This window comes from Haemaphysalis longicornis, unplaced genomic scaffold, assembly GCF_048455015.1.
Source record: "Haemaphysalis longicornis isolate Haplotype H1 unplaced genomic scaffold, Haemaphysalis longicornis Haplotype H1 scaffold_3, whole genome shotgun sequence".
In the NCBI taxonomy this organism is placed as follows: Eukaryota; Metazoa; Arthropoda; class Arachnida; order Ixodida; family Ixodidae; genus Haemaphysalis; species Haemaphysalis longicornis.
The window spans coordinates 94,651,873-94,940,230 of NW_027526335.1; the positions used below are offsets into that span (position 1 = coordinate 94,651,873).

Consider the following 288,358-nt stretch of genomic DNA (forward strand, 5'->3'; position numbering starts at 1 on the left):
CGCTTTTCATATGGAGGCGAAATGCCAAAAAACCTGTGTTCCGAGATTTTGGCGCACGTTAAAGACCCCTCGGTCGATAAATTATTTCGGAGCATCTTCAGCACGTAAAGCCACCCCACATTTTTATTTTTTTGTGGGTGGGATATGTGAGTTGATGACACTGCATGAGTATTGGGAGTCGCAAATGACGAAAAATAACATGTAATCTTCGGGTACTTATATCACGTTTGGCTTATATCACGTACTTATATCACAGTCAGTAACGCCTTGTGCTGAGTTTGGTTTATCCCCCTCACCTTATGCAACCGCTGTTTTCAATCTATTCCTTCTTTAAAAAGATATACTCGTTCCTAGGCTACTGAAACCGGAAACTTTTGGTCTGTCTGTCTGTGTTTCCGTCCTTCGAATCAGCCGCTCGGCCAAAACTTAACAATAATCCTACAGGCAACGTTTATATATAGTCAAACCATTCGGAAACCGCAAAATCCGGTACCATACCTAATACTTGTAAAAATTTTAATCAAAAATGAAAACTTTAGAAATATTTGAGGCAAAACATCAATACATGAGCGACATTAGCACTGTTCCTTTAATACAAAATCGACGCGGGCGGTATTTTTGCAATAGCAAACACAAGAAACGCTTAAAAATAATATCTAACCATAAACTACAAAACGGGCTCGCGTTCAAGCCTAGAGTTCTGGGCTCGAGGGCATAGCAAAACAGTAACAAAATGTCGCCACAGATGGCGCTCCGGTGGTGCGAGCGGAGAAAAACTGAATTCATTTCAGCCACCCTCTGTTGCGTTTATCTTGATACAGCTGAGACAGGAGCGGAACAGCGTGAGGGGACGAGGAATGGAGAAAGGAGAAGCCGATATCGGCCCATTTTTACTCTTCGGTTATTTCCGAGCGGCGGATGCACGGAGATTGATGGGCCGAGATTAATTAAATCCAATTCCTGCCTCACAGCCGAGCAATATAACGTGCGTACGCAATTGTAAATTTAAATGGGGTCCTGCTCTGGCAAGCATCGATTTTTCACACTCTCGTAGGTAAAATTTATAAAAATGAAAGAATTTTAATTTTCATAAATATTTTACAACCAGTTCCCTGTGTTTATTTCTTCCTGAACTTATATTTTCTTCTTCACACCATATGCTTGATATTATATTGCTTGAAAAGAAAATATTGTCTTTGGCTACCCAACAGGACGACAAAAAAATTTTTTAATCCAACCTTATTGTAATGAAATGCTATGAGGCAATATCTACAGAGACCAAAAAGTATCATTATCAATTGCAACGTAAAAATGTTTCAGTTCAGTTGAAAACGATTCTATTGACATCGAGAACAAAACTATATCGCCAAACATGACATCTTGAAAGAAAATAAGTATGTTTAAAATACCGAATGAGAACGCGGAATTTTCACCGATCAGAGCAAAGAAAAAAAAGTAATGAAATTAAGGCGGGAATGTCGACCAGGCTGTGGCCTAGTTTGCTATCTTACACGTGGGAAAGGAGAAAATACAAAAAGTCGTTCAACTTAACGTGAAACTTTCGGAAGTGCAGAGCAGTGACTCGCCATAATGGGCTGTAGCACCATTATCTGCTCACTGCTACCACCCAATGCAATTTAAATTTCCCGCCTTCGCAGTGCTCATTCGGGCTCTCCCTGAAACAGCTCCAGCAGGAGTTCTGTCCTTTTTGTGCTTGCTTTAGGCTTCCTGCTTTAGGCTTTAGCTTGCTTTAGGCTTAGGCTGCCACTTTTTGTTGCGCTTACTATCGTAAACACCAACCCAACATGCGTCCCGAACTAAATGAACGGGGGTGCTACCATTTAATTGCATATATTTTGCCTCAAATGTACCTGCAGTTTTCTTTGTACCAAACAACGGGGAGTTGTATGACAAGCGCCAGTGGTTCACTAGTTTCGAACGGTGATGAACATTTAAACAGCGTGGTTTTCGAAGCACCTTCGGGATGCCATACGACGGTACGCCGGGCTCTACCTGGGTCCGTTATCTCGCTGCGTCGCCTGATTCCGGCAGTCGCTTGACATCGACCGTTGCAGCGAGACATGACGACAAGGTGAGCCCCTAAAGTGCTCTGCATTTAAAAGAATCAGAAACAGATGGGGAAAGGTAAGGAGCGAGCGTAGAAAGGTGCGCACAGCGTAAGGACACTATAGAAGTTCCATGGGGGTACCTAAAGTATACAGTCTCTTATGCCAGTCTTTTGCACAACTCCAAAGCCCTTCTGCGTTTCATGAACGACCCAGGCTTAGATGAAAGACTATAGTGCTCACAAAGGGACTAAAACGTTAGCGCGGTTCCGCGCTCATCCTATCCCCTCCTTTTCGCCTGCCCTATCTTTCATCCCTGGAACACTCCTCCCTCTGTGCCGAGTAGCAATCCTGGCTCTAAAGCCCGTACTACATGGTGCGAATTTCGCCTACGAATTTGCAGACGCGGCGCCGTTCATGCGGTAAAACGATCTATTTTTCTATTTTTTTTTTTGCTGGGACAAATTGCCAAATGCCAAGCGGCATTCACAGGAGTTGTTCGACTGTTTGAAACATTTGAAAATTTGTCACAGCGACCAGAATAGATCTTTTTGCTGCACAAGCAGCGCCACATCTGCGAATTCGCAGGTGACATTCGCACCATGTAGTACGGGCTCAAGAAGGGATAACCTCTCGGCCTTTCTGTTCGTTTTTCTTCTCTCTCCGTCGTTATTGCTCAAAGAACTAGTAATTGTCGGCCTTAACTTGTGAACAGACTTGAGCAAAGTACGGGAAAACTGAAGAGTGATGTAAGACTACTTCGCATTTATTCACGCGCCTAAACTTTCTCGTTTACACGATCATGCAAATTTAAATTAAGTTGGCTGCTGGTAAGCACGACCCTAAAGAATGGTACTCAAGTGAACCCCTATCCATTATCCGAAAATTCGACCTCCTTGTAGATTCTTATTTTTCTATACATCTCTTACCCAAAGAATAAACTGCTTCTGACTGGGATTGGGAAAACTTTCGTTATTATGCTCATCAATTTACATACCATTAGATAGCCTTTTATAAAATGTGGTCATAAAATTATCTTTCTTTCTTTCTTTTTTGGTTATTGGTAACTGCGGTGTAATTATTGGTATTTTAATTATATTCAGTTTCCACGCGTATGTTTATTTTCTGTCTTCATTTATCATCTTTCTTTTCTTTTGACACGGAAGGACAGACAGACAGACAGACAGACAGACAGACAGACAGACAGACAGACAGACAGACAGACAGACAGACAGACAGACAGACAGACAGACAGACAGACAGACAAAACTAAACAGCGAGTGTTAGAACTTAGACCGCAGATATCCAACCATTTCTCCTTACATAGCAGACGAAAACTATTCATTCGTACGCAGTTACATTCGAGCACAGTACAAATTTATGCAAAGAAGGGAGCCCCTGAACACAGTTCGGCGTTTCCCCCATGAAAAAAGTTTTGAAGAGAAAGAAGCTTAAAGGAGAACACATAAATGACGTGTTTATCGAGATTTCACCCGCATAAGTCGAGGGAGGCCTAAAAATAGACTGCGGTGACGTCCCTCAGCAGATGAATACGCACCCTCATTCTGATTGAAAAAAAGGAAGCATAAACACAGTATTTTTGCGTTTGACATGGTGTTTTCACATCATTTCCCGTATGCACACGTTAATTCGAAACAAATCGTCAAACAAACAGTTTTACCTAGAGGGCGGAAAAGCTTCAGAGGGACAGAAAGGCGGGCACCCGCATCGCGTATACTCTGAGAGATGGCGGATATTTGTAAAAACCTTCCGAGCTCTCGTTCCGATCCAAGAATAGAGTGTTCGCAAAGAAGGCAAGCCTCCCTCTTTTTACGACCGTTTCAGGTCTGTTGGCTGGAATGCACGTGTTTCGCGTTCCGATATAGACACCGTAACACGGTTCCGAGGTGTTGGAACGTGCTTATCGGCCCACAGATGCCGAAAGGCATCTGAGCGCGTTTGTATACAAGTGCAAGAGGCGTGGAAAGTGCCAGGAAGGTGGTTATTTAGCCTGAATGCTCATATCTTGACAGATGGCCTACAGGTTTCCACAGAGTCAAACTCGATAAGGAAGGGAACACCGAGTGAGAGGACAAATATTAAAATGACAAAGTAAACACTGTAAACGGATTGTTGTTCGCAACAAAGAGAGAGAAAAGATGCACTCTTCGTTATTTGGTATAACAGAATGTAATGTGTGCATGGTTCTGCATTATTTACACGAAAAGAATGGACTACAACCTGCTTTCTTTGCGTCGCTGTTCGTCAGAAAGCGGAAATTTCAGCGAGGTTTGATCAGTGTTCGAATGGTTTTTATGAACGAAAATGCTTCGATTTCAGTTTCAAATATTTTCAGAAACGTGAAAGCTGTCGCCCAACATTCGTCGATTATACTACGATGCGAGCGTACGCAAGCCGGTTAACTGAAGACTTGACATCCTATCTACTATAAATGGCCCTTCTTGGCCGCGACACACACGAGCCAAGGAAATAAATTCAGAGCGTGGAATTAGGTCGTTCTTAGTTCGACGGTTTGGGTGAGACCCAAAGCAGATTAGTTCGCCCAGTCCCTCCTAAGTTGATGAGATGTTACGCAACAACCGAGACAGGTTACGAAAGAAGCGTGAGTTCGCTTCGGGTATTCTAGTTAGACGGGAGATCGGTGAAAACACAGAAAGCGAATCAATGGAGGAGAGTTAATAATAGAACACAATCGTTTCTTTCGCATCGCAGGGGGCATGATGCTGGAAAAAGCTGAGGAAAAACCGCTTGGCAGAGCCGCAGGCTCCCACGCTGGTAGGTGTATACAACGCACTGAAAACATGTCAGCGCAACTCTAGATCTTATACTAAACATACAGTCACAGATTGACCGAGCCCAGGCCCTCATGTTGGCAGGTATAGATCCCAATTAAAACATTGGCGAGCAACTCTTATACTATAACAGGGACTTATCTACACTACAGTTAGACGAATAATATAGCAACAAACTGCTAAAGCAAGATCTCGAAAAATAACACAAAAATAGGGGGCAAGGTTTACAAAAAGCGCTACATGTAGCAGGGGTTGCATTGTAAAAGCTATCACAAGCATACAAAATCGTCCAGGTATCAATTTATTTACATAGAATGGGTTCAGAAGTGATTGCTCAATTATTTTATTTAGAGAATTATAGTTGTGGGGTTATTATACAAGAAGAATCAGCGAATCAAAATGGGAAATTGTGGGTTTCGTTGAATTAACACAGAAATAAGGGTTGGCAGTCAAGAAAACCTCGCAAAGCAAAGGGGACAATGTGGTAGGTCATTGAAACCAATGAAGAATTTCGAAAGACAGAAAGAAAGTGGAGAAAAAATGACCGCTTGGTGGGATTCGTACCCACGACCTCCAGAATACGCGTCTGGTGCGTCTGGAATACGAAGCCATGCAAGGGATCCAGGTTCAAATGTGGGTGCAGCGGCGTGGCTGTTATGTCGAGACTTTGGCGTCCTTGGTCTTCTGATGTCAACTTTCGAGCGAGCTGTCGACATTCCGCAGCATACCTCACGATCTCGGATACTGGGGTAAATTCAGAGGCGTCGGGGCGATAGGTCAAAATAGTGTCGATCAGGCAAGATGGCTCACGTCTATATAAAAAAAGACACTCTTGTGGTCGCTTTCGTAGCGGTGTTATATGCGTATACGTGACGAAAGGTAGCAGCACCATGTCCCAATTTGAGGGGTCGGACGATATGTGCATGGAAAGCATATCTTCAAGGGTGCGGTTGAACCTTTCAGTTAGCCCATTTGTCTGTGGATAGTACGAAGGCGGGGTTCTGTGGACAATGTGACATTCCTTTAGCAGCGCCTGCACAACTTCAGAGAGAAATACACGGCCTCTGTCACTAAGCAGCTCTCTGGGCGAACCGTGTCGCAAAACGAAACGGCGGAGTAGAAAAATGGCGACATCGCGTGCCGTTGCGGTGGCAACGCGGGTGTTTCGGCGTATCGAGTCCGGTGATCAACCCCGACGATGATCCAACCGTTGCCTGATGGAGCGCTTGGATGGGGTCCGTAGAGGTCAATCCCAACCCGATCGAAAGGCCGTTAGAGGCATGGTAGGGGCCGCAACTCTCCAGTGGGGGGCCTTGAAGGGGTCTTGCGACGCTGGCAGTCAGTGCACGACCGAATGTACTTCGCGACGAACGTGTACATTCCTCGCCAGTAGTAGCGTAGGCGTAGGCGCTGATACGTCTTTAGTGCTCCAGCGTGGCCACACTGGGCGTTAGTATAAAACAATGCCCATATCTGCGAGTGCAGGTGACGCGGTATAACCAGCAACCATTTTCCCTTCTGCGGAATAGTTACCCCGGTATAGGAGCTTCTCTCCAATGGCGAAATCCGCTTCTTAGCGCCCCAGTGCGAGATGCGGAAGACTTTGTAGTGTTTGCAAGTGTCACCCGCTTCCTTTAAATTAGGGTGCACTGCCAGAAGATATGAGGAGTCGACTCATGAGAGCCAACAAACCCCACCGAATCTACAGGGCACAGGTGACAAAGGGGGGTGGCCGTCTGACGTGCGGCTTTCGCCGACCAGAGCGGCAAGAATGGGCAAGAGCCTTGAACGAAAAACAGCACAAAGACCTATATTTAAACAGGCAAGTTACAACACAAGCACGAGGTAACGGATTGATAATTACAGGCAACTTAGATAAAATTCAAATACAAGAAACAGTCCAATTAGACAAAATGATACAAACAGGAGCGTTAACAAATGAAGATTACGAATCGGAGCAGTTAACTAAAAGAAAATGAACAGTTCGATGCATATGAGAGACAGAGTCCCAGCATATTCACCGACCGGGCCGGACGATGCACCGCTGTCGGAGGCGATTCGGCTACCTGGGAAGCGTGGCTTCGCTGTAGGCCAGGCCGTCCGAGACGATCACGGTCATTCGAGGCCCGGGAGCACGTTGGAGTCCTACAGGGCGCGGGTCGCCGATGGTGTGATGTACAAACTGGCAGGTGCAGTTGTCAATCACGACGTCCAAACGTAGCTGGTTTGCTTAGGCGAGGCTTCTCTTTTTATAACCGTGCCGGCGCGGAGAAGGAGAGCACAACACGCAACGCGCCCGCCGCCGTCAGCGAAATAATTTCCCTCTTCTCCATTCTAGAATGATCGACGCTCTTTAGCACTGGCAAGGCCACGCGCACCTCCTCGAAAGTACTGGAAGCTTCGACGAAACCGGAGTGGCGGAGGTTTTATTTTTGTTGTTTTCTGGCCGGCCAGCCGGCGTGATATCGTGCTACCGCCTCTTCGTTCGAGAAAGCTCCATATTGTCTCCGGGCTAATAGAACCGAACTGAATGAATCGAACTACTGCAAGAAGAATTAGGCGATGTACAAATGAAATGAAAAATTTATAATGTACTTTTAGACGTCGTACGCTCGAGTTTGTGACAGCAAGGAAGTCTAGTACTGAGGATATCCAAGGGTCCTTCCGCTGTTGGGTTGCCATGTCATCAATTTGTAGTGACGACACGTCGCTACTGGACACCAGCGCTGGCGTTGCGGCTTCCGGTGGTAATGGCGAATGAGAAAGTGCGTCTGTGTCGGTGTGCCTTCTTCCTGAGCGGTAAACAACACGAACGTCGTACTCCTGGAGCAGAAGTGACCAGCGGGCCAGATGTCCGGACGGATCCTTCAATGATGCCAACCAGCATAAAGCATGGTGGTCCGTGACTACTTCGAATGGGCGGCCACAGAGGTACGGTCTAAATTTAGCAATCGCCCAAACGATTACAAAGCACTATTTCTCTGTTACGGAGTAGTTGTACTCCGCTTTTGTAAGAGCGCGACTTGCGTACGCCAAGACATATTCGTCAAAAGCAGCCTTGCGTTGAGCCAGGACATTTCCGAGACCGGTACAGCTGGCGTCCGTGTAAAGTAAGTGGGCGCGGTACGGTCAAAATGTGCAATATCGGCGGTGATGTCAGAAGTCTTCGTAAGGTCTCGAACGCTCTCTCGGAAGCCGTTGACCAGTTTAAAACTTCTTTGGCGTCACCGATCAGCTGCGTCAATGGTGCGATGATATACGCGAAGTTCCGGACAAATCGCCGAAAGTAGGAGTAAAGCCCAATAAAGCTTCGAAGCTCCTTCATTGTGGTGGGCTTAGGGAACTCGCTGACCGCACGCAGCTTGGCTGGGTATGGTAGGACGCCGTCTTTAGATACGACATGACCTAATATAATAAGTCTACGGGCAGCAAAACGGCCCTTCTTGAGGTTCATTTGCAGGCTAGCCGAAGTAAGGCACGTAAGGACTTGCTCAAGTGAGTGGAGGTGGGTCGTAAAGCCCGGTCAAAATTCGACAATGTCGTCCAAGTAGCATAAACAGATACGCCACTTCAGCCCACGCAGAACACTGTCCATCATTCGCTCGAATGTCGCTGGCGCATTACACAGTCCAAAGGACATAACGTTGAATTCGTAGAGTCCATCCGGTATCACAAAAGCGGTTTTCTGGCTGTCAGCCTCAGTGATAGGTACTTGCCTGTAACCCGAACGCAAATCAAATCAAGAAAAGAGCTCGGCACCTTGCAAACAGTCTAGCGCGTCATCTATTAGAGGTAGTGGATGGAGAGACATCCTTTCGTGTAATCTTATTGAGGCGGCGATAGTCGACGCAAAACCTAATAGACCCATCCTTGGTGACGAGCACGACTGGAGAAGCCCAGAGACTCGTAGAGGGCCGAGTAACGTCCTGGTTCAGCATATCGGCTACATGCTCCTTGATAACCCGGCGTTCCTTGGGTGACACACGGTACCGTCGCTGGCGAAGTGTTGCATGGTTGCCGGTGTCAACCTGATGACACACAGTTGATGTGCGCCCCAAGTGTGTTTGCTGGGAGTCGAATGATGTGCGGAATCGTTGTAGAAGAACCAGGAGCTGGTCTTTTTGATCCTGGGTGAGGTCCGCGTCGATGGAGGGCACAAAAACGTCCGGATTAAAAGGGACGTCGGGGCTCATGGCGTCGAGATGGACCGGCGCGGACTCGTTCGGGATGTCGACGACAAGATGTGACGCAACAACTTCGACGCACCCAAGACATTCGCCACGAAGCACCCGGGACGGGCAAGCTGACGGGTTAAGAATCGACATCATGTTCGAGCCACATCTCATTTCCAGGACAGCGAAGGGCAGGAGAAGATTTGTGCGCTATGAAAATAGACGGGACGGCTTGAAGACAACGGTGGCGTCCGGGCAATCGGTTGACGACACAGGTACAGTCAAACCTCGATATATCGAACACGGGTATATCGAATTATTGCCTATATCAAACACTTTCAATATCACGCGGAAAATCACATGCATTTTTAATTTTTTATTTCGAACTGGGACGGACATGAAATGGGTATATCGAACTCCCCCCCCCCCCCCAGACTGCCCAGACCACTCGCGCTCTGTTGACAGGCGGCGAGCTATCCCGCGGTACCCTCGAGGATAGCGGTGGCGCGATGGGCGTTCCCGACTGCTGCGCATCGGTTGCACCGAAGCAGAATTGGACGGTGCAAAAGAAGAATGCGAGCTTGAAGAAACCTGGGGCCAGCTAGAGCGCTTTGTTGGTGTTGAGCCCGAAGCATGTGCATTGATGACTGTTGGCGGTGACGACAGCATCGGAACGACGGCGGAGTTGACGGATGTGGAGATCTTAGCGGAGGTTACTACTGAGCGCACAAACGAAGACGCTGTTGAGGTTGTACCCGCAAGCGCTGATAGTGCGCCGCTCCCGACTTCGACCGAGGCTTCAGCGGTTTTGGCCCTACCGCACCGCTACTGCAGCGGTATAGAAGGCACCGGCCTGTCGCTTGTGGAACGTTTGGACTACGTTGAGGAAGTCGTGTATAACACGCCAGGCTACCCTGCTGCAGTACTTTAAGCCAAAAGAATAAATACTTTGAAGCGCCAAGTGAGTATTTACTGCACAATTCGTTCATTTATTGATTTGTACCAGTTTATGACACGTTTTTTACATGATTTTATATATCGAATTCTGGTTATATCGAACTATTTCGCGGGAACCGCGCTGTTCGATATATCGAGGTTTCACTGTACAATGACAGAAGAGAATGGGGGAATGGTGGAAACTTCAGCAGCAACCAATTTTACACTACTAGTCTGCACCATACTAGTACTGGGGGAAAACAGTTCAACTTTTGCGCGGAAGCAATCAATGTCAGCGTGGTTATATGACAAAAAATCCCACCCGAGGATAACGTCGTCAGAACACGAGTGAAGGACAACCAGTCCAACTATTTGAGGGATGGCTTGAATGGTAATGCGTGTGGTGCACATGGCTAGCGGTTGAACGGGCTGTGCGTTCACAGTGCGCAGTGCGAAAAGTAAATCCTGAAAGCGGCGTCATCACTTTACGAATTTTGCGGCAAAAAGTCTTGAATCACACATACGGCGGCTCCAGTGTCAACAAGCGCGAGTGCAGGGGTACTATCCACAATCACATCATTCAAATTTGAAAGCGAAATATGAGGACTTAGAACGTTTGATGGTTTCCCAGCTCGTGCATCAGGAACAGCGGCTACTAGTTTCCCTCGACGGCAGGGTTCCCACGGGGGCGCATCGGAGATCTGGAACGGCAGCGTGGGGAAGGAGAGCGGCGTGCAGAAAAAGGAAAGCCACCGGGTGAATATGAGTTTGGCGTTGAGCCGGAGAGAACGAAAGCTGTGTGTGACTCAGGCTCAAATGCGGACCCTCGTAGAACGTCACTCGTAGGAGAGGGCGGTGCCGGCAGAAACGTGCGACATGTCCTGGAACGTTACACGCGAAACACATGGGGCGATTATCGGACGTGCGCCACGGGTTGGGGCCCTGAGCTGCCGCTCGAGGATATGGAAGCACCCGCTGGCTCGTGGTGTACTGGAACGGCTGAAATTTGGATGGCTGTGGTTGGGCAAAAACCGCAGCATAAGTGTAAGGCCCTGCCACGGGTCAGGCGATGAGCGCCGCCACGGCGGAAGGAATCGCTGCTACCATTGGTGTAAAGAAAGGTGCGGCCACGGGTACTGCTGTGGCTGTGACCATGGGCGAGTCGAGGTGTGCAGTAACAGGCGGGACCAGGTGCGCAGTCGAGGACGTAGGCTGGTGGTCTGACGGCAGCGCCTAGGGGACTCGGTCTTGTATTACGCGGCGCACCGTCGTAGGCAAGGGGCATGAAGGCGTGGATGCCAATGGCTGAAGGTTCAGTTGACGCGCAACCTCCTCGCGCAAGAATTACTCGATGTGCGGAAGAAAAGGCGCAAGATAAGAGGAGATGCAAGCGCTGAAAGTGAGGCCCGATGCGGTTCGTCATTTGGGGAGCATTGGCGGGTAGAAATGCGCTGCTTCCTGAGCTCGTCGTAGCTAAGACACCATTTGATGACGTCTCCAACCGACTGCGGGTCCTTTCTGAGAAACATCTGGAACGCGCCGTTTTCGATGCCTTTCAAGACGTGCTTCATCTTCTCGTACTCGGGCATAGCAGGATTTACGCGCCTACAGAGGTCCACAACGTCATCAATATAGCTCGAGTATGTCTCGTCGGAAAGCTGCGCGCGCCCACGTAGCCGCTGTTCAGCCAAAAGCTTGCGGATCGTGGGTCGACCGAACACTTCCAAGAATCTCGTTTTGAAGGCAGACCAAGTTGTCATGTCGGCATCGTTGTTTAGGGACCACCGCTAGGCTACTTCGCTATGGCAAAAGCCGACGTTAGCATGCTTCATCGGGTCATCGCCGCGGTTGTGGGCACTGACTCTTTCGTAGTGCGAGAGCCAGTCTTCTGCGTCGTGGTCGTTTGTGCCGGAGAACTCGGCAGGGTCGCGGTGAGGAAGGGATCCGGAGGACATGATGGGCTCATGTTGCGGAGGCGCCATTTCTTGAAATAGTGGTCGTGTTATGCGCTTGCTCCGTAGTGCCAGGCTGGAAAGGCGTAGGGGAACTGCACCGCCACCACACTTAAGAGGGATTACAACTCGGGACCAGCAAGACGCTTTGAAAGAGACGGAGGCAAGAGACGGACAAGGCAGCGGAGACCGATGTCTCGGTGCGTTCTCTCAGAGCATGTCACGCGATGCTGACCGTGTCTCTACTTCTCTCGCCCAGCACCTTGCGCCTGCCATCATCATACGGCGCATAGTAGTCCTTCCTCAGCACATACCCCGTCGGTTGCACAGGAGAGTTTGGCGCACACACACTAACGGCAAGGTTTAACGTCGTGGCAGGGACTACTATCTCCAGTACAAGGTATGTATATATATATATATATATATATATATATATATATCAGTGTGTCGAACCGACAAAAATGCCGAGTCGACTGCTAAGGTTCTGGTTCAGGCGAAATAATTTCGTTCCAGTTGAGTTCCGGTTCGACGAAATCCCGTACCGAACCGGTTCGGGAGCTTGAACCGGTTCACAGACCGTTTCGATGAGTTGAATTATCACTGCAATAAGAAAAACATTTAGTAGTTTCAAACGACAGTCAAGCCAAAATACTAACGAAAATTCAAACTGCTGCTGTTCCCCAAGGGCAGTGGCGAAATAGCAAAGCAAACTTTAAACAATTACGAGATATTAGAAAAACAGATGAAGTGGCGTCGATTGACCACATACTTTTTCGCCCAGACTTTATGTTGTCCTAGTGACTATTCATAAAGCCACCCCCAAGATATATGACGGTGGGATATATTTTCTGCCCTTCCCTTTTTTTTTTTTGAACTCATAATCGTCGCTATGGAATCACCGATCACGCTAACCTTGAAGCCTTAAATTTTGGCCTGCGAACCGGTGCGTTCAAATACCAGCGATTAATACGAATGGCGCACATTTCTTATATTTGTAACAAAACAGAAACATCCTACAACAGACCCGTAAATACTACCATGAATTAGATTATTTGGTCACCCTGAATAACTTGTTAGCTTTCACTTTATCGAATGTGTTAGCCACACTTTTGTTAAAAGTAAGCTTAAGTTAACGCTCAGAACGGAACTTGTCCACTGTACTGTCCTCAAAAACTGACCACGGAACTTACTTCCTTCGCATTGATGCCACGTTTGGTTGTGAAAGGCAGCGCAAAGAAAGGTATAGAGCAATATCCACGTTTTGCTGCGTTTTTTTACTTATTCGGTTTTACTGACATTTTGCGTAATATTTTAAAACAACGTGATTCGCCTTTTCTCTTTTTTGTTGTTTCCGTGTAAACACATCTAAAAACAAAACTGGCGCATTTGATGCTTCGTGCTATATCTCTGCTCCGAGGCGCAGCTTATGTTGCAGGCCGGCAGACTTATTTTAACCAGCTTGTGATATTAAACGTGCATCAAAATCTCGATACAAGGAAGTTCTCTATTCCCATCTACTTCAGAAAAACGGTCGTGGGGAACGGAGATCGAGGCCACTTTTGGTCAGGAGCAAACGGCTTAGCCACTGAGCAGTTCTTGCGGTCACACTTGTCGAGTATCAACAATTTGCAGGTGTCGGACCTTTTAAACAAATTATGAAATACAAAACGTTTGCACACATCGGGTCTGGGCTTTCGCTGTTGCGCAGTGGAGCACTCCTGCAGCCTGATTTCTCCAATAAAGTCGCGACTAGAGAAGGGCAAAGTCGTTTTATGTCCCCTGCAAGCTGCCGAGAATGACATTTCGTTTGGTCAGCTTGCACTACGCTCGCGCTTCCAGCATCAACAGACCATTGCTACATTGGTGCTCATTCATTTCCCCTGTTATTACATAGAGCGTGATAGTGCACAATTGTCGGGTGGGGAAAGTGGGCGAGCGGGTACGAAGTTATGGTATACGTAAAAGAAAAAAAGGTATGAATTGCATTGACTGTGCAATATCAACAACGGAGGGTCGAACCGTTTTGGCATGAACCGGTAACAGTTATTTTTTTTCTGTCCAGTTCCGGTTTTCGGTTCGGTTCGGTTCCAATTCGACACACTAATATGTATATCCATAAGGAGAGCAGTAACATACCTATAAGGAAGGGCGTCAGACAAAGAGACACAATCTCCCCAATGTTATTCACAGCATGTTTACAAGAAGTATTCAGAACTTTGGATTGGGAACAGGTAGGAGTAAGGGTTAATGGAGAATACCTGAGTAACCTCAGATTTGATGATGACATTGCCTTGTTAAGTAACTCGGGGGAGGAATTGCAAAGCATGCTTACCGCACTGGGCAAACAGAGTAGAACCATGGGCCTGAAAATTAATATGCAGAAACCTAAAGTTATGATCAATAACCTCGGGGCAGCACAGCGGTTTGAGATAGGTGGCGAGGCCGTGGAAGTAGTAAGCGAATATATCAACTTAGGCCAAGTTGTGACCCCGGATCCTAACTATGCGGCAGAGATAAATCGAAGGATAAGAATGGGGTGGAGTGCACTCGGCAGGCATTCTTAGATAATAAATGGCAGTCTACCATTGTACCTAAAGAAGAAAGTGTACGACAGCTGCATATTACCGCTACTCACCTACGAGGCAGTAACTTGGAGGCTCACTAAGAAGTTTCAACTTAAATTGAGGACGACTCAGCGCGCAATGGAACGGAAGATGATAGGTGTAACATTAAGGGACAATAAGTGAGCGTTGTGGGTGAGGGAACACAAGCGTGTTAAGGACATATTAGCAGAAATTAAAAAGAAGAAATGGACGGGGCAGGGCATGTAATGCGAAAGCAAGTTAACGGTTGGTCATTGAGGGTAACAGAGTGGATCCCTAGAGAAGGCAAGTGTTGCAGGGGGTGGCAGAAAGCTAGGTTTGCAGATGAGATGAAGAAGTTTGCGGGGATAAATTGGTCGCAGTGAGCACAGAATCGGGGTATTGGAGATCAATGGGAGATGCCTTTGCCCTGAAGTGGGCGTAGATACGCTGGTGCTGCTGATGATGATAGCTGACCCTCTGGTAGTAGACCGAACGTCGTTTACTGAGAGGAGAAGAAGCAAGGCGAGCACAAAGCGATCGCCAATCTCGCGCGCCGAGCACCTTCTGCCGTACGTCTTCTTCCACTGCTACCGGCGTGCGCGAATACCGTAGTGCATATATTGGCAACGATCACATGGCACTCTTTCTTGATTTAGCGCATACTCCGATAAGCTGATGGCGTTACAAGAGCTGCTCATTAGCCTTGGTAATATATATATATATATATATATATATATATATATATATATATATATATATATATATATATATATATATATATATATATATATATATATATAGATATATATATATATATGTTGTAAAGGCTCATTATTTCCAACTCGGTTAATTCGAACTGGGATCCCCTGGTTTCTATCGCTCCTCTCAGAATAAATCGGCCCAGAGTGAATACAACGTGTTGCAAACCCAAACCAAACCAAATTTACTAGAGATGCAAAGCAACGAAACAGAAAAGCAACAGCGTAGTGAGTGCGCTAAGCTCGTGCAACAGCTTATCTCGGCTCCACTGAGGGCGCCGCCCCGCCGGAAGGAGTGCTCCGGCACATGCCACTGATATTTTCGAAACATTATTTAAGAAATCACCTGCCACAAACAGGTAGTAGCACCTAATTCGCGATAACTAGTTCAGAGGTGGCTTCTTTGTGTTGTGCCCGCGCAGTGTGGCGCGATTTGCATTCGTTCTAGCACCCACCCGCTAATTCAAACTCCGCTTAATTCGAACAACTTTATGCCCCTCTTCGAATTTGAATTAACGAGCTTTTACTGTGTATATATAAATGAAAAGAGAAAACTTCCAAAGAGAGCGTAGAAATATGAGTAAATGGTCGGAGACGTGGATGGAACAATCACAAAAGGTTAACTGGGCAAAGTTACTTGCCTACCCCAAAGTAAAGCTTACATTCATCATCATCATCGCCAGCCTATCTACGCCCACTTCAGGGCAAAGACCTCTCCCATTATTCTCCAGTTACCTGGTGATGTGGTAACCGCGACCAATTGATGCCCTCAAACGTCTTGATTTCATCTGCCCATCTAACTTTCCGCCGCCCCCTCCAACGCTTGCCTTCTCGAGGGATCCACTCTGTTACCCTTAATGACCAACGGTTATCTTGCCTTCGCATTACATGCCCTGCCCACGTCCATTTCTTTTTCTTAATTTCTACTAATATGTCCTTAACACGCGTTTGTTCCCTGACCCACTGCGCTCTCTTCTTGTCCCTTAATGTTACATCTATCATTTTATATCATTTTCCGCTCCATTGCACGCTGAGTCGTTCTCAATTTAACTTGAACCCTCTTAGTGAGCCTCCAAGTTTCTGCACGTAGGTGAGTACTTGTAAGGTGCAGCTGTCATACACTTTCTTCTTCAGGGACAATGGTAGGCTGAATTCATTATCTGAGAATGCCTGCAGAACGCACTCCACCCCATTCTTGTCCTTCTTATTATCTCTGCATGGTTGGGATCCGGGGTCACAACTTGGCCTAAGTATATATATTCGCTTACCACTTCAACTGCCTCGCCACCTATCTCAAACCGCTGGTCTGTGCCGAGGTTATTGATCATTACTTTGGTTTTCTGCATATTAATTTTCAGCCCCACGGTTCTACTCTGTCCAGTGCGGAAAGCATGCTTTGAAATTCGTCCCCCGAGTTACTTAGCAAGGCAACGTCATCAGAAAATGTGAGGTTACTTACTCCCCTACTCCCACCTGTTCCCAATCCAACGTTATGAATACTTCTTGTGCTGTGAATACATGCTGTGTATAACATTGGAGAGATAGTGTCTCCTTGTCTGACGTCCTTCCTTATAGGTATTTTACTGCTCTCCTTATGGAGGGTGGCGGTAGCTGTGGACCCGTTGTAGATATCCTGTTGTATTCTTACATAATGCTCATCTACCCCCTGGTTCCGTAGTGCCTTAATGACTGCTGAGGTATCGACCGAGTCAAATGCTTTCTCATAACCAATGAAGGCTATATATAGGGGTTCAGTACAGTCAGTGCACTTCTCTATCACCTGATTGATCGTGTGAATATGGTCCATTGTTTAATAGCCTTTGCGAAACCCTGCTTGTTCCTTACGTTAACTGAAATATAAGGTTGCAGAAATTATATTAGCGATTACCTTGGTAAGTGCGTTGTAGACGACTGACATTAAGCTTGTCGGCCTGTAATTTTTCAAGTCCTTCACGTCACCTTTCTTATGGATTAGGATGATGTTCGCGTTCTTCCAAGATTCCGGTACACTTGCGGTCATTAGGCATAGCGTATAGATTACATTACCTTACATAAACATTACTCTGATAAAGGCATGTCACTTCCCGATATGTGAGCCAACTTCTTTGTTTCTGTTGTTGTCGTGTCTCACACCATTTACTCATACTATATGTGCAGTAGAATCTCGATAAATGGAAATCGCTTAAACGGAATTGCCGCTTAAATGGAACATTAGCTTCTAAGATGGTTGATTTTTTATTCAGATAACGTAAAAAAACTCTCGATAATGGGAACAAAAATTTCCGCGTCACCGTGTAAACGGAACCGCAAATAAAACTTCTCTTGAAACCCATTGGCATGAGAATCAGCTTTTTACGGTTCCGGTTATTTCGTTCTTGTTTTTGTTTCGTTGTCCATGTTTTTTTTTTGGCTCGTTGGCCTCGTAAGCCTCGCCTCGTTAGCGGTCAGCTGTGTTAGCGCAACGAATGCAACATCGCAGTTCTTGTTCGAGCCGTTCGGTCTCGATTCACGACGGCGAGGTTACAGGGCTCAGCTCCTGCCGGCTCGTTCGTGCCATCGTGGTGCTATTCGCGTTTCATTACCGCGTTTGCGTCTTCTAAAGTCGGTGGCTTGTAAGCACTCTCAAAGTTTAGTCCTCTAGCCTCCGTGAAGACGCAGTTTCAAGGATTCAAACAAACATAATTGATGCATTTTGTAGTGCACAGCGACTCATTGTTGGCAAATCAAATTTGTGAATACTCTTGAAGTTTTCTTGCTTTCTGAAAAAGCATCGTTTAAATTCACCTTCTACTGCTTGTAGTACGCACTACGCTTGTAGCACTACGCTTGTAGCACTACGCTTGTAGTGCTTGTAGTACGCTTGTAGTAGAGTGTGCACGCACATCAATTTGCACTTTCACACATGTGTCTCAGTAAACGGAACTCCTGTTAAACGGAAGTAATTTTTTCGGTACCGTGAAGTTCCGTTTATCGAGAGTCTACTGTATATAAATATTGTTGGGTGGTGTTCCAATGCGGTACCGCTGTTCTGGTGAGCACGCGCTTTTAAAAGGTGGTAACAATAACGCTTTCGGCATTTGCTGCAGTAAACCAGCACTTCTACTCAGCGCAAGCTCAGAAAAAAAACTGCATGCACAGCACGAATGACAACCGTTACAGCTGACGAAAAGCAACAGGCATATGCATGGTTTTATTTCTCACAAAATAGTTAAAGAATTTTGTCACAACACAGGGAACCCCGTGAGTTGTAAGGTAATTTAACGGAAAGCGTATTGCAGTTTCTTTTTAAATTCATCAAAATGCAGAAACCGATACGTCTGTTTAAATTATTCACGGAAACTTTAACACAGCAGAGAACAAGGGAACACAGGGAGGAATCGAAACACTACTTTATTGCTAGCTTTGCGCACACACAAAGCGAAAAGCCACCCATGGGGAAAGGAACTCAAAAACTGGAATCTCAATAAAGTGAGTGAGTGAGTGATTGTTTATGAAGTAAAATACGAAGTAAATACAAAGTGCCAGAGGGAAATTCGTTCATAATATGAACTATAGATGAGCGCTACTAAGCAAGAAAAATAAAAATGGAGAGAGACTTTCTTCGCATTTTCCACTCGTCCCTTTGCAGTGGAATATAGTTATTTACCTAAGTTAGTCTTGCTGCTTTTGGCGTGTATTTAAACAGGCGCTTACTCAGCCGACGCACTTATTGTTCTAATTTGTTTTCAATGTTCCTTTCAACCATTTCAGTTCAAGCGCAGTGAGTTTCTCGCTACAAAAAAGAGGAAATACGGTAGCATTGTGACAGATACGGAATATAACACCCTATTAAATATTTGACCTATACCTTACGAAGTCAGGGGAGAATCGTCTCGCTGATCTAACAATCCCGGTCAGTTCTATGAAGTCACCGCAAAAGGTGCAATGTCAACAAAAATGCTGAAGTAGAAAAGGCGCTTGAGAAAATCCTTTTGTGAGTGCTTCGTGGAAATGTCTTCAATTTGTGTCACTTGAAGGGGTGACGGAGAAAGCCATCTTTGGACCGGATGCTCAGAACCGCGTGCAAGCCGATTAGAGGAGCGCGTCGGTCACCACCGATCCCCGACCGCGCTAAAACACGTCTTCTAGGCGAGTCAGAGACCGCATCGACGCCACTAAAGCTGCGACTCGAGCCTCGGGTGCTCTCTTTCCGATCCTATTTATTAGGGCGTCAACGGAGCTCCCTGGACTCGGGCGCTGACAGCTCAGAGGAACGCAGATGGCACTTTTGTACCCGCGGTCACACTTCGCTTTGCCTCATGGGGGCGCAGGTTGGAGATTGGTGTACCGAACCAGCACGTGCTCTCCGAGGGGAGAACAAGGTCCGTTGTCAAAGTATTCAGTTTAAAATCCACTGCAAAAGTTATTGAGTTTGTTGCTAACCTTATCCCGTCAGATAAACACGCGCATTATTGCAGTTCTGCGTTGTCCAATGGGCTGCTACACAGCCTATGAATTAAATATTCCTAAGCAAAACGTACAACTGCTTAATACCTGCTATCCAATATTTTTGGGTAAGCGGCTGGTTTTCGCGAAAACGTTTTGAAAAAAGCTTTAGTTAGTCAGTTTCTCTTGCGGTCAGTCTGTCGCTCAATCAGTCGTCGGTTTGGACGGTCCGTTTTCAGGGTGTCCCAAGCCACAGACACCCCACACCTTCTACTCCCACTTCACCCACTTGACGCAGCGTGTTCCTGCTGCAATAGAAGCAACCTCTCTCTCTCTCTCTCTCTCTCTCTCTCTCTCTCTCTCTCTCTCTCTCTCTCTCTCTCTCTCTCGTTCGGTTGGTCATTCAGTCGTCAGTTGGTCGGTCGGTCAACCAGTCATTCTGTCGGTCGATCGGTCGGTTGGTTGAGTGCCTACCGCTGCAGTAGAAATAAGTCGGACACAGGTTAGCTCTCTGGTGTGAGGATTACATCAAAGACATTAACTCTAATTTAGACGTTCTTCTCCCGTGCAGAATACAAGAGACAGGACATAACACGAGAAAACATCAATGAAAACCTTTCTGTTTTCTTGTATGGACTACCCGCTCACGCACTGCTTGTCACCGAGTACAAATCCGCTACCATGACCACCCTCACGGTTCACTACGCACGCACAAGGACTTCTGAAGAGACTACCATAGCTCTGGCCGCAACCACGGCTCCCTCCAACTACGTGGCAACCCTCACAGACTCGCAACAGGATTGCCGCCACTATGATATAGGCGGAATCTCGCCTTCAGCGCTCAAGATTCTATCCTGAATCAAGGATCCCCCCTTCTCCATACAGATTATGTGGACACAAAGGCATGCTTCCCTAGAAGGAAACGAAGCGGCACACGCCGCTGCCCGCGCACTGACAATCCGGGCGTTTTTCTCGACGCAATTGAGGAGCTTTCCCACCCTCCACCTATTCCCCGGTCCCTTTTGAAGGCACGGAAATTCTATATCATTATCGCCAACTCCGGCTTCAATACCTCCTCCTCACCCATCGTTCAGCCCGCAGGCGGCTCGCGTTTGGCGTCGACTTCAGTCCAACACCTAAATACTCCACTCACCCCTACAACTGCCCCTCTCGCTCCGTCCCACCTATTCTGGGAGGGCCCCTACATGCCAAACCTCCTCCCTTCCCCTTACCCTGACCAGACGGAGCGCGATCTGGGCAGCTCACGGCGCGAGGACAATGAATGCCTTATCGCTCGCGCTCAGGCTGGTGTGCTGGGTCGTGGCTTTCAAGACTAAGAAAGTCGAAAGCCATCCTGTTTTATGCTTAATAAACTAGCGTTTTTAAAACAGAGCTGTTTAAGCTTTTAGTGCCACCGGCTAGCGTGACCAGAAAGAAGATTCTGCCGAAATTCAGAGAATTGTCTACTAATGCGTAGCAGTCCAGAGTGTGAGCTCTTAACAGCCAACAATGGCTATGAGTAGTGAAAGACGATGGAATATTTTATTATTTCTAAGTTTACTTTTGTTTCTTTTCACCAATGTATGTAAATATTTGCCATTATAGCAATGAAGTGTCTTTACTTAGCTACTTATTATTTTGCAACCGAACGGGTACTGCAATGTTGGCACATTTCCGCTATTTTATACGTACTTGAAAAGTTCTTTTGCGGACACTTCTGTTTATTCTTCGATTTTAGGGGGAGATGTCTAAGATGCATATTTTTGATTTGTAAGATATTTTTTTGGAAAGTTTTGTTTTTTTCTATTTTTTTGTTTTTTTTTTAATCTGTTCCACCAACTATCTCCATTTGTGCTATTATAGGGACTGCATGTGTTTTAATCCCCAAATCTACATTCTTGTGGAAGTGCAGGGCATTAAACTGTCTTTCGCCTTTTTCGCCATTTTTTATTCGTATTTTGAAGGTTTTAGCGTACCTTTTTGTCCATTCTTGAGTTTTGTGGGGACCTGTATAAGACGCATATTTTTGATTTTGTCAGATAGTTTTTGTTAAAATTTTATTTTTATATGTATAATTTTATTCCATCCATCCATCCATTCATGTTTGTGTTGTTTTTTCTGTTTTTATAATTATGTTCAACCAATTACCTCCACTTACGCTATTATAACTTAAAAGGGTTTTTTTTTTCGCCAAATATGCATTTTTGCAGAAATCCTGGAAGTTACATGGTTTCTCGCAATTTTCATCATTTTTATTCGTATTTTCAATGTGCTTCGGCGGACGTTTTTTTTAAATATTTCTCTGTGGGTTGGGGGGAGATCTGTAAGATGCGTGTTTTTATTTTCTGATATCATTTCCGTGATTTTTTTATTTTGTCGTATTTTTCTGGTTTTCCGAAATTCTGTAAGGCCAGTTATCTTTCTTTTCGCTATTATAATGATTACAGATTTTTTTTACCGAATCTGCATTTTTTCGATGAGTGTTTTTGATTTCTCTGAATATTTTTCTGTGAATTTTAAGTGTTTTTATTTCTTGGTGTATTATAATTTTGTTCGACTGGTCGATTTTAAATATTCCTATAAAAAAAATCGATGCGCGGCGCCGGGTTTTCCGCACTGTCCAGCTAGACCTCCGAGCTGCCATTTCCTGCTGCCGCCACTTCCTGTAAATAACTTGTAAATAAATTATTAAGGCATATGACCTGTGAATAGTCTACGGTTCTACTGCGTAATAACATTTCTGTTATATTCGGAGCTCATTGATGTCATTCCACATATTTTTAAGGCATTAACAGAGTGCTGTTGTAAATGCTTTTAGTACGTGTATTTGTGTTATATGTACAGTGCAAGGCCACTGTGTTCGTATTGCGGGAACTAAAAGCATTTTTAATGTATTCTGAATACCCCCAAAGGTACATTGCTGCGGTTCTGCGCATTTTCAATCTGTTTGGAGAGTATTTAAATGTTAAGTACCGAATTTTCCCAATATTTAAAAACTCGCAGCTGCAATACTTAGTAAAGATACGGAAAATATATTATTACTGCGTTTGTAATATATCTACAAAACCCGAAGCATATTTGAAATCCAATTCAACTATACTTGTATGTATTTGAAACGTATAACTTTTTGGTAAGGTTTGTCACGAAGAGTGCAGTTCGGCTGGAGTATGTAACTTGACCATCGGTTGTCAGCCGCATAATTCTTGGTACCGACCGCCTCCATCGTGCTTGCTAACGCAATCAAGATCAGCATCTCTATAAGTCTGCAGACACTGTTCTGCTCGATCATGCCTCTCGTCGGGTTACCAACCTTTTTCTCTCTAGTACAGAGGCAACGACGGTTGCCACATGCCTAGAAACTTCCACATTGACAAGTATCTCAAGAATTGCGCCATACTACCACTCTTGCTCTGATATCTGCGCAGAGATCCCACCAGTGGTTACTGCGTAGTGCGTACCACGTTGCCATTTCGCCATCAACAGGATTCCCAACTCAGAGCTAATTGCGAAAGCCACCGACAGTGAACATACAACTCTTTAGCAGTGGTACTTTCATGCTGTAGTAGCTTTGGAATTGCAGTGGGACTACTAATTATTCCCCATCGTGGGCGGAATGCGGTAGCCCATAAAGCCGTTGCCTAATTCTCACTGCTCGGTACTTATTGAAAGCGCCTACAGCACACGTGTCGAACTTGACTTTCGTCGTATCGAAATGTAACAGAAGTTTGAATGAGCTCGTTTTCCTGCCTAACGTTCTTTGCCTACTAACGTAAAGGTGCTGCGAAAAATAAGTTCCCGTCCTTCCTTTTCTTTCTCTGTCTCTCTACATTACAGCTAATAGCCCCCATCCTTCTTGGGTTCCGAACTACATGATTGCCTTTAGATTGCTTCCAGCATCTCGCTAATACTGGTCTCGTTCTCACTCTCTTTGCCTCTCTCTCTATCTTACTATACTCCATAACGGGTGCACGCGGAGGAGAGCTTCAACTGTGGGGAAACTACCGTATGAATTGCGGCCTGTTCGCCCGCAGGAATAATTCGTGTTAAAAGAAAAAAAAAGGAAGGTGATGATTGAGACGCAAACACGATGTAGCTGCACAAAAGTCTTTGATAATTGGTATTCTTTTGCCTTTAAGGAGACTTAAAGTTCTGAGAATTTTTTTTGTGAATTTACATGCACGGCCAATTGACAAAGTTGAGATCACAGCAACACTCAATATTTATCTGTTGGTCCTTTTCAATGCGTCCTTTAACGTTTTAAAAAAGACGTATCCCGTACGCCCTACTTGAACCTTTCTCTTGGTGTCACGCACCCCGTTCGTGATTGGTTTTAGCCGACGGGGAGTTGCTGCTACTTAATCATGATAGTTTGCCGTGCGAGTTTCTTCATTGCGACAGAAGAACAAAAATAACTTGTTTCTTTTCGTGCGTTTTTACCCTCACTTGCCTTCTTTCTCATCCATGAAGCGCTGACATTCTTTGTCACTCTAAGATAACCGCCAGTCTAAGACAAAAAAAAATCTCAACGACCTTGCGTAGGCTTTATTCACCAGAAAGCAAGAAAACGACAAATCTGCGCAAGTAATGGCTTCAGCCCACATTCGCTAGTTGTTTAGTTGGTCCACTTCGATGCGTCTTGAGTTAGCGTCACGTATATCGCTGTTATTGATCTTCGAACAAATGCGGCACTTTGGGCTACTTGGAGAAACACTGATCGATGTTTTGCAATCGTCTTCGAGACCTTGTGAGGCGGGGTCTCTGCGTTTTTACGGTTCCCAACCCGCGCACCTTGAATTCTCTTTTTGTGAACCTAAGGGTGCTTAGAAGAATAAAGTTTATTTTCCTCCTTCCTTCCTTCCTTCCTTCCTTCCTTCCTTCCTTCCTTCCTTCCTTCCTTCCTTGCTTTCTTCCTTCTTCACCTAGAGCTATCAAGAATTGCCAAGAGCTATAAACGCAACAACTACCGTAGAAGCGCAGTTGTTGGAACCGTGGTTTGGTGCAATGCATACTTTTCTTTTTTTTCTGTTTGTGGCTTATTTACAGCTTCGTTACTTTCTTGCGTCTTGTTACAACAGCTAGGGTTCGTAGAGTATACACCTGAAGGGGTTCTTCCGCTTTATACGAACCCATAAATGCCTTCTCCGAGGATCCATATCACAGGAATGGGTGGTGTTGTTACCTTTTTTTTTACTTTCTGCGAAGAAAGTGCGGGATAAAACATTACTGAGCAAAGATAGGTTTTGTCAGGTCCATAGTCGCTGTTGTTGGCCAATTTCTTGAAGAGTATTTGGCTATCCAGAATATAATACCTTGAAGAAACAGTAATGCAGTCACTAAACAAGTCGAAGAAAGTATGAAGACGTTTCGGAACACGTACGGGTTCCTTGTTCACAATGAGGCAAAAATGGACAAGTTGTAAAATTTAAAGGCGAAACGTCACTTTTAAATTCGACAACTTGTCCATTTTGGCCTCATTGTGAACAAGGAATTCTCCGTAAGGGTTCCTAAACGTCTTCATACTTTCTTCGACTTGTTTAGTGACTGCATTACTGTTTCTTCATAGACTCCTGACCAGACGAACTTTCGTGAAACCCTTCACTGTAAAATATCTTAGTTCCCGTTCATCCTTGCTATGGGTGTTCTTATCACTACGCTTCAAGCGTTTTTAATCCCGTATTAGGGGCGCCTTTCAGTGGACGACGCCCATACATCAGCCTCGGATCCACAAAAATAAAGATTTGTTCTCTGTCTCTCCCCATCTGCTTTGCGGGTTGAGATTTTCACCAGCCCTGCCGTTTAGACTAGTACTGTTGAGAACGAATGCTTTTCCCACCACCAGCGAGACACCGTTCGTCTTTGATATTCAGCTTCCGGCGGTAGCACTGCGTCAGGCGGAAACACGCATGAATAAAAAAAAAAACAAGCAAGACGTATGACTGTGGGAAAATATACAATGCAGAATGCCATCACAAAACAGCGCCTCACACAACTACGCGCAATGAACAGATGCAACCCGCCTGATGCGACTGATGCGACAGAACAGATGCAACTGACGAAACTACTTATACCACAAATTCTGCAACTAACTCCAAGTAATTTCCCCAAAGCCCGAAAATATAGTTCCTCGATACCGTAGATCATACTTAGCCATGAAACCTACAGTTACTCTGACGATGTTGGGTATTCAAGAAGGCAATCTTTTGTTGGCAGTTGACAAGTTAATCTTGGCGTTACTACAGGATAATATAAGCTATGTGGTGTTGATTTGGGCCCAAACGTTGTGTCAACTCCTTGGAAGCCCAATACAAGACAAGTTCCATTATTCGTAGACAGCTAAGCCTACTGTAGGCACATACACGTTAAGCGCCCCGTTTAAAATATTGCTTGAATTTACCCACCTCATGTGTTTTCGAAGCTGTGAGCCAGTGGCTTTGTCCTCTGTGCGAATAATCTTGAAGGAAGTCGTACTCCTCTACAAAGGCTCTCGCAAAAGACAGAACAAAGTGTTGCGTAGGAGGTTGTCCGCAGCTGCGTTTTCTATATATTTCTATATATCTATATACCAACTCTTTCTCGTATTTTGCTTTTTTTGCAGCCGGTGGCGGTAGTTTTCCTTATTGCAGCGAGCAACGAGAACGCCCGTGTGTCGACATTTTGCCGTGTGTTTATCGTCCCCAGCTGGTTTAAATTACTCTGTATCAATCCCTTGCGCCGCGCCTCATAGCACTGATGTAGCTTCGGGGTGTTAAACTCAAGTTTAAACTTTTTCGCCGTCCACGAGGCAATAAAGTTTGTTCATCTCGAATATCGCAATCCCGGCGCACCGCTATTATTCTTCTGTCTGTCTTCTCGCAAATTCTTTTTGCAAGCCTGTCAGATGCGCACACGACCCTGCGTAAATTGTTCTGGGCAGTGTACGTGCTTTTACTGCTTTTTAAAATAATGTAACTTAATGGCTTTTTCGCATTTCTTGCCTCATCGATTGTTTTACGCAACTTATTACAAAAATAAATTTCTTTATTCTATTCCAAAAAAACGACAATGACTTGTTGAATGTTTTATAGTTTTATAGCTACGATCACATCACTAAATCCTTGCCTAACCTGGTCGCCTTTTTCTCTAATCGCCTTTGGTTTGTCAAAAAATGCAGGCAACCTACCGTGATCTTGCCGGAGATCAAATAAACGTAATGTCAGGGACTGTAAAGACAGCCTTAATGCTCCCGTGATCATATACACTCTCAAAAAAGGTAGAAATTGCACATGCCTGCATTTTATCTCCCGTGTTGTGGCAGGAAGGAAGCTATATAAGGCAATAATGGCGAGCTCGGCGCTGAGGTTTAGCTTTCTATTTTCCAGTCAGCGTTCGTTGTCCTGCACCGCGAAGTTCTTTCCGTACGTTCAGATTGCATTCTTACCGTCCGTTCAGATTGTAAGAGATTGCGTTCAAGCTTTTTGCGTCTCCCTTCTGGCATGCCTACTTGGCCAGGGCGACACTTCTCATAATTGCTCCTGGCTCCGCTGTACATAAATCTCCCACTGGGTGTTCATTGGCACTCGTCTTAGATGCAACCATGATGAGACTGCTGTTCATCGCCGACACGCACCCACAAATATGCGTGTGAGCATCGATGCAGTCTACAGGTTTGTCGATAATTTCCCTTTCTTTAACTGTACACAACTTGCATTAGCACGTTATTGCATGTGTTCAGTGAACTGAGTCGTTGTCATAAAGGTCTGGCTCTGCCATCCTGGGACCATAGCTTCTCGAGTCTCTAATCTCTACTACTACTACTACCACTACTACTACTACTAATACTACTACTACTATACTACTAGACCCGCCGCGGTGGCTCAGTGGCTAAGGCGTTGCGCTGCTGAGCACGAGGTCGCGGGCTCGATTACCGGCCGCGGCGGCCGCTTTTCTGATGGAGGCGAAAAGCAAAAACGCCCGTGTGTACGAGATTTCGGCGCACGTTAAAGATCCCCAGGTGGTCAAAATTAACGCGGAGCCCTCCACTACGGCGCGCCTCATCGCCTCTGTTGCGTCGGCGCGTTAAACCTTACAATGAATCAATCAATCAATACTATACTACTAGTGCTACTACTACTAGAACTACTACTACAACAACTACTGCTATTACTATCACCATTACTACTACTACTACTACCACCACCATTATTATTATTATTATTATTATTATTATTATTATTATTATTACTACTGCCACTACTACCACAAGAACTACTACCACAACTACGACTACTATTATAATTACTACTACTACTACTACTACTACTACCACGACTACTAGTACTGTTACTGCTACCACTACTACTACGGATAGTAATATTTTAGCGGAGAGAGGGAATAAAAGGAATTCACCCTCCGCGCTAGGGTTTTTGAATGAACAAAGTTATAAACCGAAGAACGAAATGCAGAATGATTTTTTTTTTCGATGTTTGCTTGTTTATTTCCAGTGTCGTGTGCTCTTTAAGAGAGAAAAAGGGCCCAGATTCGAGTTATGATTCCTACTAGCCTATCAAGACGTTTCTTCACACCTTTCTCGCGAAAAGTTGCCGCTTGCCCAATAAAAATCGCGTGGGAATTGTTTGCAAGGGAAAGTTCTCATACCGAGAAGGGTATAATTATAGCCGATGGAGAGGCCCATGTGACGAGGAAGAACTACAATAATCCACGTGGTCATGAGACGGGATAAAGTCAAAATCTTCCTCAATAACTTCAATTGAAAGCGGACTTCGTTCTCCCATCGGAAAGCACGTTTTGCTTTGGTGCCGCAACCTTCTTCACGAGGCGAAGAGAAGTGTGACCGCGGGGATAATAGCGCCGTCTGCGTGCCTCCGCGCTGCCAGCGCTCGACTCCAGGGGATCAACCCGTGGCGCCACCTCTGTTGGCGCCCGAATCAAGAGAATTGGAAAGAGCGCACCCGAGGCTCAAGCCACGGCTTCAGTCGCGTCGATGCGCTCTCTGATGCGCCGAGCAGACGCGCTTGAGCAGGGTCGGGTATCGGTGGTGACCGGCGTGCTCCTGTCATCGGCTTGCACACGGTTTTGAGCCTGCGGTTCAAAGACGGCTTTCTCCGCCAATTCTTCAAGTGACACACGTTGAAAACGTTTCTACGATACACTGACAAAAGGCTTTTCTCAAGCGGCTTATTCGGCTTTAGTGGTTTTTTGACATTGTACTCTGTGTCGTGGCTTCATAGAACTGACCGGGATTGTTAGATCAGCGACAACAGTCTCACCAGACTTCACAAGGTAAGTCAAACATTTGCTTGGTTTTACATTCTATTTTTGCACGCAATTTCATCGCCTCTTCCCTTCTTTGTAACTAGAAACGCGCTGTACTTACAAGTCAAACTGTTGAAGTGAACACTGAAAATAAATTCGATCAATAAAATTGTGTGTCGGCTGGAAAACGGCTGTTGAATAACGTGACTACCTTTATTTAAATAACCCGCCGCGGTGGCTCAGTGGCTAAGGCGTTGCGATGCTGACCACGAGGTCGCGGGTTCGATTCCCGGCCGCGGCGGCCGCTTTTATGATGGAGGCGAAAAGCAAAAACGCCCGTGGGTACGAGATTTCGGCGCACGATAAAGATCCCCAGGTGGTCAAAATTAATCCGGAGCCCTCCACTACGGCGCGCCTCATCGCCTGCGTTGCGTCGGCGCGTTAAACCCCTCAATCAATCAATCAATCAATTAATCAATCAATCAATCAATCAATTATTTAAATCACTAAAGTCCGCTAAAAAAGAGACGAGTGGAAAATTGTTTTGCTTGTTTGGTAGCGCTGTTTCATACTTCATATTACGAACCAACTTGCCCAACGGCACTTTCTATTTAACTTCATTGAGTTAGCAGTTTTTATGTTCCTTTCCACTTGGCTTGCATTTTGTTGGGACAATCATGGACGAACGAAACGCGATAACGAAAAAATCAACCAGAGGGCACAAAAAACGCAATTTCTATCCATACAAAGAAAATTACAAAGAAAATAATGACAGTAAAAAATTTGGCAAATGTGGCTTTGTAAATATGCCGATGGCGGGCCAATATTGGACCTTCACGAACGGTATTTTCAATTTTTTGTGCTTTGCTTCATATTAGCGTGTTTGACGTTTTTGTTTTTTCTTTGACTGGACATTCAAGAAGCAAACGATAAAGTAGTGTTTCGATTCCTTCCCGAGTTTTCTTGTTGTCTGCTTTCTTAAGGTTTAGATTAATCAGTAACACAGACGCATAAGTTTCTACTGTATGCTGAATTAAAAAAAATACAATAAGCTGTCTGCCAAACTTGCTTAAGCGCCATGATTCCGTGTGTCGTAAAAATATTCTTTGAAGCAATTTTAGATAAACAAAGCCATGGCAGTTGCTTTTCGTCAGTTGTAATACCCGTCTTTCGTGTAGTGCATTCAGTTTCTTTCCTGAGCTTCGCCGACCAGCATATGCCGAAAGCGCTATTTTCAAACATTTTAATGAGGCATGCGCACCAGATCCAGGAATGCCGCACTAGAATGCAGTCAACAGTTTCTCACTAGCCTACATTATCAAAGTACGCAATTAGCCATCTTCAAGTCCTGTTTAGGTGCTATTTTACGGCACTTTTACTCACCCTAATTTAACGCGTCCCACCAGAAAAGCTGGATATTTTAAGGCTTGAGCATTCTTTACCCAGTACCCACATATTCAACTTTCTAAATTCCAGCATCGGCACAAAAATGCTTAACTGGCGAATTTAGCTCAGCTGTTCGTATTATTACCGTAATAATATTGGTCCAATTGGTCGAAGGGATATCTAAAAACAAAAATACAGAAAAGCAAAAAAACTTATCAAAATAATCAAAATATGAAACTATTACGCCGCCGTCACACGATTACGGTGAGAATAAGAAAATCTAGAAGACGCAAATCAGAAGCACGAAATTTAAAAATTGATTCAGCGTCAACCTGTAACGCTCTGCATCTGCACAGAAATAAATTATTTGGAAGCTAGAAAATCTAATTATTATGTAGATCTAGATCATTGGAAAAAAAAAACTAACTAAACCAGACTCATAGTCGCCTATTATAGCAAATACAGCCAAACCGAACAAATATAGAGCGAAGAAAAGTAGGCCAATTCGCTTATTCATAGGCAAATCTCCATTTACAACAACAAAAAAAAAAACTCAATATGCATACAAGCGGCGTTATAATGCTCGCGAATTAGTACACAGTCCTCAAAATTTCTGCGCATCTTTTTTTATCGTTTGTTCGCTTCGAAAACGCCAGATGCCATTTTCGTGCTAGAAATATGTTGCCTATCGTCCTTGCCTGGATGCCACAAGCACGGGTGGTAGGAGGAAGCACGTCAAAGCCCCGAAGGTGTACCTCGCTCGGAACCTCAATGGCTTGGACACTGATTCATTTCGGCTCGCTGTGTCAGTTTATTGCCGATCTCCTATTCCGCCCCGACGGCGCTATTTCCTTCTATTGTGTTGCAATTCTCTCTCTTGGTTTCTGTGATTTGCTCTCATCGATTCTGCTTCTCTAATACACATCCACGACTTTGCAAGGATTCACAAGTGCACTGTACCGCTATTTTGTTGAGCTTCGTAAGTTTAACCACTCAAATGTGCACTGTACTTGTGTGTTGCATGCTGCTTAAAGAAAGTTTCAGAAAGCAATCGGTGAGATGGAGTTGCAACTTTTAAACCTTTATAGCCTAGCATTGTAAATACGCCCATTTATGAACTCAGGTTAAACTGGCCAGTGTCTACAGCCTATACGTTCTTTGTAGCATACAGGCACAAGTCCTCTCAATGCGAAGAGTTTAACGCCCAATGGGTGATCAATCTGTGGCTCTTGAAATGGCCGGCGGTGCAGGAACCCTGAAATAAAGAAAATGAAATGAAATGAATATGGGATTCAGACTGTAAGAACATGGAATGGGAATTGAGCCCTCACCTCCTGCACCACGTCCGATCCCTGGTTCAAGGAAACTAATGGTGGTTCTAGGAAAGGCGCTGCGGCTTTCGGCATAACAACGTGTTTTGGACAGGTGCTGAGACCAACACACGTAATTTTAACTTGCTGGTTGAGTAAATAACAAACACCACCACACTGCTAAAATCGGTTATGTGGGGCTAACAAGGGAGTAGGGGGAGGCGTAAGAGAGCAGGAAACAACGGCGAACGAAAGAAAACAAGAGAGAAGAGGAAAGTTAGAGAGAAAGTGACAACAGCGCAATAGGAAAGCGGTAATGGCCATGGTAGTAAGAGGAAATAGCCGTATGCTGATTACCGAAGAAGTAAAGCACATTTGCGCCAATACAGCATGTGTAGGGCGAATAAGGGCGATTGGCGAGGCTTTCCAGTCTAAGCCACAGCCCGACGAGAATGACGTAATCAGGAAAGGATCATGACGGTGGTAATCAGAGGATGCAATCCCAGCACTAAGCGCGTTTCAGCTGTCGGTAATGTCTCTCTACTGCGGTTGACTCTGGAGCATCTAACTCGCAGGCAGCCGCAAGATGTGGTCGCCCATGGAAATCCGCCTCCAAAGAAGGTGGAAAGGAAAACAAAAATGCCGCACGGGGAGACAAGAAGCAGACGCAGGCTTCACCTAAAAATACCACCTGCTGACGCAGCCGCCACGGTTACGACGCCAAACTTACACGTCATACACATATCGCTCGGGTAACGAAGGCAGCGTTACAACACAGGACGGGATAGTCATGCTAGACCTACGGTTTGACGTAGAGGATCGCATGGCTTGAAATAAAAAGGAAAGTATTCGCACTCTCACGGCCACAAGTTTTAAGTGTCTCTCTGGATTTTTGCAACAAAGCGCAGGGCTTGCAATAATTCCCTTTGGATTGGTACATACAGAAAAATCTTTTTGGGTAATCCCCGACTCATTTCGTAGTTTCTCAAATGTATATTCCACGGCGTAACTCCGCACACCATTCATTCATTCGGCTTCCCCCGTTACACCGCCGCTCATTTGCAAGAAGATTAAAGGAGACACGTGCAGTATTCACGACCCACTCTAAAGAGGTTGGAGTAATTTGCCTGCAAAGAGAGAGAGAGAGTGAGAGTGAGAGAGAGTGAGAGAGAGAGAGACAGACACAGAGAGAGAGAGAGAGAGACAGAGAGAGAGAGAGAGAGAGAGAGAGAGAGAGATAGAGAGAGAGAGAGAGAGAGAGAGAGAGAGAGAGAGAGAGAGAGAGAGAGAACGTAACGAGGAATTTCATTTTGCTGCGCATCGGGGGTCTAGGGCTGATGCAATGCTGATGAAGAACTTTCCAAAGTCGCCGAGCATGCGATATTAAAAACACATCGCTGATCTCAAAATTTCTGAAGTGCGCCAAGCGCGTGGTTCAACCATACACTTGACGCGCGGTTGAAGTCAATTAAGCGCGCCAACCACGATTAAATTCCTAGAACATCTCCTTGGTAGCAGTCTCGTTTCGTTTCTGAGGACACCTCCTAAGTCAGAAAATTTTCCCGAGTTAATTGGATGCATGCATTCTATTTTCGCTTTTTCACTAAACGAGCCTTCTGCAAAATATGACTTTTTATTGTTTAGTCCACATCTCAGGCGTGCGCAATAATTTTGTCACGACCTTATTGGTGTGCTTCTTTCTTCATTGTGCTACGAAACAGAATAGCAGAATACAGTGAGCCCTCCACAACAGTATGCTTTAAAAAAGGGCTTTAGGTGAGTATTTTAAGCCCCCGGGGGCTTAAAATTTTGCTGCTATCATACCGTGATAGAAACAAATTCCAATCATAGAATAAGAACAAGAACAACAACAAAGTTTATTTTGCCTTCTTCATCACAAGAACATGTTGGTGAGCCAAATGGATACAGTACAAGCCCGTACGGCTAGTATTGTATCTATTACTTTGTAATAGATACAGGAATCTATTTTACAAAATAGGTTCCTGGTCAAATATGGTCAAACAGAATCCTGGTCACACACAAACAAAAATAATTGGCAGTACGTTGCACTGTTTAGTGTGTTTTAACAGTAGTGATTCATGCATTGAAATTAACAGTTCTGGTTTATTATACTTGAATTCATAAGTGACGTTTTAGGGACGGCCACATATATGGTAATGTTTTGATAGAATATGGTATGTTATTTTATATTTTTACTCCCACGAAAGGCAAGAGGTGCAGACCATACGCAATGAGTACTATCGGCAGGTTAATATCTTTATGTTCAGCAATTGTATCTCGCTTGGGTGTAATAAGCGTTGCCGAGTGTTACGGAGTCTTTGTGGTAAGTATTTTGTGGGCAGTTATAGCAGTATTATAGTCCCTGACTCTATCAAACGGCAATATGTTAAATTCGGTGAAGGCAACAGCTGATGGCTCGTTTCTCGGCGCTGCGGCCAGTATTATAATGTCACTTTTCTGGATAAGACAGAGCGATTTGCAGTAACATGCGTAGGTGAACCCCAATGACTCAACGCAATAGGTCATATTGCTGTGAACACGGCAAAGTCTATGAGGCGTAAAGCATGTGCGAAAAAAATGTTGGTGTGCCTTTATTAGTGTGAAAGAGCCCAATGCTAATCCCACGCTGGAAACCTACTAGCGACAACTACTTTCAAGTCACTCTTACCAGCTCACACTCGTTAAAATCAAGATTTTCAAGCTGTTTTAAGAGAATAATTAATTTTAAAACATTGAGAACGCGCGCCCATGCATTGCCGTTTCCTGTTTTGCACGTGGAAGGCAGCTACGGTGCCTTTAAAGCGTGTGAAAAGAAAAAGGCGTGATTGATGAAATCGAAAGAAAATTCTACAAACATTCCTAGAATTGTCTACCATTGCGTAAGCATTCTCACGCCGCTTCGATGCGTTGTGCGTTTTTTTGTCGTTCATTTTTGATTATCAGTAGCCAAAGTGGAATAATTTTCTGTCTTAGTTCACGTTAGGCTGAATTGCGAGCGTTTGCATTTCGTTCAGCTAGGTTTTTGTTTATGTTTCTTTATTTTTACCAAAAAATTTACATACGCAGTTATAACGATTAAACTTGCTAATGTCACCAAATATGCACGTTTCGGCAAATCGCGGGTGCATATAATTGGTGCTTTTTCTCTATATTTTATTTTTGCTCTGGAGGGGGGGGGGGGGGGGGGGGCGCGGAGGGAGCTGGAAGTGGTAGTTCTAAACACGTAGCGACGCTTGTGATTTCGTTACTGCCCTTTTTTTTTTATTCTCTGTTTCAAATGTTTGCTTTTTTAAATATTATTGACCATTTGTCCCCATTTACAGTATCATAAAAATTAAAGGTCTTCACTTCGCCAGTCTGCATAATTTTGAAGTTTGGTTCTGAAAGGTTGGTTGAAAGGCTAGAAATGTAAACACCAAAATGCAAAAAAATGTTGAAACACCAAAAACTGTGAGGTTATTTTTAACAAGCATGCCGAGGGATGCGCCTTCAAGGTAGATAACGAAATCTTGGAAATAGTGAGCGATTTCTTTTATCTAGGTGTAGTCATAAGCGCTAATTCTAAGCCCGAAAAGTAAAGTAACCGCAGAATAAGTATGGGGTTGGCTGCGTTCAGTAGAACTACTGATATTATGAGTAGCAAGCTTCAATGTCACTCATAACTCTGGTGTACAACCAATGCGTTCTTGCGGTAATGACGTATGGGGCCGAAACTTGGGGCCGCACTAAGCGATTTCAAAGGAAACTTTTCATAGCCCGTTTCAAAGTACGTTGGGGGTCACCCTCAGGGATAAGAAAACAGCTGCGCGGTTTGGGGAAAAAAAACTTGTGTGGACGACATTCTAGTTTACATTTAGCAAAAGAAGGTGGCATGGGTGGACATGTCATGCGCATGAGTGAATACAGGTGGGCCATCTATTTAACGCAGTGGCTTCCAATGGACCGCAAACGCAACCGGGGTGGACCAAGGACTCGGTGTAGGGATTGACTAAGAAACCTCGGGCAGAGAATTGACATGGCTAGCACACGATAGACGTGGCTCGAAATCTGTGAAAGAGGCTGTCATCCTGCAGTGGACACAACGAGGATCATGATGATGATGTGGGGGTAATGGTGGTGGTAGTTGGGGGGGCGGGAGTTCTCGGTAAAGCATTTTTTATCATTAAAGGTAGCTAATGAAGTAACATCAATGTGTATGCGTGTCGCAAATAGTGATGTCTGCGCTATTGTGGTTATTTTCGTATTTATCTCCCTTCCGCGAAACGGTTCAAGTTAGCTCTTATGAGCCGCCTTGTTACGAATGGTGCGATGTGGGATGAGAAAAATTTGACCATCAGTAGATCATGAGGCATGACGAGCATATATCTTATCTACGGATGCTACTTTTTACTTATATTCAGAAGTAATAACTTCATTTTTGGGCGTTAAATATATTGCTCATTTATTTAAGTTGAAATTTTGATTCTTTTATGATTAAATTTTGATCTTTACTAGCGTTGTCGCTCCAGAAAGCCACTGGTTCGACTGCTTTCACATCAAGCAATCAAGAAGCAGAAATTTGCGATGTGATGTATGGCTGCGGTTCCAAGTTCGTGTTCATCCACAGAATAAATCATTCAGACAGACACCCAAGTCTGCTCCAGTGCGGGAATTCTAACACATCACATGTTGCTTCATGCTGTGTGATCCTCAATCTATATGGAGAGATCCGCCACAGTAACCTTATCTTCTGTTGCGACAATGGCTTCGTCATCAGAGGGATACATGTATCGCATTAATTCTTCGCTTCGTAACGTATTTCATGGTGTTGTCTGGTGGTGGTTTTAGCTAACGCGAGCGCCTGTCTTCACTATCGCTCGAGCATTTTAGTTTTTACTTCCACCTGCTTCTATTGCGTGTTGCTGTGGGCGATCACGTTTTTCCCCTGCCGCTTGAGAGTCCATCGCAGTAGTAACAGCCCCTACACGAGAAACGTGTCAGTCAGTGTCATTGTGTCCTCTCATCATCATCATCGTCGCGATACTTTTCACATTCCGGGTTTTCTTTTTCCCAGAGTTACTAAGACTGATAGACTTTACAAACAGCCCTTGCTGACAGTACATATGCACTACTAGCGTAAACGTGCTTTGCTGCTTCTGCAATTGACCTGCTGAAATCAGTTACTTTGAAGAATTTTTTAAACTCTCCATAAGCCCCGTATATCAAAAGGCTGTCCGAAGCTGCCCCCCCCTGCGCTGGGGTAAACAGGGGAAAGCACGGGGCAAGCTGACTAGCCTGTCATCTGTCGACAGAAAGTTGAAGTAGCACTGATACGCTCTTGACAGCTGTCGCAAGTCCTAGAAGGAGGAACCGTGGAAGCATAGGTAAACATTAATTATTTTGCGTTTTCTAATTTGAAAATCACGCTTCATTTTATTACGTTTTGTTATTAAGCAAATGTTTAGCAAAGTACGGTTTTGGTCCCCTAGGTGCCCCGCTTTCGCCTCGGAGCCCGCGCTCGTAAATTCTGAAGCGAAGCTTCGCAACTGGTGTATATGAAAATAGTCTGGCTGAAATCACTCCTGTAGGCCTTAGTGCATGTGTGTAGCGCACGTTTCTAAGTAGAAGACTACCATGCATTCAAGAGGTCCACGATTAAATAGTTAGCTAGAAACAAGAATGAGCCGGGGCGTTTGAACCGCCGGTTCGAATTTCAGACCCATATTCACCATATTTTAGTTTCGTTACTTGTATTCACTGCACCGTGGTCCATACTTAAAATCATGGCTCGATTACGCCGAAGTTTGATCGAGACCGTATTCTAGGATAATAGAACACTTATGATTTCGCATTGAATATGGTCATGTTCGGAGAATGCGATGCCGAGTTGTTGATCCCCGGAGTTTAGAAGGCAACCGTCGCACGGAAGTGCGGAAGTTCTTCGGCGGGTATTACTGAGCTACAAAACTATACACAATGTATCTTCTGATCATTTTCCCCTTCACCTTTACAACACTGGGGAAATGCGTTTGGGAAATAGTTTTGCATATTTTGCAGAATGTTCAGACAGCAACGAGTCAGGTGGCCTGTTCGCTTTTTTGTGGTCAATGTCTCTTTGTCCAGCCTCTTTAAAGATCGATTTAAGTAGTTTGGGAATAGGCTGCTTACTGCTGCACCGCTCGATATCGCAGTCTCGTCGGGCGTTCGAGGAGCGTCACGAATTCGGGAGAGACCGACCGGGCTTCGTTGGCTGGCAGCTTTTCAATGCTTAAAGGAGCCATGAAGACAAAATACATGTTGGGTTTATTAGAAAGACTGCTTAGTCCCGATAACAATGATACCAATATCATCGCAATCTTCCAATAAATAACGAATATATTAAAGAAAACGTGTGAAACAGTCCAGACCCCCTAGCCAATTTCCCGCAACTTTTCTATGACGTCACGGAACCTTCTTTGTGCGATTGGCGGCCGCCTAACTGACCTTTCGCGACGACACATGACTGGACGTCTGTAATGGGGCCTCTAGTTCCATTTGACCGCATCACTTGAATGCTAACGTGCAGTTAACGCACTGAAAATTATGTTTTATTGTTGGCCCGTATGACGTCATTCTTTCGTAACACGTCACTGTGGCGCACAATTTGAACGTTTTTAAATACTTCTTGCTTTTTTATCGTTAAAAAAACATCTTTTGTGGCTGTAATGGAGCTGAGTGAGACACTGAATCCTAGTTCTTTCAAATTAAACAAAGTTGTATTTTTTCTTCATGGCTCCTTTAAGCGGAATCACTATTCCAGTCCACACGGTCACTCAAAGTGTCATTGAGTGTCCCAAAACGCCAAACTCACGCGTAACCGCCATTTTTAAGCCACCGGCCACCTCACTCTCATCGTTCTCTATCGAGGCCACTCCGGTTGTCTGGAACTTCGGCAGACGCAGAACCCCGAAGCACCCCTATCTGTCGGGAAACCTGGTCAGCTGTTTTTCTGATTTTCCACACAAACCTGGGGGCTTAATCCTTACACTTTCCGGGCTACTTCACGCGGCCGCATAACGGACGGTTATGTTGCTTGAATGCGAAATAGAGACTCGGCCTGGAAAGACGAGGAGCCAGTTTTGAGCACTCTAAGAGTTAAGCTGATAATGGGAGAGTTTGCCGAAGTTTGCTCTCACTCGTTGTAGGCGCGTGACCGTTGGCCACGTGCAACGTCTTAGTACCCCGTTCTCCACACCCGGGAAGAAATGGAGTTGGTAGGTGAGAAACTCCGGAGGCCCTGAAAGCATAACGGGGATTAGAATGGTGGTATAAGGTGAGAAGTATTTGCATTGAATCCTTTATTGGGGTGGCTGTGGCGCATGGAGTTCATTCTACAGCGGCCAGGGAGTCAGCGGCTGGTTTTAAGCTACTAATTAGATGTCTAGTCTGGCAGCTAACTAATAGAATGTCTAGTCTGGCTGCTAGGCAGAAAGTGGTTTCGTGGTTTCAGGAGTTTTGTTCGCTTGTCATGAACAACCCCTCCCTAATGAAAACCGCTTGCAACATCTGCACTCACTAAAATATGTTGTTGGGCCAGTTGGAGCGTACTTCGGGAAGAAAAAACCGCGCTAAAAACCCGACACAAGAACGAAGAACGATCCCCCTCTGCATGACAAAGCACATCTGTGTCGTCGCTCTTCGTTTTTGTGTCGCGGTTTTAGCGCCCTATTTTCTTCAAGAGATCTGCGCTCATCTTTGTTTCAAGAACAATGACAAACCGATAACTTTCAAGCGAATGTCGGTGACACTGTTATCAATTTGTGTAGCCAGCTTGTAAGTATACAGCTAGTTAAAAAACGACAGCGCGGGTTGGAAGTGGCCATTAGGAGATAATTTTAGCACAGTGTTTTATTGTAAAAGATCCTGAAGGTAGTAGGGGGTGGGGGGGCGGAGGGGGTAGCGAGAAGATTCTCACCCGTACACTGTATTTTTTTACTTCGAAGGTTGGCTGATCAGAGGAAAAAAGAAAAATAGATAAAATAACGAACAAAACTACGCCATAAGCTCTATAAGGAATACCTGTTAAGGCAGTATACGCACAGCAGAGCTCCAGAATGAAAAGCAGCAACTCTTTGTCTACAACGAACATAGCCAATCATCGTCCTACAACTGAACGGTACCGCCATTCCCATTGTCGGACACCTTCGGGTTGTGGGCTGAGAGATATCGGCCTCGGGGGCGGCAGCTCAGACGCTGCTATCTGCTGGACAGAAAGCCGGACAACTGCTCCACCTTGTTCGCCGCATCTCTCATAAGTCTGTCGGGGCCTGCTTGACGATAATCCGTCTCCTTGTGTGTACCGTGCTAAAGCCAAGGTTAGTGCACCAGGCACAGTTCCATCACATGACGCAAGTGGACTAAAAGCGGCTTGAGACGATTTATAAGGTTGCCATGCGCACCATCACTGGCCTCCCCACTTAACGCCAATTCCGCAGCTGCAAGCAGAAGCCCAAATAAACATGCTCGATGACATCATTCATACGCGTTGTTCCGCCCGCCTGCTGAAGCGTGGACTAGCTCCAGAGGCGGCAGCTCTCGCTATGTACATGGGCCAACCGCCCCATACGATGCCAGCCTTTTCTGCCGTTAGGCCCCCGTGGTTCTACCATCAGGTGACGAACAACAAGCCTCTGACAAGGCTCCATGTCTGCACCTCTGGCCTGTATCAGCTTTCGGACACCGTCCTTGGTCCCTGACAGGCCGCCTGTAACGCAACCGGTTGTCTAGGCTTTCGTGGACGCCGGGGCATAAGACCGCATCGTCACCACGGCCTTGACATTTCCGTCTTACTCTGCCTCGAACCAAAGCTCCCTGTACGAGACCCTCTGTGCTCTACCTATCCTGCTAGCAGAACGTACTGCCATTCGGTTATGGTATGCAGGCGCTTGCATTGACAGTGACTAGTGGAGAAAAGCTGGAACTTTATACTGCCTCAACCGCAGCGATTCGGGATTTGTCGCTTTTCGCGGTGTGCAAGCCTGTCTGCATGCATTCACGCGAATATGGACACCTACCCATGCCCTGTTCTTGTGTTGTGGATTCGCTGGGACACGTTTCCTGTCCACACTGCGGCACATCACGCCTGCCACAGAAAATACTTCCCGCGGCCACTACCACTTCTTCCGGTATCTACTATAGAAGTGTTGGTTGAAAACCAGCGGAGAACCTCCGCTGCACCACGGTTCCTTTCTTTCCACCGCGTGGAACTGACCTCCCCAGTTGGCTCTCTCGCTTGGAGGAAGTCCTGCTGCGTTGGCTTCGCGTTGGAGTGGCGTTATCCCAAGAAGAAGCAAATCGGCTGCAATCGTGAACTTGAAACTTTGTATTCGGCGTGAACGTTGAGTACAGCTTCGCTACCTTCAACTCTTACGCTTTAGTGTGAGAAATGGTGTACGCTGCCCGCGCAAAATGTCTCCCCAGCAATGCGTTTGTGTTTACAAGAGACACCGACTTTGGGATTTCCGTGTGTGCTTGGCCTTTGTAAGCTGGCTCTTCCGCATTATGTGTTGCACAGCGAACCGCAGTAGCAATTCCGCGGAACGCTTCTCCGGCGCGACGGCGCGGTTTGAGCGAGAGGTTCCAGGCAGCCAATAACCCCCAAACAGCCCCTCTGGTCATCCACATTCGCAGACTAGAATGGCACTGAATTTTTAATCCAAAAAACGTAAGAATTGAAGGAATAAGACCAATTATTAGTGAAATAACTGATTGAGAAAATTTTGAGCAATCTAGCATAGAAGTGCGGTCACGTCAGCCGCCTACGTTACCTGTGCCCCGCGCGTGCGGGTGGCTGTGCGTAGTGAGCGCGCAGCGAACATATCGCTTTACGCTCTTTACGCGCTCACTTGCTGTGCCCGCATAGTACTGGCTTCCGTACCTTTCTTGTGCCTTTGATATTTGTTTTCCCGGGGTAAATCTCTACTTTGATTTCATGCGGGTTGGCGTTATTTCGGCGGACAGGTTCGGGCTCAAAAACCCTTCACGCTCTAAGAAGTTCCTTGAACATGCTACTGAAAATGAAGCATGCGAATTCTTTGTTCAAGCATATGCATTATCGCTCGGGGTGGCGGGCCCCCGACCATGTAAAAACCTATTTTTCTTGTGTTTGGCTAGTGGAAGATTTGTGTCTGCCAGAGGGACCTCACGACCGTGAAAGATTGGAGGACGGTGTACATGCGCCGCGCGTACGTAGAACTGGAAATAATACTAAAATATAAAAAAAATTGCAAATGGCATGTGAAGTCCACCTAAAAAAAGACGAAGGTATGGCCTTGTCCAAGGCTTGTAGGGTGGTCAGCATGCAAACCGTAGGCTTAGAAGAAAAAGGTACAAGAATAGCCGCTTTTGAAAGTCCCTTCATAATCGCCTTAGCATTGTCCGAAAATTCAATTCGTGTCAAGCTGCTACACTTTGCCATTAATCAAGGCATGATAAGATACGCCCTTGAGCATGACCCTTGGTACGTCGTTGTAGCACGATCAGCCATCTTTTTGTTACCTTCTTCCACAAAAATTGTATTGTTTTAATTTTATTCAAACTTGTTTCCAATATGGTTCAATAGTTTTGTGTTTAACATCTTCGTCCGTGACAACTTAGCGCCACCTACCATTACAGTTGAAAGGAACTAGGCGCTTTCAATTGGTGGACACAGCAACAGTGACTGGCTCACCAATGGCAATATGCTCCTTCTTTTAAGGCAAAGTCTTTAGATCCCTTTGCTTCGTGGAACTCGCGAGGAGCAGCAAGTCGTTTTGAGGTACTCAGAATTGCACAAGAAATCAGGGAATGAGCTGCGGATCGCGCACCGGGAAAGAAAACAGCAGTATCGTGGGAGGGTCGCAGAAGGGCTCCGAGAAATGGCGACGCAGCGTGCACAGAGAAGGATAGCCGCGGTGCCAAAGGAAGGATGGTCGTTGCCGCACATGCAATACGAGCCGTCTTGAGAAGGAAATGTATACCCACGGGGCGAACAGGAGGCTCCTGGCGATAGCGAGCGAGCGGCACCACCTACGGAGGGTTATGTCCATGGAGCCAGTAAACTGGTGACGGGGGCGGCGGCGAAGTTCAACGGAAATTTCTGCGGCAGATCAAGATAAGGTCCAACTAGATTTTGGCCCTCACGCTCATTGACAATTCTATGCCTCTTACGTCTTTTTAGTTGATGATTATTTTCGGTGATTATTTTCGACACGCAGCGGTTGCGTAGAGGTGCAGCATTCACCTCGAGTGCCGGAGGACCGTGGTTTGAATTGTGTGCCGCATAATTCCCACCGGATTAAAAAAAATTAGCGCCAATCTACGCTGTGAAGGTGATTGGAAAGCAAAGCTTTAAACGACACCCACAACAATTGCCCATGCGACGTCACTTGAATTCACACATGTGGCTCTTCAAAGAGTGAAGCCAGAGTGAAGCCAGAGGAGTCGCCCCGAACGCAGCAGCGTCGGCCATGTCCGGGCTAGAGCGGCGGACGCCGCCGCTCTAGGCCTACCATGCGTCGGCAGAAAGAAAATGGAGAGGAGCGTCTTTCGAAGGGTGAGACAGCGGAGCCTAGCCATCCTGATGCGCTAGCTTGGGGATTCACCACCGCCCGATGCGAGCGCAGACACGAAAACAATTCGCCATGTGAGCTTAGTGATTTCCATTTTTGCCGATTATAACTAGTTTGTTTGGCATTGATTGTAGGGTTTAACGCGCCGACTCGACGCAGACGATGAGGCGCGCCGTACTGGAGGGCTCCGAATTAATGTTGACCACCTGGGGATTTTTAACGTGCGCCTAAATCTCGTACACACGGGCGTTTTTGCTTTTCGCCTCCATCAGAAAACCGGCCGCCGCGGCCGGCAATCGAACCCGCGACCTCAGTTAGTTTATTAAGTTTGAGAATTGCGAGAAAGCTGAGGGAACTTTTATAATCGCTTTTTATTAAAACCAGTTGCTCTTTTCGCCTTTTGTAATACCTCTCAGAAGTATTAGGAGACCTAATTGGTATTAGGCAATACAGAAAACGGAGACCCATTCTTTGCAAGCTCTGTGCGAAAGGTAGCGTTTCTCTAGCAGCCGGATATCTGTATGTGGTTTCTACATTTTGTTTGACCTCCCTGCAAACCAATCCTTAACGTATCTCTGCGGTACGACGGCTTAATTCAGTCGGGTCCGGGTTACCCAGGAGATGCTGTCGAACAAGTTAATCAAGCCGTGCGAAGGAAGCGCGCAATAAACGCGAAGCTAAGCCAAAACAGGCCGAAAACAAGCGTCGCTAAACCAGACGACAAAGCCGTACCACCGACGCCGCCGCCAGCGAGCAGGCACCTTCGCGCGGGGAACACTGGGTAAATTCGCGGCGCCATCTTCAGCGTGTTCCGTGAGTGAAACCCTCCGCGACCCCTCCCCCTGCCCTCCGCCGCCTTCTCCGCGTTGGGGGTTTATTCTCCGCACCGCGCGAAAGAACAGTTGGCTGGTAGAGGCAGAAAGCTTTGCTTGAAAAAACCGCGTGTTGATGGAATTGCAGAAGGAGTCTTGGGGTGCGGCCTCATCACGGTGACCATAGCAGGAACGCAACCCTCGCCAGAGCAAGATTGGCCACTCTGCCACAATCTCCCAAGAAAAAAATGTCCCTGAAGAAGAAAGTGTATGAGAGCTGCATATCACCGGTACTCCCCTACGGGCAGAAACTAGGAGGCAACTTAAATTGAGGACGACTCAGGGAGAAATCGAACGAAAGATGATAGGTGTAACATTAAGGGACAAGAAGAGAGCGCAGTGAGTCAGGGAACAAGCGTGTGTTAAGGAAATATTAGTAGAAATTAGGAAGAAATGGGTTTGGGGCAGGGCATGTATAACGCGAAGGAAAGATAACCACTGGTAATTAAGGGTAACAGAGTGGATCCATAGAGAAGGAAAGCGTAACAGGGGGCGGCAGAAAGTTAGGTGGGCAGATGAGATCAAGAAGTTTGCGGGGATAAATGGTCGCAGTTAGCAACAGGCCCGGGGGTAATTCGAGATGTATGGCAGAGGCTATTGCCCTGCAGTGGGCGTTGATAGGATGATTATGATGATGATGATGATTTTCGCTCCAATATGGAACATTTTCTTTGGTGTCGAGGTGTCGAGGCCCCGACAGGAAGCCCCGAGAACCCGGACTGCGGCGACGCAGCGGCGTACCTAGGCATTCATGCCACCTTTGGGATTTTTCTCCCTTGCTTTTGGGTGTCCTTGTATTACAAACATTCTATGGTCGCGCATGTAATCACAGAAACTGTTGAAAAATAGCAAAATATTGCGGCAGCACTCGGTATTCAAACACAATAAAAAGTACATTATTCTGCACTTTTCTTGATCTGCCGTACAAGGGAGGCAGAAACAGCAGGCCGTCACTGTCTAGTATCACGTGTGAATTTATGTTGTCTATTAAGTTACATCAGATATTAGGATCTGTGGGGCGCGCACATGTCAGCTCAACCTAGTGATGTCAATCTGCTCTTTGATCAGGTGCGCAGCCTCGCCCCGAAAGTAGCAGACGTAGACACAAACGAAGAACATTTCACCATCCTTTCCCCAAGAAAGTTGGGAGAAGCGTAGAGCTTTGTCACATCAAAACTGCGTCAAAAAACCATACAAAATTCGCTGGAAGTGCGTCCAACCGATCGCCATACCGTCTAAGGCCCAAATCGTCAGTGACGAACGCACCCTTGGTACGATTTTTCGCGCACTAAGTAAACGCATGTGCGAATGATCTAAATGTATACTGATACGTGGTTTATTAGATACAGGTATACTGTTGTGCTCCTTCGTTATGATCGATGCGTCTTTCATGTTATATAGAATCGTCCCTGTTTTCGCGATTCCCAAGGAACCATTTTGTGAAACAGAAGCCCGGTTTCACACACGCGTCGTGTGTCCAGAGACCTTATCAGAGTTTTTCGGTAGACGAACCAGTCCATGGGAAAAGGCATTGCTTTTTCGTGACTGGACGGCATGAGTTCCTCTAAGAAATCTTTGGCTTTAAAAAAGCCTGCCATGGCTGTAAAGAAAAGCTAGCTGAATTCCGTTTGTGCTTTCTTCTGAAAATTTGAGCAAGGTTAAGAAGTAGCGCGTTGAGGCATTACTGCTGCGCTTTATTTCGTAAATGGAGCAAACCAGTTTACATCACCCCGTGGTGATCGAAATAATAAACGCTATATCCAAAAGAATCATTTAAAAAAATCTCACAAACAAGGAAATAGAGGCTGCTCCACTTTATACGTGTGCTACGCGATTCTGGTCCTGTATCCGCATCTGGGATTAACCATGCAAGATTTTGCCACACAGCTATCGCTCCGGAGACAATCGCACACTTTCTTGACGATATCAATTGCTAACACCGTCATCGCAGACATATTTGTGCACTTCTCGCCCCTATGGAAAGGGGTGGCTGCAAAAACGCGGGAACTTTACTTCTTCTTCTTCTTCTTATTCGACCGACGGCGATGGTCGAGTGGTAAAACCCTCGTATAGCAAGCGGGAGGTACCAGGTTCGAATCCTGGGTCACCGGATACCCACCGGTTTCTTTAAAGGGTACAAGCATCCGCGTACCGCAGCTAGTCTCGACGGTGGAAGAAACGCTTGGAGCTTCACCACAAGCAGCCATGGGGGGCCATGTGGTAGGTCCCTCGAACCCCTTCTGGCGGGGTCTGGGACCACTGGGCACCCACCAGTTCAAAGGGTACAAGCCCCCCCTGTCTCGGCGTGGGATGAAGGGCTTGGACACGCACTATCACTGCGGCAGACCTGGCAGGTTCCTTGGAAGCCGCTGGTCACACACCAGAATGAAAACGGGGACAGGCGCCCCCCGTACGGGCAATCCAGTGTACTGGAAACCGTTCCACCACGTCGGTTTGTACTATGGGGTACGCGAACGTGGGAGGTACTTCGGTACCGCTGGGCACCATCCAGTGAAAAATTGGTAGAGGCACCCCCTGCACAGGGGATCTCCTGCTTGGGAAGTTACCCAACTTTGTAAGGAAATGCCTCGGTGGAAATGGTCGGAACTTTAAAGCCACCGCAGCGATGGCTCAGAGATACGGCCCTCGCCTCGTATGCGGGAGGTACTGGGTTCGAATCCTGGTACCGCCGGGCACCCACCGGTTCTTTAATGCGTACAGGCGTCCCTGGTCGAGTGCGGACCCTTGAAAGGCGATTCCACGCCTGGAAAGCTGCCTTTGCCCTATCGAGGGGCCCCTGACCCTTGCCCATCTGGCGGTGCCCCCGGCCATCATGCCGCGTTGCGCCGTTGTCGGGGGTGAAAGAGTGTGGCAGCATGTCCTGCCACAAGCGGTTGCGAGTTGAGCATCCATCGTGGCGGTGGAAGGCACCATGTGAATTCGTGTTCCTGGGTGGCGCCGGGTACCTACCGGTAAAATAGGTACAAGTGACTCCCCGGCCTGGCGCTCGGCCCTTGTGTGGGACTACAACGCTTGGGAAGTTCACCCGGCTTGCACGGGAAATCGCCCCTATGGAAAGGGGCGGCTGCACAAACGCAGGAACTTTCTTCTTCTTCCTCTTCTTCTTCTTCTTCAACAGCAGCAGCAGCACCATCATCACCATAAACAGGCTATTTTGGTCCACTACAGGACGAAGGCCTCTCCCAATGACCTTCGACCCCTTCGGTCCTGCGCTCGTCGAGTTCGTTCTTTGCCCTAAAATTTCCTTATTGCGTCCCTCCATGGAGTTATTGCCGTCCGCTTCTTCTATTCCCGCCTCACGATACCCACTCTTACCCTTATGGTCTGTCAGTCGCCGAAGGTAAACTGAATGGTGAGGTTCGAAAACTGTGGCCGAGGGAATGGAAAAGCGATTGGAGTGACCAACACCTGCATTCCGAACGGACTGTTATTCGGCTTTCTATCGGTGCCCCTATACGCGATCTACCGATAGTGTACAGAAAGCATGTTGTAATATCTATATCTATTTCAATTTTGAGCTTAATTGTAACGCGCACACAAATTTGAAGGCTATATTTTGGAAAACAGGGGGAACGTTAAATTCGTGCAAACACGGTAAGCCAACGCAACACGTGCTGAAGGGAGAAGGGGGACTCACTGGCAGCTATTGCGGTGCAAGCGACGTGGCTCGACCAGGCGGCATTAGCATTCGTCCGCTGACCTTTAAAGGCGGAAGCCATAACAGTGTGGGCATGGGTCAACCCGACAAAAGACGGCGAAGACCCAGACTCACCGGAAATCCTATACAACCAACAGCCTGTACGAGTAGGAGATTACGCCATCGCGGCATGCCCAAATCGATTACGTGGATACCGTGCCCCCATGCAAATAGGAAACAACGGCCGAAGCAACAAAGACCAAAACGGGCCAAAATGGGCGGCATACCTTGTGGTCCGTTAGTATCCGTCTCTTCGGTAGACCACCTGCGGGTCCTGCCTTCCCGACGGGAGAATAGGTGGAGTGTGAGGACACCCTCACCGTACTAAGGAGGCAGCATGAGCGCTTCAACGTCGAGCGGAGGAAATGGCATCCCACATGTTTAAAAGCTCCGACATTTTACGGAAGTTCAAGTAATGCGCAATAGCTATTTTGTCAATTTGTAGTAATACACGAAAATCAAGTTGCAGCGCCGACCAGGTCCTATGATACTGTGTTGTGATCGTTGCTATATAATGCTCCAATTCGTTTTCAAGTTAACTCCGTCGGCCGTCTCCCGTGCGGCCAATTTTAACACCGGAAGACAAACTGCCTTTCGTTCTCCACTGAAGATCATGTAATCGACAACTTTATGGCGGATTCATCACCGAAAGTCATCCAGCACAGTTTGAGGTATTTATATTTATGCTCTGAACAGGTTATGTACTGTTCCTATAAGCAAGTTGCGCACAGCTGAACCGAATCCACTCAATTTTTTTTTTGTTCTTTACCCTGTGATTTAATTGTTCACATTTTGTTTTTTATCTCGCGATACATCAATGGGTGCTTTCTTATTTCACTTTTTTCTTACAGGGCATCAATAGCATGAGGAAGATATATGCAGAACCCTTAAAAGAGATAAGTAACAGAAAGAAATGAGAAAAAAAAGTAACATCATGGGGCGGCTTCTAGTGCATGCGCTTTTGTGAAAGGAGGGGCAAGTACAACTAAACCATTGCTTTGGTTGCTGAGTTAGTCTTCATTATCGTCGGGAAGGCAGACACTTACTGCTCGGCGCTCCGACAAACGACCAGCCACCTAATGAAACAGAGAAATCTACTGGTCATTTCGTAACAAGAAACTATTTCCGGCCGCATTTCCCAAACATGGTTTACTTTTACTCAGCTACGTTCATTACTTGCGCATTTTATCTACATTCACTTCTCTCCATATTGTTTGTTTTGTCATTCTGTTTTGGTGCTACGATAAAATATTCAGTAGCTGGAAAGAATCCATTACGGTAGTACAGTTCCACAGCCATTAGCTCACATAACACTGCCACTTTCTTTGATTGCGCTGCTAGCCCCACTTATCTCTCTTTACTGTCCCCCAGCCATTCCGTCGTCCACCAGTCCATTTTGCAGAAGGTGGTTCGAGGTAAACAAAACAGTCACAGACACCCACCTACGCCCCCCCCCCCTCCCACACACACTCACACACACCTAATTTCCGCTCAGCGTTTCCTACTACTACCCATCCGCAAGATCGGATCGTACTCCACCCTTGTACACCATAGCCAATTAAGAAGCACGCTTTACAGGCCACGCTCGCGTTTTCCACGCGTAGAGTTAGAGAGCACCAAGGCAGTCACAACATGCTATGGAGCGCCCAGTTTCACGGCGCTGCCTGGAGCAACTTTCTAGCCTTAAGGCTCGCTTACTTCTTGAGGAAAGTATGAAGACCGAAATTTTCACTCGCAGCGCCTACGGCGAAAGATTTTCTGAGCGCATTTCAGCGCACCAAATCCAGCCTAACTCGTGTAGAGTGCAACGATAGTGGATACTTTCAATCGTAAAACTTTGCATAGCATCAAACATTTAGACATTGACTGCAGCCTTGGGTGGACATGTCATACTATGATAAGGCGTGATTTTTCAAAAGCAGGTTCAGCTTCCTCAGTGCTACATCTCCCCGTCTTCACTTCTATAGCCACCATATCGTCATGTAAAAGGAAGAGTTTTGTTTAAACATTTCGTGTATTTGTTAAGCATTTGTCCCTGCCCTAAACTGGACTAACATTATTCAGTAATGTCTACACGCACTTTGTTAGGTTTCGATTAAGGCAATTATTTAACTCTAGCAATTTTTCTTGCCAGATGTGGAATAACGGACTTAAAAACCACTTTTCTCAACTTCAACCAGGTTCGTTGCAGTACAGTTGCTTAAATTTTGTGATTGACGAATAGACGATGGTTTATTACACACATCGATAGAAATATTTCCTGAGAACCCTCGGTCCATTTCTAATATCAGAGTAGAATCTCTGTACTAGCGTTATAAAATTTCATAACTACCTCAAGACTACTTTGCGCTCTTTATTAGCGCGACGCGAGTGAGGCAAGCTTTTTGCTGATACATGTAATTGGTGGTATTATGTTAATTTTTCTGGGTAACAAAAATAATCCTTCTTAGGGGCGAAGCTCCTCTTGCTCGGGCCCTGTCCCGTCCATCGTTGCTGCTGTATCCGGCACATTAATGATGATTGTGGATTGTGACGATTTCGTTGGTATTGACCAACGAAAGATTGGCCGAAGAGGTCAAAACGTTCAACGCGTTCGTTGCTACCCAACAAGGAGGAGAGGAAGAAGAATGGGTTGTCATTCGTCGCCTGCGAGTTCAAGACACGTACCGGGGGTACGCGACACAAGACTGTCTGCAGAACGCGACCGCCAAGGTGGCTAAAATGTCACACACCGAATAAGCAACTTACCCATGGAGATTCTCATCGTCCCAAACAAGCCCTACATAATCACCACAAACATCGACGTCGTCGACGGGCTTGTCAACGGAGCGGTGGTAAGCTTGACGTGTGTTTCACGGGCGAATGTTTCACGGTTTTCCCTATAAGCACTTTAGCTTCGCCCCTCTCATCATCATTCACTTCGTGGAGATGGCGGGATTTTTTTTTTATATACAATGGCTTAATTCCCCTTTTCCGATCAGCTTAATCAAATTACGCTGTGTAAATTCAACAAAACCTCTAATTCGGGTAGCCACCCAGCTGCATACCAGTGTTGAGGAGTTACCACTCCGGAATTGGAATCATTCCGGATTCATTCCACCTTTTTCTGCTGCCGGAATGGATTGGAATGCAATAAGGAAAGGCTTGGAGCTATGGAATGGGAATGGAATTAGGCGCATTTTTCCCGGAATGGAATATGAATGGAATGATGATTATTAGAAGACAGCGTCATCATCACTGTCGCCTTCCGGCTTCTCAATTAGTCAGTGGCGATGACTACATCGGTATATCTCAAAGGGAGCACCGGCGACGAAAAAAATTGGCCGCGTATCTGCTCCTTTCGTTGCAAATGTCGTCAAAAGACGATAGTCTTTGTAGACATTTGCCAAGGAAATGCCCCCCGTTGATTTCCCGCTCACCTCTCATGCTGTTCCTGTACCGTCGCGCTCATTCCAAGGTAATCACACTGAAGGTTTGCGCAAGGCGATTTGAATTTACCACGTTACACTGCTGCAGGCCGGGTTCCTCGATGCCAGCGCTGCAGTACGGCGGAGACGCGCGTGAATCGAGGCGGCCGACTAGACGTTTTATAGACCCGCGTGGCCGTGCTCCACGTGCGTTCCACGCAGAACGTGGAACATAGCTAGTGGAACCTTTCGTTGCTGTTGCCGCGTGATTTTTCATATGCCGCCAGGAGACCGCGGTTTTCTGCAGTAGATGTAGAATATCATTTGCTATCGAAAAACCAAGCATCCAGGAATTTTTTAATAAAGGAACACTGTAAATGTCTCTTGTGTACTAATTTCCTGTCTTATATTTGCGTGATGTCTTGTTCTTGTTTAACAAAGTTGACAACTATGAACATATAAACCGGGCTTAGACGTTTACATGTGGCTGTGAGTATAAAAGAATATTGCAAAATATCAATTTTACTTTGGCTGGGTGGCTGAATCGAGTCACAGACAGACAGACGGACAGACAGACAGACAGACCAAAATTTTTGGGTTGAAGTAGCCCAAGAAAGACTATCGTCTTTAAATAGAAAAAAATGGGCCCATCTCCCCGCGAGGGGGACTCGAGTAAATGCGTCGCATAGGGGGTGGGTGTATTGCGTTAACGTTTAGTGTTTGGGGGGTTGGTGCTATCACGTGTACACCACGCAGCTATCACGCCGCTAGCACGCCGCTGAGTCGCCAACGCACGCCGCTGACGACGTAGTTTGAATGAGTCAAGGATATAAGGCGCGTTCGTAGCCTTTGATTCTGAGTCGGTTTTGTGGCGCAGTGGGAAGAGCACCATGTACCTCGCGTTCCGCCCACAGGTAGTGAATGCGTTGTATCAGCAGCTTCTTGACGTAGTTTGAATGAGTCAAGGATATAAGGCGCGTTCGTAGCCTTTCATTCTGTGTCGGCTTTGTGTTTGTGGCGCAGTGGGTAGAGCACCATGTACCTTGCGTTCCGCCGGCAGGGTCGTGGGATCGAAACCAGGCGCCGGTAACTGTTATTTCTTTTTATAGTGTAGGGGGAGGCTGGCTGCTGCGGACGCCGACGCACGGGTGACATCGTGAGTTATACAAATGCTCTGCATTTAAAACGACAACGCATACCCGGCACCTCGAATAACCGACAACGCGCAGTCTGCGGCAGCGCGTTTGAAAGTCAACTTCTAGCTACTTAAGCGCGTCTGGCCGTCGGGACGGTGGCGACGTTAGGTCGGCTCTTCATGCCTTGGCAGACTTTTTGAGGCACAGCTTCCTAGAGCGCTGCACGGGCCCGGGCTGGCCCGAAAGCCCGGGACGAACCCGGCTCGCGGGCTGGGCCTGGTCGCCCGAAGTTGATTATCGGCGGGCCCGAGCCGGACCCGGGCCAGGCTCGGGCTTGAATTCATAGGCCTGGCCGTTAATAGTTCCGACGTGAAGTATAGAAAAGAGCATTAAAATGAATATTTTGAGTTTATTTGTACGCGCTTCTTGATGTTAGTTTTACGCATTGTATTAAAAACGTGTTTTGCAAGGTCTGATAGTCACTATAGTGCTACTTTATGAACATTTCATGTACTGCATCAATATTTTATATTTTGGTGTATAACATACAAAAGATACGATTGCAAGAAATTCCCTAGCGGGGAAGGAATTATTTCAGACAACCTGGAGCTGTGCACCTTTGTCTATGTACACGGGTATTCCAGCTGTCACACCAATCGAAATGCGGCTGCCGTGGCCGGGGATCAAACTGGCGTGCTATAGAAACACCACCGCTTAACAACTACTGCAGGTAAAATATTTCAACGCACGTAAATACTTGTGTATTCGAATCCAGAGCAAAAAAAAATTCAACAACTTCAACTTTTGCCGAGACAACCACGTGAAGTTTCCGAGAGTTTGGCCATCAAAGGTGATCGTGTCTCTTGTGTAAGAAAATGAGCTATTATTACGCCAATGTGGCGTGAACTGCAGAAGGTGTAAGCTAAACTACTTGCATTTTTAAACCCTTATTTTTGCGTTTCAGTTCATGACGTGCTTGTACAGACTAGATGCTCCGTCTGATCGCCGGCTACGAAGACATTCAACCAAATATGAACAATTGTTTTTTTCAGCGTCTAATACCGTGCCTGGTCACACACTCGCGGGCCCTCCATAGGCTCAAACATAAATGACCAGGCCCGGGCCTGGGCTTGGACGACGGGCCCGGGACAGCCTCACTTATAAAGACCCGGGCCCGGGCCAGGCCCAGGCTAGGTGTTACGGGCCCTGGTCGGGCCCGGGCTTCACAAAGCGGGTTCGGGCATTAAAATCAGGCCTGTGCAGTCCTCTGTAGCTTCTTCTGTACAACTGTCTGTGGCGCCGATGGCAGACCGGCGTGTCAGTTGCAGGCGCCGTGTGCCCATGCCAGCAGGCGGGGAATAGCTTGGAGAAGCAGGAAGGGGGGGGGGGGGGGGGGGGGGGGGATACGAACGGCGCGCATCCGACGCCGCGGTGTTTCTTACCGCAAGCTGGTACTGCAAAATCTTGGAGCTAGCAATATAAAGTGTTCGCGCATGAAACCTGAAACATGAAATGCCAATTTACACGCATTTCTTCATCTAACATGTGTCTTCAAAATGTGGGCTTCCTTGTGCAATCTTCGTATCCTCCTTACTGATGTCGGCTGCGACAAAGCGCTAGCCTGTACTACGAGCAGAATTCAACAAATTTCCAGTCTGTTTAGCCTGCACAGCCGTTTAACATGAAATGCTAACACGAAAATAATAAACAGAGCGCGCGAAATTCAAAAATACCGTTCGTGTAGATACAATAATGGCTGGCTATTGGTATATTCGGAACGCCAGATTTCTCAACTTTGTTACTGTAATAAACATGTTACTTTGTTATTGTAATAAAAGCCATCGCGCTATTTGTCTGCTTTGGTTTATATTTTAGTGATCGTGCTTCCATGAGTGTACTGACAATTTATTAACAAAGAAAAATTGAACAATAACGGCTGTATCTGCCACAAACAAAGTTTCGAAGACTGAGATGCCACCAAACGCATTCTCCAACCAGGGCGACGTTTACCTCCCTCAAAGCAATCTGACGGGCTGGTTGGTCTGACATGGTGGAAATAAAATTGCGCTAAAAGGACGGGACGAAAAAAAGAAGACACACCACACAGCGCTGTGTGGGTGTCTTCTTCTGTTCGTCCTGTACTTTTAGCGCAATTTTATTTCCACTATAGTTTACCTTCCTTTCGAGTTGACAAATATACGAACGGTGACTACCTAAACTAAATAGGAAATTAGCGGAGGAAAGGGGTGGACTAGCTTACACACAGCGGGCTAACAACTAGAAGCCTTACAAATGGACGTCAGTGTTCTCTTAAACAGATGATATATCACAGCCGATTTAGAGCGCGATCCCCCGCACCCTCAGGGTTCAGATAAAGCGACTGTGACGCGAGCTTTAATGCTTATTGTTTGCATAAAATTTGAGTGTCTGTCCGCGGGACATTGGAGGTTTCATTGAACTAGTACATTTGAACTAGTTCAGACGTATGCTACATATCAATCTTAATACCCGTATTTTTTTACGGGGTAGCCATTTAATTCATACCTCACCTATGACTGCCCACCTGTAATCTTCGAAGAGGTATGCAACACCTGCAACGCAAGTTCTGTAGTGTCTTTACTTAGTCACCACTGTCTTCGTACTTTATCTAAGGTTTTGCTCGTTACAAAACCGGAGACGCCCCTCGTTTATTCGTCGGTTTCAAATAAAAATACTCTTCCTGTCGCTGATAACTTCTTCGCATGAAAAGGCAAGCAAAGCGTTTTGCTTCGAAAATAATGCGCAGAAATTTACCGCCCAAAATATTTGCTCAGAGTGTTGTTCTTTTGGTGATAATGACGAGCCTTCAAGATTGCGCTCTACTTGGATGTGGGAAAGCTGTGCCTCGAGAAAAAAAACTTTACTAAATGGAAATCAGCTATACGAACTTCAACAACAAAAGATGATGTAGTCTAAATTACAGTTCTAAGAGATTTACCCCTCCCCGCCTCCTACAGAACAACGCCAAGTGAATTCGGTGCCCGTGGTGCGCTTTAATATAACGAGCCTCTGAGCCATCACAGGCACAATTTTATTACCGGGAGGATCACCTGCCCATTTTTTCTCCGTGAGCGTCATCAAAGGAGAGCATCAACTTAACGACTCCACGAGGGTCCGGCAGGGAAATAGAGTCGTTATCACGGGGTTTTATCGGCAGATCGTTCTTATCAGCGTAATAAAATATTTACCTTGATAGACTATTCTTAAAGACCAAATGGAATGAAATGTCTTAAAGGGGGTACATTAGAACGAGAGTTATGGCTTTCTGCCGCAACCATACGCGGGCGGTTCCGACGGCCGGTTGGAGACGAAAAATGAACATCGTTTTTGAGCTCTAGGCAAACTTCTACTCAAACCAGCCCACTAAAAGAGTTCGTGGATAATGACAGCTGGGAAGCATGATTGAAATTCGTTGCATCATTGATAGAACCGCGCATCGGGGCTAATGAACGTTTTTTCCCTATTTTTTTCTCTCTGCTGGGAAGCACTTACAAAGCCATGGCTATTTCCGTGCCAGAGAGGCGCTCAGTGATTTTCTCACCGCAGTGGAGACCTATGGTACTCTAGTCATTGCTTTTGTTGTGATTTTTTTTAAACTGCGATAAAATGCTTTTATTCCTGCAATAAAAAAAAAAAGCCGGCGAATACCGGAGACATTGTGGGCGTGACGTCGTTCAAGGAAACAAGCAATGGCCCACATTTTAAACAAGCCCGATAAAGCGAGAAAAAGTTTCTGAGCCAGCTTTTAATTCAAGTGATGTGCGCGGATCACCAATATTTATAGAAAGACTATTTGGTGGCCGCTTTGTCTAAGGACTGCAAATTATAATTCACCATGCGATAAAATCATTACACCTGCTACAAAAATGTTTCAGGGCCCTTCGTAAGGAGGCATGAGCACGCGGATCTGCTAGGTTCGTTGCAAATGTCGCCGAAAGGGAACAGCCTTATGCCGCTCCGGCCACATGACTGTCCCGCCTTGCCCCCCACCCACCTATCACGCTGTTGCCCTGCTGTCTGGGTCCTCCCGTGATCAACGCAACGGTTTCGTGAATTCAATTCAATTTTCCCGCGTTCGAACTGTTGCCACGCCATCTGTTGCGACTTTTAGGGGTGAAGCCCTTTAGGGACTTGGGCTGTCGACGTCTGCTATTGTCGTCGTCTCATGTAGTCACGGTACTAAAACACCGGAACACTCGTTTACTATGCCTCAGGCTAGAACATAACGCGTACTAAAAGAACAGACCGGGACACTCGTTTTCCAACGCCTCGCGATAGAACGCTTCGTGCTTCAAAGAGACGACACTTTTAGAGCAAAGCTGTATTCCTCTAACCCCAAAACAGTTTCATCTCCGTGGGCAAAAACGCCGAGGCGTCGAGAATTCATTTATGGACTGCACGTCTCGCCCCTCCCCAGATTTCACGTTAGATGAGATGGCCCGCTTTTCTTTTTGTTTCAATTTGGTTTGGCGCTCGAGCCATAACCATGACGCTCCGGCGCGAGCTCTTTTTGTATTTTATGGCAAAATATTCCAAGAAACGCTGACACACGGACGCCCTCGCGCGAAAACCCATGTACACGGCATCTTCAAATGTTGAAAGCGGCGATGCTGTGGAATGCTCTTACGATATTTCAAATTTGATCGTTCGATCAATAGAGCACGCTCTCGTTGCAACAGTTGGCTGCAGACTTTTTCAGGTCTTTATATCTCCTGCGAGCTGATAGAGAGTTTTAAATCCCCCGCTTCGTTCCACTAATGGATGTGGGATCATCTTCACGAAAATCGAAACCCGGTGTTCCACGCAAACACATCCGGTATTTCTCCAGGCAACTGCGTTTTCCCACAATGCTCTCTTCGACACTTATTTTATCCTTTCTCTTTCTTTCGCTTATAAGTAATCTTTGTAATGTACCGGAAGAAGCACTCAAAACTTTTCCGCCCTTGTCGCTACTCAAACTTCCTATGCTTTGGTGTATGCCCAAGCATTACACTAAGCTACCTTGCTCAATCGAAAAACATTTTACACTCGTCTTTTTTATTGGACGGAAAACGATCTGGGAAAAAAGTAGAGATGTCTCTGAGAGACAACCCTTCAGTTGAAAAGAATGCGACTGTAGGGGCAGACACTGAACGAAAACAAAATGATCAGGTACTTCAACTGTATTCCCACTATAAAAGAGGTACACAGTAAGCTTCGCTCTACTCAGCAAAAAGGCAGAGTTAATCTCTGCGACAACAAGACTTACATTAGCGATGAGAACTGTGGCAAAGGACAAAGGAGAAGCAGTGTAAGGTTTGGGCGTAAGCCTTCGCGCTACTACAACCTGTCATAAAAGAAGGGAAACCTGGTAAACTCCGGTGTATTTTCGGTGCAGGAGAAGATGTCGGATTACTACACTTGATTTCGTGCAAATATGTGTCCCCGATAGGACTACCCGATGGTAAAGGAAATACATAGCCATTTATCGACGACAAGGGCTTGGTTTTCTCTGCACAGCGTTCGTACGAGGGGAACCAGAAAATTACAACAAAAGCGTCTGTTTACCCATCACTAGGCAATGCACAGGCACAGTGCACGGATAATGGAAAAAGAACACACGTACCTCTAACGTTGTTTGCAACGAAAATTGCGGATTATCTACCGATAATCAATTATTGACAACACTACACACAAGTATAAATAACTGATACGATACAACACCACCCACAGGGAACGAGAAAGAAAGAGAACTGAAAAGCATCGGCAACCCGCTCTAAACGAGGCATCGTGTTCGCGTACCATTCACCCTTTCCTTGTGTTCGTGGCCGCGAAGCGTACGGTACCTCCGCTCTGTGGGAGTCCAAACCAGCGAAGCTTTCGTTGACATTTGACGCTTTAACTTCTCTGTTGCTCACTGAAGTCGGAATGCAGAAGGACAGTAACGAACAATTGCATCGCGGTGATGCTCCCTAGCACATCTTATAGGGGAATGCCCCCTTTGCAGACAAATTCGCAAACAATGCACTACAGATTGGCTGGACACCCAGAAGGCACTGGAAGAGCAACGGTGCCTGGTGTTCTTCATTCCCAAGACCATCAGAGGGAGCTTGGAGGAGAGAGAGAGAGAGAGAGAGAGAGAGAGAGAGAGAGAGAGAGAGAATTATTTAATGAGACCGAAGATGTCCGCACTGCCTAATGCTGGGCTTTTTACTTTAGCTGGTTGGTGAATATCTAACGAGGCTTCAATGCTAAAACGAAGGGTATAAACAAGATTAAAGAAAAACCGTGAGATGAACTCACGCACAAAAGTATAAAGAAAATTAGCGACAGAGGCAGTCACAAGCTGGCGTTTAGTCCCGATTCTCTCAGTCAACGCACAAGACCTTCAAAACACCGCACCGCACTGCCTCTGCTGCTCCACGGGCCTAAAAAGACCTTCATGGTGACATTTCTCGCCCGTAGTGAACTTCGGGCCATCCTTCGCGCAGAGGAGAAGAAACGTTTGTTCGGTATCCTGTCGTACACCGCAAAGGGGCCACGGAGGTGATGTCACCAGTCAGATTTTGTAAAAAATTTCCTGTATAGGCTGCTTTGAGACGCAGGCGATGTATAACGCACTCCGTTGGTCGGCATAATACCTATACGCCATGAAGCCTTCCAACATCGTCATCCCGTCCTCCCTCCCCTTATTCAAATAAACAAAGTCTGTCTGTCACGTGAGGGATTGCTACAAGATCATGACAGCTTTGTATGCAAAGCAGATTGTATGCAAAGCAACAGGATTGCATTGTATGCACATTGTATGTGCATTGTATGCACATTGTATGCAAAGCAACAGGATTGCGGTCCCGCTCACCACAACGCCAAGTGAACGTTGATTAAGGGAATTAGGGCGATTCTCTGAAGATTTGAGGAATCACAGTTTCCCGGCTAATAAATTGTCATCCATACACGTAGGCAATGTCGCGTGGTGTTCGACAAATATCTTGCGCTTTACCTGTAAACAATCCTTAACACTACACAAAGAACCCTTCAGCGGGGCAGTCTGTTAAATTTAGGACGTTTCCAACGCTCACAAACGGACCTGACACACTTGCTTCGCTGTTGCTGTGAGCATGAGCAGACAATTGATGCTGCATTTTCCTCCCAATCCCATGTGCGGACTGCTTGAATTACGCATAAAAAGGGTTTTTTGCAAGCATCTAATCGAATGCCCCCGTGTGAAATTACTCAGTCCTCCAGTGCGCGATCCTCGAGGTCATCGAAAAGTTCGCCGGAATCGTGGGCAGTATGTATTTTTTTTTAATTTGCATAAATGTCACCGAACGAAGTTGCACCAACACCACTTATTGAACTTAAGAACAACAATCAAGTGCAGCTTTTGTTATGTCGCAGCGCTTGGAACACACATTAACTTAATGTAGAACTGACGATAAAGAAACGAATACGAAAACACACGTTAACTGAACGTAGAACTAATGATAAAGACACAAATACGAAACACACATTAACTGAACTTAGAAACAAGGATAAAGACAAAAATACGAAAACACACACTAACTGACCGTAGAACTGTGAATAAAAAAATACGAAAACACACATTAACTGAATGTAGAACTAAGGATAAAAAGGAAAATACAGAAACGCACATCAACTGAATGTATAACTAAGGATAAAGAAAAAAATACGAAAACACACAATAACTGAACGTAGAACTAAGGATAACCACAAAAATACGAAAAGACACATTAACTGAATGTAGAACTGAGGATAAAGAAAAAATTCGGAAAGGAAAGAGAGTGAAGAAGGTAAAAGGTATAACAAGAACAGCGAGGGAAGTTAGAGAAACAGGCAACAAGATAAAATGTAGAAAAAGAAAGTAAAAATCAGGTGGAAACTAGAATCAGAAACAGAACCAGAAACGAAGCGCAGAAACAAGAATCACGAACAAGGATCACAAACAGAAATAAAAATCAAGTGGAAGTAGAATCAGGTGGAAATCAGAAGGAAACTAAAGAACACAGAGGGGCACCCGTGGCACGCCGTGCCGTGCATGACTGGTGAACAAGAGCCAGAGCTAGAGCGATGTGGAAAGCCAAGGGAACATTTCTTGGCAGAACGTGCAACCGTTTGATGCCCGTACGATATCGATTCCGCGTTAAGGCTGATATATAACACGCGCTGGTTCTACTGTCACCATTGGTTATTACCACTAGCGGTTCTGCACTCAAAGGCAAAAGTTTGTGTCAGTACCAGCTTTGTCGGAAATGCAAGCCAGCCTGGCAAACAGAAAAAGCACCTTGCCCCTAGGCTCTCATTTCCGTGCCAACGTAACCTGCGCATATTCCCTTCAAACAAGTTCCCGGGAAATGGCGAACATCTGACTACCTCGCGTGACGTCTGGAGAACAGCAGCGATATTTCTTTTTAAAATGAAGGCGTAAGATGTGAGCTATTGTTGGTGTGCCTGAGTCCTGCTGTTGCCTTCTCGAAATGTTTGAGAAGTTGTGGAAGATAGATACACCATTTCAATCAAACTCGAAAAATGCTGTATCTCTTGAAAAGCGAGAGGTAATCTCGTCCTCACCAAGACTCAACTACATAGTGCACTCTGAAACGACAGGTTTCGCAGAGCCTAAGTTTTCGTCAAATGCGATGGGGCCAATACCGGTATTTCTTTCACACTTTATTTTCTAGCCTCAACGGAAAACGCAGCCGCCTGTATGAACAATATCAACTCTCATTGTCACGAAATCATGCCGTTATTTCAGGAACAAAGCCGAAACTCTGAGTTACATAATCGAGGAATTTTCTTTCATGTCCCGAATGTCATAATCTCTGTATTTGGTTTTGTCAAATTTACACCTGATCTATACAAACGCATCACGCGTGGAACTTGCACAATTTTGTAGCTAAGTTTTTTTTTTTTTTGTTCTCGATACTCCATAACTGAGTGGTGACATGATGCAGGGAAAGGAGCGGCATTCTGACTAAGTGGGGGAGAAGTACGGACAGTTTCAGATATGTTGAATGCTTTGGAGGAATGGACAAGGTAAGGTAGTCGGAGGAGCGCTGTATTGGGGATGGCAGATTGGCGAAGACAGTGGTGATTGGCTGGAAAAAATAGGAAGGAAGGGATGATGAGGGAGGGAAATCAGTTCTGCCGGCGGTGATTGTACTCTGCCAAATCACATAAAAAGCCGTACACACACCCTGGGCACAGGCCAACCCGCCAGGTGCGACTAATATATTTAACGTCCATAAAAGATCAGTATTTTCTCGTCTAATGTCACGACGTGCACGAAGTCTACGTTTCAAGAGCCACAGTTGGTTAGAAAATATCGTTACTGCGGTGTATTGAAGAACGGTTCTAATGACCATCCCATTGTTGTAGGCTGACGTCGGAACTTTAATTTGGTGTGAATTATGTCGTTGTATCGCGATAATCACATCGCTCCTAAAATAAAGCCATTTATTAGAAACGCTGCTGCAAGTGTGTAGAGTGGCAAGCACGTGAAAACTTTATTTCGGTCGCTCGTTAGCACCATGCCTTGGGTTCCGGTGCTGAATTCGCGGTTTTGTTTTACGCTTCTAGTTTCGCGTTGCTGTAGCACGAAGGACTTTGACACGAGTTAAAACCATCCGGTAAACATGGCCCTTGACGTCCTCATGATCAACTTAGAAAGCATTCTCGATTAGTAAACGCTTAGCGGAAAACATCCGACACACCCGAGGGCTCCCGGAACCACAATGCAGACGGCGTTGTAGATGGTGCATTCTCTTATCTTTCCGCCCTTCAGAATTTTTATAACGACCCAATTCCCAGCTGTTTTTCTTTAAAATTACACACAGCAAAAGCATCTCTTTCAGAAGAAACATCATCTTGATTACAAATATTCCTCTCCCACAGGGAGTGTGGGATAGAAGGCGTCAGTGCTCTGCACTGTCTACCGGTCCGTGATAATATATTATCACGGATATGAGAGAAAGTGGAGGCGTTTTCTCCCTTCCCCTTTCCCCGAAAAACACTGGACATATACACCTTATTTTATGACAGCATATTAGGAAGGGTCAGCGACCTCGTACTTTTAAAAGCGCTCTCAGCATTAAGTCGGCTGCGCGAAGAGGACTTTAGAAAACCATATTTTCGCTTGGATTATCTCCCCAGCCACTCACCGTCGGGATTCCATCGAAACACATCAGGTAGTTCTCAAGCCACCTACGTTTTCTTAAAATGTTCTTAGTGTCTTTCTTTCACGCCTAAGTCTTGTCTACGTTCCGGCGGATGCACTTCAAGCTTTTTCGTACTTATCGCTTCTCTGCCTCGCCTTTGGGGATATCTCCCCAAGGAATACACGAAGGTGGCTTGCTGATTCAAAAGTTTGAGGTATGGACCTTTTTGTTTTACTGTAAGCTGTCTGGGATAAAGGGCGGTATATATTTCAGCGACCACCTTGCGGTTCAAGATAATCGTGGGGAGAGTTGGGGCAGAGACCCAAAGAAAACGGAAACATGGGAGTCTTGAACGGGATTTACACCGGAATATAGAAAATCTTTAAGCTTGGCAGCACCTAAAAAATGGGTAAAGTTCACCTCTTCATCGATAAGTCGTATGCGAGCTAGGGGAAATGCGAATAGCATTGAAAAATAATGCAGTTCTGGGTGCAATGATTACCCTGGTTGTCCCAATGAATAATAAAAAAGATAAAAAATGTGGTAAACCGTAATGAAGTGCAATTGGAGGAGAAACCACTGGGGCTCACTGATCCGGAAACCTTTCAACCCGGTTTCTCCAAAATAGCTGTATTCGCAGGGTTGGTGAATCCATTGCTCATTACTAGAGGCTATATCTCGGTTTCTAGTGCCAGTAGAAGGCGCAGTCAGGAAATAGCAAAACAATTATTGCAATCATGACTGCGGAACGTACAGTCATACATAAATGAAATGCGGACATGAAAATATGAACGAGACCACGCAAAATTAAAATATACTCGTCATCGAGGGCCAATAATGGCACTGTATGAGTACACTTGGAAAGTCACATTTCCCAAATTTGTTACTGTTGGTAAGCCACGCGTCAATTTGATTTCCGTGGAAGGAAATCACGCCATTTGTGTGTTATGGTTCAAATATTCGCGAGAAGGCTTCATTTGTCCATGACTGTGCAAGGCAAAATACATGGACAATTGTTGGAGAACACAAGAAGATGTCGATGGAGAACATAAAATAAATTATTTGCAATAAATACACACAAGTGTGTATGTTTACTGGAAGACAACCAGGCACTAACCAGGGATTCTTACAATTGAAATTCGCCCCCAAAAGGCTGTAAAAGCAGGTCCCCGAAGGTCATCGCATATCTTCCCCCGCTCCAGAAGAATGTCCGGGGTATTTCACGTAATAACTACGCCGAAGAAATAATGTTTCCCCAAGCAATTTCACTGAATAAGTAATTTTCTAAAGGCTGATCGACAGTGGTGAGCCCCGTTCTCTTTATCTTGCTGCGGCGTGCGCTGATAATTGTTACTGCTCCATCATTCGCAATCCCACCTGAACTGCATTTGAATGACAAGTGACTTATGTCTTCCGAGGGTCATTCGAATGTCCCAGTAGACGATTGTTTGCGGCTTCTGGAGGGTCGTTATCGAGGCCACTGCCAGATTCACCGAAGTCGATAGAAGTATCTTCTTTTGATCTGAAGTGCTGCAGCAAAGGAAATTGCACCAAATGCAGTCCTCAAATTTGAGGGCGCCCGTCAAGTGCAGCTTTCGGTTTACGCGCTTGAAACACAGGAGCGGAATGTAGAATTGGGAGAAAAAAAGTACTTGAAGGACAGAAGCAAACTGTAGAAAGCGGGGGGTTAAAGTTGCTCGGGAATATAAGCCTGCTTACGAGATTTGAATGCGAACGCCTAGTGATTATCAAACACTTCTGACTTTAATGCTGCATTGTGTCTGCGTATTTTTCTTCACTTTCCTTACTTCGTCTTTTACCGCGAAGTACTGCAGGCAGACTGGCCACTATTCATCCGGAAGTTCCCCCATAATAAGAGTTCAGCTCCGCGTACAACTGTTCTACTCATGCACCGTCACGTTTACCTGTCACGGGGCACGTATTAGTTTAACTCTTGTTCCATTCTGGAAGGTGCCGGGATAGCTCAGTCGTAGGCGCACTAGGTTCCCTCTCCCGTGATCCTGGTTAAAATCACGCACGAACTCTAATGTGTTTTAAAGACGATAGTCTTTCTTGGGCCACTTAAACGCAGAAACTTTGGTCTGACTGTATGTCTGTATGCCTGTCTGTGTGTCTGTGACTCGATTCAGCCTCTCGGCCAAAGTGAAACGAAATCTCCGCATTAGTCTTATATACTCAAAGCCAAATCTAAACGTCTAAGTCCGGTGTCAGTGTCCATACTTGTCAACATTGTTGCACAATAACAAGACATAACGCAAATATAAGGCAGCAAGTCAATACATAAGTGATATTTGCAGTGTTCCTTTATTAAAAAAATCATGGATGCTTGGTTATTGCGAAAGCAAATGGAATACCACATCAACGGCACAAAACCGTCGCCTGCTATTTCCAGCGCTACCTCCTGACGGCACTTAAGAAATCAAACGGCAATAGCAACGAAAGGTTCCACTAGATAGGACCTCCGCTCCGCTTGGAACGGTCGTGGAGTAGGGCAACTTGGCTCTATAAATGTTGTAGTAGGGTGCCTCAATTTACGCGTGCCTCCGCCGTATGGCAGCGCTGACATCAAGGCACCTGACTTGGAGCAGGGGCACGCGGTACATATAAAGTGACTTGAGCAAACCTTTAGCGTGTTATCGTGGGAGGAACAAGATGGGGGAGGAACAGCATGAGAGGTGAGCGGGAAAGATAAAGGAGGCGTTTACTTGGCAGAGGTGCCGGTCGACTATCGTCTTTCAGCGACGACATCTGCAACGAAAGGAGCAGATACGCGGCCATTTTTTTTTGTGAGGGTGTCGAACTGAACTAAAACAATGCCTTTTCGGATACGGTTCAAATATGGATAAATTTTATTCCCTCTGGTTAAGTTTCTGTTATACTAAATGACGCACCGAACAGGTTCACCAACAGGTTCGCAAGCTCGAACTGGTTCGTGAAAAGGTTAAATGGTTACTTATTAGAAGTGCGAAAAAAGCGTTTTGTGGTGTTAATTCACCATAAGGCCCAAATCAAAAACTTATTTAACAATTAAAGGGCTGATTTTGTTGTCATAAAAGGGGTGCAATAAAAGTCGTGTTTAAGAAATTAGACCAGATAAAGAAAATGTACCAGCTATTCTTTCACCCAGTCCCTCTGTCGTCTTAGGAACTACATAAAGCCACCGACCAAAGACGTAACTATGCGATTTATTAGTGCCTCTTGTTCCCTTTCATACTACCACTTGAAAGCTTAAAAACGTTCAGACAGTGCTTGCTCTTTTTTTAAAATTATTTCCTTAGTACGTCATGCTGACGTTGTGCAGTGGAAAATTTGAACGATTTTTAACGTTCCTTATCTTTGGCGGTAAAAAACAACGTCCATGTGGCCTTGGTGAAGTTGAGGGAGTTACCGAAGCCCAATTCTTTCAAATAAGCCAATGTAGAGCTTTGTTTCCCGTCCATTTAGCGTGCTAAGTCAAGCGTGCAGGGAGACACAGCAGAGAAATAGCATCGACCACGAGCTTCGGCACCTTCGCTATTGTACTTGCTATCACATCAACCATTAGAAAATGCTGCCTGCATCCCTATAACAAACACTCTACACATAATTTCCAAGCAAAGCGCGCGCGCACGCATACACGCACGCACATACATCACGGCATTTCGTCTGCCGGTAAAGACGAGCTGCTTTTTGTACAAGAGACCAGTGATTCTCAAATGGGAGTCCACGGACCCCAAGGGGTCCGCGAGAGCATCTGAGGGGTCCGCGAAGCCTTCCTCAAAACTTTTCGCCCCACCATTCATCCTCGATTTTGCCAGCACTTGGTTGATGATGAGGATTGCTATTGGTTTCCCCTTTGTAGCGGGGTGATGACATGTCATCTTACCAAAAAGGACTAATATACCCATGTTTTACACTCTTGGTTTAATACTAGCGCAGCTTAGGGCAGGCACAAAACCTTATTAGGCACAAAACACTTTTTTTTTATACAGGTGGTAACTGTCCTAGGCAATATTCCCCTCTCTGCTTTTCGTCCACCAGCATTCTAATCTTCTTTTCGTCACCTCGACAGCCTTGAAGTTAACTTCCTCTGTGATACTCTTAAATCCTAGTGCTTCTGGAAGCCCAATATTCCCTTCATGTAGATTTGGATGGATACCCTCACATTCTAACACTATGTGCCGCATAATTTCTGTTTCTTTTCCGCAGACCACGCATACCCCATCATTTCGTGAATACTTCCCCACAAAACTCTTAGTTCGCAGGCAACCTGCTCTAGCCTCAAAAAGTAAAGCACTGCCTTGGGAATTATCTTGGAAATTTTCCTTTGTGATGTTCAATTTCTCAGCCCTGTACATCTCTAACGACGTTTTAGCTTCCATTTTTTCCCTCCATTTATTCGTTTCAATCTGCCTTGCCTCTTTTTTGGTTACCTTGGCTGTTTTGGATTCCCCACTGTTCTTTCCGTATTTCATCGTTAGCCTTCTAGTCTTTCTTAACCACTGCGTGTCCACGCTTTTCAAGTATAGGTACCTAAAAACCTTAGCTGCCCACCTTCGTTGATCCATTGCCCTCAACCTCATCTCAAAGCATATTTTACTCTGAGCTTCTCTAACTTCAAACGACGCCCATCCCATATCTCCCTGAACTGCTTCGTTAGTTGTTTTTCCATGTGCGCCTAAGGCCAAACGTCCTACCGTTCTCTGGTTTACTTCAAGGCCTGATAGAACGTCTGATTTTAAGCAGAGTACAGCATTCGCAAACGTGAGACCCGGAACCATTACTCCTTTCCACATTCCTCTTACTACTTCATATTTTTTATACCCCCACAGAGCCCTATGCTTCATTATAGCTGCGTTTCGCTTTCCCTTAACCTTAAGTTGCTCCTCGTGAGTACTTAAGTAGTAATCCCCTTCGTTTATCCACACTCCCAAATATTTATATTCCTTCACTCTAGGTAATTCGCCTTGCAGGATAGGCACTACGCCAGTGGTAGCATCATTGAAAACCATTATTCCTTATTTTTCTGCACTGAAATTTAACCCGAGGTTGGTGGCTTCCTGGCCGCTAATATTTATTAGCCGCTGCATATCGGTTTGGTTATCAGCTAAAAGAACAATGTCGTCTGCGTATACCATTCCCGGAATATGCTGTTGTACCACTTCGCCTTGCAGCATGTGGGTTAGGCTAAACCCTACTTGACTTTCTTCCAGTTTCTTTTCCAACCCTTCCATGTAAAGCATGAACAGTACTGGGCTCAAAGGGCATCCCTGTTTCAGTCCCCGATGGATGTTGACCTGCTGGGCGCATTTCTGTCCTTCCCATGCAAGGTGTACTCTATTGTCTTTATAGGTCGCCATAAGGAACTGTATTAACTCGTCATCTAATCCCTGGAGTTTCAGCATTCTCCAAACCCGTTCTCTGTTTACGTTGTCATATGCCCCTTTATTGTCGAAGAACGTATTCCATAGTGGTCTATTCGGTGCTTTCGCAATTTCAGTGCATTGCGTTATCACGAAGAAATTTTCATCCAGTCGCCTGTCTTGTCTAAATCCATTCTGCAGTTCCCCAAGTATTTCATTTTCTTCCATCCATGATTGTATTTCTGATTTTCTCGCCTGCATTACGAATCTATACACCACTGACGTTACTGTGAGTGGTCTGTATGAATCAATGCTGGCTTTGTCTCCTCAGCCTTTATATATTAAATTCATCCTACTTTCTAACCAGTCCTCTGGTATTTGTTTGGTTTCTATCACCTTATCTATGCCCTCATAAGCGATTCCTTACTTTTAGGTCCAAGCAGGTTTATCAGTTGCATTGGTATTCCGTCCGTTTGAACTGGCCGTTTGAACTGGCAATTCAAAAAGGTGGCTTCGCCGCATTGCATGTACCTTCTAGTTTTTACGCGTAGCACATATTTTAACTTCTGATTTTTGCACATCACACCAGGTATGACAAGAAAAAAACAGACAAAGCACATAGGTGTTTAAAAGCCTTTTATATTGAAGAGCAAATTGCTTAACATTACGACGTGCATCGTAATTATCAAGCAATCAATTAGGTTTTATATTCACCGATGTTGCTGCAGAGGTGAAAGCGTCATGCAGAAAAGGCGGGCATCGGCGACATAAGCTGCAAGTGCAAATTGTTTGACATTATGACACCGACCAACGTGTCTTTTATCGTTGGGTTCCCCATCACTTTCGAAAGCCCAAAAGGGATGCCCGGGGCAGTCATGGCTGAGAACCACAGGGTGAATGGGTGCCAGTGAACTCGAACGTCTATTTCCCAACGCTGGGCACACCTCTCTGTTCGAAAAAATGCAAACTGTTGTGCGTCTCTTTCTTCCTGCGTTCCATCCGTCGCGCTATTGTTTTCATTGTGGCAATTACGCACCAACCGGTCAAAATTTCAACACTTGTGAGGCGCCACAGGTAGGTGCAGTTCGGGTTTGAACCTTGGCTTGTACGCAGTGCAGCAATCTCGGTACCTGAGTTCTTCTGCAAAGTTCCAACGAGATAAGGGGATAGTCGATGGTGCAAATCTCCTGCGGGCTGCCGAGAGCATTAAATTTCTTTTGCCCGGCCTAGCACCTTGCCTGATCAACCGCCACCCACACACCATTGCAATATTGGTGTGCAGTTCTTTCACCAAGTTCCGATCACGACGAAAGCGTTTGTAGCGTTTTGATTCATCTGAAAGGGAAAAGGGCGCTAGAGGTTGCGAAGTTCACGCAACGTGAAAGAGAAAGCCCCGAATGATATTGACAGCACATTATGAGCAACGGATAGTTGAACCATTTCGTCCTGAACTGGTAACCTGTTTTTTTTTTTTCAGCTCTCTTCGCGATCAGGTTCAGCGGCCTCAAAAAAGAACGGTTCGAGTCCGGGTTCAGTTCCGGCAAAAATACCGGTTCGGTTCCCGTTTTCGGCTCGGTGCGGTTCCGGTTTAACACTGATTTTTGTGTAAGAACGGTTCGGGTTCGGGTTCAGTTCCGCCAAAAATACCTGTTCAGTTCTGGTTTTTGGTTCGGTTTGGTTCCGGTTTGGCGCTCTGATTTTTGTGTTATTATTTTCTACTCACAGCGGCGGCCACTTTGGTATTATTCGTCATGACATCGCCGACGACGGCGATCACTTTTTCCTTGATAAGACATCTCAGGCTGTTGCCCTAATAACAGAAACAGCGAGGAAAATAAAGGGAGCAGGCGAGAACGTAAAGGGAAGAAAAAGCAAATCAGAGCTCCAGATGAAAATGAACAAAACGTAAACCTAAGAAAATGGTTAGAACACGCCTCACACCCTGTAATGCATGTCCGGTTAACGAGACCCAGAACGACAGCGACGAGGGGAGCGAAGCAAACATTTCCTTTGGGAGCATACGATCTTCTGCTTCCCGTACGGTATTGATTCCGCATTAAGGCCAAGATAGAATACGCCTTGTTCCTGGTGTTTCCGTCCATGATTACCACTAGGGTCCCCCCACCAGTAAAGGCAAAATTTCATGGAAGTACCAGATGTCAGAAATGAAGGTTTGCCTGGCACTGCGCAAAAATAAGACCTATATGATACCTGCGCACTTATGAATTGTTAGTGGGAAATCAGAAAAGTCCAGTTATATTCAAGAATTTTGCGCTGTTAATACCGCTTAGAAATCGTGTGTATTTATCTCACGCAGTGCGGTTGGTTATACCTATTGGGACATCAAATCTACCTGTCTCTTTTTGTGACTAGGAAGACACAGTATGCGGCATGTTGTTATGCCTTTTCAGCGGTAATGTGCGTTTAATGTATTGTTTATCCTACTTGCAGACCAAGCAACATTAATTGCTGAGTGTGGTTTCAGTCGTGTAGTTTATGCATAACCCTCGCCTTTTTCGTGGTCAATATTCAAAGCATTCAGTGGTAGGAAGCGGTAACCTGGAAACGTCCTACACATGCACGGGTCTCGGAAGCAACGATGCAGGCAGTCCTATAGATGATGTAATCTTCCTTTTTGCCCCTTCTAAAGTGCGTAAGGGCTGGCTCCCAAATGCCTTTCGTCAGTTGAACACCGCAAATGCAGCTGTATTTGAAGAAACTTCATCTTTATGGCGGGTCTTCTTTACTTGCAGAGTGTGTCCGAGCAGAATATCTGCCCTTCCGGGCGGAACAAGCTCTTTGCACCCTTAATCCTTGAGACGCGAGAAAGTGCAACTGTTTTCTCCCGCGCGTACTCTTTGATATATGCGCCTCATTTCCTGCAAGTATATGAGGAAACGTCAGCGAACTCATGCCTTTATGATCGCACTCAGCGCTGACTAGGCAGGGCAAGGGGGATTTTCGAAAACCATATTTCTAACGTTGGGAGTCTAACGCCGGTGTTTTAACTAAACTTATCGGGTAGCACTCCAGCCAGCTGTACGTTAATAAGGTGTTCTACTTTGTCAGTTATTTCCTTTTTCTTTCTTTTTTAACTAAGCCTCGTCTATGTCCTCGAGAAGCGAACTTTTCCGCTCTTGCCGCTTCGTTAACTTGTCTTCGGGGATATCTCCCCAATGAGGACAGAAAGCTGTATCGCTCACTTGAAAACAGTTGGGGCGTAGTTCGCTTCGTTCGACGGAAAGCTATCTGGGATAAAGAAAGGGATCTATTTAGGAGAAACGCTGCATTTTAAATTAACGTGATTGATTGCAAGGGCAGAAACTCACCACAAACAAATTTTTGAGCTCCTTCAAGGCGATTGCTACTTGAAAAGAGGGAAACAGTTAGCTTCGCTGCACACAACAAACGGAGGCACTGCACCTCTACGACAACAAGATATACTCGAGGAAAAAAGGCGAAAGAACATCGCCTCATAGTCAAGCTGTGCATGCTCCAGTCATTAGCCTGCCCGCCCAATCAATCAAAGTGACAAACTAACCTGGTAAACCGTGCTGAACTGTCTGTGGAGGAGAATGTAGCGGATTATTAGGCTCCAGTTCACGCAACTGCCACGGGTATCACTAATGGCTGGGAGGACTAATTCATCGACTATTACCTTTGAGACGGACTTGGTTTTTGTTGTCCATCCCCCAAACTGGCTCTTCGAATAACGCCCAAGTGCTCACCGGTTAGTGTTATCTCGATCCATTAGGAGTCGCGGTCTTGGAGCAAGGACATCTGTTTTCATAGGAAGTGGTGGATGCGAAAAGAAATGGTGGCACTGATGGTTTGTTTACCACGGATGTAGGGAGACTGGAATAGAGTAGGAAGCTGCAGATTGGCTCAAGCCGTGTACAGAATAAGAACAAAAAACGAAACAAATGGTTAGGTCGTGCTATTACGTTCATAGCTCTAGAAAAGTTCTACCGAGTGCGAAGTATTTCTTCATTTCTGCGGTGGTTCCTCAGAAAGTATTCTTGGAAGATGCGTAAATGGGTCGGTTTGTTTAGCAGGCGTTGCTCTTACGACATGGGTTTGTTCGATGTTCGTCTGAATGTAAAGATGATTACTTATTCTACATCTACCTCCCCTGGGTTTTTTTTCCTAGGCAATCTGCCTAGTTTTCTTTCTCCGAAACCATTCCCTTCTGGCTCATAAATCGTCCGTCGTTGAGAAATCAGTTTGCTCCTTGGGGGCGAACACTTCGACTGCTCCGTTGAGTGTGTCCGGCACCGGTCTATCTAGTGCGCAATCGATTACCATTGCCGCTAAAGCAAACCCATCAAACAATCGTTCGCGGCTCCATTTCCGATCTGAAGCATATATATTACCTATTTACGCAGCACCTACACCCAGCCAATCCGTTGTTCGATATCAACAATGGTGGGGAAAAGCGGCCTTCGTAACTGCTTTTGGTCTTTTAGCCCTTGGACTGCTGTCAACTGACTGACGTTGTATAAGAATGTACTCGCTTAACCTCTTTCAATAAAATAGGATTAAAAACAGCTAACAAGACAATGTGCAATTTCAAATACCTAGCGCCGTGGGCGTTACCACTAGCCCATCTCAAAAACAATCACAGGATTTGGCAGCGTAGGGGGGCTGCGGCTCCTTTATAATTCGAAAGCTGCAAGATTATTAGCATTCTTTTATTACCCTTGTCACTCAAACAAGCAGCAAGAAAGAACTACTCAGTCAATCCCAGACAGAAGGCAGGATTTCGCCTGCACGTCCTAAAATAACTAGGGCTTACTTTGACCGTAATATTTTAATCAAGCACTGAATCAATTGTACTCTTGGTGAGACACGTTGGAACCTTTCGTACAGCAAGTATCCCAGTTCACACTGTTCGTTCATTAATACAAACAACTAATGTGTGCCACATTATAGATGGGCAAAAAAAAAGGAAGGGCTGGTTAGAAGTAAATAAGAAAGAAACCGCAAACTCGGCTAAATTTCCACGCACTGTTAACGCATCTGCATTTTTTTGTGAAGCATCAACATTATGTGAAATTAAAATAACTTAACGTTCGAAAAGAAGTGTGTAGCTTTGATAGACTGCTATTTGCAGACAACGTGGTAATTAGTTTCACTGTTGTAATGTGTGCAGTCGCGATAAATACATCTTATAACTCTGATTAGTATTTACAGCTTTGTACAATTTCTTTGCGAAGACAGCACCTCAAAAAGATGTGCGTAATATGTACATCCCCACTTAGAAGATGTAGCTTGGTACTCATGTTCGAGGCTAAAAGAATCATGATTGATTTACCGCCTGAGTATTAATGAGCGTTGGAACTCATACTCAGTGCGACCGTTCTATTCAAATGTAAGGCTATAAAATGTTTAAAGGGACATAATTAACATAATTTTTAGAAGGTGAACTGTTACTCGCACAGAGATGGTCAACAATCAGCAAAAAATGCCGAAGAACGTGGGCTCTGTGGTCGAGACCTCCTAGCTTAAAACCCATGTGCTTGTTACAAAAAAAAATTAAGTTGACACAATGGTAAAAGACAAAAAAACCTTGCAAGCATATTTTGACAATACACAGGGTTTAGCGGATTTCGTCCTTTATAACAAAAAAATTCAACCCGCCTCCCCTTGCGGGAACCCTGGTGTGATGCGACGCTGAGGGGGGTTCAAGCGCAAGCGGAGGGCAACCGTCGACCGAAAGGCCGCCGGAGACCGGCACACCGGTTATATGCGCAGCGCGCCCGAAGGAAAGGAGACCGCGGAGAGAGACAGTACTGCACATGCGCAGCACCGCGCGCAGCGCCGCCCACCGGCGGAGTGAGAGCGCGCTGCGCCGCACACGCTCTCACCTGGGCACGCGCCGGCGCCAGTGCGTCTGCCGCGGCTATGACGCAACACAATCCAACACAATCCACTTTAATCCAATCCAATCCAAATCCAAATCCAATCCAATCCAATCCAATCCAATCCAATCCAATCCAAGTCAAGCCAAGCCAAGCCAAGTCAACCCAAGCCAAGCCAATCGAATCCAATCCAATGCCCCTCGCGAGAGAGTGTTCGCTACCGGAGAGGAGAGCGGGAGAGTGGCTGCGGACAACAACGGACACACGCAGGAAGGACAGGGCCGCCGACAAGAGATGCTCTGAGCGTCGCAACTAAACCACACTGAAGTGTTTAAATATTTACTTTGCGTTTCTGATGCTTGCTTTCCAATTTTTGGTGTTCAATTAACTAAGGTAATCGGAAAGCGACGTGCCATCAACGAGACATTAACCCATTCTAAAGCGTGACGCCATATACGTAAACATGACGCTGTTTCGATTTTTGGTAAACAATGTGAGGTGATGAAGTGTGGTTACAGTTTGATGTCAACAAAGCCACGTAGGAAATATTACAAAAGTCAGAAAGCTTGTAGGCGGCCGATGAGGCAGTGCGGCCGAGCCCACGTTTATTACGGTTGCGTTGGCTGCGCCATGGACAGGACGAGGCGCGTAGAACGAGGATGCCGCTCCTGACAGGATACCAAGTGCTTCGTGTCCTCCGTGCCAGCTGGCCAATCTGCTGATGATGATTGTGGGCGCTTTATGTCGATGACGAAGTGTCCGCTACAGGGCTCCTTCCCCCCCTAGCGCGGAGAGCGGTGAGAAAACGGGAACATGAGCAGCTAACTAGCGAGGAAAACTATGTACATGGTGACACGGACATGAAGAAGGTTACATAACTATATGTACAAAGTGTGTCCGCGGTCAGGGGTCCTTAAGGAGTCCGAGTAAAAGGGTATACAGATGATAAGGTTGGTTACTGGCGTCCGGTGATAGTCCACTTCGTCGTCATAGTCCACTTCGTCGGTGCGCTTTAAAACCTCCGGTGGCCTGGGCTGGGAGTGGAGTAGCGGACGAACTTCAGCACAAATCGGCTGGTCCGCTGTCTGGCCGCCGCGAATGTCCACATTATTGCAGATGATGGCACGGGTCTGGAAGGGCGGGCGCAGTGAGTGTAGCGTTTCCCGACGTGAGTGTGCCCCTCTATTAGCAGCACGCCTGAGTTGTTGAAATGGAAGTTCAGGGAATACAGCTGGGAGCAGGATCGATGCGTGTGCATGGCGCGGAATCTGGAGGTGACGGCGATGATTTCCTCTGCATGCGCGTGGTGGGGACGTCACCAGAAGTAGGCGACGACTCGGGCAGGACCGATGACGGCTCCCTTCCAGGCACCATGGGTGTCGGCGTAGCCGGAGCAAACAGTTAACTTGGCATTTCGCCCTCGTAGGAGGCGGTCGTCGTGATCGGTGCTTGCGACGTCGGCGGCGACGTTTAAGCTTGACGGCGCTCGTGACTGCTGGTTGACGACCCTTCAACGGCTGAGAGGGTTCGTTGTTGTCAGGTTGATCATGTGGCTGGTCCGTTGGAGCTACAGGACTTGTGTCTCGTGAACTTTGCGTCCGCTCAGCCATGCTGGTCCCGTTAGAGCTACACCTCAGAGCAGTGTGGCCGGGGTGTGTTGTGTGGGCCAGAGGGTTGTCGGTGACACAGACCTTGATGTCGGCTTTGTTGTAACGGCCGGTCACACGGGACTGGGGCAGCAGTTCGTCGGGGGATGGGCTTTCATCGTCATCGGTAACGAGTACCACAGTGTGCTTCACGAGCGTACTATGCAGCGACTGCAGTGGAGCTGGAGTAGACTCGTCCGCCACCTCACAGATGGTCGACATGCGTCGTGAAGCGGCGTCTTCGACTGATGCCTCCAGCTCTGTCGGTGAAAATGGTGCAGTGGTTGCCGAAATTGCATTTGGGTCGACGGGAGCCGCTTGCACGTAAGGTGGTAAATGCGGCTGCCTCAAACGCCACCCTGGTGGTTCAGTAGGGCGTGGAGGCAGCGCAGCTGCGGTGGTGGACAGACTGCTGCAGGGGTGGGGTAGTGCAACAGACGCAACAACGTGTGGGACTGCGCAATGGTGTTGTGTCGAGTTGACTGAGTGAAACTCGGAAGTGCCGCAAGTCGTAGTCGGGGCTCCCGTTTGTTGGTCAGGCGAGGGTGGACCTGCCGGCACGTGGAATCCACGGATGCCGTTGGAAGGCGTGGTGGTGTAGACAAAGGCGTTCCTATACGGTAGTGGGTTAGGACAGCGGCCTTAAGATCGTCGTATGCACTTGGGCCTGTGGCCGGCAGCTGGATGCGTGCGGTGAGGTCAGCAGGTAACTTCTCTAAAGTGACGATGTACCTGGTTTCCCGGGACTGGACGTCGTTGACATAGAAATGGCTCTCCACGATGACGAACCATGCAGCGTGGTTTGTGATGGAGTCAAACGGAATCAGCAAGGGAAGGTCTGGGAGGGCGGCGGGGAACGTTCTTCGCGTGCCGTCATCCACGTTGTGGCTGGGGAAGCAGCGTTGCGAAGCCATGGCGAAGCCGCTTGTCCGGGTCACCAAATTGTAGGCGGCCGATGAGGTGGTGTGGCCGAGCCCACGTTTATTTAGGTTGAGCTGGCCGTGTCATGGTCAGGACGAGGCGCGTAGAAAGAGGGTGCCGCTCCAGACCGGGTGCCGAGTGCTGCGTGTCCTCCGTGCCGGCTGGACAATCTGCTGATGATGATTGTGGGCGCTTTATGTCGATGTTAGTACCCGCTTGCTTGCTTGCTTCTGTTCAGCAAGATGTCTGGCCCGCATGAGGACATTTGCACATCAAGCAGCGTCAAACGGGGTTCAGAATAAAGACAGGTCGAGACGAGGCGACAAAACGGAGTAAAATATGGGAAAAACGCCGGTTTATTCGTTCCAGGGCCGTCGCATGAAGTGGACTGCGTGCACCCGAGCGTCATATCATCGGGGTTTTTTAATGCATTGTTTCTACGGAGAGCTTGCCGGGACCGCGGTGATCCGTCGTAAGAAGCGGGTTGTGGTAAGTCGGGTGGACGTATTAACGGGGTTTCACTGTAATAACATAAATGGCGATAATTGGTCGAACGAAATTTTGAAAAAAGAAAAGAATAGGAAAAATATCAAATAATTACGGAAACTGGTGAACCGTGTGACGCCCTGCGTTCCCACACTATTCAGATTTCGGGGAAGTTCCAAATTTAATCGTCATAATGACGTAAATTGAGGTAATTGGTCAAACAAAATTTGGAAAAATTGAGAAATAAGGAAAATATTAAAAAAGTGACGGAAAATAGCAAAAAGTATACCGAAAGGCATTTCCACAATAATGTAGATTTCGCGAAAGTTTCCAATGTAATCTTTATAATTGCGGAAATAGAGATAATTTGTCGAACGAAATTGTGAAAACCTAAATACTAAAAAAAATATAAAATAATTCATGACAATGGCGAACCGTGTAACTCCCTGCATTTTCGCAATAATGCATATTCGAGAAAGTTCCACGTGCAGTAGTTATAATAGCGTAAATGGAGGTAATTGGTCGAACGAAATTTCCGAAATATTATAAATAACAAAAATATGAAAAAATACGGAAAATGTAAACCGTATCACCACCTGTATTTCAACAATAATGCAGACTTTGCGAAGTTCCACCTAAAATCTTTATATTATCGTAAATTATATAGTTGGTACCAAGAAATTTTGAAACACTAAAAAATGAGAAAAATATTTAAAAAAAGTTACGAAAAATGGCTAACCGTGCGAAGCACAATCATGAAGATTTCCAGAAAGTTCCAAATGTAGTCGTTATAACAGCGTAGATTGAGAAAATTGGTGGAACGAAATTTTAGAAAAACTATAAAATAAGAAAAAATACTAAGCAATTATGGAAAATGGCAATCCGTAAAAAGCTTTGCATTTCCATAATAATTCAGATTTCGTGAATGTTCCACTTCGAATCGTTATAATAGCGTAAATGGAGATAATTGGTTTGACAGGGTTTAGAAAAACCAAAAACTTTGACTGCAAAAACTCACACTCAAAACAAGCGGCATAAGAATGCTACGCATTAGTAAATAATTCTCAGAATTTCTGCAGAATTTCTCTGCATATCCGCCAACTCGAACATAACGTTACGAGAGGTGAGTGGTTTTTACGAGGAGCCCCGTCTTACGGAGAATCAATGCGGCTCGCGTTCGGTATCATCATCATCAGCAGCAGCAGCAGCAGCAGGGGTAGCACCAGCAGTCATGTCTTTTATAGGTTTAGGAAATTCCAAGCCCCTTTTAATACGCCGCCATGCAAAACTTAGAAATACTTGAGTGCTGAGTGGCGGCTTAGAACGCCGCACAAGATAATTAAATGCTGTCATAACTGCAGGCAGAACATGTTTACATTGTAGGGGCATTTATTCGTTTTTAAATCAGCTTGTTTTGACATGAAACGACTGAAGGAAGGAGCTCTTGCTTACTGTAATCTCTGGTCAGTAATGCTTTAAATTGACTATTTGGTTGTACTATTTTGTAATGGTCATCCTAAATACAGTTAGTTAATTTTGTCGACAGGGGGAAATGTGTAAATATTATAAATAAACTGCGTGCAGAAGATTAACGGCGATTGCCTCCAGCCATCTGACGGCAATTGTCACCGGATCTATCGAAGCATTACGGAGAAATTGCGGACAACAATTACATCTTCGTCGCCAACTCCTGTGTCGGTAGTAAGCCTGGCAGAAATCACATCGCTACGCAACTTTCTCATTGACGGTAGCAACAGCCAGAACAAATCCATGCCGAGAATGACATTTAAAACTGGTACTCAGATAGATACCCTGAGGATTCAGCGATGAATAGCTTACTTAAAGCTGCTTCTTGAGGTCGCTTAACTCTTTCGTTACCGCGGGAAATTGACCAATTTTGAAGGGTCTAACAAAACATTTTTTTGTGCTATACATATTGGTTAGGCACACATTGCAGTGACATACAATGCAGATTATTCCACGCGCTTTCCAACGACACCAGTTTTATTAATGTTTTCCTGAATAATGATTCCGAAAAAAATTATCGAATTCGAAATTTTTGTCCGCGCGTCGACGAAAAAAGAAAAAAGTAAGTTGTGTATAATAAACCACGTGTAGTAGAAAAAATTTAGAATATACATTTTGTAGGTAGACATTTCAAAAACCCGTTCTAGAAAAAAAATTGAGTTGCGCAGTACAATTTGTCAGATATAAAAGAAAATGTTAGCCCACGTGGTGCCCATGCCATGTGGTGAAGCCCAACCTCTATTTCAAGTTTTGCTATTTTGGATGGTTCTCTAGAAGAAATCTGGTGGTTTGACATTATTAAAGGCCCAAATTAGCCTCCACGTGATGTAAAAACACCTTGTCATTGATTATGACCGGCACAATATTGAAGGCAAGCAAGCGATGTGAAAAAATCCGCTTGGAGTTGAGAACCAAACTCTTTGGTGGATGCTTGTTGACGTTCTGATGATCGCTCAGCAGTCAGAATTTTCATTTGCGTTTTATTATAATGTTCTGACTCACTATGGTAGCCCTGCTCGCAGGAATAAGGTACGATGCGCTAGAATCATGCCCAGCAAGCTTTCACCAAGCCGCCGTCAGGCTGTGAAGAGAGTTCAGCACTACGAGCCTACTACATTGCAACGCCACCTAACAATTTCGAAAAGAAACAATTACAAGGCTGTTGGAGACTTTGTCAGAATAAACAGTACTACTATGAAGCGACACTAGACTTCCGGAAATACCCTCGTATGAAACCGAAACTTGCCGGTGAACAGCTGGCGGTGTTCAAGGCCAATTGGAAGCGTTCTCCTCGTCTGAACTGATACCCGACGACTTGGTGTTATCGTTTGACTTTCAGCGGAAGCTCTTATCGCAGAAGCAAGGCGTAGATAAAGTGGAAGCGCGAGCGGCATGCCTGTTTTGAGGAGCAGTAGCGGGCAACGGAGGCGCCATGGCAAATGAGCTTGTAGTTGGGTAACTGCGTAGTAGCGCCAAATATGAATTTCGCAATGCGAAAACGAAACCGAAACTGCTGGAAACTGGTTAAAAATGTCAGGCACACTTGCTAGACATGCGGGGGACCATCAGAAATAAGCTTTGGGAGAATAAAGCTGCCCTTTGTCCGAACCAAAGATCATTAGTGAATAGCTGGGGCAATTTTCAATTAATTATCACCTCTCAACGCTGTCGGATTACAAAGCTGACCCCATTATTTGGTATTTGACTTGCCAGGAGCCTTTTGACAAAAAAAAATATTATGGTAATGCAGCCTATTCACGACCTGCATCCTTTTTTCTCAAGTGCAGCAGCCACGCCCCCTTCGTCAAAAACACGCGCACCTCAGCTCGCAAAAAACGCCGCCAAAAATCTCAATGTCGCCGGAGCGGGAAAATTTAAACTGATTCTAAAAGGGCAATGCCTAGACTAATCACTGGCTGCATTAGGTGTACGAGAAAGGACTACAACATGTCGAAATAAGCAATATAAATCATCGATCACCGGTGATCGATTTGAATAGGCGTGGTAACGAAAGAGTTTTTAAAATACCACTCCTACCCCTAGCGAACTTCACGTAGTATAAGCAGTGAAGTTATTGTGAAGAGAGTATTCGCTATGAAACCATACAAAAGGAAGCAGTCAGCAATTCAGGCGGAAACACAAATTGCCCACAACGTCAAAATCAGGAGTCCTATTCCGGTTACACGTGCGCAACGGTCGACGCCTGTCAAAAACACCATCTTCAATTTGCAGGTGACAAAAAAAAAATTCAGCCGTGCCCTCGGGGAAATCGCCCTGTTAAAGTTGGGGATTGAACGGTCGACGTATGCACGTGCCATGGAAAACTTTTCCTGAAAAGGTCACTGAGTAGTTTGTTACGTTTTCGAACTGCTATTACCAGGCCTGTCGCATTTTATACACTTTCCGCGCACGTTTGGCGCCTGAGTGCTGAGTACAGAATAGAAAGGTTGCAGTGAAATGGCGTTTTCTAAAAAAAACAAAAAACAACGGATGTTGTCTTAATACAGACAACATCCGTTCTTTTGTTTGGAAGAAGTAGACTTTGATTACCCATCATCTCTTTTTCGGTTCCGCAGTAGGCTATTTTCACAAAAAAAGGTAACTTATATTGACAAACAATTAAATTCCAGACTACATAATGTTACAAGTGATGTCATTCGGAAGGTATTCAAAAACAGCGTAATGAGAGCGGTCATTCCAAATTCTACGCCATCAATCAAACAGTGCGGTCTGACGAGACCAAAGGCGCCAATAGAGTCACGTAATCATGTTTACTAGTGATAGGTTAAATCAGTCCCCGCGTATCCTGAAAGATATGTTTGCTGAGGTCATAAATGCAGTGCGAGAGAGTTACTTGTAAGAAGTCGTAGCTTCATTTTTCTTTTTCTTATCTTGCGTAAGTGTGCGAAATGCGCAAGCAATATAGACACGCTTGTTATTCTTACATGGAAGTCTTTTGAATTAGTCAAACTTGTATTTTATAATGTTGTCATGGGACATATACGTGGGATAAACCCCACAGCGCCATTATAAAGAACAGCGCGGACGACGACGAAGAAAGTGCTGGTGGACCCTGCGCTGGCTGTCTGATCGCCACCATGTAAGATTCGGCTCGTTTGGCTGCCCGGCCACTGTGGGTTAACCCTCAATGAAACCGCTGACATATTAGCTAAAACAGCTTTGGCTTTACCGATCGTCGAGGTTCTTCCCCCGTTTTCTTGCGTGTTGTTGGCACGCGATCGCCAATACCTGTTCAATCAAGATGCCTCCAACCATGGTCTGAACACTTCTGAACTTGAACACCTCAGGTACCGCTGGGAGAGAAGTTTATGACAAACTCGCTTGGGCGAAGTATTGATAACTTCTTTTCGTTGTGGTGTGCCACCACTTAATCGGTATTTATACAGGGCAAATCTGATAACCACCCCTTTGTGCCACTTTTGCCAAGAAATTGAATCCGAAGAGCATTTCTTTCTTTTTTGCCGCCGATTAGAAGGCTGCTGGAGATTCCCCTGCTACGTCTTGGACTGCCTTTAACTGTACCGGTGCTTTTATCGTTTGGGGGGACTAGGCTGGGCCGATGCCATAGGGACGTGTGCAACGCCATCCACTCCTTCATTTAGGAGACAGCTCGTCTGCAGTGTTAAAAACATTCCGATTCGGCTGACTTTTACTATAGTTTTCCTATTCTTCTCTCTGTGGTTTTTTTTTCCTCGTGTTCTCTCTCTCTCTCTCTCTCTTTCATTAACCTAGACCAAATTCTTTCTTCTGCTCCATTATTTTGCCTCGCTTGATTGATTGTAATTAAAACATAACTCTTCTTGGCCAATCCCCCTAAGTGGGTATGCGCCATTTTTCGGGCCACCACCACCACCACCATGTAAATACTGTAAATAGATTGTTCACCTTCCACATTGTTCGTCTCATCTGCTTTGCCACCACGTTACATTTGGTGGAGTGTGCGGGTTCGTCATCCCCGTCCTGCCCCAGCTTCGCACCTCATCGGCATCGGCGGACTCATCGGGGGTGCGTGAACCACGTCGGGCAGCCCCAGCCCCGCCGCTACAAGCAATCGACGACGTCCCCCCGCCCCGTGTCCCCAGCCCGTGACGAGCCGAACCAGAGCAGACACGACCCGAGATGTGACCAGACGGCGACGACATGTCCCCAGCCGTGTAGTCCGACGTGGTTACAAGCCCTCACCGGTTCATTGTTGCTTTGCGGACGTCGCTGCTGTAAGACATTGCTCACCATACCAATCACTTAAATCCGTGTTAGCAAGAGCTTCTTCACCGTATATTCTCATCACATCATTCATCTTCAGCGAGCTCATCATTCTGCCGCAGCAGGATGATGAGCTCGCTGAAGATGAATGATGTGATGAGAATATGTGATGAGCTCGCTGAGACAGTCGCCTTCAAGGAGAGGGTTATGTTAACCCATCAAAGACGACGAAGACGGCAGCGGCGTGTAGCGTCCCGCACGAGCATTTGCGACGACGGAAAAGCTGGGCGGGACACGCTGTTTGGCTTGCACTTTGAAGGGCCCAATTGAGCGTTTGGGAGAACTTTAGACGAACTTGTTGTTGGGCGAGTTGGTGCATCTTGGTGAATAAACACGGGCTTTGCGCGGAAAAGACACCACACACAGGAATGACGGGACGAGCGCAAAGCCCGTGTTTATTCACCAAGAGCGTTTGGGGGTGACTTTTTCTATTCCACTTATATAATCTATTGGCGCATCAAGTTTGGGGTTTGCAAAACGGGATATATATAATTGAATTCAAAATTTTCTTTCTGCTTCAGGTCGTTTTAATTACTGAAGGGGGCTAATTAATGGGTAATTCGGGTTTATTCATAACTAAGTTTCCTTTTACAGCCTCTTTCCGGAAATAATTTGGTATTTTGAAGTCCCCAGGTATTTAACAACCGATTTAGCGCTGGCCAATACCCCCTTGAGGGAACGTGCCAAACTCTTTGAGGACATCATCATCATCATCATAATCATCATCATCATCATCATCACTTTGCAGCTTTGCTAATCGGCATCAACATCTTCATCGAGTCGCAGCTTCGACCGGTACGGTCGGCCTTGACTGGGGGGTAATGTCACGGGACATATGGGTGGGATAAACCCCACACCGCCATTACAAAGAACAGCGACGACGACGACGAAGAAAGTGCTGGCGGAACTTGCGCTGGCTGTCTGATCGCCGCCATATAAAAAGTGTAAATAGATTGTTCACCTTCCTCATTGTTCATCTCATCTGCTCTGCCACCACGTTACATTTTAATGTCACGGGACAATACATTCTAAAGAGATACCTCCTTTTTTCGAAGCTTTACGAGGACATTTCTGCCTTTCCTTTACCTCTACTTCCTTCCTTACGAGGCTTTGCGTCTAGCCAGCCTTTTTCAGTGACGCCGCACTAACAGCATCACGTAGAATTGGCACCCTTATGAAGAACGAAGCAATGGTTAAGTCTGATTAAGAAATGCATCCGCACTTATACTTTCGTGTGGTTGGGTTGACACTTAAGAAATGTGTTCAATGAGCAGTCAGAATAAATAAACACAAAAAAGGTAAACTCACGGTCTAAAAGCACCCACAGTAACTGGTGCTCCCTTCTCGGCTGTGTGAAGGTCCACTTATAGAACGTCGTTTTTCTCTTTGGGGTAGTGTATCCTATATACAGTATATAGCAACCTTTGCAGCGACGGAGATATTGTCTAAGAAAGGGGTAGCGAAGAAGTTCATATTCTCCTGGCAGGCGTAAACAATAAATGTTGGCGCGATAACTCTTCATCAGAAGATAGCGAAGTTTCCTGTTAAGTAGGGCGTTGGGCTACGTGATATCGTCTCACCAAAATTAGTTAGAGCTCTTGCAGTGCAGTTATTCAGAAATTAGATAACTTCGTAGAGAAACGTGGAGGATAGGGTCAATGAAGGCTATCCCATCAGCTGAGGTGTGCGTATGATGTAGTATTGGGCAGTGATTGTGGAGAAGACCCACGAACGGAAGTTCAGGAACCGCGTGTACTCAGAAAGGTAAGTCGTAGGGTTAAAGATAAATGTAAATATTGGTAAAGTATTGTTGAATAGACATGCAGAAAGCACCCCCTTCGATATATCCCTAAAATCCCTAAATGCAAGTATCACAAGCAAACTTTTAGGGCCGACCCAACCGCGAAAAAGAACTAAGGCATGGAACTATACTTTGAGCTGTACAGCCTTCGGGAAACACTCTGAAGAAATGAGCAGCAGACTGCCTCAGCCAGTAAAAAGATAGATATATTGGTATGCCGGCTTTCGAATGTCGACGTTAAAGTCTACGGTGAAAACTAACGCTATCGTATTGTTGTGGCTGTAGCCCTAAGCAGGAATTACACTCCTTGGTGTTCAATGAACGAAGCGCAAAGAGGGAAACTCTCCAATTTGCGTTTGCGTTGCTGCCGGACTATGCAAGGGGTGGCAGAGGCAATGTTCGCGTTCCCACACTTTTTTTTTTTTTTGTAGCGTGAGCTACACTGGCCGAGGTTGAGCAGTTTCGCGTAGCTCCTGGAGAGCCGTGCTGCTCATGCGCGAGGAGCAGTGCCGTTACAATGCGCACCGAACGTTGCTCGCTGCCCGGCGTCTCTCACACACCCCACGCGCCCAGCGTCTTCGCCGACCTCCGTTCCGCACGTGGCGGCACGGTCCACTTGATCATGCGAGGGGTGGCCGGGTGTGGGACCGACGGCTCGTGCGTCGCGGCAACACCGGCGTGCGCCTGTGGAAACAGCATAGCTCTGGAGCGATTGGTGACGCTGCGCCGGAGCCGCTTGATAAATAAACATGTCTCACATAATGCGTATACCGTGTGTATGTCATTGAAGCGGCAGTAAGCATGATAAGCAAGTTAATACTAGACAACCAGGAAAGCTAAGAATAACCAGCTGAACCTTAGCTCACGCTACGTATATCCTGACATAGCCGAGCTAAGCCACTGCTAATTTTTTTATTTCGATAGTATACCCGTTGGCATAAATATTATCTTACAAGTATACGTTAACTCCAGTTTCGCGAAGAAACGCATATCCACCGATAAAGGTCAGGTGGTTGGTGCCCGCAACGGACGCGCCTGTACACACCGTCAACATTGTGTAAATGAGGCAAAACAATGTAAATAAAATTGCCTCGACCGGCGCCAGCGAAGTATAACCGGTTTAACCCAATTGTAATATAAAGAAATTGGCCAAAAGGCAAGTTAAGACCCGCCGCGGTGGCTCAGTGGCTAAGGCGTTGTGCTGCTGAGCACAAGGTCGCGGGTTCGATTCCCGGCCGCGGCGGCCGCTTTTCTGATGGAGGCGAAAAGCAAAAACGCCCGTGTGTACGAGATTTCGGCGCACGTTAAAGATCCCCAGGTGGTCAAAATTAATCCGGAGCCCTCCACTACGGCGCGCCTCATCGCCTGCGTTGCGTCGGCGCGCTAAACCCTACAATCAAAATGAAAAAAGGCAAGTTAAATATTGGCCACCCCAGGGCGCAGATAGAATAAAGGAGTAAGCTGCTCAGCGAACCCAGAGCCAGGAGAACGCGTCCAGGGAGACCCCCCTGATCTTCCCTCGGAAGTAGCGGAAGGGGTTTGGTTGGAGGGAAATATGAAGAAATAAATGGGCTATGGGAGTTGGAAAGGGATTGGGGAGAGCGAGTTTTTGTTCTGATTCATAGATGCCTAACTAAGTCAGCAAGAAGAGCTCGGCCTCTGTTGGCTGGCAGCGACCAGGCGAACTTCAAAATGCGTTTCTGTCGGGCCGACGCTGCCGGACGGGGCCGCCATGAACAGAGGCGGTATCATTTGGTAGAAAAAAATCCAGTGGCGAGTCTGGCCATGGGGAAGCAACGCCCGAAAAGCCGACAGGCAAAGAAAGCTTCGCTTAAAAAACAAATCTCACAACAAGCGCATCTAAACGAAACAAAAAACGCCGAATATATCGCATGCAGTATATCCCAACGGGAACTCAAAATGGCAAAAAAACAGCCAAGTTTTCCTATTCTACGCAGCATCTAGCGGGGCAATGAAAAAATCTGCAGAAATTCAGAGAATTGTCTACTAATGCGTAGCATTCTTATGCCGCTGGCCTTGAGTGTGAGTTCTTTAAAGCCATTTTCTTTTGTTTTTCAAAATTTCGCTCGACCAATTGTATCCATTAGGCTATTATAAAGATTACAGATGGAACTTTCGAGAAATATGCATTATTGTGGAAATTCAGGGCGTTACATGGCCTTCGCTATATGGAAGTACTCGGGAAAGAATGCCCCGCATTAAACATCAAAACAAGGAGCTGAACAGTGCTAGCCCCTGCGTCGGTTATTGAAATTTCTTTACAATAGTATGGCGACGAGACGATGATGAAGAGGGCAGTGGCGCGTAACACTGTGGTCACAGCCCCCGACGACGACGAAGCTCTGTGTGGCCCGTACCCTGCGCCGACTCTCTAATGGCCGCGGCGTACTTAGTGTAAATAGATCGCTCTTCGTCTACCACGGTTCGTCTCACATCTGTCCTGCCGCCACGTAACATTTCGATAACCTTGTTCATTCCTTGCGTATGAAACCTTATTTCACGCGTTGACGATGGAGTGACCTCTCTGCAACCTTACCGCTGACACGTTTTTCTTTCGTTGCCCTTCTGGTCATCGGGACGATGACCTTCCAAGGGGGGCGAATGTAACGTGGGTACCAGAACAATCCCCCTTCGTGGGGCATGTGTTCCGCGTGCTAGAGTGAGTCAGCTTTATTCGCTTTGACTCGCCGTCCGAACGCCCTTGCTGCTAGGCCTTAACTAGTTAAGCACCACGCCTAACAAATAGGTGGATCACCACCTTATCTACGCATTACGCTTGTAGACCTGCGTCCACTAAGACGCAGCAATAGTGTCATTGAGGCTTGCGTTTGAAGGGTGCCGCACAGAAAGTACACGTCTGCTGTGGAGAAAGCAGTTAACCGAGTTAACGGCGGATGAAACTTTTACAGCATTGGCTGATAATTAGCATCATCACCATCTTATTCACGATTCCTTTTATCACCAAGGCGCATCCCTAAATATGCTTCCCAATTAGCACACTCAACTCCAGTGAAAGTAGAAAAGCGTTCACCAGTGAGTGAAATGTCTTCCAGCAGTGGACAATGTAATTATGATTAAGGATAACTTCCATCACCATTTACGATACTTTACGGCGTAGTAGTATGTAGAAAAGAAATTCAACTGCGAACAATTATACAGAAAAGAAATTCAACGGTGAACAATTTTATTACATTTGGCTTTTTTTAAACGAGCTCGTGCTCTGTATAAATTACGTTATCCAGCTGTGTGTGCGTTTTATCACTGGAGGAAGTAAGTGCAAGTATATGCTTACATGCGTGGAAATTAGAAATTCTGGGTCCCGACGGCCATTGTTCCTTCTAATATCCGTAAAAACGACCATGGTGTATTATATGTTTATAGCAAGAATAGCCTCGGCACATCATGGAATCGCGACTACCATGTCCGATCTGCTTGTATGCTATGACTCAGACGGCGTTCCGGCCTTATTGACACAAACCGTAGTGCCAGCTGTTGCCTAGGTGCCCCTGATATGTTCGCTGTGAACCGAAGCATAGGTCCCGAAGGTTGCAAAAAAGATAACCTTTCGTGATAAAAAGAAATATTGGTCCTACTTTTTATGTTAGATGTCGATTCAAAAAGTGCGCAAAGGAAACTTAAAATAACTGTGAGGTCGAAGCCACGCCACCACGCAAGCGCATATGTTGCATACGACATACACGGCTACGCGTGCACGCACACAGACAGGCACACGCGCGCACTCTGCATAGTCGTGTTGATGCGTCTCAGAGGAGCGCAGAAAATCCAAAGCCGGCAGAATATGTCTAAAGGCGGCTCTGGAACCACTTACCGCCAGATTTAGTGTCCCTCTAATGGTTGGATGTGTTTGCCTCTTTGGCGGCATCAATACCGTGGGGACTAGAATAGGAGTGTTTATTTTCACCGAGTGCTAAAGCGGAATTCCGGAGGTGCGAGCCTTCCCGCTTTCATCGAAGTGCCATGGGATTTTTTGCCCCACCTGCGCCAGCTCTGATACGCGTGTTGTTTACGAGGTGAAAATACTAAAGCACTCGGATATGTCCTTCGTAGTTCTATACCCGGAGCGAGCATTTTTTTTTATTTCACTTTCTTGCTTTTTACACCATCTACCGCTTTGAGGGCGAAACGCGTCGTAATCGAATCAGCAACTATAGTCCGCATTCTTTATCGACGTTCGTCCATGCCAGGACCGCGTTGTTTGCTTCTAAGGAGCGTCAGGCGTGGGCCAGTTATTTGGCAGGACATTTGCGAAGTGCAATCCCGGGAAAAAAGTCTCCGAATCACAGAGTCTGCAGAATGAAATTTATCTCCGGTTGAAGCAAATATTTCCTTTTCCTTTCAGCTTATCCGCCCTTTACTATGACGAGGGACATAACTGTGGTATCTCTTCTCGTACCGCTCATTGTTATGACGAGAAGGGATGGCCCCAACTCACAATTTTACCCTCTTTGCGAGTTAGCATCGAGTTGTCTCGCGGTTAGTGATAATGACGACGACGATACAGATGCCGTTGGGTACGAACAGCCGTTCGAAGGTGCAGTTTATTTTCCTAAATCTAACCAAACGTAATTATTTCACTCAAATCTGTTTGGACGCGCTTCCCGACATACGTATGTTACTGGCTGTAAAACATCGGAGACTATTCTAAGCCGTTGTCCGACTCAGCACAAGGTATCGGCCCACTTGCCGGTGGAGGATGCTCTATGTATGGTGAATCCAGTTTATATGCCATTAATGCATGTGCGACGGCACCAAGGATCACATGGGCCCGTGACCAACCTACGCACCACCACGCAAATATCCGGCCCCGACTCTTCTTCCGGGGTTTATTCCGCCTCTGCCCTTTCTGAGATTTTCTTAAATGGGCCATGCAAACAAAATACGTTTGCTTTAGTCTAAAGATTTGATGTTTTACAGTGCCCCCAGCGTTTGTCCGGTTGCAAATGATGTTTTGTTCACAGAGAAAAAATAAAAAAAATTAAGTTCGAAATTTGATTTTCCCGCCAAATCGTGTGTTTCGTGACGTCTGCCATGACGTAACAAGGAATGGTCTTCAAAGAAAATTCACGTTCTTTGCTCAGTCTGCAGGAAACTGCGGAGCTTTGCTCACCGCCAGTCATTCTAGACGGCGTCACCATGCTGCTTCACACCGCTGTACACCTTTGCTTTGTTTCGACCGTATTTGCACCTTCGTGAAACACGGGGTATGCTCGACGGACAAGGTTACGTGGGACAATGGCGCTCACGCCAATCGGCCAGTGTCGTGTTAGACCACAAAGCGCCGCACTGCTGTGCAGCCATAACAAGCATAGTGCGCGCAGTGTCCGCAGCAGTTCGCACTCGTACTTACAGGTTTACGTGTACTTTCGTATCTTCAATTGTTGCATCCCCCAATTCTTACAGCTATAAAATAAATATGCATGACACGTACGCGAAAATAGCTCGTTCTGGAAGCTTATAAGCCCTGCATAACTTGCGTTTGCTTTTGCCCGCCTCAGCCACTCACACGACTGTGCGTATGACGTCATACGTTCTAGTGCGAAAATTAGCTCGTGAGTCGCAAGCCATTCCCTATTTTCCCAATTATATTGATCATTTGAGGAAAGTTTGCGTTAAAAGTGTTCTCAGTATGACTCTAATGAGGCAATCTTTCGAATGAGCCAAACTTGTGTTTTGTTTGCATGGCCCCTTCAAGTTTCGTTTTTCTTACCTTTTACGAATACCACTATCAATTTTATCTGGAGTTTTCAGAAGAGGATATTTTGGGCGAACCAGGATATATCATCGACCTGTTTCACCTTGCCGTGTGCCTACCAATTAACTCGGTTGAGAGTGGAGGTGTTAATCCCCTTCAGCGTACCTGAGACCATAAGTGCGCAGCGGAACGCTGGCTCTCAGACAGATTTGTGAGTCAGACCCCAAAAATGGCCCCTTCACCCCATTACCCCAGCCATTACACACTTCGTGACGCTTTCCCATTGGTACCCTGCAAAGTTAAGCGGTGGTGATGATCCTGATGGGGAAGATTGGTTCTTCCCTACGAAATGTTTTCAATTACAATAGATGAGGTGATGTCACGAAGCTAAGCAACATAGTTTTCTACCTCACGCTCCAAATCGCTTCCAGGTTGAATCAACCAGCAACAATGCACGCTTGCAATAATCATGCGCATATTTTTTCCGTGTCGTGGCCGATCGCAAAGCGCGCATATTGGCGTTATTCAGCGGAGGGGAATATGCAAGTTGATAATGAGTTTTCTTTGCTAATATTATTGCTGCAGCGTGCCTTTAAGCATAAACGTTTGCCCCTCCGGTGTGCAGGTAGACCACATATTCTTTCTGGCAGTCCAGTAAAGTCGACTGTAGAGAGTTAGAAGTCAGTAATGGGAATTTTATGTGAAAAAAAGGTGTCGTCCTGATCTCCGCAATTTTACATGAAATCTAATGGATGAAATCCTTGCATAACTTGAACCTAAAACCCATTAGGGATGGTATTCCAATAGGAAGGTATTCCAAATTAAAAGCATCGTGCTGGCCGTCATTTATGGAGAAAATCTAAATTTTCAAGAGCAGGAACAGGGCCCTGTTGTGTACTGTGTTGGGGTCATCAAAACTACGGCAGTGCACAGTTGATACAGCGGCAGGCCAACTGAAACTCGTGCCAACCTACGCATCTGTTTTGAGGTTCTCAACCTTTTTTGTTGCGCATAGCACCGTGGTTGCAGTTTGTGTAGTGGACGTTTCAGGCGTCAATGATAGCGATATGTCTCAACTATCATAACAACCCGTGTAGTACGCTCGACCCCACCATGAAAGTCGAGATTGTGAGCTCAATCAAGAAGGCATAGATTTTGTGGGCTAATAACGATTCTGTTCTTGTGCTTTTTGTCTAATTGGAAGCTCGATTAAGTGGAAGTCTTTTGCGATCCCCGCGGAATTCGTATTAGCGGGAATCGGCTAGAATGGCTCATAAATAGAATGCAAGTTGATGATGCAGGTGCCGAAGACAGCCTGAAGGTGGCCCGAACTCAAGCATGTACTTGCTTACAATGGCACTCGAAGAGCGGCAAGTCCATATTAAGTTCGTTTCGTGAACCTTGCGAAGCCACGCGTAAGGCACAGGTCTGATCTAAGGGGGCGTGACACTAGGCCAACAACGGCCTAGTCCGCGCCGGGGTGACGGCAACGCGTCGCCGCGCACCTTCCGAAACATAATCTCCACTCTACGTGCAAAACTTCTAGGGAGATCGATACAGCGTTAGTGGAAGAGCCGCAGGCGTGGCGTGTCGGCGATGTTCTTTGTTCCTTAGTGAGTATACGTGGGACAAGGTGGGTTCAAGCTGAAGGTAACGGGAAGGAGCACCGGTTTTAAAAGTTTCATCCGACAAAGTACTTAATGTATCGTACGAGTGCTACGTCGAGTCCAGTGGACTCGTGCGATGCAGCCCTTTTCGTCCAAATGTATTTGAATATCCAAAGGAGATTGCAACTCGACGGATACTGCGAATGGAGGCGCAGGAGTTGGTGACAATGTCAAAGGGACTTGCAGACAGATGGAAAGTGTGGCCTGACAAAAGCAATATGTTCCACATGGCTAATGGCTCTGCTTCTCGAAAGGGCCAAACAAGTCAAGCTTGAAAAACATGTTGTGATGTCATTTGGTATGTCAGGGCAGACGGCTGCCGACGTGACCTGTTTTTCCTTGACACTTGCCTCCACGTGCGTCGTGTCCCGCGTAGATTGTTTTAGATTCAGGATCATGCCTGCAGTCACATGCGCCGTAATCCGTGTGGCAGGAAAGAAGCCGTATGGTCGGGTGCGCTTCTGGGTCAAAGGGCGGTTGTTTCTGATCTGGTGGTAAAGCTATCATGAACGGACGGGGTGATATGTGAGAACGAGCCCAGATGGACCTGCTATTTATCGAACAAAAGCAGGGGCTTCCGAGATTAGGCGATGGTTTATGATGGTACGTCAAAGAGAAAGACATTTATGGTATTGACCACGCATTATTCATAACACAATGGCCGAACCGCTTCGTAACCGTTGACCGTAACTTTTTGGTTCACTTCCGTTTTAGTGTTTTTTATGATTCCGAATCTTTATGATTGGTATTCTGCACCGGTAAAATAACGGTTCTGTTCCAGTTAGGAACCTCGCAAGAAATAAAGGAAAGAAGTAATTAATCAAGCAAGCAAGTAAGTAAGTAAACAAGCAAGCAAGTGAGCAAATAAGTAAGGAAGTAAGTAAGTAAACCAGCAAGTAAGCAAGCAAGCAACTAAGCAGGTAAGCAAACTAAATAAGTAGGTAAGCAAGTTAACATCTACGTAAGTAAGCAAGTAACCAAGCAAGCAAAGAAGTAAGGAAGTACTTAAGTAAACAACAAAGTAAGCAAATAAGCAAGTGAGTAAACTATATAAGTAGGTAAGCACGAAAACATCTAAGTAAGTAAGCAAGTAAGCAAGCAAGCAAGCAAATAAGTAAGGAAGTAAATAAGTAAAGAAGCAACTAAGAAGCTAGTAAGTAAACTAAATAGGTATGTAAGCAAGTATACATCTAAGTAAGCAAGTAAGCAAGCAACTGAGTGAGGCAGTAAGTAAACTTAGTATGTAGGTAAGGGAGCAAGTGAGCAAGTAAACTAAGTAAGCATGTAAGTAATATAGCGGAGCAGAAGGCGAAGAAACGAGAACTGAAAGGGCGACAGGTAACCCAGGCCTAGAGCCGATTTGCTACACGGCACTGTAGGAGGGGTGTTCAGAGGACGAAAAAGAGAGCAGACGAAAAGGAGGCGTTAGGGGCGAAGAAAGGTAAGCAACTTAGTAAAAAGTCAGCAAATAAACAAGAAAGCAACTAAGCAAGTAGGTAAGAAAGAAAGGGAGGGAGGACGGAAAAAAAGTAACGAAGTCAGTAGGTAAGCAGTAAAGTAAGCAAATGTGTAATAAAGAAAAAGATAGGATGGGAGGAAGTAACGAAGTAAGAAAGTAGTTCAGCAGGTAAGTAAGTAAGAAGTAAGAAAGCAACCAAGCAAGTATTTAAAGTAAAATGAAAGATCCGAAGTAATAAGTACATGGGCACGGAAGGAAGGAAGGAAGGACGGAAGGAAGGAAGGAAGGAAGGAAGGAAGGAAGGAAGGAAGGAAGGAAGGAAGGAAGGAAGGAAGGAAGGAAGGAAGGAAGGAAGGAAGCTCTCCCTTATTTCTGGCCAGGGATAGTTATGTCAGTATAAACGGTGTTTTATTGTTGTAAAGAAATTGGGGAGAAATGATGACCTTTTGCAATTATGAGCATTCCGATGTCACCCTCGACATGGAAAATTAGTACACCTGTAGACGAAGTGAAACTCATAAATACCGTGTAAGCCTTTCAGGCAATAAAACAAAGTGGAGGAGAGAGAGAGAGTGAGAGATAGAGGGGAGAGTAAGAGAATAAATATTTATTGGTGAGCAAGATATTCAAGACATTCGCCCGGTGGAGGACATCCCTATCCCGGGATACCCGGTCTGCCAGTTGCCGTTCAGGCCCTCTTTACCAAGTCTTGCTGGTGTTCAAGGTCCGGATCGGTCGAGGAGCCATCCACTGCCCAAATGATGGGATGGGAACGGGATAGGGTGCAGGTTTGTAGTTTGGTGGCACTACCATACCTAATGGTACAGGGTGCCGGGCATAGGACAGAAATGGCAGAGGGAGGGATAGTGAGTGGCGTAGATAAAATAAAGAAAGGTGCTATGGGGATAGGAATCTGTCTCAGAAGTGTGAGGCTTCTTGCCTGATTAACCGTCATTGAGGTGGCGCGAATTTTCTTCTGCCAAGCTTATAAAGTGTCAGGACGTCTGAATAGATGGTAAGTGGGAAGGTTTTGATGGCAACAGGGAACGTTTTCTTTCGGGTAATGGCCCGGTGTATGTGCGCTATGGCAGCGGCGTGAGCCGCTTCATTACCTTAGAGGGGTTCCTGCTCACGAACCCAGACGATGCGCATCTCAGGTAGCTCTGAATTTGTTTTGAGAATGTTTATTGCCGTTGTAGTGATGCACCCCATTGATAACTTGCAGCAACGACTCGCAATCAGCATGTCGAAGTTATCAACAAAATAAAAACTTCAAGATATGGCTGGCGCGCACAAACTGGCCAAGGTGAGAGAGAGAGAGAGCGACAGAGACAGCCACAGAGACAGACAGGCGTGCAGCTTTATTTAGAAAAAAAGATCGACGGGCTTCACAATGTTAAAACCAAATTTTCACCAAGTTCTTACGTGGAGAACTTTTGGCTCTGTTTTTTAAAACAAATTTTGTTCTTTAAAGCATTCGGGAACAAAGACGATTTGATTGCTTTTTAAAAGCTTAAACAAAGCTACTCCTGCCCTCCTGGACGAAGGCGCATTAAAATCAAGTCACCGACTCCTTTGTCATTTTCTTGCCTTGATATATAATTTCCAACCCTTCAGAGCAATACGGCTTCCTTTTAGTTTAACTTTTACTTTCGATACAGTGCCGCGGATGCGCCGGAGCCCCACTTCACGGCATTGTTCGCCTGTCGGCTCTATCACCTCATTTTAGGAACCTTTTTTTCCCGTAGACAAAAATAATGAGCTTAAATCCTTGTATTAGACGCTATTGTACGTTAATTGTCGGCTTTGTGTTTCCCAATGCCTGCATTAACTGGTAGGTATACGGAACAGTGGGAAACACGCGAGGGTTAATTACTCTATCAAGTGTAATGGTTTTTTTTTGTCGATTTAGGAAATGTCTTCTACTATAACTAACAGGCATGTCTCTGTCCCCGACAGTTCTACCCATTGTCTACTCGAGAAGCAAAAAACGCTGAGCACTCAGAATCGTTATTTTTCCGAGAAAAGTGACCGGGAAAGTTTCTTTTTTCTTTTCAGTAAATGCTCGGAGCCCTGAACCAAAAATGTTTTTATCTTTGCTCTGAAATTCGTCCTCTTCGTTCCAAATAAGCGTCTGGTAATTAATGCTTACGCCACTTTCAGCTCTTCCTATCCGTTGGCATTTTGTTTTTGCTGGGACTTTTGAGTTTTTTTGCTGCCCTCTATAAATTCTCTAACGTGAAGCCTAACGAAATATGCAGCCAGGGAAGAAACTCGCGTTTACATTAAGCATGGAGGGCAAATGCAACCCTCTCGTGTACAATGTTTTGCATAAGAATTAATATAATACTAAGCTTCTCCACCTTTTTCGTAGTTTGTCACTTATTCCATCCTCGTCGTCACGCTGTTTTTGAGTGTGAATAATGTGTACCCAACTAGCCCAACGTCAAGCCGTAGTACATTAAGCTATTGAATTGAAACAGCCTAAACTCGTTGTGCGTTATTAGGAGCCACGTAAAACTACCGAATGGTAAAACATGGCGTCTCGAAGTGCTACCTAGGAGGTGGTGAGTGCGACTCTCAGCCACGCGGACAGTGCATTCCAAGGGGGAAATACAACCCTATTGTGCAGAACGTTTTGCACAGGAATGAAGATAATAATAAGCTTCTCCACCGTTTTCGTAGCTCGGCGCTGTAGAGGGCAGGTATAGCTTTGCCAAAAACAGTCCTAAACTCTACCTGATGTGTCTTAACTGCAGTCATCGTGACTCTGGTTTGGCGCGTTACAAAAACCTGAGGGTGTTCGGACTCGAAAGCGGGGTCGAGCTCACAGGCGTTCAAAGAATATAAATTTAGTTGCTTTACAGCAAACTTGTCGTTTTCCTTCATTGCTTCTACCTTTTCGAGATTCTTTAGTGTCAATTGTTTTAACAACGAGCAACTAAATGTATGAGCAATGGTTTTGTGCCAGTGTGCAAATTGGATTTAAACTAGAAAGTATAAGGAACAGACTCATAAACCAAAGCATTCTCTCGTGAGTTACTTGAAGAGGTACGGGACAGTCTGCAGCTTTTTGGTGAGCGAGTTTTCAAACGGCTTCACGCATTCTCTGCTCGAAGTAGCTCACGTATAAACAGTATGAAACATATCTTTAAACTAGCCAGTATTGTCGTTTTCCAGGACGATATAGCTAATAAATTTTGCATGAATTACGCGGGACTGAAGTGTGAAAGAGATTATTACATTTGACGTGAGAGGCAGTGTCGCTTGAACACGAAGGAAATTGCCCACGTTGTCGTCACGTGGGAAATGGCATAACGAAAGGAATCATGAAAGTACTGTGAACCTACTTATCATTTCTTGGCGGTATTTATTTATTTGTCTCTTTATTTGTTTGCAAGAACATGAAAACGCCAATAGGTGTGGTTTTACATGAGGGGTGGTTAGGCAGAAAAAGTTACAAGACGCAATAAACCACAGAAGGCACAAGTGCACCAGGTTCCCCCCAAAAAAAGAATGCAGACTAAAAAAATCAACTTAGAAATGCTTACGGGGAAGTTTGTAAGGACGCCAGATTTGTATGAAAAATGGCGCTGTTTGGAATACCACTCCATTCATAGGCTGTCTCAACGGAGAATGAATGAAGATAAGCAGTGATGCGAGAGGGAGGTAGGTGTGGCACATTTGAGAGGTCATTGCTGTTCAATGGGTGGTGAGCGGTATGGAACAAAGACCTGTCAGGATATAACGTATACGTGGCAAAACGTGGCCACTTCGCGTTTTACTGATTGGCGTTGCATCGTTATATTTTAAATGGGTCACTCTTGTGTGGTGGGAAAACAGGAAAAAGGATGAACCAGGCTGCGTGCTTTCTGACAAATGAGGAAATGAAGTTGCTGCGGTGAGCCGAAGACTACGCTTGAAAATTCCAGCTTTCGTTGTACGAGAACTTCGTAGCTAAGTGATATGGCATTAGGTGGAGACAGATGTAGGTTGCGTCGCAGATATCCGAGAGTCCGATCTCGTTAGTAATGCGGTTTACGCTGGAGCACCATGTAAGGACGTGACAAATGTGGATACCTAGACATTGATTTATTGATTCCTCAAAGGTCACATTGGGACATTGCATGAGGAGTGGGCATGACACGGCACTTGAAAAAAGGGTAACAACATTGTAACGGCAACAGACGATGTACAGTAATTATAGCGGCACTTCTATATAAGGGGTGGGTATGATATAGTACTAGAAAGGAGGGTTACAACAACGTGCCGACAGCAACAGAATGGGTACACTAATTATGGCGGCACTTCTTCAATGGCGTGCTTGAAACGAGATGGGTCAATGATTGTAGCAACTGCAGCAGGTAGGTTATTCCAGTCTCGGGATGTGCGTATGAAAAATGATTGTTGAAATGTATTAGTATGGGCACGTTCCGGATAGACTGCATTGGTGTGACTAGTACGGGAAATACGGTGGGCTAGTTGGATGTACTGATTTCCAAGTTGTTGCAAGTGGAAGAATTTGTGGTAAAGACACAGTCGAGCTATTTTGCGGCGAGATTGAAGTGTTGGAAGGTTAAGTTCTGCTTTTAACGCTGAAACGCTTGAATAGGGGGAGTAACCAGATAAAATAAATCGAGCGGCTCGATTTTGGACAGATTCGAGGGTGTTGATCAAATAAGTTTGGTAAGGATAGAAGATAGCGTTAGCATATTCTAATTTAGGCCGCACGAAAGTTACGTATGCAAGTAATTTTATTGACGGAGGGGTTAGGCCAAGATTACGGCGCAGGTAGCCAAGAGCACGGTTAGCCGAGTTCGTTATGTGGTTAATGTGACAGGACCAGTTTAAGTTGTGAGATATATGGACACCTAAGTATCTAACCGAGTCAGCAGAACCAATAGCAATGTTGTTAATAGTATACTTAGGTTGCACAAAATTGCGGCGGCGGTGGAAAGAAACGTGCACAGTTTTTTGGATATTTAAAGACATCAGCCAGTTATTGCACCAATCCTGCACGCGAAATAGGTCTTCTTGTAATGCGGATATGTCACAGCTGCTACTTATAGGGCGATAATTGACGCAGTCGTCAGCGAAAAGACTGACTTACGACGTAAGATTTATAGGGAGATCATTTATATATATGAGAAAAAGAAGTGGCCCCAGGACGGTTCCTTGGGGAACACCGGAGAGCACGTGCGTGAGTGATGACGTATGCGAACTGGCGTGGACAAATTGTTAAAGGTAACTTAGAAATGCGCTTATCCAATTCAAAACTAATGGGTGCAAATTAAGCCGAGACAATTCTAGCAGTAGGCGGTTATGTGGGACTTTATCAAATGCTTTTTCAAAATCAATAAAGATTGCATCAGTTGGAATGTTGCGGTCTAGGCATGAATGTACGTCATGAAGGAACATGGCAAGTTGAGTGTCGCAAGAATGATCTTTACGGAAACCATGCTGATTAGGATTGAAGAAATTGACGGAATTCAAAAATTTGGCAATGTGCGAATACAATATATGCTCCATGATTTTAGAACAGACACTGGTAATTGAAATCGGACGGTAATTATTAGGGCTCAAATGATTTCCCTTTTTAAATACTGGGATGACCTCACCGATGCGCCAATCATAGGGAACCGATCCTGTGTTCAGAGACTGTTGAAAAATGAGTGAGAGAAACAAGCTGCTCATGTGTTTGGTGTTTTTTAGCACTTTAGCATTTATACCATCAATACCAACAGATGATGAATTTTTCAGCGAGTCAATTACTTTGACTATGCCTTGTGGTTCAAACATAATACTCGGCATGGGGGGGGGGGGGGGTACTCATAAGAAGGGACAGTGGGAAGGTCATTCAAGGGTTCACGCGTAAAAACCTCGCTAAATGCGTTGTTCAATATATCTGGTACTTCACGGTCCGGGGTAGGGAGTCCAGAGCTATCGCACAGCGAAACACAGTTAGATGCACTGGGGTTAATAGTTTTCCAGAAGCGCTTTGGTTCAGTGCGTAGCATAGAGGGTAAGGTGACAGAGAAGAAACTTTGTTTAGCGTGGGCGGTTGAGGTTTTGTAATCGTTTTCAGCGGCGTAATATTTCTGCCAGGCTTGACTCGTGTTAGAATTCTTTGCTGCCCGGAACAATCGCTTTTTTTTATTGTTTAAGCGTTTAAGGGATGTATTAAACCACGGAGAACTCGGGCGTTCAGATATCGTTTTAGTAGGAATATAAAGGCGTATTAGGCGTTGCATCTCTGATTTAAAAAGAAGCCAATTGGATTCAAGTGAGCGCTGCGCAAAGCTGGCTGTAAAGTTTTCAAAGAACGTTGATAAGCCCCGGTTCATACTGTCGTAATCCCCTTTATCGTACAACGAAAGTGTTTTTCTGGTTTTTTTACTTGTGTGTAAACTGCATGAGAATGAAGCGTGCACAACCAAATGATCACTCAGGCCACGCAGGTAGGCGATAGGGGAGACGTTCTCAGGGTGTGAAGTTAAGACAAGATCTAGTATGTTAGACGAGTGGTCAGTAACACGCGTAGGCTGAGTGACCAGTTGGGACAATCCGAAGGTGAGGCACGTGTTGATAAACTCGCCAGGGGGGGTATTTTTTGCTGACATAGAAGCAGTATCAGACCAATTTATACTAGGGAAATTAAAGTCGCCAAATAACAATATAGGACTGTTTGGGTGGGTCGTTCTTAGTTGGTTCAAATTTTCATGAAACAGACGTGCAAAAGAAGTGTCAGTACTAGGAGCGCGATAGCAAACTCCATTCAAGATGCGCGGGTGGGATGCGTGGTAGCAGAGCCAAACAATTTCTAATGGCGATGTAATATTGATGCGCACGCAGCGTAGGTCGCGTTTCGTGGCTACCAGGACACCGCCACCGCGCAAGTTGTTATCCCTGTCCTTGCGAAATATGTCAAAGTCAGGGAGACATGGCAATATTTCCGCATCATCGATTAACGAGTTAAGCCACGTTTCTGTTTGTAGCACAATATTTGACGATGAGGATTTATCAAGTCGCATAGCTTATCCCGCTTCGGAATGACACTTCGTATGTTGCTTAACAAAAATGATAAAGACTGATGGGAAGGACGAGGCCCGCGTAGTTTATTTGTTGGCTGCTATGAACTCTTTTCGACAACCCTATTTGAAGCATGATCAAATACATGGGTTTTGGTGTTTACGGTCAGTGTTTCATGGCGTAGCTTGTAACTCGAGTTTTGCGTTTTCCCAAATTCAATTAGGCGCTTACGGGCAAGGCGAGTACTAGGGGAGAGATCCTGAGAAATGCTGAAGTCGGTGTCTTTAAGCTTACTGCTAAGTGACAGTTTATGGTCCTTATCTTTAAAATGCGCGAATTTAACTATTATTGGTCTGCACTTTCCGGCGCGGAACGTGCCTATGCGATGGGCCCTTTCAATGTCACGGGGTTGAACGGTAGTTTGAAGGAGGCGATTGCAGTGCTCAATTACTATTTTTTCCGACTCTTCCCACGATTCGTTTTGGGTATCCTGGTGCCCATAAAATACCAGGTTATTGCGCCTTGATCTGTTCTCTGAGTCACTAATTCGAGCCGTGAACACTTTTATATGATGAGCATTGTTATCAGTATCCGACTGCAGTCCCGTCAGTAGCGGCCTCGTAGTCTCTAGGGAAGCATGGTCTGACTCGATTTTATCTAGCCGTTCCTTCATCTCTCTGAAGGTCTTTTCATGCTCCGCTAGGGTTGTCTGAATCGCTTTTAATTGCTCTAACATAGCTGACTGACCAGATTGCAATTCTTTAAGTGCCTTGAGCATTTGCGACGAAATGTCGGCAGAGTCAGAAGAGTGGGGGGAGTCAGGCCCAGGGTTCGTCTCAACATCGCCAGCTAACAAAAGCAGCTGCACAATCGCGTTTGTACAGTCATAAGCAAAAGTACAAAACCATAAGTGTAATGAAAGAGACGAGAGAGACAGCAAAGGCACGCAATGACTGAGCGAAGTGAAACTGGTATCTACGAGACGCTAGAACAGGTTTTTGTTTCCGTTAAGAGCCGTGTTTCCTTAAGTGCGCCATGCATATACCTTCAGTGAATTCTTCCATGCTTTGACTTATCGTTTTAGTCGACAACCAGGTGCAAGAAATAACACATTCGTCTGCCAAAAGCCCAATGTATGAATAAATGTGATCTCGTAGATCGCTGGTATATAAGTGTGGACGTAGAGATCCGGGTAAATTCCTCAAGAACACCAGAGATGACAGGACACGGGAAGAAAGCATTAGCATAAGCCCAAGCCAGCTGTTGTCGGTTAGTCAAAGGTTAGACAGCCGTAGAATTACGTGCTTTTCTATGTTTATGTTTGGATGTTTAATAATAGACGCTAATGACGAACTCTAACGAATGCTTTTCTCCAATATTAAAAGCGCGTCGACAGGGATGTTGACGTCTAAGCCAGAATTTAGACATTTGGGAGGAATGTCAATTGAGTGCCGTAATTAACATAGTCGAACAGATTTTCAAAAGCTAGCAGTTATGTAGTTTCGAGCACCCACGTTGAAGAAGAATTCGGCGGAAAGTGTTGCAAGAGGCTTTGTTGGGTGCTCCAAGAACCTTTTCTAGTTTTGAATTTCGCGGAACGGAACCAGTCGAGAGAGTGTTGTGAAAATATCCGTCGGGGTGATGCTTGCGGGGTGTTTGATATTTTTACAAATTTACGTATCGATGCTGTCGACGCCAAGGCGGAGGATAGTTTCAAGGAATCAGTGACGTTTGACAACGCGTCACGTAATAATCTAATCTTGGGCATGTTGGTGTGGAGCGGGATACGGACGGGTGCAAGGCCATCGAGCGGTTTGCAGCGGAATACAGAGCAGACAGGGAGAGGCTGGTGGCTCGGAAAAGCGTCAGTCAGAGACAGCACCTGAAGGCTGATAGGGCAGGGAAACAATGAATTTTGTATTTTTTGGTTAATGATCTTCCAAACTGTTGGAGTCTCTGTTGGTGATGGCTGGTAATGTCTACAAAAAGAAAGTCCGTTTTGTTTTTATGCGGGAGCGACGGAAACTTTTCGGATGTCAGTCGACACACTTCCCTTTACCGTGGCACGTGCGAACATTTTGAGGACGATTGCCGTTTGCTTTCCTTCTGAGCCTTCTTAAAGTGACATTTAATCCGGGAAAGGAGACGTGAGTGTGCCTTTTATTGTTGCCGTTGCGGTGGTTCCTTTTCCTGTTGCTGCTGCATCTGCTCCCGTGATTGTTGTTGCGGTTGCTGTTGTTACAGGGGTATAATTTACAATCACGCTCTCTACTTCAGGCTTAAAAAGTGTCCAACCTGTTCCATGCATTTCCAGTAGCCTTAGGCGGCGGCCCAGTGGGATAAATCACATCCCGTATATATCACTGAGCATATATTTGGTAGGGCCCTTCAGCTTGTTGGCAGCAGAGGGCAGCGAAGAAGGGCGCCATGCGAACTGGGTGGAGCGTAGCAAGCTGTGGGAATAGAGGCTTGAGTTATGCGTCGCACGGTGGACGCAATGCAGCTCAGCCTGGAAGACGACTTTGCGCTGCTCCCTCAGAATGACTAACCTTGCTCTTTTTTTCCAAAATAAAAAAAAACCGTTTGAGTACCTTCTACGCCTCCACGTCCTCCCACCCACACGGTTAGGCCAGGCCACAAATCTCTGTTTGGCGGCGCCGCCTCGCTCACATCATTACAAAAAAGGCATGAACTCGCATCTGGGAATGCGAATATGTATGCATAACCACGAATGAAACTTGGAAGCAATTCACTTATACCCTTCACTAGTATGAACAAATCAGGAAATATTGCGAGCTCGTCCCCTTTCAGTATAGTGGAAGCCGTTCTCTGGCCAGGCGGAAGATTCATTTCCAAATAGTCGATGGTTGCCGTGTTAGTAGTAATGAGAGTGCATAGTGCTGGAATAAAACTTAGGGTTCATAACTCATAGTGCTGTGGTGACTAGAAAGAGTTCGCTTCGTAAGGACGTGACGCCTCATATCCGAATAAGGTTTCACTAATTCTGAAGCGTGCTTCGCTCTCCCTGCCTCGTGTACCGATGGGAAAACAGTTCGCGCCAGGGTGATCACCGTTTTTTTTTTTTTTTTGCCGCATCTCTTCGGCTTCGCCATTAAATGATTGGTCTTTTAAGAGCGGAGTTCCCTTTGGGATAAGTTCCTTACGCAGCGTTCGAATTATTTTCAAGGGTGGAACAATTTTTTGTTTTATTGACGCTTTACAGATGGTTTGTCACCAAATAATTTTATGGATTTTGAAAGGGTTTTATAATCAATGCCGAAAAATTGCAAAAATGAAATTGGTATTTTTACAAGCAATTCGCCACCCTAACTACACAAAAATCCTAGGAACAGCGCGAAAGGAACGTAAACAAGACGTGGACGAGACGTCTTGTCTGCGTCGTGTTAGCGTAGTTTTTAGGATTTTTTACCAACACGCCCAAGCTTATAGCTTAGTCAGTTAAAAATGCTTCGAACAGCAGCTTCTACTTTGTAAGCAGTCTGAAATCATAGTAAATGTGGCAGTTGTGCTTAGTGCGAGGATTGATGGTGATGCGACAGGTAGGAGGGCCAGCCAATACAAACGAGTTCCAGACAGATCAGCTCCCCAGACAAGCAGGTGCTATGGGCGTGAAGGAATAGTGGGGATAATGACTTCCTCGGATGGTGCTAGCGAATAGACTGGTGATGAATTATCAGTTTCATTGTCTGCTATGTCTATCTTCAGTGCAATACTAGTGCGTATGATCGAGGGACAACAGTATCTAAGTATGTAAGTGAACATTTTGTCAGTAAGGGGCTATTTTGGCGCGTTGGTAAGACATAAACAAAAGAAGACAAAAATGTGTCGCAAAACTGCCCCCCTTGCCAAACCAAGAAAGAATTCTGGCTATGCCCCTTCTCCGCAATGCCGGATGGGGGTGATACCTTGGAGCTTACCTCGCCTTGTGGCGTCACGCAAAATTAGAAAAAAAAAAGGATTTTAAAAGACTGTACGGAAGCTAAACTGACAGGCGTGCATAGTTTATCGTCGACAAATTTATCAGCTGGCAATGTCAGGAAGCGAAAACGCGAAGCTTGGAGAATCGGGAAAGTTTGAGGCAGCTAACATTCACAAAAACCGGTTTTCTTTCATCATTGTGATGTATTAGCGAGGATCGCACACTAACGAACTAAATATAGCTGTTTTCAAGGGGTATCATGCGCCTTTTCGGCATTCCAGTCGTCAAGGGGCGGCCCCTTGTGGTCCTAGGGCGAGCGAACACTTTCGCCCGCAAACAGACCTGCCCCAAATCTAAAATGCATATTCCGTCTTCAAAGGAACGCGTACGCTCTGGCGGCGTACGTGGCTTGCAGGGAGAACATTATGCGAATGCAGCGCGTATATTGACTTAGCTGGCAAGGAAGGAGTTTGTAAGCGGCGGATGTTTGGGCCTTAAAATTCCTTGAACTGGCGCTCGTAAACTTCTTGGCACGCAGCTGTCCCTACGTATTGCAATCCATTCACAGTGGCTGCCTGACCTTTAGCCACCTCACGCCATTCTACTGAAGTGGCGTCGTAATGAGATCATGGCTGAACGTAATGGCTTCGCGGAATCTACAGGTTCCACGCATTCTGGAAGTCTGTACGCGCTCTAACGAAAGATTCATACGAAAAACCAGAAATGGGGTGCGCATGTGGGGAGATTTAAAGGAGAAATTTGCATAGCACACAGCTCCCCTTATATCAGCGCATGATCAACGGTACCGAATCGCCTACGAGGAATAAAATAATGGTTTACATATTAGTACTATAATGCGTGTTCCCATACTGTTCTCGGTTATTTGCTCAAATCAAATATACTTTTTTAGATCTCTCTTTAGTATGCATTTTTCTCATTATTTGTACGGATTTCAAGCTACACTTCTTTTTACTTTTTTGCCTTGTTAAGAAGTATCCCACAACATCGCATCCTGCGTGTTTCTCACTCCTGCCTGGTCCTCATAAAGTGCCTGCAAAATACTGTAAATAAAACAAAAAGTAAAGACTACAATTATTGCCTTCATACATGAACTTTGAACGATCAAAGCGATAATAAAGGAGAATTTCTATTCCTATACTACCTGACCTCCGTGTAAGAATTGGGTAAACATTGTAGTTCGTTAAGTATAACCATTATTCTCTATTTCCCTGTGCAAACACGAAGATATGTGTACGTCTTTATTACAACGACAAATAGCGCGGATGACCGAGCGTACCCACGTTGTTGGCCACAGCTCGGGAAACCGTTCTCACAGAAGGCTCCTTTAGCATTGCTTCATTTCGGGGCTCGTATAGGTGACTGGAAACTCAAGCGTGTCACAGTACATTTTTTCAGTTATTTGTTAATAGATAACCTTGTGTAGTTTTTTTTCTTCGTATGGCGTACCAATCTATGCGCAAAGGCCCCGATAACCTCGCCTTTACCATTAAACGCAATCTCTCACTCTTGTACGCCCTGCTCTTCTGAGTTCCCCCGGCATAATTAGTACTCCCCGTCTTCTCCCTGGGATGCAAACTTGCACAACTATGCAGCAAGCGTATGTGAATCCGTGCCGCAAACCATCCCTGTCCGTTTTCACGCTACGTTCGGTTGGCATAGAGCCTTCTGCGCCCCTTTTCACACCGCGGGATTCAGCCTCCAGCTTGTCAGAGTTCCTCAGTAATGCATCTAGCCCGCTTTGCGCCTCACCGTCCTGTTTTCATCTGGCGCCCGCGCACTTTTCCGAGCTCGCCTCGGTGCGACGGGGTCGTGCATAACTTTCTCAGCGTTTGCCTTCGGCGCTAACAAGGGCACGTTGTGCACACGGTCCGGAAGCCCCCTTTCCCATACGTTCCCCAGTGTCCACGCTGAGATGCTCATAACCAACTGGTACCCGTGATGGATGTACAAGCCTACAAAGGCCGGAAGAGTGAGAGTCACGGATCGAACGCCGCCATAATTTTTTGGCTTCCACGTGGGACGAGCGAAGCGACGCGCGAGTTTCGAGCACTCAGGAGAAGCCGTATCTCATCGCGCCTCCGCGGATGCTCCAGTTCCGGTGCGTATAGACAGGCTAGGTTAGCCCGCTTTCGAGGCGACGAAAATGAAATAGAAGTTTTGGTCATTAAAAAGACTGCGTTATCCCGATAACCACGATAACAGTTTTCGGCGTAATGCAGAATTTTGTGCAAGCATGGAGTTCTGCATTACCCAGGGCCACAGGGTATAACAAACGTTTTAGTCAAAAGCTATGAACGTTACTGTCATTCGGCGAATGTGGTTAGTTGGTGGCAAAAATTGGTAACTCGAGTGTGCTGTGTGGAGGCTGTACAAAAACTTGCTTTCCGCTCACGCCTCTCCTCCCAAGAAAAGAAGCATCTGAAAATAATGCCACAAATAAACGAGCACCAAAAGCATTGACTTTACAGTCTGCATCCGTGACTTGGGTCGGTTTCCGCGACCTCTCTTTCGTGCTGCCTTTTGGGAGTTGCTTAGAATACAAATAATTTGAAAAACATATTTACAAGTCGAACAGTCACTTATCTCTGATGATTTGGCAGCTTGTGTTAGCGCATTAAAGCAACCGTATTTCGGAGTTTAAAAACTTAACATCAGCTTGACAGTGCTGTTTGCTTCCTTGCGTAAACATAATAAGGAGCTTTGCATGCACATCTATGCGCATTATAGCAAAGGTATTTCGGAGTTTCAAAAACATAACATTAGCTTGGCAGTGCTGTTTGCTACCTTGCGTGGGTACACTAAGGAACTTGGCATGCCCTTCTATGTTCTTATTGCGTCCCGAAAGGGCAAAACTTGGAACTTTTATAATAGGGCTGTGCCTTTTCTGTTTCTGTCATTGATGTCGCTGTCTCTTATTGGAGAAACGAATCTTTACCCTGCCCCAAACTTATCTATATTTTTTTCCCATCAATAAAAAACTTAATCGTGGCACAACTTTCTTCGTCTTTAGTTTAGTTAAAAGGAAGTTCTGGATGAAAATTAAGTCATGCAGCGAGAAATATTAGCTGGCGCAATGGCGGAACCAAAAAAGCAGTAATAGCAGAGTGTGTTATGATTGGTTATTTTACTGAATGTGTAAATTCAACATTACCGACAAGATTTTGAGCTCGTCACAGCACCCCTTCATCTCCGCAAAATGGTTTAGAACATAGGCACGTGTTTGTATGACTTGTCGACATGGTCCCAACATAAATTTCGTAATCCAACCCATTTGGTGACTCAACTAGGCCCAACGGAAAAGAAAATGCCCGCAAAAGAGCTAGCTTCACGGGTCAATGGAAGTGTCCTTGATGGCGTGCTGGCTATGAAATGATATGGTTGTGGTCGCTCGGGCAGCGAAAAGGCAAGAGAATTCTAAAAAAGCGCCTTTGTTCTTTAGTTTGGGTGAAGGCCAAAGAACTGCAGCGGTATCTCTCGGGCGTCTCACCAAGCAACTGAGGCGTGGCAACACTTCCACCAAAAAGAAGATAGATGGAGTAATGCCGAGACGCCACTTCAGTTTAAGTCAGGCAGCTGTGCTCATTTACAGCTGGGAACGAGCAGCGCCATTTGTTTTTAACATCAGCACCGATGATTTTGCTATCAGCCGCCAGTACGTGCCAGCTCAAGTACAACAAAAAAAACAGAACCAAGTTTTCGTTGTAGGAGTACACTTATTTGCTTGAACGTTTTGTTCTACGCACTTAATATAACTGTAAAATAAAGTACTATGCAGTTTGGCAGGAGGAGTGCAGAAAGCCTTGCATCTAAACTTGATTGCAGACCTCTGAACTCTACGCAGACATCACACGCCGCCATGCACTGAACAATGTAGGTCGGAGGCTTTGGAATGCTTTCAAGGTTATCAAATGCGCTCCGGTTGGCGTCCCTTCAGCTCAAAATTTGCCAGCCTATCCAGAAGAATTTTGCCCTCGAGCTTGTGAATCGCACTTTTACAGCAAAGCAGAACATTTGCAGAAATGATGGGGAATTCGCAAGGCACCTCACGTGACAGCGCGGTCTTCATTTTAGTAAGCAGCCTCATTGGCTGAGGCAGATGGTGGTGGTCGCTAGGCCAAGGCGGCGGTGACTGTCGGTGAACCGCGGGGCGCCACAGGGTGCCAGAGGGTGCAACCTGCTCATAGTACCACTGAAGTAACGGAGGTGCTAACAGCTTGGCTTGCACATCACTGACTGCTTTTTTGAACATTGCAATTCCTGACCCATGAATCCAGCGTGGCCGCTCTTTCCCTTACTCTTATTGAGGCGACTGCCTTCGATTTTTCATCAAATATTAATAGTGACGTCCGTCAAAGGCTTCCACAAGAACAGTATTAAAAGGGCCGCCACTGTAAAAAGAAAACAAATAAATAAGAACACACATGAGTTCGTGGGGGATTTCAACCAGGTGTTTCTTCGGTTGTTATGGCCTCTTCCTGGTCACGCCCGGACTTCTGTCTTCTGCAATAGGGTGACCCATGGTGCTTTACCAACTATCCTAAATCGGAAGATATGCCGTCGATGGTTAGCACAGGTAAAAAAAAAAATATTCGTTTAGTTTTGCTGCAATTTCACTAGGATTTGTAGAAAAGCAATTGTAGGTCTGAATAAAAGAAGTATGATGGTAGGGCATTTAGAAAAGATGTGAAAGGATAAAATATTACCTAATCACCATAAGGTTTATGAACTCACGATAAAGCCTTGCGAGGTAAAGCCAAGAACGCATGAAAGGGAGCGGTCACTACAAGATCGCTAAATCCTTTCAGTTGTTTAAATTTTAAGTTTTCATTCCTGAGATCCGTGCGGGAGCCCTTTAACCATACCAGACGAACTGGAATATCACTGCAGGTGTAAGAATGCATACTACAAGAAACCAAGACATGGCCTCACCCTCACCTGTTGGTCTTCAGCGTACGCGAGAGGCAAGCAGGATGCACCCCGAATTTTAGTATAAAAGTGCACTATGACGCCAAAGTGACGAACGCAGACCCAGTACGATAAGGCCGCATTGGTAATAGACATCTATTTTCAATGACAACTAACTCTCTTTTGGTTTCAACGACACCTCTGTCGCAAGGATACCTCTCGACTGACCACTACGAGTTCCGTAAGAGTGACGAAGGCCTAACTACCGAATCATGAATCAAGATAGTAGACCATGTAGGTTTGGACGGGGCATAAAATCGATCTTTTCGAGTACGGGGTGTCTGCGCGGCGAAGAGGGCTCCAGGATTGGTGAGACTTGCATAGCGCCAACAACACTCAAAGCAGCCACGTCTAACGTTGCCGTGAGTATCACACTTCCTCCGCTCAGCCGGCGGAACGACGTTTTATGACTTTTATGGCTAATAAGATGGCATAATGTAGTATGCTTTAAATAGCATGCCGAGGGAGTCAGAATGTTTTCAGATGCACGAAATGAACAGTGAAAGGCGCCCGCCTCCAACCAGCTCTGTTGCCAATTTTAGATGCGACTGCATCTCATTCACTCGCCTTGTCCCTCCATACGGTGTTGTTGTCCGTCCGCACCCCTCCCCCTAAACTATAAAAAAAATAATAGCTAGCGTAGCCCGGTTTCGATTCCACGACCCTGTGGGCGGAACGCGAGGTACATGGTGCTCTTCCCACTGCGCCGCAAAACCGAGACAGAATCAGATGCTACGAACGCGCCTTATATCCTTGACTCATTCAAACTACGTCAAGAAGCTACTGATACAACGCATGATGGGGCAATGATTAACACTTGCAATAAAAGAAAAGAAGCTCCCACTTACAGCAACAATGATGGAGTAAAGGTCGCTGCGACAGCGAAGCCCCGCGCATACCACTTAGAGATATTGACCCAGATTGGCCAATAAAACATAATAATAATCATTAAACATAATAATCATACGCGTTCCCGACACGTTTCACGCGATTTCAGAATCAATCCAACGGAAACACCAAGTGAATCCCACGATGCGTCGCATCTACACAGGGTTCCCCTCGCGGGGAGGTGGGCGCAATCTTTTTCCCCAGTTGGCGGCTTTCCAGTTTCTAGAGGCCCGTTAACCGGTCACCAGATACATTGAGGTCAGCTAGCACACGAAAAAGCGTGGAAAAAAAAACAGAGCTAATGTTGAAATAGAGGCGTTGAGAGTACACAAGAAACAAGCGTCAAGAACAGAATGCTTTGGCCAGCCTTGAATTAAAATGTAATAACAATTTTACTGCAGCAGCGTTTGTATTTGGGCAAGTTGGGGCATCATTTACCGAAACAGCGCGATGCACGGGACAAAGGGAAGAAAAAAGAAGAAAAGACGACGCAAGCGCTGAGTCGTCTTGTAGGTCTTGTCAGGGCTTGTGTTGTCTTTTCTTCCCTTTGTTCCGTGAATCGCGCTGTTTCGTTAAACAATTTCACTATCAAAATGTTGCAGGAAAATGGAGTTCGCAGCACTCTTCCAGCAAGTAACCTCCACCTATCCCATATGAAATCCTTGCAAGTCTTTGGGGTCACGCATTTCTATTTTTTCCAGAAATGAACTTGTGCTGTACAAATGTCTGTAAGTGACGTTCTATAGATGTATGTCGTTCGGCGGCGAGTGCGTATAGATGCAACAATCACGAAATGAGACATCCAATTTTCTTATACGTAGAGCCTTGCTTTTTGTACGACTTTGAGGAATACGAAGAATCAGACAGGAATCGCGGGACGTACTCACTACACGTTTCTGAAGCTCTGGTTCCTCGGAGTTTATTGCGTTCGGGCTGGCCCGTTCAGTCAGCCGCCTTCCTTTGCTTCCCTATCTCTCCCTGTTGTTATTTCGGGCTTATCACTGGCACCAACATCTGTATTCCGTACGGGTTTTTGCAGACGTTTGGTGGTAGCATAAAGACCGCTTCTTTTGCTGTCATAATGCTTCCTAAAATACTTCCTAAAGAAGAACACACTCTCACCAGTAAATCAACGAATATATGTGAATCTAGATCCATGCATAAGCCGCTTGCTTTGTCAGCAATATATGGCGCAGCAGTATTTTCTGCGTAGACCATCGTGAACGGTATCTCATATTGCGTAGCGTAATAAAAGGAGGCATGCTTTGAACACGGAGATCAAAGGGTAGTTGAAGAGAGTGATCGCAGATTATATCTGCTCAGAATTCCGGGATCCCAAACAAAGATTCAGTTTCCCTTCATATAATCATTCGGCAGCCACGGATGGCATTTTTTGGGTTCCCTAACTAATGGGGACTTCCTATCCTCAAACAAATAAATCATTGATCGGGCGCACACGCGCGAAAAAGCACGCACCCACGCACACAAGCACGCACGCATGCACATAAGCACGCACCAAAACGCACATCCCATGCTTGCACACACGCCCGCGAACGTACAGTCACCGGGTGGAGTTGTGGATCAGTGCTACTTTCCCATTACGGAGGCCAGGGGCGTAACCAGGGGGTGTTTTCCGGTGTCAGAACACCCCCCGAGATTTTCTGAGAGGTGTATTTTCCCCTATGGCCCTCCACATTTCGGTCTTTGCTTAGTCCACGCTGTTCAAACTCGGCATTGGTATGTTTATAGGAGAAAACAAATTAAGACATTTAGATAAAAATGAAAATTGAATTATGTTTGCACGCAGGCAATCTTTACTTTCCGTTTTTTTGTTCGTTTTTGCTTTTTTGTTTTTTGAGGAGGCGGCGTATACTTCTGGAAAAATACTTCTGGCTACGCTACTGGCGGAAGGCCCCTGCTTGAAATCTCGTCCAGACCCAAATTTATTTAACGTTGTCTGCAGCTGAGTAGCCCTGTACTTTCATTTATTTGAACCATCGGCCATTCTGTGGGGCGTCCGTGTGCCAGAGACGCCGGAGTTTCTAGGTACCGAGTTAACAAATGCTTCTGCATTAAAATGCGTGGCGTACGGCCCGTCTAAACAATTTGGCAGCTAGGAAAGGCTCGGGTCGTACTGACTTCGTTAAGTTCATTGTGATCCAAATGCGAAGCATTTATGTAAAAGGGGCAGTGATTAAGGATAATTCAGAACGATTCATTGGGAAAATTCTCCATCCAAATTAGTGTTCTGAAGGGCTATTGTGAAGGTCTTCATTACTGGATCGATTTTACCGAAGTTTTCTGGCACTCGGTAAGCCAAATAAGCGTATCTTCGTGGAACGCATCCGAGTGTGTTTTATGAGTCGGGAACGAGCGGTGACTGCATTATTGAATTCCTAATTGGCAGGGTGAGGATGGGAGCGGTTGGTGGCCAAAAAAAACGCGTAGCTCACACCCACTATGACTGTTGTCATTCGTCTGAAGAGAACTATTTTAAATGTCCACTCTCAACTGATATTTACGTCTGTGGGCACCTACTTATTTAAAAAGTAAGTTTATGATTTGTTGTACTTAACATATTCTATATCTGTTGAAAGTTACTGCCTTTTCTCATGATGTTCCAATTTGTTTTATCACTTATCCGCACTTATCCGTAGAAGCTTTGGCACAATCTGCGCCGTACTAGTAATATTTGCTTTCTTTCAGCGTCGTGTCGGCAGATGTTGGCCTTTTCCCAAGTGTTTTCCAAATACCTATCCCATGATATGACACTTGGGTTCTACTGTCGCCGTTGGTTGTTAAATCTTTCTTGGCTAATCTTTTTTTCGTATTCAACCCTACAAACGCAGTAATAAACATATCCAGCACGAAGCCACACAAGATCAACCCTAAAGACCACCTGCTCCCATCGTAATCACGGTCACTTCTTTGGTGGCCCTCTCAAATAACGGCAGATACCAGATCCACTGACTGACCAACATGAAGCGGGGAAACTCCCTACTGGAACGACGTTTGTAGTTCGGAGAGAAGACAGGATTGAAGTGGTTGTTCCTTTTAGATGGTTGTGAGGCACGTCGTTAAAGCATTTGGTTGCCGCCATCACGGCGGCGTTTTATCACCACGGCTGTTCCTAGTTCTTGGTCTCTATTCTTGCTTTCATCCATCTTGTGTGAATTCACCGTCTTGACAGGGAGCATTTCTTAGAGAATCCCAGTTGTCACATGCTTCGGGCTTGCGAAATTGATGTGTGCGTGCATTCACAATGTTGGCGTTTGATTTCGTTTAATGGCACCAGTTCTAAGGTGTACCTGCTTTTGGGACGGATGGGTTGTTCGACGGGATGGGATGGGTTGTTCGAAGATGTTTACAAGCCAAAGAAATCATAATTCTGACTGCTTTTAAGTCAGTGATACGTGAGCATAAAAATAATGTTACAAGTTTGGTTTTTACGGGTAGAAATAAACTATTAGTTGGTTTCGTGTTATAGCGTCGCAAGGGGGCTGTTCATGCGTCTCTATCAGAAAAGACCCAATCCACTGCAGCCGTCCATGCTTTTTCTATGAACATTGTTGGTCACATCATCATGGGATAGAAAAACAATAAAGCGAAATAAAACTTTCATTTATTATAGATCTGTAGGAGTTTGAGCTTTATAAATGAGGAAACCGGAGGCGTCAGTATAGTTTCCCGCTATTAGGCGAAGGGTTTTGCTGCCTAAAGCGGAACAGAAATATTACTAGTCCTGCTATTAGTCCCTATCTCATGTGGGGACCGTATTACAGAACCGATTGTCGCGACCTTCTTTTTCTGTGGTCGCGGCATAAACTGCTCGTCTTATAGCAACACACTATATTGTTGCGATTGTGACGGCCATGAAAGTGAAAAAAGTGTGGTTTGCAGGTTAACAGTTAAGCAGAGAGTAATTATGTTTTTGAAATGTTTAAAAAATAATTGAACCAGTACACGTATTCTGCGATGTTATTCAGTTTAACACACGCCTTTCAGGTCAATTTCGACCAACGTTACTGTGTTGCCCCTTGGTATTATAGAGTTTTACTATAGCATTTTCCGCCCTACGCCAAGTGTTAACGTATGCCCTCCTCTTGTGTAAGTCGCACTGCGCATGCGCAGTACGTGAAGGTGGTTTGGCGTTTAGCGGCCGTAAAACAAACGGGCTCTATTTCAGCAAAGTAGCGTGCGTGCGCTACAACCCTTGCGTGTCCCTGTCTTTCCAACATGGCGGCAGGTAGAGTAGACCATCTCAACGCTTTCGTTCCTCTGTGAGCAGTAATATGCATCTTATAGAGCAAGTTTCTTGCTCCGGTCTTCTTAAATAGGTCCCGTGGTTTGCACGTTGCTGTCGCGGTGAGTGAAACTAACGTGCAATCGCGGACTGCCCGAACTAAGTTCCCGCAGGCCGGTGCCCGATGCTCTGTGTTTGCTGTTGAGCGTTCGCTTTAAGGTGGAAGGCGACAGCGGGCTCCTGCTGGTGGACTGTGTTTGCTATGTTTGGAATTAGCTGATTCCAAACATAGTACTAGTGACGACTCAACCTAGTTTGTGGGGTTAAACGCTTGTCGGCTTGCGCCTGAGTGAAGTGCGTTGCTGTTCGACCCCGCTAATCGCGTGAATTGAGTGCGATGTTTATGACTGGATGGAGGCAAAAGATCTCATTTTATTCTTGTGTTTCCGCCTGACCGTTCAAGCAGTTACGTGGTTACGTCACCTCTGTTCTAAGACAGACTTCTGGATGGTTTTCGAGTCGAATAAAATGTATACGTGAAACCAGGGCCTTTGATTCCGCGCCTTCTGTGCGACTGCGGAAACAACTTACCTCGGTGCTTCAATGCTTCCCCTATGAGTGTGCTTATGCAGGAGAATATTTGTATCATTTTGTGGACGTTTCGCATTCAATACTAACGGGAAGGCGTTTGGTTCCACTGGTTGGTTAGTCGTGCCCACGAAGAAAGACGTATTTGAGAAGTGGAATCCTCTGGGCTGGGACAGCGCGGGCGGGCGGCGCATTAATGTCACGGAATAGCGAGGAGGAAATACAGCTTGCGGGGCAGCACAACGGATGACGCGTCGAGTCCGTTGCGATTGAGGCCCCTAAAATTACTAAGGTCGTGCCTACCGCTCCTTCCTCCGCCGCTCTTCTCTTTTTCTCCGCCGCACGCCCTTGAACTCGGGGGCGGTGCCGCCATTTTTGTTGGCTGCTTCAGAGCAGACGCCCTCGCAACGCTACAGGCCACTCGCTGGAGTTTTTCTTGCAGTTTGCTCTGGTTTTTACACCAAATCGCTAATTGTTGTCATTTATAGGATTTCACGAGTCCTATTTTACCAACACGCACTAAGTGAGGTTGTTTTTTTTATTTTTGTCTACAAGGGGATATTTGTGCGAGGTGGATGCCGCTCACGCATACGCACAGCGCGGTGTTTATTTACGTCGGCGGCATGCTTGTAACATCTTAATAGTTCGTGAACGCGAAAGGATATCGAACGTGAACATTTCGAACTGCCCTGTTACGGTAATTCCTTTCTTGCATTCGCGTGACTGTGGTCGTGCAATCACTACACAGAGGGCTTGCGCACGGTTCGCGGCAGTGTACAGAGCGCGTCATTCGCAAATGCCGTCGTTCGAGCGCTGAGCTGGCGTCCTTGCGTTCGCCTTTCTTACGATGGTTGTGATTCATTAGCGGCGTTCAGTCTGCGCCCACTTTTACTATGGACATACATCCTACCTTAATTCAGCGCAGTTTAGAGTGCTTCGCGGTTTTTGTAAAAAATGTTACTTTCGCCTTCATGTCGCTATAGGCTGCTGTGAATAGATTAAAAACGTACACATGCTGTTGTGCGTGTGTCCACGTACAGCGACGTGAAAAGCCCCTGCTTCCCCGACTTCGCAGCCGGATACACTAAACTGCACTCGCGGCCGTACGTTCATGTGCGAACCGAGTGAAAAACGCAGGCTTGTAATTCTGGGAATAGGCGCCACAGAAGACTGCGATCAATTGATCGCTTACACTGAAATTACAGATTTGTGGCCTCTTTTCATACCAACCAGAGATCCAGTCCCTCTACGTACAAATATATATCGGCTCATTGAACCAATTACGACAGTTAATTAATCATGCAACACGTTTTTTTACCGGCCGGGGTCGTTTACAGCCCTTATAATTGGAGGCCCCTGGCCACAATTGTTTTGTGCTGGGATATATTCTGGCATATTTGTACATGGCACTAACACAGGAATACACCCGAAAGAAATTCGAAAGAGAACCGATATCACGATGATTATCAAGAGAAAACAATAAGGTATATCACAAAAATGAATTGGTGCCACCAAATGCATATTTTATAGGAACAAACGTCTGTAATGACGTCGTGCAGGTGGCTTGTGCTGCTGACGTGGCTTCCTGTGAGGCAAAATGCTGGAAGTGGCATTTGGGTTTACTTTTTTAACGCCAAGCTTCTCCAATATCTGTTGCTCGAATTGATCCGTGAAATAATCTTATTGAGAAGAAAAAAATGTGACCACCCAGTCTGAGATGCGCTACAAACACTTCGCAAATATAGGCAATAATGCATTGCAGAAGAGAGTTACTGACCGTTCTACCGTAGCATGGTCAAATTCTTCTTCACGCATCTGCTAAGTGCCGCGTCCACGCTCACCTCTCTTACATTAAAAGCGTTTAACAAGAGCTTTTCTGGACAAACATATGTCGTCTGCTGAGAATAATATATTTTCCCAGTGTGTTTTGGTTCACATAGCAATGACTGGACACGATGCGCCGTTGACTACTAAGATGAAGTAAGCGCGCACACAGCAAATGCACGGCCTCACGTGTAAAGCAAACTTTAAGATGCAACTAACGGTCCTCTGTGTAGTGTGCCTACACAGAAGAAAGGGCGTACAGCCGTTGCGGTGCTAATATGCATTTCAAGTGCCCATTCAAACGTGCACATATTTAACAAAGCGATAACATAAATTGCGAATCAAACTTACGTCAACGGCGCGGTCACTGGATTAGCTGTCCTTAAATTGTTTTACCTAGCCGCAATTTTTTTTCTCTTTACAGCGTCTATATGCACCGCACCGACCAAGCACATATTACGCAGCAAATCGCTCCAATGTCTTAACAACGGGATTATAATACTACCCGCGTCGCGTACACACAAAACATGACTTCACGCCACGAACAGCATTCACGCACTTGGAACCCACATGCTGCATGGTTAGACACAAGCTGCCGTCGGCAAAAACAAGCGCTAATTCGGGTGAACAATTCTTGCGTCACGAAAACCTGACGACAACCGACTGAACATTCTACGCCGCTGACAATTATGCTGGGAGTTAAGCACGCACATGACAAATACACTTCCTCTTATCCAAAGCAAAGCTTACGACGTGACGAACTAACCGCTGCGCGCAATGCTATTCAGAACAAAGGGTGGGCGACGGTCGCGGAGGGAATACGCATTTTCTCGTAAGTGACCGCTCAAGCTTGCGCAGAATTTAACAAACCGAGAACAAGCATTCAGAAACTTACCTCGCAAAAGAATGACGCCGGTGTCAGCTTGAAGTATCCCCGTTCAAATCTATGCAACCAAACAAAGTCTTTCGCCATCCCTAACCCTATTCGCGCTGCCTAAGGCACAACACATCGGCAACGCGAAGCAACATAACGCGACACCGATGCGACATTTGTTCGGAACGAGCAGCTAATTCTTCCTTTGCGATTCGCTAGCGCCTACGATAGAGCCAGCACTGAAGCTGCGCAGACAAACATGGCGCCGTACCGGCGGCGTTGCGCAATGTCCCAACCTGGTGAGACAAACCGTCAGCGGAGGCAGAAAAAAAAAAACGAAAGCTACCACGTGACTGTTTGTTTTGTTGGCCAATGGCGGAAGGCACTAGCTGGAGAAAACGAAAATAGCAAAACACGTAGGAGGAAAGCAGCGCGGGTGAGGGCGAAAGGCGGCGACATCATAGAATGGCGCTACCTCAGTAATTTTAGGGGCCTTAGTTGCTTTAGTTTACATGTTCTTCTACGGACGCGGCGCAGAAAAATCATAATATCATCAAATACTTTAGAAAACTTGCCAGACTTGTTTGTGTAAAAAAAAATAAAGAGAAGTCTGGACATTTTAGCAGCAGTTAAAGGGACACTGAAGTGAAGTTCTCAAGCTCCCGTTTTTGCTTGCACTGCGTAGACTGCCTGAATTAACACACTTTTCGTTGTCAGTCCGGTTGATAGGTCGGTAATTATTTTATAAAGCCCGAAAGAAGAAAAACTACCATGCGCGGTCTGCGGCGGCCGCACCAAATAAAGGCTGTGACGACGGGATGAGGTGCGCCGTGATTGGACGATGTCCAAAATTAGCATTCAAACAAGTTTCGGTTTCCGTTCTGTAAAACAACATGCTTGACATCCGACGTTATCGTTGGATGGACGTTCTCGATATCCCAATAATCGCCATACCACGCTTCTGCCATGTTGTCGGCTGTAAAATGACTAAGATAAGCCTCCCAGGGAGGGTTGGAATCGTCGCGATCACTAGCCGAGGCCTACGCATAGGATCAACGCCCTCCGCGTCACCGCAGACGCTCAAATTCCATGCGCTTTTCCCCCATATTTGGAGCTTGCCTCACTTATGCCTGTATTGGGAAAAGCGTGTTCGCACCAGGCCAATGGTCTGCTGATTCTTGCCTGTGCCTACTGCCTGCAAGCAGTCGGTGCGTATTGGCCGTGAGGCCCACCACTGGAGAGGCCGGCGCTGCGATCGTTTTGACGTCACTTGTGGGATCACCGTTCCTATCTTGCTGCGTAGTTGGCTTGCAGGGCGTGACACTTCTAAAAGTTCTAAAAGTATTTTTGTGTTTATTTCCTTCGTTTGAAGTTAATTCTCAGTGCGCCAAGCGCAATTCGACCTAATGGTGACTGTATAACCGTGTCAACTGTGGTAGATCATCCGCAAACACCATGAGCGTGGTGGTGTATTACGCATGCGACTGAAGCATAAGCAGCGGCTTGTTTCCCCGATCAACAATGTGGACTACGACGATCGCCGAGTGGAGTTTCTAGATTTCCCTTGTTTGCAAGAAATGTATAAAGCAGGAAATCGTGAAACGTTAACTGCTCGCAGAAGCACACGCAGCCGCCGTGCCTGCCCGCACAGCCGACGGTGCAGCTCGAACCGACGCAGGTCGCGGCAGCAACTTGTCGCCGCTTTTTAAAATCGCACAAGTCGTGGAAAAGAAGTTCCGGATTGGTGAAAGTGGATGTTAGTGTGATGAAAAATTCTGAAAATTAGTGTCATCAGCTGTGGTTTTCAAAGCGATGCTCAAATATCTGCCGCGATTTACGCCGACCGACCGTGGATGTCGGTCCCGGCAGCGCCGGCCCGTTCATGCACGGTGCGGCGAGCGGCCGAAGGATGGCCATGCTTGCGCGCAAGAATCGGCCGAGGCCGTGCAGGTATCTTGATCGTCGATCGCTTCAACGGAAATCACCGCGCTTACAGAGTTCCCGGTGCGGTGATACGTTCTGTTAGGGACTGTCACTCGCAACTCTAACGGCGATGAAATATCTGCTGCGACGCCAAGCCTAAAGTTCCCAACATCCGATTACGTGCATCCGAAGCCGGCTGCGAGCTGTTGGCGAAGGCCCTCCTGTCGCGCACGCGCGTGTTGCATTTGGGTTCCTCTAACTTCTTGGGGGCCCCCAACGCTCGGTTCTCATATTCCAAATATCCCCATTACCCGAAATCATTAACGACGTGTTTCTCCTCAAACGCAGCCTCGCCTTCTGTGAGCAGTCGTGAGTTTCGAAATTGATGCTTGAGAAATGCCGGCTTACTGTAAACATACAAAACACGCTGCAATGATAAATTACCCCGCCGAGCACCTAATGAAAACTAAATATAGCCTTGTACAAACCCGCTCGAAGGCGTTAAAAACTCGCATTCATAAAGTTCATACATTGCGGACAAGTCGCGAAAAGTAAACATCAGCCGTGCAGAGTACAGGCTACGGCAGTGATCGTTAATCAAATCCGGGCATGACTATAAAAACATCGTAGGGGGAATAGGCACTGATCAAGCCAAACTGCAAACCATAACAATACTTTTAAGCATGTGCGGCGAAGCAATCTGATCAGCGTTCTCGCATCATTCATTTACCAGGCAATACGAGCAGTTCGCGCGGTGAGATCATAAGTGAGCGACGCGCTTCCGTCGCTGTTACAAGGTGTTTGCTTGCACGCACATGTCCCGTCACAAGTATTTCATAATGAATTTACAGCGTACCTTTCTCGGCATCAGTTGCATCGTCCTTGGCGTTAGCTGGGGCCGGATTCTCTAAAAGGACGGGGCGTCGCTTTGAAACGACGTGGCAGCGCCATGCAAATGCATGTGTTCTGGGGTTGGGGCCGTCGCTTTGGGGCGGCGGGCTGGGGCAATCACCGCAGAAAAACGCCGTGGCAAGGGCGCGAAGCGACAAGTGAAGCGACGGGGGGGCAGTGGGTGTCGCTTCGCGCCCTTGCCACAGCGCTTTTCTGCAGGTGATTGCCCCAGCCCGCCGCCCCAAAGCGACGGCCCCAACCCCAGAACACATGCATTTGCATGGCGCTGCCACGTCGTTTCAAAGCGACGCCCCGTCCTTTTAGAGAATTCGGCCCCTGGCTGCGTATGTAAGAGCTGTGGGTCGCGATGGTAGCAACTACCTAAACGCGGCGGTGTCGCCGGGAACAAGCGAGTCACTGATTGCTTGCCCGAATTATTCGGTTTACAGACAACTTTTTTGGTAATTTGCATCAAATCCACAAGGAGCGGGCGAGACGGTGGCCGCAAGAAAAAAACACGCTTCCGCATACGCACGGGAAATCTGCTGTAGCAGACGACAACAAGATTCGGCGTCCTACAAGTGACGTCACTCGTAGGTGGCGCCACGGTATGTCCTCGAGGCCAATAGCAACAGCACGTGAACGAGAACTCGTTAGCGAGTTTTTTTTTTTTTAATTGCGATAGTATGCCCTTTGGCATAAAGTCCTAGAGGTACAAGTTGGCACCCGTTTTCCGGAGGAAATCCAGAAGACAGCGGTGGTGGGGCCCCCACAGCCATCGCTGAAGATCGGGGGGTCTCCCAGGATGCAGGCCTGTGCTGCGAAGGTGCCGGGATCTCGTTGCACTTAGGGAAGGGCACGTCCATAGCAGGTGGTTGGTGTCGGCGTCTTCAGCAGGAGCCGTACAGAAGGGGCAGTTGTTGGTAAACGGGGCATGGTATCATGGTGGCCACGCCCTGATTACCTCAGGAGAGAGGGCCACCCCAACTCGAAGTCTACGGAGCAGGACCTCCTCCAGGCGAGCAAGCCCACTGGGAAGGTCTGTTCCACACGGTGGGATGACAGCGCGTGTGGCGCGACGCAGATCTTCCTTGAGTTGGACTAATTGTTCATGTGGGTCTGCTGACAGCAAGGGCTGCGGTCGTGAAACCGACGTAAGGTGAGAGGAACTATCCGTCGCAATGTGACCGGTGATAGCATTACGCCGGCTCCACGACAGTCGGAGAGGGCAGGGTACGTATCTAGTAGCTTATGAATGTCTCTTGAGACAGACGAGTTGGAGGCTACACGGCGCAAATCCCTTACGGCCGCCGTTGAGTCCGTGCACAGTAAAACTTCCAGAGGCTTGAAGTGCCGGTAGTGGCGCTAGGAGTCCGCCCCGGATGGCTGTAAGCTCCGCGAGCATAGACGGCCAGGTGTGGCGTGTTTCATAAGCGCAGTTTTGGTTCGCTTCTGAATGAGAGGGACATTCGATCACCGTAGTTAAAACTCCGTCTTGGGCCCCAGCGTCCACAAATGCCTCTAGAACCTGGGCGTCAATGTCAGTCTGCGCGCGTTCTGCGAACTCGCTCGCGGATCAGTGCACGTTACGGCCCAAAAATGGTGAACCCAGTATAGAAAACATCGGCCGGAAACAAAAAAATCAACTTACACAAAAAAGGAGTGTACCGTCGGGGATTCGAACTTGCGACTTGCAAAATAAAGATACCTACGGCTCCAACCCACTTGAGCACGGGTGAGCGCACCCGGTACTGGAAATATAAGTTATATAATGTATACCCAGTTGACACTTTTATTTTGTTTTAGCATTTCAAGCAGTTTAGGTGACTATTTGTTGTATAGCGCTCATGCAGTACGTCTCCCCCAAATTTTCACAATATCTCATGTCTAACAATTGCAATTATTAAACGGAAAAGCGTTCGCAGATGTGTGGCGTGCTGCTGACCGCTGTGCTTGCTCACCCAACGCAAAAAAGTGCTTCCTGCTCCCTAGCTTTACGCTGTACGGTAAAAGTTTCAGTTGATTTTATTTCCTGATACCTATATTGACTTCGCTGACTCTTCTCCTGCCTTCAAGTGGCCTTAGATTTTCCTAATAGCCTACCAGTCAGCGAAGCCTCGCATGTGCGCTTGTGCAGGGCTTCTGTGGAGCGACCTGGACTTGGAGCTTGATACAAAACTAACGAACAAAGTAAAGAACGGCACATTCTTTCATTCGCAAGCGTGTAGTGTCTTAGTTTCAAGTGAACGAACGAATTGCGACGACTCGTCGGCGGCCGGCGGACTAAACGCTGGGCCGACTGACTCTGTCGGAAGGTCGGCGAGCCGTGCAGTAGCGCAGTCAAGTGTCAAGCCAAGTCATCTCCTCCTGACGTCACACGAAAATGCCACAGAAATTGGGCGAGGATGCATAGAGGAGGACAGCATTTTCGAATTGATTTTCTACTAATTAAATTCGCGTAAACGCACTCAGAGAGAGAGAGAGAGAGAGAGAGAGAGAGCTCTTTAATGTGGGCTGGAGAGGTCAGCTCTGCTAGCGGCAGTGCTTGCTACGCCAGATGGGGATGATTACAATGCAGTGAAGTGAATGTGAGAAATCGGGAAAGCAGCAATAGAGAGAAAACAAAAGTTGAATAAAAATGGCACGCAATGTAGTGCAAGGAAAAAACTCGAAATAAAGTTAAGCAAAAGACAAGAAAAATTGAGCGAATGGAGCCCAGGAACGCAGAGCGCCTAACAAGGAAAAGGAATCAAAGCGTACACAACGACGCAAACGCGTACAGACGTAGCCATGCGCACAATGGGAAAATTATTACAAAGTTTTGTCTAGTCCTGAATCTCGCAGAAAACGCAGAAGAATCTTCGTCCCTAAATATGAGTCATTGTTGTTGTCCCAGGGTCCAAGAAAGTGACACAACTGAAGGGTTGCTCCGCGTCGAACACGAGACAGGCAGCTCGCCGCTGTAACTCGCGCAGCGGAAAATCGCGGGCATATACACAACAAGTGCTCGGTAGTCTCGCGCACAGCGCACGTGGGGCACAGTGGTGAATCCTCCCACCCTATTCTGAACTTGAAGCTTCGGGTGTAAGCCACGTTGAGACGCAAACGATGCAGTACACCTTCAGACGCTTTGCTTAGGTCGGGTGGAACACGGAATTTACAGAAAGGGTCAATTCCATGTAGAGGTGGATATCCGCTGCGAGGGTGCTGCCACTTCAACATTTGCTCTCTCCAACCAGTTCGATAGATAAGGGCACAACCATCCTCTCGAGAGAAAGGAAGCTGTGTCGTGTTACGCAGAGAGTGGCCAGCGCTGGCTGCTGCATCAGATATTATATTTCCTTCTATTCCCGAATGACCAGGAAGCCATTGAAGCACAATGTAGTGGCCCGCGCGCACTACCGCTGTGTGGATTTCACTAATTTCACACACAAGCTGACTGCAATGGTTGGACAGCCTTTTTAGAGCTTGCAAAGCACCCCGAGAGTCTAAGAAGATCACCCATCGTCGAGCTTGATGTGCACCAATGAAATGAAGGGCAGCCCTTACAGCCGCTAGCTCAGTAGCGGTGGATGATGTTTTATGGCTCAGTTTTTTCCTGATTGTGCACTGGACCGACGGAATCCACACGCCAATGGCAGATGATTCTTCGGTCACTGAGCCATCCGCATAAACGTGGGTGTGGCTTGCGTATGCGGTAAATAAATACTCAAGTGTGAAAAACTTCAGTGCAGGTGCGGGCATGGACGTCTTTTTGCTTATTCCGGGAATTGTCGTTATTATATTCCATGGTGCAAGTATCCACAGTGGCAATGCTGGCTTCACAGGTCGCTGGAAATTTGCTGGAAGCAAGTCTTTTACATGGGATGTAGTGGTGGCTGCCAGGTGATGCGCATGGCACCGAGTGACGTGACGTAGTGACGTTCGAAGGCACTCTTGATGTTGAAGCACTGACGCAGAGAGGCACCGAGCTCGGCCTTTTACGCTATAGCCTCCCGGCCCTGGATCAACTGTCTTCTACAAATTTGAAGGTCATCGATTCAGTGCTGGCGAGAGCTCTACGCGTGTGCCTGGGTCTCCCCAAGTGCACGTCGACAATTGGCACTCAGAGTGGTCGAAACATGGCCTATGGAGTCCGGACTACAATTAGCGCTAGTAATCCCGCAATGTTTACAAATCAGTTCAGTGTCCCTTTAATAAATACCGCCCTAGTTACCAGCCGTACCGCGCTTGAAGCGAAGCATTAGAAGGAATCCCGGAGCAGATGACATCGGCCGACGCCACCTTCTCGCCACGAGTGGTCCACTCTCGCCGTTCTCGCCTCTCGCGGGCTTCTCAGATTTGCACGCGCTTTTCTTGTTGCACAGGCAGGGTGGGAAGTTAGGACAGTCTCAACATGAACTAATTGCATAGAGGATAAAAACCATCATTCACTGAAACTTGTCATACCTAGCTTCTCAACCACAAGTTTTTTTGTTTTTTTTTTAATGGTAAGTTTCGCGTTCTAAAAAGAAATCAAAGCCCCTTCGTCTAACGACAACGATGTTTGAAACACGAAGATTTCTTCCCCCGCAAACCGACTTGAATGAAAGTTCAGTCGCGGGAGGGATTCGTCGGCGTCGTCTGCCCATGACGGCAGCCGGCTATGAACTGATGGACCTTGAACCGGCGAGCCTTTTCGGTAAGCGCGCCGCGCGTGTTTTCCCTTTTTGCGCCTCGCGACCGAGGGCGCGTCGGTGCCGTGCCCGGCGCCGTGACTTTGACGCACCGCCGCAGCAAGTCCTGTTGCGCCTCCTCAATAATCCTTGCTCCGTGGCCGAGCTTAATTCCAGGTGCCCGTTCGGCCAGATGAGTGTCGCTTCGCATTTAGTTCAACAGATGGCGCCATAAGCGTTAGGGTGCCTCAAAGAAAGATCCACGAAACGCTTACTAAAACTCTCCGCACTGTGCTTACGTAGCCTGCCGCAAAAATTTGTCGTTTAGAGTACACAAAGTTAGAAAACTCTATACTAAAACTCTATGTTAACGATAATTTCAACTGAAACAATGTGTTTATTTTTATAGCGTTTACTTTCGTCTCTATATCTGCAACACGTATCAAGCCTTTAATTTCCTTTCAACGCAATATCAACAAGTTAGGTGGTAATACTTGCAAGCTTGTATTTTCTCTAATTTTTACAAAACATTATTCGTACACTTTTGTAAATGTGAGAAAAATACAATGCTTATAAATACTCTGCGAATTCGCCAGATAATTACGTGCATGGATCGGCGATGGATCACGTAAATCAAACCCGGCATATTCAGAGAAAAAATTCACGAAATCTAAAATACAGTCCCCAGCCTGATCATTTCCTCTGCTTCAGTTTGTTATTTCGACTGCCTGCCCCACATCTGAAGGCGCTATACACCTTTGCGAGAGAGCTCGGTAGGTAGCGCAGCGTCCAACCACGCATGAAATTACGGATCTAGTGCCGTGTTCGTCCTCTAGGTAAACTTTTTTCCCATTCTCCAGGTATTAAAATGGAAGCACATGCGAAAAAGAACAAAGCCGCCCAAAGTTTGTGTCAAAAATGTGCCACATTCAAAAGCTCCGACTTACGTCGCTGCACCGTGAAATTACTCCGATACGTTCTCCTGTTCTGCCCATTGTCAGTTAAGAGTGCGTGTTTTCAAAAACCAACAACCAGTAAGCACAACATATCGAAAAATAGGAAAGATTGTCTTCGTGCGCAGCAACAGCAATCATCCACTAAGGAAAAAAAATTCTTTTGGCGTTCTGATATATCCTTCAGCACGCCGTAGATAGTATGCTCGCTGTAACACGAATAACGAAAGGCTTGGAGGAAAATGCACGAGCTACGAAGCGAGAAAAATAAAAATGTGGTGCGACGTTTCCGTTCGTTGCGCTTGACATTTCCATTTCTCACGCTGAACTCGCTTCGATTGGCTTTACCCGTAAATAGAACGGAAGATGAGAGTTTTGCGAGAGTAAAATTCCGTAGTTTCCTTTTAGCCTGCTGTTTCGAAGGCCTTGAAAAAAAGTGAGTCCTCAAAACTTGTAGATTTTCCCTTTGAATTTTAGGGCGGGTTGTGTGACATGATTTCTGCAGATAAGTTTCTGACACGTGCAGTGACGTTCTAATAGCAGAAGTTTTTAAATCAAATCTATTCCGAATGTCTAGACAGTAAATGTTTCGAGTGTCGAATCGAAGAGAGTATTTTTTTGTTAGTAATGGGGCTTTTTTTGTTCAAAATCCACAAGGACGAGCAATAGTGTTCTCAGGCAACAGTAAATGCGATAGGGAAGAAGAATGCATGTCGTTGTTTTTTTTTATTTTCATTTTCATCCATCACTGTTAGCCACTCGCATAGCATATATATTACTCGTTCTCTGAACGCTGCGGCTACTAAATTTTAAGCAGCCGGCTTGGGTCTGAGCGAACGTGAATATTCATCCAGAACCCAATATCGGAAGATATCGACTTTTATACGGTTTCATCGAACTCAAAAGAAATGACACGACCTGTTTCACTCGGAAATTCGATGCCCGCACAGTTCTACCAGAAGCGTTTGAAAAATTCAGAAGAGACCGTCCGTATGCATCGAAGTCAATATGGGATCCGGTGGCTCAAGAAATCTGATGGGGACATTAATATAGTACAGCTGTTATAGGCTAACTCCCCCGCAACCCTTTTTTTTCGTCTTACGGGCGAAAAATTGGCTGCGGCTTAGAACGGCTAACCTTGGATATGCAAAGCAAAAGCTTGGCTTAGACTGGTTGAATCTTGGTTTTGCTTGAATACCCTTTGATTTAGCTGCATTGCTGACCCCATCTCATAGCCGTTCGGTTCCGTGTAACGCTCACAGAAGGAGGGCGGGCGAACGCGGCGTTCATTCGCGGCACACGCACCGTGCCTCTTCGCCTGGCGCGAGCCGAGTCACGTTGCCCGAAACGACCCAGCGCGCATGAATGGGAGGCTGCGGGGGTGGTGGGCTTGAAATCGAAAGTGATACCAGTTGGACTGTGCACGACCAGCGGCAGATTGCACACAATAAATGGGAACTCTCTCCCTGCTTGAGGCATTTCTTACCTTCTTCATCGAATGGAATGGGAACGATACATGCATGAGAATAATAAATACCGAACTTCACTGCACACGAATTCTTTCTTACGGAAAAAAAAAAGTACTGCCGAGAACGCTGCGCTGAACGACATAAAACGTGGCCTTCTGCTCAGCGCCGACAGCGGGTCTGAACAATCACGTGATGCGTTTCGAGGGGCGTGTCGCAGGGGGTGTGTCTCCGGTCAAAAGGTCACCTTCCGCATCCTCCGCGAAATCGCTGTACGAAAGTAGTAAATAATTACTTTAAAAGCCGCTCCCGTCCTCCTCACTTCAGCTCACCGTCTTCGTTCGGCCACCCGTATGCCTCGGGCACTTCCTATTTTCATGTAAGATGGCGTATATGGCTCCTGAAAAACATGTCCTTTCAGCAATGCGTTTGTGTCCAAAAGCGAAGCCGACTTTAATTAGACAATTGCAAGCTATGTCTTTGTAAGCTGGCTTTACCACATGATTTGTTGCGCAGTGAAGCCTGCTCACAATTCCGCTGATCGCGTCCCCGGCGCGACGGCGGGGTTTGAGTGGGCATTTGTGGCCAACCAGTCCTCCGCAAACAGCTCCGCTGGTCATCCACCTTCACCGACCGAAGCGGCGCTGAATTGTTTTTGCCTCGTTTCCTATCCGAATTATTTATGGCCTCATCAACAACGACAAGCTTTTCTAACTATTCAATTCAATTCAATTTTAATTTATTTTGGCATCAAAGATGGTTAGAGGCATGGAAAAAAACGCCATAAGAAGGCTTGACAGATGTCAACGCCTCTGCATGGCATACAGCGGATGTTTACAGGCCATGTATATAGTCACAACTAAGCACGCACATATTTTCATGTACAGAAATTAAGCAGAGCGACATTTCCTCACGACCCGCCGCGGTGGCTTGGTGGCTAAGGCGTTGTGCTGCAGAGCCCGAGCACGCGTGGTCGTTTCCCGGCCGCAACGGTGGCTTTTCTGATGGAGATGGAAAGCAAAAACGCCCGCTCGTCGGAGCCATCCACCACGGTGCGGCTCATCGTTTGTGAAGTGGCGGCGCGGTAAACCCCACAATCAATCAATCAAAACAATTTCTCGCGATTAGCCCAACAAATAAAAAACAAAATACACCAGTCCTACAGATTAGCGGTGAAAAGACTTCTGCGTTTCCGGCAGCTTATCAAAGGAAATCTTAGAAGTACGACAGTATTCTTCCCGAAATTCCTCCTTGTTTTCAGGTAACCGCTTACATTGCTGAACGGCTAGGCACTTCTTTTTAACGTAGTAGGTTGACATATTACACTGTTACGGGGATAGCCATATTCCAAACGTTCAGCCCATCGTGGATGGTAGTAACGTAGTCCTATATACAGGAACGTTCGGTCATCATGTCTGCGTGTGCCTCCGACGAGACACTTTGGCTGTGGTGACACGATTTCCCGGATGACACCTGCGGACGATGAAGAAAAGGTCACGCCAGCAACACTGGTTCTAAACAGGGTTAGCGTCTACGTTGAAGGCGCCACTTCGAACTTCGATCCAGCGGTTATCGCCCTAGGGTGCCTAACACCCGATTGTCGCTTCTAGGGTTCCCTTAGGGGTGTACGGCTTTGTGTTCCGTGCGTAAGGGAATTGACGAACATTTACGTGCAGTAACGTAGGCGAAATTGGCATAAAAGAATCATGAACAAAGCGGACGAGCCGTTTTATCAGGAGGCGCTGCGGGTGCATGTGAGCCTAAGTAGTAAAATTCGAGTCACTTTCATGACCCAAAGTGAGAACGAAGCCCACGGATACGGAATGCTACGCTGCGCATGAGGCTACACCCCGATAGGTTTTCCATGCTTTGATCAGCGATTCGACACTTGCGATTTGGTCACGACTGCAGTGTACTGATCGGCCGTTTTTGGCGCTTTCCTCAGTACGTCAGAGGGTCTGTTCCCCGTAATATTAAGATGAAGTGACCGGTTAACGGAAAATCCACATCTTTAAGCCCTAATTCTTAGGTGATATCAGGAATGTTTCCGGTTGAGAAATTTTATATTAAGGTATCAGCTGTTCCGTCTTCGGAATGGCGCAGAGTTGTAAGTTGTTGTTGTTGTGCTTTCGTTTATTCAATAGCCTCGAGGATTAGTAGACATCGCTGCCTTCGTTGTTCCCTCAATCAGGAGCAGCCAGCGTTTCCGCACCCTGCTTACGGGTACTGCATTTTGAAAAAGCTGTATAAATCACCCAAGGTCCATTTGAAGAACAATTGGTTGTGCTCGACAGGATTTAAATTTCCTCCAGGCATATTTAGACAACACCTGGTATTGTTGTAGCAGTCATTGAGAATTTTGAAGCAGATCATTCGCGGCAATTTCAGGCCAATGCGACGTCCTCATTACCTCCATTTTTTTTTTTTTTGCGACAAGAACGCAAAACAGAGCTGCCCCGCAACCACGTGAGGTCGGCAACGGTACTGTAGCTATAGAGATTTATAGCTTATTCGCCGCTCCACATACCAATTATTTTGTACTTTCCAGATAACTCAGTACCGAGGACAGCTTTATTTCGTAAGCTGCAAAAGAGAGTGGTCTCCAATGCACCGGTTGAGGATATCATGTAATTTTTACCCCATATGTGGCATTTTCACGATTCTAAAACGCCCCGATTGCAACGCGCTTGCAAGTTTTCTTGTGAAAATCTGGAAAAATAGTTTATCGTGAAAAAATAACCTTAAATAAACATGCGGAATAGCTGGAAAAGGTATGCCCATCGAGGAGTGGGTACGCAAAGTTTACTCGCGTGATGTTGACGGATTGTTTCGGATTGTATTGAGTTAGGTGTCTGTCTCCATGGCGATGCCGCTAGGCGTTTTGAAGCCGATTTCGGTTTTTCGCTCGATAGAAACGCGCACACAAATTTGAAGGGTAGTTTTAACCAAAAAAGGAGCGCGTTAGAATCGTGCTAATACGATATAAGCCCCAACAACAAATCGCCCCGAATAACCTAAACACAACTTAAGTGGTTGGTTGCCTAGTGTTTCGCCGGAAACGTAATGTCATTTGGACATCTTAGGGTGCTGGCCCCGGAGGCGTTTGATCACTATATATGAGAGGTTGGGCTTCCAGCAACGTGACCGCTTGAGAAGCGAGGACATAACCATATGTAACTCTTTTTTTACAGGAACCTCGAGGTCCACAACCTGGCAGGGGAAGATGGCGGCCGATCCCCTCTGATGCACTATCGGTAGCGCCTGGCGCACTTCGACCGCACTGTCCCATCGGGAAAAGAGATGGCCGGCAGCACGGGCGCCTGTGCGGAACGAGGCCTGGGCGGTGTCCCGGTGCCCGGTGCCAGCCTGGCCTACACGACGAACAACGGCTCGGCTGCTGCGGCTGCCGTGGCCGTGTTCCCGGACGCCGCCGTGTGGGACGGGCTACTGGTGCAGCGCGTGGTCACCCTGTCCATCATCATGCTCTTCACGCTGGTTGGAAACACGGCCATCGTGGCCGTGCTCGCCCGGCCCCGGAGAGCCAAGCGGGCCTCATCCCGCGTCAACCTTTTCATCCTGCACCTCGCCATAGGAGACCTCGCGGTCGGGCTCTTCACCCAGTCTTCTGAGATGCTCTTCGAGGTATGCGGCGACGTTCTTTATCTTCGCTCCTGTTTTTGGCCCTGAAAGCTATGTATGCCTGGCACCTTCCATCTGGTGAAATTTCGTTTTCTTGTGGGTACAAGCCAGGCACTTCTTGTATAACCTGGCGCGATATGTCATGCCGGACACTTCGAGGCAGTGAACCTGGCCTTAAAGTAGCCAGTGCCTCTATGCTCTGCCCATGACCTCTGCCACCCCCTACAATGCTTGAGCAAAGCTTGGAGCCAAAGCCTGTGCTGATGAGTGTTTGAATTCATGTTCATCTACAACTTTTGTGACGTTCGTGGGGTTGCTGTGACTGTACGGTCATCCGCTGCGTGGTTTTTTAGGGAGCTGCTCCTCAGTGCTGTGCTCCTGCTGTCATGTGGTCAAGCAGTGTGAGCCGTTCGCGATCCCGTGTTTCCGGGTGGGCACAGCAGGATTGGTGAACCCTCTGGTGTTCTAGTGGCACGTTCTAAGGTATTTTCTTCCGTATGGTGCGCGCTCATGTGAGTGCTCCGTACGCGCGTGGACGAGCGTTACTATGTAGGTACGAACTACTCGAACCACTATGAGCTGGCCGAAAACGAACCTATATGTGTGCCTGTTCATTTCCGCATTCTACTAATTTTTTTTTTTTCATCAAAAAGTATGTGTCGGTTATAACCCCTGTTCATTTATTTGTAATTGGCTCTAAACCCGCCATAGCGTTGCTGGGCCGGTTCTTGTCCCGCAGGTTATTCTTTCATTTTTGTTAGGGGGGAGGGAGGGGGGGGGGGGCAGGTGACATGGAAAAAGAATTGGAAGTGGGCACAAGCCAAGCAGCCATCTACTGGTCGTCTTTCAAAACGCTCCTGCTATCCCCTCAGAAGCCTAGGGTTAGAGTCGTGAGTTTTCGCGCCATCAGCCCGGGTTAAGGTCCCGGTTTTTCTACTGCCAATCAAATCCTCTTCGGCAACTGCTGACTGCAGCCTGCCGTTCTGTGTCCGTGGCCTCGAAGGAAAGTTCTGGCTTCTGACTTTGACTGAGTGGGTTCGAGTCCCATCGGAAATAATGTATTGTAATAAGGTATAAATAAGGTATAAATAAGGTAATAAGGTATAAATAAGGTATTGTAAAAACGTTTTTTTTTTACTTCAATTCTACGCGTTCTTTGGGTAATAACAGGGATTTATTATCTCTAAGGTTTGTTTAGGGGCTACGTGCAGCCTATGACCACGTCTAATTAACGCTCTGCATCGCGCCGGAAGTTCTTTGACCTACAAGTGAACGGCGTGTCGTCTCCGTCGTCTGAATGTACATACGTCACAACGCATCATCTTCATGGTCCTTTCCTGACTACCATTACCGAGGAGTGCAACAAATGTTAGGAGCGTGACCGTTCTCGTTAAAGGAGTAAGTTGTGGATGGGCATATCGTAGGCTAGAATGACACTACACTATCAGTCTACCATTATAACAAAGGTTTTCAACAGCCCCTTCAAAACAGCAGTTAACCCTGAATTCTTTGTGTGTGTACCGTTCAAATGAAACGTTTCCGGCTCCCGAATTGCCTGAGCAAGGATCTGCATGTCAAAAAAAAAAAGAAAAATCCGAGAACGAAGCAAATATTTTCGGATTGAACGCCTCTGAGTGTTCGTTATAGCTTTGGGCCGCGTGTATTTGTGGCTGATGCACTACTGCGTGTTTATCAGGGTGCGTGCTTAATACGACGTGCCGCTGACGCCGAACCCCGCCATAGCAGCCCCCGATGCACTCCGCGCTTTCCAAGTGGCGCTGCGCAGGCTCACGGTTCAGTGAAGGCAATTAGGGATCTAAGCAACAATGTAGATCCTTCGATGGTGTTTCTTTGAGAACAGTTGTTTGCCTGTTCTCTTCAACAAGAAAGAGCAAACAATTTCAGCTGGAACATCAATGACGACCTCCCCAGAAATACAGTAGGCACAGTACAAAGCACCTTTTACATGTTAGCCGACTTCACAAACGTGAGTCCCGTGAGATATGTATTTTATTGTTCCTATGAATATTTTATTTCACTGTATTATTATACAGTTTCTGTCCTGTAACTTCGAGTGAATGAAACTTCTATCTGCACTCTTAATAACCCAATCCATGCAAACGTGCCTTTGACATAACATGCGGTACATGTTTCAAGGACAGTGAACTAACGCTGCACAGTCGGGCATTGATCCAATGCTTCAGCTTAAAGGGGCCATGCATACAAAATACAAGTTTGTTTTATTCGAAAGATTTCGTGTATTATAGTGCCCCCAGCACTTGTCTGGGTGCAAACGATGTTTTATTCACTGAGAAATAATTCAATCCAAGTTAAAATTTTGATTTTCCCGCTAAATCGTGTGTTTTCGTGGTCTGCAATGACATCACACTAACCAAACACTCTGCAGACGATTCCGAAGCCTTGTTTAGCATTAGTGAATTTAGATGGCGCCACCATACCGCGGAAAGACGTGTTCTGCCATTGGTTTGTTTTTGACCGTATTTATACTTGCCTTGTTTTTGTTCACGGAGAAAAGAATCGCTTCGTGAAACATAATGCTCGCTCGTCGAATATGGTCACGTAAGACACCGTTACTTGCGTCAATCGGCCAGTGTCGTCCGAGACAACCCCAAATCCCCGCAGTCCTGTGCGGCTAAATGAAGCATAGTGCGTGCAGTACCAACAGCAGTACGCGCCAGTGCTTCTATGTTTACGTGTGCCCTCGTAACTTCCACTGTTTGCCCCACTATTCTTACTGCTTTCAAAAGAATGTGCACTACATTTAAGCGCAAATAGCTCTACTGCACGCACTATGCTTCATTTAGCCGCACAGGACTGCGGGGATTTGGGGTTGTCTCGGACGACACTGGCCGATTGACGCAAGCAACGGTGTCTTACGTGACCATATTCGACGAGCGAGCATTATGTTTCACGAAGCGATTCTTTTCTCCGTGAACAAAAACAAGGCAAGTATAAATACGGTCAAAAACAAACCAATGGCAGAAAACGTCTTTCCGCGGTATGGTGGCGCCATCTGAATTCACTAATGCTAAACAAGGCTTCGGAATCGTCTGCAGAGTGTTTGGTTAAGCTTATAAGCTCTGCCTAATTTGCCTCTACTTTTGCCGGCCTCCGGCGATCGCAGAACTGGCTGGTATGACATCATAGGCTCTGCTGCGGGAAATGAGCTCGTGGGTCGCATCGCCCCTTCAAGGACTAAAATAGAGAGATATGGGTTAATTAAATTGTCCCGGCCAAATGTTCACTGCTGTTATGAGGCACGAAAACGATACCGGTGAGAGAACGGGGTTAATTTCACAATCACTCCAACATAACGAATAGAACGCAACCTTCGCCGCTGCTATAGCAGTGCTAGACAAGTATACTAATAAAGGGCGAGTGAAGCCATAATATTGCATAGAAATGCCTATTTTTGAACATAAAAGAAGCGGGTAATATATGCGAAGCGTGCAGAGAAGTTAAGGGTAGCAATCTTTTGTAGGCTATAGTTGGTAATATTTTCTTTGTTTAAAGCGTGAATTCACTGTGAATTTCGTTAAACTAGGAAGTTACGACACCTAAACTCACTCCTAGGGTAAATGGGAAAGTAAATTTGTGAATGCGAAAGTAAATTTGTGAATGCGAAAGTAAATGCATATCAGATTGGACATTACGGGGCGTTTCATTTATCGTTTGGAAAGGTCAGTGTCCCCTGAGTGTTTTCCGACACTGGATGGTCTCGCAGGTTGAAACGGTTTCAAAACATTTGTGCTGTAAGCAGTGCCAGGATAGCTACGCCAGAAGCGCGCGCGCCCACACACGCGCGCACGCACACGCACGCACGCACACACGCACGCACCCACGGACACACACACACGCTCACGCACACGCACACACACACGCACGCACGCACGCACGCACACACACGTGCACACGCACGCGCGCGCGCACAGACACGCACGCACACGCACGCACATGCACATGCACATGCACACGCACACGCACACGCGCACGCACACACGCACACACGCACGCACGCACGCACGCACGCACGCACGAACACACACACACATGCACACGCACACGCGCATGAACACGCGCACGCGCAGACACGCACGCACACGCACGCACATGCACACGCACACGCGCACGCACATGTACACGCACACGCGCACGCACAGACACGCTCTCACACGCACACACACACAGAAAGAGAGAGAGAGAGAGCCCTTCAATGTGAACTGGTGAGGGCGTCCCGGCTACCGACAGGCCTTTTGCGGCATATGGAGATGGCTACAGTAGTGTCAGGTGAATGTAGGAGATTGAGGAAGCTGAATAAGAGACGCCACAAATTTGATAGAAAACGCCTGCCCTGATTCACCAAGGCATACTTCCCGACTAGAAAAAAGACCAAAATGCATCGTCACTATTGATATTGGTCTTTTCATTATTACTCCTCCCCCCAAAGCCCTCCCTCCCTCCTCCACCCTCTCTTTCTGACTCACTTGCGCTTTCCTTCATCCTTTTCCTTGACCACCCTGCGACGTCTTCGCGAACGCAAAGATGCTCTTTTCACATTTGTCATTCCGTTCGCGTCTCAGGCTGCAGGAAAAGTAAGGTTGCTCACGCAGAGACTGTCTACCAGACAGCGCCTAATCGCCGCTAAAATTACAGCAGGCTAGAACGTCCCTCAAAATACTGCGGCTCGCATTCTTCCCCAAGCGCAAACCTTCCTGTATGCACACCCCAGTCACGTCCGCTTGATGTGTTTACACCGAAGAAGCTCACCAGAGCGCCATGGCAGGGACCATTTCCGCAGATCACCATTACGCAGCCATACCAACATCCCGGATGCCTGAGCGCAGACGTAGACGAATTGTGGTCCCGGCGTTTACGTGCCCGGCGTTCATGTCTTCTCAGTGCATCACGTCTGCCACTGCAACCTGCTTTTGTTGTTTGGCGATACAACCGTAATGCGTTCCTGCTGGTACATACAGACCTAGTATGCTGCATGACACGGTAAAGACGGAAATCGCTTGCATTTAAAGCGACTTCAGTGGAAACAATGGCATGATTAAACACCAACCAGGGCGCGCTAAGCGAAACAAAATTGAGTGAACCCTCCTTTTAGCAACATCAAGTTTTTTTCGAAGTATATCTTTATTCCAAGATTTTCGCAGTTTCAATGCAGGCAGAGCCACTCATCCCCGCTTTTAATAAAGTATTGCTTATAATGAACTCAGTTTTCACTTTTGACGGCTTCTTTATAAGGACGGTTTACTCCATAGTAAAACGAACAGACCGCATTAACAAAAATGGTGCTGCACCCAATGCGATACACAGGCTCAGAAGAGTCCCAGTGGTTACCTAACTGTAGGCATTCCGGCGACGAATGTCTGCATTAGTTTCAGTGCATTCTTCAGTGACATTTAAGCGTTGTTGACATTGCCATAAAATGAAACACCTAGATTTGTTACTTGCTACTTTCTAACAAAAGGGACACCTTACTTCTCAGAGGCAGTAACAAGCGTTACCGTATCCGGTCCCCCCCCCCCCCCTCAAAAAAAAACCAACTACATGCACCATAATTTACCGTTGCTACTATCCCCTCAAAATATAAGTACCAGAACTGTAATTTTTACATCATGATTGTGTCGCTCCATTAAAAGTTGAAAATGAAACAATCCGTGAAGAGAAACAAAATTTGGAGAGAGAATGCCTGTCGCCAAGACGCAAATGCACCTGAGAAGTCGCTTCAATGCAACTTCGCTTTCTCAGGACTTCACTAAAACAATAACACGTCTTGCTGCCACAGTCGGAATTAAACAAAATCAGGTTTCCTTGGAAACATCTCCGCCGCTTACTTAATGCGTACGCTGTTTTTTTTTTTTTGCATGTGTATAGAAAGGTTGCCTGGTTTAGTTGGGTCCACACCTTCGGTCTGAACTGAAGAAAGGAACAGGCATGCGGTTGTTGGTATGCCAATGGAGCGGCATTGCCAGCCGTGTAGGAGCCATGCGTGTTTTTTAAAGACGATAGCTTTTCTTGAGTTACCCGCCGCGGTGGCTCAGTGGCTACGGCGTTGCGCTGCTGAGCACGAGGTCGCGGGTTCGATTCCCGGCCGCGGCGGCCGCTTTTCTGATGGAGGCGAAAAGCAAAAACGCCCGTGTGTACGAGATTTCGGCGCACGATAAAGATCCCCAGGTGGTCAAAATTAATCCGGAGCCCTCCACTACGGCGCGCCTCATCGCCTGCGTTGCGTCGGCGCATTAAACCCTTCAATCAATCAATCAAGCTTTTCTTGAGTTACTGAAACGCGAAGATTTTGGTCTGTCTGTATGTCGGCCCGTCCCCCTTTTCAGCCGCTCGGCCGAATTTGCAAGAATTCTTGATTGATTGATTGATTGATTGATTGATTGATTGATTGATTGATTGATTGATTGATTGATTGTGAGCTTTAAAGAACCAACGCTACACAGGTGATAACACGCGCCGTAGTAGATGGCTCTGGAATAATTTCGACCATCTGAGGATCTTTAACGTGCGGCGAAATCTCGAACACACGGGCGTTTTCGCTTTTCGCCTCTATCAGAACAAAGAATTCTTGCGATGAGGTGAATGTAGGCAAAACATTTTCAATGTAAGATCTAGATATACATTCTATATTTGTCGACATTGTTCAGTAAAAAGATAATGTTAGGTTTACTTCAGAAAGAACGTTAGCATGTAACTAGCGTTTGCAGTGCTCCTTTAAGTAATGTAAATGTGTGCTTAATTCTTATTGATTCATTGATTTTAGGGTTTAAAGCACCGACGCAACGCAGGCGATGAGGCTCGCCGTAGTCGAGGGACACGGATTAAATTTGACCACCTGGGGATCTTTAACGTGCGCCGAAATCTTTTCGCCTCCATCAGAAAAGCGGCCGCCGCGCAATATGCTGAATTCTTGAGAGAGCAAAAAAAAAAAAAAAAATTGGCCGCGTATCTGCTCCATTCGTTGCAAAGGCCGTCAGAAGACGATAGTCTTTATCGGCTTTGCCGAAGTAAACGCATCCCTTCGCTTTCCCGCTCACCTCTCGTGTTGTTCCTCTTGCGTCGCGCTCCTCCCAAGGTAAAGACGCCAAAGGTTTGCTTAAATCATTTTAAATTTCCCGCGTTCCACTGCTCCAAACCGGGTGTCTCGATGCCAATGCTGCCGTACCGCGAAGACACGCGTTAATCGAGGCGCCCTACTGTGACGTTTATAGCACTGCATTTCCCTACTCCACGTGCGTTGCAAGCAGAACGTGGAACCTATCTAGTGGAACCTTGCGTAACTGTTGCCGGTTTATTTCTTAAAATGGCGCTAGAAGCTATAGTGGCGCGGGCGACAGCAGGCGACGGCGGAGTGAATTCTTTTTCTGCAGTTGCTGAAGAATTTAATCTCGCAAAAGTCAAGCATGTTTGGTTTTTTTATAAAGGAACACTGCAAATATCACTTATGTATTGATTTGTTGTCTCATATTTGCGTAATGTCTTGTTCTTCTTCAACAATGTTGACAAGTATGAACATTACACCGGACATAGACGGGTAGATTTAGCTGTGACTATATAAGACTATTGCGCAGGCATTGTTTTGCTTTGGCCGGGTGGCTGAATCGAGTCACAGGCAGACAGACGGACAGACAGACATACAGACAGACCAAAATTTCTGGGTTTAAGTAGCCCCAAGAAAGACTATCGTCTTTAAAAAAACCGCGTCGAAACAACGTTTCAACCACAAAATACAAACAATGCTGGCGCCCGACCCTCGTGCTCCTGGGTCGAGTGCAAGTCCCAATAGCCCCAACAGATGGCGCACCAGCACTGCGAAAGGGCAACATTGAACTCCGCAAACGTCCATCGGGTAAACGGAGACGTGGAGACAGCGTCAGCGGTGGGCGTATTAGACAGGAGATGCCGTTACGTAAGAGGAACGGCAGCAAACGATCGTCTTTCGACGACACTTGCAGCGACGCGAGCAGATGCGCGTCGAAATTTTTTTTTTTCATGATGTCTCAAGAAAGCTTGAGACATCACGAAACGGGCACCCTAGTGGCGTTGCAGGAGGGATATACACGTTAAGACGATCATCTTTTGGTCCCCGTAGCTTCTTCTTTTTAAGATGGTGCATGAGGAAGGTTTCTAGAATCAAATGAAATCAGTAACAAGTAATGTGACCGTTGACGTTACTAGAAAATATCAGCATAACGTTGCGTCTTCCGTTTTTTAACAGTAAAGAGTACGTTAACAGGTACATTTCCGGAAAGAATAACGAGTTACTTCGAAGTTAGGGGCATATAGTAGACGCGGGATCGCATGCACTTCCAGGCTGCGTAGCGAAAGCATATTAATGAAAGCAAAACGCAAACACGTTACTCTACGTAGCCTGTGGTGCGGCTTAATGAACAGCCAAGTTACCTGAATGCAACTCTAGCTCTTCGCTACGGATCGCCACAAAGATAAGGCGTCACTTGGGCGCGTTAAACCGTGAAGTTGTCGCTCACTCGGTGTGTGTTTGCGTGTGTGTGTGTGTGCGCGTGTGTGTGGGCGTGTGTGTGTGGGCGTGCGTGTGTGCGCGTGTGTGTGTGTGTGCGCCTGCGTGTGTGCGCGTGTGTGTGTGTGCGCGTGCGTGTGTGCGCGCGTGTGTGTGTGTGTGTGTGTGTGTGTGTGTGTGCATGTGCGAGTGTGCGTGTGTGCGTGTGTGGTGGGCGCGCGTGTGTGTGTGTGTGTGCGTGTGTGTGTGTGTGCGCGTGCGTGTGAGCGCGTGTGTGTGTGTGTGTGTGTGTGTGTGTGTGTGTGTGTGTGTGTGTGTGTGCATGTGCGAGTGTGCGTGTGTGCGTGTGTGGTGGGCGCGCGTGTGTGTGTGTGTGTGCGTGTGTGTGTGTGTGTGTGTGTGTGTGGGTGGGTGTGGGTGGGTGTGTGTGTGTGTGTGTGTCCACTCAGTTGATCGTGAGGCATCCCAGCATGTTACAGATGGTAAACATAATGGATCTCCACATGAGATTGTTCTGCATGGAGCAAGCAGATACTCAAAATAGTTTACCGCACATTCAGTGCAAGCAGATGTATTCTTGTGTTCCATATTCATTTGATTCAATTTCGTACACGAAAACTTTATTTCATATCCCGTCTTTTGGAAGATGTTTTAAGAAACATTGTGTTGCGGTATACGTATTATTATCTAACAGATAGGGTAAGGCATCGCAAAATCCGACAAAAATTTAAAATAGTCAATATTTTTTTTGTTTCCCTAGATAATATAAAACGTCAATACCAGAACTTTCTTTTCGGTACAAGGTATGTAGAACATAAATATCGCCATGTTGCCAGGGTTAAAACGTTTCTTTAAAAAAGAAATGAAAATGCCCAATAGCTCATTTTGCCCCACCTGCGGGGCAAAGCGAGACGGTGGGTGGGGCAAAGCGAGACAGCGTGAAAAGGATTTCGGCCCTTCAGTGCTTGCAGTACAAGCACTTGAAATGCACTCCATGGGGCCCCCATTCTTCACGAGCCCAGTCTTTGCACTCCACGCATTGACTCCAGACAGAACGCGGTGCGGTAATGCTCCAAAACTCCTTCCAGATCAAACACCGCCAGTCTTTCTTTGTGCTACTGTTTTCGTTTGTGGAACGCTTGCACTTCGTGGGCTCATTCAACGATTGGAGGCTGGATACATTCTCACCCATCGTCTTCGCCTCTTTTTGCCCTATTGATGCGGAATTGCACGGGCGTTTCGTGGCTTCAAACTTTGTCGGCCTGGTTTTCTGAGCCGATGACGTTAAAATTGTGCTAATTTTGAATTTTCTAGGGCCTGTTTTTTTTATTTTGGTTTTGATGAAATGTCAATAAAACGAACTCCTGTCGCAGTAGTTTCCCCACTCTCCTTTGTGTTACTCGGTGAGGCTATGTCGGTGTTCTTGTCTACAAATTTCTCCACATCCTATTCTTCACAGGCACACGACGGCACGTCGAACTCTTGGTCATCTAAAATAGCGCGTGGAAATGGCCAAACACCACACATTTGAAAATCCAGCAGTAATGTTGCAGATGTTACCGGATCTTTTGATAGCCTTTGCCACTAACCCGCCGATTTGGTCCATTGTGATTCACTTGATATGACACTTTCTAGGCCAATTCAATGTCTTTATGGCGCGTTTTTTCGCCTCTCACATGTCCGAATTAAAAAAAAATCCTCTTCGGCCAATGACCTCAAATGAACTAAACTTTTGGTGGCATGTAGCTAGTAGTGTAGAGTAACAACGTAAATACTTGCGTTATTGTACTGACAGCGGGGTACCTCCATGCACGTATTCGAAAATTTTGCCGAGCAGAATTTCGTCCCTTTTTGGCGGGTCACAAACACACTGACATCAGCCGCGCGACTTTTCCCGCCCGAACGCAGCGAGCAATCACTAACTTTTACACCAAAAAACATTGACAACTACCGGCACCTATAGCTGAAAGACGGCAACAAGAAAAAGTACTTTTAGATGCGAAGCAGCTTACGGTCTAGCAGCCTGTTCCCTTCGCCGTTGTGTGGGCGCCGTTGTGCGGCGTCCACACCCCCAGTGCGCATGCCTGGTCAGGCACCGCTTATGATGATTGTGGCAGGATGCCCCTAGGGATTGACCAACCAAAGAATCCATCACGAGATAGCTTCGCGTTCAACCACTGTCGTCATCTTCCCGTACGGGAACCCTGAGAACCATACCCCCACTGCGCATCCCTGGCCAGGCACCGCTGATGATGATTGTGGCAGGATGCCCCTAGGGATTGGCCAACCAAAGAATCCATCACGAGATAGCTTCACGTTCCACCACCGTCGTCATCTTCCCGTAGGGAACCCTGGGTAGTATGCGAGGCATTCTTCCTCTCCTCTCCGACGCTCCTCTCCTCTCCTACATTCCTCCTCTTCTCTCCGAAACTCCTCTCCTCTCCTCTCCGGGATTGCGCAACGAATGGCAACACCTGCGGCTCCGCGCGCGGAATGCGAAGCAGCTTATGGTTAGAGATGCGACGTTAGCCGCTGCATACTCCGCTGGGGGCGCCACTGTAGCTCCGCGGTACAAATGACGCGCGAGCGCGCTCCGCTCTCCTCATTCTCTTCCCGCAAGGCCGCGATCGAACTGAAAACTAATGGGAACTTGAGTCGACCGCATGGCTGCTACGCATACTACTCAGGGTTCCCCTACGGGAAGACGGTGAAATTTTTTTTGTATTAGCTATATAAGGCGGCAAAGTCAATGTCGTGTTTTCCCCTCGTCTCATTTTGCCCCGCTTTCCCCTACACTAATACTCGGAGGACACATTGACATTTTGCTTCCAGCCTAACTGTGGAAGAATATTTAGTATTTGCCATTTCTTTTGGGCAACGAAGGAGGTTTAGTTAGCCAGGAGTTCGTAGAGAAAGCAAGTCTTCCTATAATACCTGCGATTGCCTCGTCAAACACCGCCGGGCTGCAAGTCACAGAAAACTTTTAAATGCAAAGCATCAAAACGCACAATGCAACATGACACCTCATTCAGCGCTCAGTCATGAGAGATAGGTAGTTGGGTTGTCCGCGGCTAAAGGAGTAACGCTCGTTTTCGCAGGTGATTACATGTGTTGTCGACGCCCACTCACGGCGCCTGTGGTCAACGGGAAAGCCTGAATGATGGTGCTTCCTAGAGGTTTAAGCTTCTTCCAGCCCAGCAAATTTGATTTTGGCGCGCCCTTTGTGTGGTGCGGTTTTGAGTGGACAAGATTCATGAGCTGAAACCATGAGCAAGAGATGCACTGTACAACTCGTTTCTCTAATGCCGGAAGTTCCCGATTTCTCACGTTTCAGAGATTTTGCACGGGATTAAAAGTTACGCCATATTTTCTCGCATGAAGTTCTGGCGGTAGGCGCTATTACTACTGTGAGAGAAACGAGTTTAGCTTTACGGCGCAGGCGTAGCTGTGGCAAAAAAAAAACACATAAAGCTGATGTGATTTGTTATATAGTTTCCTCCCACGGTTTCGGGATTATCCAGTGGTTACTGGAGCTTAGGATGCTATTTTTAGCGGAAACACTGCATGCCCAATTTTTCGTCGTTCCTTGAAAACATTTGCGGAGTACTGGTCTGCCCGCGAAATCAGTTCACCGCAGTCCAAGGGTAGTGACGAATAAAATTGCTGCTCAAAAAGCCGAAATTTTTGTCTTGTAAGTTTTGCCACGTCAGTTTGTCCGACGTACTGTCTGACTACTCTGCGAGTGGAAAGGAAAGGCGGAATGTGACAGTGGTGGCTTTAAGATAAGGATGGTCTTACTGCTTCTGTTTGACTTCCTATAGCTATATTTCGTAATCGGTCTGAACTCTCTAGAAAGCAAGAAATATTAGTATGTGTAATGACATTTTATAGTATAGATGAGGCACTCATTGATCGCCTTTAGAATCCTTGAAAAACTAAAACTAACATTCATTTTAAAGTTTCGCTTCACTTGGTCACTGGTTCTTCAACAGCTTGTGAGCAATATGTGTAGCAATAGGAAAAATATAATATAAATAACAGCTTCCATGTGGCAGCTTGGCAAGACCTCACATCCCGTTAATGAAATGTAGGAAACTTTCGGCGTGTTTCCTAGTGAGTGAAATTGGAGTCTTCTTCGCTGCCTGTAATTATGCTGCATTTATGCCTTTCATTGAATATTATACATAGGTGGCATGGCTCTTTCAGTTGTTTTGGTTCATTTTCTCGAAAACGTTTCTGGAGGATAAGCGGCTGTCCGAATTTGTACAAAAAATATGTCACAGTTTCAAGAAAACTGGTTACTGCATGACGTGCCCGAAGCCGTCCAATGGAAAGACAGGCCCCATCTAACGCTGTAATTAATTTGAGGTTATGAGTTTGCGCACTTTCTCTTTATTGCTCTCACATGTCAGAGCAATAAAAAGAAAGTGTGCAAAAAAAAGTCGTTCGTCCTCGGCAGAGGACGAACGACGATGTTTTCGACCGCCTCGCTTTTTGAACTCTTTACCTTAACGGGCAGGCAATTAAGGGTCGGGAAGTGAGGTGTGTAATGAGACGGCTGTCCAGCCCCTCGGCATAATGAGTAGAGGGAGTAGAAGTAAGTGCAGCCGCTGCCTAACTTTTAAGGGGTTGTTTTACTGTTGTACTATACCTCACACCCGGCTAGGTTACCTTGGCTACTGCTTGTTCTGTTTTACTGCCCACGTTTTAGTTCAAGCTACTTCAAATAACTGCCGACGAGAGATAATTTCGCGTGCACGAAAGGAACAAAATACCATGAATAATGCTCCATGGCGCGTGAGTGTGAGCCAGAAAATGAAAAAAAAAAAGAAACGCCTTTAATTTAGAATATTTACGAGCATACGTCCGACAACCAGTGACTAAATGTCTATCTTGTATTGTTCATTAAGTAATCTTGAAGTTGTTGTTCTGATACTAATATTGTCCGCCTCGATGAAATCTACCTCCAAGAACGCTATTTATTCTTCTGCGATAGCTTTGTTATAAAACCTAGCGGGGTATAATTAATCTCAGTCTGTGTCCTGAAGATTACGAATAATTAAATACCTGACAGTCTTTCATTACGTACGCGTGCACTGAGTTATCGTTCACAGTGTACGCACTTCACACTCGCTACGTCAATGATAAAAGCGGCAATCAGCGAAAGATAGACATCTTTGTGATGCACTGAATAATCCAGGCGACAGAACTTGCCCTTACATAAGTCTTCACAATCCTCTGAAGTTACGGGTAAGTTGCGTCAGCAATAACGGGACCAGTAGAAAACGTATATCAGAATGATGTCTGAACTTATGCCACCGTAATCGAGGTTACAGCTTTTTATTAATGAAGACACGCTTGTTGCGTAATAACTTCAAATCCAGGGCTTTCTGGAGGATTTACTTGACAGCGGGGTAATCTCCGCTCATTAAACGCCGCCTTAAAACGTAGTACACGACACAATTTGTAAGTGGACGTTAATGAGGTTTAACGTCCCTCTGGCATTACGCTGTGTGATAAAGAGTTTAGGCCCAGCGCACAGCAGTAGGGCAGGGCACGTGTTTGATTTGCAGAGCGTTGGCACAAGCTATTAGCGTGAGCGTTGACGTGCTCCCGAATGTGTGTGTGTGTTTCATCTCTTCTCCGTGTCCCGCGTCTTAATGTGCAGCACTCTTATTCCTAAGGACTGTTGAGCAATTAACCCAAGAGCGACATTTTTCTGCCTTTTTGCGCCCCAGCGTTGACCTTAATTATTGTTTTGATATAAACCTGTTCCACTGACCAGCCCCTGCCGCAATGAAAAGCTGCGAGCTCCGCGAAGTGCATGGATGCTGAAATGATACCCTGTAATTTTCAATCGCGAAAGCACTGAAATGACCCGTTGACCTAAAAGTTTAGCAGTGGCTTAGCTCGGCTATGCCAGGATACACGTATCGTGCTCAGAGCTAAGGTGCAGCTCGTTATGCTTAGCTTTACTGGTTGTCAAGGGTAAGATTGATTGTCATGCTTACTGCTGCTTTAATGACACACACACGGTATACGCATTATGTGACCGATGTATATTTATCAAGCTGCTCCGGCGCAGCGTCACCAATCGCCCCAGAGATAAGCTGGTTCCACAGGCGTACGCCGGTGTTGCTGCGACGCACGAGCCATCGGTTCCACACCCGGCCACCCCTCGCATGATCATCAAGTGGACCGGGCCGCTACGTGTGGAACGGAGGTCGGCGAAGACGCTGGGCGCGTGGGGTGTGTGAGAAACGCCGGGCAGCGAGCAACGTAAAGATGCGGCCAGGATTCTACAGGAACGAAAAGAAGAGACGTTCCATAACATCACATGGTTCCCGGCCCACATGGGCCACGGAGCCCAAGACACCTCCCCAACGCCAACGAGTTCGCTCACGATCGCGGGCGACCAATGGTCAGTTGCGGCGATCGGTCAGGCCGAGCTCGCGAAGCCCCCGAAGATTTCCGAGACGCGTTACTCACTTTCAACGAGGTAGTCCCACACTACCAGCTTACGCGAAGAACACTCCCGCTGGCCCACCCTGCCCTCACACACCCACAGTCCGCAGCCTTTATAATGCTTCAGAGCGGTTCCTTCCCAACAAGGAGCCGGTTTCGCTTATTTCACCCGGACATTGACCTTCACTGTCCCCTCTGCGACACAGCTTACAGTAACTTAGTTCATATGCTATGGCTGTGCGCGGCGTTACAAGAGGACGGCAAACTCATCACAGAGGAAGAACGGGCCATGGCACTCTACACTGAAGACTACTGCACTCACCTCCGGGCTGTCCAGAAGGCCTGCATTAGGGCAGAAGTACTAAACTTCCAGCCACCCGCGCAGGTGCGGCCCACGTCTACTCTGGACGGTCCTCCGGGCCGCTAGATTAGACCTTCCGGACTTAATAATTAAGTTCAATGTTTGTCTGTCTGTCTGTGCGCCGTGTGACTTCCCTGTCCTGGAGCATGCGCAGCACGGCTCTCCAGGAGCTACGCGAAACTGCTCAACCTCGGCCAGTGTAGCTCACGCTACAAAACGCCAACTCGGCGTAGGCGTACGAAGTAGGCGTAGGTGTCGTAAGCGGCCAAACGGGTCCCAACCCCCCTGTCTGGGCAGCGTTCGATAGCGTGCGACGTTCCATGGCGCGAGAATAAGCTAGGCAGCTGTGATAGATAGCCGTCCACGCCACTACCCCACAGGTGAAGTAAGGAGTGGAAGAACGCAGTCAATCTAGCGAACAGACAGCCAGGCAGCATTATGCACGATGGTACGGCGCGGGGAAGCCCAAGTTCATGCGTTTATCTCGTTCCCTGCGCTTTGTAGCTGGTGGCATCTAAACCGCGTACTGGCCAGCGAGAGCGGCTTCGCTGCGCAAACAGCGTATGTAAGCGGGACGGCCGAGGTGGACCGCGTGATTACGATCCTTTCGCGCGTCATATCCGACTACAAGGAAATCTACGTTGATTGTAAAAGCATGCATGTGGTGATGTCAGTGTACAAGCGCAAGTGTAAATATTCCGTTTACGTCGATTACCACCTGTATGAGCCATCCGCCATGTATTTTCACACTTTGAAATAAGACATTCCGCTAGACCAGGTATCCATGATGAAATGTATTATGAATCCTTTTCCTAAAATTTTATTCAAAATAGCATATGAACTGCTAAAGTGGTAGAAAAATTCCGGGTCCAGTAATGAAACAGATGACTCCGCGGGTAGTAACATCCTTAAGATTTTTCTGGCCTTCGCTTATTGGGCACTTGGCGGGTGCCACATTCTGTGTTGGGTTGTAATGCACTGACTTGGTTACGAGCAGAAGTAATATGACCACGTGGTGGAAAACTGGCGACGTAGAAATAATAGATAGTTTTAGTTTCACGTGCACAGAGTTCACGTACGAAAACGTCAAAAGTATACGCCGCCCACGCGCAAGTAGTTTGAAACCCTTTTAGTTACACGTACGCGACGCGCTTCGCGCGTAGGGCGTTTGGATGCACGCGCTCTCCCCCAATGGCCGCTCGTTACTCGTAGCGCCATCTACTCGAAGAAACAGATACTTCTGTAGCTACTTGTGATCTCGCGAGCCCGTTGCTATGACGATCGACGGCAAGCGCAACTTCGTCAGGCTTAACAGCAGAAAAATAGCTCTTGTATCTGAAAAACAAAAAGCGCTTGTCGATTTCGACCTCACGTAAAGGTAAGAATGGGCAAATTGAACACGAAATCAACAGCTTAGAACACGATTTCGCACTGACCGATTAGCGACGGAGGTGTTTTCGCAGCGAAGCGGCAGGGCAGGGCGCCGCCATGTTGGTCAACTCAACTCAACGTACGGAAACAACGTGAACACCGCAACGTAAGAATTCGAATCTCACGTACGTCCGTAAGACTCAAGTAGGACCTTTTCGTTCTGAGAATGAGCGCTGGTCACCCGCGAAAGGTATACGTGGAGCTTCTACGTACTTGAAGCTAAAACTGTCTGCTATCGGCGCCTTTTCCCCCATCAACACGGAAAAGTGTACGTTGTCTTCATAGGGTCCCGCCTCCACAATCGCAGGTGTCCGGCGGCTGGGTTCTGGGCGCTGCGGGCTGCAAGCTGGTCGTGTACGTGCAAATGGTGACGCTCGCCTCGACCACTTTCATCCTCACCTCGATGAGCTACGACCGCTACGCGGCCATCTGCCGGCCGCTCGAGACCTGCTCGGGCATGCGCCGGGCCAGGGCCATGCTGGCGGCCTCCTGGGCGCTTGCCTTCATCGTTGCCGTGCCGCAGCTCTTCATCTTTGTCCAGGTACTGTCGCCCCGTCGCCCACAAGTTAGTTTCGGCTAAAGCTAATCACTTCGCATATATTCCAAGCTGCTGCTTCGACTCAATGGTTAACTAACCCCTCGTGTTTAGTCTGTGTAATGGCGCCTGCTTATACTTCTGCTAGGTTTAAAACACGGGAAAAACAATAGTGCTGACAAAATACTTCACACTCTAGCAGCTGGCAATGCAGTAACCACGAAATCAGCTCACAAGCAACCGACAAATAGCGCTTATCTTGAAAGACAAACCTCGATAGTCTATTCTCGCCTGTTGCATTGAGTAACTGCGTGTTAAGAATGTCTTTTTTGGCGAGAAGCCCCTTTTTCGTGATTAAAAAGAAACTGAGAACAAGTAATCATCAGCATCATGACCTTATTCAGGTCCGTTGCAGGATGAACACCTCTCCCATTGACCTCCTCCCGCTGCTGTCCTGCGCAGTCCGTGATTAATCCTTACCTCCGAATTTTCTGATCCTCGTTTTACCAAAGTTTTCGCTCGCCCACTCACTCGTCCATTCATCAATAGTTAATGGTAACCACTCTGTTTTTCTTGGGGCCCACTGGTCGTCATTTCGTCCCACTACATGGTCAGCCCAAATTTCTTTTTCTCAATTTCAACTATGATATCATCTACACGAGTTTGCTTCCTGATCCAGGAGGCTCGTTTCCTGCCCCCGAGCGTTACCCCAATCATCCTTCCTTGCATGGCTCGTTCAGGCGACATAAGTTTACTTTCCAGTTGCTTTGAATTGCGCCAACCTGGGAACCAGGTTGCACACTTATAAAAAATTATGGATGTTTGGGCTGAAGGGCACCGCACTTACCATACAACTTCCTCGGAGCACTTAAATATGCTTGCGTGCTTTGAATGTGAAACTGTTACAGCAACAGGAATTTGTGAACGGGCCGTGAGACTCTCACGGCAGCTGTCGTTCAATGGTTATTCCCTTTGTGGTTGTATGGGATATAGTGGGTGGGTCCACGGCTGCTGGAAGAAAACTAGACCTTGTTACCATCGATCGGCGGTGTTGCGTTTGTTAACATCGAAAGCAAATGCGAAGAAATCGGTGAAACGTCTGGTGGGAACTGTCATTGTAATTGGAATATTCCATGTGAGAATTTTGTTAGTCCTATATTCAAGCTTAACTTCAGATAACCTGAACGGTGAGCCTAAGAGAATGGAGCGTGTTAAGCAAGGTCGCCCTCATTCTACGTCGAGCTTCGGGATCCGTTTGACGGGCCTAACGTTGGGCCATCGCATATTTAATCGCGACATTCCATTTCCATTACATTGCATGCCGGGAACGCCCTGTTGCGCGGTCAACTGGTTAGCTCTGAACATTGCCACAGTCTTCTTGATACATTGGTAAAACGAGCTTGTCGTTCGGCTTTCGTGTTCTAGCGGTAAGCTTCGCGACTTAAAAAGGCTGCAATTCTGGGTTAGAATTTAGGTACTCTTATTTTTCATTTCTGAGATTGTCTGTTTGCAAAAATTTTCCTTCAGACGAATTCTGTGCATCCTTTTCGTAAATGAGGGTGGTTTAGTGCCCTTTAGGTCGGTTTATGCGCGGTGATCGAGGAGCCTATCCCCGCGTTTAATAAAAGTTGTGCATCGCACCCGAAGTGGCAATCCTTCACTGACTTCAAAACGGAATGTGGTGCATGTGCCTCTTCGTTTTTCTTTTTTCCTCGTTGATTACCAGTTCAAAGACAGTTCGGATCTCCGTATGCACAAGCTGCGAATCTGTATGTGGTAGCATCATGGTATTAGCGTAACACTTACGCGACGTATATCAGGAAAGTATTGCGAGGCGGGTGCCATAATGCTTCCTTTCCACGCCTTGCTTTCTACGATAACCACCGTTGATTATAGCTTAAAATTCACTCTATCGCTTTGTGCGTGCACCAAGGCCGCTTGGACATACCACGAGGAGGGAGGCGAAACTGGCACGTCGCATTGTCCCGTTAGATAGAGCTATTATCGCTATTATCCTATTTATAAGGATTGACAAGGATAAGAGCTATTATCCTTGTCAAACAATACAGCCTATTCTCACCCTTAATTTGTTATCTTAAGCGTTGGATTTCGGCTGACGCAGCTTCATTTGAACAATAGGTGTTAAGCCGCGTGTCGCCATTGGAAGCTCAAGCGAGGGTATCGATTGCACTATATATCGCAGAAAACGTCAGGGCGACACCTAGGACGGCTTACGCGTGCGATTGCGAAAGCATTACATTTAATTTCAAGCTGTGCGATCTTCCGTGTCTAATGGGAGGTCTGTTTGGCGTTGCTTTCACTTTCCATTTGGTTTTCTCCTTGTAAGTCAGGGCTTTGGCGCGTACCCATGGAATGAGGTTATTTTCTTTTCTTTTGCTGTCTTCTTCGCTCTTGTAATCCCTACCTATTTGCTATTAGCGTAAACGAGCCTTGCTGATTCTGTGTTTAGCGTGCTCGAATTATACTCCTGTAGGCATCCATACATGTCTCTAACGTCTTTAAGCCGAAGGCCACAACACATTCATTAGGTGCACCTTTCGTTTGCTAAAGCCGAAACTCAGCGATCGCGCAGAGGGGGTGTATTGTATTCGTATGCTGTAGGACGGGGGTTCGAACCTTCGAAACCCCTAATTTATTTTACTTGCTTTTATTCTGTTTGCGGATTCGACCATTTTTCAGACCATATTTCAGGTCTCCCCAAAACCTGACCCTGCATTTCCTGTTAACGAGGCGTTTAAGGCTATTTGCTTTATATTTAATTCATCTATATAACACTGCAGGTCGGATTTCCGCGAAGCAGGATTGGGAAGATGAATACATAGCCGTCAGTCAAATATAATTATTAGCTACCGAAACTTTAGGCACCAAAAATGAGGGTTTTAGGTGCATATAGTGGGCCCTGAAAAGAGTGTGATTTAGGCATATGTAGACGTGAAAAACTCCAGTTTAGGCATACCGGTATAATTCTTATCTTCTTCAACAGCGTATTTTAGGACAAATTCATTAATACAAAAAGAAAATATCGGGTAAATATTATGGCATGGGAACCAAATTATTTTCTTCGTGAAAATGCGGCATAAAACATTGACCATTTTAACAAATTTGCGTGAAATTTGAAGACTTGTGGGATGAAAAACCAGCCGTCGCAATGTTTTACGGCATGAAGTCCTACATCCTTTCAGCCCCGATATTTGTGGGCAAAAAAAAAAAGTGACAAACACCCAACGTCCGCTGAAGTTGGCGAAGCGTTGTTCTTGCACTTTAGAACGCTGAATGATCTAATTTCATCTGGAATACCAATGTTTGCCGCTCAGACCCTTTGCGAGTTCTTTTAGCACAGAGTATCCAGGAACTTCATGTAATACGTCCGAGACAGATTTAAGATTCGAAATGGCTCTGCCAGCAACCGGTCCTTCGGGGATGGCGGTGGACCTGTCCCGTACTTCCGAAATGAGCTCAGCATACTGATTTAGAGTGGTGCTCAATTTTTCCGCTGCTGAATACCTTCTGCTCATAATGTGAAATAAGCACACGAATGCGCCACGTTACGCTCAAGTAAAGCGTGGTATAGAATTGTCTGGGCCATTTATTCACGCTTTTGCCTCCTGCAAAGCTGTGGATAACCCAAAAGTGTTTGTTGTAAAAGTCTTGCATACTAAGCTGTGTTCTCCGGGATAAAAACAGGCTCCGGTGGAAGAGGCACAGTCGGTAACTGCTCCATGACGACAACACCGACGAACCCCATGGATAGCGGAGCAAAGAGCAATAATTCCGAACAACAATTTGATTTTTATTGATTATGAGGTTTAACGCGCTGACGCAACGCAGGCGATGAGGCGCACCGTAGTCGAGGGCTCCGGATTAATTTTGACCACCTGGGGATCTTTAACGTGCGCCGAATTCTCGTACACACGGGCATTTTTGCTTTTCGCCCCCATCAGAAAAGCGGCCGCCGCGGCCGGGAATCGAACCCGCGACCACTGTTAAAGAGATTTAACAGGCGGCACCGGAGCTACCCGTCTGTACTTCGCTGGCGGGACGCATTTGAAGGGAAGGAATATTTATTTATTTATTTATTTATTATACCTCAAATGCCCCAGTACGGGGTGTTACATGAGGGGTGGGCTGTGGTACAAATTTCTTTCGATCTGGGTTTTGAACAGAACCGGGCTTGAGTGGTGCACGACGTCGGGTGGAAGATCATTCCAATCCTTTGCTGTTTGAACAAAAAATTCTCCGCATTTCCCCGAGGGGAAGAATGTGAAAGTGCGAATGCACGAGTTGAATTTGCGCGGTTCGGTAATGTTCGCGAAAGAGAGATCACACACACACACACAACTACAAAGAAAGAAAGATGCATTTATTCACAGACACCTATTTGTGTTGTCGTTGTACTTGGTTGCTAGAGCGGATCTCAGCTTTGAAATTTCGTGTCAGTACTCCTTTAAGCGGGTGCATTAGCCCTTCTCACGCCCGATTCCTGGCCAATCCCCCACGTGGGTATGTGCCATGCACAGACACCTATTTGTGTTGTCGTTGTACTGATTGCTAGAGCGGATCTCAGCTTTGAAATTTCGTGTCAGTACTCCTTTAAGCGGGTGCATTAGCCCTTCTCACGCCCGGTTCCTGGCCAATCCCCCACGTGGGTATGTGCCATGTCAGCGGCCAGGCAGCGCGCGCCCATCTCTCCCCGTTGCCAAGGAAGACGAGGAGATTCCTGGCCAATCCCCCACGTGGGTATGTGCCATGTCAGCGGCCAGGCAGCGCGCGCCCATCTCCCCCCGTTGCCAAGGAAGACGAGGAGCGCGCGCACCCGCAGCTGTTGCTATGCGGACGGCGGCGGAATGCGGACGGCGGCGGACGCTTCAGGCTGGCTTAAGAAGTGCATTCGCACTTAAAAAACGAGCGAAGGTGGGCAGTTGTGCGGGCATGTGCAGGATAAACAGTGTTGCGGTGGCTAGTACGAGAAGAGATTCGATGTGCGGGCATAATACTGGATGCGTCAGACGATGAATGAAAGAATTTGTGAAAAAGGGTTAGTCTAGCGGCCTTGCGTCGCAATTCTAGATTCTGAAGTTGGGCTTGGCTTTTCAGATTAGTGACACTTGAGTGATATGAATAATCCGAGGAAATAAACCTTGCTGCCCTATTCTGAATAGATTCCAACATTTTAGATAGATTAGATTGGTGCGGGTCCCAGACGGCGCAATCGTATTGGAGTTTCAGGCGTACTAATGTTAGGTAGGCTAAACGTTTTACAGGAGGAGGGGCAAGGCGTAAGTTTCGTCTGATGTAGCCAAGAACTTTATTTGCTTCGTTACAGATATTTATTATGTGAAGTGTCCAATTAAGATCGGGAGTTATGTTTATACCTAAATACCTATAGGAGTCCACGGGGGATAACTTCGAGCCGAAAATAAAGTATGTTGGAGCCGGGTAATGTTTCCTACGATGAAAAGAAACTACAGACGTTTTGTTAATGTTTAGAGTCATTAGCCAATTTCTGCACCATGTTTCAATTTTTAATAGATCGTTTTGGAGAATGCATGAGTCATTAGGGTCATTAATAGGGCGATAAATGACGCAGACATCTGCGAGTAAACGGATACTTGACGATATAATATTAGGCAGGTCGTTTATATAAATTAAGAACAGGAGGCGACCGAGGACCGTACCCTGGGGCACAACTGAGACTATGCCAACGGGATGATGATGCCTGGTTGGCACAAACGAACTGTTCACGGTTTGAAAGAAAATTTTGGATCCAGTTTAAAACGGCAGGGTCAAGGTTTAAGCGCGAAAGTTTTAGAAAGAGACGTTTATGGGGTACCTTATCAAAAGCTTTTTCGAAATCTAGAAGGAGAGCGTCAACAGGAATATTATGATGAAGACATGAGCTGATATCGTTAATAAAAAGCGCGAGTTGGGTGTCACATGAGAGGCCTTTCTGAAAACCGTGCTGACTTGGGTGGAAAAAATTTACAGACGAAAGAAATTTGATGGTTTGAGAGTAGATAATATGTTCCTTAAGTTTACAGCATTTGCATATTAGTGATATTGGACGGTAGCTAGAAGGTGAGGATGACGGACCTTTCTTGGGAATGGGAATGATCTTGCCGACCTTCCAGTCTCGTGGCACCACTCCAGATGACACTGATTGCTGAAAGATATGAGACAATATAACAGCAGAAAAATGTTTAGTGCTTATCAGAACTTTAGAATTTATGCAGTCAATACCAGCTGATGACGTCACTTTTAATGACTCGATCACTTTAATGACTCGATCACTTTTTACAACGGAAAGGGCGGAAATAAAAAGGGTACTGGCGTTCGGTTCTTGCCGAGGCCGTAGTAGGGGCTTTCGAAGCCAACCCGCGCTTATCGTGCTGGCCTGCGGGGCTTATGATCAAGACGTGGGCGGCAACCGTTAGTCGTGCCTTGAAGGCAAAAGGTCTCAAGCCTTAAAAAGTGCAGGTCCGCCAGAGCCTGACAAAGGCTCACAAGGAGCATTGTTTAAGCTTTTGCCGCTGCGAACTCCGGCGAATTGCGGCAGACCCTGGGTACCTGTTGTTTCTTGTATTCAGCGATGAGGCAGCATTCCATTTGTTCGAGCGTGTGAACCGCCAATGCAGGCGCTTGTGGCCGAAAATAAATCCAAATTTTGTGACTACAGAGGCACTAAATTTCTCCGGCGCAATTGTGTGGTGCGGAATCTGGCGAGAAGAGTGGATAGGGCCGTTTTTTAAATGCGAATGCATTTCTTAGTCGGGGGTTATCGGGCTCCGTCGGCGTGCGCCTGCATTCCACCAGCGCGAGCGCACGTGAGCGCGCGCCTCGTAGTTCTGCCTTCGTCGTCGTCGTCGTCGTAAATGCGAATGCATTTCTTAGTCGTGGGTTGTCGTGCTCCGTCGGCGTGCGCCCGCAGGTATTATCTCTCCGCGCTCCTCCTCGCCCCTAGCAACAGCTGTGGCGCGCCTAGCAACCGGAGCAGGTGGTAGCTCGGGCGGGAGTAGCGGAGGGCAAGGGGAGAAGAGGAGCTCGCTCGGGCGTGAGAGGGCGCTCGCATCGCGGAGCTCGGGCGGAGTAGCGGAGAGTGAGTGGAGAGGAGGAGCGCGCTCGGGCGTGTGAGGGCGCTCGCATCGCGGAGCTCGGCGGGAGAGAGAGCTCGCGCGCGGGGCGGGCGTGTTGCGCGGGTCTCTCTGTCCTCTCCGCGTACCCTCTCTCCGCTCGCTGCGCTCGGAAAATGTATATAAATGCAGTGGAGCGCACGCCTCTCTCCGTTACTGCTTGCCGCAGCGCACTCATCGGTGCACCCAATGCATTCGCATTTCCGCGCGATCCCCTTCGGGGAGGTGGGGGGAGTTTTTTTTTTCTACGGCACTGTCCCAGCCGAATCTACATGAACCTTTCGAAGATTATTTTTTGCCCGAGCTTGTGAAATACCACATGCAGAAAAAGGTTTGAATTTCGTAGCAGGATGGACCACCCGCCCACTTCGCCACTTAAGTCCGCCGTAAACTTGAAGCAAGCTTTTCTAACCGATGGATGGGGCGAGATTCGGCCTCGGTGTCCTGGCCTCCGCGCTCTCCCGACCTCACACCTTGCGACTTTTGAAGCAAAGCTTTCTACCTCAACCAGCCAACGTTTCTTTCGTGGCGTGCGGGACAAGAAACTCCCAACGCGGCAGCGGGGGGAAGGGTGGTTTTCACTCACGGAGCACAGGGTTGATGGCGCGGCGAATTTACCCAGCATTCCCCGCGCGATCACGCCAGCGGGCGTATCGGCGCGACCCGGCTATGTCGTCTGCTTTAGCGACGGTTGTTTTGGGCCTGTTATGGCGCATCTTCGGGCCCATTTCGTGATCCCATCGCGCGACTTGAAAAATTGTTCGACCGCACCACGTGGGTAACCCGGACACAGGAATTAAGTGGTCGTACGGCAAAGATACGTTAAATATTGGTTTGCAGGCCACGAAAACCAAATTTAGAGACCATATACAGACATCTGGCCGCTAAAAAAACACTACCTTTTGCGCACTGCTTGCCATAAATGGGACTCTGTTTTCCAAATTGGTGAATACGAATTCAGTACTAATTTAACAGGAATACCAACAGGTATGACAAAAGGCGAAAGGAGCAACTTGTTCTGATAAATAGCGATTATAAGAGTTCCCTCAGCTTTCTCGCCATTCTCAAACTTACTAAACTAATTAGTTTAAATCAGCATAAATTGGAATCACTAAGCTCCCACGCCGAATTGTTTCGGTGTCCGCGCTTGTGTCGCGCGGTGCTGTAGCCCCGAGCTAGCACATCAGGATGGCTAGGTTCCGCTGTCTCACCCTTCGAATGACGCTCCTCACTGTTTTCTTTCTGCCAACACACGCCCGGGCTACAGCAGCGCCATCCTCCGTTCTAGCCCGGCCATGGCCGACGCGTCTGCGTTCGGAACGTCGCCCCTGTGAATTCGATAGGTAACGGCAGGCAGAATCTTTGGTTTCACTCTTCGTAGAGCCCGTGTGGGAATTCAAGTGACGTCGCATGGGCAATTGTTGTGTGTGGGTGTCGTTTACAGCTTTGCTTTCCAACCAGCTTCACAGCGTAGATTGGAGCCAATTTTTTATTTATTTTCAGAATAAACAGGTGAGTATCGTCGTTTTTCCCGGTGCCAAACAAAATAGACCACACAATGCGACCTTCATGTGATGTGTAAGCGTGAATCGATAGCGGTTCGCTCAGGAAAATTTTTTAAAGGGATCCAAATGTCGATGGAACACTCTATAATACAGGGGTGTGAAGCCCCGTGTAGTCCGAGGCGCAGACCCCTTCTTTTAAGCGCATACCACTTTAGGGGCCTGGCTTGTCGGAGCGCGTGCGGGGTCACGCTATCTAACCACCGCAGTCACGCGGCTTCACGCACTCAAATAGAGGCTTCGAGAAGATCACCGCTTCCCCTGGTTTGGATCGAACCTGGGTTCCTCGCGTTAATATGCCGATGTCAATCCATTGCGTTACACAGCCACGTTCCTCATATGCAAAGTGGGGGGGCGGGTGATCGTTGCGCTGCCCCGGTTCCCCGGAGGCTGCCGTTGCAACGCCGCAGGTAGGTACAGAACAATATAAAATAAAGAATAAAATATTGAATTGGCGCATTCATTACCCCAGATTAATAAAAACTTAATACAGTCTCTCCTTATAGGCATGATGATGATGATTAGAGGCTCCCCTTTGTATCGGGACGTCGGTTGTCCCCAACCGACTTGCCTGTGTTATTCTACTTGTTTACCCTACCCTTCACTAACCTCATGGGTTATTCCCCTCGCCCCCCGGTTTTGAACTCCCATCGCTCCCCCCCTTCCTGCCCGTGCATCCCTGTTTACCTCCCACCTTCTGTTCTAAATTCTAATTTAGAATTTTCAGGGGCTACGGCACCCTCTCTTCATTACTTTCGGTATCAACGCCAGGTTGATAGTGAAACTAGTCAAGAGAGGGCCCCACAGCCCTTTTGACGAAATACTTCCTCGCACTTGACAGTACTCACGTTGAGTGGAACTACTTTAATTTGTGTTTTTCGTGCGCAGGTGCAGACCGGAGTGACGACGTCTGGCCGGCCCCACCTCGAGTGCCGGAGCGTGGGCTACACGCGCCACTGGCAGCGCCAGCTTTACTTCTCCTGGTTCACCTTCTACATCCTGGTGGTGCCGGGCCTGCTCATCTCCGCCTTCTACCTCCGCCTGCTCAGGGTGGTCTGGGCAGCCTCCGCGTCTGAGGAAAAAGACGCCTCCAGGGGAGGAGAATCCGCCAAGAAGACGACGGCGATGCGACCCTCACCGGCGGCCGTTATCAACGGCAGGGGGCCGATGCTGCGCCGCTGCACTCTCGCCTCTCGGCCGCTCTTGCCCAGGGCTCGAGCCAAGACGCTTAAACTCACGGTTCGTGGTGCTTCTTGTCTCTTGCCGCAACAAAATGGCGGAGCATTAGAAACTGTCAGGGACGCAGCTAGAAGAGAACAGAAAATGTGACTTTAGTAACGAGCGGGCTATAGTATTTAGACACCAAACATTTCTTTTTTTTTTGATATACAGAGGAGATGTACTAAATGGGAGGCCACTTAGAATGCGTCCCTTTAATACCAATGTGTCAGCCTTTGAAGGGACGCTGGCGTGAGTCCACAAGACGGCATTATCGCTTCATCACAATTACTTCAGCTCAAATTGCGTGTGGATAATGGAGGAAGACTTCTACTAAATTGTCGCTTAACAAAATGCCCCCGTGAAACACTACCACGAAGCCGTAAATTAGACTTAAAATTCTCATAAAGCCTCTACAATGACAGGCGTAGTCCAAATTTCCAGGTCCACACCGAAATATGAGAAGTGACAAAGATGTTTCATCATAACAGCGACGCCAAAGCAGCTCTTTAAAGGTGATAGGTCTGTCTGTCTGTCTGTCTGTCTGTCTGTCTGTCTGTCTGTCTGTCTGTCTGTCTGTCTGTCTGTCTGTCTGTCTGTCTGTCTGTCTGTTTTCACTCGAATCAGCCGTAAATGTTACCGATGAGCCGCCTCACTAGTGAATTACTTACTTTGGGAATATGTGATTGAGTGATTGTGGAGAAGAGAATTGTAGCGGGAGAGGAGAAGACGAGAAAACTGGATAAAGAGAACAAGGAAAATAGGGCGATGGAAGGGAAGAATGAAGCACATGTAGAAAATTAAGATGGAGGAAAGGGATTTGGGTAGAGGTGAAGATTTGGGTTGACGGACATGTATGAGGGAGAAAATCAGGGAAGGGGAAGGAAGATAGAAAGGAGAGTAATGCAATGGCGTATAAGGGGAAGAGTGGAGCGCGATGAGGAAAGATACTCTAGAGGTAGTGGAAGAGAAAACGAGAAGCGTAGGAGGGATGAGGATAGGAGATGAAAGGTAGGACTTTGTCAGAGGTGACAAAGATTGAGGGGAAAAGGACAGAAGGAAGGTGAATGAGAGGAGGGACAGGGTAGGGCGCTTATGGGAGAGGTAAGAGGGGAGTACTGCAGCGTGAGGTGAGGGATGTAGAGACAGCAGCAGCGGGGAAAACGCGATCGTTTTCACACCCCATTTGCAGCGAAGCAAGAAAATACGTGGCCAATTTTTTTCTTTAACGCTTCGTCTAGTTGCGCAACGTCCAATTACGGAGCGTGCTATTGGTACGTGCACCGGGAACTTCTGGGCTGAATGCCAGGGCCGTCCCTACTGCAACCAGCGACCTATGGACCGGCGCGCTGTCGCTATTTTTTTTTTTTTTTTGTAATCACGTGCTGTGAGAGGGGCCATGCTTGCTCTTGTATTACGTTCGTTAGATGAAGCTTGATGGAAAGTTCTGAAGGCGACATACACAATGCCACACCAGCGTCAGCTGTGACCAACAGGAAGAATAATGTGCCAGTATTGCGTCTATCGCTATACGGGAGCGGAAGCGTAAAGATAACTGCAGAATTGGTAAAAGACTGTGTCGCCAAGTTCGGGAAGGGCAGCTTCGTGACTAAGAGATTGAGCGTGGCATCGCCGACGGAAATAAGTTTTGCCCATCCGATGCACTGTCTCTGTGGTAATTTACGGACGAACGGCCTTGTGCATCCTGTAAATGTATTGCATATGGTGACGTACCAACGGCGTAATAATGGTCGCACCGTGCACAGTACCACTTCTAGAAAACGGGGTTTTCAGCGCAATAAAACTAGAAATATCTCGGCGTAGATACACTCTCCGCGCAGTAGGCCGTGGTGGTACAAGAAGGACGCTGAACGTTTCTTTATGTATCTTAGCCTTACCATCTGCAAATATTTAAAAGTCAAAACACGTGGACATACGGTGCGTATGAACACAATGTCGTCTAAGTAGTTATTTGACTAGGTTGGCACGAAAGTTAGGTTAAGCTTGGGCTGGCCCGCAAACTCTATCCCCTAAGTTTCAACAACACATCTATCATTTAACGAGTGCGGCGAACTGGGCTAGTTGATGTTCGTTCATGGTGAAAACAGCACAAGGAAAGACGAAGACAGAGAAAGGGTAAACACAAACACGGCGCTGACTCGCAGTTAAAGATTTTAATAAAGGAAAATAGTCATACTTATAGTGTACATCACCGGAAACACAAACAGCAATGAGAAGAGATAAAACTAGTTAAATCCGGCTACTACGTTAACCGAGACACACGGCAGTCATGCGCGGTCCAAACATGCAAGTTCATTTTTTGATATGGAGATAGCGAGACAGCTGATGCATTTTTGAGCTGCTTGGCCGTGCATGCGCCTCACTAATCTCCCGCGTAACTTTATCTCGGTGCTTGGATGTAATTTAGGTGCTATTTAACCCGCAACACAACCACAGGTGCGGGTATGCGCGGCCAGGTGAGCCGAGGTGTCGTTTCCCACAGACCATTCACGCTGTCTTAATCGAACATTCAAGCACCTCCCTGTTTGGCCCACGTACACCCTGTCACATGGCAAAGGCAAATTATGCACCACACTCTTCGCGCAGGACACGAAATTTGACTCATGGTTGACGCGAAAGCCTTTGTGCGGCCACTTCTTTGTTGATGTCTCAGCTGTACTGATGTCTGTACTGCCGGGTGAAAGCTTGTGAGCCGCATCGAAGCGCTGAAAACAACCCTGTCATCATAACGTGATGCACTTCACGTAGCCTGTGCGACAAGTTGTGGACATAGGGCCCAGTCACAGGACTGTTACGTCTGGAGACTTCACGATCACTGCGGTTATTACATTTATTTTAGACAACGCAGCACTTTTCACAAACTCGTGACAGCACATGTACCGGATACTTGCATTTTTAACCCGCTTACCTTTTCACAAACACTCGGAGACACGGTATGGTGGCAAGATTTTGTTACGACTGTCTTAAGGCAGCCATTAAGGCAATTAAGGTAGCCCGAACAAAACCTTGCCCTCATACAGTGCCGTCGAGTCTTTGCGAAAAAGTAGGCAGGCTCAAAAATCCTGGGCCATCTCCACTAACTAGAAACCTGGGGTTGGGCGAAGCATGCAGCGTATAAGTGTAATCTTGGCGCCTTGGCGTTTTTGTCCACGGAGATGAAACCTTTGAGGGGTTGAGGTATACAGCTTTGCTGCAAAAGTCTCCTGTCTTTGAAGCACGAAGCGTTAAAGCGCGAGGCGTTGGGAAACGAGGGTCCCGGTGCCCTCTTTTGCTACGTGTTTTTGCCCACGGGGATGAAACTTTCTAGCGCGAAGAGTTGGGAAACAAGTGTCCCGGTGTGCTCTTTTAGTACGTGGTACCTTGTAGCTCGAGGCGTTGGAAAACAAGCGTCCCTGTGTTTTAGCTCCGTCACCACACGAAACGACAACTGCAGGAGACGGTGCTTGCCGGAGCCACGCAGGGGCTTCGCCCCTAGAAATACCAGTTATGTGGTACCTGTGCTATCACGATTTTGTGAAAAGTGCGGTGGTGTGTAAAAGAAGGCAACAATCGCAGCGATAGTGAATTCTCCAAATGGAACAGGTCTGTGACTGTGTCCTATGTACACAAATTGTTGCGCAGGCTACGTAACGTGCATCTCGCTACAGTGTCAGGGTTGTTTTCAGCGCTCCGATACGGCTCAGGAGCTTTTTCCCGGCAGAACACAAGGCAGATGGGACATCAACAAAGTAGCAGCCGCACAAGGGTTTTTGCGTCAACCATGGGTCCAATTTTGTGACGCTGCACCCACCATGTGGTGCATAATTTGTCTTTACCATGTGGCGGGTGTACGTGGGCCAAACAGGTGCCTGGATGTTCGATTAGGACAGCGCAAACGTTCCGTCGGAAACGACACCTCTGCGCACTTGGCCGCGAGTACCCGCAACTGTGGTTGTGCTCCTTGTTTTGATAACACCACATTATAGCCACGCACCGAGATACAATCACGCAGGAGATTACTCAGACGCATGCAATTGCCAAGCAGCTCGAAAAATCGATCAGTTCTCCCTCTCTCGGCCTAACAAAAAGAAAACCTGCATATTTGGATCCCGCATGACTGCCGCGTATCTAGGTTTACCTACTTACCAGTCGGTTTTAACTCGTTTTATCTCTTCTCGCTCTGATTTGTGTATCCGGTTTTGTACACTACACGTACGGCTGTTTTCCTTCATTAAAATATTCAGTTGCGAGTCAGAGCCACGTTAGTGTTTACCCTTTCTTGGTCTTCGTCTTTTCTTGCGCTGTTTTCACCATGCATACAATTACCTTTTGCCGATTTGTGGAGCGACTGTACTCCGCAAATATTTAATATTGAAAACATACACAATGAACTCCTCTGACCTTAAGCCCCCACCACCACATGACAGCCTTGGTGATCCAAGCCACCAATCGCCAAAAGAAATACATTGCCTGCATGCGACTACCGTGGCGTATCGAAGTGCACAAAGCAACTCAGCACGGAGGGACAGCTTGACTCTTGTAGTCGTTACTTTCTTTTCCTGAAGAAGTTGGGGCATTTATGCCCCAACTTCCTCAGGAAAAGAAAGTTTCTGTTTAGCCACTTCTGTTTAGCCAAGTCGGCGCACTTACGTGACGGAAGTGAAAGCAGCCCCCAACAACAACGGCGAAGTAGGAGTTAATCCGGACGAGCGACTCCATCTACACTTTCTTCTGTTGAACATTTATCAAATTAAAGAGATCAAATGCAAAGAAGACGAGGGAGAGAAAGGGAGAGCTGTTTAATGTGAGATGTAGAGGTCAACCTTCTACAGGGTCGGGTGGAGGGACTTCATCGTACGCGCCTCATCCGGGTATCTCGCCATTGTTATCCTAAAGCAGAGAGAGCGCTACCTTCTCCCGGAGCCATGACCAAGTAGTGGCGAAACATGCTATGACGCGGCAGTATGGAAGACACGAACCATGGCAGACATGTAGGAAAGAAAAGTCATGATGGCAGATGAAGGCATGATTTAATGGGCGGCGATATTAGCACGAGCAGTCGGTGTATTCCCTGTTCCGTTCGTCGTCTTCGTCTACGTCGGGTTAACGTGGTGCAGTGCACCAGTACCGGCTTCTTCCTTCTCGCAGCATTTTGCGCTCGGCATTTTCTTGGTGTCTTTTCCGGGCGCTCCTCACAAAACGTACGCTCACGTGCTCTAGGCATTATTTTTGGTATTTTTTTTCTGCGTATGCACTGCGCAACCGAAAGCTTGAACAACTGTACGCTGTTAAATGGACACCTACGTTTTTTTTTAAGCACAGCAAAGAGAAATGATCGATCAAGTCACGAACACATTCTTTAAACCTTATTGGCACTAAATTCTCTTTCCCCAACGGACTTGTTGTGTGGGCGTGAACTTCAGCTTGAGCGGTCGTCGCGTTGTCTCTGACCCGAAATGTCCTATGACCGCGAGGAGAGAGCATGGAAGAGCCAGTGCGAGTGTCGAGTTAGCTGAGGTAGCTGAATAAGAAAAGGTGGTTGAACAGTTGGAAGATGTAGCTGAGTTTACACCAGCAAACGCGCCGGGACCTAGCTTGCCGTGCCAGGGTATGCAGGTAGAATAACGATACGTATTTCATTTTGGTCAGTCCTACCAGCGCAACAACATGTCATGAACCGTAGAGTAATCTGGCTATGAATGGAACAAGAGCGCCGATGAGCACGCGCACGCATACAATAACAACAAAAAACTTTATCATCCCCTCCTAAACCAAGTTGAGACAAGCACTGAAGCTCTGTTCAGTCCAAAGAAAGTGCGTCCAATCGATCATAAAACCTTCAAAGACCCAAATCGCAAACAAAAAACGAACCCATGCGGCGATTTTTGACGCACTAAGTAAGCGCATTTACGAACTCTCTAGATTCATGCCAATACGTGGTTTATGCGATCAACGTATACTTTTTGTATCCCTTCTTCAAGGTGTACGCTTTTATTTTCTTATCTAGAACCGTTCCTTTTTTTTATCCTTTCAACTCGCAGTTTGGACACAATGAACACCCGGTTTTACGCATGCCCTGTGTGTCCAGAAATCTTTGAGAGCTTTTCAGTCAACCACCCGGACTACGGGGAAATGCATTATACATTTTTAACGGACGCACTCGGTCCCACTAAGAAAGCGTTCGCTTTAGAACATCGTCTTTATAGTGTTCCACAACTGTTCAATCACCGGGTGTTACCTCGCTTACGGACAGTAGCACCTAGTTTCCAAAATGCGACGTAGAAAAGAAACCCGTGAACCACCTTGTTAGCCGTTCATTTAGTACCAAGTACAGCGGATGATGGTAGCATTTCTTTTGTGTATGTGTTTGGGTATTACCGTAAGCTATGTTTTAACCGCGGAACTGTTTAAGCTTCACCTTCGTTCGTTGGCATTAGGGAAAAAATAACAAGAAAAAAAAATTAGAAGCCGTTCCACTCAATGTGAAAGCTGTCGGCAATGCAGAGCAGTGATTCGCCATAGTGGCCTGTACCGCCGTTACCCGCTTACTGCTACCACGCCATGCAATTCAAATTTTCCACCTTCGCAGTGCTCGCGCGCCCCCTGCCTGAAACTGCGCCAGGGGGAGTTCTGTTCTCTTTGTTCTTTTCTCCCCGCACGTGCCGGCGTTGCACGGCCATCGTAATTGGGCCCATCTCCTCGCGAGGGGGACTCGAGTAAATGCGTCGCATATGGGGTGGGTGTATTGCGTTAACGTTTAGTGTTTGGGGAGTTGGTGGTAGTGAATGCGTTGTATCAGCAGCTTCTTGACGTAGTTTGAATGAGTCAAGGATATAAGGCGCGTTCGTAGACTCCCATTCTGTGTCGGCTTTGTGGCGCAGTGGGTAGAGCACCATGTACATTGCGTTCCGCCCGCAGGGTCGAGGGATCGAAACCAGGCGCAGGATAGTATTTTTTTTATATAGTGTAGGGGGAGGGGTGCGGACTACGACTACGGACGTCAACGCGGGTGACATCGTGAGTTACTCAAATGCTCTGCATTTAAAAAAAACTTCGACGTGAGGCCTCCAGCACGAACTTCGCGCAGCTGCGTAGGCAGAGCGAAGCCTCGCCAAGCTGTGGCGGAATCGCGTGCGCCGGCACTGCTCGACCTTCGAGAACACTCTACGCAGCGTTCGTGCGCGATCTATCACGTGCTCTTCTCCTCGCCAGTTCACGTGCGTTCGCACCTCCAGGGGGTAGCCCGGAAAAGCTGGCGCTCCAGACGCGGAGTTCGCGAAGCCGGGTGCCGCAGGTTCTAGCACGTGCTAACGTGGTCCACTTTGGGAGAGATGTGAAAGCCCGCGGTCAAAAAGATCCGGGCCTGCCAGTCGTGGAGTACTTTCGGCGGCAACTGAGGAAATCCATGTGAGATGCAACTGCCGGGCCTCCGACAATGGGAGAGATGAGGTGACAGGTGAATGGCGTCACTTCCGAAGAAGAGGAAACGCGGCCCGAAAGCCGCCGTGCCGTTACTTGAGAACGGATGCGATGACTTCAGTCCAATCCCGAATACCGCGCGCCGGTGAAGCTGCGCCGAAACGTCAGCGAGTTGTAGAAGATTCAGAGTTACGAGCTCGCGTACATTGTACATACTGTAATGACCGACTGTTTATTGGTTTTTGCGGGGCTAACAACGACACCACGTGGAAAACGTGACTGAGTATGCAAGCATAACCACGCAGAAAACTTTACCGGGTCTCCAAGCAATACAACCACACATGAACTTAGCCCAACCAAGAATAAGCCACCTGAGGCAGCCAGCTCCGCTGTTTCTCCAGCCTTGCACCACTAGTGCAAGCTGCGCCAATTTTGTTTCGCATAAGAAATAATTTCTAAATTGTTCTCTTGTATTTTTTATTTTTGTCACATTTGCGTCGACGAGACAAACACACAGTGCAAAAAAGCTTCCTCGCTCAAGTAATGCGTTTGCCTGGATGTCAGATTTGTTTGTTTCATGCCCAAACGATTAATATCTAGGCCCGGAAAGAATTTATGTCTAACTTTCCAACGTACTCTTGCTGAAAGAAATAGATCATCATTTAAATAAAGGTGCACAAAGCATTTGTTGTCGTAGTCTCTCTTGCCGTAACTGTGAAATATGTCTGAAACGCCAATAACAATAAAGTGAATGGTTCTAGAATTTCACGGCAGCAAGGGCAGTTGTCAATGTATCTGGAGCCCGAGTCTCCAGCTCCGAAAACCAAGAAACAAAAACCTGACCAAGATATAGGAAGGAAAGCGCGCCGATATCTTCCAAAAAGCAGAACTACCAGCGCTGTGGACGATCTGATAGGCAAGCCGGAAAGACTGACGTAAAACTCGCCCGGGCAGGAAGAAGTGGTGAATCATAGTAAAAAGCAAACCATTGGTAACGACTGGAGTATAAAGTTCGTAGTTTCTTCTAGGCGATCACTTATCGTTACTTTGAGTGAGAAACATGGCCATGAAGTCCCTGTGTGGGATGCGAAAATGTAAATCTTTATTGTGAACTCTAACCGTGACGCTCTCACTGGGGGCGCTGAGGATCTTCTGCGTCCTGTACAGGCTCAGAATTCCTGACTCTCACGAGATCATCAATCTTTACACGCTGAAGATTCTTCCTACAACACAACACCCTTCCACGCGTCCTTCTTACAACGGTCGTGCACCGCATGCAAGTTTTAGGCTTTTTTGAAGAGAAATAGATTTTTAGGTAGATAACTACCGCCGTCTTTGTCGGGCTGCAAACAACTACCGACGTAGGAAGTCGGTCCCTATTTAGAAAGGAAGAAGGTAGCCTCGCTTTCATTTTCAAACTTTTTTGTTTCGTGAAACCGCTTCGAAATTTTTGTCCTGCTCGGTAGAAACTTGGCGCTCACTGGCTTGCCCTCAAATAAGGAAAAAATACATTTCGATAAACGGTTTCCTTAGGAGCCTGTCTCATTTCGTAATTTTAAAGAGAAGCTTTGGCTCTTCTCTTCGTTTTCAAAGGTGCTGCTTCTGCTGCTGCTGGGATTCTTTCCGGTTGCGTCACTGGGGTTTAAAGCTGGCCTCCAATTATCGCGTTCGCGGGGACGGCAGAGCTACTCGCGGAGCAGGAGGAGGGTGGGAAGGGGCGCCCGCGAAAATTTATTCTAGATAACGCTGTCGTCCTGATATCACGCTCTAAGTACCAGCAGGGGAAGCGACTGGCGGGGCATGCGTTTCAGAGCTCGGAGCTTGCGGCGTTTTCGCCAGGATACGTTGACAGTTTCTCGTTACGTCTCGTAATACTCGACGCACTCGTCCCTGTTCGCCCTTCAGAAAAATCATCGACTACCAAGAGCAATAACACTCTAAAAATGTACGACGCAAGTTTATTTCAACCCAGGAATTCCACAATGACAGCTTCACGTTAGGTCGATTTCTCCCTGTGCGTGGGATACGCCAATCTTTACACAGGAGCTGTTGTTGGCTACTTACTTCTATTTCTTTTATTTTAAGTGGAGAGCACTTTAGGGGCTCGCCTTGTCGTCGTAGCTCGCTGTAACGGTCGATGTCAAACGACTGCCGGAATCAGGCGGTGCCGCGATATAACGGACCCAAGTCGAGCCCGGCGTGCCGTCGTACGGCGTCCCGCAGAGGCTTGGGAAACCAAACGGTTTAAGTAGTCATAACCGTTCAAAACTCGTGAAACGCTGGCGCTTGCCATACGTCTCCCCGTTGCTTAGCGCAAAAAAAAAAAAAAAAAAAAACCGCGGATACATTTGACGCAAAACATATGTAATTAACCGGCAGCACCCGCGTTAATTTAGTTAGGAACGCACGTTGGGTTGGTTTTTGCGATAGTAAGCAAAAAAAAAAAGTGGCAGTTCAGCACAGGCACATGCCGGAGGAAAAGCAAGCACAAAACAATTACACCATCTTCCCGTAGGGGAACCCTGAGTAATATTCAAAGCAGCCATGGGGCCGATTCAAGTGCCCATTAGTTTTCAGATCGTCGTTTCCATTAGGTTGAGGTACGTAGCTACCGTTATATTTACAGATTGGTTTCCATGGTAACTACCACACTTTTCACTTACCGGAACTACGAAATGGGAAATTGCGTTGAGCCCATGGCTGTTTCGCATACTACTCAGGGTTCCTCTACGGGAACATGGTGTAATTTTATTGGATGCGACGGGGCTATGTCCCTCCCTTGTCGTTGTTGCGCCGTCCACACCCCCACTGCGCATGCTCGGCTTGCTGAACGTCCGGTGGTGTCTTACCCTTTAATGGCTCCTGGAGCGACAGTGCTACCGGTGTCTTCCTGGGCCGGCCCGAGATGAGCCGAGAATGCGCAGTGGGGGTGTGGACGGCGCCCTAACAAGGGAGGGACATAGCCCCGACCATGAGATGCTGGAGCGACAGTGTTGCCGGTGTCTTCCTGGGTCGGCACGAGACGAGCACGCTTCCCCCTAAAGGGCTCCTGGAGCGGCAGTGTTGCTGGTGTCTTCCTGGGCCGGCGGATGGATGGACGACGGACGACGGAGCCGAGAGCAAGAGATGCTTTGCATCTAAAAGACAGAACTCCGGCTGGCGCTATGTCAGGCAGGGGTGCGCGAGGACTATGCAGGCGGCAAATTTCAATTGCTTTTGGTGGTAGCAGTGAACAGATAACGGCGCTACAGCCCATTATGGCGAGTCCCTTTCTCTGCACTTCCGTGAACTTTCACGTTGCATGGAACGGCGTTAATTTTTTTTTTTTTTGCGTGTGTGGACCGCAAAAAGTCATTTCTGTACTCTTTCCATTCGCACACTCTCTTCCTTCAGCTACCTTTTCACCTCCGACGCTTCATACTTCGATGCGAGATGGCATATTTGCCCCTGATAAAAATTCTTCTTACCAAAGCGTTTGTGTTTAGAAGTGAAGTCGAACTTAAAGAGGCCGGTGTGAGCTTTGTCTTCGTAAGCTGTCTTGCCTACATATTTCTGCACAGTGAAGCCTATTAATAAAGAAAAGGAACGTCGGCAATGGTCGCTAACGCGGCGGAAGATCACCGACGACGATCCGGCCGCGCGGCCAAGCGTAAGCGCGATGCCCGTCGGAACACCAAATACTGCGAGACGGACAACGCAAGACGTCGGCATGGCTGCAATCGCGCTCAACGTTTCCACTGCGAGACTGGGCGGTTTGAGAGGAATTTGCGGCCAACTACATACAGCTCCACTAGTCATCCGCCTTTAAGGAGTGGAACGGCACCGAAGTTCATTTACAACTCTTGTGTAACTGTCGTGATAGAGAAACGATCAGACCTCCACTCGTGCATTTCTTCCTACCCCTTTTGTCTCCTTTATGTAGTGATGTAGTTTCGCCCGTCATGCACATGAATTTCCCTGCCCGCCCCCTCGGTCACTGGTCGCCTACCCAGAGAAAGACAGCATGAACCCTTTTTTTCATTTCAGTATATCAGCCATTTCAAGATCTTATAGCGCATTCTACACTGGCACCGCATCCCTAATAGCCACATGACCGCTGTCTCGTACATTTTTTTTAAGCTGTTTGGGTGTGACAACGTTAAAAGTAATTTTGTATCTCAGCTTCTTCAAAGTTCTTGCTCCATTTTCACTTCATCCGACATGTCACATTGGTTTGCGGCTGAAACAATAAGCCCAGAGCAAAACGTGTTCCATGGTAAGGTAGGGACGAAAAATCTCGGGCTATCTTAACTAATGTGAAACCTGGGGAGGGGTGAAGCATGTAGTGTATAAGCGTATTATGGGCGCCTTGGCGGTTTGCCAACGGAAATAAAACCTTTGGGCGCGGGAGGTATACAGCTTTGCTGTAAAAATGTCGTGTCTTTAAGCACGAAGCGTTCTAGCTTGAGCGTAAACGAGTGTCCCGGTGTCTTCTTAGTGCGCGCTACAAAGCCTTATAACGCGAGGCGTAAACAAGTGCGCCGGTGTTTTTTAGTGCGCGTTACGCTCTAGCGCCAGGCGTAAACGAGCGTCCCGGTGTTTTAGTACCGTGACTACTTGAGACGACGGTTACGAAGACGACATTAGACGCAACAGCCCGAGGCCCGAAGTGTCTTCGCGCCTAAAAGACCTGGAAAAAAGCGAGTGAGAAACACCAAGCCGGAAAACAAACTACCTTGAATTTTAATGAATCTGTGCTCTCACCTTGTAAAACCTGATGGTCGATATATGAGACCAAAGTCTAGCAGATTTCATTGGGAAGTTTGATTCCGCCTGTCGTCATCTCCAATCCCGCAATGCCCGTACACGGAAGTGAACAACTACAAATCGGTGTGCTCGCAGCTTTCATTTCAAAGGGATCTTTCAGGATCCTTAGCAGTTTCCCATAGGCACGTGTCAACGGCGCATCGTTAACCAAGATTTGCGTCGAAGTTTGCATTAGCATTCCCCGGCGCAACGACGCAGACACACGTGTGCTCGGCGAAATATTCGCACGCGGTGAATGCAGATAGAATCTCAGACAAGAAAGGAGACGTGCCCTAAGGCGCAATTGCGGATAAGATGTTACCGCAGCCTGCACTGCGGAAGAGCGCCATTTCCGAAGAACTCAGCATGCGGATATCGGCACGACCCAGCGTGGAAGCCCCTTGGCGTTCTCCTACGATCGAATAAAGCACGGCCGGGCGTCTCATTTTAAAGCTAACTCAGTACACCTACCTAACTAATAAAGGGGCGGTGCTCTTGCTTCTTCATTTGCCTGAGCAAACATTCCTGCCCCAGCAAATAACAACGTACCGCCGCTTGCTACGCGCCTAATGCACTTCGGAGCCCGTTTCCACGCCGAAGTAGTTCCGGGAATGTTGTCTCGTAAACTTAGCCTAAAGGCGGGAACTTTTCTCGTTAAAGTAAGAGGCAAACAGGCCTGCAAGAGGAGTCCCGAGTGCAGTAGACCTGCAATATCAATTCCTTCCTTCCTTCCTTCCTTCCTTCCTTCCTTCCTTCCTTCCTTCCTTCCTTCCTTCCTCTTTTTCTCTTTCTTTCTTTCTTTCTTCCTTTCTTTCCTTCTCCCTTTCCTTCTTTATTTCTTTATTTGTTCCTTCGCCCTACCTATGCACAGGCTCATTTATCCCTGGCCTACGTCCACGAATCTGAGCGAGCAGTTCCTGCCTCCACTTACTCCAACTAGCTCCCCAGTGTTATAGAAGCAATTCATATTTTTGCTCCTCAAAGTTCTGGTGTAAATTTATTATCAAGCTCAGAGAAAAAAAAAATTACAACTTATTCGGGTAGCTACTCTGCCTTAGTGTTGCTTATGATACTACATGATGTACACAGTGCGAAAAATTGTCGAGAGGAGCCCAGGTTTTTGCAAATAGACGGAGCCTGATTTTATAAGGTCGGGGGGGGGGGGGGGGGGGGTGGCGAAAACCATAAGATATTAGGAAATATCGTAGCATCGGGAAACGTGACTCCACCTTACTAAAGGAAAAGTTTATTTATAGTCAAAAAGTGGCTTTATTATTTCTGGGTGCCGGAGTTCAGTTGGGATGGGTAATATTGAGGTGGAGATCAAAGGCTTACGACTCCTTCGAGCGTCGTAAGCTTTCCAGAAGCAGTATCACACGGAATCCTGTTTGCGTGGCGGGCTAGTAGGCGGCGACACAGCGGCCTAGCTTTCCTGACCCTTCCTTCATAAAGTATTATTAAGGTTAGCCTGTATCGGTAGATTAGAGTGCCATAATGGTAAATTTGCCGCTAAGTCCAGAAACAGTTGCCTTATAATTCAAACAGTACTGAAGGCGAAAAAGGTATACCACGAACACTCATTCAATTTTACGCAATACGACTTGTGGCATCATAAATCATGGATGGAAGAACGTAGTCGGGGAACCTTGTTCGACATTTTTTTTTGGAAAAGAGAGTTGGGGTAAAGAAAGGACCATGTATACGTAAAACGAATGTGTATGGCTGTGTTAGTTGAAAAGGCTTTTAAAAAGCAACTAACTTCATCTTAAAATTACAAGGTAGCCAGCCTGACTGCCTCGTGCGATAGGCATTGTATTGTTTCAGTTTAGATTCTGGTCACATGCTTTGTCTTGGCGCAAAGATGTAGCTGAAAATTTTGTAACTTGGCACGCCTAGGACTAACTTTTATTACCTCCACCGTACCCATATATGACAAGCAGCGGCAAATATTTAATATTGTTTACGGAAGTGGCTGTATAACGGAGCTTGCTACAGTCTTACTGTTCATACTCCCCACATCTTTCCCCAGGTAGAACGAGCTTACGACTCGTAAAAGCGTGGACAGTACATTGTATTTTGTGCTAGGGAAGCGCTGTACTACGTCGCGAAAAAGCGAGAGATGGATGGGGTGGTGAAATGTAAGCTTTCTTTCTTTATTTTTTATCAGGAAAAGCACCGATATTTCAAGAATAACCGCTGAATGAACAGCAACGAAAGCTGGGATCCTGTCATTGAAATGATTATTTAGTGTATAGTGTCTCCTTGATAACAAACATTTTCAGTTGAACTAGTGAGGGAAACTCGAGAAACGTTTTTTTTTTTTCCAGAGATTTCTTTATGGGGATAAAGGTGAGTTTGTTTTTCCAACGCCTTTTTGAATGTGACAATCACATGGAGACAAGCTGGCCAGGTGAATAAAGGAAAAATAATTTATTGCCAGGTGCTGTGAAAAAGCCAGTTTGCCTGCTCATACGTAGAGGATCAGCAAGCTGAAGGATCAGCTAGAGGATATAGCTGGTCTGCACACAAACTTAGTCGACACAGTTTCAAGAACAATAAAGAAACATAAAAAAGATGCCGTCACCTAGTGTAGGCTCCGGTGGCGCTAGTAGCTACTTTCGGGGGGTTTAAACCTCGCATACCTGGTCAACTCCGCCCCTCGCGTGTTTCATTCGACAAAACATTGGCTGGCGATTACGATACTCCCTAAAACGATATTTGGGCGGAGCAGCAGTGCGCTGAGGCGGCACTGACTCTTGGGTTCTCTTGACGGCAGCGATGATGAGCCTCTGCGCCGGCGGAGCGAAGTGCGTCTCAGGAAAGGACCGCGATGTGTGTCTTGTACGAACGCACATTATAGTCACGCGCACGCCCCTCACTTTTTCGCCAAGCGTCGGGCCCTCGAGCGCCTCGTGCGGGCACAGCATACTGCCCCCTCCCCACCCCCACCGCACACTTCGGAGAGCGCTGGCTCGCGCCGCCACGGTGAACCGTCCTCCCCTTCCAATTTCGCGACCCTCTCCTCCTTTGCTTTCTTTCATCGTTCGCTTTTTCTTTCACTCGGAGTCCGTCTTGCAACGTTTGCTCGGTTACGCCGCCAACGCGGCTCAGCCCAGAGACGGCCGCCGAAGGGCTGCGCCCTAAAATAAGAATAGACAGAAACGGTCGCTTGCTGCCACCGCCCGCACGAACCCTGCTTCTGACGCAGCTCAGGCCACGCGACCCAAAATGCTGATTGTGGTGGCTACGACACAGCCTTAGGCGGTTTGTGTAGCCATGGCTGTTTGATGATACTCTGTATGCCCGTGCGTGCTCGTTGGCCATGTACAGGGTTGCTTTGACGTGAGCTGAACCTCACGCACATAAACTCGCGCTTGTGATTACATCTACTTGTTTCATTAAACAAGACCGACAGCTGTTTAAAAACCAGTGCTTTGCATTCCCTGTTCTGATTACCACCTTCACGTAGATTGGGGATTCCAAATGGTTTCATTATGCTTCATGCGTAGCATTCTTCGTCCAATACACCCCCAGCCAGGTCCATGTGATGCCCTGCATTACCACTAAAATGCAGATATGGTGGAAGTTCCACCTGTAATCGTTATAATAGCGTAAATGCAGATAATTGGTCTGACGAAATTTTAGGTTAAAAACTAAAAAAAAAAAAAAGGAAATGTAAATATTACGAAAAAATGGCGAACCGTGTAACACCCTGCATTTCCAGCATATTTGCAGATCTCGCGGAAGTACCACCTGCACTCGTTATAATAGCGTAAATCGAGATAATTGGTCGAACAAAATTTTGAAAACCTAAAAAATAAGTAAAATATTCAAAAATGCGGAAAATTGCGAATGGTATAACGCCCTGCGTTGCTGCAACAAGGCAGATTTCGCAGAACGTCCACCTGTAATCGTTGTAATAGAGTAAATGGCGATAACAAAACTTTGAAAACTAAGAAACAAGAAAATTTGAAAAATACAGAACTTGGGGGACCCCTAACGCCATGCATTTCCACAATAATGCAGATTTCGCGGGAGTTCCACCTGTATTGCTTATAATCGCGTCAATGAAGACAATTGGCCTAACAAAATTTTGAAAAGAAATTATGGAAACGGGCGAGCCGGGTAACGCCCTAATTTTTCGGCAATATTGTAGGTTGCGCGGAAGTTTCACCTGTGATCGTTATAATAGCGTAAAGAAAGATAGTAGGTCGAACAAAATTTTGAAAGACTAAACATTAAGAAAAATATAATTAACATATGAAAATACGGGAACCGTGTGACACCCTGTATTTCCAACATATTTGCAGATTTTGCGGAAGCACCACGTGTAATGGTTGTAATAGCGTACATAGACGTAATTCGTCGAACGAAATTTTGTTAACCTAAAAACAAGAAAAATACAAATAAAGTAGTCACATTTAGTTCTTTACAGTAGTTCGCTGCCTTACTTCAATGGAGCGACTTCTGTTCCAAAGCCAATACATAACATCTCCACTAACAAGAAACCTGGGGAGGAGCGAAACATGCAGTGTATATGTGTATTCTTGGCGCCTTGGCATTTTTGCCAAGGAGATGAAACCATTGAGGGGTAGCGGTATATAGCTTTGATGTAAAATTCCCGTGTCTTTGAAGCACGAAGCTGTCTAGCGCAAGGCGTAAACGAGCTTCCCAGTGTTTTAGCACCATGACTACACGAGACGATGATTACGACAACGACGACAGGAGACGCCAACAGTTCCAGCTTGTAAAGGGCTTCACCCCTAATTACGAAAAATGGCGATCCGCGTAATGCCTTGCATTTCCACAACAATGCAGATATGGCGGAAATTCCACCTGCATTCGTGCAGATAATTGGAGATATGAAGGACTGGAGATAATTGGTCGAAGAAAGTTTCAAAAATGAAAATAGAACTAAAATGTAAAAAATACGGAAAATCGCGAACAGTGTAACGTCCTTCATTTAAAAAAGGCAGATTTGGTGCAAGTAACACCTGTAGTCCTTTTAATAGCGCGAATGGAGATAATTGGTCGGACACGACTTGGAAAAACGAAAACATTTTGCTGTAAAGAATAACGCCACGCATTAGTGGACAATTCTCTGAATTTCTGCAGATTTTTCTATATTAAATATTTTAACGCTCGAACTGAATCTGGTTCGCTTTTATTGAGGTGCACGAATTTGCTCTGCTTTGATCCCCGGCGCTGTGCCGTCCGTTTAAATGTCCAGGTGTACGCGAATTCTAGTGACAAGGGGGCTGGTGATTTAAAGCACCCTAAATATGAACTCGAACACACCTTTGGTACGAAATAGACTGTTGTTCTGAGGGTACTACATCTGCGAAAACCTATGCGCCGTTTCAAGATGAAAAGTAATCCTATTTGGGAACAATTGCCACAAATGGCTCACTGAAAGGGGATATACCTTCAAATTTGGCTTCGAACTATGCAGGTGTACAGGCCTGTGTTCACCTTTACTTTACGCTCCAAGGCGTCAAGCCAAAAAAAGCACACACACCTCTTTCATCGTTTGAAGCAGAAAAACTACCATTTTATAATAACGCCAGTTAAATACTTAGTGTACTTCCAGTTGAAGCTCGGACCTTTATGGGCACTCTCGTCTTGTGTGGGGCACATTGGTTGCTGGAGTTTATCACAACGTGCCAGTGGGGTCATAAATCTTTGAACCGTTTTATGGCAAAGAATGCGATAAAACTGCTCGTTATTCATCGAGTGCGGCCACTTTCATTGCCTCCTTCTTCATACGTTATCGTGGGGTCATCATTAATATCTTCCAGGGTCTTCAGTACAGCAGCGTTTTTTCATAACCTTACTGAGTGCTCCCGCATGCGGGAATGAGTTTAAAAAGTCGTTTCGAAGTGCCGTTAGCACGCGTCAAAAAACTTGTGCCTTCAGAGCCGTAGTTAGAAACTTATGAGGGCACTGTGCAAGCCAGGCACGTATTCAGGATTTTTTTTCGGGGGGGGGGGGGGGGGGGGCAACCCAAGGTAACTTTTCTATGCGAATTAGGGAAAAGGGCGAGGGTACCCCTGTTACTATAACAAACACGATGAACGCCCAGCGTTTACCATAAAGGCGCGTAAACCTGCATAGAGAAATTGAATTAGGTGTATCCGTTTTTGTGATGGAGGCGAAAAGCGAAAACACTCGTATGTTCGAGAATTCTGCGCACGTTAAAGATCCCTAGGCGAAGTTTGCAAACTTAAAAAAAGAACGGCAGTAATTAAAATATTTGCAGAACCAGATAGGCGTACTGCAGAGTAACTATTCATTCCCTCTGCTAATGTTAAGGTATATTTCCGGAGCATACCACACGTTATATGCAATCGAAGTCGGCAGAAACGGAAGTGCGTGTAGGCACTCGAGAGTTCAGATCTCCGCGGCAAACCTTCTGCGCTTCCATATTTTTCTCCAAACAAAACCTGTGGCTACTAGTTATGAAGGAAGGAAACAAAATGCTAGGAGAATCGGAAATGTCATACGCCTAATTCCGTGTGTTCTTACCCTTAACACCCTCAGAGTTCAACGTTTAATGGTCTGCCATTCAAAGCACCAATAAATCAGGCTTCGGAAATTGCAGTATCCAGACGCACTGGACTGCAGTAAATGTAGATAAAAAACGGTGGCAAGCGCCATAGCGTCAGCGCTAACCTATGGCGATTTTGTAAACAACCTTGTTATGTCCAGGGATGCGCCTTGTCGCTTCCTCGGCGTCGCAGCGTGGCTTGTCCTGCAAGGCGGGAATGAGCTTCTCCGCTGTCCTCTCGTTCGGCCCGTTGGTGAAGTAAACTCGTTGCTCTCTGCCGACACCTTGACGATACTCCGACATCGTGAGACTACGCTATGTTTAATGCACCTCGTATTTTCATCCGATATACTCGGGGTTTTATAAACTCTCTAATACAAAGACACAGTTCGCAGTCCAATTTTCAAGCCGAAATTTCGCTCGGACAAAAGTCTGGTTGGTGTCCTTCGAGATGTCCGGCCCGGGTTCATTCTTACCAATCGCCCGGTGCGCACCCATCTCTCTCATGTTGATCATTGGCCACCTTGACTCCGTGCACTTCCCCGCTGAAGCCCGGTGTTCTCGAGGTCTGTTCATAGGAATGCAACTTCGGGTCCGTAAACCCGCCAGTAAAGTTTGGTTCGTTGTTGAGGTGGGTGGTGTCGTCGTGGAGGATGGTGAAGCACCCGATGATGAGACGAGGCAAGTAGATGATGAAGAAAAAGTCTATTAACACTTATTTACAGGAGACGACGAAGCATGAACATAAGATAACACAAGACAATGAAAACTGGATTACAATTAAAAGGTGCCACAGCGCACAAAAAGGGTATCGCGGCATGATCCCTGATGGGGGCCCGGGGGCCAAAAAGGGTGCCGAACCGCCGCATGGTTGGTGAGAAATTCGTGGGGCTCTGGCGCCCAGAAACTGCCACGAGAGCAAGTCTTGATGCGACCGCTCTTGACCGCAGCTCCGGACAAACTCAGCAAAATTGCGCATGCAGTCGCAAGCGAAGCAGCCTCCACACAGAAACACACGTACAATTAGGATATTGACCCCCGCGCCCCCTTGTCCGCCGCCCCAGAAAGTCGGGAGGAAACGAGTCTTCCCAAAAGCCTCGTAGAAGGTCGCCAGCAAGGCCGTCCCAAAGGGCTGTCACTTCGCCGACGGCTTGGGGGACACGGCAAAGCGACGAGAAGGGAGGTGGGTCATCGCCCCGACGGGGTCCACCGGCGCAGGCATCCCTACACCGCCGTTGTGCATAGCAGCCATTAACCACAATGGCTAACAATCAACAGTGCCGCTGTCACTGCGGGAATGTCCAATGCCTTTAGTTGTCCAAAGGAATGCCGCCGGTGTCTCTTGCAGCCGTACAGCCGCGATGCACGCCTTCACTTTGTCACCCTGCCGTCGCCGGGCTTGGTAACGTTCTTGAGCTTCCTTTTTGAGTGATCCTTCTTCGCCAGACGGACGCGCCGACTGTGGAACAGGGCTTTTGTACTCCCACGGTAGCTTTCCCTAAGCGGGCGTAAGGTTAGAGGCGCCGGGCGATGGGGTCAAGCATCCCCTCGCGCCACTCCGCTCGTCGCCATCCGGTTCCAAGCCCTTGTGTCGCCCTGGCTTGTTCGGCGGACGCTGCACACGTGCGCGAGCCGGACATTGGAAGGCATCGCGTAGAGAAACCCTACAGCGGGTTTCCCTGTGGCAAGCAGACTTCTTACCCTTCTTACCGACAAACGCAAAAGCAGCATTTCCATGAAAACTAGTGAAAAACGCGCTGGGAGTTCGGCTCAGGAAAGGAAACGGAGTTCGGTTCAGGAAAGGAAACGGTTGAGCCACAAACACCAGGCATGGGCGACAGTATTGGCCACCACAACGGCGCGCTAGGATGCAGGGATTTGTTGAATGTTTAAAGACTAAAAATTTCCTTCCCCACCAAAACGTATGCGACCGGAGCGGCTGAAACCGCCACCCGGGCGAAACAAGCGATAAGTACTGCAGTCGAGAGAACGGAAGCACCGATTTCAGACGGACAGGGTAAAGGGGGTGCAGCGAATTGCAAGTGGCAGGCCGGCAGCAGAGCACGAAGCCAGTGTACAGCGGTACTGGACAACTGGCTTCCGCGTAAACGGAGCGAACAAACATCGCCTGTTTTAAATGCAGAGCATTTCTTTAACTCCCGATGTCACCCGTTCTTGGCGTCCGTAGTTGTCCGCATCGCTCGCCTCGACATGCCCGGCTCAGACGTTTCGCTATCGGCACGATCAACATTCGATAGCGCGCCCAGGCACGTTTCAAGGACACTCTCTCCCCTCTATCGGACTCAAGATGTGCCGAGGCTGCCAATTTTACTGCTGACGAGCGCTCTCTCGTCAGCAGTTGCAACAAGTGCAACAACATTAACGTAACGCAAACTACTTAACGTCGTGCGCCCCCGGAAATGTTCTGAATTTGATCGTGCCCCTCGCGAGGGGGATGTTTCACTGCGTCGCCATGCGAACAGCTTGCCACGCTTTAGTTTCAGTTCCGTTTGTGGGGGATACCAGCATACGACATTTGTTTTTTTTTAATTTCACGTTGACCACCAAATGAGGCGTATTTTTTTTTCGAAATGAACCTAATCCACAAACCAAAACTAAGTCAGATAAAACTGCACTGCCAAGAAAATCGCGGCAACTTTCCCCTAAAAAAATGTGGCGAATAAATAGCTGAGACAATTCCCTGCAAACGTGTACTCAGATCTTACTTCGTGTGGAAAATGAACGAGACCCTGCTGTGGCACGGATCAAATGATGCAAATTCATTTGCCCAATGGGATTTCGCATTTGGTGTGACGTTTCGGGCTGTTTTGTGCGTTTTTGCATCACTTGTTTTTTTTTTTTTTTTTTTGCTTTTGAGAGCTGGCTTATTATGAGTTTAGAGAGCAATGAGGAGATCGGCAAATAATCAGCCGCCACACGTCTACGATAACGTGAACGGAAGGGAACGAAATGAAACTGAGAGGTGTGATACTATCATTTTGTCTCGTCTCCCTCGTCCTTACGGAGTAAATCTGGTTATTATTATTGTTATTACTCCCATATTTCTCATTTCCTACCTAACAAATTAGCTGCCTCTTACAAGCCATGGCAAGCCATGGAAGATGATATGAGCAGGCTTCTTGTGAAGCGTTTTGGAAATTTATCACAAGGCAATGAAGAGCTTCATGAGTGTTTTCAGGCGTGACCGAATACGTACCCGACGGAGCCATTCGAAAAGAGTTGCTAATGCTGCCAAGCGGACTCACCGGCTCTTCATGTATAGTTTTACTGTTCTTTAAGCTCTGCTGCATGTTTATTGCCTTTTTTGCTTAAAACAGTATGTATACCGTCCTTGAAAGTCGATTCCAATAAAATTTTCATAAGAATGCCGCACCAACTTGTCTGTTTGAACTGAGTACGAGCCAAACCTGAACTTATCCTAATATTCCTCAAATTCTCCGCATAATTCTTAATTATTTGTCGCTATACATTTCCCCTAGCTGACATGTGAAACATGTCATTTAATAGTTCTGACAGCACTGCATTTAGGTCCGGTTCCAAACTTTCGTTTTTTCCCCTCAAATTCCCCTTAGGTGGATTTGGCTCTTTTCGAAAAAAAAAAAGCCTCAAATAGCTATCAAGCCCAGGATTCATATGGCAGTGCTTTAGAATGTCTGCGAGGGGAGAAGAGAGGTGGCGCGGGGAAGGGGGTACGGCCCACCCTCTGGGTACGTCCCTGGTGCAAGCCTAGTTAACACATCTGCGAAAATGCACTGACTACATATGAACGCTCCTCACGAAACTATGCTTCAGGTTATTTCAACTGGGAAGCGACGTCCGAAATTTCTTGGAAGGAAGCAACGCGGCTTGCATGCTCCACCTCGGGCATGTATCGCTGTTCACTCTCAAAAAAAAAAATTACCATACCTTCGTAAAGAACTTTGAGAGAAGCGCGAAAGATAAAAGTGCGTCCAACCTATCTTCGTGCCTTCAAAGTCTGAAATCGCAAACGGAAAACGAACCCATGCGACGATTTTTTCCGCACTAAGTAAACGCGTCTACGAACGGCGTAGATGTATACCCTAATCTGGTTTATAAAATAAAGCTACACTATTGTGCTCCTTCTTCATTGTCAATGCCTGTGTTGTCTTATCTTGAACTGTTCCTTTCTCGCGATTTTCAAGTAACCATTTTGACACAATGGAAGCGCGTTTCACGTGCGCGCCGTGTGTCCAGAGAGAGATCTCGTTAGAGCTGTTGTCAAGCTCGTCTAGAGGGAAATGCGTTAGTTTTTGACAGAACGCCACCAGTCCCACTTAGAAAACTTTCGCTTTAAGAACGACATATTGACAGGGCCCAGACTCGCAACAAGAACTGCTAGCATTGTGTTTAAAATGTATATTTGCTGATTGCAAGGCTTGTGTTCCGTAAGGTATGTTGATTTTTAGGGTAACGATAAAACAGTTGCAAGCAATTAATTGCTTGCAGTGAAATACTTGCAACTTAATATATGACATTAACAAACCATTATTAATTGGGCAGGAGTGGTTGGAGGTCAATGGATGAGGCCTTCGTCCTGCAGTGCGCCTGAGTAGAATGATTGTTATTATTATTATGATTATTGTTATTGGAAGAATCTTACCCATCAACGCTGCAATTACTACGTACAGCAGAAATACAGCATGATTTTAAACTTCGTAGACTTAACGTCCGTGGGGCAACTAAATATTATCAAAAACAGCTCTCAAGATATCTTATATCTTTGCTTTTCAGACATTCAGAACGCGCGAGTATCGTTGTCTGATATTTCTTTTGTCAAACCCGACAAGCTTCATCCTCCTTTCTTAGTTTCTGCTCCCGTCTCGATTCAGCGATGTATACAGTGCCTCACTGAACAATAAGGAATTCTGTCCCTACTGTTATGCCCGTGGTGATTACATAGGCTTGTATAACTTTTTTTTTTCGTTTGATTGGTTAACATTTTGAGAACCCCCTGATTGCGGTGCACAGGCCGAACAGTTCACTGAAATAGTCAAAAGCGGCATGAATCAGTTTGTTCCCAAGTGCAAACCCTGACATTCAAAACACCCCTTCTTGTTCTCTAATGAACTTCTTACCGCCCTTAAGTAAAAGACCGCTGCTACAGCAAATGTAAGACAACCCGGCTTGATGAATGGAAAGAGGACCTCCACTCTTAGCGTTACATATGTGCAAGCCAATATGGGCGCAAGTAGCGCTCCTATCTTGATTGCGTGGAGAGCAGCGTAATTCTCAGCCTGCAACATTTGGGAGATATATTTGATCCGGTAATAATAACCTACATGAGCACATCCGTCTTGTTGATTCCTCTGGGGAAGAAGCTAATGATTTCGCCAACCGTTTTGCGCAGCATTTCGGTTCTACATATGGCCAGCGAGATGACTGTGAAATAGCCGTAATGTTGAATCATGTACAGGGCTCTAGCTTAGTACTATTTGACGAGAAGTTGGTTCTTGAGAGTGTAAGGCGCATGAAACCATCGCGGTCGTGTGGCCCTGACAGAATACCTCCTGCTATTTTAAAAACATACGGCAGCATTTTTGTTCCTGTTTTTACTTCGATATTCAATCACTGTCGAAAAACAAACGAGGTCCCTCGTCAGTAGAAAATTTCTCGAGTGCGTCCCATTTTCAAGTCAAGCACCAAATCTGATGCAAAAAATTATAGAACACTCTCTCCAAGCTTTTTCAGACAGTGCTCCACAAAGTACTGGCAAGTTCTGTACGACACCTTTGCACAACAGCACGGTTTTATGTCAAGAAGGTCGACAACAACTAATCTCCCCTGCGTGATGGAGTAGGCCTCGGCTGCAGGTTTCTAGAGAAGCCAGTTGGACGTTGTGTACTGTGACCTGAGCAAAGCATTTGATATTGTTTGCCACGCCTTGTTACTTGATAAGAGTTTGCAGTTGGGCAATGATACACCACTCGTGGCATTGGTGGGTTGTTATCTAGGCATTCGGTTCAGTTTCATTAGCGTTAGCGGGCAGACGTCCACGATGTACAGAACAACCAGGGGTGCGCCCCAAGACTGCGTGTTGGGCCCTCTCTTGTTTTCCACTTTTGTAAACAATGTATCAGCCGGAATTTCAAAAAAAAATATTATTTTCGTCTCTACGGTGACGATATCGAAATATTCAGACGCATTGAGTCCATCGATGACTGTTGCCGTGGAGCAAGATATATTCTGCTGTGCTGAATAGTGCTCAAGTAACAGATTAAAGCTCAATCCTGGGAAAACAAAGGCCATGTCTTATCGGCGAAAAACGAACCACATTTTTTTCGCTACAGTATTGACGGCGACTTTCTGTCTAGAGTTGACGAGATCAAAGACCTCGGACTGCTCTTCGACAGCGCCTCAACTTGATTTATTGATTGATCATTATAATATATTCAATACACCTTATCGGCACGCGTGTAAGCATGGAGAATAGGAAATTGCAGAACATGGTGGTGCAGGGACGATTTTCCTCCAAAAAGAAAATCGCCTGAATAATGGCTAGTGACAGCATCTCTAACCCGCGAAAATGCGAAGACTGCTCTTAAAGCAAACATTTTACGAGCTGCACCGTTATTTCTATACGCGCACAGTGGGCCGTCATGTTAACTACCAGGTCTGGTAGCCGCTGCACTTAAGTTTGCGCAGGGAATGTACCAAAAAAGAAACGCGCCTAAGTACGAGCCATCTAACGAACGTTTTAATTTATCTCGAAAAGCAACATAACAAGTAGCTTTTCAGCAACGCAATCGGTCCTGTTTGGTTGGAAGCCACTCCGCCTGTTCCGCATAAAACTCTCCCTAATTCCTGGGGACATGTTTCGTTATAACAGTGTCCGCAGATGCACAGCGAGAGCAGCGGGCCTAATTACAGTAAGCGCGAGCCCCGTTCGCTAGTTGTTTATTGTCGAGCGCTGGCAGCTCCCAATAAACTCGAGCGCGTAGTGAAGCGCGCCAGTTTAATGAATTTGCCTCGCTGTAACGAAGGATGCCGCAGTAATTGAAATCGCCCGGGGTTCTAGTTAGCCTGCATGATGCTGTAAGGACACTGGCTCCGCGCTTGCTTGTCTGGACGCCCGCCCGTTCCCCTCTCAGCACCATGTACCTCATTCATTTATCAACCAGCTCCATCATTTGCTGAGAAGGGGGAATCCACGCGAACCGCCTCGTTGACACTGCCGAAAAAGGCGTAAGGATGCTGTCCCAACTTAGCAATGCGTGTGCGTGTGCGAGGGAAAGAGAGAGAGAGAGAGGATGAGGTGGAAGGAACGCGAGAAATTGGACCTTAGAATGATTCAAGGTTTTTTTGAAACTGTCCTGCTGTACTTTCAGGAAACTTTGGAATATCTGAAACGCTTTTAAAACATGGTCAGTTAGCTACTTCCCTGCGCACATCACATAGCTTAGAAGCTCAATAAAAGAGTTTGTCTTCTTTTATTCTGGTTTTTCGTCAAGCATTATATACTCTCATTGTACAAATTGGTCCCATTGTCCGAGTTCTTGTGTGATGTCACATACAACGGGTCGCCGTTGTTCGCCGGCTTCCTTTCGGTTGCCGTAGGAACGCATTCTATAGTCGCTGTAAATAAAATCCCCACCAATGCCATGCAACGGCTAAAAAAGATGTCTGCTGCGGTGGAGTATTCCGGGGGATACCTTCTGCGCCGGCAACAACTGCTACTTTTCGCAATTGCGCCTGGTACGGAGAAAAGAACGAAAACGGTTGTCAGCTCCGCGGCAGGGCTCTTTAGTTAGGTAAATGCACCTATCAAAACAGCAGAGCTCGCTACGTCAAAAGTTTAAAAAAAGAACGCATTCGCAATGCGGAAAGGCTAACTGAAAAATGCAACCAATTTCACTTTGGTTAGAATTCGCCAATGCATAGCATGCGACAGCTAGAATAAAAAAAAATACTCATGGAGCCTTAGGCTAGTTGACATAGGCGGGATTCATATAACATTTGTGCAACAGCCTGAATCTTTAACAGCTTGCTCTGTCATTTTCTTACTCCACTCGGTCCCTGTGGATCACCTTAGCCAGAACTTCCCGGCTAAAAAAAAAGTGAAGAAAGGAAACATTTTTAAAACTGTTAAATTTGCATCTTGTCTGCACAGGACATTTAGAAATGCGAATAATGAAACATGGCAAAACCAGCGCAGCTAGAGACAGGACGCAAAGGAAGAGAGACAGGACTATAGCGCCGGTCCTGTGTCTTTCTGTGTCCGTGAACTGGTGTGCTGGCCTACTGTGTACTTGCTGTGTACTGTACTGGGTAGACTGTACTGTGTACTGTGTGCTGTGTACTGCTGTACTGAAATACTGTGTACTGGTTCTGTGTGCTGGTTGTGTGTGCTGGTTCTGTGTGCAGCGCTGGTCCCGTGTGTTTCTTCCTTTGTGCGCTGTCTCTAGCTGCGCTGTTTTTATCACATTTGATTGCTCTAACCAACTGGCCCACATTCAAGCATTGATGCGAGTAAGTCGAGTATACTTGAGCTCTTGAATTTCACGCAGACCAATGGCTTGTTCTGTGAATACAGAACACTTGCAAAAAAATGCTTCAGCTAGAGGCTGAGCACAAAAGCGGGTCATTAGGAAGCGGCAATCAGTAAACCGGATCGCGCAACCGCGGATCTCGTTTTTCATGCCACAGAACTTAAGCATGCTGCTCAGTTCTTTGTTGAGAACCTTTTTATGGAGGACAACCGTATTTAGCCACGAAGCAGATATTACGAATGAAGCTAAGCCTAACGAGTATCTCCGCTCCACTTCGCAGGTGTGCATCATTGCGAGCTTTCTTCTCTGCTGGATCCCGTACTTCACCGTGCATAACGTGCGCATCCACAGCCACTACTGCATCAAGGTACCCCGCGGAGTGATCGTGTTCGCCGAGACAGTCGCGCTGATCAACAGCGCGGTGAACCCCATCTTCTACGGGCTCTTCAACGTGCACATCCGCCGTGGTCTCTGCGACATTCTGCCTTGGTCCAGTAATGCTTCCCGGAACCGAAGCATCAGTGGCCGCGATTCCACGTTCCGTATAGGCGGTGCTGCCGTGGGCCGCACCGCGCCTGTGTCCACGACCACCTGTGCCCTCGATGCCGGCTCGCTGGCGAGCCCAGCGCTGGCGAAGCGCCAGTCAAGCCGGCAGTACAGCCTGCGGTGTATGGACGTATCCTCGCTGCCCTTAGTGGCGCTCAATGGGAACACTACTGCAGTCGCTCAAGTGTGAACTGGAACCTGCGTTTGAATTGGTGTTCGTTCAAGTAACAGTGTCTCGTGGCATCTCATTGCTCGTGTATCATCTCATCAGGCTCCTTCTGAACACTGCTGTCATTGGAGAGAATGAGGAGAGGAGAGATTGTGTTATAACTGTGACGTTGCTCAAATGAAGGCTCTTAATAATACTCCGAATTATCCGGACAGACGTCCTTTTGCTTAAGGTGTAGTGTTATTGCACCACTTTTTAAGCATTGCGGAAGCAATTGAGGTAATGTTACACGGTAATGCGTTATAGTTCAGAATGTGGCTGGTACGGATTCTGAGACTACCGAAGGTTGGCTTCAAACAGCCGGAGATAGTGTTACAAGAGGAATTTTGAAAACGCACATGACTATGACTGCAGCCGGACGTCAGTCAGAACGTTCGTTCGATGTGAATAAAGCGGTAACCGCGCGCACGCACCCGTTCGCTCGGTTCCACACCCGTTATCGTGTCGACGCGCCCAAGCGTGTGACGAGTTTACAGTGAACGTATTATAGTTCACTGTAACCAGTGAGAGGGCAAGCACCCACACGGAGGCGACGGGTCCGCCCCTTCGCCTCCGGGTCCGCCTTGTCGACATGGCCCGACCGCACAGCGCCAAACACTACTGACATCGCAACCCACATAAACGTCGGTTTGTCATCCTACAGCAGAGCAACATCACCTTTAATGCCAGCTTCCAACAAAAACACAGCTGCATCGCCGCTTCGCAAGGCACACACGACGGCTGAGAGCCTCCGGCGACGAAGTTTTATTGCGTCCGTTGTTATTCACCGATAGCGTATTTTGCTGGTGTGGCACGGAGGAAGCGCATGTAGCCGAAAAACCTTTGCGGCTAACGAAGCAACTACGCCGATTTATCACAACGAGGAGACGGGCAGCGGCAGCGACGCTGTTGTTTGCGGCCACCGGCGGATTCATCCGCTGCCGCCGCCGCCCACCCGGCCTGGGATAAGGTGGCTACCTGGGAAATGGAAGCGCGTCGAGCGGCGGCTCTGATTGGTCCCGGCCGGTAGGCGCGCAGGAGAGAGCGACCATCGAGAACGCGACGCGCTTCGCCTCGCTGGAGTGAACTAGAATACTTGGTATTCTAGTTCACTCTAGCCTCGCGCCCGGTGTCCGGCCGTCGCGAGATGGCGCACGGGCACCTGAGCGCGTGGAATTGATTGATTGATTGTAGGGTTTAACGCGCCGACGCAACGCAGGCGATGAGGCGCGCCGTAGTGGAGGGCTCCGGATTAATTTTGACCACCTGGGGATCTTTAACGTGCGCCGAAATCTCGTACACACGGGCGTTTTTGCTTTTCGCCTCCATCAGAAAAGCGGCCGCCGCGGCCGGGAATCGAACCCGCGACCTCGTGCTCAGCAGCGCAACGCCTTAGCCACTGAGCCACCGCGGCGGGTGAGCGCGTGGAATCGAGCGCGCAAGCGCGTGCGTGTGGTTATCTCTTAAAGCGTGTCTGAAATACCAAGATTGCTGCCGTTTTCGCGGTAAAATACGTAGTGTTGAAATTTCGTAGGGGTTCGTGTAATTTGCATTCCGACTTTGAATTCAACATTTGCGCATTTCGCCCCGGGATATATGTCATGATACATTTTACTAATAAATAAATAGAATCAAGTCCTATTTGTCAGTCTACTGTTTTTTCAATCAGATACATACATTCTGTGGCATAGCCATTGTGCATTGTCTCAAAGCAGAAACTCCTGCCAGCATCTCCCGGTAAGGTCAAGGCTTGTCGAGGTACATAGGTACGATGTGTTTACCTGAGCGTAGAGAAAATTACGGCCCATATTTGTAACGAACAACGTCGTGGTGAGCCTACCTTTCGCTGGTACGTCTAGGTTCGTTCTCCAGAAATGGGTCGCTGCTGTATAATAGTCGGTCAACCATGCACTGGGTCAATACTTGACGTCGTTCGATTGTCAATATAGAAAATTTACTCGATGTTGATTAGTGCAATGGTTCCGACGAGCTAGGCGCGATAAAATCTGTACTATATACCGTTGGTGTTGGCCCGACAGTGCAAGAAAAGAGAGTGAAGTTTTCACTCAACATCTTCATGAGGGCGAATTTGAGGTAGCTCGTCAAACAACATGACCATGAAGTATCATTAGGGAGCACTACACCACGGATCTGTCCTCTGCGGCTTTGCACTGCGACATTCAGCTATGATTTTGGGATTTATGAGCGCACTGGGGGGGGGGAGGGGGGGGGGGGCTGTTGGTACTCAGAAGCTATTGTGTGCGAACAGCGCATGTACTAAAATACTACTCGAAGTTGCCGAAAACACGTTCGGGCAGTGGGTTATATAGGTTCAACATTGATCCTGGGCTTGAGCATATTGCAGTGCTTATTTTGATTCCATCGTAGGCAATTCGATAGCTCGCCACGCTTATAACGACGGAGATCGGTTTTAACAGTGCCTAGCACGTCACATGTTCCCGTAAACATCACGTAATATCACGTAAAACTAGGCACGAGCAGTGCTCCCGCCAATATGACGTAAAGTAGTCACGCGACATTTTCTGCAAAAACCCCGCAATGCCCTCACGTGGAATGTTCCCGCTAAACCACGTTAAGCTAGTCACGTGACATGTTCCCACCAAACATCGTGTAAGGTCAATCACATGAGTTGGCCTACACTCGGAGACAACTTAAGAACAGCAACTGAAGATCCCCTGCGCCTTATCGCCGCAGCCGGCTATTACTTCGCGCGGCGCAAAAAGTTTCTTACTCCGAGTATTTTGAATGTGACACGAGTGGATTCCGCGATTTCTCGAACTTAATCGGCTTATAAATTCCTGCAGCTATGACAAAATAACTAAGTGTGAAATAGAAGACAGTGTTACGCATTAAGCGCAATCTCCTTTCAAAACGTGCGCGCGCGTTGACATCCGGGTCGGTCGCTTCGGTGGTGTGATAGACTACATGAACTATTTGCGTTCTTAACTTGTACCCGAGTATAGGCACGTTAAGCCGACGTTTCCATCGCAAGCAGCAGCGCCGTTTTCTATATCCTTGTGGTTCGGGGGGCAATTTCTTGTAGGAAAGATGTCACGCATATCCCGGGCTCGGTTCGTAACATTCATAGCACGTAAGTGTCGGCGCCCTGTCCTAGACAGCAACAGCCGGGATTATCACGAGTCACGCACGCGCACCCACACAAAGAAGGCATCTAAGGTAACGTCATGATAACAAGGCCGAGAAGAACGAACAGTTTAAGTGGCGCAGACGAAAATGCGTTAGCTGTTGATATTGTAGCCGACCAATCAGGTTGCAGATAATACGAATGGCAGGAAGCAACCGATGCATTCATCACGGCCGTCACACCGTGACTCAGTGTCAACCCCATAGATCGCTGGCACGGCGTGCTGCAGGCAGTGGGTGATAACGAGTCGAGGAATCGCCACTTCATTACTGACACCCTAGCGTGCGTTACAGACAACTTTAGTAGGAAAAGTGCTGCGCTCACAGCGGCCTCTGTCCGGTACAACGTGCCTATAGCAACAGCGATTCCTCGCCAACCATCTGCGAGAGCACCGAGTGACGTAACCTCTTCGCAACATACGCACGTAGATTGTGTGCGGTCCGCTCTCCTCTCTCTGAGCAACGGACAAGTGTGAAGGCGGAACTTGGCCGTAACATCGCAGGCGAGTAAAAGCTTGGAACAGACGGCGCGGCGATGGATCCCTCGCCTCCTCTATTCCTTACGTACGTGCTCCTGCCATGGGAAGGCCGAAGAAGGTCCGGATTACCGAAGAATAAGTTCCTTACCAAGAGCGCACAAGCACCGCTGTTTACTCTAGCCTTCCACCACCAGTGCAAGCTGAGCCCATTTTTTGAAACTTTCCTAATTGGCTAAGCCAGCGCGTTCAAGCGCTTGCGATTCAAAAAATTGGGTAATTTCTGACACCTCGGGAACGGTTGTTCGGTCTGCCTCCGAGTTCGCAACCCATCTTTGGTGGCATCGGTTACTGCGGTGGCGGCGATGGCCGCGGTAGCGTACACCTGAGGCGGTTCTGGTGATTGGCTGGGTGCGAATACGGTCTGGTTGAGTTCATTAAAAGTATTAGTGAGGCTGTTAACAGGAAAGATCTTCTTGGTCGAGGCTTTCGTGGGGAAAACGTGGCAACCCGGTTGCAGCGATGTGGAGAGCGCTTGAACTGACAGGGAGAGCAAGCGTCCAGCACACACGCAGCAAGTTAAATGAAGGCTTGATCGAAACGCTTGTATAGGCAAAGCTTTTCCAATCTAATAAATCTGGTGGCAATTTTCACACTTCTCAACATTGTTGAGCAAAATGAAAACATTGGCATAATTGAGGCAAGACATCAATACCGAAGGAATATTTGTATCGTTCTTTTAATTAAAAATACGTGGTTGCTTAATTTTCCCGATATTCAATTAAAAGAACACCGTGAAAAAAAAAAAGCACTCGTGGTTCCCCCTCGTGGCAAAAGAGGCACCAAGTGGGGGCGCCACGGGCGCTTAAGTTCAAAAGTAGCAAAAGGCAGATGGCGCGAGCAGTGAAACACGGCAAAAATGAATTGTGAATAGGAATCGATCTGATGGCTTTAAGAAGTTCTACGAAGCTTAGCCTTGCGATTAGGGAACGCCAGGGAGATTCGCTATTAACATTAGAGTTCGCGACATGAAGTCAGTGAAGCTGGGAAAATTTCTATGTTCATTAAAGGAACACCTAAGTGATTTGCAAATATTGCGGGATTATTAGCGCACAATATAGTCCGGGGTCTCTATGCCATGTTTCAACCACTTTCGCTGCATTTACGAGGCTTAATTCCGTATAAAAATCAACTGGGAAATGCTATCCTCCTCTCTGCATCCTCTCTGATTGCTTGGCTTGACTTGCCTACTGCGTGGCGTGCCTATCATCTGACAGAATCAGTCGGCCAGCGTTTCGTCGGCCCGCGGCCGGCGGGTCGTTGCAATTCGTTCGCCCAGTTGAAACTACCCCGCGGCATGTTTGTGCCAGGAAAAAATTGCCTTTGGTTTGTTAGTTTCTAGACTGTATCTAGCTCCAAGTCGAAGTCGCTCCACAAAAGGCCACATGCCACGCTAGTAAATATCTAAGGCCGTTAAAGGCGGGAGAATAGTCAGCGAAGTTCATATGGGTGCTAAGGAGTTAAAATAAACCGAAACATTTATCGTACAACGTAAAACCAGGGTGCAGAAAGTACTTTTTTTGCGCTCGGTTAACTAGTTAAGCGGTCAGCAGCACCATCACACATGTGTCAACGCTTTTCCGCCGAAGGAACGCAGTCCCTAGGCGTGAAATATTGTGGGAATTTCGGGGACGCTTACTGCACTAGCGCTACACAAAAAATATTCATCTAAGCTGCCTGAACTGCTCAAAACTAAATGGAAATGTCAACTGGCGATACATTATATACGTTTTATTCGCGCCTTTGGCATCGCTGGCGTATGGTCTATCTGGAGCACAAGGTTTGTTAATTTGCAAGTCGGTAGTTCGAATCCCCGATACTGCAGTGTTTTTTTAACTTGATTCATTTGTTTTTGGCCAATGGATTCCTTCCTCCCCGACCCAGTTTGCAGAACTCGTGTAGCCTGACACTGACGCACTGGCGAGTTCTGTTGGCGTGATGTTGCCATAAGCGCAGAATGCTTGCGAGCGAAGTCCAGAATCAGCCGCCCCTTGGCTTGGTGCGAACACTCCTCTTACGATACAGGCACGAGCTAGGCAAGCTGCAAAGAAGGGGGAAAGCGCATCACATTTGAATGTCTGCGGTGACACGGAGGGCGTTCATCCACTGCATACGCCTCGGCTAGCTATTGTTACGATTCCAAGACGTGCTGCTATGCTTATCGACGCATTTTACAGCCGATAACATGGCAGAAGCGGGGTATACCAGTTACTGAAATATCGAGAATACTCATCCAACAATCACGTCGGAAGCATGTTGTTTCACAGAACCGAAACCTAAACTAGTTTGAATTTTAATCACGGACATCGTCCAATCACGTAGCACCTTTTATTTATGTCACTAGGGTTAGTCGGTGCAGCCGCCGCAAACCTCGCAGGGTAGTTTTTCTTCTTTCACGCCTTATAAACTAAATGCCACCTTATCACCCGGATAAACAATGAAAATTGTGTTTATTTGAGCAAGTCTACGCAGCGGAAGCACAAAAAAAGCGCTTGACAAATTCCCTTCAGTGTCCCTTCAAAGCAGATTCGACTCTACCAACAATGAATGCACAATGTAACCCTGTTGATAACTGCGGCAACGGTACTTGCGCCGTGAGCGAATCAATTCCTGTGGCGCTGGCTAAAAACTTAGATTGAAATCAACAATGGTGGAAGGTGGTGTCCCAGAGGCATAAAAGTAATGCTTGAAAGTGATTTAAAAGAGCAGAAGCAGCGAAATGGTATTTAAAACATGCATTAAGTATCCATGCTTAAAGGGGCCATGAAGACAAAATACAAGTTTGGTTCATTAGAAAGACTGCTCTGTCGTGATAACAATGATGCCGATATCATCACAAACTTCGAAAAAATAACGGAGATATTAAAGAAAACGCGTGGAGGAGTGGCGACTCGCTAGCCCGTTTCCGGCAACTTTTTTATGACGTCACAGAATCTTGTTTGGGCGATTGACAGTGGCCGAACTGATCAATCGTCAGGACACATGACTTGACGATTGTAGTGGGCCACTAGTTCCGTTTGATCGAATCACTTGAATGCTAACCTGCAGCTAAGACACTGAAAATTATGTTTTTAGTGATGGCCCATGTGACGTCCCTACTGCCGATAACACGTCGCTGTGGCGCGAAATTTGAAAGTTCCTAAGTATTTCTTGCGTTTTATCGGTTAAAAAACGTTTTTCGTGGCCGGAATGGAGCTGAGTGAGGTACTGAAGCCCAACTCTTTCAAGTTATCCAAAGTTGTATTTTGTCTTCATGGACCCTTTAAAGGAGTACTGACACAAAATTTTCGTGTTCCGTCTTTTATCGCTGCTATGGGTGCGTATTAGCCCACGTATCATAGGATGGCACATCAGACGGTTGATCGCAGAGTAAACAATAATTTACGGCCTCGTTTCTTCGTGTCATTTTCGCTTTCGACAAAAGGAGCGCCGAGCGGCCGCCAGGACAGGAGGTAGCATCTGACGTCACCATTCTTGTCGCACCGCTGCCAGTCTGGACGCGCGCGCGAGCGAGCGCACGCGCTCGCCCAGACCGACCCAGGTCGTCATCATCCCCGCGCCCTCGGGCAGCATGACGTCAGTCCCAAAACACTGAAATGAACCCATGGTGTAGCAGCGCGCGCCAACCACAGCCAGCTCGTCGGCTACGTCACGGAAGCCCCGACGTTGGCAGTCAGTTTGGGGCACGGAGCAAGGTTTGGGGTAAGTAGCAGATGATGTCATGCTGGCCCGCTCTGGGCTTTCTCATGCGGGCAAAGGTTAAAATGGATTTAAAATATGGTATACTGGACGGCTACTGTGGAAACTTGCTGGAAGATATCTCCTGATAAAAAGAAAGCATTCTACAAACTTGTCTCAGCTTTGACATTTCGTGTCCCTGCTCCTTTAAGAGAGCTTTTCTGGCTACGTCCGTCATTCATGAAGGAATTTTAAATCTTTGGTGGCATTGTTAAAAAACTAAAAGTACAAATTATTTGGCAAATGTTTGTCTAACATGTCCCGGCCATGATAAAGCGCCTACGACCATCACGAGAACTAACAAAGTTATAACATGGCAGCAGGGCAGCTCGCCGTGAAGTTCTGTCTGAACAGCAGGAACCGAAATGCACAAAGGAGGTCAAATACGCTAATTGTGAAGGAGTTGAAATAAATCAATCGATATGTCGCTGTATGTGGCCGCTACCTTAAAGGAGCCATGAAGACAAAATACAAGTTGGGTTTATTAGAAAGACTGCTTAGTCCCGATAACAATGATACCAATATCATCGCAATCTTCGAACCAATAACGGAGATATTAAAGAAAACGTGTGAAGCAGTCGCGACCCCCAAGCCAATTTTTCGCAACTTTTTTATGACGTCACGGAACCTTGTTTTGTGCGATTGGCGGCCGCCTAACTGACCTGTTGCGACCTCACATGACTGGATGTCTATAATGGGGCCTCTAGTAGTTCCATTTGACCGCATCACTTGAATGCTAACGTGCAGTTAATGCACTGAAAATTATGTTTCATTGTTGGCCCGTATGACGTCATTCTTGCTCATAACACGTCACTGTGGCGCAAAATTTGAAAGTTTTAAGTACTTCTTGCTTTTTTTCGTTAAAAAACATCTATTGTCGCTGTAATGAAGCTGAGTGAGACACTGAATCCTAGCTCTTTCAAATTAAACGAAGTTGTATTTTCTTTTCATGGCTCCTTGAAAGAGAAGTTCTCCGATGACACTTTTTCGCAGAGACGTCTACTAAACAGAGCGATATTACAATGTCCTTCGCAACCCAAGAAACTCGCAACGCGTAGAGATCATTATCATAGTCGTCATGGAACTGGAGGGAATAACTGTTCAGGTGCCGTAATAATCCTCAAAGATAGTTGATTAGACAAGAAATGATGATCCTCCGACTCCCGAGAGATCGCTCAACTAATTATGATTCTCTGACCTCCCAGCAAAGATAGCTTCAAAAACTCATAAACCATCTTCGCGACTTGTTCAGTTTCTAGAGGCGCCAATCAAAATGTGACGATGAGTTCACCCGAATAAACCTTTAAATATTGTGACTAAAGCTATTAACTTTGGCTAGTTTGTTCTGGATCATATGCTCCAGTTTGTTTGTTCCAGTTTGTTCCAGTTTGCTAGTTTGTTCTGGATCATATGGATCATATGTTCTCGATCATAGCGAATACGCTTGCACTTCGGACATTTGTTTGTTTTTATGTGTTTTGGTCACTGACTCGGTCTGATGTCATTCCCTTTTCCCTTTTGTTGCCTGTGGCAATAAAGAATGCTCAGTTGTTAGTCAGCGCTCGAGTCTGTGTATTCCTGTCTTGTTTGGCGCTGTAGTTTCTCCATATGACGTTATATAGTCGTAGTCTGGTAGTTCTTTTGCCCTGACGTCAAAAAAATTCCAAAATCTTCAGTTCAAAAAACGTTAAAAGTACGACTGTATACCGTTTTTCATCATAACAAGTCTTCGATTTAGCCTACACATTTCGACGCTCCAACACGCAAACTTATGTTTCCCAATTCTAAAGCGATATCTTTGAGCGAGAAAGTTCGTGCGCCTCAGTAGATGTGGACGCTAAACTAGGCCGTCAGGTTTTCCCCAAATGTCGGTTGTAAAAAACTCCAGAATGCTTGCTGCCTTGATGTCACCAGTCAGTGCACATTCATCCCGTGTACTCCCGTATTTGAGCAAACGCTGCACTGTTCTCTTTTTGAAGATTTAGAATCACGTGCTCGTAAGGTGCTCAGTCTTCTTCCATTTTTCCCCCACAATGGCATCGCTCTGTATAACTAAGCGCTCCTGAGCAGGATATGAGAAGTTTACGACAGGCAATTTCAAAAAGGGCTGTCTCAAAGATGGTAGAGGTCGTCTTCCCAGCACTGAAGTTCAGTGTTTGAGTAATAGGACTGTTGCAAGGAAACGGCGTCCTTCAAACGTAAAAACTTCAGTCATCACTCGAAAAGCGGCGTCCTTCAAAAATAACAACACTAACTCTGCTTTGCCTAAACAATAACGAATGAGCATTTGCTTCTTGGTTTATGTGATTACTACAGAAAAGGCACTCGAAATTCACTGTTTTTTGTGTGTACATCGGGACAAGAAGGCAATTTATTAGCACGGCGAATGCAGGAGTTTTGATGTCTTAAAAGACTAACAATTTTCTTCCTTCGCTAAAGCGAGCTTTTTCAACTCGCCCCATAAGCACATCTGCATTTCGCATTCAGCATTTTCAGTGCTCGTATAAGCCGTTGGGCTTCTGATTCGGCCTTTAAATGCGTGTGAAGACGGCCATAAAGGCAAAATATCAGTTTGGTTCATTAAAAAGGTGTGTTGTGAATGAGCCCGCCCTCAGTAGCTATGCATGATAGTGAATATACATTTCTGCATCCCTCTTAGAAGTTCGTTGCCAAGCCTAGGAGGTTTTTTTGCGGGGTTCGTGGTCACGATCCGAGTACGATGTTGTTGGTGGGAGATCATGTCAGTGTTAGTCATAGTATTTATCAAGGTGTCAAATCAAAATTGAACTGAACAGAACACTGAAACCGAACTGGTGTTTTGTTGGAGCAGCACTGGAAAGCGAACCGTTATTTTTTAGCACACCGAACCCAAAGTGGAACTGTAGCGAAAGAAGAAAGACCAAGTAAAAAAAAAATTACGGGCCATCACCGCGAACGTGAAACCTGGGGAGGTGCGAAGCATGGAGTGTATAAGTCTATTCTTGGCGCCTTGGCGTTTTTTTCCAACGCGGAAGAAGCCGTTGGAGGTAGAGGTATACAGCTCTTCTCTAAAAGTATCTTGTCTTTGAAGCACGAAGCTCTCTAGCGAGAGGAGTTATCGAGTGTTCCGGTGTTTTTAGTACGCATTAGGAACTAGCGCGAGGCGGAAACGGCTGTCCTGGTGATTTTTAGTACGCATTACGTTCTAGTGCGAGGCGTAAACAAGTTTCCCGTGTTTTTTAATAAGCCTTTCGAAGCGCTCCAGCGTGAGGTGTAAACGAGTGTCCCGGGGTTTTTTGTTAGTACACGTTACGTTCCAGCGCGAGGCGTCAACGAGTTTCCCGGTGTTTTAGTACGATGACTACATGAAACGACGATTACGAGGACGACAGGAGACGCCAACCGCCCCAGAACCTGAAGGGCTTCGTCCCCAAAAAACTGGTTTGACCAAATGACATTCATACCGATTTTAACCCAAAATTCGAAGAGTTAACTAACGTACGAAAAAAAAAACGACAAAGATGACGACGAAGACGACGACGATGGTGATGATGGTGATGAATGTTGATGTTTAATGCAATGCCAACTGGGACAAAGAATGCCAAATAAAGTTGTTTAATGAATGATGTCACTGTAAATTTTAAAGCCTGTACGTAAAAGTAAAACTGAAACGAAGCACAAGACAATAAAAATGGCTGGTGTATGGGTCCTGGATGATTATGCGTGATATGACAAGAGCTGTCGAAATTTTCCCTCTGCTAAAAACTTCACAACACGTTTAACCAAAAACGTTGGTTCGTCGGCTAAAATGTGGGACGGGTGCAGCGGAATGTGGGCTCGGTAAATTTCACGGAAATGTTGGTGTCTTCTTGTGTCAAGTGCCTTCAATGAAATTAAGACGTGAACTACGGATAGGCCCTAACCACGCCTGCTACACAGAGGTCTTGGAGATTCGAGAAAAACAGATGAAGCATTGGCTAGCCATCAGCCGCTTTTTTGAATAACAGCGCCGGGTCATGTTTGAATGGCAGCCATTGGCCAGAGGCGTGACAAAGAAACGTGCTACGATTGTAGTTGTCACGTGGGATGGTGGGATCTCGGCCAGCTTAGAGAAATCGACGCGGGAGAGCCGTCGACGGGTTGAACAAAACAAACATTTAATACACACACCCGGATAGCCCTAAAACAAGCCGCTCAAGAAATAAACAGCACAAAACCAATCCAAATAAGTCCCTTAATTGGTTATAACAAAAGGCAATCCAAACTAAAATTTAGTCACTGACACAGCCAAAATAAAAAATCCTTCTTCCCTCACTAGTATGCAATCATAGTGTCCTAAGAAAAATCTCTACAACAACTATTCAATAATTGTGTTCTATACAAACGTGTCCCTATTTGACTGGTCTACCCTGGTCATCGGAGCTGAAATGTCGCACCCGTTGCGTTACCGCGACGCGGTAGTAGCCGTAGTCGTTTCGTGGTGTTGCTGGCAACGCGCCGCCCGGTCGTTCCGTGGGTGGCGTGGGCCCCATGCGTCCTAAGGTGGTTCCTCGGCGGCTACCCTCGTGGTAGCGGCTGCTGCCGGAGGTAACCAGGAGGATGCCGAACGTAGCCTTTCGCGGACGTCACAGCAACAGTCGACGGAGCGCGGACGCTCGGGAACCGGTACCCGACCTTTGCCGCTGGAGCCCCCAATACACAGGTTGGTGGTGCGACTAGGACGGCGCAGCCGATGCAAGGTGAATCCGCTCCTTCCCAGGCATGGTAGGCATAGTTGGTCAGGCCTCCCAGGCCCCCAGGCTCGTTCCTCGAAGCTCACGGGCTCCTTCTGTCTCCTGGTTCCCTGCTTCCCCTTTTTGTGGACTCCATCCTGTCACACTCTGACTGGCTCTCTGCCTTTTCATTTCCATATTTGGTAACAGTGCCGCCTGGCTCGTTCGCGGCGTTCTCGGATTGGGTCCCCATTTCACTACCATAGTTGGCCATGATGCCGTAGGAGTTGTTGTTGTTGTTTGTTTGTGGTTGGCGGGAGAGGAAAAGGAAAGGAAAGGCACTGGGGATATTTTGAGCTCGGCAGGGAGCTCACCTGCATAAAACCCAGTGGAGGGAAGGGAAGTAGAGGGGGAGTGACAGTATAAAATGGAGAGAGACAGAGGGAGAGAGAGAAAAAAAGGTACAAAGAGTCCTAGAGTCAGTCAGTGAGTCCTAAAAAGAGTCAGTCCTAGAAAGCTATCAGTCCGCGCACATCAGTTCGGGCACTGCACTCCGGGCTACAGCCGCTGCGTAAGGCCGGTCGTCTCCAGGTAATGAAGCAGATGGGCGAAGGCTTCCCGTTGGGTTGCCGCAGGCCCCTTCGGGAACTTAAGGTCCTCCATGCCGGCGCTGGGAAGGCCTCGACGCTGGAGCGCTCGGTGGAGCTCTGCTCTCTGGCCCGCGTGGCGGGGGCCGAATCAGAGTAGGTGCTCCAGCGTTTCTGGTTCCGGTCAGTCCACACATGTGGGGTAGTCCTTTCGCCCGTGTCGGTGCAGGCGCTCCGCCACATTGCAGCAGTCGAGCCGCATGCGGAGAAGCAGGCAGCGGGCATCCCTGCTGATGCGTGCAGGCAGTGGGTGTGGCGCCACGCCGCTAACAACGCGAGGGTCGGGGCGGTGCGGGCCTCGTCGAAGGCGGTGACGTCTTGGGAAACTGGGGTGCCCTCCTGGTGGTTCCGTCGCGGTGTTCGTGCGCTCTTGACACGCCATTCAAATTTCTGTTTCTTCGTTCTCTTTTTCCGGGGGTTTTGATGCATCCCCTGTCAGGGGGTGCCCTTGACACATTACAGTAGTGGTACCCCTATTTCCGTTTTATTGTACCTCTGGATGATATCGTGGGTTTGCGTACTGAAAACTATCTTTAGGGTCATGTTTCTGCTATTGGCGGCTGCCCATCAAAGCCATCACAAGGAAACATGACCGTGCGACTGTAGTCGGGCCCCTACTTCTGTTTTATCCGGTCACTTGAATACAAACACGAACTAGATAATATAATTTCTTTCACAACCCAAGAAACTCGTAACGCATATAGACGACAATCATAGCCGTCAAGGAACTGCTGGGAATAAGTGTTTAGGTGCCGGAAAACTGAACTCTTGTCGTTGCCATAATCGTCAGAGATACTTGATTACACAAGTAATGATGATTCTCCGACCCCTGAGCGATCCCTCAAATAATGATGATTCTGTGACTTCCGAGCAAAGATAGTTTATGAAAACTAATAAACCACCTTCGCGACTTGTTCAGCCGCTAGAGGCGCCAATAAAAATGTTAGGTTGAGGTTACCCGAATAAGCCGTTAAATATTCTGACTAACCTATTAAATTTGGCTAGTTTGTTTTGCATCATACGGCGAAAAAACAGCGTCAAATAAGGACGAAGAAACGAATACACCGAAACGGGCGCTGGCTAACAACTACGCGCTCTTTATTGCCGCAGGCAATATAAAGCGTTAGTGCCTAAAAGAGCAAGCCTGCACCCTCCGAGTCGGTACAGGAAGTAATCTGGTAGCGCACTGCAAAGCCGATGAATGCTCCCCGAGTTTAGAACACACGATGGTGCTAAAAAGGTCTCGCAACACACGCTTACGCCAAATCTATGAGGCGTGGAATGATAGCCAAGCGTGGCGAAGATTGTGTGAGCCCCCCTTCGGAAGCCCTCTACCAAAAGGAACTTGGCTACCTAAACATTTGCTTAGCGCGATGATGGCTCAGCGAATACGCATGCACTTCGGACATTTGTGTGTGTTTTTCGTGTGTTTCCTTCATCGACGTGATGTGACGTCATTATTTCTTTTTCTTTATGTTGCTTGTGACAATACAGAGTGATCAGTTGTTAGTCAACCCTCGTGTCTGTGTATTATTTACTTGGTTCTTCTTTAGGTCTGATTTTTCACGCCATATGACGTTATATCTTTGTAGCATGGCAGTTTTTTCACCTTTGCGTGCGAATATGCCAAATAATTCTGTTCAAGCCACGCTGAAAGTACGGCTGAATACCTTTTTTCACCATAAAAAGTATTCGACTTAACGTACAAAACACGACGCGACAACTAATGAAATAATGTTTCCCATTTCGAAAGTGAAATGTTCGAACGAGGAAGTGTGCTCGCCTTAGTACATGTGGACGCTAAACTAAGCGCTCGGGTTTTCCCTTAGGTCGGTTCTGGAAAACGGCCGATCGCTAGCTGCCTTGATGGCACCGGCCAGTACACATCGGTCCCTTTTACTCAAGTTTTGAGGCAGCGCAGCACTAAGCGCTTTTTAAAGGTGTAGAATCAGGTGCTCGTATATAGGGCACTCAGACTTCTGCCACTTATTCCCTCAATGGCATCTCTCTATATAACTAAGCGCTCGAGAGCAGGATACGCGACGTTTACGACAGGGATTCCAAAAGGGTAGTCTCAAAAGGGCAGACGTCGTCTTCTCAGCTCTTAAGTTCAGCTCTTAAGAGTAATAGTGCTCTTTTAGGGAAGCGGCATCCTTCAAACGTAAGAACTTCAGTAATCACTAGATGTGAGGCATCCTTCTAAAATAAGAACTGAAGTCATCACTAAACCCTGCTTTCTTTAAACAATGACGTAAGAGCCTCTGAGTTTATGTGATTACTACGGGAAAAATATTCGAAACTCAGCCTTTTTTTATTTTGGCATCCGAACAACAAGGCAGAGTACAAGCACGGTGAATGTAGGAGTTTCGGTGTCTGAAAAGGCTACCCTTTTTTCCTTTCCCTCAAGCGACGTATTTCACCCCGTCTACGCAACACATCTGCGTTTCAGATTCAGCATTTGTAGTATTCTTATGAGCAATCGTTCTCTGTATTCGGCATTTAGATGCGTATGAAAAGGATCATAAAGACAAAATGTAAGTTTGGTTGATTAAAAAGACTGCTACACCCATCGAACATTCATAGCGATTTTAACCCAAAATTTGAAGAGTTAACCTACGTATGAAGAAAAACAAATGAAGCAATGTCTGGACATCAGCCAGTTTTTTGCCCTGTCCTTATAACATCGCAGTGAAATTATTGAATGGCGGCCACCGGCCAAAGGCGTAATCAAGAAAGTGACTGTGCGATTGTAGTCGTGACTCTATTTCAATTTTATCCTGCCCCTAAATTTTGTGTTTCGGAGCAAACTCTTTCGGAAAGCATCTTCCCCCAAATTAAGAAAAAGTGCAATCACGCCGGTTTCTGATGGTGCGGATGAACAGCAGGTGAACTACACGAGTAATGTAATAGTTGCCAAAAAAAAACATGCTGGCGAGAGGACAACAAGGGAATTTGGAGGAGTAGCATATGAAAATAACTACCACAGAATAAACACAACGATTACCACGCTTAAGGTAGTGTCACTTATGAAAAGTTTATTGATGCGAAGTAAATTTATGCCTTGTTATTATAAGTATTTTCCAAGGTATCTGAGGGAGTAATCTATAATAAACTGTCGCCTTTCTTTCTTGAACACAATGTAATTTCTAAATACCAATTTGGTTTCCCAAAATCTAAATCAAGCATTCCGGTACATTAGAGATAAAATACTTGCAAACACTGAAAACAGGCAGTTCACAATTTGGCTGTTTTTAGACCTTAAAAAAGTATTTGAATCAATCTGCCATAATATTTTGCTAAATAAATTGCAGAGATATGAAATACTTGGTGTGGCAGCTAACCTTTTAAAAACTATTTGACTCAGAGAACACCGTTTTTCCCGTAAATTGTATTTCGTCAGAGATATTTGAGAGAGAGAGACATCAAACTTTATTTAAAGCGGCCCATGACCGGGCTGCCGAAAATGGGGTTTTGGTGGGCCTCGAATGCGTTCAGGCGGGAATTCCTCAGGGGTCAGGGCCCCGCACATGGGCAATGTGCCGGGCGAGCCGAGGCCAAAGGATGGGAGGAGCGACCCAGCTTTCCATTGAGTATGGAATGTGGAATGGTAAAAGGTGTGGATGAAGAAAGTGAGGTGATCGCCTGGCGAGAGGACAAGTCCAGTAAGTGTGTTTAACGTCGGGATAGGCACCACACACGTAACAGTGGGGCGGGCCATCTCGGGTCATTATATAGTGAAGAACGAGGTCACAAGGGAGGGAGAGAGTCTGAGCCTGGCGGATGTAAGTGCCTTCGCGGAGTGTGAGGTCAGAAGTGGGAGGAGGAAGATTGCGGTGTGAAGTGCAAAGATCCTTCAGCTGTTGCCTCCGAGCCTTGCGATGGGCGGAACGTTCTTCCTTAGGGCTGTAGCCCTGGGGCCAGGGTTGCGGGTCGCTCGGGTTTCGATTCGCACGAGCAAGGGCATGAGCCTTTTCATTCCCTACAATTCACTGATGTCCGGTGACTGATTCTAGAAATACGTGCAGGTGACTGTGGGCTGCCGTGTAGCATGTCAGCTCGTGATGAATGTGCGCAGGTAAGGAGTTAGTTGCGAATTCTCTGAGGGCAAATTGACTGTTTGTGCGGATGGTAATTTGGTCAGCTGAATGGGTTTGCAGCATGATTGAATCGGCAATGGCTTGAATTTCAGCCGCTGTAGAAGAAGGTGCATTGCAGTGTTGGCGGATGATGTCTTCACATGAACCTACCGCGACAATTGTGGCTATGTTGTCGGTAAACGTGGCGTCTGTGTAATATGTGTCATGTGACGGCGTGGAAAGATGGAGGGCTCTACTTCGGCGCCTGCCGGAGTCTGAAGGCGGGTTCATGTGACGCAGTATGGGCGGGATAATTCTATTAATTGTGTCCCATGGTGGAGGTTCTTTTGGTAGAGGAGATAAGTGTGATGTCGCAAACACTATGTAAGCCAGGATGGTGCGACCTTGGGTTGACGTCGTGAGCCTGTGCTGTTGGGCAGCGATGTGCGCGGCTACTTTCTCCTCAAGAGTATTGTGGAGGGCCGTGTCGGCAAGAAGATAGTTCGGGGCGTACATGGGCACACCGAGCTCCGTTCGTATGCATTTCCGGATGGCGATCTCCAATTCATTGATTTGAGTTTTCGTGAGTTTAAGGTAGGGAAGGGCGTACAAAACTCTGGAAAAGATAGTTGCTTGTACAATCTTGCGAAGCTCGTGTTCTTTGAGGCCTGTGTTGTGGCGGTTGACTCGACGAAGCATGTTATTGATTAAATTGATCTGATTGATAATACTTTTGGTCCATACTGTGCTCTTCCCATTTGTTGCCATATAAAGCCGAGGATGCGGATGTGGGATCGCCGGGGAATTTGGTGGCCGTTGACAGTGAGGCTGATGAGGGAACGATAGATGTCTGTCTGTTTGTTGCTCTGATTAAGAACAACGACGTATGCTGATTTTTTTGGGGAGCATTCCAAGCCCACGGATTTTGCATGAGATTGAATAACATTCAAGCCATCCTGGAGGGTACGCTCCTGAGCACCCGGACTGCCTCAGAAACTCCAAATTGTGATATCGTCGGCATAAATGGCATGGCGGAGATCCGGAACCAAAAATATTCTAGAGGGCACGTTTTTCATGGTTAAATAAAACAGAATGGGCGATAGGATGGAGTCTTGAGGCGCACCATGCCGTATGGAGAAGGGAGCTGACGGTTGGTTGTCGTGTCCAATAATGCGGGAAGTGCGATTGGATAGAAAGTCTTTGATATAATTGAAAAGGCGTGTGCCCGGCCGAGTGTCTTGAGGCTTTGGAGGATCGCGTCATAGGCAACGTTATCGAAAGCCTTTTTAGGTCCACGCCGACGATAGTGCGGAGTTGGGCGGTGCTTGGGATTTCAAACACGTCTTCCTCAATCCGGAGCGCTATGTCTTGGGTGCTGACATGCTTTCGGAACCCAACCAGGGTATGGTGGAAGTGGTTTCCGGCCTCTAGATGCCATTAGAGGCGAGTGAGAACCATTTTTATATTATTTTCTAATACAGGAGGTCATCGTTATAGGGCGGAGGTTCGTCGTTGAATTTGCTGGTTTGCCAGGTTTGGGGATAAGGGTAACGTGGGCCTGTTTCCATTATGGCGGCAGACTTCCAGAAAGCCACATCCGATTGATATGCGTCAGAAGCGTTTCTAATTTAGAGTCAGGAAGGTTACGGAGCATTTTATACGTTACACCATCCGGTCCAGGGCCTCTGCACCGGTTTAGTTGAAATAGAGACTTCCGGAGGTCCGCTATAGAAAATTCAGAGTTCATTCCGGTATCCATATCTTCTGGTTGTTCAGATATAAACTCGACAGTGAGTATTTGATGGGTGCAAGGTGGGTAGAAAGTGTTTCGAATTTCTTCTATGAGGGCGGGTTCATCGAGGTGCTGTGCCAATAGTAGTTTTTGAAGAATGTGTTGAGATTTTCTCCCTCCGAGGAGGGATCTGAATACGTTCCAGACACGTTAGATGTGAAGATAGTCATTCACGGAATTGAAAAAGTCAAGCCAGTGCTGTGTGGCCAGTTTGTCGCCGTATTCCCGGCATTCTTGTTCTAGTGCTACGATTCTTGAGTAGAGAGTCACTTTGCGGTTGTTTAGGCGCCAGCATTTGAATAACGTGCGACGCTTGTCCTATAATGACAGGAGGTGGCTGTCAACATGCGGATGGTCTTCGGTGCGGGCGATTTCTTTACTGTGTCGGCAAATCGTTGAATGTATCACAGTACTCCACATTCCTATGGGCAGATGACGCGTGTCAGTGGCGTCCAAAGATGCTCTAGCGTCTGACCAGTTGACGAGTTTTGCACGACGAAAGTTCGTGGTAGCTTGACGGATGCGGGAACTAAAATTAACATGCATTTCGAGAATGTAATGATCTCTTCCTATAGTTTCTTCAGTATTCTCCCATGTTGCTCTGAGAGGCCCTCGGATCCATGCGAGATCTGGGGTGGTGTCCGACTCCCGACCTGTCCCCAGTCGTGTAGCGGCAGATGGTTTGGCGAGGAGTGTGGATTGATGAGTATCAACAAAATTTGGCTATTTACGGCCGAGTGGTACCACACGATCGTAACCCCACGTAGTATGGGGACAGTTAAAGCCACCAAAGAGGACAGTATCACGAGCACTCGCAGTAGGAATGAGGATGTGTAGCGGAGGCAAAGGTGCTGAACGTTGGTTGGGGCTCCAGTATACCTTGATGACCGTGCGTCGATGGTAGCCTACCAAAGTATGGGTGCTGACATGTTCGTGCGAGGTTGTATTAACATGTGTGGTGTCATTTTGGGTGGCAGGGAGGTCTTTACGTACGTACGTAAGTGTCATGGTAGGTGTGGCGCTGGTGTCTACAATGCCTCGGCGAATATGGGTGATACTATAGGTTCTGAAAACACTTCATAGCCGTGAAGTGGGTATGACCCTCCAGCTTTTTGAACAACTAAGATATCTGGGTGTTTTCCAGTAAATTCCATGTGCTGTAGGAGAAGGTTTTTCTTCTTCGGAGCCCACGACAAGTCCATTGCCAGACTATAAGGGATTTACGGAGATGAGGACGGTTTGGAGCCAACGCCATATTATTCATTTTGCATCAAATCGGGATCTTCGGCCGAGGTGGGTGTGCGTTTATGCGGAAGGCGGTGGTCTTCAAGCGAAGCAAGGCGGGCGGTAAGCTCTTGAAAAGCAGCGAGAATCGAAAATAGAGCTTGAGATACGATGGAAGGGACCACTTGTTCAAGTAAGGAGAGGAGGATTTGATCCAAGGTGGCACGAACAATGTTTTGAGTATCGATGTGCGTAACAATGGGCTGCATAACTTGGGAGGGAGAGGTAGGGGCGGACAAAGGGTTGACTTGTGGGAAAGGGAAAGGTAAAGAAGAGGTTGTTTGGTGCATAGTTTGGGGGGTAAAGTCGTGGCGGCCGAAGGATTGACGGAGGGTGTAGATGTGGGGGAGGAGGGATTAGCTGGGCCGCTCACCTCTCGAGTTGGAGGAAAAGCCTGGCTGTTGACACATAGTACGTTGGCGATAACCTCGTGCTTTCTGGAATCCAGGCGTGGAGGAAATTCGAGGTTTTGGGGTAGCAAGGAGTGGTTGACTTTAAGGCCCACCCGTTCCCGGACCTTTTGGAGCGGCTCAGGTTCCGGTTCTTCAAGCCAAGGGGTGACTTCTCCCGTCCTTTGCTCCGGCTGCGTGAGGAAGCTAGAAGTTCAAACCGATTAGACGTGGGCAAAGCAGGCCAATCTTTGGCTGAAGCAGTCAATGGAGGTTGCTCTTGGGTTTTCATGTACCGTCATCGCATGGTCCTCATGCTTTCCCGCAATGCCTTCGTGGCCTCGTCGCGTGCTGGGCAATTCTAGTCCGTCGCTGAATGTTCGCCACTACAGTTGACGCGCCGAGGCTCACAGTCGGGACGAGTGTCGGAAGGTGACTGGTCTGGAGGAAACTTGGTCCCGCATGTCGCGCCGCCCAGGAACACATTTCGGCTAGGACAGACGAGGGTCCGGTGCTCCAAGCTGAAGCAATGAAGGCATTGTGGACTGTTGGGGTGGGGCGGGTGGAGTCTTAACACTGTTGAACAGAGTAGAGCGGGGTGAGGTAGGGTAGGTCCTTCGATTGTGATGAGAAGGGAGGCCGTCTGACCAAGCCGTTAGGAACATTTACTAACTAATGTTAAATTAAGAACAAGTTAAGAACATTTACTAACTAATATACATTATTACGTAAGTGCGAACCAGTTGTGTAATCGGTAAAACCTAAAGCGTGCGAATTACTACGTTTGTATGTACACGTTGGTCCTTCTGTGCATTTTAGACCTACTCTTTGTATAATCCATATGAAATGTATTAGTGACTGTTTTTATGCCATTGTGCTAAAATGATTGCGCTTAAATTTGTTTAAATTTGTGAACAGCACTTTTATTACGTACACCGTGAAGCGGGTGGCTGAGGACTCTGTCGGGCTACATCCGCCTTTAGTCCTGGCCTACCCTTGGTTTTCGCCAAGAAATAAAATAAGAAAGAACCCAGCGAAGCGGAGTGATGCGACTAAATATATAGCCAACTCTGCGTATACAAGAACGAAAACTTCTAAGTAGCTCGCATTGATGTCAACATTTTCCGGAGGTTTCTGAAAACAAAGTGACTGAATAACTTAGAAAAATAAGCCTCCGTAGATTTCCATCCGGTTGCGAAACAAAACCGGGCCTCCAAGGTGCAAGAAGAGCGCTCTACGAATACGCCACATTTTTTACACCTTCAAGCTGACAAAAAAATACATCGGCCTTTCCACTCTGTGGAAAAGGTCGCGCAGCTTAACTCTTATGTGTCGTTCTAAATTGAAGAATTTATATTGATGTATGATTGGCGCAGAACGGGTGCGCCGGCCACGGGAAGCCGTTTATGCCAAACGTGCGTCCGTTCATGAGCCTTCCCCGTTGCACCCCATACTGTATCTAATCTTGCACCACCGGCAACACAGAGACGCTGCTCGAAGCCGACGGAGACCGCATGCAGTAAATGGTTAGTGAACCCGCGAAGGTCGTCCGAGAAATAGCTGCTTTTTTTTTTTTTTTTGTCCTGAGAACGCGCAGTTAACGCGCACATTTTCTGATGGAACGCTCCTTTAATCTTATTCCCTATCCCCTTTCCGACGCTACCCTTGGGACTGAACGGAGCGATGAGAGGTTACACATTTTTTTTTTTTTGTCGACGCGACGTTGTACGCGCACGGCCGCAAACATTTCCCTGGGTAGCCATATACAGCTTCGATGTAAAGGCACGTAAGCCTAGAGCCTCCGTCAAAAAGAGCACGAGCCCCCCTTGGCTTCATAGTGCGCGCCTAGCGCCCACGATGCGCCGCCACTCTGCCATGGTATTCGTAGAAGCTGTCGCAGTGATTTGCGCCGTGACTTGTGGTGAAAAATTTTTCGACGTCGGGTAGAGTAAGTGCGGTCGACCACGCAAGTACACCAACAAGTTCGAAACGCAGGAGACGTACAATACAGCCAGGAGAGACAAGCAAACGCCGGGAACTTGGCGCCACTCCAATGTTCTCCCCTCCGATGTGTGCAAACATGATTTCCCATTGCAGATGTCTTTCATAGGTGTCGCAAACGAACTCTTAATAATTTCGCATTTAGGAATCGTAAACAGACCTGCGAGCCCCGATAAATCTTTTTTTTAATGCGTAGCGTTCTTTCCCGAGTACCCCCACCCCCCCCCAGCCAGGACCGTGTAACGCCCTGCCTTTCCACAAAAATGAAGATATCGCGGAAGTTCCACCTGTAATCGCTATAATGGCGTAAATGGAGATAATTGGTCAAACGAAACTTGAAAAACTAAAAAATAGGAAAATATAAAATATTTACGCAAAATGGCGAACCGTGTATCGCCCTGGATTTGTACAATAATGCAGATTTCGCGAAAGTTCCAAATGTCATCATTAGAATAGCGTAAGTGGCGCTAAATGAACGGGCGGGATTTATAAAAACAAAAAAATTTGGGTCGAAAAAACTTCACTGAAGACCAGCGGCATAAGAATGCTACGCTTTAGTAGATCATTCTGTGATTTTCTGCAGAATTTTTTTTCTGTATAAACCAAAGCAATGGGCAAAATTTAATTAATTACTTCTGCAATTATAAGTTCGTCTTTTCTGCATTGCCGTTGTCTGTCGTCCTGTCTCGCTGTTCTTCAAACGGCCGTTTCCCGAGCACAAGTTGTCAGGGCAGTCGTGAACTTTGTTTCCGGATTTGTTTATGACTGCCTGGGTTCTACGAATGTCTTCGACAACAGGGCTCGTCGTGCCACGGCGGTAATATCGAAGTCGTTTTGTCTGTTCTGTCGTCCAGCTGTTTCTTAACACTCGACGGAGTTCCGCAATTTGTCAACGTGATAGAACTTTCCCTCTGATTGCACGCTGCGATTCCGAAAAGCGACAATCAGAGACGACGTTTCGTTCGGTTGAGTAATTGCCGAAGTACCGGTAGTGTTACGAATAGCTGCCTTGGTTTCGAATGGACTCCTTATTCACCTTCCGCGGCTATTAATAACCTTTTTTTTGTTGCATAATCGAGAAGCGAACGGGATGTGGTTGTGCAGGGATTTGATATATTCAGCTGAAGTAGAGGGTAAAAATGAGATAATAGAATGGCTTAAGTAGAACATTATTTTCCTTTTTAGGCGATAAGAAGGGAGCAAATAAAACTTGCATTCCAGCCTGCTCCTGGCGGGAAGCATCGATATAAAAACCTGTGGTGGATTTGGGGGTCACTGTGTACACATATTGGAACCCTGTCAGAAGTCGGCGGGATATCGATAAGTAATATCAGTAAGAAATCACGATTAGGGAACTATCCAAACCGAGGAACCAACAGGTAATGCAAAGAAATTTAAATGTTACCCTAGTTGGCCACCGTATGAACCATCCGTGTTTGTCGTTATTGCTTTTACATTAAGTGACGAGGCCACAACTCTTCAGAGTTAAAGTTTCCATTGCTACAAAGCTAGTGTCGGTATAAGGTATAAGAGCGATAGTTTTCATGGAGTCTAATTATGGTATTCTGAGTCCTTCCTCTGTTCGAGGGACCAGTGGAGGAGATCCATGAAATCAGTTTTCTCATGCATAAGCGTTGCGGAATCCTCCACTTCAGCCGAGTGGAGGGAGCAAATGGAGTGGAGGAGGGACTCAGACTACGGCCCTAAGTGGCGCCAAGGCCCACCGATTCGGTCCGGAGGATGGAGGGAGGAGAGCGAGAGCAGGTTCTTCGGAAAAAAAGGGGAGGGGGGGGGGGGGGGGAGGGCGGGATGCATATACGAGTAACTCCCATCCCCCTGGTTAGGATGTTTGCAGAATTTTAGGCGCAGTTAGGCGTAGCAAGTCCCATTCTACGGTCTCAAATTGGCATAGTATCCGGTACACGAGGTCGATTCCAGTGCTGCACCTGGTGTTCACAAGGAGTATGCACAAGCACTGATGAAGATATGAATGGCGGGTAAGTGGCCATGTGGTGCCACACGCCATCAGGCAGCCGGTGCAGCCGCCGTAGTCGCCACGAGTTCACCCGTATTGGGTTCTGTAGTCATTGGGTGCCAAAATTTTATCCCGTTTCATTGACAGCACTCTGGAGATTCGTCAGTGCGGCCTCGACGGCTGGACATTATTAGCGTCCTTCCTGCCCTTCCCCTTCTCCTGCGGCTTCGGGCCATCCTTTCTTAATAAAGTTTGCTTCCTTCCTTCCTTTTATCACAGGATTGTCTGTTCGTCCTTCGCTAATAGTGACTAAAGCAAGCCGCAGGCCGACACCACGATGAACCTCACAGATTCAAACAAACCATTTTTCGTGAATGGTTTAGGAAAATGACATGTTCTATCTACGGGTCAACCACTACCAGCATGCCGGTATAGCCCTTCTGATCCAGTGGAGATACCGGTGATAAGTGATAGCGAGTTTGTCACAGAGCACTGCACGTGCATGGCCGTGAGCGGCGACGAATTCCAGGTGTGTCAGCATGGGGCTGCGCTTTTTCCTCCTCTATTTTTAGCCCGCAGAGTGTGCACGGAAACCGCGGTCGCACACCGGCGGGGAATATTTTTGCTTCTTCCGTATCTTCGAAAACTTGAACTGCGGTTTATCTACGAAGTGGAAATTTCCTCCTCGGCAGGGAGGCACCGTTGGGCCAGGGATATAGAACACTTCGCGCGCAGTCAGTCTCCGCGACCAATGGAATCAGTGCCGACCGAAGCTCACGTTTGATGCTGATAAGAACTGAACTGAGCACAGGTCTGTTACGGCAAGCGTAGACCTTCAAACGGCATGGGCCCAAACGAGCAGCGGTTTGATCACATTTGTGGCGGTTATCACGGGGCTGACCGAGGCCGGCTCCAATGACTGCTCGCAGTGGAGAAGCCACTCTTTCATGACAATATTGCCGCCTTCCAGTAACTTCAGTCGCCTGGACTTTGTTAGTGTAATAGAATTTGTCCTACCCCCGCCCCCCCCCCCCCCCCCCCCCCCCCCCCACAGGTTAATGAAATCGACTCTTCAACGCCGTGCATCCCGGCCGCGTCTAGGCATTTCCCAGTCAGCAGTGTTAACGATTTCGACTGGGCATCCCACCGCTGCCACCAAATGTTGGGACTGGCCTTCCCAGCGCGGTCACCACTGTTGGGAATCGCCATTCCGACGCTGTCACCACTCTTGGAACTGGGCCCTCTCACCGCAGCCACCGTGCACTGTTGGCACTGGCCATCGGAGCACAGTCACCGGTGTAGCGACGTTGCCTTGCTCCGTCCGCTATCGACGCGGCGCAGAGCAGAGCGATGAAGTTCTCGATCCGACGAAAAGTTGAAGCAACATTTATATGTAGTATGTACAAGGTTAACAAAGGCGTTACATGGCTCGCTCAAAGGCGACAGCACCTCCCCACTCGGTGCCTCCGAAAAGGGCCGCTGTAAAGTGCCACCCTCGCTGCGCTTCCGGGCGGGTTTTATACCCCCGGAAGTCCCTTGCAGCCCCGAGAAGTTTAAATCGCTCCAATCACGACTCTCGCTAGCCGAAGTTTGAAATCTGAAGAACGGCCAGCCTCGGCACCATGGCGCTGCCTCGCGCATAAAACAACGCCGGCAAGTGCCGCTACAGTTTATCGCCGTTCCCCAGATTGCAACCAATCGGGCAAACCAAGTTGCACATACGAGAAAGGGGATGATACTGTGGTGAGAATTTACGCAAAGGATAGCCATGCGCGGCCGCAGTGCTGGCGGAGATCACATATAGGTGGCGATGTTAAAGGGGTACTGACACAAAATTTTGAAGGCGAGACAACTACGGAGATAGATTGGCGTGAACACACATACATCATCTGCAAAATATCAGCGGCCAATACAGCCTAGAACATATTTAAACGCAACCAAGCAGTCACCAGAGGGCCTCGCGCAGTCGACATCCCGTGGATATTTTGTAAATAAACAACTTCCAAACAAGTCACAAATTTGTGTTTGCCGCTTGCGCACTGCCGGAGTTTTCCGCCGACTCGCCGCTCCAATCGGAGGGCTGGGAGGGCGGAGCTTCTGCTCTCGAGAACGAACGACCCGATCGTTGGCGGCGTAGGCGCCGTGATTTCGTCGGCTCATGGGGCAGCTGCCCGCGACCAAACTTGTACAGTGATTGCAGACACTCTATTTTTATTACTTGTTATTTAGATTGGACGGGAAAACGCGCCGGAGACACGGAAAGCCCACTGAGCGAGCCGCACGGTCGCTGTGCAGACGGCGGCCACGGCAGCGAAGTAGCGCAGGCCGGCGCAGGTAGCTCGAGTGATAGCTTGTTACCGCTGCACGAAATTAGCCTCAGGTCCCAACCATGACAGCTTATATGAGAAAGGAGTTAATGATGCGATGGCGGGTTGCATTAAAAATTATCAACTGCACCGCTTATGAGAGCGGCAATCGAATATCCGCCGCAGTGCTAAGCCGAACACATCTGTAGGCGGACCTGTAGGCAGACCGGCCGGCTGCTCCCAGCGCGCGTCCTGCCACCCACTGTCTCGAGCATCGCGCGTCGTTCTTTAGCCGCGGCAGCATTTGCACTCGCAGCGGCTGCGTCACGTCCACGGTCGCTTTTTAATTAAGCGGTTCAGGAGATCACTACGTGGGGGCATTCGCAGAAACTGCCGGCGACGCGGATTCGACAGTGCTACGGCAACTCTGCTCTGTGATATCCCTCCGACGGTCACGTGGTAGGCTTTGTTCACCAAAAATCCATCGTTTCACGGCATCCGCTGAAACCGAAACTGCGACTGCCCGCATTGAAAATGCCTCTAATTAAACAACCGTCGCACGCTGAAGCAAATGAGGTTTCTACAGGTGTTAAGTAGGCCACTAGCTACTTATCGCAATAAAAAAACAAGATGCAAAATTTTTGTGTCAGTGCCCCTTTAAGCCTAAAGTTCTCTACGGGAACCGGCCACCGACGGAGCTGGCTGATCCGGGCGCTTTGAAGCTGGCGACACGGGAGTGTCCTTCCATATTGGTGCAAGAGTCAAGTCCCGGCCACACTGCGTACTGCGTACGCGTTAGCCTCGTTCGCAGGAGCCTAGCCTGCCCCGAAAAAGGCGCCTTTCATAAGGGCGCCTCAAGGAAGGTTTCTGAAATGCGTGGAGGCCTTTTCTCATTCTGATCCTTTACGGGCACTTGCGAAAGGCGTCCTTAAGATATAAGAAAATTTGCTTTCTGAATACGGGGGTCAGAGTTGTTCCGTTTCAGTGCCGATTGATGGGATCTCACGACGGGGCGCTTCAGAGCTCTTAAGGTGGGCGCTCGTGTTGGAAACTTGGTTCTTTCCATGCCTTGAAACTTAAAGAACTCCCTAGGTAGCGGATGAACGTTTTGTGCCAACGGTGCGCATTCTGCCGCTGATCGGATTGTCCTGCGAACCAGCACGTAAACAGGACGCTTTGGTGGAAGGAGCTTGCAATGCGCGTGGGTATTCGCCACCTGGGCAGCGACTAGTTCGAACATTTCATAATTGGGCTCCAGATTGTGCAGGTAAACTGGCACAAGACGGACCACTTCAAGAAAGCGCGGACAAATACGAATCGCATAAGCCTTCGAAATCCGTACCCAAGGTCGTGTAAGAGTCGGCAACCTATAGGTGAATTCTTACTCTGATATATGCGTACAAGTTTGCACAAACGTGGACGTTTCGCCATGGCAACTCAACGTTGCTTGTAAAGAAAGCTCTAGATAAGAGTGGAGCAAATACCCCACGTTTTGCTGCCCTTAAAAAACGCCCACGTAAAAAAAAATTCAATACATTGAGGCAACAGATAAGAGAGATCTATATAAGAGGTAGTCAGAAATTATATTTCTATTTTTGGGATTGTTTACCTCCTTATTCCCCGCCTTCAAATGCCTGTCCTGATCCCCCCTGCGTCTTCCCTTACTGTTCCCTCCCCTTTCCGAACACTTTCCGAACTATGATCCGATGGCCTTGCTGGATGACCAAGCCATGCGAAAGATTGGTCACGATTTAAAGCTGCGTATTTGTCCATCCGCGTGGCGGTCAGTCCACTGCGCAACCTCGACTAGCACGAAAGTGCTTCCAGCCTCGCTGCGTGGGCTCCTTATCGAAAGTACGGAACGAAATGTCAAGGCGGATTATATTCCGATTTAGCGGCGATAAGGCGAATACCAAACGGGCATATCTGAACAGCTTAAAGAGAATCAGCATAAATGCGAGGTGGACGCTACGAATGGGCTTGAAAGCTGGTGTGAGGCTGGGAAGTCTCCTGGGGGCTTCTCGCAACAGTGGGATATCTTTCGAAGTCGAAAGTACTGCGAATATATCACGCCCGCTGTTTTCTCAAAGCGCACTAAGCGCTTTGGTGAGCATCACTCGTCCAGATCGCGTCACTTCCATTTACCGAGGCAGGAACAAAGCCCGTAAATACGCCTTCTGCGTTCGTAAAGGTCACGCTGAAGCACCCGGGGCTGTGTCCTATCAGCAAGTTCAAACTTCTGGTTGCCTGCGGCTCGACGTTGACTCCCCCCTCCGGCTTTGGCTGCCCCTTCAAGTGCGGCAAAGGGCTTTTGTCCCGTATATAGTGGATTAGTAATGGGTGGTCTGGAACCCCCAACTCTTAACACTAATCCCGGCGTGAGGTTAGCAACGTTTCCCGTCAAATATCGCTGCAGTGAGGCATTAGCTGCCCAATATTTTGAAAAATGCAAATTTGTACGTTGTTTTCACTGACCCTTTAACGCAGCTCCAGCCGTAGTAGCGCAAGCTCGACGTACTGCAGAATTTGGAGTCAGCACAGGTGGTTGAAATCTTAATCTTTTAAAATAGAAAATTATTTACTGGAGTTACTGAATGCACCAGGTGCAAACATCTCTCTCTCTCTCTCTCTCTCTCTCTCTCTCTCTCTCTCTCTCTCTCTCTCTCTCTCTCTCTCTCTCTCTCTCTGTCTCTCTGTCTCTCTGTCTCTCTCTCTCTCTCTCACACACACACACACACACACACACACACACACACACACACACACAGACACACACACACACACACACACACACACACACACACACACACACACACACACGTACGTGCATGCCTGCGTACGGGAGGCAGGGAATTTCTCAGCTTGTTAACTGAAACCCAGCAGATGAAATCTTCCTCAATAGTGTATGCGTTCCTACAAAAACCCGGTTTTTTTCTTCGAAGGTCCTCTTAGACATAAAAACTGGCCGCATACCTGCTTGCTTCACTGCAAGTATCGTCAAAGGACTACAATCGTCTGCCGTCCCTGTCACTCAGCTCCTTCCCGCTCTCTGCTGCTCCCACCCCGTGCTCCCACCTTTCACGCTGATTCCCTCCCCACGCACCCCCCTCACGATGTAACTCATGCAATTCAATTTTTACGTCTTCGCACTGCTCGCACGCCATCTGTTGGCACAGGGCGCACTATTTTCTTTTTTAACAGCGAAGCACTTTAGAAAATCGTAACTTTTCGTGTCCGCAGTTAAAAATACGCAGATATTGCCCAGCGCGCTCACGTGAGCGTGAGCCTCGCAGCGACCGCCCGGCAGTTAACAAAACCAAAAAGATGCCCCGAGCTCGTGTGTACGTGCCTTGTGATGATCGCCTATAGCCTCCCTTGCGCACGTTTGTCAAGCCAATCATATCCACTTACGGAGATGGGCCAAATTCTTGGCGACCGCCTGGCGCTTTAAAGGGACACTGAAGTGTATTCGTCAAGCTCCCGTTTTTGCTTGGACTGCGTAGACTGGCTCAAATTAGCACACTTTTCATCGTTTATCCGGTTGACAAATCGATAATTATTTTACAAAGCGCGAAAGAAGAAAAACTACCATGCGCGGTTTGCAGCGGCCGCACCAACTAAAGCTGTGACGTTAGGAGGAGCGGGCACCGTGATTGGACGATGCCCAAGGTGAGCAACCAAACAAGTTTCGGTTTCGGTTCTGTAAAACACCAATGGTGGCGTTGTTGGATGCGCATTCTCAATAACTCAGTAATCATCGTACCGCGCTTCTGCCATGTTGTCAGCTGTGAAAATGCATAAAGATAAGCCTCCCAGGACGGCTTGGAATCGTAGCATTCACTAGCCGAGGCCTACGCAGTGCATGGACGCCCTCCGCGTACCCGCAGACGCCCAAATGTCATGCGCTTTTCCCCCATATTTGGAGCTTGCCTCACTCATACCTGTACCGTAAAAAGCGTGTTCGCATCAGGCCAAGGGTCTGTTTATTCTGGCCTGTGCCCACTGCCCGCAAGCAGTCGGTGCTTATGGCAACAGCACGCCAACGAGAACTCGCTAGCGCGCCAGTGCCAGCCTGCGCGCGTTCTGGAGGAGGAGGAGGAGTGAAACTTTATTTTTGATCAGAATAGAAGAGAGTTAGGGCCTGTGGCGCTCCGCACAGGTGCAGTCCCTATTCCAGGACCACATTGGTCAAGGCCGCCACTCTCGCCCGTCGAACTAGAGCCCTTTGAGACTCCAGCCCCGAGCAATTGAGCAGGGCCGCCTCCCATGCCTCTCTGGTAGGGGAAGGGTTGGGGGATAACGCAGGGTTGCGCTGGCATGCCCACACCATGTGGAAGGTGTCGGACACCTCCCCACAGTGCAGACACCGCCCATCTGTTTTAGGGTCGAAATGCTTTGCTACTGCAGGGCACATAAATGTGTTCGTCTGCAGGCGCCGCAGTATTCGCTCATCGGCCTTGCTCAGACCCTTTGCAGGGGCTGGGTAAAGCCGGCGGTTATCGCAGTAATGTTTGACGATTTCTCTAAACCGCAGAAGTGGTTTGCTAATCTCCTAGCCGGGAGAGCATGGGTGAGGCGCCCGGTGGGTAAGCGCTCGGGCAGCCGCGTGCGCGGCCTCGTTACCTCTCAGACCCTGATGCCCCGGAGACTGAACTAGTTCGTGGAGCCATGAACGTTGCGGCCCAAAAAAAAGGTGAACTCAATGTAGAAAACATCGGCAGAAAACGAAAAAGTTAACTTACAAAAAAAAAGCACGTACCCGCGGGGACTCGAACTCATGACTTGCAAAACACTTGCGACAACACACCTAGCGCCCCACACCTCTAGGCCACGAGACCGACTCAGCCTGCCTTGGTTATATAAGGTATATACTGTACGACACGTTTACACTTTTATTTAGTTTTGGCATTTCAAGCAGCTTAGGTGACTATTTGTTGTATTGCGCTCGTGCAGTAAGCGTACCCCGAGTTTCCACAATAGCTCACGTCTAGCAACTGCATTTCGTAGACGGAAAAGCGTTCGCAGATGCGCAGTCGTGCTGCTGACCGCTGTGGTTGTTCGCCCAGCGCAAAAAAGTGCTTCCCGCACCCTAGTTTTACGCTGTACGGTAAAAATATCAGTTGAATTTATTTCCTTAGTACCTATATTGACTTCGCTGACTCTTCTCCCGCCTTCAAGAGGCCTTATATTTTCCTACTGGCGTACCAGTCAGCGAAGCGTCGCATGTGCGCTTGTGCAGCGCTTGTGTGAAGCGACCTTGACTTGGAGCTAGATACAGTGTACAAACTAACCAAGTAAAGAAAGGCACATTCTTCCATTCACAAACGTGTCCTGGCTTCGTTTCAACTGAGCGAAGGAATTGCGACGACCCGTCGGCGGCCGGCGAACGAAACGCTGGGCCGACTGACTCTGTCTGAAGGCCGGGGAGCCGTGCAGTAGCGCAGCCAATTGCGAGCTCGGCACCTCCTGACGTAACACGAAAACGCCACAGAAAATGGGCGAGCGTAAAGAGAGGAGGACAGTATTTTCGAATTAATTTTTCTACTAAATAAAATCGCGTAAACGCGCCCAGAGTGGTCGAAACATGGCCTGGGGACTCCGGGCTACAATTTGCGCTAGTAATCCCGCAATGTTTACATATCACTTCAGTGTCCCTTTAAAAAAACCAAGGAAATGCCGAGCCCTCGTGTGCGTGCCTCGCGGCGAGCGCCCAGCGTTCCCGCCGCACGTTTGTCAAGCCAAACATACCCAGTTAGGCAGATTGTCCAAGGTTGTCAACAAAAAAAAAATCCCCACCCTTCGACGGAATCGTGGCAACAATTGCTCGGAAGGAGAAAGACGCGTCATAGCGTACGCCCCTCCAAGGTGATGTCAATTGAGTCAATTGAGTATTCAAGTTTGCACAAACGTGGAAGTTTCACCGTGGCAACTCAACGTTGCTTGCAAAGAAAGCTCTAGATAAGAGTGGAGCAAATACCCCACATTTTGCTACCCTTAAAAACGCCCACGTAGAAAAATCTAATACATTGAGGTAAAAGGATAGAGAGATCTATCCAAGAGGTAGTCAAAAATTTTATTTCTATTTTTGTGATTTTTTTACCTTCTTCAAAGGCCTGTCCTTATCGAACCTGCGTCTTCTCTTACTGTTCCCTTCCTTTCCGAACACTTTCCGAACTATGGTCCGGTATCCTTGCTGGATGACCCAGCCATGCGAAAGATTGGTCACGATTTAAAGCTGGGTATTTGTCCATCCGCGTGGCAGTCAGTCCACTGCGCAACTTCGACTAGCACGAAAGTACTTCCAGCCTCGCTTAGTGGGCTCCTTATCGAAAGTACGCAACGAAATGTCAAGGCGGATTATATTCCCACTTTGCGGCCATAAGGCGATTACCAAACGGGCATATCTATACAGCTTAAAGAGAATCAGCATAAATGCGAGGTGGACGCTACGAATGGGTTTGAAAGCTGGTGTGAGGCTGGGAAGTCTCCTGGGGGCTTATCGCAACAATGTGATACCTTTCGAAGTCGAAAGTGCATGCGAATATATCAGGCCCGCTGTTTTCTCAAAGCGCACTAAGCGCTTTGGTGAGCATCACTCGTCCAGATCGCGTCACTTCCATTTACCGAGGCAGGAACAAAGCCCGTAAATACGCCTTCTGCGTTCGTAAAGGTCACGCTGAAGCACCCGGGGCTGTGTCCTATCAGCAAGTTAAAACTTCTGGTTGCCTGCGGCTCGACGTTGACTCCCCCCTCCGGCTTTGGCTGCCCCTTCAAGTGCGGCAAATGGCTTTTGTCCCGTATATAGCGGATTAGTAATGGGTGGTCTGGAACCCCCAACTTTTAACACTAATCCCGGCGTGAGGTTAGCAACGTTTCTCGTCAAATATAGCTGCAGTGAGGCATTAGCTGCCCAGTATTTCGAAAAATGCAAATTTGTACATTGTTTTCACTGACCCTTTAACGCAGCTCCAGCCATAGTAGCGCAAGCTCGACGTACTGCAGAATTTGGAGTCTGCACAGGTGGTTGAAATCTCAATCTTTGAAAAGAGAAAATTATTTACTGGAGTTACTGAATGCACCATTGTGCAAACATCTCTCTCTCTCTCTCTCTCTCTCTCACACACACACACACACACACACACACACACACACACACACACACAGACACACACACACACACACACACACACACACACACGTACGTGCATGCCTGCGTACGGGAGGCAGGGAATTTCTCAGCTTGTTAACTGAAACCCAGCAGATGAAATCTTCCTCAATAGTGTATGCGTTCCTACAAAAACCCGGTTTTTTTTTCTTCGAAGGTCCTCTTAGACATAAAAACTGGCCGCATACCTGCTTGCTTCACTGCAAGTATCGTCAAAGGACTACAATCGTCTGCCGCCCCTGTCACTCAGCTCCTTCCCGCTCTCTGCTGCTCCCACCCCGTGCTCCCACCTTTCACGCTGATTCCCTCCCCACGCGCCCCCCTCACGATGTAACTCATGCAATTCAATTTTTACGTCTTCGCACTGCTCGCATGCCATCTGTTGGCACAGGGCGCACTATTTTCTTTTTTAACAGCGAAGCACTTTAGAAAATCGTAACTTTTCGTGTCCGCAGTTAAAAATACGAAGAAATTGCCCAGCGCGCTAACGTGAGCGTGAGCCTCGCAGCGACCGCCCGGCAGTTAACAAAACCAAAAAGATGCCCCGAGCTCGTGTGTACGTGCCTCGTGATGATCACCTATAGCCTCCCCTGCGCACGTTTGTCAAGCCAATTATACCCACTTACGGTTTGCCCAGCGCCTGTAGACGATAGTCTGCTGGACGCGCCACTGCTGCTGCTTCACGAAGATCCACGTCGAGGCTCCTCGCTCTTGCTACTTGCCTACCTATCTCTTTATCAGCCCCTTTCTCCTCTCTAATCTTTATATCCCCCTCCTCCCCCTCCTTACCGCACTGGGTTGTATGCAGGTGAGCCCCCAGTTGGGCTCAATAATATCCCCAGTGCACTTCCTTTTCCTTTTCACCCGAACCACCTAAGAAGAAAAAGAAGATGGGCCAAATTCTTGGCGACCGCCCGGCGCTTAAAAAAAAAAAAAAACAAGGAAATGCCAAGCACTCGTGTGCGTGCCTCGCGGCGAGCGCCCAGCGTTCCCGCCGCACGTTTGTCAAGCCAAACATACCCAGTTAGGCAGATTGTCCAAGGTTGTCAACAAAAAAAAATCCCCACCCTTCGACGGAATCGTGGCAACAATTGCTCGGAAGGAGAAAGACGCGTCATAGCGTACGCCCCTCCAAGGTGATGTCAATTGCTTATCACTTCCCCCCCCCCCCCAAAAAAAAAAAATGAAAGAAGCTCGCAGTGATGGAGTAAAGGTCATTGCGGCAACAAGGAAGAAGAAAATCGGCTGCAATCGTGGGCTTAAATCTTCGTGATGGTCGTGAAAGTTGCGTACAGCTTCGCTACATTCAAGCCTTATGCGTTAGTGTGAGCTACCTTCATTTGCTTTTTTTTTTCTTTATCTGCCTGAAACAGCATAAGCGCAAGCTCTGTTATTTATATATTTGCTTTTATATCGCTTTTCTGTGCAATTTTTTACCCCTTCTGTTTATTTTCATTTGGTACCGTAAAAACAACGCAAGGTGCATTCTTAACTAAAGGAACACAGGCACTCCCGCTTCTGTACTTACATTTTACCTCAAAACGTACCCGAGGCTTCTTCTGCGCTAAGTATACGAGACATGCACGGGTTTTGCCAGCATTGCAGTAGCCGTGAACTGCCCTGACTATTTATACATCACAGTCTAGAACACTTTCAATGTCCTAGCAGCTTAAAAGAGAGATGGGCAGACAGACGGGACAAAGTTTAAGCCTTTGGGAGCCCAAGAAAGACGATCGGCTTGAAAACATATAACAGCGATTTTGATTCTCCTGCCCACCTTCGGCGCAGGCGGTAAAGAACAAAAGAAACCCTGAGTGGTATGCCTGGCCCTAACTCGCGCACTAAACAACAGAACAACAGCAAAAGAAGAACCAACTCAGTAAAAATCCCTTCGATATGAACCTCGGAAGAAAGGCCCACCCGTCAACATGGAATGGGCCCACAGCTGATGCTTCGCTCCAAAAACTGCGAGAACGAATACCGACCAATTTTTTTTTTGCAATGTGTATGTTGCTGCGCCTACGCCTTCCTTGCGCGTATTTATAGAGAGCGAGTCAACATTTGCAGCTTCGTCCTGTCTCAAAAATGCCAAAAACTCGGAACTAAGGGCACACATCGGTCCGCCGACAGAGGGAACGCGCTACGCTCCCCTCTTCCGCCCAACTGTGCATGTTCTCCGCAAAGGACGATCCGCAGGAACTTTTTACGGAGGGATGTATGCATTCTGCCTGATTTGCTTCGCTCTTCGCTTCAAAAGCGCGTTCCGTTTACTGAAGAAACGGTGCCAAGTCTACAGTTTTCGAACGGCGCGTCAGGCCCGCCTACCCGAGCAAACTGAGAACAAAAAATATGTATTGGGAAGAAGAGACGGCATTGAAATCGTTTTTTCGTGCTGTGACTGGAATTTGCAGTGAGCTATATCAGAAAAAAACCCCGCGCCTTGCTTGGAAGCCAACAATTCGAGTCATCTGGCTCAGTGCATTCCAGCTGCGTGCGACTCTAGTTGGGCGAGCCAAAAACGATTCTTGACATTTGTTCCCAGTACCAGGCAAAGCAGATGCGAATCTGTGTCAAAGCAAATACTTTACTTCAACTAGGAAGTGAGAAATATACAGGTGGACTTCATTCCAATAGGGTTTTATATTTGGCTTAGCTTGCATTTGAAAAGGCTGCGGGCCACCCTACAGTTGTAAGAGAAAACACACACAAAAAAAGAACCGCATTCTTAGCTCTCAATCCAGCATTTGATGGGAAGGGAAGAAATGGATACTCAACATAAGGTGGTTGGTTCAGACGATTGTTTGTCAGGGAAAGACATTATCGGCGGCTGACGAAACGGCTGAGCATGCGTTTCACGCGAGCTAATAAACATTAAACGCGATTGAAACTTTACTGAGTGGTTTCACGCCGCGATGGGGAATTGCGAAAACTGCAGCAGCCGATCCCTGCTTGAGCGCTGCCGCGTTTTCAAAAGGTCTGAGAGGAAACCTCCTATTCTATTTCAGTTCCGAAAATTTTACGAGATTAGAGGCACAACTGGCCTAACATATAGAGCATTCTATGTAGAGTCAAACGGAATTAGGACTTCTCTCTATAATACCCCTGTCACACGGGCAGTTTCAATCGCGATTGAGTCGATCCGGATCGAGCTCAATCCGGATCGGGAGCATGCTACACGGCAGTTTCAATCGCGATCGAGCTCGATCCCGCTCGAACTCTATCCTGGTTTCTCAAGCTCGATCGAGGCTTCCAAGCGCGATCGAACGAAAGCGGCGATACTCTCGTCCCCGCTCACTCTGCTTCAACGAACGCCACAAACTGTGCCAAATAACTTGACCCAAATAAGCGTTAGGTACTATTTACATAGTTACGTATACCTACGACCGCGAGAAGTTACCAGACGCCGGCCGCAAGTACAATGTTAGCGCCATCTAGCGTACACGAGTGCAAACGGTGCAACTTTTCGATCGCGATTGAAACGGGCCGTGTAGCAGCGGCAGTGCGTCGAGCGCGCTCGAAACCTCGATCGCGATTCACTTCAATCGCGATTGAAAGTGCCCGTGTGACAGGGGTATTAGTCCAAATACACATAATAAAACAGTGCCTTCTTTAAGTACTTAATAAAGAGCGCTGTCTATCCAGTTTCGCTGTGATATATCCAGTAAGTGTTGGCGCCTTCAAAGCCGCACTGAAAATTTTGTTCAGTAGGTTGTAACTATTTATTGCGAGCAAGCGTTTTTGGCTAGATTCACAAAATCGTGCACCGGACTGGCCTCCACAGAATGCGCACCCCGTTAGCGTACGCAAGAAAAAAGAAAAAAAAAAACTATCGCGGTTCAACACGGGTGAACTATGGTTTTCGACTGATAGCCTGGTGTTGCTTGCGTTGGGAAAGTACGAGGGCATTGAATGGCAGAGATTTAGCTTAGCGGCATGTCTTGGTTTAGGCAAGCACGAGACTAATATTTTGCAAAGAGTGCCGCTTTTGTTGTAGCTACTCCCGCGTCCACAACTGCACCACATGCAACACACAGACCTCGCTCGGCGCCTTCGGCACTCTCGAAGGAGCCACGCGCAGCCAAGTTGGCTGGGAAAAATCTGGAGAAATTCAGAGAGTTGTCTACTAATGCGTAGCATTATTATGCCGATTGTCTAGAGTGCGGGATCTTTACAGGTAACTATGGATATTAGTAACGAGAGACGTTGTAATATTTTATTCTTTTAAAGTTATATATTTTTTGGCGAAAGATGTAAATTTACACCATTACATATCGATGAAGTGTGTTTACTTTGCTCATTAATTTTTTTCCCGTAAATGCGAGGCGTAGTGCTGGAATCGCTAATTAAATTTTTTCCCCGAAAATGCAAGGCGTAGTGCTGGAATGGTTCGTGTTCGCTATTATTTATTTGTATTCTGAACGTTCGTTTGTTCTTCGGTGTTTGAGAGAAGCGTAAAATGTGCATATTTTTTTTTTATTTTGTCAGATCATTTTCCCGAAAATCTTAATTTTTCTCTTTTTTTGAGTTTTCGGTTTTTAAAAAAATCTTGTCCGACCAATGTTACTTCTGCCAAGTCTTCATTTTTTTGTGGAAATGCAGCGCGTTACAGGTTTTTCTCATTATCGCTATTTTCTCTCCTAGTATTGTGAACGTTCTTTAGCGAACTTTTTTAGTTTATTCTTCAGTTTTGTGGGAGATGTTTAGGACGCATATTTTTGGTGGTGTCAGATTATTTTTCTGGAAATTTTATTTTTTTCTCTTTTTAGCAGCAGAGCTGTTTAGGCTTGCAGAAATCCATCCGGTGTACACATAAAACCCCGAGCGTACGTGAGCTCTTGCGTCGCGGCGACCGCACGGTGTCGTCCAGGCTTGCGCGTGGGTTTACGCCACATGAGGAGATCCCGCCTTCTTCGTCGTCATCATGGAGTGACCGGTGCGCCACGGGTCCGCCCCGCCGAAGACGATAACGGCGAATCTTTCAAGCCATCCCTTCAAAATCCACACGTGTAGACGTTCACTAGACCAGCTGACGAAGAAGTGGAGGTCTACCGTTGTTGTTATTAAATCTTTTATTCAGTAAGGGAAGCCTGGAGCCCTCGTGGGGGAGTTGGGAGGGGAGGATGCATGGATAAAAGGGGTTCGTACGAGTTCTTGGTCGTCGTGAGGTGGCATGGCTTTTTTCTTGTTGTTCAGTCCCGTAGCGAGGACGCGCTACAGGAGGAATTGTCCTACGCGGGTGGGCCTTCGGAAGAAGTCGGCGATAGGGATGACGACGATTGCTACTGAATTGCTGCACTGTACAAACTTTAATGGTATTTGCTTTACAGTCCTGTCAAGAACCGCTTTGCACTGCTTTGGTCCGGCTGCTCCCTCTCTCCTGGAATCCACTGTCAATGTGGGGAAAAGATAACTCGTTCTCCGTCTCTGCTGTTTCTCCAGCCTTAAGGCCCGTTCACACTTGCGACGAACGCGAGCGAAAGCGACGAAAGCGACGAAAATTTCTCTCGCTTCCGTCGCCTGGCATCGCTTTCGTCGCGCGACGAGAGCGATCGGTCTCGACCAATTTTTTTTCGCCGCCGTCGCGCCGTCGCTTTTAAAGCGGAAGCAGGAGGAGAGACTTCCTGACGTCATATCGTGCCAAAGCACCCGGATGCTGTGTCTCCACGAGCGGCGAAACTCCCGTGAAGTCTCGCTCCGAGCGCGAGACAAGAACAAGAAAAGCAAAAAAATTGTCATCGCCATCGCTCGATGTCGCGTGCAAGTGTGAACAGCAAGGGTGGCGATCGCTTTCGCTTTCATCGCTTCGTCGCGTCGCTTCGTCGCAAGTGTGAACGGGCCTTTGCACCACTAGTGCACGCTGCGCCAATTTTCACACATTAGGTTTTTCAATATTCCTTTTGATTAATTTTCTCCATTTGCGCTATTATAAAGAATAAAGTTGTTACTTCTGCGAAATTTGCATTTTTGTGGTAATGCAGGGCGTAACACGGTCCTGGCTCTGCCAGCATTCAGGAAAGAATGCTACGCGTGAAGATTGCCATTTAGTCGCTGTTTGTGTGCACTCCCAAACACCCAGAGGCGCTTGCTGCATCGAAGTGTCATCTCGGCTGATCATGAAAGTCGCATTTACAGAACCAGACATGTTCTGGGTTTGTGCGTGGAGTTGAGAACTATCGCTCTCAAACGTGTCCACAGCGGCTAACACTCGCCGCGCGCTCAATCTCCTTTTGCTGCGACGTGCTCGATAGCGTGGGCGCCATACAAAGTAATCAACAGAGAAAAGCGCGTGCATCAAAAACGTCACCAGTGGTCTCGCTTGACCTTCAGCTTATGTAGACGAAGTGCGGCAGCAGCACGAATGCAGATTCTGCAACACGCAGCTACAGTGTGTCCGATGCAGAGGTTGTCTCTGTAATTGACACGGGGCGTAAGTCTCCTCAACGAAATCAAAGAAACGAAACGCTTTCGTACTCCTCACGTAAGAAAGTTTTGAAGGATTGCTTGCCCCTTTTCAGCCCCGCAATGACCTGGTTTGCCTGACATTCAATAACATAATAATGGCGGTTCCAAGCAAATGGTTGAAAAAAAAAAAACTTCTTTGAAGGAGGGACAAGGACACTGTCCTGTCAGCGCGGTCCAGCTTAGTTTGTTGTTTGAGTACTCTGTGCCGAATAATGTCAAAATACCGACCAGGCAACCAGTCAACACCCAAGGAGGGAGTCATGGACAATTACGTTTCTTGTTCCCAATGGGCTTTATTCTTATGAAATACGGCAAGTCTGACGATTGCCTACGAAGTCAACTTGACACCGTACAAGAACGTGTTCTGCCTACTCGAGTGCAACATGACAGGAATCAATTACCGGATGGATAGATGCGACATACTGGGTGACAACGCGTACGACCCTTTTACGCAGTGTACAAGCAACAGAACAGCTTCTCGCTTTTTGTACCTTCAAGTTTACGCCCTTTCGAGTTGGCGCACCGGTGATGAATTTTCAAATTGGGAGCACCCTCTCAATCTTACATGCCTGCAGATTTTATGATGACAGTGAATCGGGCCATAATAGTGAAATTATCGGAGAACCGGGCAAACTATTAGGAGTTCCAAGAACGTCTCAAGGAATCGACATGGCACACAAAAAAAAAGGTGGTAAAGGGGCTTTACTTCGCTCGAAACGCAGATAACAGTAATCGCCCACCATTTCAAAATTACTGATGTGAACTTTTTCATTCGCCAGGTCTGTTATAAATCGGCTTGTAAGGGGGAAGAGGGGGGGGGGCTGTGATGTTCCATATCAAAGGATAGCATCAGGTATTCCTGACGGAACGTTTCAGGAAATGAGAGAGATTTCACTTTCTTACAGCTCCATGGATTACGGATGTCATTATCGATAGTACCACAATAACGGCGAGTAATTTTTTTTGGTTCTTGTGTGTTCTGAAATTCCTTGATATTATTTTTTTTCTTGAGAATACTTTCAGGACATTTTTTTTCTCAGAAGTTACTTTTCTCAGAAGTTAATCAGAAGTTACTTTTTCAGAAGTTACATCCAGAGCAAAAAGCAAGAAATGAACGCCGTCAGTCTAGTGGAAGGCCTACAGTAATGGCAAACTTTTGAGTGAACAAGGTCTTCCGCTCACGATATACCAGTATGTAAGAGAAATATAAAACTTGTCAGATTTGTTTGGCTTTGTCTCTCCTTCCATCACGATCATTTTGCGCTGCACGTGAGGGGCTGCGCCATGGTAAAATCCTCCGAAGGTCGTAGTGCCGAACGCGATGAGCGGCACAATCTGCTCGCAATGCGTTTTTATCCAGCCGATCAAAACTTGGAACGTAAAGCGGGACAAGTGTCTTGGGGTATATAGCTCAAGAGCGGCAGCAATGTCGAGGACAACCATCTGCTTACGCTCAAACTAAAACTAGTAGAGGCACTGAATGGCGTTCAACAAGAAGTGCTTAGGAGTCCTCGGATTTCTTGCTTTCTTAAACTTCACCAGGTTTAGAACAGCAGAAGAATGTGTTCACTGAGGCAAGGAATTGAATAGGAAGTGGAAAAACAATTATGCTCTAATGAACGTCAATAATAAAGTACATTTCTTTACGACCGTCACAAATCTATTTCGCCTTTATCGGTAGTCTAAAAAAAACAAAAGAAATACCAAACGTTTGCCCTCCCCCGCGTTGCATTCCTGAAATTACATTTCTGCAGTATCAGACGCGTCGGACAGGTCGTTCAAAAATAAATTTTCTGCCTATTATCTACAGTTGAGTTGAAATATGTTTGTGTACCTCCTCGTTGAAAGTATTAAAAAAACAGAACTATAAACGTTTTCTATATATCTCTCTCTCTATGATAGTCTTTTGCGGCACAAACATTTTTGTTTTAGAAATACAACGTCCCATTATGCTGCAGTCACAAGATTCTGCTCATAGAACAACATATCTAGAGGTAACGTTCAATCAGATATCAACCCCGCCGGAAAGAAAACATCATCTGTACTCCTTGCCATTCCTCACTGACGGGCAACAACTTTGCTCACCAGCAAGCCTGCGCCCTCTCTTTCCAGGCTTCCGAGGAGATCACATCGTCCGTCCCGCTCGTAAGATACCATGAATTAGCGCAGTATTACCGGTCCGACGGACTACACTTTCCTCCCTCTCACCCTGTACCTCTCCAAGGAAGAAGAATCGCTACTCCGCAACCTACCAACTAGTACGTTTCCTCACCCAGTTCGTCTGCATCGTATGTGTCTATGTCAATTTTCTGCTGAATGCCAGTTCTGTTCACAACCCGGAACTTTACCTCACATTATAATACAGTGTGAGCCCACTCCCAAACTTCCTCCTCTCCGAGCCCCTTTTTCCACCCTTGAGCTGTGGCATAACCTGGTGACCAGCGGCCATCTGAGCGTCCAGCAACCCCTGGCATCGAGAGTGAAGGCTTTCTGTTCATTTCATGGATTCCCGGACTAGGGAGCCACTCCCACTTCAACGTCTCAAATAAACGTCTCTCTCTCTCTCTCTCTCTCTCTCTCTCTCTCTCTCTCTCTCTCTCTCTCTCTCTCTCTCTCTCAGATATCCGATCATATTTCTAGCAAAGAATCTTCTGTCGCTCTGAGATAACTGCTTCCCGTCCTACACAACTTCACCCCCCTCCTCCCCCTCCCCCCCCCCCCAAATCATTACGATTTACAAAGTGGTTTTGAACGTTCTGCCTAAGCCTAAACTTTCAACCAGCCTGTACGACTTTCCTTCGCCCCCTTTTGGCAACATCGAATTCGACAGCAGCGCACATCCCGGCGATCTACTTCTAGGTTGGACTTACGTGGCCGAAAGTTTGCGATATTTATAACGACGAATTCCTTTCTTGGGCTTCTTAAACGGAAAGTTTTGGTGTGCGCGTACGTCCGCTTACCTGTCGCCTGTTTGTTGCTGCTCAGTTCAGCCGCACAGCCGAAAGTTAGGGTCCTTGAAAAAGACGTTTATTATAGGCAAAAGATTTCCAAACTGCGAAAACTGCTTGCTAGGTTCATACTTGTCAACATTATTGAGCAAAACGAAAAGATTAGGCATATCTGAGGCAAAAGATCAATACATAAGTGACGTTTGTACCGTACGTTTAATTGACAATGCATGGCTGCTTGATTTATTTTTATTTTTGCGACAGCAAATAAATAAGAAATGCGCTTTGAAACGAAAATTTCTCCCTTCAAAATACAAAATACGCCATCGGAAGCCCTTGTGGCAGTGTTCCAAATTAATAGTTACAAAAGGTTCTAATAGATGGCGCAACTGGTGGAACGCGGCAAAATTGAATTGAGCTATCCAATCTATTTGGTGTTTGCCGTGAGAGGCCGAGTGGTCTCTACCGACAACCACCCGTTCATCCCCAAGCGCAGCAGAGAGATATTAGGGCACTACAGGCTATCAAGAAGACGATATCCGCCGTCCAACCCCGAAGCTAACCAAAGAAGAAGCCACACAATTCCGGAGACTGCAGACAAATTCATTTCTGTACGCCACACAGCTGTCCAAAATACACCCCACGCTCTTTTATCTATGACTGCAACTTCTGCTCTGGAACGCCCAACACCCTGTACCACATGGTGTGGAAGTGTAAAGGCGTCACCGAACTACCTGAAGTCATCGCACCGACACAGGAGGAGTGGGAGGTCCTGCTGAGTAGCGATGTCCTGGAAAACCAGCCTGGCCTGGTGACCAGGGCACGCCGTGGCCTGGTGACCAGGGACTAGGGACGCCACCCCCCATGGATGACCGACAACCACCCCGCGCTCCTTTCTTCCCGTTCGATGGGAGCAATAAACGTTTTTTCCTCCTCTTCCTCCTTTGTGAGAGGAGTGAAACGGGAGAGAAAGAGCGTAAGAGGTTGGCGGGAAAGAGAAGAGAGGCGTTTACGTTGCAGGGAGGGCAGAACAATATCGTCTTTTGGAGATATTTGCTGTGAAGTGAGTGGACACGCGGCCAGTTTCTTTCATCCAGCTATGCCGGCACTGTACGGCCCGTCGAACCGAGGCTTGCATGGTCCGCAGTTTAAGGAATATAGGTGCTCTTATTAACCGGCTCCTACTCCTTCTTGTTTCCAGGTAATTGCCGGACAGAGTTGCACTAGCCACAGAACTCGTGAAACAGCGGGAAACATTCTTTTTAGTACTGTCGGAAACGTATGCAAAAAAAAAGCATTTGAACGTTTTAATTTTGCGTTCGTATTTCAGAAACAGATCTTTTAATTTCTTGAGATAAGTGTTCTTTAGGTGCGCAAATTTTGATATTGAAGTTGTACGAATTAACGTTAACTAAAATTTTCACCGTCATATACTAGTTGCTGGGCCACAAAAGTAGTTCAAACTTTTTCAAGAACGCTGAAACTATTTCGCGCTCTGCGCAAGCAAGACCGCGAAGCAAAAAAAAAGGCCAGTTTTCCATAACCCCGAAGCCAAACAGTCATTTTTCAGCGGCTGACACTCCGACGTTAAATCGTTCACGATGGTCGCAATTTTCATACGACAGCTGCTCTCAGTAAGAGCTCCTGAATGTGAATATGTTTGGAACGCTAATGCTTTTCTTTGCATAGGCTTCCCACTATCGTACGTGTTATTTTAGTCTACGGACCGTCTGGAGCCGCCGTAGCTTCTTCCTGCGCTCACTGCGATAACGGTTTTTTACCCGCAGGAATAGTGGAAGTTTTACGCAAGAACTGCACACTACGTGCATTCCTTTCGTGATAAATGAGCCGAAGCACGGTACAGGCGCTTTGCAATATGCATTATCAGGACTTTACAAACATCTCTGCCTGCGAAATTCCTGGGTAGAAGCGCCGACAGCGCTGCGCCACTGAACTTGCCCCAAGTACTCCGCCAGCTTGCGGATTGAATAATTTCTACGCGCGCAGGAAACGGTGTCCATTTATTTCGAACGTGACAGGGCTCCTCACGGATGACGTAGCGCAACGCGGCTCGCTTGGTGCAATAGTTTTCGAAAATGCGTATGTGGAATGCCGGAAGAGCGCGGCTGGGGTAAATACGCCCTGAGAACACCTGTACTAAATTATATCGTTTCTCTTGTTAAAACAGAAGTGTCGTGAATAATGGTACTTTAAAAGAAGGCGTAATCTGGTTTGTGTTGGTTACATTGGTGCCTATGCGCGTCGAGTTAGGTGTAAAGAGAATTACTGGACGCAGTGTACTGTAATCGTTGCGAAGGGAGTTCACGAAAAATGGCTACTCCTTAGGCAAAAATGAACAAAACTTTTGTTCACGTTTCATAGAAAAAATTTCAAAATATTATAAATGCGATATTGACCGTCTGACAAAGAAAGCAAGCACGGAGGTAAGCCCGCAAGCAAGAGAGCGCTTTCTTCCGCACTTTGGACCATCTACACTAGAGGGACTAAGCCTAGACAGTGAGTTGCAGCGGTTTTTCCTGTTGGATAAAATTCCAGACACGTTGCTCACAACTTACGGTAAGAGCAGTCTTTCCCGATTTCTACCCAACTTGTCAAAGCGCTACCGCTCACTGACTAGCCAGAATCATTTTGGGTGAGATTCAGCGTACGAAACCTCCCCCCTCAGTCTTAATATGGTACGCGAAGCAGTTTTTAATTCTTCACCATGGGTGGCTGTCACAAACTGCGTTGAAAGAGCATTGAAAAAGGAAATGACATCCCCTCCGTCCAACGACGACGATGGTTGAAACACGATGGTTTCTCGCGTGTGAAACTCAAATGGCGAAGAGCAAAAGTGAAAGCCGATGCAATCAAAGTTCAAGCGTCAACGATCAAAGTGCAAACTGCCAGCGAGTCAAAGGCGAAAGACGTTTGCTGTTCAAAGGATGCGTTTGCTGACCAGCAAGTGAATCCGTCGCAAGGAAGCTGAGCGCCTCCCCCCCACGACTTGGAGTGCGCACCAGAAAAATGTGAAGTTATCAGAGTCCACGACGCCAAATATAGGAGCCCAGGGGAGATAATAAATCAAGCTTGGGGACCATGAAGTAGCAGAGACAGATAAATTAAGAATCCCTGGAATGATTGTTCAAAGTAATGGCAGAGCAAACTTCAAAATTGTAAAAATTAAATAATCAATGCTAATTGCAAAAATAGTCAGGAGGATGGCCAAAAAGAGAGCAGGGCTGAAGGAAGAAGAAACCTTGCGTATCATGCAGGCATTAATAGTAAGCATAGTTGTTGTTGTTGTTGTTTGTTCGTTTATTTAATAGCCTCAAGGCTTAGTAGACACCAAACGGGTCCGATCTGTATCCAGGAAACTAGGTTGGCCTCCCGGATATAGTCCATTAGGGAACGGTGGGCAGGACCATGGAGCCACCGATGGTAATGCGTGTCTTGCTGCAAATTTAGGCCTGCTGCCATCAAACATTTTCTTCGAATGTCCTTAGTTCCAGGACATGTCCATAGTAGGTGGTGAAGGTCTGCCAAAACCGTTTCCTCAGAGCAGGTTGGACATTTCACATGTCCTCGGTAGTCCCCTTTCCATCCACTCGTGCGGGCAGGAGTAAGAGCCACGCCCAGTCGGATCCTTCGTAGTACAATCTCCTCCATCCTGGTAAGATTGAGGGGGAGGAGAACCGAACACGGAGGTATGAGAGCATGCGTTCGGCGTCGAAGATCCTCTTTTGCAGCCCTTCTTGTGGCCGGCAAGAAATCAACCGGCAACAGTTACGCAAGGTTCCACTAGATAGGTTCCACGTTCTGCTTGCAACGCACGTGGAGTAGGGAAACGCGGTTCTATAAACGTTGAAGTAGAGCGCCTCGATTAACGCGCGTCTTCGCCGTACGGCAGCGTTCGCATCGAGACACCCGGTTTGGAGCAGTGGAACGCGGGAAATTTAAAATGATTTAAGCGAACCTTTGGCGTCTTTACCTTGGGAGGAGCGCGACGCAAGAGGAACAACATGAAAGGTGAGCGGGAAAGCGAAGGGAGGCATTAACTTCGCAAAAGCCGATAAAGACTTTCGTCTTTCGACGGCATTTTCAACGAAAGCAGTAGATACGCGGCCAATTTTTCTTGGATGGCTTGCACCTAAGCTCTTGTAGGTTGTGGATAACGTCCATCTCCCAAGAAAATGTTGTTCTCGGTTACAACACCAACTCATGGGGGTCGGGCGGAAGTTGCTTTGTAAAAAGCTCTAAACAAAGGTGGCTTCACTACGCCTTATCAATTTTTTTTTTTTACTTCTGAGAATGAAAATTTGTCTTTGCTTCTCAGTGCATAACGGGGCGGTGTTTGCCTCATCTTTCAGGCAGACACCGATAATGTTTTGAACTTTGATAGTGTGGTGGCAGCATCCCAGCGACCCGCAGTGGTACCCAGTCAGGATGTCAAGCCTGACAAAAAAGAAGGTTCACGCAAGCAGAAGGGTCCGCTGTCATTTAGCTCCAGCCCACCCTCTCTTAACCTTGGCCCCAAAACTGCGTCATCACCCATAGCCAGCCGGCAGCAATTGTACTGTGTATTTACACTTGTACCATATTGTCACCGCTCTCTCGCACCAGGCACGACGCATTCGCTCACCACGGCACCCAGCAGAACATTACGCAATAATCTGGTTCACCGTTATTCCTGGGAGGCCGGAAATTTGTGGCACGCCATCCGTAGCGGGCTGCAATAATTCACGAACGAAAACCACTACGTGCCTCCTCCCAGCAACCATTCTTTATGCTTTCGTGCATTGACCTGTGCGATTAGAAGTACCTAATGGAACAAAAAATATGTTGTCTCGAATTTGCCTGAGCTTTCATGCTTCAAAGTTTACAGCGACGTTTAAACTTCATACTTGAAAGTTTCGTGTGGCCCTAATTACGTACGTGTGGCACCAACCTTAAACGCATACATCTTTTGTCGGGGCTGATTATTCGCTGGATTTCCGGTGAATTCAGATGTTGAGGAGGCGGTGGAATTTTAAGAACACGCTGAGAGCCTACAACAAGCGTGCTTCAAGAGCTCCGCAATCCTTCCTCCCGAAGGACTGGGAAATCCTGACGTAATAATATATGATTACCGCTTTCGAGACAGGGGGCGAGAATACAGCTCCAAGTGCCCAGTCAATATTATATTTAACTCGGGCGCTGGAACTTGGCTCGTACTCACGTGCTATAATTAATTGAATTCGATTCGTCTGAAAGTAGCTCGGCGTGGTTCACATTTCATCCGAACTGACTTGAGCGTACGACACCAACGAGAGATTGTGTAGCGTTACGCAAGCAGTAAGCGCCGGGGAGTTGAGGATAGTTAAATCCAGGTTTAAGAGTTCTGCTAACGTTATATAAGCAGTACTATGTCCGAAGCTACAGTGCCCGCTTGACGCTGCCACCACCGCAGTTTCTATGGGCTTTATTAATCAATTTTGTACTGCGCCGGGCGGGCATGAAAGCACAGCGCGGGTCGTCTCGCTGCAAACGCTTAAGACTGCCAGCAGACATGTCGGGATACTGAGAGTGAGAGAAAGAGAGAGCAATTTTAATACAGTCTGCGATGTTAGCCGATGTTAGGCAGCTCAATTGCTACGATGAATGTGGTGAAAATGATAGTGAAGGCGGTGATTATGTCGGAGAAGTTCATGCGCATGGATGTGTTCAATCCTTCACAGTGTCTGGTCAAGACCCGTGTTTCGCAGGCACGCGAGCACAGATTTTGTAGCGTGTGAAGCATGTTAGGGACATCACCACGGTCATGACACGCCCCTCAGTTGACAGCCCACGGAAAGCTGCAGTTAAGAGAGAGAGAGAGAGAAACAACTTTATTGATGCCTGCAGCAAGGACGCGGCCTAAACGTCGTAACGGCCTGCCCCCTGTCGCGACCTATTCGCACCGCCTCCGGTGGAGGGAGCACTTTCGGACCGCTGACGGTCGAGGGCAGCCATCACCTGCTGGACGGCCAAGAGTTGGGTGGCATGGTCACCGTTTCTTGCCGCAGCCTCGAGCTGCGGCGGGGTCGTCGTGGCTTTGCTTACTTCTCGTGGGTGGAGTTCGCAGTTCCACAGGATGTGAGCCGCCGTGGCCCTCTCCTTCGCACATAGTCTGCACACATCACTGGAGTACACTTCGGAACACATATGCTTGGAAAGCACCGGGGTTAGCAGCGAATTTGTCGGTAACTGTCTGTATATCCCTGATTCTTCCCTTGTCAGCCTCGGATGAGGCGGCGGGTTGGTTCGACGACCGAGGCGGTACCACTCGAGGACGTCCCGGTACGTGGTGAGGGGTTCCGGCTCCGCGAGTAGGGGCGGCACAGGCGGGGAGGCCAGACCATCGGGCGCGTCGCGACAGGTGAGCGCGTGCGCGGCAAGGTCGGCATCCTCGTTCCTGTTGTCGTGCCCCTCGCGGAGGCCCAGGGGGCCCGCGTGCGCCCGGAACCAGCGTAGAGTTACCGGTGTCGTTCGGGGAGGTAGGGCACCGCACACCCTCACAGCACTGGGGGACACTCTGTTCGTGGCGTAGCTAAGGATCGCCCGTCTCGAGTCGCTGAGCACGGTGGTACATCTTGGTTTCGTGAGTGCCAGGGCAATGGCCATCTCTTCGGCGTGGTGGGCGTCGCGAGCCGGGAAACTACCCGCGGTGTACAGATCGCCAGAGACAGCTGCTATGACTACTGCAGCGTAAGCGTTCGGTCGGCTTGGGTACTGAGCGATGTCGACGTAGAAGGCGCCGGCGTCCGTGGCGTGTGCGACGGTGAGCGCCTTTGCCCTGGCGAGTCGACGCTCCTGGGTGTGGTCCGGATGCATGTGTCGAGGAACCGGGGGCACGTGGAGGTTGCATAGTATACTCTGTGGCAGAGACGGCGAGACTTCGCCGCACCACTCCTCTCGTCTTCTGAGGCCGAGACGCTGCAGGATGTAGCGCCCGGTGCCAGTTTGGGACAATCGCGTGAGTTGAGCCGTACGCTGGGCTTCGGCGATCTCCTCCAGGGTATCGTGGACGCCCAACTTAAAGAGCTTGTCCGTGCTGGCGTGGAGATAGAGGCCGAGGGCCGCCTTGTAGGCCTATCAAATGATGGCGTTCAGCTTCTGGCGCTCAGCGACTTTCCAATTGTGGAAGGCGGCAGTTAAAAAATACTGCCCAGGACGCTCTTTGCGCACTGAATAGAGCACGTTCGCAGGACATGTGCTGCATGTCTTCGCTGAAGTATTGTGCTCATCGAAAGCGATAGATCTTTGCGAGACAAAATTACTCCCACCTCCCCTCGCGGGAACCCCTGTGTAGATGCGACGCATAGGGGGTTCCGTTGTTGTTTCCGTTAGGTTGATTCTCCCATCGCGTGAAACGTGCCGTGAATCCCCTGCCGCGGCTATGACGCAACGTGGCGCGGATATGACGCAACACAATCCAACACAATCCACTTTAATCCAATCCAATCCAAATCCAATCTAATCCAAGTCAAGCCAAGCCAAGCCAAGCCAAGCCAAGCCAAGCCAAGCCAATCGACTCCAATCCAATGCCCCTCGAGAGCAGTGTTCGCTATCGGAGAGGAGAGGGGGTGAGCGGCGGAGAGCGCAGCTCGCGCGGCGAGGAGAATGGGGGAGGGGTGTGGACGGACAACGACAACGCCGTATGGAGGGACAAGGCGAGTGAATGAGATGCCGTCGCATCTAAAATGAAAGCGAACAGGCCAGGGGAAATTCCCGCTGTCATTGTTTCTGCAGGAGCAATATTACAGTGCAACGCTGTGCATTGTTTTTTCCTTAATTGCATCGATACTGCGAAAACTTTCGTGAACACACATAATGCGTTGCAATTTGCGTTGGAAGTTGCTCAATAGCGACTTCCACAAATTTATCATGCGGCAAAATCGATTACCGTGCCCCGGAAAACTAGTAAAAACACGCATGTTTAACTCACGGTGAGAAAAACGAATCAATATTAACGGTATTGTACTTTTCCATGGTAACTGAAAAACGACACAGACCGGCTCTGCCACGACCCATTTTAATGCGCTTCCAATACCGAAGAAACAACAACACCGAATCCTATAATCCTTGCTGCAAACGGGGTTGGACCGCGAAGTCAAACGACTGCAGCACACAAAACACGATTAATCTGCGCGCATTCCATACTTCCGTCAGAAACGAAACACGATTGTTCGTAATTTCTAAACAACGGCCTATGCAGCGAGTTAGGTTGAGTGGGCTTCAGTGGCGCAGCCTGCGTTACGTAAGTATGGGCAATACGATTTACGTAATGAGCGGGATCGATTCGGAGCCGTTACCGTGGCGTTCCGGGGAACTTCTGCACCTGGTTTCCAAGTGATGATACTGAGACGCTACTAACACGCTCCATCGTTGCATTAAGCATCGGGAATTCGCCATACCAAGTGCATTCAGACATGAACATTTACCGTCGCGAAGCATCGTGTCACAACTAAGTGCGCTACGGTGTCTGGTGTAAGTTTAGATCTAATTGCATGCCGGAATAGTAGAAATGATAGCAAATTTCCACGAGCATTTAGCGTCCTCGATTGCGGCTGGGTGTTCTTCTGGTTGCAACTTAATTGTACATTGGGAGTTCAGTCCCCAGTGACCAAACACAACAGTACAAACTATGCGCCGGTGGTCCTAACTGCAGTCGTGTTTTCTCTCTCTGCGTGCACCCAGCAAAGTACCTTACATAACTGTTCCCAGTTTTATTCGAAAAAGCAATTTAGTGGTTCGTGTTGTTTACTCAGTCAGAAAGGCGCCACGTGTGGCGAGAGTCATTTACCAGTTCACAACGACGCGCCTAATCCCCATCAACAACAACTGCGCGGATGTAAGGGTTGCGTCAGTACGCACAGAAGTTCGATCTGGCTCCCCATGGCAGTTATACGGCCTCGATAAAGATGCAAGTACAGGGCCGGGCCGGTCGTTGCAATCCCCGTCTCATTACTTTATAGAACGCTGCGATAGCCACGGCGTAATGACGCGTCAAAAGCGATAGTCGTAAATACGAAAGCGGTGATGCCACCCACTGCTCCAGCTATAAAAGGTTACGGGAGCTAGTAAACGAGTGGGCGGGTGGCTTCATTACGTAACGCCACATTCTCGTAAGGCTACCACTGCGAGCGATGTTGACGCGAGAGAAGCAGACGGCCGGTGGAGAAGACGAAAAGAAATGGAGTTCTCAGACTTTTAACTGCACAGCCTTTTAAGCTTTTTGTTCCGCCGTGGAGTGTTACCGGAAAACTATCATCACCGGCGAAGTGTAGATGATGAAAATGCTTGGCCAAGAAGTGTGGGCGAAAATGGTGAGGAGGCAAGGAGCCCACGAGCAGGTGTGTGGAGTGCGCGCCCCAAGAAGGAAATGGGGTTATGGAGGTCCCGGAAATCGAACCCCGTGACTATAAACCGTGAAACCGGCAACGTAACCACCGGGCCACCCAAAGGCCCCAGGGGTACGGGGTTAGCAGCGTGGGAGGGGGGGGGGGGGGGGGTACAATAGCATGTGCAAGCAACTGGAAAGAAAAAAAAATGTTATGTTGGCACGCAGTGCGCGAAAGCTGCAAGGAAAGAAGGCCACGTAGGAACTGGGTTAATTTTGAAGCGGAAAAAATAAATAAACTAACAACGAATTTGGGCGCCTGTTCTGTGGAAAACTTATTCCATCTCGTCTTCCCAGGACGCCGCATTACGAGACGGGAAGGCGAATGCACAAATGGGTTCGGGAGGTTGGAAATAAATAATCAAAGAACGAAAAAAGCGATATTATCGGCCCTAAATTAAGCACAACAGAAAACAATGAAAATACCGTCGCCGCATGAAGCAAACAAACAAAAAAGACGAATCAGGGAAAAAACGCTTCTCATGGTCGGATTCTAACCTGGGCCCCTCGCGTTATGAAACCGGCTTCTGTGCGATTGTGTTTGTGGGGTGATCTCTCGCGTGCTGTTCTTCTCGCTAGTTCACGTGCGTTCGCGCATGAAGTGGGGAGCATAGACACCCAGTTCGCGCTATAGACACCGAGTTCGCGAAGCCTGTTGCCGCGGGTTCTAGCGCGTCTGAACCCGGTCAACTTCGGGAGAGATGTGAAAGCCGGCGGACAAAACGATCCGGGCCTGTCAGTGTTGGAGAACTTTCACCTGCAAGTTCGGAAATAAATCTGAGGTGCAACATCCGGGTCTCCGACGAAAGGCCAGCGGCCTCCTGTTCTACTGTTTCTCCAGCCTTGCACCACTAGTGCAAGCAGGGCCACATTTTTAACGCCGCAAAAAATACTGAAGCGTAAGCGAAGCCCAGCAAGGATTGGTTATTCCGTACATACGCGCGATGATAGAGATTTCTAGGATAAATATATGTTACCTAATGCCGGCCGGATTTCTTTATTGCGTCTATTTTTCGGCGCCACATTTCTAGGGTTGCCTTGCAGGAGCGTTACAGATGATTCAAAACCTTCGCGTAGGCACCCTTGAAGCTCTATTTCAATTAAAAAAATACGGACCGCTGCATGCTGTCCCATAATGGGGAAACAGTCAAGCGCTGTGCCCATATAAAGCAGGAGAAAGGCGTTTCGTACCCCGCAAGGTGCAGGCCCATTGCCACGCTTAGTTGTTACACCCACGCATCTGACTTGCAGCTGCGGTTTTCAGGACGTGCGTATTTAGAGTTTGTATGTCGAATGTAAACAGAGGAATGGTAGTGGAGCTGAGGGGGGCATACAACTCCAGAGCAGCAAGTATACGGCCCTGATTATTGCTACATAGACGACGTAATGACAGCTTGCCCGTGTAATTTGTCATTAATAATCTATATATATTATGCATTCGTCGTCCAAAGAATTTGCCTTGAATTCGACTATGAATTCGTCTTCCAAGAATCTCGCAAATTTCTGCGCACTTTGTATCGCAAAGAAGACAGCAATCGAAGCAACATGGCATAACGATTCTTAAAGAAACATTTATAACCGATTTCGTAAAGCCGTGGGGTTTTTCCCATGGCCTGCTACATCTACTTTAGGAACATTAAATTAAGAGGATTGTATTCTAATGCGTAGCATTCTTATGCCCCTTTTCTAGATGTGAGTTCTTTACAGTCAAGTTCTTTAGTTTTTCTAAATTATTTCCGGCCAATTATATCCAGTACACTATTATAACAATTACGGGTGTTACTTCCACAAAATATGCATTTTTGTTCAAATGGGCGTTATACGGTCAGCCGTATTTGCAATTTTTTTGTATTTTTGTATTTGTATTATAATTTTTGTGTATTTGTATTATCTCCAGTTACGACGTTATAACGATTACAGGTGGAGCTTCCGAGATATCTGCATTTTTGTGGTAACGCGGGGCGTTACACGCTTCGCCATTTTCCCATTTTGTTATATATTTTTTATTTCTTGGTTTCCCGAATTCCGTTTGACCAATTATCTCCATTTACGCTATTGCAACGAGTAAAGGTGGAACTTCCGCGAAATCTGCATTAATGTGGAAATGCAGGGCGTTACACGTTCCCGGCTGTGGGGGCACCCGGAAAAGAATGGTACGCACTAAAACTGATTGGCAGCGTTTGTCACACATACACCACTTCCTATGCAAATTCCCCGAAGTTAGATATCGTGGTGGCGTTCACTTCCCCGTCTTCAATTGGCAAGCACAGAGGCAGTGAACAAAACACTGGCATGGTTAAACCAAAATCAGGTGAGGATTTAATTACAGTATAATACGTTACAAAAAGCAATTAGGAAAAGCAGTTATATTTAAAGACTTTGAGGGAGTGGCGTGCTCTTAGCGCTGAAGAAAAAGAAACCCGACAAAAACATCGTCTTCCCCCATTGATTCGAAAGAGTAAATTCGACTTGTGCTCAAACGCTTAATATGCTAGTGTGCTGGTGCGTAGAGGCCGCGGAATTTCGGCAATAAAACTGCGACCGGAACGCTATGACTGACCCTTAGCGCTAGCTTAAGTTTCCAAATGGTACCGACCAAGAAATCAAACCGAATGAAACGCCCGAAATTCCTGATGGAAACCTGTAACGCGCGAAGAGATAACCATCTGCGCAGCATGAAACCACAAGTACATAAATGTTGCAAAGCAGAGCGAAAGCAATCCCCTGAGGTGAAAATGTCTAGGTTCTGAGCACCACCACAAATGCTACACATTCTTATCTTTTAGGCAGAACGAAGCCATCGAGGTGTCACAAGTATCGAAATGTATACGCTTGATGTGCTCCATGATTCATTTGAAGGCTAAGCGTGCATGGGCCCTACACGACGACGCTTTCCCGATTGGTTATACAGTGGAGCCCCGATAATACGACTTTCGACGGACCGCGAAAAATCGTCGTTTGACCGCTGTGTCGTACGACCGGGATGCGGGTAACTGCTGGCCTAGTAGTCGGTGTCACACGACAGGTGGGCTCCCAGGCAGCAGAGGCCTGTTCGGCCTAACGCAAGCCGGTGTACTTTGGCCGGAGATTTTTTACTTTGGCCGGAATTGCTGTGCCTCTTTTACTGTCGGATGCAGAAAATATTCATTTGTTTGCTGAAGTGGAATAGTTGTATTGTCCAGGTCCTGATACCTTCTGTGGGGCGGCTTACCTGTAATAAACGGTCAAGAAGGGGGGGGGGGGGGGTGCGGAAGGCGCATACTTTGGAGGTTTGAATTTCACAAAGGTGAAAGTGCCGCTTTTATCCAATTTCTTTTAGGACAATCATCCTGAACACTTTCATGCTCTGACTAAATCAACTATTTTTACAACAGTTGCTTGACCAGTTCAGTTGTATATAAAACCGGCGGGAATGCCCTTACGAAGCGTTTTGGTACTACACAAAAAGGTTAGGAGCATTCAATTTAATTTCTTTCACACAAAAAGTATGTCCAATATTTGACCATTTTACTTGCAAAAACTTTTTCTGCTCGATCAACTTTTCTGATGAGCTTACACAGGGGGGATTCTAGGAGAGAACAAGTACTACCATTTTCAATCTGTTTTTCATGTTGTTTTCATAAGTTACGTGCACACCACTTAATAGTACAAAAGAACGTACAAAAGACGCATTGCGAATGACGCCGTGCTTCCGGTGGCTGCAGTTGTACCCGTATGTGTTCACGCAAGGAAGGGCGTAATACCAGAGTTTCATAATTTGTTTTAAACCAATAACATTGCAATGGTTATATGCATACAGTAAACCTTGCATACTGTATTAAATAAAACAATAAATATTTCACTGGTCGAGTTTGAATGCCTAAGGCACTCAATCCGCCGGAGGCGAACTTGTGGCTCCGCAAGTTTATTTTATATTTATTTATTTATTTATTTATTTATTTATTACCTGGTTCGAATTTGCATGCATTACAGCACGGACATACATAACACTAAGCATCAAATTTGAGACCAAATAACAAAAGAATTCTACAAAGGGCGGTGAAAATCATCATTATAAACAGTGGATACAATCATGCGTGAAAGATAAATACACTCTTGTATTGATCTAAAAGACAAAATGAATCGCGCAAGGCGTCACGCTTAAAGGAAAGTTAATAATTTGCTTTAAGATTGCGGCCCCACTTTCGGATATGTAGAATGGCGCTTCGATATACTTCTGCCCATCGATTCTAGTTTTCGAATGATAGACATTGCAAAAAAAATTCAACCTGAGGTTTCGTCTGTGATCTTTCACGTCTTACCCATTAAGGGTTACTTTTACTTTCGCTCATGCTAAGTTGATAGTGCCAATTACGTAATACGAATCGCACTGCCTTATTCTGGATGTTTTCGGGCGTATCAACCAGCTCTTTGGTGTAGGGATCCAAGCAAACACATGCGTAGTTCAACATTGAGCGCACATAAGTGAAATACGGTTGTTCTTTTAAGTTAGATGGAAGTTTGTTGAAATTTTGTCTCAGAAAAGCAAAAACACGTGCAGCCGTAACTTTGATGTTGTGAACGTGCCCATTTAACCTCTAACCACTGGTTGAATAGATTCCTAGTTATTTATATTCCCCGGCGTTCTTGAAGCAGCGCAATTGAAGCTTTACCTATTCAATTGGAGTGAAGGGTTTCTTGTGAAGGGAACGTTAACACACTTTGTAACATTCAACGACTTTTCTGAATCAGCACACTAGGATGTTATGAAATTCGAATCATGCTGCAGGTATTCGAAATCACGTTCATTCGCTGTAGCCGTGTAAAGTACACAGTCATTCGCGAACATTTTGAACAAAGATTTGAGGCCAATAGTAATATCATTTATATATAACACAAACAAAAGAGGGCCCGCAACTGAGCCTTGGGGAATTCCTGAGGTCACGGCAACATATCCTGACGAACAAACATTGAGAGCGACCGACTGCTGTCTTAGAGAGAGATACTGGGCTATCCATGCAAACCGATTCATTCAGTTTATAGCCCACAATGTAATAACAAGGACGTATGGAACACCGCCAAATGTTTTTTTGCACACCAAGAAAATACAGTCAACTACTTTAATCTTTTCTATTGCTAGAGCCAACTGGCGCGTGAACTCAACAAGCTGCGTTGAGTAAGAAAAACCTGACGAAATCCGTGTTTGCTGGGATGCTGGCGATTATGTTTGACCAAATCAGTCATATCCCAAGTGTAGCTAAGCTCACCTTCAAACACTGCATTTAAATTAACACCCAGGTTTCGTAATTGACAACGCTCTGTTGTTATCGCAAATTTCAAATAACACTTGTTTCAAAATAGGCAGTCATAAAATCTGATGGAGTAACACAGTTCAGGGCACGAAGTTGAGCCTACAAATGCACGAGCAGCCTCTTCTACGTGTATCACCAACAAAATAGTGCAACATTGTTTTTCCCTTTATTATTGTAAGAAGAATAGCCGAAAACGTGCGCTTTTGCGCGCCCTTGCCTTTCTTTGGTGGGGAGTCCTTCATATGGCGCCGGTTGAGCTCGTGCGTGGTGGCCGCCTGCTCGACGCCCTTTAAGACCAGTTATTTTCGCCATCTCGGGTCGAACATCTCTGCGGGGTTGATGTCTCCAATGCTCTGAATTTCTTGAGTGGGCAAATAGCCTCGAGCTGATACGTCGACGAAGCCGGCTGGCGAGGCGTGGTAGCGGCCATGACTGGCGAGGCTTAACTCACCCGTCGGTGTGGCACAGTCTTCTTGTGGCAATAAATGACATTCCGATGGCCTAAAAGGTTACCTGGTAATGTCCAGTGAGTCCTTGCAGCTTGCCGGTTCCCCTAGTACCACTCATTACTGCTTGACAATCAAAGTTCATTCATTTAAAGCGTATAAACAGCGAGAAGGTCAAAAACGCGTCGGCATCGGTCGGGTCCCTAACAGCTTTTTTCTCACCGAAGGAAAACCTCGACGTACACCAGCGGGTCTCCTTCCAAACACGTCTCAGCATGAACTCTCGGCACCGAGACGCGTGCCGTTGTTCGGCTGTACGCCGCTTGCAGAAAGAATGACGTACAACCTGAGACCTTACGTCGGCTGGTCTCCTCCTGAACAAATGTGGCCAAATATTCTGCGGCCGTTCGCTTGCCGTAATTCGGCCGAGGACCGCTAACCGAATGGAAAACGTACGTTCCTGGGCTGTACGTCGGCCGGTCTCCTTTACAACACCGGCTGCCCGAAGAAAACGAATATTCCGCCACCGGATGAGCTGTTTACCGTTGAAAGAGCGAATGCGCGGCAGCCGCGCTCCGGCCGGTCTCCTTTCGAACACCACCTGCCACAAGAATCCGAATATTCTGTCTCCGGTCGCTTGCCGTGCTTCGGATGAACACCGCTTCCCGAAGGAAAAACGGATGCCCCAAGGCCGTACTTCGGCCGTTCTTTTTCTGAATATTGGCAGCCGAAAGTGAAGTAAATATCTGGCAGCCGGGTACCTGCCGTTGTGCGTCTGAACACGGGCGGCCAGAGAAATACCGAAGCGCTGGTTGCCGAAGGTGGGCCGTTCAACGTATGATCAGTGGCGGCCAGAACCTGGATGCTGGCCGGACATGCCAAAAAGCAGCCATAGACGGGCCGGTCTATTTAAACTTCTGTATTTAGCGCGTTATCACGGGATCGGCGGACCTTTAGCTGAAATCCCAGGTAAAAAAAAGGAACTCCTATGTTGTGCCCCCTCTCCTCCATCCATCCGAGCTAGGCCGCCAGCCTCGCGCTTTGCCCGATCGATGTAGGGCCGAGGTGGTCGAGCAAATTGAGGGAGGGAAAACCGATTGTGAAACTGCCAATTAGGTCCAAGCGAAACGAACGATAGTAGAAGGCGGAGATAAAAAAAATAGCATTCCCGAACATGGTGGGGACCCCCTTTGAACGGTCCCGTGCGTCGCTATTGGGTCAGAGTGCTCAACACATAGCTTTTTCCGTTTCTCATAGGATCCAGCACTGCGGAATGGATACGATGATTCAAACTTCGCGAGTAAACCGTGCTGCGGCGAAAATTATAGCGCGGTCTTGCTACAGTGACTTGCTGCGGCGGCGAGCGATTGACCCAAAGTGGCGGTGCCAACGTATACGTGTCTCCATTCTTGGGGTGGACTCATGTGAACTGAGGCACTCTAAAAATGAAAGGAGCGGAGGGACAAGGCAGCTTAGAAAGACACTGATAAGCAGAGAGCAGAGGTAAAGAGAGAGAGAGAGAGAGCGTCGTGAAAGGAATAAACTTGGATCGAGCGGCCATGGAAAGCGTGTGTTCGGTCGTCGCCGAGGGGTTGCGTCGTATGTATTGGCGCGTTCGTGGGCGGCTGGACGGGAGCTTCAAATTCACGGACCCTTTCAGATAAGATGGCTGGTCGACCTCTTCAATTCGCTTGAAATTTTTTGCCTCATTCCCGTATGTATGCAATGTGCGGATTCACAAATATTTTCGGCGGAAAAAATTTTGGCCGACTGAAAAAAAATTTGGAACCCACCCGCGCGGACCCCGGCCGCTACCTGCCCGTGCGCCGCGGCCAAGTTTAGCGACGTCTACCAAAAAATATACTAATCAGGCGGGTATGGTAATTTTTATGCATAATCTACGCCTGGTGTACAATTTGCCCCCAAAATATCGTTGGCTAGAAAAACATACATGTTTTTGTAATAAATTTCCAAATCTTGCTCAGAGCGCATTTTGTTCTGTACTTTGCTGGCCAGTATTATCGTAAGTAATGGAGCTAGAGCGTTCAAATTTGAGTGAGGGCTGCTCCTGGCAAGCACAAATAAGGGCCGTAAATATCGTGTCTGTGTACACTACGCTTAAAAAGTACATGGCGCACAAGTGTGAAGAAAAAACTAAAACACTCCGAGTTCAGAGGCTTATTAAAAAAAAACTTCTTCGATTTTGCTGAAATTCTCCCCAGATGTTAACCTGTGAATGTACTTCAATGATCATTAAAAACATGTTGCATCATTTTGTTCCTGACACGCCTACAGCGCGAGAAAAAAGCCTGGTCGGCCAGGCCTTCACAAGATCCTGAGACACAAAACAGTGAGAGCAACTTCCAGTGAATGTGCAGAAATTTGAAACTTTTTTTGTACCAAAGGCTGATTACTTATTGATAGTATTACAGAGAATTCAGAAGCGAAACTGAAATTTTTATGTGAATTTTGGAACGAAAATAAACAATCTGAGCACAGCTAAACGTGTACTCTTCGAAGAAAAAATGGAGGAACTCCAGATTCACGCACATTTAAAAAAAACGCTTCTTCGAGTTTTATGAAGCTTTCCACAGATATTTTCCTCGTAATTTACTTGCGTGAGCCCTAGAAATATCTTGCGTCATTCTAAGCACAGCGCGGATACAGTTGTGTGGTGGCGAAACCGCTGCAATGTATGGTGGTAAAACGCGCAATTTGAAACTTCGACTTCTCGCGGTTGGTGCATTGGCATACTGGTGCTCGTGCATGGGCCCGTCGCAGGTCAACTGCCGCTCACGAGTACCCGCCTGCTGCTTGCGTCTGTTCAGAAATATGTCTGTCCCGCCTGCGGACCTTCGCATATCAAGCAGCGTCAAACGGGGGTTAAGAATAAAGAAGGTCGGCACAAAGCGGCGAAGCCGTGTAAAATATGTGGAAAAGGCCGGTTTATCCACGCCAGGGTCCGTCGTATGAAGTGGACGGCGTGCAGCCGAGCGTCATATCATCGGGGTTCTTAACACATTGTTTCTATGGGGTGTTTGCCGGGACCGTGGAGATCCGTTGTAAGAGGCTGGTAGTCGTAAGTCCGGGGGACGTATCAGCAAGGTTCCACTGTACTCATACAATTCTTTTACACCCCACATTGTTTTTATGTGAGCACCCATTTTTACAATCAAGAACATTTTATTTTGCCTTGGCGAAACCATGTTCTCAAAACACTTCGTACCACATTTAACGTCAGAGCTCCCCAGAAATTAGGGTAGTACTGAGAGTGATTCCCACTCTTAACATCCAGGGACGCTCATTGTTTCGGCCACGAAAAAAGCGTGCCTCAAGCTTCCTGGCGCCTTCACGGCTGTACCACTGTACGTATTAGCAGAGTCCTTCAATGCTTTACTGGTCACGAAACTTCGGCGCTCGTTTCATATAGGGACCGCGCGCGCCACTACAGGCGCCACCGCCGCACGAAGGGCATCCAGCCGCCGCGCGTGCGGCGTATTGGGCAGCTCTTGGCGGGCAAACGCTCGCTGCTTTTGGTGTCTGCGCGCTGAATAAGTGTTTTTTTTTCGTATTAGTTAGCGCTGAATAGTCCAGTCATTGTGTATATCACGTGCCTTCAATGGGGTTTTATTTTTCGGAGTAAATTACCGTAGACTTTGGCCGCGAACGGCAACGGCGTCTGCGTGCTCTGGTACAAGCGCTGCGCCGTCGTGTTTACGGATTTTTTAATCTCTATTGCTTCTTTTCTTAAAGCAAAAGTTGTAAATACCACACATACGGTAGCTGCGTAGTCACGGACTGCTGCGGGCCTATCGATAATACAATAAAAAAACTGAAATAAACCAAGTATTGATTGATTGATTGATTGTGGGGTTTAACGCGCCGACGCAACGCAGGCGATGAGGCGCGCCGTAGTGGAGGGCTCCGGATTAATTTCGACCACCTGGGGATCTTTAACGTGCGCCGAAATCTCGTACACACGGGCGTTTTTGCTTTTCGCCTCCATCAGAAAAGCGGCCGCCGCGGCCGGGAATCGAACCCGCGACCTCGTGCGAAATAAACCAAGTACGCGTCGCTCAGACTACGCTTAATGAATCCGTTGATTGCTGTGGAATGCACAGAACGCTAAAAGAGATAGCCCAATAGTATTGTCGGGTACATCTAAAGAACATCTTGAGAACATCTAAAGAACTTGATAGCATCTAAAAACGCTGCAGAAACGCGAAGGATCAAAACACGAAGAGATATATGTTGCACCCTGTGTCTTTCCGCTTCCACGCTTTGCAATCCCTGCAAAAACAGGAAGCGAAAAAATAAAAATAAAACTGATTTTATCACACGCCACAAAAAATTTCAATGCTACGAAGGGACAAAAGAGCGTGGTCTAGCTTACAAAAATTTATTTTTCGCGCTGCGTTGTGCAGCACACGGAGGAAACAGAATATTGCCGGGTAGCCAAGAACGACGCAAAGCTTTTCTGAGCGCAGCGAGCTAGCGAGCTCCTGCTCTACAAATGTCTAGAATGAAACACAAACGTCGAAGAAGGAGTGCGCAGTGTGACGTGCACAGATGAACGTCGATAAAGTGAGTTGCGCGGAGTTTGCTATGCATGCATTACTCTTGGAACGTTATTAATTTCAGATCCATGGAAATAGGATCGAGAACATTGTCGAAGAAACAAAAAATCAAGTTAGCCACAAGGTGGCACCCTTTCCATATCAAACAATATTGCCCGACAGGACGTACGACAAAAAGAGTAAACGGGCGCTCCGGTTGAAACGCCAGATAAGGAACCGGAATCGGCCACGCGCGGTTACAAAACAAAGAAAACGAACTCTAAGGGATAATTCACGGAAATAGGAAAAGTAAAAGCACAAGGACGTCGCAAAAGACGTCCCAAAGAGCGCAAGGTAATACAAGTTTGTTAACAGGCAATGAAGCACCGCTACAACCTGACTGATATGACAAAAATCCGGCTTTGAGTTAGCCTTGTACAATTCTAGGTCCACGATGTTCTCAAAAGGGTACATTGCTTTTTCCATTCTCACACACAGCGCATTTCTCACGCAGCTCCCCGTCGCTCGGTCAACAGAACAAGGAAACATTTTCTGTGGTATCATTGTACAAGGAACAACATCCCGGGACGCAACACATGTTCGGCAGCGTCGTTGCACTACTTAAGTCGCATCACAAGAGCGCGAGATGCACGTTACATTTTTTTCCCGTACAAAACAAACACAACTCGCCGCGGCGCCGCCGTTCGAGCCAGAGCAACGCCACCCGAGGAGTGACCTCAGTGAGAGGGTGGCGCCACCGCGCGGCGGCCAAACGCAGCATATGAAGCTCTCCCATTGAGTTACGGAGCAGTTTCGTGACCAGTAAAGCATTGAAGGACTCTGGTATTAGTAATCCCTAATCGCCAGACTCTGGTATTAGTAATCCCTAATCGCCATGACCATCTTCATTGCTTAGATGAATGACCTATTGGAGTATTTACCCTTGTTTAAGATCGTTCATTTTTTTTTTATTCTTCGTACGAATATGAGGGTAGCGGTGTTTTTTTGCAATTTACTTGTGGTTTCCGCAACGTCGCAACGGCCGCTCGTAGTTTTGAAGCGCGCTTAAACCATTGTGCGGCTTCCGCAGCTGTATGTTCATAGGACATATAGGACCCCTCCCTCCCTCCCTCCCTCCCTCCCTCCCCTCTCTCTCTCTCTCTCTCTCTCTCTTACGTACTTTGTAAAACTTCCGGGCAACCGAAAAGTTCTCTGCTGATTATTGTTTCTTAAATTCTTCTGGAAAACAATATTTGCTACCGCATTTCATCGATTTTTTTGGTGAGATTGGGAAACGTTTTTTGATCGCGATGAATGATTAATTTTGGTCCACTATTGAATACTGGTACGCTTTTCAGAAGAGCTTAATTAAAAATTGCCTTATGTTCGATAACAGCGCCAACACAGAACTTATCTGCTACTCAAACCATGAAGCAGTCTAGGAAATTGAAGACTAACCCTCGAACCCAATTAAGATTTTTTGGAACGCTTCGAATGTGAGCAAGCAATAGTTAGAATGATAATAGCACTGCCGTCACAAGCTGCTGTTGGGTCCGTGAGAGGGACACGCGCATGGTCTAGAACAAGGCGAAAATTCGAAGTACTTTCCCCCCCTACCAATATTTTAAGATAAACCTATCATAAAAGGCTTATTTCACTAGCAACATTGCTTTATTCTGATAACAAGGATACCAATTTTAACACAAATTTCAAACAAATAGACCAAATATTACAGGAAACACATGAAGCAGTGCTGGCACCACAGACACTTTCCAGCGAATTTATATGACGTCGCAGAATCTTGTTGGAGCGCCGACCAAAACATGACGGGATGATTGCTGTGGGGCTTATCGTTCTGTTTGATCGTATTATTTGAAGGCTAACCGCGCTTAACACACTGGTGACTATGTTTTTATGCTGGCCTTTAGTTGCGTGACTGCTGCCAATATTGCGTCTCCGTTGCGCAAAAGTTTGAAAATGTCTCAATATTTTGACACTTTTTTGGTTAAAAAAAAAGGTATTTCGTGGCTGTAGTAGAGATGAGGAAGCTACGAAATGGTAATTCTTTGAGACTAAACCAGGTTGTATTTTGTCTTCATGGCCGCTTTAACGGTATAATGAGCTCACAACTTGATATAGCCATTTTTAAAATCCTTTCCGTTCCTCAGGAAGGGTCTCAATGAGGGTATGAAGAAGCAAAGGTATGTGGAATACAAACGCTTCAATTTCTGTGCGTTGTATTGCTCACTAGAGCTTTAGCTTCGGCCACTAGTTTTTTTATAGATGAGAAACACCAAAAGGTCTGTGTACATGCCTTAAGAGTCACCTTTGAGAGCGACGTACCCGCCTGAGAGAATCAAACAATCCCCAAATCCATAGCAAAAGTTTTGCTTCGTTGGAGGTTAAACTTCAAGTACGAAATCAAGATCCAGGACAAAATACTCGTGCAGAAACAAAAGATCCGTTCAAGTTCCCACACGCTGTCGGCGTTCGCTGATGAGGCGATTTCTCCGGGGAGTCGCACCCGGTAGCGGCTGAATCCCAGGGATTGAAAAGGATCAATGGTGCGCCAAAAGGTCGTTCGGATGGGCCCAACAAAGATGTTTTGGGTCAGCTTGGGGTTGGCGGTGATCGCTGTTCCAGCGCGATTTCCGAGACGAGCGTCGTGACGCGAATGGCTTTCTCGTGCGCTTTGAAGTGGGATAGATACTCGGCGTACCACGAACAAATTCATCCTATTACATGTCTGCTGTTAGAGTGGGGTTTTATTGCTTCCTTTTTTCTCTTTGCCCTGACTCCCTAAATGCCCTGCAATTTATATCGTTCACAGAGCGGTGCCTCCCGGGTTTGGATGGTATAGCTCAACCATTACGCGCGCTGCGGTCCTCACATTTCCCGTGCCGCTGCTACTCTTTTCTTTTCTTTTTCTGCCTACCCAGCTACCAAAAACAAAACCAGAATCCCAAAAGAACAGCACACAGGCAGGCAGGACGATGGTTAGAAATCAGCGCAGATGCTTATCCACCATAAAACAAGAACAGAAGTACAGCTGAAGGCAAAACTGTCACGGACGTGTTTTCAGCTATCTATAACCCTAATTTCTCCGCTTACGGCCCACAAGTCACCTGGTACGCGTATGGAGATTGTGATCTAAAGCGTGGTGCTTTGCTTTTGCACACGAAGAGGGGGGGGGGAGGGGGGGGCTGACACACGAGGAGGAATTAATGTTGAAAGGTGGAAGATGCTTCTGGGGACGTTCGAGCCCAAAAGTACGCGTGCCAAAAACAAAATTACTCAGGTATGCAGGGTAACCTAGAACTGGAATGCGCTTTAAGTATGCATACTTCTTAGTATATGAAGAGAAGGAAGAGGATGAGGCACATTTCCCAGCTCCGTTCCTCGCACAAGGAGCCTGGAAGAATTTGATGGACTGTTGCGTAGCAATTACTGCAACACATGACCCGCATGCCTTAAAATGATGGTATTGACAAACTCTAGCGGGTATTTATTCGCTAATTGTACTTTCCCCGCCAATGGCTTCGCCCAAGCACTACGGTATTTCGACATTTCCTCAGTGGAGATAACGGCCGACGTGACATTTTTCACACTGTACGCAGGTCTTGTACTCTACTTCCACTCAGCATGGGGCAAAAATACTGTTGTGCTTTCAGTGAAGGCAGCAATGACAGCAGCAACTTTTGACATTCCGCACACAAGTAAAAGCGCGCGTAGTAGGCGAAGGAGAACAACGACCAGAACACCGAAAACAATTTTCCAACTATCTCCTTAATAAGGTGGAGAACATTATGAATATACGGCAGAACCTCAGGTCATTCCTGCCCAGTTCTCGCTGATTGCAGCACAGCTTGCTACCTAATCGCACTACTACAATCAGATTTCCGGTTACGCGAGCCGATTTTTCTGCGGGAAATTCCGGATTGCCCTGGCATTGAACTTAAACTTGTACGGTTCATTTACCCGTGGAAGGCGGATTTTATTCAGAGCAGTGCGAATGTAGATTTCAAAGCGCAGCTTTTATGCCTAGGGTTCCGTTCATTTTTGCTTCTTGTTTGCGGCCTGGCTGTTCTACCCATGATGTTTAATATTCACCACTCATCACTGTGGTCACCCCTCATCTAAGGCTGAAAGTTGGGCTAGTTGGTGTTGATTTACAACCAGATTGCCAGCAAGAAAAGCGACAGGGACAAAGAAAGTACCAAGAAAGGACTAGGCAGGACTAGCGATTGTCCTGTCTCCTTTTTTGGTCCCTGTTCCTTTTATCGCTGGCAAGGTGGTTCTCAGTCATCCCCCCTCTGGCGTAGCAAGACCTGTCACTGGCACGGCTGACTTCCCCGGTTCCCATTAAAGAGAGCCCCCAACCTCTCTCCCTCTAACCCTCCCACCCACACTCCCTCCCTCCCTCTCTCTCTGTCTGTCTGTGCGTGCGCGAAAACGCCTTCAGGTAGAGCCAACGTTACCGTTAATGTTCAGGAGACAATGGTTGTAACGCCTGCTTTACCAAAGCTTCCCCAACCAACGTTGTATGGCAGTTGGACGTTAAAGCGGCTCTATCATAACACCAAGTGTCATTTAGTTGTCATAATTAGTAAATGCACACCGTACATAGCAATAAAATTGCCAGCGTTCGAAAAAGTACAGTATTAAAAAGTAGCAGATACACCATCATCTATACGTTTCTACACACACACACACACACACACACACACACACACACACACACACACACACACACACACACACACACACACGCGCACACACGCACACACGCACACACGCCCACACCCCCCCCCCCCCCACACACACACACACACACACACACACACACACACCGTTCTACAAGTGACGTCTAATATTCATCACTCATCACTGCTTTCATCTCCCATCTAGGGCTGAGAGTTGGGCTAGTTACAACCATATTGCTTACAGCCATATTGCCAGTGGATATACAGGACCAAGAAAGTACCAAGAAAGGACTAGACAGGACTATCGATGGAACTGTGGGCTTCTTTTTTGGTCCCTGTCTCTTTTGTCGCTGGCAATGTTGTTCCGAGTCATCCCCCATTTGGCGTAGCAAGACCTGTCACTGACAGGGCTGACTTCGCCAGTTACCAATAAAGAGCCCCATCTCTCTCTCTCTCTCTCTCTCTCTCTCTCTCTCTCTCTCTCTCTCTCTCTCTCTCTCTCTCTCTCTCTCTCTCTCTATCTATCTATCTATCTATCTATCTATCTATCTATCTATCTATCTATCTCTATCTATCTCTCTCTCTCTCTCTCTCACACACACACACACACACACACAGGCGCACAATCACACGTACACGCGTAAACACACGCGCGCACACACGCACGCGGGGCACGCACGCACGCTTACGCTAACGCACACACGAGCCCAACACACACGCGAGCACATACACACGCGTACGCACGCACGCCCACGAACACACACACAAGCACGCACACACCCACACGCACACACAAACACACGCGAACACACATGCACGCACGCACGCACACATGCACACACGTGCGCACTCGCACGCACACGCACACACACAAACACACTCTGGCACGCACGCCCGCACACACACAAACACAAGCACGCACGCGCATACACACACCCACTACGCACGGACGCACGCACGCGCACAGACACAGACACACACACACACACACACACACACACACACACACACACACACACACCCACCCACGCGAACACACACACACATGCGGCCGCACGCACGCCCGCACGCGCACGCAAACGCACACACAAGCACGCAAACACCCACGCGAGCACACACGCACACAAGCACACACAAACGCATGCACACACCCACACGCACACATACGCACACATACACACACGTGCGCGCTCACATGCACACGCACACAAGCACACGCAAACACGCTGACACGCACGCCCGCACACACAGCACGCACGGGCGCACGCACGCACACACACGCACGCGCGCGCACACACACATGCGGGCGCAGGCGCGCGCACGCAAACGCACACACAAGCACGCAAACACACATACACGCACACACATTCACACACACATTCACACACACGCACACACACTCACACAGACACACACATACACGCACGCCCGCACGCACTCACACACAAACACATAGTTGGTATTGCCCTCTAAGAATACGTCTAGTCAGCTGGACCATATTGTGAATTTGGAAAATGACAAGGTCCGGTATGCCATTCGACTCAGGGTCATCCCTTGACCGTTCGTCAAGATGGAATTAGGGAAATGCATAATGCGTTCATTGCATATAGGGGGGTAGGGGGGGGGTGAGGGATGCCACCAATTTGAAAGAGCCGTGGTCCTGGGCGCTGGCATAAAGCCAGCGCCGGGTTTATTGCGAAACGCGCGACATTGACCTCATTGAATAGCCACCGTAGCACAATTCTACGCGTTGTTTTTTTTTTCTCTTCCTTTCGCCATAAACGCATTCACGACAAGCTCTAAGGAAGAAGAAGCCCAATAAATAAAACGACCGGCGGTCTATGCGGGCCAACCATGAGCTATTGTGCGAAATAGTCTACGTTCTATTCGTATTGGCGTTCTCCGATTCCCATCTCACTGCTACTGTATAGTTAAGCAATACTTTGCTAGGCCTCAAAGTGCACGTAAAGAAGTTCTGGTAAAGCAAAAGCGTACAAGCACGGAGACACACACGCACGCACACGCGCGCACGCGCGCACACGGACACGATCGAATGAGAACGGGTGCAACAATTGGAGGTGAGCGCGAACACGGGCGGCGCTGCGAAGCGCGCCTTTGTGACATCAGCTTAGGGATTCTCGCATTTGTCCTCTGCTTCACTCAGGCTCGCTCTCCCTGCTGTTTATTTGCGTTCGGTCAACGTCTGATGCTTGTCCGAACCAGAAGTGGCGTGTGGGTAACTTTTTATCCTAATAATAGGCTTAAAATCGCATACAATGGTGTGAGGTAAAGTATAGTTCTGGATACCGCTACGGAAGAAACATTGCCAGCGTCGCACCCTTCCTTGCGAAGCCGGTCCTGTGCGGAGCGCGAAGAGTCGGAGCTAGGCGTAAGCTTCTGTATTAAGTAATCTTTTGAATAAAGGGAACAGTCAGCTGCTCATGACCGACAACAGCAAAAATGGAAGACCAAAACGAAATCTAGGCCTTTAGGGCTGTCGGCTTTGGCAGAAAGCATTACGATTCCCGGTAATCATACGTAAGGTAAAACAGTTTTTGCAACATTGCCGAGCACTCGAAAGTATTGTATCGTATCGCTTTACGCTGTCATGGCATGAAAGTATGCCGACATGCACTATGGGCTGCAAAAACTGTAGGTAAATTAAGTTCCAAATAACGCACTGTGTGTATAGGAGCGTGCTAGTTTTATATCAGGCTTCAAACCAGTAGGAGGTTTATTGAGCAAAACGAGTCACGTCTACGTTAAAGATACAATAACACTATGTTTATTCAGACCTGGAGGGATATTTCGGTACAGTTTCCACAGCCATATATCGTCCCGATATTCGGAGATGCGTTATAGTAAAACTGAACTCAAGAGGAGGAGGAGTAGGAGGAGTATAAAACTTTATTTAACAATGAAATCGAGCTGGTTAGTGGGCCGGGTCCTCATTCCAATACAAGAGAGTAAAAGTAATTTTCTTCGATTGATAGAACGCCATCCTGAGCGGAATAGGATTTGTTCTTTGCGCCTGAAAGGGTTGGAAAGCAATAAAGACCTGCTTGAAAATATTCATCGGTTTGGATTCTTGTAATATATGCAGGTATACTATTTATTGCGTTAGTTAGCGAGTATTTCATGCCTTCAACACCGTAATCATGTCACCATTGTTCGGGCTGAGAGTTAGTTCGTTATGACAACGATGGTTACGATAGAAAGTCGCAGCGCAAAAGCCGCCTTCGAGCACCGTGGACAGCGTTGTTTGGGGCGCGATCGCGGTGGCGTAGCACAAACCTTCTCATTGTATTTGCATGTGAATAAACAAAGTACGCTGCGGATATGCACCTTCTTACACGCAGCCGTAGCGAAAGCCACTTTGTGAAGAAGGGAATGTATGCCATACAACGTGAACAAGATATCCACAATGTGAGACTCCCAAACATCCCCAAACCTCCTAATAAGACGTTTGTGACGGTGCAGAAAAATTAATTCGTTGGGAAGAAAAAACAAACCAGAAACATTCATCTGATACAAGATAACAATGAAAGAAATAGAAGACAGCCGTTTTATTTCCTGCTGTGCGATGTGCGTGTAGGGGCTGGCTGCTTGGTACGTCGCATTAGACTGTTGAGTCTTCATAAGAACATCTCAAAAATACTGCAGGAAAGCCTACGCATTTTGAATACTTATCGGGGAGCTCTGGGCGCTGATCCTTGCGCGAATAAGCTAGAAAGGACGAGGTACACATGATCTTCTGACCGATGCTCCGAAGAAAGTTGTTCTCTATCTCCTCGTGTGTTGCAAACTTGTGGGGGATACAGCTTCAAATTATTCAGGTGCGTCAGAAGCTGGCAAAATAACTGAATCACTAGAAATAGGCTTTTTAATGCACTACAGCAACAAAGCGGGCGATTTTTAGCACAGACACTGCTGCCCCTCACAAGCGGAGTGTAGCAGACGACAGCGGCGCGAGTCCCTAAGCCGACGTCAGAGCCAGGGGGCGCCACTCAAACATCTCACCGCCAATAGGAAGTTTTACTTAGGCGTTCTTACCCTCCGCTCCGCTCCCGTTAGCAACGCTAAGCTGCAGCGGAGCGGAGGGCGATTTTCTCGTTTTAGTTAGGAGTAATGCGCAGTGCACCGGACCTTTCGGACTAGCAGCGCCATCTGTCCAAGTTGGTCGTAATGGAACAGAACCGAAAACCATTTCGCCACTTTAACAAAGTAATTTGTTTATGGAGTATTGACACGTTCACTCGTATTGCGTTACTGGTCAATTACAATGAAATGAAATAAATTTTTGACTTGATAGCCACGCAATAGCCAACAAACTTGCGTTTCAGATCTATTCGAATCCCTTTCGACGGCAACGATCCAACGCGGCGTTCTGTTATAGTGAACTAGAATAGTTCTGTGTAGTTTTCAAATGGGTTCGCACTCGCCACTTCTCGGAGCAAGCAAAAGTCCGCGTCGATGCAGAACCGCTTTCGCGGTTTGCGCGTCACGACCATAGCGTCACACAAGAGCCTGAATCCGCGGCGCTCGTCGCAAGCGTGGCAGCCATCTTATAATAAGCGAAGTCGTCGCACGTGCGCGAAAGGGCACCCGCATCGCCCTGCCGCGCTAGCGGAAGTGGCCGCGACGGTCCGCTCAGCCTGTGCGGACCGTGTTTCCCGCTCCGCTCGCCCGCTTACGACTAAGCGGAGAGCGCATTCGCACTCCCGCTCCGCTTAGCTGCTGCGCGAAGCCACAGTGGCGAAGCGTAAAAACGGCGAACTAAAACTCTCTATTACACCAAACTAAAACTCTCTTATTAAGACATTCATAGTACGAATGCAGGATTAAAGGTATGGACCGGCCGTGGCGGCTTCTTTTCTGATGGAGACGATAAGTAAGAACGTCCGGGTGTCCAGATTTAGGCCCACGTTAAAGATCACCAGGTGGTCAAAGTTAATCCGGAGCCATCCACTACGGCGTGCCTCATAGCCTGTGTGGCCTCTGCGCATCAAACTCCCTAACCAACCGACACTATGAGCCCATCCACAGATTTTTTGTTGTCGGGCTCCGAGTGCTTGCACTGTACGTACTTGATTGAGTGATCGATTATTACACTCCTTGGGTACTTCGTGCATGCACCAGCAGTGTCTGTAGCAGCGCGCAGTGCAGAAACATACATGTCTATTAATAAGTAGCATTCTTTGACTAGTACCTCCACAGGCAGAAGCGTGTAACGCCCTGATTTTCCACAAGAAGGCAGATGTCGCGAAAGTTCCAAATGTAATTGTTAGAATAACGTAAATGGAGATAATTGGTCGAATGAAATTTTGAAAAGCTAAAATATAACAAAAGTATAAAAAATTACGAAAAACGTCAAAACTCATACCGCATGGCATTTCCACACTAATGCAGATTTCGCGAAAGTTCCACCTGTAATAGTTATAATGGCGTAAATGGAGACAGTCGGTGAAAACGAAATTTTTGAAAACTAGGAGAGTCAGTAAAACTTAAAATAATTACGGAAACTGGCGAACCGTGTAACGCCCCGCATTTCCACAAGAATGCAGATTTTGCGAAAGTTTCAAATGTAAACCTTATAGCAACGTAACTTGAGATAACTGGTCGGGCGAAATTTTGAAAAACAAAAAATAAGAAAAAATATATAGAAATTACGGAAAATGGCAAAACACATAACGCATGGAATTTCCACAATATTGAAGATTTCGCGAAAGTTTAATCTGTAATCGTTAGAATAGCGTAATTGGAGATAATTGGTCGGACAGGATTAGGAGAAAACAAAAAATTTGGCTCGAGAAAACTCACACTCAAGACAGGCAGCATTAGAATGCTACGCATTATTAGATATAATTCTGTGAATTTCTGCGGAATTTTTTATAAACTGTTCGCCAACACCCAAATTTCTGGTACTAGTGTATTCCTTTTCTACTTATCAGCAGTTACCGTGGGATATGAGGCGGAGGCGAGATTCCGTTCCCCGGTTGATACAAGCCCGCCACTTCCTGTACGCACCCAGTGCTATATCCTGGTTTGCTTCTGTCAGTCCTTTTATTGTTTTTGGTAACTGCTCAAGGAGCCCAGCTACAAGTTTGCCCTCAGTAGCCTGTCAGACAGGGATGCCTAGTCATCTGTAATCTGTGAGGGTGGGATGCGCTATTCCACCTTTGTTTTCGCTCTTTTCTTGGAGCCGCACTGTGCTAAGCGATTCAAGCTAACCAGATTATGCTGTTTTGTCTGGAAGGAAGTGAGCTAAATGTGATATGCACATGACATGGCCAGTTTTCGTAACGATAAAATGAGTGTCCACAACGCTCTATCAGTCACCAAAAATTTTGTGAAACAACAGGGAGCAGATTAAATGTGACTAGTGTGCTGTAATGCGGATAGGGAAATGACCGGATACGCCAAGCGTTTATAAGAGGCTCGAGTGGACATTCACGGCTCCCGAGTATCCATGGGAGTGGTCCCAGACAGATACCGTGAAAACACGCTGTTTTGGGACGAGAAGGTGCATTACATGGGTCCGCAGAGCGAGGCAAGCATGGGCCTAGCGCCGCATGGGCGACAACATGCAACATTTTAGATGCAGAGCATCTGATTCACTCGCCTTGTCCCTCCGGCGTCGTCGTCGTTGTCGTCGGCGTTGTCCACCCCTCCCCCATTCTCCTCGCCGCGCCAGCTGCGCTCTCCGCCGCTCACCCCCTCTCCTCTCCGATAGCGAACACTCTCTCGCGAGGGGCATTGGATTGGATTGGATTGAATTGGATTGGCTTGGCTTGGCTTGGATTGAATTTGGATTGGATTGGATTGGATTTGATTAAAGTGGATTGTGTTGGATTGTGTTGCGTCATAGCCGCGGCACGTTGCGTCATAGCCGCGGCAGACGCGCTGGGGCCGGCGCATGTGCAGTAGCTCTCTCTTCCGCGGTTTCCTCTCCTTCGGGCGCGCTGCGCATATAACCGGTGTGCCGTTCTCCGGCGAAGCAACATCCACGCTTGGCTCAAACACCTAGAGTCCACGCCGCTTTACAAGTACGCCAACGTCGTCATCGACTGGGACCGGCTTACGCAGCCCCCTCAACGTTATGCGCGCTATAAAACGCGGTCCCTTCGCCGCTCCGCCTATGCGTCGCATCTACACAGGGGTTCCCGCGAGGAGAGGTGGGAGTCTTTTTTTTTTGTTCGCGAAAATACGGTGTGTAATGCAGGGACTTTTTTGCACACGGGTAAACATTCAGAAGTTCCATGGACGCTTTGCACTGGTTACCTGGCAATGGGGTCTTGAATATAGAAAACGCAGAAATTTGTTTTGCCACTTGAAGGGACTCTGTAACACTTCCGGTAAACGCTTTCGCTCTTTCCTTTGAGTCTGGAAGCACTGCGAAAGCTATAGTTACCGCCAGCACGGAGCGGCACTGCGGGCTTTGCTCGTCGCAGCCGATATGCCTTCCATTGCTGCTTTGCTTTCGTGGCTTTATTTTTAAAGTGGCTGTCGAAAGCATTCATTGCTGCAAATGTAGGGAAGCCGTCCAATAGCCGCTACACCGCTGTAATGACGTAATTGTAGCGGTCGGAGAACTCCAAGACCGGAAAAACAGAGAAAATCTTTTGACCAAGTTTCTGAGTTATCTGATGGGCATAGAGGAGTAATTTTTAAGTGCGAATGCACTTCTTAAGCGACCCTGAATCACGCGTCCACCGCCATCCGTCCATCCGCACCACATACCCACTTAGGGCGATTGGCCTAGTCCTCCAGCGCGCCACCGCGCCCGCCGCCCCGCCCCGAGCCTGCCCCCAGGCCACCGACGCCATCGACGACTGCTGCTTCGCCAGGAGCGGAAGTCGGGGCGAGTACTGCGGCGTCTACCTCGTCGATCACGTCTACGCGAACCTCGTGTCGCACGCCGTGTCCACCTCGCCGGTCAGGGACGAGTCGCCGTACAGTGCCGTCTACACCGACGCGTACTCGGGCGACGGGATCGTGGTCGTCACCCTCTACCTCGCGCCAAACATCTCGCGCGACGACGTCGTCGAATACGTGCACGCTGCGATGGAGAGTGTGGCCAGGCGCGTAAAGCCCACGGACCCGGTCGTGGTTGTTGGAGACTTTAACGTGGACGTGCGAAAGGGCGGCGAGTGGTTGATGGAATACATGCTCGCCAACCCCTCCATGACGTGCCTACCGCTAGAGGCTCCCACCACCATCAACGGCAGCTACATCGACCTGGCCTTTGCGAGGAACTGTCTGATACGCGCGGTCTTGCAACAACTCTTGACCGTACATTTCAGTGACCACAAGGCGGTCATAATGACCGTCAACTACAACGACAACACCAACAAGTGCTGAATAAAGAATACTGTCGTTTCACTTTACTTGCGTGTGTGTGTGATCTCCTCGAACATACACTTTAATTCACCAAGATTTCCAGAGAACGACTAACGGGGTGTGTGAATCCCCACTTGATCACGCGGGGGTGTTAAATGCAACTAACGGGCGAATGCCAACACAGTTCAACATAACTCCCTCTCATAGCATCACCCGTGCATTCGCACTTCCCCATGCTCCCCTTCGGGGAAATGCGGGTGAATTTTTGGCTTAGGTTCTTACCATCCCTAATTTAAGTACTAGTGTGTGTTGGTGCCTACGTTCTGCGAGCATTGATATTTAAAAAAAGTTGGAAAGTGTAGCAGGGTTCCTCTAAAAGGCGCTAGGTTAGTTTTGCCAAACTTGTTCGTAAAGCAGCTTCCGGCGAAATTCTTGTTTCTTTCTTACCAAACTGACCCTTTTCTGCATATGTTCATGCATATTATATTCTGTTAAACTTGCTATTATAGTAACAGCCAAAAATATGAAAAGAAACCATTTCAGTGGTTTCTTGCAGGACATTGTGTTATCTGTCCGGTTTTTGTATGCGTGGTTTTATATACATTTCCTTCACTGGCGGGGAACGCATGCGGGCAGCCATGCGTGAGCGCCGTCAATGGTTGCGTCAGGCTCCAAGAGATTGCGGCACTTGTCCATGCTAAGCACCTACGTTCCAAACTCAACCCCACCGAATTCAAAGTAATGCCTCCACTCCAATGTGAGTGCGATTAATAACATCTCTGTTCACACGACCGTTAAGGATCGGGTTGAAACGGAGCAGATCTACGACGCACGCTGGTGTTTTTTTTTCTTTTCTGCGGAATGCGGCCGCAGTGGCACAAGCCGCGCCATGTTTGTGGCGCTTCGGCCAGGGGCTGGACACTCCGGCTAGTTTCGGTATCGGAAAATAAACTGTCGCCATGACGGTGGTAGCCAAGCGAAAATTCAGTAACTTTTGCATATGTGGCTTTATCTGTTCAACATACGCCGAAATAAAGTACAATGATTCAATTATGTGTATAAATAAAATGTGTTCTTGGCTGTTTCATTTTATGGCACTCTATTTATCTATTTAGTCGCTTCATTCGTTGCGCCGACGGGCGGCGCTTTCGTTCTTATCTCTTCTGCTGCCATCCTGTAATGTCTGCTGCCGCTTTCACTGTGTGCACGTGTAGAAGTGTTGTAGTAAGCCTTGAAGGTGAAACTCTTGCTGTCTGCGAGACCATACGGGCACGAAATGTCAGAGAAACTGAGAAAAGGACACAACGCATGCTTCGATGCTGTGCCGTGCGACATCTCGGGAAAGACTAGCACAGCGAAATTTTTCCGCTTCCCAGCGGACGGCAGGTCGGCACACTTTTTATTCAGTCAAAGTTATGAATAAGCAAGCGCTATCCTTATCAAAAAAGCTGCACGGCGAACCGAAAAATCTTCTGCTGTTGCTTTACAGTGAATTTCCTTTTGCTTGGTACAACGCATTTGTCAGTTGTGTTGTCAGCATGTGAAGCTACTTGTCGACAGTTTCTCATGAGCCGATTGATGCCAGCGGACACGCACACCGAAATGTCACTTCAGTATCGGTTTGGTGACCGGTTGCTATTTATTTTCTTTCCACCAGAGTAAAGCTTGTGATTTATGTTCGCCTAATGTGCTTAAACGCTTCTTGGACGCACTGGTTCGGCTTTAGAGCGTTCCGACGATAAGTTTCTTATAGTGACATTACCACCTTTGAATGCTTATTAGCACGAAAGAAGTCCCCAAAATTATTCACGTGGCACCTGACCGCTTGCATTCCGTGTTACGAGAAGTTTGAGTTACCTGTGCGACGGCCAAGCTGCGCTTCGCTTTTCAAACGGTCCTAGGACACATTTGTTGTACCTGGTTTGCACTCTCAATATTTGTTTCGCTTTTACGTGTTGTTTATTGATATCAATGGTGGTATTCATTTCATTTACTAGGTGTAACGTATGGTGACATTACGCAGAAAATTCGCTAGCTATAAAATGTTTTTTGGGCTAACAAGTTTACGAGAATAAGAATATGGAGCGGTGGTTAATAGTGGTTAAATGAGCTGGTCATCTCACTTCATAATCATTTTATTATTCCCAAACACGTGTCTTTATGCAACATTGTTTCTATAGAATCGCATTGTGTACAACAAATGAACGTGTTGACCTCTACAGCAATTTTGTGTATACGATGTATTGTAAGAATATGTCTCTTATGTTTGTGTAACCGACACAGAATGCAGACATTTGTACTTACTATACGAGATACACAGCTGTGTGCTATTGTGGCATGTATTGAACTTCGCTTGCGATACGTTGCTAATAAAATCAGTGAATAAACCACATCTCCCGCCTACTACTTTTCCTGCCCCAAACAAAATTGTTACGCTTCTGGGCGTGCTGGCTCATGCGAATTCAACTAACAAAGATATCCAAACAAATGTTTTATTCACGTGCGGAGAGTTCAAGCAAATTAGCAACTGAAAGCTGTCGAAAACAAGATGTGCAGCAGCAACACAATCTGAAAAGCGAAATGCAAGCGTCGTTAGTTCACGCTTGCGGCACACAAAGACAGTCGCGCTCGTTCAGCCCAAAGTAGACGATAAGCGGCACGGCGTTTCCTCCTCGCACATCAACGAAAGCGTTGCCATAGCAGCATCAATGATTTTTTTGTTGTCTTTTGGTTTGACAGTTTGACCTACCAAGCACCAGGGGACGAATTGGCGCTGGTGGCGCAATTGGTCGTCGACCTTAACGTGTTGCCATGCGAAAAAATTGGTGTTGCTCAATGGTGTTACCAAGCGAAAAAATTGACAGCTAAACTTCTCGGTGAACACCCCCTATTGGAATACATGTCAACAGTAATGCGTAAACACTTGTATCGTGACGTAGTTGTGGTTTCATGTCCTGAGTTAATGTACAGAACTAATTATCTCAGAGAACACAATCCTGTCCTTAAACATGTTAAGCGAATGACAGTTTCTCCTGGGGTCAAAAAGTTCTGTTTTAAAATGCATACTCAGACACTGCCCGTCCTGACATTGTTAGGTTTCAGGGGTGTTCATTTACCTGGGGAAAGGATGGTAGGCTCTGTAAGAAACCTGAGATTGTTGAGCATATTGAATGTTGGGACGCCTATTTTTTCTGGATTTTCCCCCAGCGAACCCTTTGAAACAATATGCCCCTGACACAAAACGGCAAACGTTTCTTTGAACTCGATTATGATGACATCTCTACAACGTTGTTTTCCTCCTTGGCCCTAACTCCATATGAAGAAGTATAGAATGACTGTAAGAAATAAAGACGCGTATGCAAGGTTGGTAGCTTGTTACTCCACTTAAGTTATTTGCAGGCCGAAAGATTGCACCTCGGACATGAGAGTGCCGATGATGTATTGAAAATAACGATTGACGTAAGCCACCACTATGAGCCCACACCCGTTGTATGTTGTTGTCTAGACAGGCAATAACTAAAAAGAAAGGCCGGAGTAGTGAACATGTACACTTTAGGGTACTTGTGCCAATGACCTGGATTTGGGTCCGCAGGGTCAATATTTTTGCAAGACTCCGGGATTTTTTTACTCGTAACATATTTTCAATTGTGCTGAATCTTGTCATAACTAACGGTGGTTCGGTATCTTTTCACTCGCTTCTGACGCGCAGCATGGTACGTCAACACGTTTAATTAAATGTCTGCGTTGTATACAAAGTGCCTGGCTTGTACGTATCTCGGAACGAAATATCTCGAGCCGGAGCGCCGAAACTTAAGCGTAACGTTTCGCTTTGAGGTCTTAGACGTCCCCTGTTCCCCCGCATTGAACTACGATTAGTACAATGAGGGCATTCTCGGTGCGTTCCGGTTGACGACGTCAAACCCCAAAGCCTGGCGTTAGGCCTAGCGTCCTATTTTTAGGCCTGACGTTAGGTAACCCTTGCCGAGACATGCCGAGCAACGTCATACTCGTTTTACGTCGAGCTTCGGTTAAGGTCGACGATGTTAGACGTGAAAGCGTGACGTGGCACCTAACGCCGGGCCGCCACATAGCCGCTTTCTCGATACTGCAGCTCAATTGCATCGTGCAAGCCATAGAGAGTTCTGCTATTACACAAGTCGTAAAACTCCGCTTTCGTGTCTGGGTGGCGCCAGCCCCCCTGCTTCGTTGAAGATGAAAGGCAAGTGTATTAGCGCGGCACCTAGGGGACAAAAACTGAACTTTGCTCCAAATTTACTTAACACAAGTTAATAAAATCGAGCTTGCTTGTTGTCATTACAAAACGTTAATTTAGGTAATGCTTGCTAATGTTTCCCCGGTTTTTCTCTTATTACATACGGTAGCAGCCGCAAGCACTTGAGTAAAGTACTACTTTGTGCCGGCAGACGATCGATTAGTCAACTTGCCCCGTGCTTGCCCCTGTTTTCCTTCAGCGGAGGGTCGACAACTGCGGACCGGTTGTTGATACATGGGGCCTATGGGGAGTTTTGCAGGGTGTGTATATTGAGGAACTCGGGTTCAAGTGGGTTCTAAACGGGAAAATACGGGAGTCTCCACCGAGAGCTTCAATTTTTACGTCGACAAACTCGGCGGATGTAGGCTCGTAATGCTTTTGTACTAAAAAGCTGTGGTTGTGAGCTGTTGGCAAAAAGCCAGCGCCCGGTTTATTGTGAAACATGCAACGTGGACAACCGAACCGCCAGAAGAGCAGAGTTTTACGGCTTGTGTCCGGGCTTGCTACCGTCCTAAATGCGTTCGCGACACGCTTTTATAGAGACACGACCCGAGAGGTGATGGCGTCATTTGCTTGTAACAGCTTCAACGGATAGTAAAGCAAACCAGTCAGTTTAGAGGCGGTATTCTCGTAATTTTCCGTTTTGAAAACGCCCGATTTGCGTCTTTTTCACCGTGACGTACTTCCGGTTGAGGAGAGGGGCCCTTCATGATAACATAACTCTTTCTGCAAACGCCTTTTAACGAACTGGAACCATGTATACGTAAAACTATCTTTATGTGTTTATTTGAATGCGGTTTGAAAATCTAATCGCGACAAGATTTTTCTTATGACGACTTTGAAAGTTAAACCGCAAGAAGACGAACGTCCAAAGACGGCAGCTGGAGCCAGCTGTTTCCTGTGACATAAAGTTCTTTTTTTTGCGCTTGGTCTCCATTTTGGGACTGTGATAATGACCGTGCATCAAAATAACCCTCGCGTTATGTATTTCGGCATCAACGCACTTTCGGCATGCTGACGCGATCATTTTCAAGAATTTCGAACAGTTCGTTACACCGCTGACATTTTATTTGAGCTCTACAAGTAAAAAGATGTGTAAATGGCGATGATTTTTGTTTCTTGAGGATCTGCCAGTTGGGCGTGAAGACTATACGACCTCTAAGCTGGCTGTGTAATCGTCAAGTACCAATAAACGGTTGTATAGTTCATGCCGGGTGCTTGTGTAATTGTGGTTATCTGCTCGACCGCTATCGAGCTTGTAGAAAACCGTTTATTTCACTGCGTGATGGCGACGGCGTGGATACACTGACTCGCGGAAGGAGCTGCGACAGCGATATCATTTCCTAACTAACGACCGCTGAATGAAAGCCTCCTAAAGCGAAAAAACAAAGGCCGCATATCACTTGGTCCTCGACCCTGAGTGTTGAAAATATTTCAAAGGACGAAGAGGTGGCCACTGGCAACTGCTGTCTAGTATCACCATCATTGTACAGTTCCATCCGCCATTAAAAGGAATCACTCACGTCCCGCGGTCCTGGCCTCGGTTCTTTAACAAAATGGTGCCGTGACCAGGATAGAAGGACTACACAGTTGAAGAACGAAGTCTGCGGACCGCCCCAAAACGATGATGTTAGTGACCGCAACGATGGGACTAGATTGCTGCTCCTGACCATTGACCGAAAGCGTCCGCGGAGAAAACACAAGGACTTGAGGACGCGCCATACCTGCAGCGGACCCCACGCTCTCAACGATTTACCGATTATCCGCGGACGTCTCGCGGAGACCACTGAACGACAACGACAACGGCTTCGACATCAACGACAATGGCTTCGACATTCCACCGAGCATGATCCTTCTCGACGACCACCTAGACATTAACGAGATTGAGAATAGACCTGCAAGGCCTTTGCCAAAGAAGATGCCTAGTCCGACAGGACGCCAAAGCACTGATCGACGACATCAAATCACGCGTGACTGCCGAGACGTCATCAATCGGTGAGCTAATTTCCTGAAAAAAAGTTTATTAGAAAAATATGAAATCCTGAAGAAACTGGACGGTGAAATTGAAGAGCTTGTCGAAGTGGACGATTTCGAGAAAGAATGTGAAGCATCATTAGAATTCTAAGATTCAATCCTGCTGACAAAATTTAGAATGTAGCGATTGTTCCCGGAGTTACAAAACTACCCTAGAAATGACACTTTAGCAATAGCCTCCGAAAAAGACAACCGCACCATAAAGAACAAAGAGTCAGCACTGAAGAGCAGTGGCCGCCCTAACAGAAACAGCGATTTGGCGGCACATTCGAAACACGATCATCAGGACCCCCAGGTCACCGAACGAGCTGGTACCTTCAAAGACGAACATAATGCCTCAACTGACAAAGCGCAAGCAGCCGCTCCTGATGCTCGTATCAGTATCACCATCATTGTACAGTTCCATCCGCCATTAAAAGGAATCACTCACGTCCCGCGGTCCTGACCTCGGTACTTTAACAAAGTCCTCTTCGAGAGACGGAAATGCTTCTGTAAGCATTTTTTATGCGTCTTCATTACTTCTCGACCACCTGTTCTGCCGGCTAGCTAACAACAAGGCGATAACCGGAAAATTCATGATTGACCTTCGTCTTTTTCAAAAATTCTCCGCATTTCCCCGAGGGGAAGAATGTGAAAGTGCGAATGCACGAGTTGAATTTGCGCGGTTCGGTAATGTTCGCGAAAGAGAGATCACACACACACACACAACTACAAAGAAAGAAAGATGCATTTATTCACAGACACCTTTTTGTGTTGTCGTTGTACTTGATTGCTAGAGCGGATCTCAGCTTTGAAATTTCGTGTCAGTACTCCTTTAAGCGGGTGCATTAGCCCTTCTCACGCCCGATTCCTGGCCAATCCCCCACGTGGGTATGTGCCATGTCAGCGGCCAGGCAGCGCGCGCCCATCTCCCCCCGTTGCCAAGGAAGACGAGGAGATTCCTGGCCAATCCCCCACGTGGGTATGTGCCATGTCAGCGGCCAGGCTGCGCGCGCCCATCTCCACGTGCGCGGACATCGCCGGTGGACGCAGGTTCAGGGTCGCTTAAGAAGTGCATTGCACTTAAAATCAAATCGTCTGCTCCGAGGAGCCGCGAACAAGCTCCACTGCGCTTGCCTTACGTCACATCCGGTTGTTCGCTTTTAGCCAATCAGGACTCGCTCAAGACGGACACTTTTGAAACTGACACAAAAGGAAAAAAACACGAGAATACCGCCCCAGGACTATATAAAGAAATGACACACACAAAAAAAGCAAAGAGGACGAAGACCAGGAAGGAAAATGAAACAAAAGAAATGGTAGGCAGAAGCAAAAGATCCCTCGAGCCCTGAAAGAAGGTTCTAACTTAATTTTTTATTCTCTTTATCGCACAAAAATTTTGGCGGATGGCTAATTGACATCCTGTTATAGAGAGCTAAGCTGCTTGAGGTATCCGTGTCTACAGGCCTGGACAATAACCTCCATTCAACACAACTTACGAAAGCACGTACTGAACGGAGCCCCTAAGGCGCTCTCCAATGTCCCCTTCTATTCGATATCCAACGGTCACGGCAACACTCCTCTTTTGTCCTTGATAGGGGTGCCATTCACTTGCGCCCGCTCCTACTCATGGATTCTGGCCAAGTCTTGTGCGCATTTGCACGCTCATCTAAGTGCCTTCTCTTGACCTGTCAGTGTTTGTTCGTTCAGGCAGAGTCTGGTATCGTTTACCCAGAGTAAGAAGGGTGGCTGTGGCGTTGGCTTTAGTAAAAAGGGGGTTTCGTCACGGCTATGCTAAAAAGAATGAAGAAAGTATACAAAATTGTAACAGGCTTTGCAAATGGGGAATAGTGCAGAGCTCTGTCCGTAAACTGGCGAGGACACGGTGCCACAGATTGTGGTGTCAAAACGTTCAGTGACCTTGCCGACTACCTCAGAACGCCTGGGACAGCGAAGGCGATAAGACGGTTATACCTAATGCGAATTCGCACAGAGTACTGCTGTAGCGCTTACCTCGCGGTACCTTCAAGCACTTATTTTTAAGCCTTTTTGCTCATTGCTTTCGCATTGTGTTCTTTCCCATTACCTTTATTTTCTAACGTTTGCCTCATTTTGCTCTTATCCACGCGCACGGAAGCATACTAGACTCCACACTCATTTACATTGTCTTACCAGTTCCTTTTTTCTCTTACCCCAGAGGAGACATAATACATGCACAATCCTTGCGTCGGAAATTCAGAAACACACACTTGTCTCTCCGAATTTATAGCTGTCTTTGCTGATGATTAAACTTTCTGAAGAAGTGCGAACATCAGAAAGATGACGAAAATACCACGCGAGTTATCAATAGCTTGGCCAGAAATATTTGCGTGGTGCTGAGCAAATCTTGTATCGGTATATAAACCAGCAAAAGGTATTATTCATACCTTTGTATTCCGTCAAAATAAATTCCATCGTTTTAAAAGAGACGTCACGCTTTTCTAAACTGCGACTCACGATTTTTTTTTCTATTGCTTTATTTCACTATACAAGCATAATTTGGCACGCAGTTATGAGTTACCCCCTTGGCACGACAAATTCATGTCGTGGCTTGACAACAACGTCGGTGATAGAGTGCAGGTGATGTGTTTCTGCGCAGCGAAAGCAAGAAGCAAGTTAAGAAACGGGAAGTTTGCCGGCGGTGGTCCTAGATGCGTGAAACAGTTAGGAAGGGATTTGTCTAATCACCGAACTGCAGAGGTTTCCGCTCCGTTGCTTTCTTTTTATTGGATATAGGATCAAGAAGGCGTTACTTATTTATGTGACGCCTCCCCATCCCCGCACTATACATTGCTTCCGGCAGTACTAAACCTTATTTCTGGCCTTCACAGAGGTTTTCGACAACTAATAAGCAAAATGTCGTGAAGATGCCAAAATATCTGATAAATGAGTTTTTTCTCAGCTTTCTACAATGGCATTTCGTTTATTCAACTAGCGGTTTTAGCCGAACGTCCTAAGTGCTGTAATTCGTTGTAAAGTTTAATGTACCCCTCTTATGAACAAGATTAAAGCACTGCTAGTTCCTTGTCTTAAGCTTGTTATAATCGGTACGGACAGAAAAGTTTCCGCGATCACAGAAATATTGTATGCACATTATTGGCAGCAGAAAGCATTACGTATTCAACTTTTAAAGGCGAAGTATGTCTTGGAGAACACCGGCAGGCACTGTTGGTGTCGATTTTCCGGCGTCGCTTTTCGAAGCTCATCTAAGCTACCGGGAACCCTACGTATACCATTGCAAAAAATGACCGACAATTTCGCTGTAAAAACTAAGAAATCTCATTCCCAAAGCAACATACATTCCTGTTAATCAAACGTTATTGAACGCCATTTCGAGAAACGTATGTGCCATTCTCTTGGTACCTAATACTTTGCTAGGCTTCAGAGTACGCACACAAGATTCAGTGCAATGAACGAACTTCTTGTGGTCGAGCATCATTGGGCTTGATTCCGCTCAAATCATTCTGTTGATTTATTTATTGATCGCTTCTTGCACTCCCACGCGGGCACGGACGATGGCAGCATCTGTGGCAACGCGCGGTGTTGCAGAGTGAGCGAGTATGCTCAACTTCATTGAAACAAGAAGAAAAGAAAAGTGCCGTAGGTGTATCCCCAGTCGACAGCACCATTGAAATAAAAAGCCTTCTCAAAGTGCTGAACATGATTATGACTCTTATATTGGTCTCAAATGCAGCATGAGTCATCGCCGTGTGCAATAAAAATGTTTCAGCTCGGTATAAAAGTTTAACGTGGTGAGTATGGTTCGAATCAATTATCTAAGCCCCCTTTTTTTCAAATTGAATGCACTGCAACAACCAGTGGCCAACTCACCAGTGGCGACAATATTAGTTAATCATATGCACCTAAGACAGGTATTTCAGATGTACTAGGAAAACAAGCCTGCGTTTTTCACGGTACGACATCACAATTATGGAGTCTAAGCCGCCAATTACAAGACCACATGAACAAGTCATGCAAGACTAACACTTCTGCAGTGTTTTTCTTCGTGGGTTTAAAACCAAGATCTCTGTTAAAGACAGTTAAACCATTCCTTAACCCACGCTAAGAGGAGGCTGTGCACCAAAAATGAAAGTACAGGATATTTCAAAGCCCGAGTGTTACGGCATCTTCGTTGCTGACACTAGTGTGCTGTGCACACTACTTTTAACAGTGATACCACGGCATATCTCCTGTCCCATCGGCTACAATGAACCGTTTCCTCATTAAACTGTCTGTCATGCCATGTGCCGTGGGTGCCTGAAACTACAGGCGTAACCAGTTAACATCACATGGCATTTGCGCCGTCGTGCTGTCAGTGGGAACCGAGGCCAAAAATGGACGGAATTTTATGGCAACGCGTAGACAAGTACACCACAGGAAATGAATAACTGCGTTAGTATGGGGTGTGGCATAAAGAGCAATAATGGCATATTCCCTGTTGAACCGCACTGGTGTCGTCGGCACGGTGGGGAGAGCACAGCAAGGCATGTACGAACTAACAGGAGGCAATAAATTCCGGGTCACCTCCACTAACGTGAAATATGTCAAGGGGCGAAGCATGCAGTGTATGAGTGTATTCTTAAAGTCCTGCCCTTTTTACCCACTGAGATGGAACCGTTGGGGGTTAGAGGTATACAGCTTTGCTGTAAAAGTCTCGTGTCTTTGAAGCACGACGCTTTCTAGCGCGAGACGCTGGAAAACGAGTGTCCGGGTGTGTTCTTTTAGCACGCGTTACGTTCTAGCACGATGCGTTGGAAAACTAATGGCCTGGTGTTTCAGTACCGTGACTTCATGAAACGCCGACGACAGGAGGCGCCAACAGCAGAGCCCCCAAGGACTCTCGCCCCTAAAAGGGAATAATACACGTAACTGCACTTGTTTGTGCCTGTGCCTGGCTATGCCGACAGAAGCCGAGAATACACTATTTACTACTTTACTGGGCTCCTGTGGAGAAAAGAAATATCCGAGCTCACACAGACGGCAAGCCAAAGTGGGCTAGAGTGCGAAGACGGGTTTTCTTGTCTTCTGTTCAGTTTCTTTGCGCTGTTATTTTTTTTTGCCATGGGCTAATCAAAATCCTTAGATACCTCGGAAAATCCGTAGTATAGTTTCCTCTGGAAATCAGGCGTTCGATGTCAGCGAGAGCATTCGCCAAAGGCCTATAGTACTCCGTATTGATCCGGCAATGTCTATTCTGCACCACAAAAACTAGTGGAAAAAGTAAGCGGCCCGACCCCTGCATTTGAGTTTGTGCCGTAGTACGGTTGAAGTTCGTCGATTCTTTTTGGGCTTGCGGAGATGGCGCAGATACGGCAGCGTCTTTCGTTAAGAAGAAAAGATATGCCTGAGTTTTTCTCCACTCTGCTGGCATGCGCACCCCTTTTCAGCTATATGGGCTCAGCTGGTCGTACGATCGGGATTTTATGTATATGGCAGGAGTCGTATGCACCGTCACCCGCTGAAGAAGCCGGATTTCATTTGCAAGATTTTATTTTGGGTTCGGTAAGTTTTTCTACGTTTATTGGTTTTGAAAAAAAAAAACAGCGGCAAATGTTTTCGTTTCCCAGTGAGGCATATCATACTATCGATTCTATCGCATTCTAGCAAATTTTCCGCTATGATCTTTATGTTTCATAGCTCGCACCTTTACCGGATTTTGTCCTGAACCTCTTTCTATCTTATTCAGCGATCTTCAATATTGATTGAGATTGTTTTCCTGCAGCAATTCCTGGAAATTAAATCGTGAAGCTGGTTTTAGTATTTCTACCTCTGTGAGACACAATTTTGACTCATATTTTATTGCGTCGCATTCTTCGCCAAATACACCTCCCTCCCCCGCCCCCCCGCCCCTTCCGAAGCCAGGACCGTTTATCGTCCCGCATTTCCCCAAAAATGCAAATTTGGCTGCAGTAACACTTTTATTTTTTATAATAGCGTAAATGGAAATCACTGGTCGCAGAGAATTGGGAAAAACGAGAAAATGAGAAAAATGAAAAAAAAAAAATGAAAGCTCCACAAAAATGATGACAAAACCACAAAAAAGGCCTGTTATACACTTCTTCCCGAAGCCGAAGAACGTCAGAAATATGAATAAAAATAGCGTAAACGAACCAACTTTGCAGTACGCCTCGGATCTTTGAAAAAAAAAACATAATTAGCAAAATACACTTCATCACCATAATGGTATAAACTGATATAATTGTACAAGAAAAAAAAAGAAAACTTAAAGTATAAAATAATACTCATAGCCACATTCGGCTGTAAACAACTCACACACCAGAGAAGGGACGTAAGAATTATGCGCATTAGTAGACAATTCTCTGAATTTGTGCAGATATTTCGTGTTTCTTTTTCACGGAAGTGTACCCCGCTACCAGGTTGAACTGTGGACATGAAAACTCCTTTCAAACCAACCTCGGCTCACCCGTCACCCTGTGGCTTTCGCCTTTCCCTCAGTGACAGTAAATTTACGGTTGATTTTTACCCCGCGAGAAAAAGCCTGTGACGTCTGTTTTGTTTCCCTCTACCGTGTTGCTAATTTCCAGCGCTGGGCACCCAATGAGCGTTTTTCCAGTACCAGTCCTCCTAGCGGCCACCACGGCGAACTAAGCAGCCAGGGAGGAGAGATTTCACTGTAAAAAAACTTGTGCACGAAACATCCTCGTAGCCATATCCCTTCCCTCTCACCTGCCCCCCACGGTCACTTGTACCATTTACATGAAAGCCACGAAAGCAGGTGGACACTACCGAGACTAATCGGCAATACGCAAATAGCGGTCTTTATTACACTTTTTGCGTATTTATGACCCCCCACACTGGTAGCCTTGCGCTCGCTGCGTGGGCAGCCTTCCTTTGTTTTCCAAGCTTTGCCCTTTCCTTTACAGGCTTTATTTTTCTGCATGAGTACTTACGAACTTATCGCGAACTATCCAAAAAGTGGGTAAAATGGTGCAGCGCTAGCAAGTAGTAGCTGCTATCAAATCAGCAACGTGAGAATGCGCCAGGTTGTTTATTTTGCCTGGTTAGAACTGACAGAATGGCGGAGCGGCAGCATGCGCATGCGCAGATCGCTGCAGGAAAAAGTCTCCCCACGTGACGCATAACGAACAGTTTGAGAGGTCGCATTGCAGCTTGTCTCGTCCCCCCTCCCTCTCCCTCTAAACATCATATATTCCAGCGAAAGAAGAACAAAACAAGAAGAAGAAGAAGAAGAAGAAGAAAGGAACTTTATTTCCACGAGGATCCGCCTTGTGCGGAGCTCCCTGTATCGTTGACAGGGCCATCTGTGCGCATTCAATCAGTGCGCTTCGCACTTCCACTCCGGAGTCGGCCAGCCTCCTTCCCCATGAAGGGGAGGGTAGTATTGGGTCCCTCCGCCTGGAAATCTTCGTGCAACTCTACGGCCCCGACTCGTGGAGCACCTAACTCTTTTTTTGCTTTGCACACACAGCGCCGACATTGCCGCCTGCCAGCGACACACCGTCATGCTCTAGCCCGAACTCCACCGCCTAATGGACCGAACTTTCACGATTCGTACTTGGGTCGCGTAAACAAAGTTATCTCTCTCGATCTCGCGCGCGCGCTGCAGCAGCAAACCAGAAGAGGGCACGTCGTGCTTGGGCTCCCTGGTAATTAACCATAATGCACCATCGTGGGCAGACTACGTCGCCTGAAAAGCTTCGGGCAGGGAACGGTGCAGAACAGGTTAACCATAAACGCGTCCTTTCTCAGCACGAGATGCACCAAAAATAGCATCCTCAGTAGAAAGCCCTGGTGCGCAAAGGAGTGCGCGAGTTTGCCTTTTAGTGCTAAAAGATGCAACGGTGCGCTCTGGATGCTCCCAGTGTTGCGTACGGGAAGGCGTACCAGAGCCGAGCTCCGTCGCCTCCGACATGCCTGTGAAGAGAGCGGCCAATGTTGCAGTGAGAAATGGGCCGAAGCCAGACACGAGCAATGCCCCGACGGGCGAGGTTACAGTACGGGACTCGAGCAGAGTAACAGCATTGATTCATTGCTCAAACAAGAATGAACTACAGCGCTTAAGGGGTGGTCTTGTTTATACCCAAAGCACTAACGGTCAAACAAGAGTCCCTTCTAGATTGTGCACATGACACAAACGGCACAGGCACACGCAACACTCTTTCCAGAGTACGTTAGCGTTAGGTAGTAGCGGCGCACGTTGAGTCCGAGAGAAGGGAGAGAGGAGGTCCCCGCAGCGGCTTCTGCGTCCTTCGGACTAGTTGAAGCATGTTGCGTCGGCCGCCACCGAAGTTTGATCACGCCGATAGCGAGGCGCCACCGATCCAGACAGGTAGTAACGCGTTTGAATCCGTCGGCTGCAAGCCTGAGTCACCGACAGGGAGGCCCCGCACGGGGCACCTTGAGTAATCTTGGTGACGGTATTGGCGACACCGCGGACCCCGAGCCCCATACTCACGCTGTATCCTACCGTGGCTAGGAGTTTTAAGGTGAAGGGTAGAAACCACAAACGGTGGTCGTAGGAGGCGAGGTCAAGCTCCGGCGGATGGGCTCCCGGTCTGTTTACCAGGCAGGGAGCTTCGGGACCGTTCTCAGCATCAGGGTAAACCAAGGAATGAAGTACCCCCGTTCCCTGATTTTTTCTGTGCTGCATGGTTCTTTCAAAATTTTCTAAACCCACTTATCGGCCCCCCAAAAGGGGCCGCACCGAAGCGAACTTTCCCCCATTGCCTGCCCTATCGTTCCAAATACCTGAGAACTTTCCCCGGTTCTTGATCATTGCATTCGAAGACAATACAAAGCCAGTGACATCTACATCCGTTTTCTTAATAGCTAAGTACATTGAACGTGTTGTAGGAAAACACTACAAAGCCAAGAAACTAATCTGGAGAAATTCTTGTAGAAGTAAACAACCCGGCACAATCAAAAAAGCTCCTTGAAGAAACCCTCATTGGCGACCTGAAAATCAAAGTCGCTCCCCACCGAAAGCTAAATACATCCCAAGGTGTCATATTCGAATCTGATCTCTGCAATGAAACTGACTTTGACATACTCGAGGGCCTGCGCGACCAGGGCGTCATTGCAGTAAGGAGGATCACTATGCGTCGAGAAAATTGGGAAATCAAAACCAAACATGTTGTCCTCACCTTTGACCGCAGTACCTTACCTGATATTGTGAATGCAGGCTTTCTCCGAAGTACCGTCCGACCATACGTCCCCAATCCGCGTCGGTGCTTTAAGTACCAACGTTATGGGCACAGTACTAACAACTGCCGTGGACGTTTAACGTGTGCAAAGTGCTCAGAGCACGACCATCCCAAAGAGAATTGCAACAGCACTTTGATTAAATGTCCGAACTACGGTGGCCCGCAGACAGCGTACTCAAGGACGTGTGAAACATTCAAACTTGATGAGAAAATAATCAGTCTTAAAGTCAACGAGAACATCTCTTACCTAGTAACGCGGAAAAGGCTCAGTGCCTGTGCTTCTGCGAAGTATGCCGACGCAGCTCGCCAAGGGGCGGAGCGGCGTCTTGTCACTGCGGCCACCCAGTACGGCGAAGCAGACTTGGTGCCGCCCCAGGCCCCCAAGGTGCTGCCTAAGGCAGTCCAACCAGCTGACACAACACATGTAGCCCCCGCAAGTCGGCCACAAACGTCAGGAGTGACGGCTCTGCCGTTGGTCCCTTTCTTCCGGCTACCAGACCTCAGGTGGCCGTGGATGAAGATGAGGCGGGCCTTCAACCGTCTCTGCGTCCAAAACGCAACAAACGGTGGTGGGAGGGATTCCTTCCTCCACTTGGAAAATATTCCGTGTCGGAGGCCGCAAGGACTGCATCTCATCGCTGTCCCAGCACTCAGACGAGGACATGGACATAACGCCGTCTCGACCAGCGCCAAAAGCGGCGAAAGAACAGCGCTCCATGGCGGGGCGGGGAAAAAAGTCAGCAGCCCCCCGTGTCACTGGCCCAAATCATACCTGAGTGTGGTAGGTGATACATCCATCCCTAGTCTTCACCAGCCAAAATCTTCTTTAAACATTTATGGTAGCACAAATGGTTACGCAGTGGAACTGTAGGGGATTAATTAAAAACCTAGAGGATATATATGAAGTCCTACACAAAACTCAAACAACCGTCCTGTGTTTACAAAAGACTAACTTGAACTCTAAGCATACCAATTTCCTAAACCAATACTCAGTATTTAGAAGAGACAGAGACAGCTGCTCGCACTGCTCTGGTGGCGTGGCAGTAGTTATGCAAAAAGCTGTCCCTTGTTAATCTATTCATTTGCGCACCGGCCTAGAAGCGGTTGCTGTTCGGACAATTATCTTCAACAAGTTAATAACAATATGCTCACTGTACATTCCCCCTGAATATCGTCTGTCCAGTTACGAATTTGAGTACCTTATAGATCAACTGCCAGAACCGGTTTTACTAGTTGGTGAGCTTATGCGCACAGCCCACTGTGGGGATCGGAACACAAAGATTTCCGGGGCCGCTTAATAGAAAACTTTCCCTTGTCATCCGGAGGTTGTCTCTTTAACAAAAAGCAGCCGACATACTACAATACAGCACACCGCACATATTCACACACTGATCTGGCTATACGCTCCCCCGTTCTTTTTCCGTCCATCGAATGGGAAGTGGATACGAATCCCTACGGAAGCGACCACTTCCCAGTCACCCTCAGATATTTACAAAAATGCCCCTACAGTTACACTTCACATGGAAAGTTTAAAGAAGCTGGTGCCGACTGGGCAACGTTTAAAGAGATATCGAAACTTACTTACACATCAATAACACACTTAGGTTTAGATGAATCGTGCTTCTTTATCACAGCACATATACTTGATGCTGCTAGCATTTCTATTCCCCAGACCTCCGGTACCACATCTAATCTTCAGAGACCCTGGCGGAATGACGATTGCAAGAAGGCCAGAAATGCACAGAATAACGCCTGGGGGGTCCTCCACAGGTATCCTACTACAGAAGACCTAATTTCCTTCAAGCGCGCAAAAGCCATTGGATGGCGAATCCGACATCAGGCAAAAACAGATAGTTGGAGGTCTTTTCTATCATCAATAAATTCCTATACAGATGCACGCAATGTTTGGAACAGGATACGGAAACTGCAGCGTCAGAAAACATATGTCCCACCTCTTGTCAGCACCACTGGCGATACACTTGAAGACCAAGCAAACACCCTGGGACAACACTTTGAACATATTTCCAGGTCCTCCCACTACACCGTGACATTCCTGCGATACAAAGAATCTGTTTAAGGAAAGCCTATTCGTGACAACAAGAAATCTAATTATCGGTATAACTCTCCTTTTTCGCTGCAGGAACTTATGGCAGCCCTCAACACATGCCGTGCTTCGGCGTCAGGAGCTGATAAAAAAACATACACAATGATTCAGCACCTGCACATAGATGACCTCAATACTCTTCTCTTCTTGTACAACAAGATATGGTGTGTTGTGTATTTTCCTCATGCTTGGAAGGAGGCAATTGTGTTAGCTATCTTGAGAGGGAAAAGACGCCTCTTCTATGACAAGCTATCGCCCTATTGCTTTGACAAGCTGCTTGAGCAAGCTCTTTGAAAAGATGATCAATAGACGGCTTTTCTATTTCTTGGAATATCATGGTGTCCTTGATAGCTGCCAGGCAGGCTTGGGCAGGTCAACAACTGACAATCTTATAGCTTTTGAATCTTATGTTAAAGATGCTTTTGCTCATAAACACTGTATATCTGTATTTTTTTACATTGAAAAGGCGTATGACACCGCTTGGCGGTATGGCATCGTGCACGATTTTGTGGAAACATATTAAACACACTGGAAAGCTACTTATCAGATAAAACATTCCGGGTACGAGTTGATGCAGCGTTATCCAGGACGTATACACAAGAAAATGGCATTCCCCAGGGTGGAGTGCTTAGCTGCACACTTTTCATTGCAAAAATGAATACGTTAGGGAGAGCACGGCCACCCACCATTTTTTCTTCTATCTATGTAGGCGACCTTCACATCAGCTTGAGGTCATGCAACTCCTCTATCTGTGAACGGCAGATCCAGGTTGCTGTGAACAGACTAGCCAAGTGGGCAGACAAAAATGGTTTTATCCTTAATCCGCAGAAAAGCACTTGTGTTCTCTTTTCCAAGAAGCGTGGAATCCACCTGCAAACGACCATACAACTTAAGGGCGTTTACATACCCGTAAAAACAGAACACAAGTTTCTTGGAGTAGTTTTAGATGATAAGCTCACATTCATTCCACATATTAAACAACTTAAAATGAAATGCATGAAGACTATGAACATCTTAAAAGTCCTTTCCCGCCAGTCATACGGTGCAGATACAACATGCCTTTTACGTGTTTTTAACAGTCTTGTCAGGTCACGTATAGACTACGGAAGTGTAGTGTATGGGTCTGCCTCAAAAACAGCTCTAAAAATGCTAAATGCTGGACGCAGTGCTGCACTTGGGGCTCCGCCTGGCGTCCGGGGCTTTCCGGACGAGTCATATTGAAAGCCTCTAGGTCGAAACTGATCAGTGGTGCTTAGAGCACCAGCGTACATACATGGCACTTTTGTAGTGCGTAAGGGCGACATCCTTAAATAGTCATCTGCTAAATGCTATTCTTGAAAACAAATCGTCCTAAATGCTGTTTTTGAGCCGTCCGTCGCTTTCTCTGCCTTTTTCTATTGCAGTGAAAGTGGAGGCAGAGGAACTTGGCGTTATTTTATCTTAATCTTACACAACTGACTTCGCTGAGTTCATACCGCCTTGGCAACTGCGCCCTGTCACGTGTGACATGTCGTTCAATGAAATTTACAAAAAAAATTCACCCACAGACCTCACATGACAACACTTCCTGCGCTCTCAAAACAAATTCCTATACACTGCTTTTTACACAGATGCCTCCAAAACTGCCACTGCTGTGGCATGTGCTGCACACGGGCCCAACTTCGCCAGTACAAAGACACTAAATAGAAACACAAGTATGTTTACGGCCGAGGCACATGCTATATTAATTACGCTAGAACACATAATACAAAGACACAACCATCTATTATATACACAGACTCATTGAGTGTTGTGACAGCATTGCATTATGAAAAACCAAGTAGAAACATTGTGCTGAATAGGTTAGTTAAAGAGATAATGGCAGCCTACGCTTTAAAACAGGTCATAGTCGTGTGTTGGGTGCCTGGACACAGTGACATTCCTGGTAATGAACTCGCAGACCAGAGCGCCGCTATGGCAGCACTTCGCTGTAGCGTCGACGTTCAGCAGCTTCCCTATCTTGATTGAAAAGGCACACGTAGGGGACGCTTCGCCACACTGCCGAAGAGTGTTTCAAAAAGCACTGCGGAGGGCTTATTCGTAACACCAGTAAAACGAAGCGAACCCTCGCAGATCGTTTATTTTATTTTTTTTGTTGCCCCGACACGCACCCTGCGAAGCAACCGAGCACCGGCGGGTAACCTTGGGAGGCATTACAGGAAATGGATTCATCCGTCTCAACACGAGCTATGGCAAGAGACGCGTAGGACGCTGGAAAAGAAACTATATGCTGGTGCTGGTCCGGGTGAGTTGCCATAGTTAAGGTAAGCATAATGGCATGAGCTCAAAGCAGGCGCGAGGAACAGGCAAGCATTGTTAACTACCACACAGACATTATCGATTAGGTAAACTCTTTTTAACGATAATGAAGACTTAAAGTCGAGCTGTAACGAGAACGTTTTCTTATTCTACGAAAAACCATCGTCATTGCCCGGTCAAGAAAGTGACAATGGCTGTAACAAGTAAATAAAGAAAAAACGGCTGGCGTTTACAATACCCCTAATGCAAAATTTGTGCGCACGGTAAACTGGATGACGGGTCTACTTGGTGACGGCGCATACTTGCTCCTTTATCTTCGGTGACCGCTTCGTTCTCTCGGCTATCTCGTAGCGCGTCGCCACCGGACCGTACATCTCGCGCCGTCTCGGTATTCCTCTCTCCCCGTCACACTTTCGCCATACTTTGCTCTTCCTCTTTCCTTTTTCTTCCATCTCGTATGGCTTTGGCGTCCCCTTCGTTCGCTCGGATACAATGACGGACGACAGCGCTGTGGAGCCCCAGCAGAGAACTCTCAATTGCTGCGCACTACAAACTTTGCCTGGCGATTACGATGCTCCCTAAAGCTAATTTTGTCTGCAGAGCGAACTGCAGTCTTCTTGGTGACGGCGCATACCTGCTGCGCCTCACAAAGTGATCGCCGCATCAGTGATTGCACGAGGGCGCTCAATATACTCTGTAGTTGACTCGTAGCGCGTCAATGCGGGGGACTCTGTCTCGCGCCTTTCGCCATACTTTCATCCTCCGCTTTCCTGCTTGCTCTATCGTCAGTGGCGTCTTCGTTTTCTCGGTTATCTCGTAGCGCGTCGCCGCTGCAGATAATATCTCTCTTCTCCACCCTCTTTCTCACACTTCCGCCATTCTTTCGTCCTCTGCTTTCCTGTTCGTTCTATCTCGTTTGTCTTCGGTGTCCCCTTCGTTCTCTCGGTTACAACGAGGGACGACGGCGCCATGGAACCACAGGAGAGGGCGCTTAATCGTTGCGCCTAAAACACATTTGCGATCAGATGGGTGTTGAACCCTAGTCTCCACAGTAGCAGCCCTAAGATCTACCACTGCACTATTTGCATTCATTGCCAAGCTGAAAACAGTATCGGTTGTGTTTGTTGTTTCATTGTTTGAGGCGCATACCCACTTAGAGGGATAGGCGAGCAACCGGGAGATTTGTTGGGATAATGTGCGCGCTTCACAGAATTCACAAAGGCATGGATTGGCAACGTAAAAGTTCTAGAACAGTGCACGCCGCGTGACTCCTGAACATGATGGGTCATGACTAGGGCAGGTGAACATTATCTGCACAGAGCGCTGACTCTCCAGATGCTGTGGCGTAAGTCACTTTGCTTGCCGACATAAGACGTGTTGTAAGACGAAGAAAACGACAGCGAATAAAGAGGAGGGAATAGAGTGTAGCAGTAAAGGAGTTAATAATTATCGCCAGGCTTTTACCTTAAAAGGACATAAGCAGACTTAAGTGCGCCGATGAAATTCATTTGCCTTTGGCACAGAAAGCGCCAAACTTTTCCGCCAACTTTTGCAAAAATGCCTTAGACACTGCCGTGCCGGGGAGGTAAAGTTTTGCGTGATGTGCTACGTCATACGATGAAAGGTACAGCTTTGGCGTACCGACGGCATTGGGCGAAGTGTGCCGATCACATTAACCAATTACCGCAATGATAGGTTCCTAACACGATAAAATGGATAAATTGGAGACCGGTCGATGGGGCGGGAAGTACCGAGACGAGTCATGCAAGTTACAGAGACTAAGAAATCAAAAATCACAGCCTGCTAAAAGCCGTATCTTAGGCAGAGCTTTTGCATTAAAGATGAAGAGAATAATAGAAGCACTCTTCCGGGTCTAAATTGTCTGGACGGGGTTCTCTGGTGTTCTCATTTACGTGCGCTGCCCAAGACGTCAAAGTGAATAAAGACGGATACGTCAAGCACCTTTGGCTCGCACCGATACGCCAACTCAAAGCTGTGAGTAGGGGAAAATTTTAAACGTTAATTAGGGTTTTTTCGCCTTTCCTATCTTAAAACGCAGCGATTTCAGACATCCCATGTGTAAACTGTATTCATTATGCCGCTAAAAGCACTGTGAAGGTCAGAATATGTTACATGCTTTCAAAGGTCTACAAAAGCTGTTATAAACGTTTTTCGTGGGAATATAATGCAGGAAGTCACAAACTGTAAAAAGGCTGTTAAAATGCTTATTCACGTTGATCAACATAAAATACCAATAGAGAACGGCTGTTTCCCCTGAATTTATTTGCATCTTTTTTAGGTTTAAGGGGCGATACGTACATGGCGAAGAAACACACAGCCTGCAAGCCCGCCTACACTGTGTCTCTTAATCGCAATGGAAACCCTCTGAGATCACAAAAAGTAAAGAAAATTTATTGTTTAATCGTTTTACAAATGCCTATTGAGAAGCTTGAGATCTACCGTTTGGCCAGAACGCGCATTTATGATAGCGGAGTTTGCTGTGTTTAGGGATAACAGCAGTCTTGACATTCTCAAATTTTAATCATTTTTTAGTACCTTTTCCCGTCTCCTGTTGTATTTATGAATATTTTGCCTCACTAATGAACTATTTCGTACCGTTCGTAATTTAATATATCTACAAATATAAAAAACACCCTAGGGAAAGATCTTTAAACCCAAGATATAAATACTAACAAGCAGCAACAACACTGCTGCTTCAAACTAACACGCCCGCGCAGAAGCACACACGCATGGACGACCGCATGGGGTTACATACACGCATGAAAAATGCACGCACCCAGAGGCACAGACACATGCCCGCACATGCGCTCATATGGTACGTGCCCTCGAGGTCTCTTCTCGTGTTTCAATATTTGTCACAAAGCAAATGCTCAGAGCGACTTGCCATTTCCTTCGCAAACGAGATGGCCGCTGCTCCCGGTGGACGTGCAGCGAGACACCGATCTCCGATATAGAGAGCGTGGCATGCCGCGTGGAGTTTCCAAAAAGTGACGACCTTGCCGCACGAGAGGAAGAAATGTATCAGCAAGATCAACCAAGACTGTTCCCGACGTATCGTGTGGTGCGCGAGTTCGCTTCGCGGTGGTAGAATGTAGTGGTGGGTGCGTGCGGGAGCACGAACAGGATACTTCAAGTGGCGATCGGATCAACAACAAGCGTAGGACTCGTCGAGGCATAACAGTGTTGCGCTGTAAAAGCAACCAATCTTCCTACACAGCAAGGTGGATGTCGCAAACGGTAGAGAGGCTTTCTGGCCTATACTTTGTACTTCGGTAGGTCCATACTCGCTAACGCCGTGATGTTTGTCAAAGCCTGGAATTTCAATTTTGCTTGAAAGATGCTATCGTCGCGGACTGTGACGCGGTGGTGGTGGCGTAAAAGTGAACGTGTTTACGTCTCGCGGCAATCATTTGGCAAGAGCGACCCGCCTAATGTTTTTATTTTTCATTGAAAAATATGTTCCAGGAGCTGCACTTTGCTTCAAACTAAGAGTAATCGGTCAAAGAGAGGCTAGTCTTTTCCGCAATAGCACCATCGTTTGCAATGTTCAGTTCACATTTCGTTTATTTTTTTTTTTTTGTAAACAGCGCATGATTGTACAAAATAGCTGTACGTGTTTATTTATTTTTTCGTTTCTTTTCCTAGCCTAAAGTCGTCCCTCTTCCTCTGTACCCACGAGTTTCCAGAGCTAGAAAAGCTCTAATTGCGCCGTAAACACGCCGCGATGGTTTTGCTTCAAGCAGACATCGCCCGCTTCGCCCTCCGTCACGCGGGGAGAAAATCTCCCCGTCGTTTTCTGGGAACGTTCACGAACGCCGTACCGCGCAGACTGAGGAACTGCCGCGCGGCCCCACCATTTAGGGAACGCGATTAAACGAAGGGGGGATATAGCGCACACAAAGCAAGTTGACTGGCACAGAAAACATGGGCGCCTTACGCTGATTCCTATGCGCATTCCAATGTCGTCACTTTGTTCACACTCTCGTCGTTAAACACCGCTTTCTTCTCTTCGGGCTTGTAATATTTCATTTCCGTCGTGTCGGAATACCCTGCTTATTGTTTTTCTTTTGGCGATTCCTCGGCTTTTTGTATTGAGACGCCGTATGTGTGTGGCTTTTCGGTACTACCTGCGCTGTTTTGAATTCAGTTAGCCTTTCCGTAGTTGTTTTTTTCTGACGTGGCTATAGTCTTGTCATTCTTGTAAACTGTGTTGCAAACTTGGCAATAATGATACTCGCAAAATATGGTCCTGATTTTCAATTTGATTTCTGTTTTTATTTTTAAATAAATCACACGGTTCAAAGAGGGAAGACATCTAACTTCCGGTTTAGAACGTTTGGTCACTTTCTTTGGAATTCGCGCTTATGAGTGAGCAGAATAGACGCAGAAGTGATGGGCTTACATTGGAGCTTCAAATAAAATATATCGGTGTTTCATCGAGCCCAAGCTGCTATGACTACGGGGCGCGCCGTAATGGAGGATTTTTGGCCGCCTGGGTTCTTTTACGTGGCGAAAATATGGACACACGAGATATATTGTTTTTCGCGTTAATAAAAAAACGCCGCAGTGGTCGGGATCGTACCCCCATCCTTGGGCTCAGTAGCACAAGCCCAATGGGACACCGTATGGCTGGTAGCCGCATATATTTTCCACCATATTTCATGCTTCAACTGCTTGGTATTTCATTTGTGTTTGATCGATTTATTTCCCAATGGGACTTCGACTCCATTATCGTATTTATTCGTGTTCCATCTATATGTTTGGGTATCAGCTGATATATTTTTGAACGCAAATATTTTGTTCCATTGTGAACTTGACGTGCTATTTGTTCTATTTTGAATTAGAAATTGACGTGAAGTTGACGTTGAAGTTGACAAGAAAATAAATGTTTGTTTTGTTCCTTGCAAATCTCGGTACTGCCCTGCTCAACGCGGTTTTTTAAAACATAAAATACTTCCCAAAACACTCAAAAACACTTATTCGTGGCGGAGCTTTAGGTGACATAAAATACTCCTCCGAATGGTTAGACACGCCCTCCTTCAGGGGTGTTCTTAATTACATAAAATACTCCGCTAAATGTCACAAAAAACTCCTCTTCAACGGAGTAATTGACAGCACGAAAAACTCCGCTAAATGTCCCCAAAAGCTCCCCTCCGCAGCGGATTAATAAGAGCGAGAACACTCCGCTAAATGCCTGAAAAAGCTCCCTCCCTTAGGGGAGTTCACTAGATACTCCCATTAAGCGGAGTAAATAAATCTCCGTATACGGAGGAATCTGAAGGACAGGCAATTTACTCCCTATCCGGGGTATTTCCATTTAGAGTGTAGCAACACTTGATGGGAATGAGAAAGACACGTATAGCGTACGCCACTCCAAGGTGATGTACAGTAATTATCACTTCCAAAAAAATGGAAGAAGCTCACACTTATAGCAGCAATGATGTACTAAGGGTTGCTGCGGCAGAGAGGAAGGAAATCGACGGCAATCGTGAACTTAAACCTTCGTGATGGTCGTGAAGGTTACGTGCAGCTTCGCTACTTTCAAATCTTACCTGTTAGTGTGAGCTTCCTTCATTTTTAGTATCGATATCCCGCATCGAAGATATCTACGTGACCAACAGTCTTCCCGTCTTTGACGCAACGTACCGGACGATCCATCGCTTGCTGAAAGACAAGCTCGCGCAGCGGGTAATACCATTTGTTAGTTCTTTGTCATCTCGTCTCGCCTGTCTCATATTCTTATCTACATGATAACGCAACGTCTATCTCGACTATGTTATAGTGAATAATCTCGCCTATCTCCTAATTTAACTGGCAAATTTAACTGGCTTTCCAAGGCAAAAAGCGAACAAAAATTTAAATTCTATTCGAAGTTAAATTGAGATCTGCTAGCGTACAGGTGCTACCGCATGCGAATTTGGGAAGTTTTGGTGGCGTCTTGTAATTAGGACTTCGAATTAGGGTGAATTGTACGGTGCTTGAAGCGCTTATAACAGACAGATATTGTC

General features: G+C 47.0%; 1 protein-coding gene across 1 annotated transcript; it reads left to right on the forward strand.

The window, feature by feature from the left end:
• The first annotated feature begins 28,472 nt into the window (after window positions 1–28,472).
• LOC144173330 (gonadotropin-releasing hormone II receptor-like) lies at window positions 28,473–188,106 on the forward strand. The gene is made up of 5 exons (XM_077701812.1): window positions 28,473–28,986; window positions 130,770–131,220; window positions 148,297–148,530; window positions 158,123–158,473; window positions 186,012–188,106. The coding sequence occupies exons 2-5, from the start codon at window positions 130,879–130,881 to the stop codon at window positions 186,465–186,467; spliced, it is 1,383 nt and encodes a 460-aa protein (XP_077557938.1). The 5' UTR covers window positions 28,473–28,986; window positions 130,770–130,878; the 3' UTR covers window positions 186,468–188,106.
• Window positions 188,107–288,358: the final 100,252 nt, after the last annotated feature.

Excerpts from the sequence above, each read along its gene's own strand:
- LOC144173330 (XM_077701812.1), top strand. The coding sequence starts at position 130,879 with ATGGCCGGCAGCACGGGCGCCTGTGCGGAACGAGGCCTGGGCGGTGTC. Across the intron at positions 131,221-148,296 it reads CTTCTGAGATGCTCTTCGAG|GTGTCCGGCGGCTGGGTTCT; the intron begins GTATGCGGCGAC and ends CCACAATCGCAG. Across the intron at positions 148,531-158,122 it reads AGCTCTTCATCTTTGTCCAG|GTGCAGACCGGAGTGACGAC; the intron begins GTACTGTCGCCC and ends TTTCGTGCGCAG.